Genomic DNA, 228,931 nt, shown 5'->3' on the forward strand with positions numbered 1-228,931 from the left:
TAATTCAAATTAATTTGTATGCATTTTTCTTTGATTGTGTTAAAACAGTTTTAATCATGGATGAGAGTATGTTTTTTTTAGCATCAGGCCTCCAATGTGTTGAGTATACATGTGAACACATTCAATCAGATGAGTCATAGTCTTCTGTTACACTGTCTCTTAAAAGAAATGATTTAATGATTTTCTTTCATTTGGAGTACTGGATGTCACGTCACCTTGGCTTTCCGTCACAGCACGGTGAAAGCTGCAGGAAGGGGACACTGCTTTTAGATTAACGGGAAAACATCACTGAAAAATCTAAATGTTTGCATCGATCATCTCTGCTTTTTTTTCTCCACATCATTCATGGAAAATAAATGGTCCTACGTGTTTGGCTGTGTGAAGGCAGACAGAAGAGTTTTGTAAAAATGTGATGCCCTCATTTACTGCAAGTTTGTTTCAGCAGTAAAGAAGACCACTCAAGGGTCTGGCCAAATTGCAGTACAGTGTCAAAACAAAGCTGGCTGAACCAAAAAGGTGATACAGCATCATTCAGTAAAGGGCTGCATTACACATAAATCCATGCATTGCATACCCACATTCCTACTAGACTTTGAATGCATGTATTCTGAATATCTTAATATGTCACAGTGAAGGAAATGGTTTTAAAGCACTCCAACTTTGGAAAGGCTTTAAAGTCATGGATCAGTAACTCTATCTCATCCTGCTGGATTATAGTTCATATTCTCGTAATAAACCTAAAACAATGCATCCCCACCCCCCCAGCCACCCACCCCCCATCAATGCAACCCAGTTCATATTTTTAAAGCAGCCTTTTTGGTACAAAGGGTGTGATATTTGAAGAACTTATCTTATAAATTTGCGAGTATAAACATACAGTATATCATTCATATGTTTTATATATATTCAAGTCAATTGATGAATGACAATAAGTTGTTGTAAAGAAACTCAAGTTTTGGAATAGTCACATCATTCTGCTGTAGAGTTTCAACTGTGTAATGTCCTGCAACAACTTGCCTGCCGTTTTTAATATATAGTGGGGGTTTTTTGGGGGGGGGGGGGGTTGTCTTTATTTGATAGTACAACTGAATAGAACAGGAAATGTGGGGGATGACATGAACCTAATGGCAACAGGATAAACATTTGCACCTGCTACAAGTGAAGAAATGGCTGTAGCCTCTGTACATGAGCAGCAGGCTCAACTAACTGAGTAAAAACTGGCACCACTCTCCTGCAGTTGAACAGGAAGTAAAAGAAAACCTTCGTCAAGAAAGGCAAAATGTATTGATGGTGTTTTACTGTAATTTTTGCCAACATTTTAATCAACATATCCTAAAACCATCTGCTTCGATGTCTCTTTTGCTGCATTTTTTTTGCACGAATGCACTCACTGGACTTATTTTCCAACATTGCCACTTGGTGTCCACAAAATAGAAAATACAAAAAACTACAGCATCCAAAGTACTAAATAAGCACCCATGGGGAAACCATAATGTGAGTTGACCTTATCCAAAGAATACTGCTCTTGTCGAGTAAAGACAGAGGAGTTGACTGTGTTAAAACAGTCAAGTACCTGTTCCATTTCTTTGAATGACCCAACCCTGTAAAAGTTTCCTAAAAAGTATTTTATTTCCACATCTTTTTAACCTCAGCTGTTTGACCTCATTGACTGAATGAATTCCTGGTTATATTGGCACATCATAGTTCTTAAACCAAGGCTGCTGCAAAGTTAATTTAATACATTTCATTAATTGAAGTTAAAAATGTGATGTTCCAAATAATACTTTTAAAGCAGAAACATAGAAAATTAACAACATTTGCTGGTTTTCTCTTCACCTTGCCCTCAGACAGACACAGAAGTGCTCAAAAGAAGTGCTGATAATGTGGAGCTGCAATCAAAGCTGATTGAGTTCATTTTGTTTGAGTCATCAGCTCAGACGATGATTGTTTTTTTATACTTTTGAGCTTTATAAAGGAGGTTGGAGACCAAGCCCAGGGAAAATTAGTGTCAGAACATCACTTTTATTTATATAAATATAAATCTAGTGCCAAATTTCATTAGCAAGCAGAAATTAACTCACTGACCACTTTATAATTTCTGAAAAATCAGTCATTAACCTTTTACCCAGGGGGTCTGTTCTATATGTATTTAAAGTAATCAGCTTATTTAACATGTGAAATTGATTCTGTAAAATTAAATCATTTGCTTTATTAAGTCTCATGTCATAACTGGGTTAATTTCCCTGAACACTGCTCTGTTTATTTCCCTGCACGCTCTGCAACTCCCTGGTGATTAGTTCATAACAGATTCACATTGATGTTTGTAGGAAATATGTCCAGGGAAATACATTGCCACATCAGTTTAATGTTTTATGTTTGCCAGGATTTTGTTTTCACTGGGGGTCAAAGGATTTTGGGAATATTTTGGCATCAATCTCAGGTAGTGTTTCGACTCTTCACGATTAGACTAAGTAATCTGAGCTGTGTGTAAAGGCACTTTACGATACAATCCTCCTGTTATACATTGCTCAAAAAGCACAAGGAGTTCTTGGGCTCCATGGGAAATGTGCCCCTGTGTCCTCTGGGGAAGGAGAGTGAATGGGAAGATTCAGGATCCGCTTGGCTTGAGAAGGATTGTGTCCCACTGGGTCTCGAGGGGAGGAAGACACAGATGCTGCATTGATCCTGCTGATAAACACTGAATGGCTGGAAACTCGGGTGAGTGTCAGGTTCCCCAAACGGAAACACCATGACAGCTCAGGGGGAAATTTTGAGCCGTGCATTAGAAGAGAAAAGTGGCAACATGTGATTTTAGCAGATTTGATGTGTGTGATTTGACAATAATTACCCAAGGTTTCCCTTTACAGAGTTATTAAATGGTTGTCTTCTCAAGTTAGAAGCAGGAAGTTCACTCTCATAAAGCAAAATAGGCATCTTCACTTGATAAGTGACTTCACTGGTTGATTGGATGTCAGTATTTATCAGTTGGTTGATTAACTGTCTCAGCACTAATTGTCTACAAAATATATTTCATCTTAACTACTTTTTAGGCTTGAATTATAGTCAACATCACCTAGCAGGGTGTTTTAAGCCAGCATAATCACCCCCTAAATTGTTTTTGTATCCTTGAAGCAACACTTTAAAAGACCAAAGCTGCTTGAAGTCAGAAAGCATGTTTACACAGGACACAGTGAGGGTCCTTCACAGTGGTCAAGAAGTGGAACAAGACCCCTACTGACCACATCGGAGAAGATCCTCTATGGACAAGACAGGATGCTTCACTGCAGAGCAAACACAATGATCTCACCCCTGCTGCTCTTTGATTTGCACAGCGTGAAATGGCAATCCTGTTTGTATGAACAGGAGCAGCGGCCACCCATCAGGTAGGGCCTGTGGAGAGAGGTCCGAGGGGCCCCTGCGAATTAAGGGTACATTCATAGAGTCTCTGGGGAGGTCTGCTGATTGCCTGCAGCACTGCTAATTGATTTAGTGCGAGGTCGGAGCCTGAGTGACAGAGGGTAAAAGGAGGAATTTCCTGTTTCTGCATCTATAATTCAGAGGCTTTCTGTGCGAGAGACAGAGAGAGAGAGAGAGAGAGAGAGAGAGAGAGAGAGAGAGAGTGTATGTAAGAAACAAATGTAGTATACACATTCATTAATCCATATTTGTCCCATACTAATATCTACTTTATATCTGTGCATTTTGTATATTAAGGTTATGAAATTTATACAATCAAACATCAGTCCCTTTAGGTATGAATTATTGTTTTTCCGCACCCCTCTTATCAGACCTCATCAAGTTCAACTTTACGAACATCACTCTTGCTCTGGTAAATTCTGTCAATGGTTTAGGTGGACCCTGTGACAGTAAAGTGTAAAACACATTTGAAACAAGCATTTATCTTTTTCAAAATTATCCAAGAGCCTCTTTTTTTTTTAACCTGACAGTTAAAGCAGTAACAATGAGAAGCCTTTAGCTATCTATTTCAACCGTTTATTTTCACCTATCTCACTGGTGTTATATGGGAGTCTTGTGTGTTAGGGTGTTGCAGAAACAGGGAAGGTAGGGCATGTTAACACATAGCTAGTGCTCCACAAAGACACACACACACAGAGAGAGAGAGACAGAGATAGCACACATTTTGTTCCCCTTTACCTGCTCAGACATTATTCACCTTCTTGCCTTGTAGTGCCTATTTTACTTCACGCCAACTGATGAGTGTCACTCATTACAGATAAGAGGTGTTGATTCCTCCCTGAACTGGCAAAATATAGCAACTTCAGTTATCCACTACTTTTAGCCATTCCACCATTTAGCCATAGCCAATTTTTATCTAACAATCTGAATTATTATACGACCACTTTTAACTGTTTCCACTATTTTAGCAACAGCCTACTTAAAGCTACTTCAAACAGTAATCCAATATTTTAATGTATTTTTGTTTCCCGGTGGTGTACTTTTAGCTAACCATTTCTCCATTACTTTTAGCTTAGCGTTTACTAAGTAGCCACATAACTAGAAAGGCTATTACAACACAATTATTTCCTTGTAGAAAATTTCAACAGTACATCCTTTATCTTAGTTAGGAAAAAAAAGTTTTAGCTTGCTTTGAAATACAGTACTTATACTTAATAATACACTGTTTTTAGCCTTTTCGCTAGTTCTCCTCTAAGCTAGGTAGCACAGTTATTTTCCTCTGAGGAAGTTTGTCCAATAGACTACTTTTAGCTAACTTACCATTTATCAAATATTCTGCTTCAAGTTAATTTAACTATTATCCACTCCTCGTAGCTTTTCACATTAATCCCAATAGCTCACTTTGAGCTAACTGTTCAAACCTTTTATCCACTAACCTTCTTTTAGCGTTCTCAAAATAGCCTATGGTCTACTTTTATTCATGTCAACCAGTTATTTAAACCGCTAAGTATTATCTATATTTTGTAAGCTTATCAATTCAACTATTAGGCTACTGTAAGCTAAGAATTTGAACCAAAGACTGCATTTTAAACTGATGTAGCCCCTTTAACTTTGCTATTACTTTTAGCGTTTTCTCTTTAATTTAGAAACCTTTTATTTGCTAACTTTTTAAACCTTGTATCCCTTTTGTTAGGCTTGTTCGCGGCTTACCCAGTAGCCTAATATTTCACAATGCTATTGCAACCAGTAAGTCACTCCATCTAGAAGATTTAAATCGATTATCCATGACTATTTTCTCTGTTTCATATCCTCATAGGTAACCATTCTAAGCATTTTTAGGCTGCTTTTCTTATCTCTTGCTAACTAGCTTTCACACTTTTTTCTGCATGGCAGATGCAGGATAAACCTTGGGGTATAAGTAGCCCTAATTGGGAATCCCTGCTGTAAATGTAAATATGTTGGCCTGTAAATTGCCATCCTCTAATAGTGATGGGTGTTTATGTGTGCATGCCTGTCGACTGGAGTTGTGTTGTAAGGTATTCAAGCTGTCCAAACCATGCAGTCTGCCAACACTCCCCGCTGCGCTGAGTCTTTGAAGGTTTGGTGGATTTCCCTCTGGTGTCTCAAGACTCTTCAACCAGCCACAAACAGAACGCCAGCATCATGAGAGAGGCCTTTGTTGTTTTTCCTCCTCCTACACAATACTCTAGTTGTCCCTTTACAATTTGAACAGATACAACAGTGTTTAAAATCTGTGATAAAGCCCTTGCAGTCAGCAAAAGAACATGAACCATGATCTGAAATGTGAAGCAAGGATATTTTCATTCAAGGCAGTTTAATAGCTGAAAAGTGTTTTCACAAATCCCAAAAGTAATTAAGCATAAGCAGAAATTACTCACATGAATCTAAAACCAATTTTGAATGCATATTAGAGTTCTCTTTTGTAAAGACAGAAAGTGGTCCCTCTTTCACTTTGTACAAGAAAACAATTTCATTTTGAGAGCACCCAGCTTGAAGCTACAATGACCCCTAACTCACAAGTGTTTTCTCTAACCCTATGAGACACGTTTTTATGACTAGTGCACTAGAAAAGTTGAGTCAGAGACAAATAGATGGAACAGTTTTACTTACTCTCCTAAACAGGAAAGGTGTGCACCATATCAAACACGCCTGAGAAAAAACAGAGGCTGGAAGCGTCTTGTATACCTCACCATTCCCCCCAAAACATCTTTCCATCATATAATAGAGAAACATCTGTCACTTCATCCCATGTCACACTAAACAGGTTTATATTAACAAAATCCTAAATGTCTCCTGAGGAACCACAGCAGAATCACGGTATAGGCTCTGCTACTCGTTGGGTGGATCCCCTACCGCAGAGATTCAGGCCTTAATCACATTTCCTGCCGGTGCTTGGATCCAAATTTCCGTCCCTGTTGATTTTGCACTTCTAAGTCCAATCATGAAACTGTAGGATTCAGTTTCGAACAAGGGGGCCTCGAGAGAAGTTTCCACCTGGAGAAAAGACACTGTCTGCACAAAGAAAAACACCTGAAACTTGAATTCATTTGGCCTGGACCTGCCTGTTGAGGATTTTGTGTAGTAAGTGAAAAACCAAATCATCTGTGAAACACTGAAGAGTTGTGGCACATGGGTGCTCATGTTGTGTTGTGTTGTGTTGTGTTGTGTTGCTTTCCCATTTAAATGTTTTATCTGTTAATTTCGTGAACAGACGCGAGATTTAATAGGCAGTCTGCACTTGATAACATGCTTATTGTTTGCTCCAGCCAGGGTGTTGCAGAGTAATTAGATGATGTCCTGAGGTGATATTAATGGCTGACAATATTTTTCCCGAATAAAAGAAGACCTGCCTGTAGCTCAAGGCTTACGATGTGCAGTAAACACTGATAATCATTTATTAAGCTGTATTATATGACACCATGCAGGGGTACTTATGCAAAGGTCTACCTATGCATACCAAGTGCTGATTTTTGTGTATTCTCAGGTGAAGACAGAAATGACTAGTGTGGATATTTGTAAATGTAACACCATGTTCATGATGAAAATGCTTGCTGGAGATTTTCTGCCTGAAAGCATAATGAAGGGGAGCTTGTGAAACCGAGACTCCCATGTGGTCTTTTTATGTGTAATCAATGGAAATAGTGAGGAACTCAAATAACTACACAAAGTATTAGACACGGGCTTCCTTTCCCCCATGCTGGACAGAATGTGACCTGAGGGTATATTGTGATGAGGAGGGGGAAGGGGGAGGGGGGGTACTTTCGCACGTAGGGAGAAAGCAGTGAATTTTGCAAATGAAGGATCGTTTTCTTTTGGATTCAAATAAGAAGATGATGAATCTAGGGGTCACTTCAGAGAGCCCCCCTCGCCACCTGCGGGTGTTTCATCAGAGATTGATGGTAGGACTAAACTCCCAGAGGGGCCTCAAACCAGGGGCCGTGCAGAAATCAATATGTAAAAGCTAAAAGGATTATTTACCCATTCTGCTTTTTTTCCTCATAACAGTGAACTCTAGCTGGATTAACCAATAGATTGGTAAAAAGACTGACTGCTTATTTGAATTGCTAATCTGTTTTATCTACTTTGGACATATCAATCCAAATGGTGTATACCATAAAATCAGGAATATGAAGTGCATGGGTTTATGAAACAGTCTGTTTTGCAGGGTCTGGAAGGGTCCACAATGTGCCCTTTCTGTGCAGATGTGTTGCTCTTTCTAGTACCATCTGTTTTCACCATAAACTGTATAATAAATAGACTTAGTATATATGACATCACCCATCTATTTCTGAAGTGCTGTTTTGAAGCCAATCATCATCAGGTGCTATAATAGAAATACTGAACTCAACCTAACTTCTGTTGAGCCAGTGTGAGGTAAAGAAGCAGGTCTTTAGCCTCCTTGCTAACAGCTACAGTGTTCCCGCCCGTCAATCAAGTCAGCCATGCCATTATTTGGGCAAAACTCATAAGTATGATATCTTCAAAAATAACGAGTCAAAGAAAATTTAAACCCCTGCACTGTGTGTGCCGATAGAGAAATTAGCTAATCAGACTCAAATCGCTTTTTGAAGCAGGCTGTAAACATGTTTATTATTGCTGTAAAGATTGTGGGTGGATGGGGGTGGATGCTCAATTAACTGCAGTTTTTAGCATGTCTGCATTTTTTGAGTTTGTAATCCTGTGAGCTAGTGGTAGTGAGCCAAGCCAATGGTAACATTGATAGTTGTGAGGTACGAACTCACTGCCTGAAGCTATTTCGCCAAGACTCATGCCACACAACTCTGTTGGTCCCTTGATGTCTTAAATGTTTGAGGTTTTTTTTTTACTAAACCAGCACTTCACAAGTTTATTTATTTAATAGTATACCACCGTTTCCTTGAAATGAATGATATGATCGAACAAGGGAGAAAAGCTGTTAAAAGGTGGTGCCGCTAGACACCAGCAGCATTAGTTCTTTGCTTCTTCAAGTACCTATTCAAGAACCACCTTCTGAATTAAATACCATAACTCAATCTCACTCTGCTTTTTATACTAGTTAAGTTGGTCAAAGTGGTGTATAAATTGAAGAAAAGGTATTAAAAGTGCATCTGATATACTCGACTTTTGCAGTAATTGGGTTTTGACTGTTGATCTGACAAGTGGGACAAGTGCATTTTCACTAATGTTTGACTTCTTTTTCACACATTTTAAATACAGCATTTACTAATGCCTGTTTGACTTGCACTAATCTACAAAAATGAAACCACAACAAGTTTTAAGAAATCTTAAATAATGAGATGAATCATTAATGACATGCATTTAATGACAAATGAGAATGAGACTCTTTAACTGCAGATTCTCAGGGAAATATTCAAGGTGGATTTGTAATAAAAAAAAGACAGCTATGGCGTTCTCAAACAGATAATGAAACTAGTATGAAGGGTGTCTTTTAATTGAAAAAGAGAACTAATCTAAAAAGGTGGCTTTGAAATTTGAAGGTTTGTTTTGGTTTGTGTGTGTCCACATGTGAATGCATCATCAGCTTCCAAGAATCGAAATATAAAAAAACTGTCTGAATAACAGAATCGCATCATCTCAGTTGTGTCTCTTTTGCACTAAAAGAATCCTGGTATAATTAGTTCATGAATGTGACCTTTTGCATGATGATCAGTCCATCAACCAGCTGCCCACAGGATGTGAGAGAAGCTCTTGATCGTGAAAAAGTGTCTTATGCAGCCAGGCTTTTCTGCCAGTGTGCTTATGATTCTGACTAGCAAGAATAAGCTGCACATAATTGGATACTGTAGCTTTTCTTCCCACATCGCGGTCTTTGAAATGCCACAGCCGAAAGAAAGCATTAGCCTCATCCAGCAAGGATGTGTTGAATGTCCTGCAAGAGATGTGAGAATGAGATAGGGGGAGATAAAACTGAATAGCCAAAGTGTTTCAAATGCCTCATTTGCACCACATGAGTCAGACCGTGTTTGGTCTCATAGGGAATGTCTGGCATGACCTTAGAGGAAGAATTCATCCAAGCTGTCGCCGTTGATCACAGTTGACCCCCTTCACATATAAAGCACAATGGTCTTATTTCAATTGTCCAGGCCTCAAGTTTGGAGGTTTGAGAAAATAAAATGTTAAGTATCCTGGAGGTCCCAAACCACCACTGAGGGAGGGAAAGAAAAGAGCAAAAACTCGACAACCCGAGCAGGAATGAAGAAGCCACAGATCCTCAGCTGTACTTGAAAAAGATGTTGAAACTACAATTCAGATGAAAAACACTCACGTTATCAGCTCATCATTTCTAGAGTCAGATAAGAAGTTTGCTCATCTGTCATTCAATATTTGCATGTATTTCTGTGCTAAATGAAAAGGTTTGTTTTCTTCTGTCAAGTAAGCTGTAGGTTTCCCATCCAAATGTTATTAGTACATATTCTATATCAGTAATTTAGACATTTTTTATGCCACAGTTTATTATGTAAAAAGATGCAAAAAAAACCAAAACATTCTGTAGCTGTCTTGGTTTCTTTTAGTATGACGTTGAGCAGTTATTTGTAAAACTGAGACTGGCTATGTGGCTAGCTGTTATACAGCATCCAGCAACCAATGGTGTTAAAAAGTGAAGCCAATGCAGAAGTGCAAAAAACTGCAGTTCCTTAAGTGTCCACTTGAGGCTGGCACCAAAAGCACAGAAAGCCCCATTGACCCAATGTTAAAATGCCAATTTTACAGCAAAATTAAGTACGTTTGCAGACTGCCTCATTTTTTGGTCTGAATAGCCCTTTTCTCAATTTTTACAAACTGTACAGGGAGGGAGTTTTTTTCTAAATCGTCCTTTTTGAAAATATTAAGGCTATCAGTTTTGCACAAGTAAGCATTACAAGGGACATGGCTGACTCAAAGAACAGGCAGTTGTGTTGTGGCTGATTGCCAGGAGGTCTAAGGCCCACCTCTTCAGCTCTTGGCCTGTTTCTTGGTTGACAGGAAGTTAGATTGTGTCAGCATTTCTGATCCAGTGACCCGCCACCATAGGGCTTCATAATGAAATGAATGGTTTACATCACTGAGTCTGCATCCATATTTTGTTCAGCCAATGGAATTTTGTTAAAAAAAAAAAAAAAAAAAAAAAAAAAAAAGGGGGATACATTTAATCTGATCTAATCTGATTTTAATTTTTTAATTTGATCTGATGATGAGGCGAGAGGGGAAGTCAGAGGTACATTTAAAGTTATTACAATTAGTCTGGGGAGGTACATGACTGTTTCTACCAATATTCATGGTCATACCTCAGGTGGTGTTGAGACAGGTCACTCAAATCCACAAATTTCAACTACCTACTAAAAAGTTAGTCCAGTCATTAATAGCTTTTTTCTCTTGGGACATTGAATATACATAAATGCAATTTTTTTTGTACAAGTCCATCAGGTAGATGTTGAGAGAGTTAAAACTGATCTGCCGCTAGAGACACCAGATGGTGAGTCATAGATGCACCAAGAGCTGTTTAGATTATTTGTGGGCCATGAATACTTTAAGCAAACCTTATTGCATTCTGTGTTTGTTGAGCTCTCCAAGTCTTGACCAAGATCATAGACCATTTGTCCAACAGACATAGCCAAACCAAGAGCCACAAGGGTGGCTAAAACCACAAAAATCCCCAGTTGTTCTTGGAAGGAGTTTTGGAATAAGACACACACACTGTTTCAGCTAATCAGCTCAGTACTTCCAGCTGTGTTGGTTAACCATCCATCAATCCTTACACACTTTTTTTATTCAAACTCAAAGATTTTTTCCTCTGTTCTCTGTCAAAAATGAAGTGTCTGAATGTGTCACTGTAGAATCTCTCCTTTTTTCAAATATTATACCTCTGAGTAAAGCTGTGTTTACACAAACAGGAAAATCTGTTCTCTAAACCATCACAGGAACCATAAATAGCCTTTTTCTCTGGAGTCCTCAGTCAGAGAGTCACAAACATGCTGTCAGTGTTACTGTAGACTTTATGCTGTGATGCTAAAGCCTCTGTTTGGATGATTCACAACTCAATTCTTCATGTTCTGCTCCACTGGTTCAAGCCGGGCTGCAAGGTTACAGTGACGCCACTGAGGTCTTAAACGTCTCTCCCTCAGGATGAATGTGATGGCAGTGAGCAGCCCACAGTGTTTCAAAAGTATCCCTAATGACTACATGGCAGAGGTTCTGTTGGCAATTTGTACCATTTTGATTTTAACCAAGGAAATGATTTCAGCAGAAGTGAACCTCAGAAATCTCAAGCATTGATCAAAAGCAGCGGGTCACCCAGCAGCCATGTTTGCCTTCTTAAACTGTGTTTCTCTCCTGTGTTTATTTTTATGCAGGGTGAGCTAAAGTGCAATAACTTTACTGCAGGTCGGCTGATTTCACATGAAGCAATCGTCCATCACTTTGGCTTTGGAGCAGCCCTCCAAGGCAGCAATGGTATCCGTCGTGTTAACCAATCTGAACAGCTCTAAAGTATGCTGGAGATTGTTTCCATATGGGGGGCCTGTTTTCAAGCAGTCCGTCTGCTCGGCTCGAAGAACCAGCTTCTATTTCAGAGTTTTCCCACTTAGAGCATGCAACAGTTATACAGCGTTCACACCAGCAGACATAACAACACAGACCACCTTTCACCTTGGAAGATGAATCAAACAGATTGGAAGGATGTTAACAAGTCTAACAAGTCAACAAGTGAGACGAAGACCATTGAGTGAAATTACCTCTCCTATTGTTTCCACGGCTGTGTGCTGCGTTATGTGGAATAAAAACAGCTTTACAAAAACTCATTACAGAAAGAAGCCTGAAAAAAAGGAAGAACATCAGGGAGATTAAAGGTAACACATATTTGACATAGAATAACAGTAAGTAGATAGACATGCAAACATAATGAGAAACTAACCAGCAATACCTACTTAAGTCCACTTTTTCTATATTTATTTCCTTTTAATATTTGGGGGCTTTTACACCTTTAGTTGTAGAGGAGAGGACGGTGAACAGGGTAGGAAACCGGGAGAGGGTGGGGGAATGACATGGAAGGAGGGGGCCAAAGGCTGGAATCAAACCCAGGCCACCCGTTACATGGGAGCTTAACTTAACCATCCGCCCGTCTACTTTTTATATATGATTCTATCATTTTTAGGTCAAACATTACTCCAATTTTTTGTTTAGCATTTGTTCTGTTTCATAAATACAAATCAGTCATAACAACCTGCTTCATATTTTGTAGGCCCTCCTCAAATTAGGTGTGTTGTGGTATCTGTTACCAAAGCATTAGCAGCAGATCAATACCAGATACTGTACATTTATAATACCAGACATTTGTTGTTGTTGTTTGTGTCAGATTTTTTTTCACCTTTTTTGGGGGGCATTTTATGGACTGAACAATTTAAATTTGCTTAAATCCCATTAGTTCCTGAGCTAAAACTGATAATGTGTGAAGTTGAAGATTTCATTTGCAAAAACAGATAACTCACTTTTAAAAGATTAAAAAAATGTTTCAAAAAACATATTTTTTTTATACCTAGCTTTAGGTATTGTCAATCAATTGAAGTTGGGTGGCTTTGACGAAGTATCTTAAAAATGTAACTTTATTAAAAAATCTATATTAAAAAGAAATTTGTTTTTTAAAAGTATAAAAACAAAGATATCTGTTTTTGCAAATGAACTCTTCAATTGTAGATTGCAACATCTGATAAATATGAAAGATATTTTGTAATGAGTATCCTTAATTGTCCAATTGGAAGGTCAGTGATACGTAAAGAAGAAAAATCCAAAAGCCTGCAGAGAAATACTGATTTCTTATTTTCTTTTACTTAAAACGTCCTTATTCAGTGTTTATTCACCAGCTTGATCACCATGTTTGTTTCAGAGACCAGGAGACTTCTGTGGGTAATTAGACTCCTGCCAACCTTGCCAATATAAGCACTGTAAGAATCTTAAAGCTGGGGTTGGTAATCAGATTTAGATACACTTTTTGTTATACTGGTTAAATAATCTTTATGTCCTGATCGCAATCATTACATAATGTGTTCTTAAAAAAGAGCGAAGAAAACCTGCTATCTACAGCCGGAGTAAACCTGGGAAAACACCAACAAATCACCGTTTTTTTGGGTGCCAAAATTTTAAACCAATCAAATCCCGTCCTGCCGTTCTGCCCGCCTCCTGCGCGTACATTTCCCCGGCACGTACTCCTCGTCCCCGTCCCCTGCTTCTGCTTCCCCTGACTCTATTTACTGCCCCTCTCGCTCGACCTCGGGCCTGTCCCCTCTGACCCGATGAGGTGCTTTGCTCAGGACTGTAGTCCGGATCGGAGTCTAAAAAACTCTAACCACGGGGCTCTGACAAGCAGAAGAATGAATGACATTTAGTAAGCCCTACAGAAAATATAGATGTACTGTAGAGTCCGTCCGGACGCTGTAGCGATGACGAGCCGATTCGTGAACACGTTGTGCTTTACTTACCGGCCACTGTCAGCCGTGAACACGCCAACCAACAAAGCAACAATCAATGTTGGAAAAACATGGCTGAAATGTAGGCTTTATAGGTACAACAGTATCAACAACAGATGAAGAAAAAGTCTACTTCATAAAAATCTATGCTTGTAGGAGCTCTAATATGCTCATCTTTATGATGTCAGTAGTGAGAAGGCTCACATTTTTACTTGCCTCATGTCAAATTGTAATTCAACATCCTACAGGCCCTGACTCAAAAACACAAAGCATAATTTATTCAGCTGTATAGATTTAAGAGAAAAGGTGCATGAGCATGCCAAGCTGAGATTTAGAAACCTTTGATAAAGCATGTGCAGCTCAGTTCCTCCAGTAAGTTGTAGAAGGGCAGATTTCTTCTCTGTTGACAGTAACATGAGATAATTATGCCGTCTTTTATCTCTTTAAATAGAGTCGATGGCTCTTCCTCCTTCATCTGCATATTATGGCAATGACAGCGATCGACTCTGTTAGATCGCTGTGGTCTTTGAAATGTATATGAAGTGTTTTGTACTTGGTTTGTTAGAATAAAAGGCTCTTTCTCTGCACAATAGCCCTCATAACGGCTCCCCCTTCTACTTCCCTTTCCCTTCCCTCCAACTCTCGCTTCACTTCCTGCTCTCTCAGTCCTCAAATGAGCCTCTATATGTGGCCTACACTCTCAGGGTGGACTCTTTGACCTCTCCATACTTGAAACGTCCACTCTGTGTGATGTGGAAGCATGTGCAGTATGTATGCCTGACTGAGCTTGACCCTTGAAACAGGCTGCTGCATAAAAGTCTATGTTCTGATGTTGCAGAGCTCCTGCAGAGCTTCAACTGGATGATGGGTCCAGGGGTCCAGGCTCCTGCTATGGTGGGTCCCAGGTGTGCATTCTTTCATGGATATAATGTATGCTTGTTTAACATTTCTCTGTTGTGCATGATAGATGAGTTATCGAGTGTGGCAACAACTGGAGATTGAATGAAAGTACACCCAGAGGCGGAGAAATGTCAGCCATAGATGATTGGCAGCACTTAGTTAAAATAAAGAATTATGTTAATTTTTAAACCTAAACTATCATGGCAGACTCATTGTAAGCTAGAGTAGGGTAGAATGGCATAAAAGAAATCTGAATAAAACAATTTATATGGATAAAAATCATGATTATTTTGACAGTTCACAATTTGATAAGGGTTCAAATATTAGAAGTATGCTGATAATTAAGGGAGCCTGAAAAGACCAAATCATTATAAACCTGTTCATTAGTTTCCATTTTATTAGATGGTTTGTGCAGATCTTTGTTGCAAGATTTTTAACGGGTATCTGCAGAGGGCTCCTCTCCAAAACAACTAGCCCGGCAGTTAAACCATGCACTGTATGAAACAGATAGTCTTAATAAAAAGTTGTTTTTGCAAAGCTCTCATGAGCAGGCCAAGTGATTAGTTTTAAGTTGCGCTAATATGGCTAACACAAGTTTAGCTTGGCACTGGGACCTCGGCTTGTTTTTGTGTTGGGCTTCCAATAGTGTCTCCTGTTGATGGGTTCTCAACAAGCGCCAAATTATCCCAAGATGCCTCCTTCTTGCCGATACAAATGGATCTGGTAATTTAGAACTGACCTTGCACAAAGACTGTAACCACTCCAGAGACTCCCTTTCTGTGGCCCCACCATGCTTTCAACAGTTGCTTGCTTGTGTTGTCTATTCCTTGTGTGCATCTGTTGCTCAGTCTATACGTTGCCTCATTTGAATTGCATGCAGCTAGTTTAATGATTGATAGTGACTGCCTGATGCAAATATGTACAGCACTGTTAAATGTTGTCCTGTTGTGTCTGCATGTGTCTTTTCCTCATTTCCTCATTGCTGCTTCCTGATTGTCTTGCTCCATGTATTTTATGTCCATGGACACTTTCTCAAAGACGGTCATATCATGTCCTTATGTAGCTTTTAGTCATTTTTAATCGTATGGTGCTATTTGTACTTTTCTTTTCTTCTCTTTTTGTTTGTTTGTTTGTTTGTGTTTTGGTTTCTCCTCTACCGTCTTATTCTGATCTTATTTAACACTATTTTATCTTTGTTTAATCTTGATCTTTTTAGGGAGCCTTTTTGACATCTGGCAAGGGACTACGGATGTAAACTAGCCTTTTGGCTAACTCTGGCATATTTACAGAAGTGTTAATTAATATGCATGGTCCTTTTAAATAATAAATAAAAATAAAATAAACAGTGAATTTAAACTAATATGATCTAATCTGAGACAGGGTCCCATGTTTTATTAGTCAAAAAAAAGTCAAATCTAACATTTCATATCTAGCTGAATCCTAAATCAAAGGTATGTTGAAGGCCTTGCATCTTGTCTTCTAAAATTGCGTTATTACTGTAAACTGACAGAGGACGATGCATTAATAAACTAAATAGAATAGGTTCTGGTTTTTGTCCATAAATTACAATATCACATTTGCTATAAATATGATGAATTAAATGGAACATAATTGCATGTGTTAGTGAATTTTGCGCACCCGATCATTATTATTATTATTATTGACGTGCTTTAACACACATGGATATACCCACAGGGCAGCCTCAACAAACGTTGTATGTAGTTCAGCTGCATTTTAACTATCAATCCAACATTCACGGTACTGCTGAAACACTATTGCACTGTTTGGATAAGGTAAACAGAACATTAAGGTTTATTGAAGCGCTGACTACAGACACAAGTTTGGATTTTGGATCCCCCAGGTAACCATGCTCAACCTTCCACCCGATGGTTTGCAGCCTCAGTGTTCTCCTACTCCACGCTGTGCTTCAGTTTGTTAAATACAAATTCAGATTTTTAAGTTTATTTGCAGTACAGAAGGGCACAGTGGCTAGTCGTGTGGTTTCCACTTTAGTGTGAACCGGATGTGACCTTCTGTGGAATGCCGACTGTATCCATGTTGTAGCTGATGTGATGCAAATCAAATGTCACACTTTGTCTAAGAAAACAAACAAGTCTGATCTTAAAAACTTCCTCTGACTCTCTTTGATATGGTACATCAGCTGAGGGGGCTCCGAGATGAGCTGCCTCTGATTTCCACATAACTGGTTTAATGTTATCATTTTTTGTCAATGGTTTCTTCATCCTTTAGGATGACAGACTATAACTTGTTGTCTTTGCTGTTAAAGCTGTTTGATTTATCCATATCGCATCCTGAGTTTCTTTGTCTTTGATGTGAATGCCGTCGCAGTCATCTATCAAGAACATCATAGCGCTCAGTCCCATTCATGCAGTATCTGCAAACACCAACCAGACAGATCCTAATGTCAGTGTTTAGCTGATTTCACTGTCAGGCCTCAGCAGTCAAATGCTTAATTCAATCCATTAAGAAATTAATGATGTGTAATGAGATGTGTAGTCCTGGCTGTGCAAGAGCCTAGAGCAAAAAGCTATCTGGAGAGATGGCATCGTAAAAAACAGTTATTAGTTAAGATTCGAATCCCCCTGTGGAAGACAATTTGAGCGAGGGTTTGTGGTTAATATGCAAAGACTGAACAAACATTTACCAACACAATCCTCTGTAGCAAATGGGGGAGGTGTGTAAAGCAGATAAATGACTCAACAGACATTCAATTTCAATGGTTTATGCCAGAGTAGTAAAAACCACAACTGCTGCACTCCTGACTGCTGCTCCTAGAATATTTAGATTCAACTTGTGTGACTTACAAAGCCACATTCTCCTGTGCCCCTGCGCTGAATGCCCACTGAGAAAATTGGGATTACTTATTCAATATTTCCAATCTTTGAGGTGTAACTGAAAATATTGGGATTTATGATTACAGTCATTGTTGTTATATTGATTCATGTGTGGGCAGCAGCGGCACTTTCACTCATGTGGAACCGCTGTTTGAAATACAGTTCTCAGCAAAGGGCAAACAGTTACTGACAGAGCAATTTTCCACTCAAGGTCTCCATAATACATGAAGTAAGGTTTAACATAACGCCATAGATCATGGTGTGAAAACCAAACTGTATTTACCGGCTGGATGCCTCCTGTATGACAACGCTCTAATTACAACAGAGTACAAATAAAAAGCCACTCAGCTCTGTATGCATAGTCATGTAATGGACTTCTTAAGAGGAGTGGAACACCTGAGAACCAGCTGACCTTTGCTTAAACACTTAGATTAAGAATTAAGAGGAACAAGTCTGATGTCTGTTTTTCTGAGTCACTTGGAGGACCTGGAGGTCAGACACAGTGCAAAAGGGAAGGATTAGTTTTATTTTGCTCTCTACTCCAGCACATTGGAGGTTGCGGACCAAATGGATCATTAGATCCGATGACTTAACGGTTAGGTTTAAGTACAGACTTTCAGCCCTCTATTTGAAGCTGCTCTTATCAAACCTTTCACACACATACGATGAAAAACTGTAATGTCACAGAGCTCTCTCAATTTGTTGTGCCTACAGGGAATAACCACCAGTGTCTGGATCTTTTTTTAGCCTCTTTCAGCTCATTGTTTTGGTTTTCAGTGTTTCAAATTTAATGTTTAGAATTTATTCCAATTTATTCATCAGTGATGTTTCAAGCAGAAGCACGTAGTTGAGCTCAGCCAAAAATAATTATTTATTTATTGTATCAATATTATTTATCTGACCTCCATGTAGCAAATTTCAAGCTTGGTTTGGGCACAAATGTACTTTTATCCAACCTGTACACTCGCAGTGTAATAGAGTTCCCCTGCATTTCACACAGGGAGGGGATAAATTAAACCTTAAGTGCATCAAAACTCAAATTTTAAAGGTGGGATTTAGCCTGATTTCACCAGATGATCCACTCCAGGCAGACGGCTGTTCACTACAAGTCTGGTTCTGCTCGAGGTTTCTGCTTGTTGGTTTCTATAAAAGAGTATGATCTGGACCTGCTCCTTTTGTACAGTACCTTGATATAACTTTGGTTATGATTTGGTGCTTCATGAATTACAAAGAGGTTGATTTATTGATTTATCAACTAACTGACTGAACTCTGGGACTTGTAGTTAAAACAAGATGACAGAATGGATGTGACGTAGGAACGCAGCGGACCAAAGTAAAAGTTGGTATTTTCATTACAAACTTGTATTAATTCAAACTTTAGGTTATGAACATTTTTCCAGTATGGTTGTCCACATAGAGAACCCCATATTAATTCTGAGCAATAATAAAATCACAGTTTTTATAGCATCAATGTTCATAGCATCAAACCATACTTGTGAGTTAAAATTTAAAGCATCATTGTAACTTGGCCCCTCTTAGAAGCACATGAATGAAAGTTAAGTTAATCTTAAGAAAATACTGCTGGTCAAAATAAAGTGCTGCCCCAACTGGCTGAATAATGTAATTCATATCCTGCAGATTTAAGTGTTTTTATTCATATTTAATGACCTGTGTGGAAACGTTCTCCCTTTCATACAAAGCCTCTGGGGGGTAAAAAGGCATGCCAAAGCTTTATTGTTCAACCAATGGAGATGTGATCAAAACCCTGGAAGTTCAAAGTCAAAGTCTTTGTTTTATTTTAAACCCCCAGTGTGCTGAAGTAGAGCAAAAAGAATTAAATACCATCCCTGTCCTAACACAGCCTCACTTCATACACATTCAGTACAGCTCATATAAAAGAAACCTGTATGTTGCTGATTTCTGAAAGCAGATAATGAATGAATGAAATTTGCTGTTAATGAGACGCTTCTCCACACGTTTGGACTGCTCTTTATTCTTCTGGGCTTCAATGGTCGCTTAGCGTGGCGGCAGGATTGAGAACGGCTGAGAAGGAGCAAGTCTTTCATCAGACATCTGTCATCTCATCCTCAATCTCATCCCCCTCTGTTTCACCTTCTGCCTCGCCTTCCTCTTCTTCCTCTTCCTCGTCTGATGTCACATCCAGCTCATCCATCTGCGAGACGCACTTTGGACATGAGCAGACAAACAGGTAGTTCTCCCTGGGAAGAGAATGTTCCATCAGTCATATTGTTGTTCTTCTGACGAGAGCTGAATTAATCAGAAGCATATTAAACTCTGCTGTTCTCCAAAGCTGCTCAGAAGCTGCTGTGCACCACGGCAAATGAGTTTTTAACACTAATTAATGCTTGTGATGCGATTAATACTCTCACATCAGCTGGTATGATATGAAGGCTTTTGATGGTTTACACCACCCGCCTGGAGTGCAACTGCTCCTTTACAAGGCTGACAATTATCACAGGGTGCAGTAAAAGCTTTAAACATCTCAGAGATATGAGCACAAACTCGATCTCCGGGAATGGTGGGGTGTAAATCAAAGACGGGTCTACACCATGGTGATCAATGAGGAGTGTAAACACAAGAGTAGCCATCAGAGTCCAAACATCTCTGCCTCAGGACTGCCCATTATGACAAGGAAGGCTTTTATTGATCCAGATGGAATTTGATAGAGCCGCACACCACTCTGCATTTTGTCAGTAGAAGACGATTTGGAAGTTTGGATCCTGTCCTTTAAGCTCAATGCCAAATCAAGTTCTTCTTTCACGAGATAGAAACTTAGCTTTAACTCAAAGATGCACACCAGTCTCTGATCATACATTAAAACACTTCATCATATGCACATTGTTGGCTGAACGCCTTATCTTACAAATGTTGAAGTCGGAAGCGAGTCCTTCATTTTGACAATGGCGCAAACATTTGTGGAATATTTTGCACTTTTTGTAAGATTTCCCAAAATTGGAATAGAAATTGGCTAAAACGTATTCAACAGCTGGATGGGGAAAAGGCTCTCCATGCTGCACCTAGAAAAACTAAGATACAATCGAGCAAACTGTCCTGAAAAATATAATTCCATTTGGTCACCTTTCATTGAATATGTAAAGAACCTGAGTCCATCATGAAACTTTTTTTTTGTTTTTAGTAATGTAAATACTCATTTTTCAGTGTCCTGTCTATGATTGTAAAGGATAATTTGTTATTCTATTTATTTATTTTCCGTTGACAATGTTTATTATGTAAGTATTTGCTTGTTAATATACAGATTTAGTTTATTTTTAATTAGCTCTTATTGTTACTGCCTTAACTTTTATTGTTTTATTTTTATGTTGTTTATTTTATTTTTTATTTTTCATTCTTGTCACTCTTGTAAGTAAGTAAGTAAGTAAGTTAGTAAGTACATTTTATTTAGTATAGCACCTTTCATAGAATAAAATCACAAAGTGCTTCACAGAAAAAATATTCAATCTACAATGCAATCATAAAAAAAAAATGAAATCATAAAACATTAAAAGAAACAGACAATAGCATAATTAAAACATTAGTCTGTACAAGGTAAGTCGAAGGCCTGTTTAAATAAATGTGTCTACAAGTTTTTTTAAAAGGTGACAACAGAGACAGCTGAGAGAATATTTACAGGAAGAGTGTTCCACAATGTTGGTGTCTATAAGATAAGGGTGGGTGGGTAATATGGGTGGTTGGGCGGATGAAGGGAATAAATGTTCTTGTTTGTAAAATGAAAAACTATAAATAAAACTTTTTTTTTTTTTTTTAAATTGGCTAACAGAAAATGCTACATGAAAATATGGAAGCCCCTCTTGGATAAACGGATGACCTCCTCCAATATATCTCTCTTTTAAGCCACCTCGCATTGCGCTTGAACCTTCTGGCAACAGCATCTTAGATAACACCTGTGTTTATAGCGCTGTCACCAACCCACTCTGTAACATGCTGATGCTTACATTTTTTATTTGTGTGTTTTTTCATTTCTTTTTGTATGATTCTTATATTAGTGCTGTACAATTAATCACTGCAATCATTGTCAGCATTAAAGCATCTTTCTATTAGTCTTATTAACTTATTTTCGTTACATCCTTCATGTGTGTGTTGTTATGTATGTTTTGTCTCTGCCTTAAAATCACTAAAGAGAAAGTGAAAAAAAACAAAAACCACTTCATCAAGATTTACTTTTTAGACCTTTGAGACATGCATCTTCTCTTTTTGTTCTATCTTATGCTGTGATGAAACGCTTCAGTTCCCTATTGTGCTTCAATAACAGCATGGCACGCATCGCAGCCAAGGTACCCTCTCAAAGAGAGTCAAGGAGACACTTTTCAGAACTTGAAACTAATTTTTCAGTGTTTATGCATTTTAATTTGATAGTCTGGTGTTAGTTTTTTGCACAAAGGATGGGACCTGTTATAATCTGTGTGAACAATGAGCTCTGAAGGAGACCGAACAAAAAAAAACTGCTACTGCTTCATGTCCTGTTTCCGGCAAAGAAAGTCTAAGAGCGCTGATTTAATGTGAAACAGCTTTGTTCAGTCTTCTTACTGGTTTTAATCACACAGTTTGTTTTTTTGGAGAGGTGGAAACCTGGTGTTTTATTCAGCTGCCTATTAATTACCTAGAAACATTGATGGGCCATGTGGTAAAACTGTGAGCTTGCAACTGTACGACACTTCTGCTCCTACCACCCAAAGAAAGTGCAACTGAAAAGTGTCAGCCAACATTTCAAATCATAGACTTTAAGGGTGCAGCTCTTCAATTTGCAACAGTGTGACCCTCTTCTAATATATCATTTAACGGGTCATTGTTTTTTTTTTTACCTCAGAACTTTATGTCTGCTGTGCCGGCTCCTGTCCCGCTGACAGCAGTCCAAATAACTGATGCAGATCTCCTGAAAGTGAAGAGAAAACAAACAGAACTGTCTAAAAAGAACTTCAAAAACATCTACTACATCCACAATTACAGTTTCTTGCACATGTAGGAAGCTGCCGAGTCCCTCCGTCTTTGTACTGGTGAAATGTTACACAAAGCGCCCCTGTCTTAGCCGGCATTCAAAGGAGAGCTTTGCTGTGAAAGTAATGCCGCTGCTGTGACATTACTGTGCCGTGCAGATGCAAGGCTTCTCAATCTTTCTGACAGCTTGACAAACCCACTCCAATCCTCAAAGTCTCAGCCTTCTAATACCGCCTGACAAGGGAGAACACAAAGCCAGAGAGGGATGTCGTGTCCCGTCTATCCCAGGCCAGAATTTATCACTCATAACCCAGACGAGTCAGCTCACCTCGCCTGGTTTGATGTCACTGAGTGCGCTGAGCTGGAGCAGGAAGTTGTTGTCGGGGAAAGACGCCTCAGCGTTTGGTACACAGCTGTGGTTACCTAGAGGTCAAAGAGGCAGCAAGACAAAGACAAGGAGAGTAATCAGACAGCCTCTTAACCAGATTAACAACATCTTTGAACTGCAGTGACAGCATTTATGACACAGACATCATGTGCACTTACAGGAGCTTTGAAGCAGAAACAGTCCAGAGCCTTCGCAGTTCAGGAAGTCTCCCGTTGCTACAAAGAGGAGACACAACTAATGAGCACTTCAGTCCTTCTGTGATGCACCGCAGATGAGGGCTGTACAATTTATTAGCAAATCATTGCATGTAACATGTGCAATAGTCACATCACAGGATGTGAAATTTCAATCTCATGACCTGAGACATGTGATGCTGCTACCTTTGTGCTACCTATTTCAAAAAAAAAAAAAGACATGACAGTTTGTGTGTGTCACCCGCATGTAGATCAGCACACAGATATAATGTTGCGAACGATCAAAGCAGACGCTCAGTTGCACAGGGCTGCTTTTCAGGAAAGCATTTTCTTGTTGTCAGCTGCACCTCGTCCTGGTGTCAGCTGATGCTGTTGCCACACATACAGAGCGGATGTGCTGCAGAGGTTTAACAGTAAGAGGTCACACCTGCATGATGTAGTGATGCGTGAATTGGCGAGAAGTAGGAGATGGTGAGCTTTTGTTTTGAGAATAATTATCAGAGGGCTGGAGGTTGTTGCAACTGGATTGTGCTCGGCTCTGTTCAATACTTGATTCTGATTGGTCGTTACATGGCATGGTGTTTTTCCTTCGCCATCAGTAGAAATATTCAGTTTAATGTGAGTACTAACAGCTAAGTAAGCTCGCAGTAAGAGGCATACAGAGTTCATAATTAACTTTGAGAGTCCTTTACCCCTGTTAGGGTTTCAATGCACTCTGAGAACCTCCTCGCTATACCCTATCTCTTACTTAATGTAATGTAAGTGACAGCTGAAACTCATTGGAAACTTGTTGCTCCATCTGTCTGTGTATGCAGGTCTCAAAGAGTCACTATCAGGGCTGAACAAAGTGTAGTTAAGGTGGGAGAGAGGTTTTGATACTATCTATAAATAGGGCTCTCCATGCATAGCCACCTTGGGTACTCAGGTGCCAGCCGTTGCAGGAGTTGGAATAGAGTAAATTGACCACCTCATCATTTCAGGAAGATCGGTCTTTCATATTAAATAATGTGATTTTTAATCTTTTTTTATATTTTTCGTACAGGAAAATACTGACTTTATCTGGAATAACTTCCTCTCTCCATCATAATGCATGAAGGAAAAATGTCAATATGTCATTGTGTTTCCTGTACTGTACGCCCCTACTGCATGGCCATTGTTGTTATTACTCTGTAGCTGTGTTCACATCTCAACACACAATAGTAAAAACCCTCACTCACACAATAAGATGAACACAAATCTGCTCTGTTGTGATAAATGTACCTTACTCCAAACAATACTGTAAGGCTGAGATAATACTGTGACCTTTCTCAATGTCCTTGTACATCTGGTCGATAAAAGAGTCCAACTGCTCCCTCTGCTGGGCAGGAAGCTGGAGTGCATCGCAGGCATGAACCCACTGACTCAACGAGCTGGGAGTGAAGAAGAAAATAGGGCACAGCACATACACAGAGAGAGACAGAGAGGGAGAGAGGAAGAGAGGGAACATCACTTGAGAATAACTGTGATCCAGTGTAAAGTCTGTTAAAGACGCTGTGAAGGATGAGAGTGTTCACCTGGTCCCGATGCCTTGTCCGTTTGTTCCCACCAGAGCAAACAGAGAGCGGAAACCCTCAGGGACAAACCACTGCAACACAATCACATCTTTACTTATTTATTCATCAGCACAGGAGGATCATTTATTTCAGAAAACCGCTTTCATACTAAGGTCAGCATAGTTTGAGCTGGTAGGATTATCTGCTCTACTGTGGAAGCCTTGTAAAGATGAATATCTTATCTCAGAAATTCACTACTCAAAGCTCCTGTGAGGAGTTTTTATCTGGTTGTGAAAGGCGATGTATTTTTATGACCTAAACAAATAAACAAGATTGACTATTTCCATACAGTCATTTTTGACATTTGTTGTAATCACAGCCATGGTCTGGGTGTTGAATAATACAATATACAGCACGCTGAGCAGTTTTTTCTCTAACATCTTCTTTAGTAATTACTTTTGATAAGTGATACATCTGACTGTTCACAGACAGGATGCAGGACACCACTACTTGTACAAAGACAAGCTCAGAAAGAAATTAAATGCACCACTTTGTCCACAGGGGGGCGCGAAACTCACGATGAACCGAAAGTTACTCCCAGGAGCCTTAATGTAATAATGTCATAACAATGCCAAGTTTGTAACAAACTTCCAGTGTGCATATGGTTACCACCAATACTATTGGCATGACACAAGGTACTTTTGAACTTTCTTCATGTAAATCAGGTAGTCGTCTTTAATGTCTGTCAATCTGAATGACTGCAGTATGAACAAAATATTGCATTTCTAGAAATTGTGATAATTATTGTTCATCATTTTTGACATTTAAGCACAAACCCTTAATTTTAGTAATTGTGCATTTTTGGAGATCGGCTTACTTCCCTAGCTTGTCATGTCATGCCTGTGTAGCTTCACATCACTCCCATCCTGTTTCCTTACACTGGCTACCAATCAAATTCAGAATACAGTTTAAGATCCTCATATTAACATACAAAGCAATACATCATCAAGCACCCTCTTATATCTTCGACCTGCTCCACCCTTACATCCCCAGTAGACCCCTCAGATCCTCAGATCAGGGTCTGCTTGCTGTGCCTCGCGTCAGGCTTAAAACTAAGAGTGACCGTGCCTTTGAGCATGTGGCTCCATCTCTCTGGAACAGTCTTCCGCCCCAAGTGCGCTGTGCTGATTCGACTGAGACTTTTAAAAAGCAGCTTAAGACACATTTGTTTGTTATGGCTTTCGATCTTCCGTCGTAATCTGATGTCATTCTGTCGGCTTTCTTTATTATCTTATTTATTGCTCATTGTATTGTCTTGTCGATATTGATTCTCTGTAAAGCACTTTGTGACTATGTCTGTGAAAGGTGCTATACTAAATAAAGTTTACCTACTTACTACTTACTTTATATTTAATGTACATGCTTGAGAGAGGCATCAGTGTTCTCATCATGTAACCAAAATACCAAGCTATTCATTAACATATACGATTGTACATAATAGTGAGTTGCAGCACTGCAGCTGTAAGTACTTTGTTAAAACTCATTACAAAAAGTTGCGTAACGTAAAAGGTTGTTATGTGTGAGCTCTTCTTACCCGGCTGAGATGATCATCATAAAGTGCTGCTTTGAAAAGGGTGTGTAACAAGGCCAGCTGCCCCTGTAGACACATATTAGATCAGTGTTAAAAAGATAAAAGTGCACTCAGTGTGACAGAAATCATACGTGGTAAGCATTAACCCGTCTCAGAGGAGATTAACCTTCTGTTGTCTTAGGAGTGTAAAAAAAAGTCATGGTTTGTCAATTCAGCTGTAAGAACTGTGATTAGCATGTCTTTGATCTGCAAGACACTTTACATTTTCACATACATGATATGATATCTTTAGCAGGAGTATAAAAATGGCAACTTACTCTGAACTTCTCTCCGAGGAGCTTATGGGCGATCTCCTCTTCCTCAATCGCTGCCCTGCTGCAGAATTGTGAAAACAACTTCTGCCAGTGTGCTTTATCTTTGGCCTGGAAAATACAAAACAAACAAACAATATTAATACTAAACATTTTAGTTATGAGGGCACATTTATTTGAGTATGCAATGCATCTTCGTTACACCTCATAATTCAATTCTACTATGATCAAACCCAAAACTGCTGCTGATGTACAGTTGTGCTCATAAGTTTACATACCCTGGCAGCATTTGTGACTTTTTTGGCCATTTTTCAGAGAATATGAATGATAAGAGAAAAACCTTTTTTTCCACTCATGGTTAGTGGTTGGGTGAAGCCATTTATTGTCAAACCACTGTGTTTACTCTTTTTATATCATAATGACACAGAAACTACCCAAGAAACCATAAATTCTGCCAGGGTATGTAAACCTATGAGCACAACTGTATGTACCAACAAAAACTGCAGTGGCGGCTGGCAATTCCCTGCAGGTTTGTCATGAAAGTAACCCTTTATTATGTGCAGTTGTGTATTGTGCAAATTAATTTATTGTCGATGTTTTCTGCTTTAATCTGTTTATATTTGTGTTCTTTCATACATTCATAATTTATTTTCATAGATATGTTGAATTCATTAAACTCCTCTTTCTTGTTTTCCCAGGTGTAATTAATAATATTAAATCTCACCTTTAAGTTGGATATTTGCGAAACATAACATTTTTGCTTACTGTCAGTTTCACAAAACTCAGAAGAACCAAATCTTTTTTTAAAGGTCCTCACAACAGCATGTTATTATATTATGTTATTATCTATATCAGTCTGACCAAAGCTAATTTCAAGCTAGGCTTAACACCATAAAAGATGGACGCCAACCGGCTTGATGGGATATAAAAATCTAACTATGGGCTGCACTTTGTGTCCTTCGACCGCAAATTTTTCCTCCACTCCAAAATAATTAGTACTGAATAAATGAGGCGCTAAAAGTGATCAGAGACTCACCTGTTTGACCACAGCCACCATCCTGGCGATCAGCATGATGCTGGAGGTCTCTGGGGGATAATGCATGCTCCTGAACACAAGAGAAGAGTCAATGAGATTTTTTTTTTTTTTTTTTTAAACAGGAAGTCTGTGAAAATGTCTTCAACATGCTGCCTCACCTCCATGCATCCTTTAGTTTGTTGATGGGGTGATCTGGATCGTCCTGCGACGGACCCAAACACAGAGCTCGATGGTACTGGTCTGCTGCAGCTTGTCGACACTCGCTGCTACAGTACATCACCTGAGGAGGGAGAGCAGATTGTAGAGATCAAAAACAAACATTCAGATGACTGTGAGTGACATGTATAAAACAACAGAAGTATAAAATACATATCATAAAAGTTTGCTCTCTTGTAGCAACTTTTATTTTATCAAGCACCTCAGTTTCCAGGAAACCACAGGCCTTCATCACCTAGCAACAATCAATGCAATCAGGAAATGAGTCCCATTATAACTGAGGACTATTATTCATTCAGAGACAGAATCTGATTGATACCCAAATAAACAAACCTCTCAGACAGTTCTCTAAACATGTATGACTCACAGACCATGTCTCAATACCAGGAACTGTGTGACAATGCAAAGTGCTCTTTGTGGGAAAAAATGATGGTCTCCAAAGTGTGATCACTTTTTGGCACTTTTTAAATTAGTTTTTTGTGACTCTGAAAATAAAAGTATATATTTGGTCAAATCAGTGTTTTTAAAATCAGGTCATTTAATAATTATTTTGACTTTAAAATAAAGCAAAATAGCAAAGAATAGAAATATCCATCTTGTTTGAAGTGGGATTACTAAAGCGCCATGCAGGGCAGGTTTAACTTGAGATGTGTTTTTACATCAGGATAAACTCCATTATAGACTATTGTTGAATGTTTGACAAATGTTTTTTTTAGTGTTTGTCCTCTTTTATTTAATTTAGATTACTAATTGTTATAATAACATAATAATGAAACTATTTTAAATTAAATACTTTTATATGTTTATCCTAAGTACTTTTATTTTTCATATTAAGTGTTATCACAATTTATATCTAAGGATTTTATTTATCATGTGAATTTTTTTTTTTATGGATTATGAAGTATTCTTTTTTTTTAAAAGTTATTTATCTGCAGTTTTGCTTTCACTGGATAGGACAGCTGAAGAGAAATGGGAAATGTGGGGAGTAGAGAGTGGGGGAATGATGTGCAGCAAAGGATCATGGCAAGTGATGGCTGTCTGTGGTCAGAACAATAACCTCTGTACATGGGGCACGCTTTGACCACTTAGCTTAACCGGTGCCCCAATTTTTTGCAATTTTTTTGTAAACATTGATCAGATAATCAGTAGTCTACCACAGCTGGTTTCAAATCAATATGCCTCCCATTTCATGCCTCCTGATCTGGATACTTTTTCACAGCAGATCTGCCTTCAGCTTCAAAAGCTGAGAACTTCAAAACATGGAGATGTGAAGCCTGGAGAGGACTCATATCCTGATTGGACTGACCTGGCACTGAGGGCAGGCCTGGTGAAGCTCTGGTCGAACCCGACAGAGCTCGGGGTGAGGGAGGCTGAGTCCAGGGATCCCGCTGAGTCTCCTCGCATTCTCCTCTGCTGTCTCTAGAGCTCGTAAACAGTACTCACAGGCTGTAAGAGGAGACAACAGCAGATAAGCAAAGGTAAAACATGTCTGCAGACATGGGAAAAATATCTATGTTAAAGTCTCCATCTGAAAACCTGATTTATCCAAAGTGTTTCAAACCCTTTGTTTGACAAGATATCAGTGATTTTTATGACACTGGTCTTTTCAAAGCCACCAAACCTCTTGGATAAAATCAACACCCCAAAGATGTTATATGGCGAGAGCAATCTGCATGGATTGATCACAGCTCAAACAATAGATGCATGTCACTCCTTTCTTCCCCTCCATGTTTATTGTCAGTTTAAACAAAATAAAGCTATCCAACATTTATTGTTTTAAAGAAAGTTCAACAAACAGCTCTCTGTATACCTTTAGTTTCCACAGCTGGCCATCACTTACAGCTGTGTCACTAAAATATGTCTTGTATATTTTGAAAACGGTGGATAAGTAAACATTTGGAGACACCTCACCTTTATATTTATACAAAGAATTCCACAGGAACTGAGCAGCGATCAGAGGTCGCTCCACAAAGATGCTGTCTCCCTTCAGGATGCTCTTTTTGGCAAAAAGACCTTTACCCTTAAATAAAAACAAGAAACATTACTATTATTATGCACACATGAGTTAGAGCTCACAGGTCCACTGTGAAATAAATACAGCTTACCAAAAAGAGTTAAAATGCTTTGAAGTGCTCATCTGTCTACTTATCTTTGGATAAAGCAGAGGAGCCATAGAGGAAAATAATATACGAAGAGATGCAGAGTGAGATTGAGATGTATCTTCATTTCACATATTACTGTTGTCCTTATGAGTTTTTTATTCCAGAGCATTGCCACCTGTTTATTAAAAAAAATCTTCCCAGTCATACATTCAGCCCAAAGTGCTTGACAAAAGTACAGAGACAGAAAACAACAGCAGCAGATAAAATGATACAAGGCTAAAACAAGAAAGAGGAATGTGATATGAAATACTTTAAAAATAGAAGTTAAATAAAATCAATTAAAATAAAGTCAATTAATTTAATAAAATCTAATAAATACCATAAAATAAAATAATTTAAAAAGAAGATAGAAAACACATAAAATAAATAAAAATGATGCTGAAACAAAAAATTATTTATTTTCCTCTTCCTTGTTGAAATACTTAGATTTTGTTTCTATAGAAAGTATCACCACCTACTTCATTTCAAGTCTAATAAATGCAGTTTATTACTGTTTTATGTTGACATAAATCCACTGTAAAACTACCTTTGAGTACCCCTGAGTCTCAGCCCTCCAACATGAAGCCTTATTTATTAGTTCAACCTAGTCTGCTGTTTGAAGTTGCTTTGTTTGAATTGGAAGAGGGAAATTAAGATTAAAGATGGCGAGCATTCAGACCACAAGGAAAAGCTTTTGTATTTCAATCTGTGGTGTAAAACTTTGGAACAGACTCAACATGCTACAGCAATGCCACAACATAATCCAGTTCAGGAAGAGGTTTAAATAAGTAATTCCCATGAGGTACAAGGAGGAAGACAAGTGTTGATAATCATAAGGGGTTTGCTTTTGATTGTAGGTGTCAGTATGAAGGTAGGAGGTGAAGATTTGTTTTGAGGGAGTGCACTTGTATAATGCCAGAAAATAGTGAATACAGGGGTAGGATTAGATAAGTTTTAACTTCTTCCTACTCCTTTTCGCACATGTAAAAGTAAAATGTTTCAGTGCTTGGTAATGGAGCTGATTGATTTTGGGGTTTTTTGAATAACTATTTCTTCTTTTACTTGTACGTTTTTTTTTTTCTATTTTAGTTTTACATGTTCGAAATAAAGACATCAAATCACAAAAAAATCTAATCAAAAAATTGTATGCATTTGTGGAGTCACATGTTGTTGGGTTAACTTGCTCCATGCACTTCAGAATGGATGCTGCCCCTCAGCTTTCTGCACTCCCTTTAGACAGGAGAAGAACGAAGTGACCTAAAATCGAGTAATTTGTTCCACTTGAATATGAATAAATAATAAATTCCATTCGTTCAGAAACTTGGCCGGTTCCTTCAGTACAGTCTGTGCACAGCAGTCTGTGCTCTGCAGGCTCCACAGCCTGCAGCCACAGACTGTCGCTTCTCCGCTGCAGAGCCAGTTAAAACCAGATCCGTTTAACTTCACTCAACAAACTCTGAGATATCTTACCTTAGTGCTGTCGATAAATCTCACTTCCACGCAGGCGGTAGCTTTGCCGGGATCCACGCAGAAGGAAAACATGTCATCCACGGGAGCAGCCATGTTTCTGACGACTTTTCCCCTCTCAACCCTGACACTGATGTTTTATCGGCGGGTGGAGATCACAGCGACCTCTGGTGGCGGAGAGAAGAACTGCAGAATGTCAGCCAGCTCAACAAATGGCTTATTGTGAGTCTTTTTATACAGATTTATATTTTATACAGTCTATGGGTGAGACGTAAAATACATATTTGAAAAATAGATGTGTGATATGAGATAACACTGTAGTAATGATTCAGTTAAATAGAAGTTAAAAATACAATCACCAATTCATTGTCTGCTAAATACATCGTCAAGAAGTCGACTAAATAGAGAGTTCAAAAATCAAGAATCAAGAAAGCTTTATATCCAAGTGAGCTTGCACACCAGGGATTCTGGGAAAAGATATCTCAGTAGGCCCCATCACCACGGCCAACCCTAAAAAATATAACATTGCTGCTATAATACTGCTTTATTTGCATTAAACAAAAATATTATGCTTATAACTATCCTGGTTAACTGACTCAAATGGAAGCTACATATCAATATATGTATATATATTTTTTTTACAGTTTCTCCAAATGCAACTGCACAATATTGACTTTCAGACTGTCCACCTCCGTAAACAAGACTTTTTGAAGCCAAGTTGACTTGTTGAATGACAGCAAGGAGGCATTATTTGGTAATATCTAACCTCATGAAGTAAAATAAAATTCTGAAAACCTACAGTTTACTTTCAATCAGATTCAGCCACACTTGATGCTATGAAAATATGACAATTCCCCACTTTAGGCATGAGATGCGCATCTCAAGGAGCAGATCAATCTAGTCGACAGGAAGAGACTCCCCTTTTTTTTTCCAGAGAGGAATTCTGAATGTTTCTTTATTTATTCAGACAACTTTAGTTATCTTATTGCAGTTATAACAAAACAAAACAAAAGCGGAGTAGAAAACATATCTCACCACTTGGGCCTTGGGTAGTCAGTCCTACTTTTCTCCCCACTACGACGCCCCTGTTGCACACACAAGGAATTTGACGTAGTGATTGGAACACAGGTACTTAACAACAAGACCGTACTATTTACAGACATAAATAAATAAATTTTCCTCAGCCAAAGTGCACATTTGAGCAAATTAATATAACACTAAATTAGGTTATGGATTAAATTACAATATTGCACATTGTTTTTGATGTATCGCACCGGAAATCAAAGTAGTGCACATGTATGTGATATTTCACAGGAGTCTTTAGTGGTTGAACAATATTAATTTACAAACTTTCACGCAATCAGTGTCAACTTACCATTATGCTGATACACTGCTATTGTGCTTTTATTTGAACACGTGGAAAACAGTTGCCATTGACATGACAAAAATGTCATTGATATAAACTGTGGGGGAAAGTATCACAAGCATCAAGTACATTATAAAGTTACCATAAGACATACAAGTTGATAGGTCATGGTCAGAAAGGCTGCATTGTGTTGCAGTGGCAGGTGGTAAATGATTAAGACTGTGGTTGATGATACTGAGGAACATTATTAAGTGATTCAAAATATGAAATGGTGAAGAAGTTAATAGCACAGTGGTACAGAACCACAGTGGATGATAATCTATGTAAAGGACTTTTCAACTATCAAAATAAATGTGGGTCACATAATATTTTCTGTCAGTCAACAAATTGATTAATTGACAAATCACGACAGCCTTTAGAAATATTATGTCAAAAAAAATAAAGTGCACCACAGTGGTAGTGGTAAATGTAAAGACAGGATGCAACAAAAATTAATATAAACATACATTTTTAAACTATTCTTATTACTATGTGTACTCCAAATCAGCGCCAAATAAAATGCTAATTTATAACTAATTTTATTACTGCAGTCGAAAACATCTGCTAGAAACACTGAGGGTGAATGCTGGACTGAAATTTGGAGAAATAGAGACATGACAAATGAAGTAAACAGGGAGAGAGAGCTTTATTATATATTATACAGATAAATGTTTCACACTGTTTGACTTGCAAACATCTTAATAAACTTAAGGTAGAAGAATCATACAAAGTATTAGAAATACAAGGTCATAATCAGTCATATTGATTTTATATTTTACAAAAAGGTCGTTCTTTAGGAATACAGTAGTGTTTCAAGAAACAGTCAGTAGTTGATTTAAAAGTCTGTCCTTCATTTAAGGAAAGAAAGTTAGTTTACAATATTTGGCTATAGTAGAAAATAAAATCAAGACATTAAACTCCAGTATGTTATTTCACATTAGATGGGTTACAATAGTCTGCATGGCATTTACCAGTTTAACCAGTGTGTACATTGATATACATCTACAGCGCAGTCTCCACGTTGGACATATAAAGTACAGCCATTAACAGAGTGGCTTCATGTTGGTAAGAATGTTACATAATGGTCCAGTCTTCTGTCGTTATACAGAATATATCTGAGGACAGTCTGGTCAGTTCAGAGATTTCCATGAGAGATTTTGATTTCATATCTTATTCATTGTTTCCCAACATGAAATAATAACATACACCAACTTGAGCATGATTGTGCTGATCTTAGCTTATTGCAGATACAAGTTACAAAATCATCAGGTTAAGAATTGAACCATGTCATTACAGCAACATCACAACAATGATTTAACTTTACCCAGCACTATGATAAGGTCAGTATTGTTTTCAGTTTGACACTCATGCTCAAAATAACCCCTCTGTGTGCTTGTTTCTAGAGAGGAGCACCAAGTATAGCAACACAAATATATCAAGAGGGCCAAACATCCCATTGGTACTGGGTCACATAGAACAAGTATTGCATTTGTGTGATTTTCACCCAATGAGACTATTTCAGTCGTGTTTAGCTGACAAGAAAACAGCAATAAGAGAAGCTGGAAATATTACGGGATGGAGTCTTAAGTTTGTCCAGCAGAGGGCACTAATGGGCTTTTTTTGTACTGTAAAATGTAGTCAGGACCTATCTTAGTTCAAATTTGCTTATTACTATATTCTCGAAATCCCTATCAATAATTGTTTATGATACATTTTTATAGTAAGTACAAGTAATGCTGGCTTGTGCATCATAGTAGTATAGATGAGGCTCTAAAACAAGTCTCTAAATCAAACTGTAAAGATCTGCTTAATTTAAGATATAGCTCAGTTTGAGAGAGTAATGTTGTAATGATTGATGGGATGTGTAAACCAGGACATGTGTTTCATCCAAAAAAGAATATCTATGCTTTGTTTTGTTTTAAAGAATTGTCTCTACTGTTTTTTGTGTGAGATGTTAGAGTAGTTGGCTAGCAATAATTATTCAAATCTTACAAAACAGTCAAAGTACAGATCACAAAGATGCACAACTAATTACAGAGACATAAGTTACTTATTGTATACGAACTTTGTCTCTTTAATTGTGTGTTTAAAGTTCATAAAAGTTGACTGAAACATTTTAGTCACCTGATGTTGTTAAGCTTTTCACTTTCAAACCGTTTTTTGCTAGTAAAATTAGCAACCCATTAATAAACCCACAAAGTTGGCATGAGTTTACGATAAACCCGAGTATCTCTTCCTCTCAAACTTCCTCAAACCTCCAAATTTCTTCCAGTCCTTGTAGAAAAAGGTGCCAACAGCCAAAAACATTTAAAAGAACTTTCAGTTTGTGTCATCTTTTGTGCCCCCTGGTGGACAAATAGTGCCTCTTATATCTCTGCTGATCTCGTCCTAAACTTTTAGAAGGTGTGTTTTTTGACTCATATCTCATCCAGCTTTTTTAATATAGAAAAAGACATCAAAATGCTAAATACTGCCCTTAATGCAGCACACGTTAAATCACCTGTCTGACACCTACCCCCCAGCAGCAAATTCAAATGGTAAAAAGAACTACAAAGAAATAATCAGTCTTGTTGCTGATGATTTGTTTGCTTTTGTAGCTCATATAGAGGCATCTATAATAATTTCAGTGTGTCTCATAACCAGTTAAATACTCTTTAAAGGAGCTTTGAGGTCCTGGACAAACAATCGGGTGACACCACGATGACTATGTCTACTTGTACCCTACAGTCTGTGGTGTATATTTAGTATTCAAAGTTTTTTCTTTATCAGGACCAAACATGGCAGAGTGTTAAGACTTATTGAGACAGAAATGTTCCAGAGGACCAAAATATGGAAGAAATATTGGATTCACATTTCTCAGGTGGTGAACAATACGACACTAAATTAAACTTTATTGCTAAGTGTCTGCTGGGTGTGTTAATATCAGCTGTTTGCTGATGAGGTCGCTGTATCATCACATCAAAACATGATGTTTCTATGTAGTTTTTATAGCTTCCTTTAACCCCATCCTCCTCAGAGTAGACAAAAAGTGACTTATTGCAGGTTTTAACTCTTTAAAGACTTTGATTATTGGATCAAAGAGCAGCCATGTATAACATATGTGGCAGTCAGATGGCTGACTGTACATAAGCCATTAATTAACTTTACTTGGGTGGCCTTTCTTTGTTAAACATTGATTTTTATATATTTATTATATATATATATATATATATATATATATATATATATATATATATATATATATATATATATATATATATATATATATATATATATATATTATATATAATATCAGTAGTGTCTACAACCTGATTTTACAGCTTCTAAAAAAAATCATATCTACATACAGGGAATCTTCCCTGCTTTAGATTTCTACAAGGAAAGGTACAAAATCTGCCCCTGACTCAGAAGACTTATTGTTTGCTGGGTTTTTAAGAACAGGTTTAAAGAATGTTTGTTAGTACATGTGGATTTACAGGCTGTGCTATAAAAGACAAACCCAACTGCGGATGCTCCCTGACAGCTCCTCACAATCCACCCTCATTTCCATCCCTGCTCCCTGTCCTCCGCTCTGCTCTCCTACACCAAGCCATCCATCATAAACCCTTGTTGTAGGTCACAACCTTACAATCTGTTGCCATGGCAATCTCTGGCTCCAGGCAAGACACCTCGATCTGCAAACAAGAAAGGTAAATACTGCAGGTAAAAATTTAAGCTCCACATCCATGTGAGTCTTTCTTCCAGCCTCACTTTAACTTTTAATCACACATAAGAAGAGAAATCTGGAAAAATGGGCGAGTATAAGCTTTGTGGGTCAACGCTGTGTATGTGTAGTGGTGTATATGTAATTTGAATTCCCTTCCAGCTGTTTCCCTCAGCCATCTGGCCTTGAATCAGCAGCAGAAGCAGATGAACCGGCTGATGATTTACTGTACCTGAGACATCTGGGGGAACAGGCTGATGGCCACGGGCAGGGAGAGACCGAAGGTAACCAGGCACACAACGCTGTGGATGGGCAGCAACAATCTGCGGTTGCTCTGCAGAAAACGCATCCTGCACAAGTCAAGAGAGAATGATCAAAGTCTGCTCTGTGGATCAATCCCAGGTGACGAGTGCGAGTTATTTTTGGATCTGTTTGAAAAACATCCTGAGCAGTGTTTTGGGGGAGCTGTTTTACACAGTTAGAGGGTGAGAGATTCATCTGTCTGTGTGAAAGTTACAGCTCTGGGTTTGATGAGTCAAACTGCAGTTTTCTTCTCTACCTAAAATCAGAATATAGACAGAAAGTCTGCCTGTAGTGCGGCTGTTTGAGTTTGAAAACATATTTGGCTTTATAACATTTTATTCTTTTATCATGGCCGTGACCTACTATCACTGAATAAATGTGTGCTAAGTACTTGAGGGCAGACCATATGTCGGCTCTGGTTCATTACTCATACTTATTTATTAGTATCATTAGACCAGAATCGATTATATAATACTGCCATAAAACAAAGAGAACAATAACTAAAAATAAAGTGATAAGTCAAGAAAACTGTTTTTGAAACAGGAAAGCAATCCTGTGATCTTTAAGATAAAATAAAAACATTCAAATTGAAAATAGTAACGATGCTGATGTACATTTAAAGCCTTTTCAAAAAGATCACTTTTGACTACACTCTGAACAATCCCAGGATCTCTCAGATTTGGGAATAAAGGCAAAAGCTGGTATTTAGCAGGACAGATTTCAAATTTGCAGTTCTGGCACCTGCTTCATTTATTTAGGATTTGAAAACAGAGCTAGCATGACTCTACATATTTTAACTGGACTCTTCATTTAAAGAACCAGGTGGTAATAATGTGGTCATTTTAGCCTTACCTAAGGCTAGCTGGGATGATATCACCAGCTAGCTTAAACTTACTTCAAAGCTTTTCTAGGTGTTTTTGCTTTTAGTTTTAAAAACTCTTTGTGAAGTTTTCTTAAATATGTGTGTTGTTAAAGCCAATGTCAGAATCTCAGATTCAGGTCTTTGTTCACAAAGTAAGTTACTGTGTTCAGTAATTCCATTGACTAAAACTTTATTCATAACCATAAATTGTATTTAGAGTTTTAAAAAAAATAGAGCAAGGACCACTTTCTGGACTCACAAAAGGTCTATGTTTGAGGTGCTCTTTAGATGAGATTACATGCAGCCACAGAAAAAGAAACAGATCCAATGCACTCTCTTTTGATCGTTTGAAGTGCCTTTGTTTTCATGGCATTATTAATGTCAACATGACCTTAGTTATTGTTGCCTACAGACCGGCTTATTCATATTATATGTCTAGTATATATTTGTACAAACCTCTCTAGGTAGGACATGATGATGGGGGGCAGGACAAAGATCGGCATGGGGAGGACCACACGTGTGAAAGCGGTCTCCATGATCGCCTGAGGGGAAAAAAAGAACATTGTGCACACGCTTCACTACAAATACTGCAATGGGTCGGATTTAATTTTCCCTTTCATGGGATCAGATGTCTGCTGAGTGACAGGAAGGGGGGGCAGGAAATATTGCCTTTTCCTGTTGTCAGCTGCCATCACATTAGCAATAAAATGTAATCGACAGAATAACAAGACTGTAAACATACTAAGTGCATCAAGGTGTGTTTAGTGTGTGAGAAAGCTGCTTACATGTCTTGCGGCAATTTTTGAGGATCCCACCACGTTCCTATTGTTGTCCAAGACGTCAATACCTTCAGAGAGCTCGTTGTGTCTCATCAGGCCAACGTTACAGATGTTTGCACTCGCTGAGAGTGGTGAGAGAAAAAGCAATTGTTTACTGTTTATAATATTTTCCTTCAAGACAAGAACAGAATATCAAGGCAAGAAATGCAAGAACTTACCAAAACAAAAAAGACTTTAAAGATATTAAAGACACTCTCACTAAAATCTACTCAAAAATGTATTAAAATATGATATTTTTGACACAGACATGCAGCTCCAGCACTAACAATAAAACAGCACAATATGTATTTACAGTATATAGGTAGTATATAACTGAATTTACAGGACAAAAAATTGCGATACACAATGAAAAAATGATCAAATGTATGAAAACAAAAAGAATAAACATCAGGAAGTGAAACAAATTAGGTGAAAACCAGTGCTTTAGACTACAAAATGTAAAGCAACAAAATCCTACTTAACGTAAAGCTACTTTTAAATTATGTGTCGTAAAGCTCCTGTGAAGGACTTTTGGTTAGTTTTGATTTTGGCGCCCCCTCTGGGACAAAGTGATACCTCTTAACTCTGTGTTGATCTTCCCCTGAAAATGTGTAATTATCAGTACAATAAAGGTAAAACACCTACTGACACCTACCCCTTCTCGGGAATTTCAGGCATTAAAAACTACAAAATAGAAACTGTCAGTCTTGTGTCCTGAGGTATTGTTTGCTTTAGTGGGTCATATAGAGGCATCAGGATCCATCTCAGTCTGTTCCACAACCAGGTAAAAACTCCTTACAGGGCCTTTAAGGTTTCTTTTACAGTAGACATGTCTGTAGAGACTGTCAGTTTGCATTAATTTTAGAGACCCTCATACACAAAGCAGTACAAAATCTCTTTTTGCTGAGCCTTTCCTGTACATGCATGAGTAGCATTTTCCAACCTCATCCTGCTTTCATTTAACAGTCAAACATATCACTCACTGTGAATCTTTGCAGTAGAAAATGTAAACAAAGGCTGTTTCTTCAGCTGTGAAGCGCCTCCCCTGACACCAGCTCAGTGGCAACCTGATGAATTAGGCTTTAAAGATTACCGTGTGATAGGCTCAGTCTCTTTGGAGATAGTAGTCTTGTTTGCTTTTGTAGATGATAAGAGGCACCAACATTTATTATATAACCTGCAAAAATCTCCTCACAGCTGCTTCCATAAATTACTGTCTCAGATATTACACATTAAGTATTTAGTGTAGGAGCTATAGATTTGTTGATCGTTTGTTAGTTTACATGTCATGAGTAGTATTTTATTGTATTTTTAGTAGCTTCTATGGTTATTTTGAACATGTGCGTCGATTTTTGATAATATTTTCTGATGCTTCATGTTTAGTTTTACATGGCAAGCATTTTTGTTTGGAATTTGGTAACACTATGGGAAACTGCAGGTTATATAGGCAGGTAGGCAAGTATAGGACCAGCATGTGGGCTTCTGTGTTTTTTCACCAGTGCAAGAGAGACAGCAGAAGCCATGATTTTTCTTAGTTCTTTTGTTTACTTGTTTGCTTTTGGGAAATAAATCATAAAAAACACTTTAGCCTGCGTAATCCACATCCTCACTGTGCATGACTGTCCTGTTGATAATATCTGATGTGTTAAATTTGATTTTGATTTTTTGGGGAACAAACGACTAAAACATCCAGCCAGCAGAGGGCCACATACTTTCTCACAGACCATTACTTGCACAGAACATCCTTTGAAAACCTACCTACTGCTGGGAAGGGGACTAATCTCTGAATTATCATTCTGGTGGCAGGGTTCAGCTTGTTGGCTTTCTGAATCAGAACATTCAGTCCCACCTATTAAAGACAAAGAGGTTTAGAAAATAAATGTAACACAGACTGAGAAAAGACTGTGGCTCATTCACTAACTTTCCTTGAAGATTTTAAGAAGATTCTCACATTCACCAAAGTTTTCCTATCTGGAATTTGTTCTTAGCCAAGAGCAAACACTCAAAAGCACTCTTACGCACATTTAAGTGCTGATATGTCAGTGCAAGATTACTGGACATTGTTTTCCTTCAAGTTTTATTTTAATCACGCAATGTTTTGTGTAATTTCCTAAATGTTTAGTTATGACTATAAAGTTTGCACTGAGGTAATAATTTAAAAAATATCAGAATCAGCTTTATTGGTCAGGCATGTAGACCAACAAGCGTGAAACATTATAAAACTAATGTATGTAAAATTTAGCATAAGACAATAATATAGGCTACAGTTTAAATGATAATATATGATGAAAGGAAACTCAACCACATCAATACTAACCTTCCTCTACACAGGGAAACTTAATGACTGATCTGTTAAATGTCAATCCATCTACAGAGACAGCTTTTAGAATAAAATCACTCAAATGAAATGGATTCTGAAAAAAAGACGAGATATGGTCGGTGTCTCTTTCTTCCCTTTCCCCGTAGATCAGAGATTATTCACTTCATCTGTGTCCTTTAGTGATGACAGTGCAGCGTTTCTGATGACCATCTCTGACTGAGTGATATCATTGAATTGATTTGTTTATTTTCACTACTGGAGCTACAAAATAAAATAAATAAGCTAATTTGTGATTCACTTCCAGCAGCACTACCTCAGTTTCAGAACAGCTTAAAGTGTCTATTAACTTGAACTCCAGTCAGTAGATTGATTATTACATTTGTGCTTTTCAAATGTCTCTCTACTTCTCCTCTTGACCCTGTGGATTTCTGAGTGTGCACATCACTGCAGTCTCATGCCCTTATACGGACAGTAAATGGAAGTACACCTATGCTACATGGGAACATCAAGCATGAGCTTCAAACTTAGAGGGACATGGTATTCATGAATTCAAGAACACAGGTATGAACACTTCTATGGTTAAAGAACAGGTTCATGAATCTGACTTAGACTTCTCTCAGAAATCTTCTCAAGAACGAATTTAAGAAAAAGGACGATGTTAGTGAATGAGGCTCAGTGAGATTGTTTTACAGGACTAGGATTAAAATAGTTTTGGTATCATGTTTTAGATTAATTTCTACAGGAAAACAGTTGTTTTTGTAACAGTAGTAGCATCAGGATCCTTACTTAATTACTGCAACTGAGATACAAACAACAGCTCTAATTAGTACCACCAGTATCCTTAATTAATGACACTGTTTCTACAATATCCCTGCTGCTTCTGTGCAGTTCAAATTCACAGTGGCTCAAGACAACATTTGCAGCATTATGTGAAGGTATAACAGAAAAAAAAAACATCAAACAGTGCTCTGAAAGAGGGTACTGATGCTACTAAACAAGAATCCCACTCACTGCAATAGACACAGCACTGGTCACAGCTCCTACATAGCCTTGTAGAAACTTGGAGGTGGGCGTAGGCTGAGGAAGGACAAGGCAAATACTGTGTCATACCTTTATATAAGTGAGATGAATATAACAGATATGTATAACAGATTCTATCTTAAGATGGGATTCTATTAAGAGACAAAATCTGGAAGGAGAAAAATAATGCAGGATTTTCTTTTATGGCAATACAATTAAAATAAAAAACATTAAGTAAATATCTAAAGCAATTAATGTTCTCATTTCTACAGGTTTTTGGGGAGACTGAGGATTTGAATGTTCGCAGTAAATAGTACCTACCTTTGTGGCATTTCGGTTAGCATAATTTACACAAGCATTATGACTCTGGTTCAGCCACTGTCAGAAAGAAAGAAGGTTATAAGAGAGGGATGAAGGTTAAAGGAATGAATTAAGGATAGATAGATAGATAGATAGATAGATAGATAGATAGATAGATAGATAGATAGATAGATAGATAGATAGATAGATAGATAGATAGATAGATAGATAGATAGATAGATAGATAGATAGATAGATAGATAGATAGATAGATAGATAGATAGGTTTATTGTACATGTTACTGTAAAGTGACAGCACAAAGAAAGAAGCAAACAGCAGCAGCACTTTATTCATATCAACCTTCTTCCAGTGGGAAACATCTGCATGTCAACAATAAAAGCGCGCTTACCAGACGGTCAATAATAAATGCAATGGATGTACAATACGTTACTTATTTACAGTACCTGCCATATAATGGTAGACAGCACAGTCTGATTTGGGAGAAGAAGGCCAATGACCTAGATGAGACCAGGGAATAAGAGCTTATTTCTGGGTAAAATAAGTCCAAAGTCTCATGTCATCACTTCCCAAACATGACCATGTAAATGGAAATATGCACAGTCTAGTTTCAATGTATGATTTCATATGAGACTTACAATCGGTGTTCCAAATGGCACATAACCTGCACGAGCCAAGAGGTGATTTTCAGTTTAAAGAAATGATGAAAAAAAAATGGTGTAAACTTCAACAACTTCATCAAAGATCTTCATGTGAGGTCATACCTGACATTCGAAATGGCATGAAGATCTTCTCTCCTGTGTCAGGATGAATGATGGCCTGCGTGCAGAGAGCAAGGCATCATCCTCATGCTGCCAGGAGCCCACAGGCTTCAACGTATGGAGGTGTGTTTAACCTGAGCTGACGTATGACGGGTGGAGAGTCACTTACCTGCTTGATCTTCTGGGCCTCCCACAGCTGCATAGGTAAGCAGGGCAGTGAAAGAAAAGACCCATAATTAGTCAACCTTCAGGAACATGCTATCATATTACACTATGAGACACTCTGTGTTGTATAATATTGACCTCAGTGAACCTCACCTGAAGATCAGAGATTCCAGGTGGAAGTGTGCCATGTTTATAGTCATCAAGGAGTTTGATGCTCTCTTTCAGCTGTGTCTACAAACAGAGAAACAAAAAGAAACAAGCAATATTAGACAAACTATATACTTAAGTGGTTAAACATAAATAATTGTAACTTTATGTAGCTTTATAGGACTCTCCATCTATTCTCAGGTAAATATTGCACTGTTCTTTCTAGTATATTTTTCTGAAAGCTTTAGATTATAAAGTTTTAACCCTCCCTCTCTAAATATAGTTATTTTTTCTGATAACCTGGAGGGTTAAAGCTACTGCTAGGAACATTAAGTGTGTGTCCATTTTGACACCCATTGTGGATAAAGCAGCACACCATGTCTTTTTGCTAGTCTTACTCTAAACATCCACAATATAGATATCCTGAAAAAATTCTCATCCTCCATTTTTGCCCTTCAGCCAAACTCCTCACTCACCATCACTCTTTGCCATAAAAAATGTTAATACAGTTTTTGTAGCACATGTTTATTCACCTTGCCTGACACCTCCCCATTGCCACAGAAACAGGCATCAAAAATAAATATATAGGAAAAGTAAATCCTATCACAAATGCTCTTGTTAACTTTTGTAGATTGTGTATAAAGACATAAATATTATAATGTCTGTCTGCTTTACAACTGGCAAAATATCCTCACAGGAGCTGTAAATGTTGAGAAATATCCCCCTCCTTCTTAAGTGATGCCAAAAACTCATAGAATGTGATATGTTCAACATAAAATCATAAACCGTGAGACAAACTAAGGCAGCAAACAGTTAGCAAACCCTCAGCACTAAAGCTTTTTTAACCTCAATTAAAAAATGTATTAATAACCAAGATTATTGACATCTGCCTCTCTGCCATGGCTTATCAGTAGGGCAGCTTCTCTCCAATTCATTAGAATAGAAACGTGAGCATTGTTTCATTTTTTTTACTGAAACCACACATTACATACATCCTGTCATAAGTCGTTTTGGTTTAGTTTTGTATTTTATCTGTATTGTTGTCTCTTTGATTTCCTGTTTGATTTTGAATATTACCTTGTGTTTCATATCTTCTTTCTTCACTGTGTGAATTAGTTATACGTTTTCCTTGTCTTTATTAGTGTTCTATGTCTTGTGTGTATTTTCTCGTGTGTTTCTTTGTCCAGTTTTTTGTGTGTCCTGTATTATTTTGTAGTTCCTAGTTTAGTTTTACTTCCTGCCCTTATGTGTTTCCCCCACCTTGATTATCCTCATTACTTTCACCTGTGACCTGTGTCCACACCTGTTGCTAGTTACCTAGTGTATATTAATTAGTCTCTGTGTTTCCTTCCTGTGTCTGTGTCTTTCTTGTCTATTCCCCTACATCTTCCTTGTGTCTTTCCTCCTCATGCTCCCAGTGGTGGAATCACATCTGAAGTAAGTTTTTGTTTAACTTTTTGCGTTTTTGTCCATGTTTAATATCTTCTCAACTCCCCATATGGGTCCTCCAGCTTTATTTTGTTACCCATTGTGGCAGATCTACCAGCCAAGTTTAAAGCCATTTATGGAGAAAAGCTTACCTCAGATACAAACAGAGTGCTGGGGTCAATGATTTCGATAAAGTGTCTCAGACGTCCAAAGAATGAACCCTGAAAAAGACAGCATGACAAAGTTAATCCTTAATGAAAGTCAGCATCCTCCTCTCTGTGAAGTCAAAGTCCTAGAAAGTTTGAACTGATTCATCCATTTTACGCACCAGTTATAACAGACCTAGAAATCAATTTAACCCCAACATGCCTGAGCAATGTTTTACTCCACTTCAGTACACACATTAAACACTTTTGTTAGATTCTTACACGCTCTTTGATATAGGTAATCTATTTTCTGTATCTATTTTTTTTAACAGTGCTGCTGCTGCTGCAAGGATTCTATTTTCATATATTTCTAAAATTGTCACATTTAGTGATTCTGACAATAAAACAACATCCAATCCGCTTTCGCAAACAAACTTAAACTCTTCCCTGGTCATTTCAATGCCAAAAGTCACAGAAACAACACTTCAGTCCTCAGCTATAGCAGAAAAGTTTTTGGTTTCAAGAATAATTAATTAATTTTACAGAATTTGAAGAGAAGTTTGATACCACTTTGGTGAATCAATCAAGTAGGAGTGATGAATCAAGGAGGGAATTGGCTTAGTTTGGCAAAAAAAAATAAAAAATTGGAACAGAGAAACACTAAGCTTAGACATAAGAGTGGTGTGCATGTTCTCACTTAACTATCTGCCAACAAGCTTTTTTTTAAAAAAAAGAGAATAATCCCAAAATACATTTATCTTCATATTAAAAAAATGATTACTCTATTCCCACAACAAAGACTTTGAGATGCAGTTAAAAGCTTTGGATGATTAGCAAGAGATCAATGCTTCACACTCAGGGTCTACCGATTATAATTTTTAGATACAAATACAAAAACTGATTATTAGTTTTATTACTTATTATTCATGAGACTTAATTTTGAATATGGACCTGTCATTCAAAAAAGCAGGCTACTTCTGACTAATTACTATAGATAAATATGTCCAACAGCAAAAAGTAGAGATTTTGTATCAAGGAAGTGTACACCTTTTAACAGTTTATAAATGTATTCACCAGTCGTACCACTGCTCCTATTATTCACTTAAGTAAAAGAAGCAGTGTGGTGAGTGAAAACAGAACTAGGGGGAAGGACACACTTGCAGTAGAGCCAATGGAGCGCACTTTTTAATTAATACATTAACGATCTGTAAAATGTAATCAGGATAATCAGCCAAATGCTGAATACCAGCCCATGATAATCGGTCAACCGCTGATCCACACTGTTTTTTCTGAAGGTAAAGATTGTGTATCCATGCATATATCCTTGCTATTCTAATACAAAAAACGTTGCCCAATTATTTTTACCACTATGAAGAAACGGCCCTGTAATATTCTCAATGGTAAAAAAAAAACAAAAACAATTCCTCAAATGTAGAAACAAGAATAACACAGTTGCTAACCTAACTAAACAGAAGAGCGAGATATGACTGAGAACTAAAAGTAAAAAAGTGTTGTTGGAGCTAAACTTTCTAGAATATGATCAATCTTTGGTAGGTTTACTTTCAGCAAACACATTCCTCAGAGTGAGCCTCGGAGCTGCTGGTCAAGCTCCCTCTCTTTGTTCCCCTGGCTGTCTTCATCAGAATGCCAATTTGCTAAGTATGTGTGCCAACAGCCTGAAAAGGCCCCGCAGAACTCAATGCCAAGAATCTCTTTGGCAAACCAGCTGGACAAAAACATGGTAGCTTCAATCAGTTTCCCTCTGAGACATTTATCAGTTATGAAGGGCAGAAAACAGTGTGGAACAAACTCCTTTGTATTTTAATCATCTGTTCAGCACCGAGTCCTAATTGAAATGACTGAAACAATATTCACTCCCCCTAAAGACTGCAGATATACCGTCTATCTGCACTGTATCTAAGGATTTCCCGACACTTCTTTTCCTCCATCACCCATCTCCTCTTCTGACAGGCCATATGTGCTGCAGTGCTGTTTTGTTAGAGTGGGGTAGAGTGAGGATCCATGTGAGGAGCCTGCTTTAATTATGCATGAGTTTCAGCTCCCAAGAGAGTACACAACAAGGCTGGCAGAGATGGAGCACAGAAGCAAGCACACACAAACTGAGCAAGATTTATGCTGATTCAAGGACTGGCCTAATTTTAACTGCTTTGATGCAAGGAACTGAAAGTATTACACCACCTTTATCAAGCTCTTATGAGCTTCAAAATGCAGATGGGAAAATACAAGTATTTTTTTAAGGGTCATGTTGAAAAGATCCTCATAAAAAAAACAATTACACCAGGGTTCCCCAATAGGAGTGGAAAAATCAAAGATAAAACTCTTCCTTGAATCTTAAAGAATGGTGATAAACGCTACAGAAACCATAATTCACAGGAGACAATTGGTGTAAATGAAGTGTTATCTCGGTAAACCATGTAATATCCTGCGTTAATTAGTTTCCATGAAAATCACCCTCAACCTCTTTTACAATCACAGCCAGACCTTTTTATGTCCAGTGTTCCTTTCACTTCTCCCAGGAGTCATGCTTGATCACCATTCATTGTCTCATTGTGGTTGTTCTTATTCCCCTCAGGTAACTGTACATCTTTTAGCAAGTCATTTTTAAGTGTATTTTTTAGTCATTGTTTATATTTTGGGCTTGTGCTGAATATTAATTCTTTGCAGCCATCCTGTGTCTCTCTTTGGTTGTTTTGCATCCCTCTGAGGTGATTTTGCATCTTTTGGAGTCATTTTTAATCAATTTGTTTTAAGATGTCTCTTTTGCACCTCTTAAGTCAGTCTTTGTGATCATTCCTCATGGTGACTTCCTGACCATTCTGTGAGGCTGTGATCTTTCTTTGTCGGTTCATAATTCATTTTGCCTTTCTGGACATATGCAAGTATGAACTTGTTGTCCCCACAGGGGCTCAATAAAGTTCTTTAATCTAATATCTATGTATCATGTAGTTGTTTTTAGACTTTGTTCATTTACTGTGTCTAAGTCACTGTTTGGCATCCCTCTATTTAGTCATTCTTTGGGTCTGCTTTGGATTTTGTGGTTGTTTTATATTACTTAGAAGTAGTTGAAATTCCGTCATAACTTCTTGCGTTCCTCTAAGGTCATTTTGCATCTTTGGTAGTCACTTTAATTCTTATGATTGTTTTGTATATCTTTGTGGCTGCTGACTGTCTTTTTGGTTATTCTTTTTGGTTAATTTGTTTTTAAGTCTCCTTGTTTGTTTTTAGACTAATTTGCATCCCCTTTGGTCATATTTTTCCAGAACAGGATTCTTTTTTGCATCTCTTTGTGGCCCTTTTGTGTCTTTATGTTGCTGTGTAATGTTCTCTGTAGTCCCTGTTGAGTGTCTTTGTGTTCGTTTTTTGCCATAACCATTTTGCATCCTTAGGTGGTCAACGCCATTCTAGCTGTCTCTTTATTGTCTTTTTGCAGATATATATCTCAGTAGTTTTGTTAAGTTTCTGGGTATTCTCAACATGTCCAAATAACAGATTTTGCAACCCCTATTGCGGTGATGTGAGTGAACATATAAAATTGATCATGCTGTTCAAATTATAGTTATGTGTTTTTAAAAGCTGTCATTAGCAGCATTCATTATTCAAAGCAGTGGAAATGTTGAATGGATTTTCTTGGATTTAAACTTCTGTTTATGATTCTATAGTAGATAGTAGATTTCATTTGGTTTAGGGAATGTCTGTGTCCCTGCTTTTCGTTGATGACTTCAGAAGTGTTTAGAAGCAGTAATTTCACTAATCGCCTTCTAACGTGCTCGTGCAAGTAATAGACTATAAAACATGGACGTAGTCTCTGTGATGTTACAGTGTGCCCACCTGTCAGTCAAGTAAGCCATGCCCTTAATCATGCAAAACTCACAAGTTTAATATTTTGAAAAATAACAAGTTCTAAATATTTTTATCCCCATATGGTTTGTGCCGATAGAGAAATTACCTATTCAGACCAAACCATTTTGTGTATGTGTGCTCAAAGTGGGCTGAAATGTCACAGTAAATCTTGTGGCATTCGTTTTTGTAGGGTGAAATGTGGAAATCAGTAATAGGCGCAGCAGTTCTCTTGAAAGTAACTTTCCATTGAACCGCCATCCAGTCAACCCCTGTAACATGACTTTTTCAACATTTGACATCCCTTTTGTTGTCATTTTTCAGTCTCTTGTTACACTTGGTTCCTCTTTCTGGTCATTTCATATCTGCTTTGGTCGTTTTTTTTTGTGTATCTGTAATGTTTTTATAGTTTATAATTTGGCATATTGCTGGACAGATGAAGAAACATAGGACAGAGGGGAAGGTCGTGGCCAGGTGTTACACCAGGACTGGACTACAGCGTCTGTATATAGGCGTGTGCTTAGACCCCTAGGTCAACTGGTGCTGCATGCATATTTCAGTACTTTTCCATCTTTTGGGGTGGGTTAAGCTATCTTTTTGGTTTAGCATCCATTTTTTGCTCTTGAGAAATGTTCACTTTCATATTTAACTTAGAGCCAGGGGTCCTTTTGAAGCCTTGGACCTCTTTGGCCGCAGTCCAGCAGATAAGTTCAAAAATCAATATAAGGGTGTGTTCTGCTACAGTCAGTGTGTGGGAGGAGTAGTTGGATCAAAATTGAACATTAAAAATAGCTTTCTTTTCTGCTTTTAGAGCATTTTCTGTGTTTTCAGTTTTAAACTTGTCCCACCTCCTTTGACAACTACTAAGTGGACAGTTCACACAAGTTGAAACCAAAGCAGATCAAAAACTTGAGTAACTTATTTAAGACAACCTTCGCTCTTTGAGGCACCATCAGGCAAATCATTTCCTCCAGGGCCACTGTTTGATAAGTGGCCTCCAGGGAAAGAGCCTCAGGAATTTCCATGTACCTCATGCAGCTTCCTCAGTTCATGAGCCAACAGAGTGAACGTGAAGGTCACATCATCTTTCAAGGCTGACCAATGCAAATCAGTCTGAGGACACGAAAATGAGTAATTGACTTCAGATAAGAGTGGACAGCCAATTCATCACAAGAGGGGCTACAGTCAGTCTGCTCAGGGCATCCAGTAAAAAATACATGATGGTGTCCTGTGTAGCCGGAATCAGTGTGCCAAATGTTGCGCGAATTTGGAGATGCTGAATTAGGAATCTTCAAAAGCCACTCAAATAATCGCAAACAGATGAAACTGTCAGAATAGACGGCTGATCTTAATCTGACGCGCGGGATCTCAGTATCTTAGCTGCAGACCTGAACACTGTGATATAATAACTCACGGAGCTGCACCGAGAAAAGGGTGTGCAATCAATCAGAGGAGATGTAAACAGCGATATGATTCTGCAGACAGACAATTATTTCCTTCAGTACAGCTATGTCAAACTTGAAACTCATCCAATTACAACAGAAGTTCATTATCAGAGGAAGTTGTTGCGGTTTCATTACAAACAATCGGACCGCAGATCAAAGGCAACTTTCGCTGCAAAGTGTGAGCATCCAGAGCAGCCTGAGCGGAGCAGGAGAGGGAGCAGGGCGGCGGAGGAGGAGGAGGAGGAGGAGGGGAGGATGGGGCTGTTTTTCACCCGAAAGCCTGGAAAACAAAATGTCATTAAGGCACATTTAACGGAGCGCGGGAGGACTTACCTGGTTGTATCGGGCTCCTCCGAGCTGGAAAGCAGGACATGCTGCAGATTCCGCCATGACACCGATTTTATTTATTAATGAACTGAATCATGAACGGGTTTTCAACTAGAGCGAACTACAGTCAATGTGAAACTAGTGGAGCACCGAGCCGCTTTGTCTGCCGGGAGCTGTAGTCTCCTCGTTTACACTACCACTGGCAAAGTTGAAGCACATGACTACACATCCCAAATAATCGATAAGGTGAAAGCTATTGCATAACTGTTCGGATTGATCTTGGAAGAGATAACAGTTGATGCACCCATGGGTGCCCAATTAATCATTGTGTGGAGAGGCGTGGCCAAAAGAAAGAAATATGACAGCAAGAAGTATGATCAACCGGATTGGACAGCATTGGTCCACCTGGAATAAAACATGAGGATAGAAATAACCTGGAGCATCAAAAGAGAAGCATCTGTCACTGCAGTGAACACTTCATTATGACCTTGTCATTAAATGACCATGGCCAAAGAGACCTTTTTTAATCAATAGGTCTATGTGCACCAGTCTTCCACATCACACCAAATTGCATGCATGAGCTACATATCCTACAAAGGGAAAAAATAGAATGAATTGAGTCTAGGGAATAACATTGTTCTTGTTTTGGGCAACTGAAGTACTTCAGTTTTTTTTTTATTTCTATTAATTTAATTCTCAAGAGATGATGCATATTGTTCATTTAGAGCACAGAGGGTAAGAATTGACCATCAAATACATACAACAATTGATAAAACACTGAAAAGAGGGAAATCATTATTAAAAGGAAAAAAAAACTAAAACCATTGGATCAGAAATTAAAATATTGAATCAGCTCAATAATATTGAAGCGGTTGGCTTAACATTTTCCCCAGACATTTGAGGCTTAAAAAAACAAAGCAAATCTTCCCACTTTGAGTGCTTGCATCATGTCACTTATGTCATCATACTTTTGCTAAACAGCTTAAAAACTCACCCCTTGCCTTTCACTGCACTGCAATCATGTGACAGATATAATTACCTTTTAAAATATGATGCTTATTTTATACCTAACTACCTAAAAATGTAAATAGTTGTTTGCAATGCTTCAGTTAACACACTGCAATGCTTGCATCCTGTTGCATACTTGTGCTTTTATTATATGATTTTATCTGTACTTGAAGATACCAGATTGTCAATGCAGGACTTTAAATGTAATAAGTGTTTCCACATATTTTACTGCACAAAAGTTACCAGATTAGCTCTGCTGAATATACAAAGAACAAGGTACATGCTGAAACAGCAGCTTTCAAAAACCCAGTGTAGTGAGCAGCGCTCTCTAGTGGAGAGAAAGAGGCACTGCTGCATCATCCAGTACATATCACATATCACATGTACATACAGCACGTGTGCAGAACATCATGGATTATTGGTCTCAGTCTGAACAGTGACAAACCAACATGAAAGACCTCGTACACGTAGGTTCATGTGCACTTTATTTCAAACAGTACAGTACTGCGGTCATGTAAAGCATTGTAAGTAGCTACAGTGGTACTAGAGTGATAATAGAGAATATATTATCATGACAAAGTATTCAATAGAAATAACTTAAACTTTATTTAATGCATTGTATCTATTAATTCTGCAGTGAAATGTTACTTTAACAAAAACCTACTGCAGAAAGGAAAACAAAACTTCAGAATATATTTAAACATTCTTATTTTTAGGAAATGCATCAGTGAATATATTATTTTGTAAAAATTAAAACAAATAGTCAGAGACAAAAAGCAAAATAGTAAGTCTTTGTCCTCTTTAAGTCTTATTGCACACAAACATGAACACAGTTTTTATAATACAGCAATGTTAATGCAGAAATATATTTTATTGCGGCACAGCTTTTTATGATGTGTTACTATTTTTTGTTGCATTTCTTTATTTCTACTTGCAAATATGTCATTAACTCAAGTTAACCTTTGTGCTCTGAGCATTTCATAAAATTGTTAGGGTTGAAAATGTCAAAATTTTTGTTTCAGAGCAACAGATGCAACTTTTAGGTTTACTTGAGCTAATTTCATATAGAGCCAGAGAAGCACAATAAATGCATTTTCAAAAAAAGAGTTTTTCCAAGACGACTTTTTATGCACGCGTGAAAGTAGTTTTAAAGTTTATACTGACAACAGCTGACTACCTTAGATTACTCTATGAAGCATTGATGAAATAATCATTTGAATCTGCTTTGATTGAAGCCTTTTCTCTTTTACTCTGTTCTTCTGTGTTAGTGCCAAATTCTGAGACCAACCAGCATGCATGTTGTATAATATCGTGTCTACATCAACAGGGCAGTATTAGCAGTGAGAAGACCTGGACTGTTTTGTTTCTGTCTCTAGATCCGTGATTTTCATCTTAGAATATTAATTATGTTTCATGTGGAAATGGTGCATGTGCCAAACAGCATACACACACCAGCACTGTCTTCACTTGTGCCTGGTGCGCACTTGAAGCAGCGTAGGAGTTTGCTCCATGATCCGCAGTAAAAGATTATCAATGTAGTCCTCCAGGTCTCGAACCTGTGACTTGACCTTTTTCAGCTCAGCCTCACATTTGTGCAGCTGAGCCTCCTGCCGCTCGGAGGCAACCTGCTGTTTCTGCATGTCCATCTCCTGCTGCAGCAGCAGGGAGATCAGCTCCATGTTGGTGAGGTGCTGGTACTGTGCCGAGTTGTCCACCATCACCTCCTGCAAGGGAGAGAGGGGAACAGTACAGATGAAGTGGAAACTCACACTTGCATGAATAGTTTGATATTTAAGTGGATACTGTTTGTGTATTCACTGTGTCTTTTTTAAAAGTTGGATGAGAAGATTAATATCCCTATTATATCTGTCCATTTAATACAAGTCTTCCCCAGCAGTGGATTAACCAAGTACACCATACAAATGGACGTTAGGGAAATCTGATTCAATACAAAGATAATGTCACAGTTATTGAAAATACTGAATAAAGATAACAGTTTAAACATTTGGCAACCAAATAGGCTCAATATTTGGGTTTAATAATTACAAACGAAGGACACGGCAGGCTTTGGTAAAACCAATTTTTGATCATTTGAACAGTTTGTTATGAAGGATATAGTACTTATTTCAAATCAATGAAATATACATTTTATATCTGTGGAATTAGCTGTTTTAAAACCAGTTAAGGATGTTATTTAGACTCATGTTACAGTAGCCCTAATATTATTGTGAGTCTGCAACAAAATTCTGCAATGGCATATTGGTGTCCCAGTGTACCTGCACACATAAACGCACGCACATAGCTGTGCTGCCCTTGCACCACCAGTTCATAGTGATCCCACTTTCTCTGTAGTTTTTAATCATGTCAGGTCGCACGCAGTCATGTTGGAATAATTTTCCAGGACAAAACGTGATTTTCAAGGACATTTTATTTTTTCTCCCTTTTTCCAGAACTAGAAAACTGGTCAACTGTTTTCCAGGTTTTCCAGGATGCGTGGGAACCTTGAGTGTTGCACATTCTCAAACAAAAGTTTGAGTCTTTGGATTATAAATTTTAAGTATTGGGCAGATGCTTTTGAAATGAGCCAGTCTTCCTCTTTCCCTTCATTTCCAATCTTTGTGCTTACCTAAACACACTACCTCCTCACTGTGTCTTCATATCTAACATACAGACATAAAAGCTGTATCAAGCTTCAAATCTACTTTTAGCAGGATGGGGTAAATACACATTTCCCAGTTTGTTTGAGAAGGATTAAACAGAGGGCTTACTGTCATACTAACACCTGACTATGGTGTGTCATGCAGTGTTGCAGGTATTAAAAAACAAAATGAGTCACACAAAAGAAAAGTCATCAACAGCTTCTGCAGAGATTGTATTAACACCAAGTGTTGTTGTTAATGAAAGCTCATGGAAGCATTTAATAGTCTATGCAACTAATGGTTTTCTGTTATTTAGTGTGACATGTTAATCACTTTTTCCTTCCGCTGTTAGCACATAGCCAGACTCACACAGTGTCATGGGGAAATTCAGAGTGGTTTTTAGCGCCTGTTTGAAAGGTGTTCAATGCTGACAAAATGAATAGTAACGGTGGGCTGAAAACCACTTAAATCAATCATTACTGTAGGGAAACTTTTTTCTTGGCCTGATCTTTTTCAGGTCAAAATACAATGAAAAAAGAACACTAATTTTCTCTAAAGAGCATCAGAATCAAGCCATGTCACTTCATTCCCTGACAAGCATTACAGAAACAGTACAGAGTGCGTAAGTAGAAGACTAGAAACATAATATTAGGACCTGGAGACTCTTCTATCTGGGCCAGAGTATTATGTCACACTTAAGAGGAGTTATGGATTCAGCATTTCTTGTGCAAAGTGCAGTCTAACAGAAAGCTCATACACCAGCGATTTCATGCAGTGGTAGAGAAAGTATTCAGATCCATAAAGTGCTAAAACACCATCAAAGTACTCTGTTAAAAATATATAGTGTTACAAGTGACTGTACCTGACTCCTCTCAGGTTCTGCCGCAGCCTGTTGAGCGGCGATGCGTCCAGGGTGTATGGTAGATTTCAGTTTCTCCAACACTGAACGACCCTCCTTCTTCTCTGATTGGCTGGAGGTTAATGGTTTCACTGGGTGAGGTCTGCAAAGTGATGAGGTCAGCGAAGGTATTTCAACACAGCTACACTGCATGTTTACTACAAGTGCACACATTTTTCTGAACTGTGAGACCAATTTTATGAAATCAAATAATGTCATCTTATTTAATGCGTTTTATCTTTTTTATAAAACGTTATTGACTTCACAGTAACTTCCTGAATAAAACCAATCTAACCAAATCATGGACTGTCACTCTTTGAGGGAGTGAAAATTAGTACATTTGTGTTCTTTAAGCGGTGAGAACTGAAGCCATGTCAACGAATAGTTAAATGAGAGAGTAGCTAAACTGTGAGTGCACGTCCTCTCGTGCTGCTGAAGGATATAATCATCTGGGAAGGACCAAAGGGTTGGCTGTGCAACAACATCAATAACAACAGCAGGGAAATATTCAGAAACAGAAAACTAGAACAAAAACAAGAGTTTGAGAAGTTGGTGATAACAGAAAGAAAGCTGTGTTACTAAGAGAACAACTGTCTTGTTTTTATTTTGATTTCTCTGAAAGGGACGATTCAATGCTGAAGTAGCAGTGAATGTTTATTACTATGCCAACAAACAGATTCAACCACACATCTGTGTAATTTTTCCTTTTCTCCTGTGTGCTGCAGTATAAACAAAAAATGCATATCTAACAAACTGAATAATCAATTGTCTCCTGGGACTGAACCCAGGTGTGCCACTAACTTTGGGTCCCCTATACAGCTGCTATGCTGAATATATCGCCTTTTCCCTTTTCTTACACATAAAGGCATCTTACATGTTTTAAACTACAAATCTGTTTCACATTGTACAAAGACTACATAGTCCTCAATCATCTTGTTCTTACGAAGTTTAAGAAACTGGCATTAATAAAATATATTTGTTAGAAGTTAGAACATCTAATCCCTTTTAATCAATATAGATCCCTTTTGACTGACATCGAGCAGTGTGAATACATATTTAAATTGATATGGGCTTTTATTTTTAGGCTCCTTGGACAGTCTATGCATCATTTAGCTGATGTTTCACTTTAGCTTATGTGTGCTTTTATTGCTTTTGAACCAACCATTATGATCTTGACTGCTCTTCCTCATCAAGAAAGGTGATAATAATACAATTACAGGGTATTGTACTTTATTGAACTGGCTTCCTATAATTGTTATTACAATAAGTCTTCTACCTTGTCAAAATAAAAACTCCACAGGTGGCTAGAGTAGTGACTAAAGAAGCTAAATTTAAGCAGAGGAGAGTGTGAGAAAAACAACCAAATTACAAGAGGCAACACGAAACTGAATGATGAGATGAAGAACATAAATGAGGAGCAAAGCCAAGACCAAAGCAGCAGCTATCATCCAAAAACCTTGGGTGAAAAAGACAGAACTTAAAAAGGCATTCAGCATCAAACACGTCAGGCCAACAGCAAACAAAGAAACAAGAGCAACAAAGTTAAAAGAAGTGTGCGGCGTGTGCTGAAATCCTGTCTGCTATTCCAAATTTAGTACAGCTTGTAAACACCTACACATGTGGTATCCTAGAGTGAGGATTCTCACCTGCTCTCCTGATGGGGCAGGTTGCTAGCTGGCTGAGTCTCCTCAGGCAAAAGTGAGTGCCGTGCATCGACCAGGGGCTGGTCTGTGGTGGAGGTGGTGGAGTAGGAGGAAGAGGAGGTAGTGTAGGGGGCCACGGCCACAGTAGTGCCAGCTCCAGCACTGGGCCCCGTGTTTGTAGAATGCATGGAGGGGCAACAGACAGGGGAAGGGGGGTGTGTAACTTGCGCATCAGCTGACAGGGAGAGTGCACAAGGGGTGGAGAGAGAGGAGAGTTCAGGATTTTGCAAAGATTGCCCAATCTTTGTCTTTAAAAGGGTTTTGGAGTTTGGGGCTACTTTTGCGTGAAGGTCTTCAAAACTGATGGTGAGGGATTTTCCTTCTACACAATTTTGATGCATTAAATTGTCTTTTGAAGATACAAGAGATTTTTTGTTGGGTTCAGTGTGATTTGCTTGCTCTTTGTTGGTGCTTTCTCCTTGCAAATCTGTATTTTTACTAAATGAAAGTAAGCTTGAAAGAGCTGATTTGGTGGGTTGATAAGACAACGGTCCTTCGCCGACTCGAGAAATATTTTGAACAAGGGACAACAACTGTTCAAACTCTCTGTCACTACTGATGCCTTTGGGGATTGGGCTGCCATGGCTGTTCGGTTGGAACATCCCTTTTGGTCTCAGACGTGCACTGACCACACCAGAGAATGACTCTTTCTGGATACCTTGTGGGTTTCCATTATCATCAATGTCTTTTTGTGTCTTTGTACAATCACTTCCTTGTTTTGATTCGGTTTCAAGGTCGGCTGGATTAGATGCCTGCGTTCGTGACGCCACAGAGTCGTTCTTCTCGGTGGTGACCCTGGATTTAGTGAGCGGTGCTGTGTTACTCTGTCTGCAATCTTGGCAATTGTCTTGGCAAACCGACGATACTTTGCAAAGTTTGTTGGATGATGCAGGTATTTCAAAGGAAGAGTTCATCTCAGGAATGTAGGTGTCCTTCAGAGTGAACATATCCTCTGGTGTGGTCTCTGTTTCTGAATGGTAAGAAGTTATCTGTGAATCTTCTGGCAGCTGTGTGAAAGTGTGGATGCCTTTGAGAGTATCAAGTATCTCTGACTGAGAAGAACCATCCGAATCAATGAAACCGAAATCTGAATTATTCACATTCATGTTAAGATCTCCTAAGGTAAGTGAGAAGGACACATTATTGTTGATGAATTCAGGTTCAGGTGAATCAGATTCTTTCTCCTCTACTGAAGTGGGTTTAATGCCTTCTATCTTTCCCTCTGGCTTTGATGATGAAAAGTTTGAAAGTTCTGCTGCAGGTATCTCACCATCAAGAAGCTTTGGTGACGTGATCTTGCTTCTAGCCTCTCCAGCAGTCAACGATAAAAAATGACTCTTTACTTTGGGTTGTCCGTAACTTCCTCGACATACACGTCCATACAGGTCTTGCTCAAACAACATCCCTCCCCAGCAGTCAGCGTCATCCTCCAAAGGTTCATATTTGAACTTCTTGAGCTTCTCATCCAACACCAATCCGGGTGGAGTAACATTAGTGTAAGGTTGGGAATGCACAGTAGGGGAGTCTGAGGTCTCACTGCTCGCATGAGGGTCCGGAGATATACTGTTTCTCTTTGATTCTCCTTCCCTTCCTCGTTGCAGTGAGGCCACGCCAGTCTGAGACAGAAGGTAGGCTTCTTTGTGGACAGCTAGCTCTTGCCCTCTGTGCAGCCAGCCATCCGAGTAGATCTCGTTCACTGAGTTTCGTAAAAGTCTCCTTGGTGGCAAAGGTGGAGGCTCCTCTTTGCATGCTTGCAGTTCTTGTGCAAGACTTTTGGTGTTTATTGGAGGATAACTACAAGTGCGAGAGGAAGTTGGATTGCTTCTCGACTGAGGAAGACTCCCTTTTGGTGAGTTGAGCCTGCTTGAGGCAAAGGCATCGAAGGAGTCTTCCCATTCTCCTGAACTCTGCGACATGGAGCAAGGAGCAGAGTAGTACGACGAGTTAGGATTGCCTGTTTTGGGTAAGATTGCAGGGAGGGATATCTGTCTAGCTACCGGCCGTGGGCGCTCCCGCTTTATGGAATTTGTAGCATATACACTGTGAGCAGGGCTGGATGTGCAGGGCTGGGATGGCACAGTTGTGTAATGTAAGGGGGATGAGCTAGGAGAGTAGGAAGATGCAAATGTGGGAGACTTCAACGACTCCTCAGCTATGAGCTCCTCAAAAAAGGGGTTGCGATGTGAGGGGAAAGGATTGGATGGGGAGATTGGGGTTGAGGCAGGAGAGGGGGTGAAGGGATTGGTGTGATTGTAGTCGTCAGGTGAGACATGACCAGAGGGGGAAGCAGAGGGAGGAGAGGAGTTCTGAGGGGGGACAGGGGAGCGAGGAGGAAGGGGCGGGGGTACGTCTGAGCTGCTTTCTACCTTAGGAGAAACTTCCAGCCTGTAGAGGGAAATAGGGCACAATAGTCCTCTTAGTTAATGATGTGCCAGGTTACCAAATGGGGAACATCTTTCTTTCACAAACAGAGAAGAAAATACAAGCTGGTATTCCACCACAGAACTTGACCAACATCAGTAGAAATAAAAGTGGGCAAATGAAAGGATCGTGAAAACAGCAACCCAAACTGAATCAAAAAAGCAAAGCACATTTGCAAAATAATCAAGCATAAAAACAAATGCATCAAAGCCATTCAAGATCACCTGCACTAAAAGTGATTCTGTTGAGTGAGTCCATAATATGATGTAAACATGGGATGATGTATCTAACATCCTTATATTTACCCAAACCACTTGGATGCTGCATCTTTGATGAAAATCAGACAAACACTGAAGGCGAAAATGGAATGCTGGTGTGCTCTTTGTGAAAAGTGTAGCGTGACGTAATGGAACAGCATGGTTGTAAAATGGAGAATGCCATGAATTAAATCAACTCCATTTTCAAATGAGCAAGGAGCAGAGCAAACTCAGGACACCTAGCTTAAAGCAGGACACTCCCACGGGCTCATTGTTGTGCCTGGATATGAGGAACATTCATCAAACACTGTGGAGAACAAAGCCTGTTAATGACCCGACTCACCTCGGCTTGTTCTGGGAGTCACCTGAGCCAAACCAGCCCCTGAGCCGCCCCTCAGATGTTGAAGAAGGCTGGTTCAAGTCAGACTTAGCTGGGAGGGAATCACTCCTTCCTGAAGAGAATAACGTCATTCTCAGCTTCCTTCCTTTCTCAGGTGAACTACCAGCAGATGAGATAGATGGCATTGCACCTGTCTGAGCTTGTTGACCTGACGGAGATGACGCCTGAGCTTCCTTTTCTTCCTCTTTTTCATCTTTCTTCACCTTGTCAAATGACCAGCGTCGGCCCTCCGAGAAGGAACCTTTATCTTCACTTCTTTTGGTGATGTTCTGCAGGGAGCGAGAGAGCGGGGAGCACTTCTCCAGCAGGACCAGCTTGGATGGGTGAGCTCCTGAGATCCTTGGTGTGGATGGTTCAGAGTCATAGACGTGGCTCCCATTTATACACAAGGAAGACTTGGACTGAGTCATGGTCTGACCCTTGAGAGACTCCAGTGCCGGGTTGCTTCGGGGGAAGGCTGTTGTGATCTTGCTAGCTTCATCGCTAAAGGCTCGCTTATGTGTTAGAACCCTTGTGGTGTGCTGGCTTGTTAGTACTGTTGGAAAAAGAGAGAATTCTAAGATCACTAAATCAAGGCTACAACTTTTTCTATCTGAAGACAAACACATTTGAGAAAATGTACTTGATCTGTACACTGACAGACCTCGTAAACACTCTTCTTTTAACCTTTTGGCTTTAAAGTAGTTAAAGCTGGACCAAGACCACTGTGTCCATGTGAAAAACTGTAAACACGGTACTAACAAATAATGCCATTTGAGGTATTTGTTGCTAATGTGTTGGCAAGTATTTGTCAAATTGCACTTTTAACAGGAGTCCAGTTTTCCTCTTTTTTTTTCTTTTCTTTCTTCTCTTGTCTGCATATATATTTCTGGTTTGTGTCATGTTTGTCACAAACTGTCAAATATTAATGCAATTTATTCTTGCAGCAAAAGAAAAGAAAGAAAACCTTTTTCTTCTGTGCTTGTGACTGTGTGCATGCAACCATCACCATCCCTCTTAGAACTCTGGCCTATCTTTTATTGGCAGCTAATATCATGTTCTGTAAAAGAGGGCGTGCACACCTAGGTGGGCCAAAAAAAAAAAAAAGAATAAAATAAAATAAAAATAAGAGAAAGCGAAAGAAAGATTACATAAGGATATACAAAGGGACAGGGAGAGAGAAGGAGAGAGAGACCTAAGGAGTCCAGTTTTCCAACAAATGCTGGTGAAGGGAGTTTAGTTTAACACCCAAGAAAGTGTTTGTTGAGTGTTGAGTTAAATGTTTAATCAGTTGGGTTTTTTTTACCTTCGATTTGAAATGGAACTACTCAGAAAAAATAACCGATCCAATTTTACTAGAATGTAAGTACCTTTCAGGGATTTTAATTATTTTCTTTATCCATGTATCAATAATTAGTGTTTTCCTTTTACATTATTTAATTTTCTGCACACGTGGTCACATACATATTCACCAGAATACAGTGAATTAAGTGTTAGATACTCAAAATGTCCTATGGGAGGACCCCCGGAACCCCCTCTAGTAACCTATGCCTCACTATGTTTAGATTAACCCTAAACTCTGAATCAGGATCAGGGTCAGGGGTTGGAAAGGAAGTGCTTTTTCTATTTTCTTCACCCCTGCCATATAAGCAGCCTGAGTACACCACTGGCTTTTCTTATGTTAAATTCCATTAATGTCATCCAAATAAGTGCACATGATCAAGTGTATGTACATGTGATTAGGTCTATGTCATAAATATCTCACTCCAGCCAGACACCCAAAGTTTGCAACCCTGCTTATTATGTTTATTGTGTATGTATAATTTTGTTTAAATACCAGCCTTGTTAAGATGATTAACGACATTCTAGCTATAGTCTCTAAATCATGTTTGGCCAGGGTCTAAAAAAATAATATGGCTATGTATTTGGATTACTATTTATCCGTAAATTGCTTAACAGAAGCAGCGAGTTACCAAGATCATGCTCATCCTGTTTCTAAATCAATTTAGTTCAAAGCATCTGCTGTGTGGAGAAGTCCTTCAGGTAATCCCCATTCATTTCAATCTCTTATTTCCTTTTTTTAAAGTTGCTCTGATTTCAGGAGAGCTGGCCCATTTATTTTATGAAACACTGCTCAGGCAATACCCACAGTCTCCAGCTTTGATGATATGCACTTATAAATAATCTCAGAGCCTACCTTTTTTAGCTAAATCTGTCTCTCCATAGTGGGTGTCCATTCTCACTTTGCTACTGTAGATGGGAGAGCTTGGAGGGTCTGACATCAGGTCCAGGCTTGGTGGAGGGACGGGGTTCTCGCTGGCCATAGAAGACACACTACTGTCCGAAGCTATCGACGAGCATGACCTGGTGTCAGATGACTTTCGCAGCCTTCCTTTAAAAAAATCTTTCACCTTGCTCCTCTTTTCTTCTGCTACCTCCACTTCTCGTGGTTGCACGGGCCCTCCCCCCTCCTCCCCAAACGGCTGCCCCACAGATCCTGACAGGGCTGCATAACGGCCGGGCACTATGGCCGAGGAGGACTCCATGTCCCCTCTCTTCCTCCCGGTGACACGATCCTTGAGCTTGCCAAAAGCAGAGCGCGTTTTGTCCTTCATGGTGAGGTCAAACATACTGGCTGTCATGTTGTTGCGGGTGAACTGGACCGTTACCTGAAGTTCACCACGTTCCTTCTCCTTTCTTCCAACCTTAGAGTTGAGCTTAAACCACCTGGGGCCACAGAAGAGAAGAAACAGTCAACACCCATACTACTTTATTACTTCTTCATATAAAGACATTACTTTTAGAGGCCACATTGGTCTTATGTTATATGCCTGAGGGGATTTAAAATGGCCCTGTCTTGTGGTTTGTCAAGCTGGAGGTGCTTGGACTCAGAAGTTTTCATCACTCTTCTTAGCACTGTCTGCAGCTAAGCTGAGCACCACAGCCACAAAGACTAGAGTTGCTTGACATTTTATTAAATATGTTGAAGGTTAAAGAAAGCAGAGGTCTGAGTACATTTGCATAGTCTTAGTTTTACTAGTTCAGTGCACAATCCACTAACAATCTAGCTCAATCTTTCTATTTATTGTCCACCATATTGGAAATCAGTGCTTGTTCTACTTTGATTTTGGTATCAGACTCCAAATTCCCATATCAGCAAGGCTCTATTAACATTGCAGGACATCTAAAGTGTGTGCCATATTTCTAAAACACAAGCTTGCTGGTGTTATCTGGTCAATCCCCGGAGCAGAAACGAGAATCAACAAAAAACAGTGATTTCGGGCAAAGACTTGGCATACTGGTTAAGTTCCTGTCTCGCACGTCATTCCCCACTGTCCTCTTCCTCTATCAATAAGGGGGAAAAGCCCAAAAAATATAACTTTAAAAAAGAAAAAAGAAAAAAAACGTTGATTTCTTTTTGGAACTGTTTTTCCACTTATTACATAATGTGGAAATTCCGCTCAGGGCCATTGTGCTCTGACTCTCTGTCAACAAACCTCAGTGCAGGAAATCAAAATTCCTTGAGGTCCACCCACCAGTGTGCTTACATTGAATGAGACATTTGCAAAACTGTATGAGGAGTTACAGAAAAAATTGTCCCTCCGCTCCTGCTATCTGAGTCTTCAGCGTTGACCAGAGAAAGTGTTGCAGTGCCAAAACTAACAGGAGGAATCCAGTGTGAGTTTCACTGACTGGGCGGGGAGCCTCAAATTAAAGCCAGATGTGTTGTATTGCTTTTCTATTCTGCTCTTCTCTGTTGATGGAAGAATTGTCTGAAGTGTGGCGTAACTGAGGTCTTCACATACTCAGAATCCAAAGTAGAGATTCAATGAAGCAGTTTTTTAGAATAAAAACTTGGTCCTCAGGTTCAAGTCTTCTGTGTGCTCACTAAACAAGTTATCAAATATAGATATTCATGTTAAGTTTTAATGACTCTTTTGAAATATGCTTTCAAAGCCTCCTCTTTGCCAAAGGGTCATAACATCTGAATTAGAGATGACTGCTGTGATAATTAAATCACTGATTTCAGGTTTCATGCATACTCAAAATCACCTGTGTATCTGTGTCTCACTTACAACACAGGGAGATGCTCTTGGTATTTACCCTTGTTGATATAAATTGTATGGACAAAATAACAGAAACAGCAGTAATTTTTTATTTCAAGACAATAATAAAGCAAAGCCTCTAAAAATTGACCAGAAGTCTAACCTGTTTTAAGTGTGTGGTGAGAGGCTGCAGTAGTTCACTTCAATGTAGCCTCAAATAAGATAACAATTAAGTAAAAACAGAATTTGAAATGTTTTTCGGACAAGATTGTTTGATCAAATTAGCATTCAGTGCCTCAATTTATCAAAAAAACATTAAATTGGTCAGTCAGAGTTCATACTCCGTAAAGATCATCATGATGAGATGAGGATTTTTTTCTACTTTGCACCTTTCTAAAACGTATCCACTGTATTTAAAACTCAGTTGGCTTGAATGACTTTGCAAGAAACACAGTGAGACTCTTTGTTTGAACTTCAGTGTCATGTCAAATCCAGTGCAGTTCTTCTCCTACAATCAGTCTGATGAACAGTAGACTGTGTTAGATGCTGGATTCTCATTGGTTCCCTTGACAATGTTTAATAAGTCTGAAAAGCAAAAAGGACGTAAGGGGCGACCTGATCTGACACATCAAATCTGTTATCTTTATCGTTTGTTATGAATTCTGTTTTGACCTGCCAGGGAATACAGATGAAAATTAGCCTCATGGCTAACTCTGGCATACTTACATGGACGCTATGCTGAAAAGTTCATTAATATGCACTGTCCCTTTAATTAAATGAATAAATAAATCTGCTGAAAGGAGTTCCGACACATCTATTGCCTGTTTGTGATTTCAAATCTTCCTGTTGACAATGTGGCAAAAACATTCCTTTACAATAGCATCAGTAAACTACATGGGGGATATTTTTAATATAATTTATTGTGGAGAGAATACAGCTTTAGATCGGTGGTTAATGGCTGATCAGTCACCAGCAGGAAAAGAAGACAAATAGTGCAAAGACAGAGCAGAAATTTGAATTAGAAATTAAAATGTGCCACCTTTTATGCAGTGGTGCAAAGTGTCTCAGTGCATTAAATGAAGTACTGTACTTAAAGGCTGCTTTGTCAGCAGAAAGTTTCTCATATGAGCTTTAGGTATAGATTTGAGTAGTAAAAGTATGTCTAGTGTTCCATTTTATCATACTTAAAACTTTCACTCCACTCCACTTTGGATGGAAATGTTTAACTCTGCAGGACTCTACATTCACTTTAAGTTTTTGATACTTTATGCAGATTATTATCAGAACTTTTACCAGTTACATCATAAATTAAAAAAAATTAAGTTCAATGATTAAATGATATATTATACCAAAAAAGTAAAAGTACATCTAAATATTTTTTGTAATAGCTCTCAATTCACTACTAAGTGACGTTTTTTAATCCCCAACACAGTCCTCTGTATTGTTTGTTTTGTTTCTTTGTATTCTAAAGTTAAGTATTACTTATAGATCTGGCATCAGCCACAGCTGTTGCACTGATACCTACTTTCAAAAAACTCCTTTCAGTAGGCTTTTTCCTAAACCAAATAAAGATACACTGTGAAAGCCAATTCTTATGAAACTAATGTCTTCAAAATAAATATGGGGCTCTGTTTTTTTATCTATCCTTATTGCAGCCAGTTAATTAGGAAAAAAGTTTTATGCTCAGAGCAAGAAAAAAAACTGAACTACATGTACGGTATGCCTCAAAGTGTGCCATTTGGTGTGTTGCTTTATTAATAGAAATTAATGATGTGCATTGTGCATACAGATGGAGGCTTTCTGGCAAATTTCAGCACTTATTCCCCAGTGGAAACTGCATCTCATCTTGCTGATTTGCAGTGCATTGTGGGAGCTGCTGGATATCTGTCTGGAGGGCCAGAATTTTATGAGCCTGGAAGCACTTAGATAAAAGCAGTTTTTAAATCATCCTACAAAGCACAACAGCACCAAAGCTGATATCATGCAGTCAGTATTTTTTAACTCGTATCATCTACTGTGAAAGGTACCCTCAGTGTTGTTAGAAAATCTACATCCAATTAGCTTTAATTTGAGTTTTAAAGACACATGATGATGTATAAGCTATGGGGGAGTTGTCCAAGCAGGTGAGAGAGGCAGCTATTGTTTTAATAATAATGATAATAATAATAATAATAATAATAATAATAATAATAATAATAATAATAATACTTTATTTATATAGCACTTTTCAATACAAGTAATAAAGTGCTTTACAGTGGGCAATAAAAACAAAAAGAAGTGCAAAGCAAAATGAAGCAATAAAAAATCAAATGAAATAAAAGCTTAAAAACCCTACAAACTTTAAAACAGGACCTTAAAATCAGAGCTAAAATTAAATAAAATATCACATGACATGTAATTGTCTAATTGAAGTGTGTAAATTGAGAACTACCGGAAAAAGTTGCATCATTCTCCTGTAAAGTTTCCTTATCAGCCCTGGTCTCATGACACATCACCTCTATCAGCATTAAAAGGACTAACTACATTAAATGTCATGCAGGTTGCATTAACAATGTAAACAGTACGTACTCATCTCTAGGACACATCGCCTCCTGAAAGATCTTATCCAGAGGAATGATGGTTTGCCCGAGAAACACGTCCAGACCGATGAGAACTCGATGCATGACAGTGAGGACCAGGTCTCCGCTCCCCGGGGGGTACGAGCCCCGGCCGCCATCCTCCAGGATCCCCTGGAGCAGCTCGAAGCAGCACTCCTCGTTCCACTCGGGCATCTCTGCCTTCTCCACCAGCCCGGTGGTGTACTTCTCCTTCCCCACCTGGATGATGGTGTAGAGGTAGCGGCTGCCGTGCTTGCCCTTGGTCCGCAGTCCTCTCGCGCGGAGGACGGTGACATTCACGTGAGTGGGCACCCATCGCTGCTCATCATCCAGATCTATCAGTGACATCATCTTGGACCGATGCACAAGGGCTCAGCGGCTACCTATGTATCCTTTTAGTGCATAAAATTCAGTTATTGTGCTGTCGGTTTGATGGTTGTGGAGATCATCCCCATGTGCGTTGAGTTCTCGTGCTGCGCCAAAAACCTCTGCAGGATCTCTCCAAAGTCCTCCGAGCCTCAGAGGGTTTACCCGAGGTCAGTTTCTAGACAGCACACCGTGTTAAACTTAGAGCACCGCATGCCATTCCCATATCCAATCAATGCAAACCATGTGAGGCGAGTTGCTTGCAGGATCCCCAGAACGGTCTTCGCTCCGTGTGTGTCGCATCAGTTAGTTTACGGTCCAAAATGTGCTCATTGTTGTGTCCACGGCCCGCCCTCCACAAGCAGCAGCAGCAGCAGCAGGCCCGCACTCAGAGAGGGAGCTGCCGCAGAATTAAAGAGAAACACCCAACCGAACCACTGTCACATCCACATACTCACACACACACTGTATCATCTGATGTGAGCTTAAGTGTCGAGTCAGAGCGAGGGCATGAGAGCAGAGAGGAGACTTGCAGACTGTCTGAGTATGAAACAGCACAAAATGTGCGGGCACTGAAGTTCTGGGCGGAACCATTCCAGATAAATAAAGATATCTTTTATTTTTCCAGCTAATTATTTAATTTATAGGGAGTTTCCCCTCAGCCTAACCCTGTGACAATACCACATGGTGTGAATAAAATGCAAAGACCTATAAAATAATAAACAATACCCCCCCCACACACACACACCTACTAAAGAAAGGAATATAAAAAACAGAAAGGTGCAAATTCATAATAGATCAGTTATTTTTTTGTTTTTTCCATTAATAGACCCTCAAGCCTGAGCATTTACTGAAAACATAAATTTACAGACAGACTTTTTCTTATTTCAGCCTCCTCTTCCAGGACATGCCCCCTATTAAATTAAAAGACAGTCTATTGTGGCAAGAGATCTGATTCCTGCTGACATACTACATCAGCTTTCTGTTATTCTCTCAGCTACAATGCCACCTGGTGGAGATCAGAGACAAGTCCGTATGAGAAACCAGAACAAAAGAGCAGCAACACATTAACATTTATGTACTGAGGTCTCCCAGGTGGAGGTGCTGAAGTCACAGTATTGTATTTTAGACTACAGCATGTCAGCAGCCATCCTATTCTCATCCCAAGTATGACCGAAAAGCTGAGACGGCCTTGATATGTATTTAACAAAGATTTTAATAATTTAATCAGAAATTGCACATTAAACTGTGGTGTTGTAATCAAAATGTGATCTGAAGCTACAGTGAGTAAATTACATTTGTGTTGACTTTAATGATCTCTGAGATAAAGAGGTAAGTAGTATTTCTCTTCCCATCTGTTCAGGGGTGTATCCAGAGAGGTGGCTAGGAGTGGTATGAACCCCCATCGAAATCTGGCCTGCCACCCTAGATGAAACCCCAAAACCCCTAACAATGATTGGCTGAATGTCTTGTTAAAGGCGGGAATAGAATTTAAATCAACTTTCTGGTTGTGTGGGAGGATGCATACTCCACTGCATAAACAACCAGATTAACTATTGATGTAATAATAAGAATAATAATGCATTTTATTGAAAGGCGCCTTTCTCAGCACTCAAGGTCACCGTACAGGGCAGAGTCCAAAAAAAGGAACATTTAAAAAATTATGCAGATAAAATCAACAAGGCATGATACAGTGTAGTTAATAAATACAAATAAAATTAACAGGATGAGATGTGGTGCAGTGAAGAGGTGTAATTAGAGTGAATATGACAGTTTAAAAAGGTGTGTTTTGAGATGTGATTTAAAAATGGAAAGAGAATCAATGTTACAGATGTCTGGTGGGAGGGAGTTCCAGAGGCGGGGGCAGACCAGCTGAAGGCTCTGGACCCCATGGTGGTTAAGCGAGCGGGTGGTGTAGTGAGGTGAATGGCAGAAGAAGACCTGTATATGGAATTCCAACTGAGACGTGCCTCTAATTTTCAAAATGTGCAGCTACACTGAATTAGTAAAAATGGACGCTTGATTGTGATCTATTTTTATTTGTAGTTTTACAGTACTTTATAAATTTATCTAAGAGATATACTGTATGTTGCAGAGTAGGCAGTTTTCCTTAAAAATCAGGCCACCTTAACTCAGCCTGAGTAAATGCTAACAACCTCAAGGTGCAGCTCATTCACTCACCTTGACTGACTTGTCCCTTGGCTCTGGGGAAAGTGAACTGCTTATATTTACTTTAAAGCTTGAGTTTCTGCATTTTCATGTTTTTGAGTTTTGTGGTTTGCTTTATGGATTTATTCTAACTCTTTTATGCCAGATTTGAGAAAGGCAGCAAGTGCATTTTATGTGGTTTTTTTTACCTGAGGATAACAAATCAATGTCTGTACCTCTAGCACTAGCTCTAGCTCTAGCTCTAGCTATAAGCTTTATCAAAATTAAAGTTTTAAGACTACTCTTAAAGTACGGTGTCTGGTTCTACCTCCCATAGTACTTTTAGAGACTTTAGGTATGACAAGCTGGCCTGCATGCTGGGAGCGTAGCATTCCCCATGTTTACTCCAAAAGTTTTGGTAGTTATGTAATGGTTATTTTCTTGTTTTCTTGCAGTGTTGACTGCTGGTTTGCCAAGTGTTTTCTTTATCCCATCATTTTTTTTCTAATTAAGACTGGGTGAGGTTGGGTTACATTAATAACAAGGTTTACAATTTTGATTTTAATTGCCAGAGCTAACACTGGTTTCTGTGTTTCTTTTTGGCTGGAGCTCAGTCCAAGAGAGGCCCTATTTGCCCTAAGTATTCATTGCATGGTAGATTGTAGTTGTGTTTGCACTTTATCTTTGGTTTGTGTGTGTGACCCTTCATTTGTCTTTTACATTGCCTAAAGTGGATTATCCATGGCCTCACCTGTCTTGGTTCACATGACAAAAAGTTCTCCCTTGCACTGTAGCTGTGTTGCTCACTCAACACACTTTAACTTTGATATGTTTTTAAACCTTACTAGTTACCTGACTCCTTAATAATTTACACACATATCCACTAAAGGTGTTTTTCAACCGCAGAACCTTTACCCTGGAACTAGGGACTTTACCCCTTAACTACATGCGTTTCGAGGAACCAGGGTCTAAATTTAGTTCAGGGGTAGATAATCTTCCCCCTGAAAAGCCCTTGCTTTGGGGGTAATACTTTTCAAGGTCCTGGGACTTTCAGCTGAACGTAACAGTGTTTGTGGAGTTTGCACAGTTGTTGAAACACAGAGGGAGTTGCTGGGAATGCATACTAGTTTAGTTATTCATTAAGATTTCAAAATATTATTTAATATAATATTTTTCTCCATATGTCACTGGCCTGATTTGCACAATCTGCCTGGGACTCGAAACGCAGACAACAATGAGGGCACAGGAAGCTTTTAGTTCAGGGTAAAGTAGTTCTGGGTGCTAAAAGACCCTGGTACTCTTGGTCGAAATGCACCTTAAGAAATACATTGGCTATGTTGAAATGGATTCAGTTTACCATTTAAATATTTTACAATAGATCCATTGCCATGGTATTTTGGTTAAACATCAGTAATTGTATCCCATGAAAAACAGATTATAACATTTTTTTGAGCATTTAACTCACAAAACAGAATCAACCCTCAAAACAGAAGTTCAGCTTAAGTGCTTATTTTATTTATAATAAATAAAAACAACAGAAGCTCTTAGATTTGTAGAAATCTTAACCATGTTTCACAGTGTTGATGTTGATAACAGCCACTTTGAGGGTCGAGGAGTAAATAACAAATAAATGCTCACATTCAAAACAGCAACACAACGACAGAATCCAACTGTTTAAGGTTTCTGTGGCACTTTTCTACTTGGCTTTTAAGAGAGAGGGAGAGAGAGAGAGACATGGTAGAACAGCTCACACAATACTGTACTTTATATTACACATTTACACAGCACTGTCAACTCGACGTGGCAAACTGACTGAGGAAATCTGGTACATTCAAACGTAGAAAACAGATCGATGAAGTAACAAAAACAAAGTCCAACAAATAAATGGTTAATTCAGTTTTCATTGGAGGACAGTTTGAGCCACAGTGAGACGTGGAAAAGTGCAAATAAGAGCTTTAGGAGAAATAAGTGCTCGACATCTTCTACTTGGGTCAAGATCATCATTTTAAAGTGAAATGTTCTGTCTCTATTAAAAAAGTTCAGCTGTGACAACATGACAGAAAGAACACAAAGCATCAACATGTTAACCTGTGAAAGTCTGGAGTCCAGTGTAAGGCTTTATCGTATGGCAGCTGCCTTAGCAAAGAGACATTCACCCTGACTCAAAAGTCTTGTATGAAAACATGGAATGTAAAATGTAATATATTATCTTTCTGTTGGATTCATACAAGACTTCTTGTGTTAAGATGAACAAACAATCTTCCACAGAGCAAATCAAATGAAGAACTTGGCATCTGACTTCACTTGTGTCTCCTCTTTTTCTACAAACATGCCTCTAAGTGATTAAAACCCTTTTTGGAGAAATGACAGGAGAAACCAAATGTGGTCAAAGCAGGAAGTAAATGAGTATTTAGATAAAAGGTGGATATAACACTGAAGGTGTCTTTGAGAGTTCTTTAAGTTGTTTTATCCAAAAGCTGCTGTAGGAAGTTAAAAAAACAGCTTTCACCAATCCTTCATTGAGCCAATATGAAGCTGCATTGAAGATTTTCTGTTTGAGAACACTTTTCTTAGTTAGAAGGGGTTTTATTATTACTTAAGGTATGCATGTAAACTGAGAAAAACTCACAGGGACGCCATCCCTCAAAACAGAAGTCAAAATAATCCAAAATACTCCCTTGATGATGACATGAACCCTCAAAACATGAAAGAAGAAGTAGAAAATGGAAGACTTAAATGTTGTGTTTAAATCCCTTTTCAGGGTCAAATTTTGACTGAACAAAATCAAAAGAGTAAAAATGTGGAAAAGCTACAAACAAACAAACAAACAAACAAACATGGGGACTGCTCCAGAGAACTGTAGTGATGTGTCTGAGAGACGTCTGGAATGTTTTCTTCACTGTGTAAAGTTACAGGTTAAGGTCTGTGTTTTGGGATATGTTGTTGTACGGCTACATTTCAGGCTTTTGCTATTTTCAGGCTGTTCCTCCGTAACTTTAGTCTGATTGGCCGTTCTGGCATCCTTTCAGGTACATTTCGTCCTGTGACAGATGTCCATCGAAGCCGTCCATGTAGAGGCTGCTGGTGCTGCTGCCGCTGCTGCACATGAACGTGCCGACGGCTCGGCCCTGACGAGCGTGACCCACGGCATCGCTGAACACTTTGTTAATCTGCTCCTCTGACGGCATCCACCAGTCAGGGTTTGAGGCACAGTGCATCCGGATAAACTCTGGAAAAAAGATTAGTGTACAGTTTTGATTACTGGGAAACAACTCAAAGCCTGTATGTGTATGGGATCATTTGGAGGGTAACATTAGTTAGTATTTAGAAATAACTTCTATTTTGTTTGTTACATATTTACATATTTTTTACTAAATGGGGATTCCTTAGCTTTTGCTGCCAGCCTCAAGTGAACACTCCAAGAACTGCAACTCTTTGAACTTCCAAACTAGCTTCATTTTTCAAAACCTGAGGTTGCCACTTCAGCAAGTCTAACTTGTTTATGCTGCCCTCAAATGGGCAAAAAAAAAGTTAGCAGCTGCAAGTTCAGAATACCAAGTTAGTAACACAGTGTCAGTCCATTGAGTGGTAAGTAGTTGGGGAGGTATAAAGGCTGAAAAGACAAGCTATCATCTTTCAATCGGTCTCCCCACACCAAACCGCACAGACTTAAACCACAGGGCCATCATACGCATTGCAACCTCAATAGAACAGGACATCACACATCCACTAAACACCCACCTCATCCCACTCCCCTCAAGACGCAGGTACAGAGCTCTGAGGTGCAGAAGGGCTCGCCTCGGCAAGAGCCTGATCCCTGCTGTTATAGCAAGCCTGAACAAAAGGCCTCGCTGAATTATACAACTCTGTCTGAGTGTTGATGTCTTGGTGGACAGTTTGTTGAGCCTACAGTGTATGTTCTATGTTTGTCTATGTCTGTGGAAATGCAGGAAGGTGCTGTGGAAAATAATTTCTCCAAGGGGACAATAAAGTCTAAAGTCTAAAGCCTTGTGTATTCTAAACAATTTGTTATGTGTTCTCAATGAGTACAAGTTATAAATTAAGTGTATATATAATACAATTTGATATTATCGTTTACATACTCTTCGAAGACAACACAAACTCATGTTTTGTATTGAGTCCAAATATAATGGGCAAAATCATTCTTATGTAACACTACTAAAAGTAGTATGGGAGGTAGAGCCTTCAGTTATCAGGCCCCTCTCCTTTGGAATCACCTACAGGTCTGAGAGGCAGACACCCGCTATACTTTTAAGACTAAGCTTAAAACTTTTCTTTTTCATAAAGCTTATAGTTAGGGCTGAATAAGGTTTGGACCAGCTCTTAGTTATGCTGTTATAGGCTTAGGCTGCCTGGGGAACTGACACACTGGGGTCTTTTAATGAAGTTTCTTAACTAATTCTACTTTCTTTCTTTCTTGATCTTAGATTTTAAAATATTTTATGTTTCTATGCTTATGTTTGTTTAATGTCATATTTTAAATTGGATATTTTCTGACAAGGTATGGCCTTATGGAATGAAACTGATATTGGATCTATTAGATGTTGGACATACGGGCATCCTGCGGGGGTGTCAAGAGGTCTGAGCCAGCTTCGGGCTGCGACTCGACACAGAAAAGTCTCAATGCGTGAGTCTTAATCCTTAAGAAGAAGTTCTGAGCTGAATTGATAATTAAAGGGTTCATTTCGGTTAAGACAAGATCAGTTGTGATTCTGTGTCCGGCGGGACAGTAAGACTCTGCGAGTTACAGACTTCAGAGCAGCGAAGGGGGGCTGATTATTTATATTAATCCCTCCTAATTTAAATAAATAATAAGACCCAACACTATTTAATATGTACGTTAAGTTACACAAGTAGAGAGAGAGAGAGAGAGAGAGAGAGAGAGAGAGAGAGAGAGAGAGAGAGAGAGAGAGAGAGAGAGAGAGAGAGAGAGAGAGAGAGAGAGAGAGAGAGAGAGAGAGAGAGAGAGAGAGAGAGGAGAGAGAGAGAGAGGAGGGGGGGGGGGGGGATTAATGTATATGTGATGAGTGTAGTGTGTTATAAATATATATAATGTATTGTATGAATTTATGTGCTTTGGCAATAACATCTCTTTGTTCATGCCAATAAAGCAAAATTGAATTGAATTGAGAGAGAGAGCAGATCAAACATAACTGGCCGTATCCAAATGTAAATGTTTGAAGTGTTTGCTGTATGTTTTTGTTGATTGTTACTGTTCTGGTTTTTGTTTTTAACTCCATAAAGCACTTTGAATTGCTCTTTGTATGAATAGTGCTTTATAAATAAACTTGCCTTGCCTTGCCTTGTCTTGGGGTCCTATCTTTACCTCTCTCCTCTGTCTGCCTGTGACTTTAAGTCTTCCTGTCCCATTAAAGTTACTAACCAGTGACCTTTCTGGGAGCCGCTGAGCTCCCTTGTCTCATAGGTTCCTCTGGGTTGCTGTTGTGGGCGTGCCAGACTTCAGCTGCTACGACTACTATCCGTCTCACCACTATCATCTTTCTCTTCATCTTCCTCCATCCCTCTGTCCCACCTCAACTTGGTCGAGGCAGATGTGTGTCTAACATGAGTCTGGTTCTGCTCGAGGTTTCTGCCTGTTAAAAGAAGTTTGTCCTTGCCGCTGTAACGTGCTAAATGCTACAAAGTGCTCTTCTTATGATGGATTAAGATGAGATCAGACTGAGTCCTGTCTGTAAGATGGGACTGGATCTTATCCTGTCTTGATGTTGGATCTTTGTTGATAATTTAACGTAGAGTACGGTCTAGGCCTGCTCTGTTTGTTAAGCGTCTTGGGATAATGTTTGTTGTTATTTGGCGCTATATAAATAAAAATTGATTGATTGACTTTAATATTCATCTTAGATTCATTCACTACAGGATTTCTTCCAATCTTTTCAGTTAAATTAAGCAGATTGTGATTGCTCTTCTCATCATTACACTCGTTCAGGCTGCGTACCTCTGAGGCAGCTGACTTTCACAGGGTTGAGCGGCCGTCTCTCCAGGCCTGGATCTCCTGAGTGGACCGAGCGCTTCCTTTTACCCAAACCACAGGAGAACTTGAGCTCATCTGTGGTAAAGACGTAACGAATCAAGTAGCGCAGCAGTCGTCGGCCATCTTTCTTAGAGGAGTTCACGGCTTCATCCCACTGCTTGTTTGAGATGAAGAGAGGGTAGTTCTCCAGGAGCTGCTTGCTGCCCTGCAGGTATGAGAGACAGCAGGTGTAATGATTGTTGTCAATGTGCCAAAGCCTCAGAAGCTATTTACTTTAATTCCAAATTTAAGTGCTGGGTCTTCTTTCAGCTTTTATGTGAAGCTTTTTTGATGACTGTATTTTAATGGATGCTTCTTCGAGGATACACAATAATCATCATGCAAATTTCAGTAAACATGAGGATTTTCTGTTGATTTCAAAGAAACAATACACAAAAATATTCTCTTAAATTCACATTTTCTTAAAAAAACTTTTTTTAAATAACTTGTGTGTTCTTATAAAAATACCGACCTCAAAAACCGTTTGTCGCTCTTCTTCCTGTAAAAACATATATATTTTAAACACCACATTTTCACACCAAGGGATTTTTTAATTATCACAATTAAGCTATTATTAATGCAGAATGTATAGGGTCTACTTCTTTTAACACCTTAACATGTGCTTCTTATAACACACTTCCTAAAAAAACTGTGAAAAATGTACGTTTCCTCACCTCAGTGAGCTGCTCCTCCGGCATCGGCTGAACCAGCTGGTTGTTAAACTCAAGAACAGTCTTAAAGTAATCGAGGACATTTTGACAGGGGACTGCAAGAAAACACAAAATAACATGACGGTTGTCACATTGTAAAAAAAAACAAAAACACCCTGCAAGCAAACCGACAACCCATCTGGTGAGTCATTAAACAGTAATAATCCTGCAGTATTTTCTTTCCTCTTTAAAAGATAATTTTGTCACTAATGTCTTATGATTTTAAACAGAGATACTGCTTAGTACATTTAACACACAGATGAAATGATCAGCTTTAGTGCAAATTAGGTTGAAGTGACACAAGGGAGCTCTGAGTGCTTTGGGAAAGGCAGAAAGGTTAACAAAAATAGATGCTAATGAGACCTTTACCCGAAACTGTGTGATACATTTAGATTTACAGAGTATGTGGCTCTTTGGAACTAATGACACACAAAAACTCAACTCAACTTATTGATTAAAATGACATCAATTTCTAAGTTTAGTAATGAATCATGCATAGGTATAGTTTGAATTAAATTGCAGAGCTCAGTAAGGCAGCCATCAATAAAGAAAAATACACATTTCAGAACCTTTCTGCTCCCTTTAATCGCTCCAGTATTTGTAGCTAAAAACCCAGAGACTGCTCATGTATAGTTCAGAGGATAAATTTCAACTATTAACCTGTCAAAGCTAAAATGGCTTAATAGCTCCCAGTTCACGTGGATCTGCTGAATCGTCACTTTATCCGCGGTAACATTTGTCATCTCCTCGTTGCTTAATCACACAGAAGTCAGCTCATAGTGAATTTTAACAGCTCGAACTGTTTCAAAATTATCTCAAAACTACCGTGCTAACACCCAACCAACAAAATGAACATGATAATGCTGTAGAGCAAATATTTCACTATATTGTCTTAAAGTCAATAGAACATAAACAATGAGTATTGCCATAGTTGATCATGTAGGAGAGAACAAACAATGATCTAGCCTTTAATCTATTTGTAGAGACACTTTATAACGTTGTAATAAGAGTCATTTGTCTAAATCAGGTGAGATTAATATATTGTTCTTTGGTGCCAGCAGCTGCAACTGAAAGTCATTTTTATGTTATGGAGACCTTGCACTCATCTTGGTTCAGTTATTAATAATTCATAACAGTTTAAACAAGCCCGCAAAGACAGAGCTGAGCACAATGTTGTATATTTTGATTACTCTGAGTCGCTTAATTCTCAGTTTTTGTGTTTCCAAGTCTGAACTAAACTCAAGTCCTTCAGGATTTAAGCTCCTATTTAAGTTTTGTTTTTGGGCCATTTTTGCCTTTAATGATAGGACAGCTGAAGAGAGACGGGAAAATGTGGGGAGTAGAGAGTGCATGCAGCAAATGGTCGACAGGATTGGAGTCGAACCGGTGACCTCTGTGACGAGAACTGTAGCCTCTATACGTGGGAGGCTTAGACCGCTGGGCCAGCAGTGCCCAGCTCCTATTTTTTTAACCAAAGTACAAAACATAAGTCTACAGCCCTGGATCAAACAATCCTCAGTAAAGAAACAATTTGAGTGTGCTTCATTTTGTTTTTTGGCTTCTGTAATTCCAGTAACACCTTGAATGCAGGGCTTTTATTTTTAACGCTGGCTCTATAGTGGGGTATAAATAGATTCAACTAAATCAAAGATCTGAGTGCATCCTGTGCCACTGCCAGTACCAACACTATCAGCTATGGGAAGGGTGACAGCACAGCAGAGCAGAGACTAGGGCTGCAACAAACAATTATTGCGAGTGTCAATGAACCTGCTGATTACATCTGAATCATTATTTTCATGATTAAACTATGAATCATGTTTAAGTTTTGACACGTGCATATTTGCCACAATTTCCCGGAGCCTACAGGGAGGTCTTGAAATTGCTTTTTGACCAACCATCAAAACCTCTTCATATACTGACATGTCGACTGACTGAAAAGAGGCCAGTCTTCTCTTTTGAGAAACTGGTGCCAACAGTGATGCATGAATGAAAATGTAACCTCCACCCTGTCAGAAACAAACACCTTGTGGAGGGGGGTTTTGAACCGCTGTACCTGGGAAATTTTCCAACTTATTGCGGAGCTCCTCGTTCTCCTGCTGCAGAGACAGCACCTCCTGCTCCAGCTCCAAGCAGCGTGGACAACAGTTCTCCTCCTCCTCTTCCTCCTCTGGCAGAGTGGATGATGGGTGGCCATACGAGTCTGACGGAGTTGGCGAGCCCCAGCCCCCTAGGTTGTGTCTCTGAGGGGACACCCCTGAGCCGGGCTCAGCTGACGGACACGGCTCCTCCTCCAGACTCACAGTCAGATGTTGCTGCTGATTCTGCGGAGGCCCCGTCAGCAGATAGTTCTGTAAGGAGTCTGTAAAGATGCGAAGAACAGCAGAGGTCTGTTGTTGGTTCAAATGGCTTTGTTGGGCCTCCTCCTCTGGGTCTGTGGTGGAGGAGCTCTCCTCAGGCTTGGAGCAGTGAACACCCTGGACCTCCCCTGGACCATCTTCCAGCTTTATGCTTGAGTTAATAGAGGAGGAGGATTCCAGGAGACGGCCGTTGTTGAGGAGGCTGAGGACTCGGCTGCACTGCTGGGCGAAGGCATCCAGGATAAGACGATTCTCTACGACAGAGAGAAAAGATAACAAAGACACTTTGACAGGCTGCAGCTCTTTTGTTGAAGAATCAATGGAGACAGTTTGAGGTTCACAGATACATTCACTCTTCCATTAGCTATAACACTTGACCAAGTGGAAGTGGAGGACTGGGGTCAGTCTGTTATTAGGCAGGGGTGGGGTACCCTAGACAGATCTCCAGTCAGTCACAGCTCTTGTGAATCAAAACAGACAACCATTCACATTTCAAAACACACCTATGGGAAAGTATAGTCCCTTCCTAACCCAATCCCAGAGCCCATCAGCTGTAGTCTGATGATGATGAGGCTTCTGGGAGCAACATCCAACTTTTCCAGAGATATTCATACTGATTATTTAAGGATACATTTTCATTTGAAAGCACCAATGGGATCCACGCTTGCGTTACAAACCTTTGTTTTCCTCACAGGTTGTTTTCCAACTTACAGCCGGTGCCTGCTCAAATGCTCGTGGACAATACTACGTAGAGCTGAGCGTCGAATCAATGTTATCAATTTGTTCGTATTTGTGGCTATGGATGATTTTTAAAAGTTCTTTTGCAGCGTCAGACTGGAAACAAACAACAGTGCAAAGTTTGCTCAAAGGCTGGTGTAGCTGAAGGAAGCAGCATGACTAAATGTGTTACAAAATCTTAAATAAAGGCATGCAGCCAAGTGGGAGAAATGTGTCTCACTACGAGATGCACAAGATCACTACAGCAAACTAAAGTGCCCATACTGTGGGAATGCCTGGGTTTCTTAAAACTATCAAGGTTGCTGAAGTTTCCCTGCCTCATCTGTAAAACTGTGTTTGTAAAAAGATCGATGGAGAGCTGGAGAAGATGTCTTTTTATTCCACTACAACAGACTAACGGTCCAGTACAACCACAAAGCCTTACATGAGTTTGCAGGTGCATTTTATCAATGACAACTGAGCTCTGCAAAGTGTCTGCCTCCAAACAGCTCACTCCCCTTATGACCACAAAGGTGAGCTACTCGCCTAGGAGATAAAAACTTTATCATTGGAACATTTTTTAAGAAAGAAAAGAAGAATCAATTGAAATCGTGAATCGAGTCTGGTGTGATAATCTGAGATTTATTTTAAGGCAATATCGCCCAGCCCTACTACTACCAACACTTACGGAGAAATAAACACTTCTGAAAACCAAAATTTGCTTCTGTGCCTCCATAAATAAAGATTCCAGCTTACTGAGTTTGTCTTTGGACCGGAAAAGGAACCCGGAGTGCAAACACATACACAGAAAGAACATCTAAACTCCCCACAGATTGGCCCATGCTTGAATCAGATACAGACCAGGATCCAGGTGCTGACCACCACAAGTAGATTAACTCTAACATGTTTTCCTTTAAAATGCAGTGAAGCTTAAAGTACAAGAAATCTGAAATACTTTGTTGATATATGCGCTTAAGAAGTAGAGTACTTGTGAGATGGATTTATATATCTGAAGCAGCATATAAAGGAAACAACATGAGTGGTTATAGGTTAGTTATTTTTCATCCTTTCTTATTGAGGCTAAGCTTTGCATTACAGAAGCAAACAGTGTGTTCACAGAAATGCTGCTTGTTTATGCTGATTTATTCGGATGTCAATATACTGTAAAGGGACAGTATATCTGCTGTGACCAAACCCAGGCGAGAGGAGAGAATCAGCACAGTGCTTTTGTCCAGAAACATCCTCAGTGTATAGTTTCCCTGGCAGTCTGAGCACGTCTCAATGAGATGATCTCACACATACCTCCATGTAATGATTATGAGTCCACTATCCTCTCACACACACATACACACATACACACACACACACACACAAGTATATACACAGATGAAATGAGTTCCAGGCGGCCACTGCTGCGTTGCCACTCGCTCAGACGTGTCTATCAGCCTGGCGCAGATGTGTCGCATTTATTAATATGCGTGCTGTCTCTGTGTACTCGTCGAGATGTATCTGATATCATTCGCCTTCGCCCCTCACCCCCCCTTCAACATCGCACCTCAACCCCCCCTCACCCTCCTCTCTTCTCTCACCAGTCTGAGAGCCTCATAAAATTTCATTAAAAACAACACGCTCTGCAGAGGCAAATTTATGAGCCCCATTTATTTTAATCACAACTCTTTGGGAAAGGCTTCTCAATGCAATTTGTGTTATTGTGCGCTCAACTGATTGCTGACTCCCGGGGTCTCTCTTCAGGGGAAGGACACCAAGTTTTTTGTTCGTTTCTCAGCCATGAGAGGGACATTAAGTTGCACCCATTGTGCAGATAAAAGGCACTCGCCTGTGTCATTATCAGAAATAATGCATGGCACTTTTATTTGATTGAATGATACATCTCATGTGATACAGGCACATGCCTTGCAGCAGGGAAATTTTAATTTTAGGTGATTATTTCAGAGTCAACGCACACAACGGATCATCATTGATTGTGACCGGGGGCTTTATTCATACAAGAAATCAAGAGCTTTCACAAATGTGTGTTGAAGATATAGTATTGACACTAATTCTTAGAGTGGACCTGTACTACTTCATGCACAAATTCATAAATCCTCATATCAGGGTGATCCAGAGCTATAGTACAACGACTGAATGTATTTGAAGCAACAATAACCAGTTGCAAACTAAGCATCTGTTGCCAGCAGTGATAAAGAGATCTTAATGTGATAAGAGGATGTAATGTTGAAATGTTTAATTTTATAACTACCAGGATTAGGTTCACTGCTTTCATCTTAATGTTGGTTCCCATGGACCCACCCTCCTCACAGGGAACACATTTCTGCCTGAGCATGAACAGCCCTCTAATGAACCGCAGCTGAGGAGGAAAAATGAACAATGTGTTTCGGCTAGAGACTGTGCGGGCCCTTCTTCCACACACACACACACACACACACACACACACACACACACACACACACACACACACACACACACACATACAATTGCACACATGGACAGACAATTACCCAATGTAATTTTTAGCACATGCACAGTGGAGATTCAATCATGACTGCTCTCATTACAGCAGCAAATCAATCACTGCAGACGGGGAGAAAATTAAGAAAAGGGGACAAAAACATGAAGATCAAGTGATGAAGAGCAAACAAAAGAGATGCTTGCTGCTAATGCGATTCTGTTTTGCTTCTCATCAATACTGTAGTTTATTTTAAAACTTTGTGCTCATGTATCTATGCGGTAAAATCTAAAATATGCGCCTGAACTTAAGATGTTGCAATACCATTTTCCCCTTCCTGATACTGATCCTACTACCCATACATTTGTATTGGTTGATACAGAGTTCCCCTCCAAAACCAAAATAAACATATTGGTGGAAATACACTGATGGCTGATAATACTTTCTGTACAGAGGTGTTGTTATTTGTTATGGTCACATGATTATTGGGCTACAAAGTTATGGTGTTTGATCAGTGCATTACCTGGCTTAGTCACATCAACTGGATACGACATATCAGGTAGAAGCAGAGTATGATACTGACTGATGTCTGTATCTGAACAACACTGGTCAAAACCAGGCACATCAGAGGACTCGTAAATTAAAAAGGTGTCAATATTCAAGATCCACATGAATAATAATACTTTCAAAAACTGGGTGCCGCTCTTATCACTCCCTCTATAAAACTTTGAGACCCACCTGAGCTGATTCCAAAGGTGCAGTCAGGGGAAAACCTGGGCTCTGATCTGCCGCCGTTGGAGCGCCCCTCCAGGGTACCAGGAGACACTGCGGCCGCCACGCTGCCCGCCGGCGCTGAGGTGGATGTCGGGACCCTGCTGCTGGGCCTGCTCTCACATGGGAAACGATGCTGCTGCTGCTGCTGGGGAGTCTGGTGATGCTGCTGGCTACTGCTGATGGCGACACTGCTTTGGTGAAGCTGCTGCAGACGCTGCTGCTGCTGCTGGTGTTGTTGGTGTTGGTGATGGTGATGGAGGGGCTGGAAATGGTGCGTCTGCTCGGGTTGGAAAGTGAAGTGATGCCCATCGCCAAACAGAGGCACCTCCACCACACTGGACCTGTCAAAGCGCGTCTTGCCCGCCCAGCGTCTGCTCTGGAAGGTTTTCAGGGTGCTGTACGGACCCCGCTGCTGTCTGCACATTTTGGGGGCACAGGGTCCTTCGTCTGCGGGCTGCATCTCTCCCTCCATCCCTGCCAGGTGTCACAGCACGGCAGACGGCTCTGGGTCGGTGCTGGTGTGACAGGCAGCTGATAACCGGGGGGTCAGGTCCGTCACTGTCTGGCTCGGTTTCCCCACATACAGAAGGGTGGGCTCATTTACTGACAAGCAGCCGCGCCAATCCCCAGTCGGGAGCGCAGACACTGAGACTCCTCCAAAGGGGAATACAGGCGGGACTTGCGCGCCGCTGCCTGCCTCCTTTGTAGCCACGCCATCCACACAGAGAACAACGGGGCGCTACAGCAGTTTTACAATGTGAAAAATGAGAAGAAAAAAAAAAAGGCTCAACGAAATACGACGAATGAAAAGGCAGAGGCCATTTTGCTACTGAGCTCAAAGCATCAAGGAGGAACATGAGAGCTAATGCCAGAAAGGCTCCACAGACAGACTGGAGCTGAAAAACAGCAGAAATTATAATGAAAAAAAAAAGGTTTTATAGCTGAGCAGTGTGGATTTTACAAAACAATAATTAATATGAGTTCCAAAATATTATTATGTATTATTATTTTATAGATACCCTATAGGCAAAATATAGACTACATGAATAGGCTACCTGATGAATTAACAAGGTTATATCTTTGAATACACATTTTTACTTTTAAAATAGTGTCCTCACTTGCATGCACTACTCACCTTTATAATGTAAATCTTAATTTTAAAGACAGGGGATGGTGTCTGGTAGCCTGCAGGCATAAAAGTTTGCACCGCCAGAAGGGGGCGCCACATCAGTAGTTTCCAAACGGCAGATTTTCTGGATGAAGGGATGGGCAGACCTGCTGCAGATATAATCACACTGAAATAAATCTTCCTACAGGCAGAGGATACATGACATCTTTTCATAAACCTTTGATGTGCAGTTTTAATAACATCTCATTGGTTATTGTCAGGGACCAATAAATCAACAAGCTGCAAGTTTTCTGCACGAGTTAAAGTGTGTAAAGAAAAATAGAAAATCGAAATCAATAGGTTTAGAGCTCTCTATTCTAAACAATGCGAAGCCATTACTGTTTCTGTCTTCATTTGCCATTTAACTGCAAAATTTATATTCATTTGATGTCATTTTGATGGCTAATTAGACAGGGACATAAATGTCTTACACAGTAAAAAAGAAGAAGAAGAAGAAGAAGAAGAAGAAAGAAATGGCTAAATTCAGTAAGCTTTTCTGGCTGACTATTTCTCATGTGTAGCCCCTGTAGGCCTATGTCCAGGTAGGCTATTAAAAATGGACTACATAAGAAAATGTAACAAACCCCAAGATATTACATCAAAATAAAACAGCAGTAACATTGGCAGACAAATCCTCATAAACTTCAGCTTAATGCAAATATCTTTTATCTACACAAGACCACCAGAGGCATTAAAACCCTCATTTGACTTACTTCACAAACTGTATGCTTAAGAAGTTATTTTAAATATTCTAGTTTTAATTTCTGACAAAATAAAAAAAACAATTACTTTGCCTTCTTTTTTTCTATTCTAAAGTGAAAGAAAACATTGTTGTTTTCTCTCTAAATTTGAAAGTTTGTGGTTCATCTTGTAAGGTGAAATTCAACATTTCATGTGAAAACCTTTTATTATTATTTTTATCCTTCAGAAGTCTCGCTGACATATGCAGCTTTTGGGTCTTACCTTGTGCAGTATAAGCTAATTAAGATAATGTATGCAAGTTGTTTGAGCACTTGCCGTGCTTTGGATAATCGGCATCCTTTCAACTTATTCGTGAACACGCACGCACAGTTTTAATGGGTTGCGTGCGCGCTCACAGTTTGAGCCACAAAATCAGCAGACCTGTAGTGTGGTGGGCGCACAACTTCTGCTCCGACATTCATTCACAACAAGCCACAGGAGCGACTCGATGAGGAGGGAACACGGAGAGGGACCCTGAGCGGATTGTTTGTCTGTGACATGTTGCGATCAGAGGAAAGTTCAGTGAAGATATTTGTTGAAAAGTGACTTGAAGAGGAGATTTCATTCATAATTCTCAATCACTAAAAGTTGGAAACTTTAAGACTCCACGTTTTTTGATGCTGGAAAGATGACGGTGACATAACTTCAGCTGGATCCACCTACCCTTCAAGTGAAGTAGCCCCGATGAAGACTTCCTGGCCCGGGCTCAATCGGTGGTCGCGGAGCTGAAGCGCACTGGACGCAGGGATCTGTAGCGGCTCGCCGGGATGGTGCGCCTGCTGAGCTGCCTGCTGCTGGGATATCTTACCTGGAATCTGCGGATATCGGACGCACAGGGAGAGTACTGCCACGGCTGGCTTGACGGTAATGGGAATTACCATGATGGTTTCCAGTGTCCGGAGGACTTTGACACTACGGACGCCACAGTGTGCTGTGGCTCCTGCTCGCTGCGATACTGCTGCGCTGCTGCGGACGCACGACTGGACCAGGGCAGCTGCACCAACGACCGGGAGGTGGACAACACCGAGTATGCAGCACGTAAGTAAAGCGGTTCTAGAAGTTGCGTTGAATGAAAGGGTGCCTTCCCTGAGTGCAGGATTTTGGAAATGCTGCACACTAACAGGCAACTTAACTCACAGTTAAATAAAGTTCGGTACAATTAATCTACTTTGTTTAAAACCAATTTGTATGTGATATTAAAAGTAATTAATACTAACACTATGAGATTCATGATTATGTTTAGTCTAATTTGCGGTTTATTTAGTCTGATTGATCTGAAGGGAAGCTGGTTTTACAGAGAGGTCAGAGGTCAACTGAACAACATAAATAAAGCAGGTTTCAGTCAGCTGTCTCATTCAATTATAAGACACATTTTTCTTAAGATTTGGTTCATTTAGTCAAACCAAACATAGTTGGTGGGACAATATTTACAATGTTCTTCTCAACATGTAGAGGAAAAACTAAAAGGAGGTCTAACTCGAAGAAAACAGTGTTTTGGAATACTGAAAGTTTGTCATACAAACTTTTAACATTCAGTCCCAACTTTTTAAAAGCTAAATTTCTAGCATTAATGAACCAAATTGCCCGGTGTTCATCAGCATGTGTTTTTATCCAGGCTGATTTTGACCTAAAGTCACTTGCAGATTACTATTAGTTTTCAATTTCTGTCTACTGTTAAATGATAATTTCACAAAACTTTTACCAGAGATTAGTTAAAGCATATATTCAATCACAATCTATGAATGTTACTCAAAGTAAATACAAAACTTTCTCACACAAGCCCTCTCATTGTGCTGCTAAATATTAAACACATTCACCCTGACAGCTCACTCATTTAGTAATCACAACAGCATGAGGCAGCAACTCATTTTCTTTGGCCTCTTTAAACATTTCACAGACTCACAGTGTCACATTGACCCTCTGTTAGTGGCGACACATTCGACAATAGTTCAATTTTAGAAGTTGTCTTTAAATTTCCCGTGCTGATAAACTCCACAGCTTGAAATAAATGGACTGTGTGCTCTCAATTTCCTATTTTTCGCCTTATCAAAATAAATAAACACTCCCAAAGTCTGAGAGGGTCCACAGAGTGTAACATGAGATGTGTGTGTTGTGTAGCAGGAATGTGTCTGTTAGGTTGTGGTGATAAAGGTATGAAGCATTTCAAAGAAATCAGCATTTAGTGGCCCATGTAGGAGAAAAAATTACCTTGGCCAAGTTTTTAGGTTTTAAAATGACTCTACAAAACATGAAAGTATTTCATAATGCACCTAAGCGTAGTTTGAAGCAGATAAGAATGATCTTTATTAACATCTATAAGTAAAAGGCTTGTGTATAAACAGATAATGGCTGATATAAGTAAAAACAGTAATAATTATGTAAGAAAAGTCTTCATCAGAGAAGTTGATAAATACTGTACTCTTATATTGCCCCTATATTAGCCTATAGCTATATAATAATGGGATATAAACATTATGTTTACACAGGGCATGTTTAAGCTAAATAATGTAGTTGGAGGACAGTTCTGCCCAATTATATGTGATGAAATAAGAGTTATAAAACAGTATTTATTTTGGGTTTCACCAGACACATTACTGACCTTCCACTTTCTGTCTTATTGTTCTGACCTGCCTGTGTTTCCTCCACCCTCAGAGCCCGTCTACGTGCCCTTCCTCATGGTGGGCAGCATCTTCGTCGCCTTCGTCGTGGTCGGCTCTCTGGTGGCCGTCTATTGCTGCACCTGCCTGCGGCCCAAGCAGCCTACCCAGCAGCCCATCCGCTTCTCCCTCCGAAGCTGCCAAGGAGAAACCATTCCCATGATCCTCACCACAGCTCCCCCGAGCCTCCGTGCCCCCTCCAGGCAGTCCAGCACGGCCACCACCAGCTCCAGCTCAGCCGGAGGCGGCAGCTCCATGAGGAGGTATTCTCTCGGGGGGCAGCAGCAGCAGCACGGATGTCTGGTGTCTGCGACTGTCTCCTCTTCAGCTTCCACCCCCACCCAGACCCCTCAGACTCTACCTCTACCTCTACCTCCACCCCCTTACACATCTCCACCCATGTCAGGGGGCATTCAACACCCTTCTACCCACACGCAGCTGCAGCTCCACCAGCCCTCACATCCCTCACAGAGTGCTGGGTTCCTCCTGCCGCAGCAGTACTTCTTCCCTCTGCAGCCAGACGCCTTCACAGCCACCAAGGGCTTCACTGACTTCGGACAGAGCTGACAGGGACACCAGCAGAGGGATTACAAGATTTTCTGATGGTGTAGGGAAGGATAAACTTGCTGCGACACAGCTGGTGGTGTTTAGGTGGAATGCTTGTGCTGACTGTGAGGACACAGAGTGAGTGAGTACAGCGTTGGTTGAGCAGCGTGGCCTGAGGCACTTCCCAATGTGCATCACAGGACAAAAACAAACTTGGAAGACGCAGGAACAGCTCTGAATCTTGTGCACTTTTATCCTTTTTTCTAAGCAGACCTCACTGGCCAACATTATATTTTTTATACATACTGTTTTATAAAGTGATGGACTACAACCTCCCAATTTATCGCATACCTTCCTAAAGTGTGGTACGAGCCAACAGCATGGACACTGTCACTCTGGCTGTTGTTAAATTGTTAGAAATAGATGTATGAAACCAGGGAAGTCTTGTGTTTTTTGACAATCGCATGGACCTCTGAAAAAGAAGAGGACCTGACACACCAAGGACTTTTCTATTTGGTGGGGAATGTGGACTTTTATGAGTTGATGTACAGACATTATAGCCAGAGCAGAGTTGTCATGATGATTCTCTAATTTTCAGTAAATAAAACTTGTCTTTCAGTACCTTTTTTTTTCGTTTACTGATTCATGTGGAGAAGAGTCTGACTGATGACAGAAAAGAAAAAATCTGTGCACTGAAAGAAGGCTCATCATCTCTCAGACAAAAAGGAAACCGGAGCGGTCGCGCTCCCTACCTGTCGCTCATTCTTGCGCCAGACTTCACAGCAGGAATGCAGCGCTGAGATCAGTCATTGTCAGTGCTCAATGAGCGTGGCATGGCCACAGTGTTAAAAACAACTTAGCCCAGAAACAGAGGTTTAGGTTGCACCAACAGGTATAGCAGAACCCACAAAGAAGACTCTGTTCTCCGGTTATCTGACTGTGAAATAGACCTGGCAATCAATGTCTCCTCAGAGCTGCAAACTCAAGGTTCTCAAAAGTCACTCTGAGCCCTTATCTCCAAACTGACATCAGAAAGCACAGCCTCTATGATTGGATGTGACAGACTTTCATGTCTTATGTATACCTGAGGCTGTCCGTTCATCTTATGGATAGTTATGTTCTTTTATATCTTTGCCTGCCTTAACAAACAGGAGGTACAGATGCATGTTTCAAAGTCATCAATACTGATCAAGGGTTAAGGCACATTTACCGTTACATGATCCTCTTTACTCAATAAAGCAGCACTGAAACAGGATGTGATGTCACAGCTCTGCTAAATAAATAATGTAAGAATGTAAAGTAATCAGGTTGCTCAAGCAGATCAGAACCTTGACAGGGTGAGCAGGAGTCTTTTCTCATGCTGAAGGTCAGTGAGTCTGTGATTAGAGCTGTATCAATAGCAAATGTGTGCTGTTTAGAAATAACAGACTATTGCTACAGAGTATTGACCAATCAGAATCGAGTATTTCACACAGCAGATACACATAACATTATCTTGTTTATTACACAGTTAGATACTGATATCAACAATTTTACACCAAATATTCAATCAATCAATCTTTATTTGTATAGAGCCAAATCATAACAAGCGTTATCCCAAAAAATGTTGATTTGGACATGATTTTAAATGTGATATCTTAGCGTTTTAATCTACTGTTTTGGCTGAAACTTTTAGCATTATCTGAAATATTTATGTCCCAAAATGATCTTAAATGCAAACTAAGAATAAAAACGGTATAGGAGACATGAACATGAATTATAAATCTGCCAGGCTCTCAAATCCACATGGTAACATGAACAGACTCTTGTGTGAGGGATCTCAGAGTCTGGGAAACCCTGCAGTCATAACAAATAAGTCCAGTATTGATATCATTTGTTTCTCCAAGCCCCTTCCTGTTTTGCTTCTCTCTGTGCTTTACATCCTGTTTGTCCCCACACACCGATTACAAACTCCCACACACCAACACACACACATTGCTCCTCCATGATTGTAAAGTTTATTTCAGTAGTCCTTCATGGCAGTAAAAGACAACACTTATAAGTTTGCAGTCCCAACATGCAGAACAATCATTGAACAAAATGACAGAAAAGAAACAAATATTCAACAGAAAAGTTAAAGGTGCGTTTTTTTTTCCTCTTTTGTGAAGTGATCAACACTTGAGGGAGAATCAAAGCAGTAACAGTTAACATTTCAGAGAACAGTTTGTGTTATTCATTCATGCAGCCCACGACTTTCACGGACAACAACGTGTGTTTTTTACGGTTTCTGGAAAAAGAAAGCAACAGTCCCAAAGCCTTCCACGACAACAATGACATCCACATTCAGCAGTTTGGAAACTTTTTGACAAGATGACGACCAATTAAACTGTTGACACCAAAAGACCAGCAGAGAAAATAAATATAAACCCTCACTAACAACAAAAGAGCGTTCCCGTAAAGCAGCCGAACGCTGCATGTAGAAAAGAGTTACAAACACTGAAGAGAAATCATACTGAAAGCAGAGAATACCAGAGATTCACTACTGGAAAGGTACATCGAGTGCTTTGTGCAACATCTCCTGTCGAAGCGAGCTGAGCGTTAAAACTCTCACAGTCCAGGCCGAGAGTTTGACCACGAACACACAAACACAATCATACCACACGCTGTCCCGTACAGGGCCATGCATCAGCACACAGCAGAACACCATAGCTTTACCTGGAGTCGTGCAGACGGACACACACACATACACACACTCAAAAGAAACACACGAGGAGGACCGGGAGAAAGCAAGTCCCGGTCTCACATAGAGGACACAGACATGCAATGCATACACAGACACAGTAGAGGTGACCCACACGCACACACGCATACAGCACATGCACATGCAGGCAATACACTGACACACGCAGTCACACACACCGTCAGAAATCTGATCTCCCATAGGGAGAAGAAAGCAATTCCACAGACATTAAGTAGTCAATTATAAATAAATCAAGCTGTAACAATATTAATATTAATAATAACAAGACATTTAAGAAAGCTCAGTTTTCTCATTCAATCTATGCTAACCTGCCAGTTTTATCAGAGGAAGAAAAACAAAAGAGTTACAGTGACAGTTCATTACAAAGCCAGTCAATGCAAAAGTCATACATCTCCAATATAAAAATACAAATCCACAAAATAACTATAGAGACAAAGTAGTTTGATATTGTCGTGGAGTTCCTGGCTAATATTTCACTCTCCCTTAAGCTAATGGCACTTATGTTAGAAGGATAAAATCTCCATTTTAAGGGATTCACTATCACTGCTGTGAGCTTCCGTCAGAGAGCGTCCAGTTCACCTCTGCAGGAACAAATCTTGCTTTACACATGTGCCACAAGGCACTCTGTAGTTTTCACATTGTTCGAGTGCAATACTGTGGTGGGGAGACAGTGGTTTTGTCTTCAGCAGGTGTGTTTGTGGAGCACTGGTCTAAGCTAGCAGGCTAAACTACTCTTGGCTATCTGTTTCTTCTTCTATGAGGGAAAAGTTTGACGTAGGCACCGTTGTGATTGTTGAGACTGGAGTGATGTGTGGAATGCAATTATCTGTCGAGAGCAATGCTTCTGCTGTAAAAAGCGGTGGAAACAGGACTACAGTGGGTTGCAGGAGGCAACTTCTTAAAAAAAAAGAGCTAAATAAATAAAACCAGGCACAATATCTACATATTTTAAAAGTGAAACTAAAAAAAAAGAAAGAAATGACAAGGATGAAGGCATGAGCAAATGTAAGGCTTTACACAAGAGATGCTCCTTGAGTGCAAAAAAACGAACATGTTACAAATGTCTGCTCTGAAGTGGTCCGTTCAGTGCTGGAATACACTCAGGAGTGTGATTACATTTGGTTTTCCCAATTCACTAGTACTTGGAAGATTGTATACACGACTGCTCTTTGGCAATCTTTACAAGTTTTAATTCCTCTAAACTAATCATCCTCCAGTGTTTGAACTAACAGTGTTTAAGATTCAATTCAATGATTTCATTTATTTTCAGTAGAGAGGAGACATTCGCTCCCATGAAGTGAGCGAAGAGAAGAGTGAAGAATTTCAGACCACAGACTGCGAAAGAAAGCACAGTGCTCATCATGTCTGCTGGACAAACTACTACAGCTGATAGTGAACACATTTCATTTTGCTCCTGTTTTTTTTTTCTTCCCTTTTTCCAAAGACAACAAGTTATTCTACTCTGTCTGTTTCATGTCCCAAAAATCCACTCAGTGCAGGAGGCACATGCTGGCCTTCTTTGTGCCCCGTTGAGCTTCAAACGTCGCCATTAGAAATGGCGATTGTGGCACCAGATTGGCCGGCGGCTCACCACTCGTTGGTCCTCTGTTTGGTGGTGTCGTACGCTCTGATGACCTCAGACTGAGACACAACTCCGTTCTCATCTTGAGAGAAGGCGTAGCCATCTGCAAGAGGATCCAAGAATTAAAATGTTAGATCATGCTGGTAAGTAATTACTGTAATGTAAATTAAAACATGATTTAGAAACAGACACAAAACAACTAAATAAACTGAAAACATAATCAAAAAATAGACAAAACTTAAAGCAATAGTTCTACATTTTGGAAAATACATTTATTTGCTTTCTTGCCAAAGTTTGATAAGAAGATAGATATCACTCTGAGGTCAGCGTGGTGCAATGTGGGAAATTAAATCATATGAAGAAAACAGGATTGTGTTCTGTTTCTGACATATAGTCAAACATTTTTCCCTTTTTTCACAGGATTCATACTTCTGCTTCACATATCAGCACTTTGAGTCAGGGAGAAAACTGTCCATTACTTCTCTTAACGATGGTTTAACATTTAAAACATAGAGGCCTCTATAACAGCTGCTGTGAGACATTTCCATTTTCCTAAGAGCCTGTCTTTCAATCGAATCCTGCATGCTCTTTTTCAAGAGGCAGCTGAGACTTGTTTTGATGAAGTCATCGGCTATCATCTCTGCAGAGTGACAACACGGTAAACAAGTTCTTGCATCAAACAGAATTGGACCGTCACGGAATGAAACACCTTGGGCCCGTGTTTACTGACAGTGTTTTCTTCAAGTTCATGATCTCTGTTTCAGAGCGCTTCTCACCAGCACTAAATGTTGCCAGGCTCTTAAATGAGTCTTGAAGCACTCCCACTCTTCTTTGAAATGGCCATTACATTGTGCCGTGTGTTTCATACTTGTTTTAAAAAAATAATTCAAGGAATTTCTACAGAGAACATTTTTAAAGGGATGGTAAAAATCTTGTCCTGGCATTAGCAGCAGTCTCACTTCCATTCCTGTTGACAAAATTGATATTTGAAGTCCCGCCCCTTCTTGATTTTGATTGGTTGGTAAGGGAGAAGTGAGTTTGAGCGCAGCAGTGTTCCCAAAGTTGAACTATCTTCAACCAAGAAAACATTGAACTGCCAGTTTGTTGTACTGATAGTTTATTGGGATTAACGTAAGCCTTGATTTAGATTTATATCTCTATTACAGAGAGTGGTATCTCTTCTTTTTTGCCCTTTGCAAGCAAGAAGTAAATTAAGCACATTTCCAAAATGTCACACTATTCGTTTATAATAAATCATGTGATGAAAAAAACAACTATAAGGAATTGAAAGAGCTCATTTACAGCTCCCCTACAGTTTACTCAGTACATCTGCTTTACCACCTAAACTGTCCTACAGGGTTCCTTTCTGACCTTTGACCCCTGACTCACCTTTAGGTGTCAAATGACTCGCTCAGTACCTGGAGGCCAGCGGGGAAGCTCAAAGGACCCCGCTGAGTCGAGTGCATTGTGGGGGAATAACAGCGCAACATTTCATCATTTGATCATAATCTACTGAGCTCAACTCAGGACACACGAGGCACACGAGAGGGAAGGACAGGAAGTCAATGACGGAAAAAGAGAAAGAGGCGTCTATCTGGAAGCTAGAGGGGGCTGGACTTTTTAAGAAAGGTGGGGTGAGGTTTGAATTATGGAACTTTAAAAAAAGGTATCACACAACAATGGTCTCATCCCCACCTATGAGACAGACAAAAAGCAAACTGATCAGACAAAGGACACAACCCAACAGAGAGAAACAAACAGAAAACAAACCCATGCTGAGAGGATCAGTGGGACATCTGTGTTGAAGGTTTCTGTTTAGTTTAGCTGCTGATTTTCTGATTCCCACTGTATACTTACCCTTCAAACAAGATGGATTTCTTTAGAGAAGATATGATAATTGAAACACTATCAGTGTCTTATTCTTATGTTACATTGAGGGCATGTGTCTATGGTTTCTTACTCCACAGCCCTAAAATAATCACAGCTCAGATCGTCTGCTTTTACTCCCTTATCTGCCTGTAGCCCCACTTTTAAAAAACACAACTCTTTTTAATGAGTGTGTAACAGGGTGGAAACTGAACTAGAGGAAGCTATGGTTGAGGTGACATCACAAGTTCACAGTCTTACTGACATGATGAAAAAAACAATTATCACAAACTGAATGACAGCCGCGTCTCTGTTGTGTGATGATAGATATTTCTGTATTTTTTGTTTACAGTATTTCTCAACGGCTAAAACACTAAACCCTATTGTCTGAACCAAATTCCTTAGTGTCTGAACCCATGTATTGAATGAGTCACTCTTTTGGCAAAAATAAGCACTTTTCACCTGGTAAGACACAACTTGCAAACACATTCTCACTCACTAAAACACTGCACTTGCACTGTGATGCACTTGTGTTGCATAATGGTAAGCACAGGTTGCAAAATTTAAACACATTTGAAGCACAGGTGTCACAGCTTAAATACAACCACTCAAAAATGGTAGACGAAGTCCTGTTGCCTGACCCAGATCATAGACCTGATGCTGGGCTGAATGATTGTAGCTACTGTAAGCACTTCAGTTTGATTTTGTGGACAACACTGTAACGTGCTTCTTATTTATATTTGTTTTTACTTTATTTTTACTGTATACAGGTGCTAAATTCAAAGAGGTTTTTTTTTAAAATTCATTTAGCCTACTGTGACTAATAAACATTATTTCTACAGCTTCATATCCTGAGCATTGTGTTTTATGTAGTGTGTAATGACTGCTCAGTATTGTTTTTAATTTTGATTGACTTCAGGTATGATCTGACAACACGTGTCACATGTTTGGTGAACGTAGTTTGAAAATTGGGTTTTGTGCTTACAGTGTTGAGAAAAGTGTGGTGGATGTCAAGAAATGTGTTTTAGCAATTGAGAAATACTGTAACCCTTAGAATGCTGCATCTGAAAATGTTGTAGTCAATTGCTTATTGCCCAAGCAGAGCTTCATCAGTACGGAGAAAGGAGGCAGGTCTAATGTGAAATTATTACTAATATTGTAAATGAGTGTCATGTAGTGAACAAGGTTAACCAGCGACTGAAGTGGCTTTAAAATGAGGGAGGAGGGTAAATACTGTAATTTAATCTCTGATCAACGTACAAATTCATCCTTTCTGAATGAGGCCTTAAATATATGATAAAACATATGTAAAACATATAGAACAAAATTGTGGTTCAAACTTTTAAAAAAATGTGTAAACACATAATTTAAAAAAAAATCCTTTATTCCAAATTGTAGATTTTTTTTGTAAATTTTACTGTAACAAAAGTATTGAGATTTGATCCAGTGCTCTCTGACTGACCATGACAATATCTCATGTCACAGCTCATAGAAGCAGCTTGTTGTGTAGACATACGGGCTCGTACTCAGGGAACTGCGGGGCTGCCCTGCAGACACAGTTACTGATGTGTGTTTCCTGCATCTGCTGAACGCAGAGTATTTATGAAGAGAGGTGAGATGAAAAGAGCGGGTGAGAGACCCTGGAGGATTTACCCCCTCAGTTTTTGTCAGAGGAGGAAAAATGATGCTGGAGCTGCTCCCCTGATGAGGGGGGCAGTTTGGATGCAGATAAATCTAACACGGACAACCTAAAGTCTTCTGGGTTCGAGCATATTTAGAGATTTTTTTGTGTGAAAGGATGTAAGAGGGGGTAGAAAGAAAAGTATAACTCACGGAGCAAGTTCTGCTGCATAGAGTCGGAGCGGTACAAGCTGACCGTGCTCTTCTTGAAGACGTTCTTCAGGAGCTGAGCTCTCTCCGTCAAACTGCACACAAAGAAACAACAGAAACATGCAGTATATTAGCAGCATGCTGAGCACCACAGGAAGATTTAATGACCCATATATCAAGCCTGTTTCCAAGCACCTCCAGAGTAGATGGACCTGCTCTACCTGCTGCTACAAACACCATGTAGGGAGATAAAACAGTGGAAGGACAAAGTGTTTGTTCATGTGTGGAGGTGAAAAATCTAAAGCCGAGTCTTGACATTCATGTAAAACTAACAAATGTATTTCCAAGCAAAATGATATGTCTTCAAATCCCTACATGGCCCATGCTATGTGCATATATCTGTGTATAATTGAGCTTGTGTGTGTGTGTGTGTGTGTGTGTGTGTGTGTGTGTGTGTGTGTGTGTGTGTGTGTCTGCCCCGCAGCCTGCTGGGTCTGGGACAGTGGCCAGGCAGGGCGATCACTTTCAGCCAGCAGGAGATCTCACACTGATCTGCTCCGTGTTGAATGCTGCTGCAGGCCTCAGAGAGCAGAGCAGAGCAGAGCTGGCTCCGTTTTTGTAATATATGGCTTTAATATCAGATGCCTGTCGCTCTAAAATGAGACATCTACTCTTCTGACATGATTACTGACATTACGGTCAAACTGCTGCAATTTAGCAGCAATTGTAAGATTCCTCTCTTCCATATAGGAATAGTTTTGGCAGTGGAGACGTGAGTATGTGTGTAATTTTGAGGGCTTTGGGAGGTTAAAGATGACTCTTCCTCAGAGATGAACTTACAGTTTCTGTACCCAAAGAATAACTGCCAAGCTTTTACTCCCATGACAGTGCTGGGCCATATGATACTAATGCAGTGAGACAGCTAGGTTTAGCCATTTCATTCTACCATTCATAACTCTGAGGCTTACTCAATGAGTAACTGTGGTGTGGGTGAAGTTATGAACCCATGAGGAGGGCTGTTTATTACTTCAAATGTATTTTTGCATCAATGCAAAGAAGTGCGATGATTTGACGTTTAATTGATGTGCAGGCTGAACCAAAAACAGGTTCTGCTGTCAGCTTCTTGTATCTAACAAATGTGTGTTTTCATCTGAAGGGAAGTGACTGAAAACAGATGAGTTCGCAGGAAAACAAAAGGGTTACACATAAGTGGGGCTGACAGTTTGGCTTGTTTGAGAGGTTTGGACAGTATGCGTTCACATTATATGATAAAAAAATTATACATTATAGGTGTGTTTAATTATCTTTCCCCAAAGACTGTAGCTGACTTTGGCTATCCACCATGTTTGTTTGTTTTTAGGCCTTTCTCTATTGTTTACTACCTAAGCTGGATATATGGAAACTATTAGAATATCATGTTTACATTTCCCAGTGTTTATATTAATTTGATAACAAAATCCCTTGGCTTCAACACTATTTATAAGTCAGAAACTCTTAATGCAGAGATTCAATGTGAGTTTCTGAGATTTAAGGCACAAATAACAACACTAAAGTTCTGTAGGTTGTCAGAAAAGTTGTCTTTTTTACAAAATGTTTGCTACTCAAGATATTTAATTGCTATCTTGTGGCATACCCAGTGTGGACAGTGACATACATAGAGGTGATGATATCAGTTTTTTTGTTTTGAGCAGGTCCTCACTTGAAGATATATCATCTCTGAACTTTGTATGCATTTACTTATATCAATATTAAAGAAACCAATCAACTAATATAAATATATGACTTATAATCCAAGACAAAACGTGTATCTTTTATGACATTAGTGTCATTATTTCATCTGATAGATCTTCTTAGGAAAATACTTCTTTATTGCTTGTTTAACCCTCCTGTTATGTTCGTTACATCAACTTGACCTGAGGCATATTTAATAATCCAAGAGTCTGAACCCAAAAAAATCCCAATAAACATTTTTTAATCTCATTATCAACTCCATTACTAACCATTTAAATCAATATTAAGTGCAATGGTGTTCTTTAACTCTCACAGTTTAGGGTTCAATGAGGATAACTCACTTGTTTTTTCATTAAAATGAAAGTTAAAACTTTTTTATGTACATTGAAAAGCCTTAAATATTAATGAAATGGAGCCATTTTCATTGTATATGTTGTTTACACAAATTAAGCCAAGCAGAAGAAGTTTTATAGTGAAATAATACTTTTAACTATTTTTTGTTCTTTATTAAACTTGGTCAAATTGGTCAATTTGACCCACAACATAACAGGAGGGTTAATATGAAACATAAGCTCCTTTTAGTCAACTCAGAGATAAAACTGCATGTCCTCAATGATATATGTGAATCAAACACTGTAGAAGAAAAGACAAAGATGTTGTTGTGGTGTGTAACCGTACCTCTTTCCATGCACCACTGCTCCAGGGTCTTTGGATAAAGCCTCAAGCTCCTGCACCTCATCCACCAGAGTCTTGAAACACACCTTCTTCACTCTGTAATTCAAACAATATCTTTACAAAAATCCCTTTGACAGATGCTTTCACATTATAAAACATTCATATATGATTTCTAAATACCCAGCTGAACAATTCAAACTCAGGAAATAAAACTTCTAGCTTTGCAAATTGCTCCTGACACATTGAATCTGCTGTGGGCTGATGTCAACCAGACCCAGGGGCAGGAGAAAAAACATTTCCCACGGAGTAATCAAAGATTGTAAAACATGAATTCCTTGGACATTTTTCGTAAAAAAAAAATAATGCAGTGTAGCAGGACTTTCTTTGAGAGATACGAGGGATCCAGGAGGAATTTCCTGCATGTGGATGTGTACTGGAGTGATGATGAGCGAGATGAGACTCACACTTTGTAGGCTACGTCGAAGACCAGCGAGGTGATAGGGATGAAGACCAGGCCCGTCCAGAAGACCCCTGAACTGAACATCATTTCCGCCTGTCACACACAAACACACACACATATACACACTTACTCTCTGGTCAGTGTAGACAATGCAGAGTTCAATAGCTGAGCAGATAAAAAGAAGAGCTCTTCAAAAGAAGGAACACCTGATAACACCACTATCATCTCCTGTAGTGTCACATAATGAAAACCATACACCACAAAGGGAGCCCAAAACAAACAGTCACATTGTGGAAACAGAGAGGGGAGATGGGTCCCAATAACCTGCTCAAAGTGGCCTAATCCTCCATGACTAAATGATACCATGTTTTTGTTTGGAAGTCCTCCACCTCTCCGCCCTGCAGGGTGGAGGAAGTACCTGTGAAGTGTTTAGACTGAGGTATCTCTTTCACAGGAAAACAGCTCGACTGTTTGTTGTGTTGAGACCTCCTGTCAGTGCATCACAGGAGACACAGGGCGAGGATCCGAGACAATACAGTCCCAGTGTTTGGTCAATACGATATGTGTTCAGTCAATACAATACAGCAGTCACTCACACCAAGAGGGTGCTGATGAAGCATAAACACTGCAATTAAGTAATTAAATATAAGAGTTAATACCTTTTAGGTTCTACTTTGAGAGGTTTATATTGGTCAGTTATATTCAAACTGTAAAACACCAACTGGTTGCATCCAAAAATACAACTAGGACAGTGAGCAGACGTTAGATGCTTCAGATTGGATATAGAAAGCAATGTTAACTGGTGTTACCCATGATTTAAATTTAAGTGATTTTTTAAGTATGGATCAATTTGGCTAAGTAGAAAGAAACAACTTTATATTTTGGGGCTTTTTCACCTTTATTTGATAGGACAGCTAAGGAGAGACAAGAAACGTGGGGAGCAGAGAGCAGGGGAAGACATGCAGCAAATGGACACGGTCAGGAGTCCAACCAGCAACCTCTGAGACAAGGACTATAGCCTCTGTATATGGGGCATGCTTAGACCACGAGGCCACCAACGCCCAACACGTAGCAACTATTATGTCGTTTTTTTTCTTTGGGATGACACTCAGAAGTAGTTATTTTTATCATTATCTAATCCTTTCTATCTCTAAAATGTGTAACCACTTAGCAGAACACAAGGATTGCTATTATACCAACAAGATCTCTGTGGTATCTTCTTTGACTCAAGAGTCATCATATTCTTCCTGCAGTGGTCAGACTTTATAACCAATAGCAATAACCTCACCAAAACAGACTCAAGTGCAATATTTCCCCTATCTATTTATTAAAGTGCAATACTTACCCATCACTCTTTTCTACATGTGCAATGTTTTTTTCTACTCATCTTCTCAGTTCTGTTCTGTACATTGTTTTATATGTTACTACAAGTGTGTGCACATTTTTCACCGCGTCGCTGGTTTTGTAAATATTTGTAAATTTACTTATTTAGTTGTGTATATACGTCGTAAGATATGTTTATTTCTACTTCTTTAACTTTAATTGCTAATTACTTTTTAAGAATTGCTATTTTATATGCTTTTGTTTGCTTTATACTGTTTTGCACTGTCTAGTTTGCAGCTGTAACACTTAAATTTCCCCGCTGTGGGACGAATAAAGGACTATCTCATCTTATCTTATCTTATATTATTTATTTATTTAATAATCATTAAAAACGTTTAAAGTAAAAAGTCAAACATTCTCACTTTCAGTATAAACGTACTGCTTTAACTCTGCAGTGTGTAAATTAAGTGAATGAGGCTCCAGGTTTTGATGTCCTGGTTGTAAAATAAGTAATTAAATTAAAATATTATGTTATGAGCATTTCAGCAATGCTGGTCTTTAAGTCCACCAATATGTTGTACACTGGATTATCTAAGTTGTAAATCAAAACAACGAATGACATTTTCATCAATTCAAATTAGAATACTATGCTGTGGCTAAGTAGTACAGTCACTCGTCTCAATCAGAGGGCGGGGAGTTTGATCCCAGCTCCTGCATTCACATGCGAAGTGTCCTTGGCTAAGACACTGCTCACGCTGTTGTTCAGCCGTGTGTGAATGTGTATGAATGAGATTAGCTAATACTGATGGTCCATTACTATAGCAGCCTCTACCATTTACCTACAGTCCATTTACCGTTTATTTGAGCGATGCATTGTTAAAATAATAGTGTGCATGAAGTAGAAGGAAAAAATCTGGAACGAATAGTCGGCTTCTCTACTCTGCAGTTATTATACTTGTGAAACTTTGATTGTCCAACTCACACCTCGGTTATAAGAGATTAAGAGTTACTGATAAAAGCGTCCATAGTAATCTCCTTTTTGTCCACAGTATGTTATTATTGTTAGCCAAGTTGACTCAAAGTTCAGAGAACATCTTCTGTGCCGTCACATAGCTCCTCTGAGTTATGCCTGACGTCCTCTGAATTATAAACAATGAGCCGATGTTTTATCTTTCACGCTGTATGTAACTAATGTTCACATCGAGTTCATGAGCAAAATAAATCCCAAATCGAGACAGCTGTTATCCGCTTTGAGACCCATTTGTCTTGTTAGGAGAAAAACACATTTGGGTACGGTCCAATTCAGATCCAAAACAAGTCAAGAAGCAGCTTCTCTGCGACTGTGCTATCAATCAAATGTAGGAAAAACAGGATTCATTAGAAGCAGACAGGCGGCTGTGATGATTTAAATTAAAAACCTCAAAGCAGAAGGCGGGAAAGATGGTGCATTTAGGTGCTGAAAGGAGGGGAGACGGTGGATCCCTTTCAGCGTTCTGTGTGAGGACGATGTTTGCTTTGGCGCTCTGCACTGAAACTATCTGTCATTACATGTCGAAGTGCAAAACTGGCGCTCCCTGCATTGTAACATGCCACTTGTTTAAACTGCAGGGGGCCCCTCAACAGTGTCCTTCCTGTAATGTGACACAGGCAGAGCCCTCAGGATGCGCTCTCTCACACACACACACACACACATTGACACAAACACACACACGCTCACGCACATATCAGTGTCAAAACTATCAAAGCGCTCAGGTTTGCTCAAATTAGCTAATCTGTTCACCATTACCTTCAAATTGACTTTGATGTCTGACAAAACACCGGGGAGGGAGGAAATCCCAAACGACAGGAAATCAAAAATGGCCTTTTTCTTCAGTTTGAGATGGGACACCGATGAATAGAGCTTTTCTTGGTCCCCTGAAGGCTGAAAACGTACGAGGCGAGGGAAAATTGCGCAGCGGCACAGGATATTCTCAAGTCAATTTATAAATTACACAGCCCTCGTGGAAACATTTACTGTTTGCTTTTTGTGTTGCAAGTCAGCTTAATTATTTTCATTTTCATCCAGTGTATCATGTATTTAAATGGGGACATTTTAGCTGTCTTCAGAGCCTTCTGAAAATAAACCGAGGATGTATACTTAGCATAAGAAATCAAAGTTTAGGAAGCTTGAAAAATAAACTGTTTCAGTCATTCACATGTTCAATCTATGAAAGTATTTATATCTCTCCATTCACAGCTCCAAGCCAAAAATGATGTGTATGCTGTATACATATATATACTTCGGATCTAAAGCTAATAATACAATTTATAATAACAAATGGCAAAGAGAAGGCTTCAAAACTACAGAAATGGACAACACTTTCTTTAATTTGACGTCAAAGTCTTGAAGTCAAAACAGATCCGACTGCTTACGATCAACAAATATTTGTCTTCAGACATCTGGACAGGCTGTCTGACTGCGAGCAGGCTGAGTAGTTGTAGTGGATGCTGGCGTTGTCTCATACCAGGGGACCCCTGGGAGCTGCACGGGGTGAGAGAGGTCTGTGGAGTGGGGCTGTAATTTTAGGACAAACTAATAAACTTGTCTGGCCGGACAGACGGTAGTGTCCGCTGGCGTGGAGGGTCGTGTTTTGACAGGCCGCTGACCCCCACCTTGGAAACACACACTGACTAGACAGACAGAGGCAATCATACGGGCACATAGGCAGACATGAAAAGAACACCTCACTTGTGAATTGTTGGAAGATGTCTGCTCTTAGAATTTCTTCTTCTTTCCAATAGGTGGAGGTTAGAATTTGGAGGATCAAGAGGTTAGAAAGATGGGTTTCTGGGGTGTGCTGATAAGGACTAAGGACTAATGATTAAATTATTTTACAGCTAGGTGTCCCGTTGGAGTCCAACTGTCGACCTTTCTTGCAGTATTTCCCCCATCAGCTATGAACTACACGTTAAAGCTTGAAAAATACAAACAGATATCAGCTTTGAGTCTTGTTTCTGATTGGATGATCACCTCTTTAATTCCTGAATGATTCTGGCATACCTGACTGATGAGGACAGCTCAACTGAGCAAGACTTCTCATACCCAACAGCTCCACTCAAGTTGTTTAGAGGCCAACCAGAAGAGTTGTCTCTGTGCTTTGCAGCTCCACAGTATCAGTCTGCGTCTTCATTAATATTCAGCTATTCTGGTTTGATCAAAAAGGCATCAAAGATACAAACTGTGGAAGACTATGTGGGATTATATCAAGAATACATGACCAAGTATCTGCATTCCTACATACAAACTGAATCAGGGGAATGTGACACCAGACTGATGATGGCAAAGTGAGTCTGTGGTTTAAGCAGATTGAATTATGTTAATGCTCACCATTGTCATGGTAAATGTAAATTGAGTTGATCCACCACTTCACTATTCACCCTGCAGGCCTACAGTATGCTCTGGATTCAGCAAACAGGACTATGAGAAACCACCTTTATATTCTCTGCCAGCTGTACGACATCCCAGAGATGCTAATATTCAAACATTAGCTTCCTGAATCCACAGAGCTTCTTTGTGCAACATTTTTAATAAGTAGACGGAGAGGAGAGGGAATAGACGCAACTAAATCTCCTCTGAGAGTTTAGTTTGGTTTGCATCTATCCGTGTTGATTCTCTAATTGGCTGGTTTCAGCTGGCTTCACCAGACAACACTGTACTGTACATGCAGGCTGTCAGGGAAGAGCGGCTTTGATGGAATATTTGGCAACACAGGGCTACGACCATCATCAAAGCTTCTTGTCAACACAGAGTTAAGGTTCTTTTGGATATAAAGGCAGTTAACATAGAAAAACAGGGAGGAGTTAGATAAGTCAGGATGACAAGAAAAGAGTGCTATCTGAGGAAGAAAAGCAAGGAACCAAGAAAGCAAATCGAAAAGAGCAAAATGGCAGAAAATCCACAGATTTCCTTAATGTCACGAGACAAATCGGCCAATAACCACCCTGAAAGAGGTCAATGTGTAACACAAACAATGAGTGCTCAGCTGGGTCCTTCATGCACTCCATGCTCTCTGTGTGTTGCCTAACAAAGACAGCAAGAAGCAGACTGGGAAAACAGAGGAAAAACTCTTTACATAAACACTTGTAACTCAGCAGTCTGACTCGTGATTTAGAGTGTGTGCACTGCAGATTAAAACCCTTCTTTTCACTAATACCATACACTATGGTCAGCTATTACACCAACCATGTGTTATGGAGTTTATCAATCATTAGCAGAGGGAGGATTAAAAGGTCCTGGGTACATGAGTGTAACAAAACCTCCCATACGACACGCTCATGAGTCTTTAAGAGGGAACAAATGGATTCCAAGAGCAGAACTGAGGGACTAAGTCAACAGCGGTGATGAACAGGGCTCAATATTTCTTCTGTGAGGTCTTTTAAAAGTTTAAAAAAAAATCAAGAATGCAATTGACCTAATGATGCAACAGGCGTAGGGAGCTTGTTTTGGCTCAAAACGGCAAGAATTAAAAACACATTATTCACAGATTCCAGTAAATGTACGGAAAAAAAGAAAGAAATGTGAGCTGATGGTCAACAGTCAAGAGTTTATATCAAACCATATAACCAATAAGCTTTTAATGCAGCCTTGTATCTGCTTACTGATACAAGCTTGCTTCTGTTCTGTCCTCAAAAAGAGAAGAATAATCATAATCTGGTTCATCTATCAGATTTTGGAAGGACAACATTGACAGGAGTGCATCCATCTTTAGTGTGGTTTTGCGTGATTGAGGTATTTGGGCGGGTAGCTTTCAAAATCGTTCACGCTAAGGCACAAGAATCCATCTCCACTTTTAATCTCCCTGCTCTTTCAGGTACGCTGCAAACAACAATAATCAGACTTAAAAACTAAAAAGATGCATCTGTGTTCACTTTTGATGAATTGCTTGTCTGCAGCAAGTTTCAAGTTTCTCTTGAAGTTGGTTTTAAAAACATCACCCAGCCTGAGGGTTTAAAAGAAAACTTTAAAAATTCTGAAAAAAGAGACATGGACCCAAATGTGCAGGATTACCGCACCGATCGGGTATGGAGTTGAATAGCAAAACAGAAAAGGGATATGTGATAAAAATTGTTGAACTGTGTGGAATCATGACAACAATAACAGAATCTGGGGACCTCATCATTTAGAGCAGGGGTTCCCAAACTTTTCAGCCCGCAACCCCAAAATATAGGTGCCAAAAACTCGCGACCCCCACTGTCCCTCAAAGTGATTAAACGTGGCTTCATTTAGCTGGTCTGCAGAAAATGATCTGCTGCTACTGATGCTTTTGATAATTAACTGTTCACTAACCCTAAACTTAGGAGTCATCTGGCAAAAAGAAAGGCAGAAAACTCATTACATTTTCTATTTTCAAGGTTTTATTTCAAGTTTAGCTACTATTTTTGTAGATATTTTTTTTGCTATAAATTGGTAAAATGTACTATTTTTAGATAACTTTTGTCATTCGACTTTTTTGCATTTTTTCTGTATTTCTTTGTTTACCACAAGTTGACAAAATATATATAAGTAATACAAAACCAACAAAGAGAAGAAAAAATAATAGATACAAAGAATACAAAAAACAATAAACAGTACAAACAAAAAAGAAGATTAACATAAGAAAAGGTAAATAAACAAATAATAATAATAAATATTTTTAGATAACTTGAAAGAAAAACTTTCCAGAAGACATCTCATAACCCCCTATTTGTGTCTCACGACCCTCCAAGGGGTCCCGACCCACACTTTGGGAACCCCTGATTTAGAGTATTAGAAAAATTAGGCTTCAAAACAGTAGCACAGTTCTCATTAATGTGTCAGAATCAGTTCTATTGAATACAAGAGGTAAAATAGTCTGACAGGAATTCAAATGGGACCAATAATATCATAAAACATTTGGGGTTTTTTTGGATTTAGAACTCTTTTTACAAACATGGGTGATGAGTGAGTGAAGGAAGGATGATGTATTGTGAAGAAGTGGTCTCATTGTGATGGGATGTCCTGTCTGAATTCATCACGACTAACTCAATTAGGAAAAAAAAAAATTGGTCATCATTTTTCTGAAATGCCTGTAAGTAGAAACTAATGATTGCACCAGTCTTTGAAATTCAGGCAGAGATTCCTGCTCTTCATCTCTTCCATATCTCTCAGCCTGGCAGACATCGCCTTGAGAGTATTCCTGGCACGCTACGCATCAACAAACTTCTTGGTAAAGTGAGCCCTTTCTGAGGAAACGTTTCTTATCTCTGAGCAGAGACTGCTGATGCACACTTGCCAAGTGTAAAATCCATGTGCTGATGACAAGCACTTGAGTCCAAGAGAGGGGTGAGAAATGCTCCACCGCAGTTTGAAGCAGAAATTGGAAAATACCAAAAGGTGTTTGTGAAGAGTGGAGCGTAAAAGAAGAGGATGAAAAGTACTGTAGACGTCTGTGTGGATAGCAGAGGCTAGTCAGCACACAGCAGGTCAGTGTGACGGAGCCTACACAAGACATCTCTCGAGGTGAAGCTAAGCCGCTTAGTGAGGCAGATTACACCGCCGGAACAGAATAATCTGCCACTTTCTTCTGATATCTGTGTTGGACTTTTATGAGGTGCAGACAGGATGAGCCAGTTTGGGAGTATGTGTGAGAAGCGTGCAAGCTGTTTCTGTGAGTTCTGTAGATGGATCCTGCACCTGTCTTGTCAATCGTCCAAAGAAAATTTAGCCTGACATTGATGAATGCGCTCACATGAAGCCGGGCGCTGCTTAGCGTCTCTTGTTAAAGGCAGTGAGTCGGGCAGTGAGTAAGAGCAGAAACAGGAGCAGAGGGGAGTTCTGGTGTCTGTTATGTTGTTAGTCCTCGGGCAGTTTTTCAACTGGCACAGAGAGCAAAAAGAGAACAAAGAGGAAAAAAGGCTGACGCAACGAGTAAAAGAGAAGTTAAAAAAAAAAGATGGAGGGACGTAGAGAAGAAAATATTTGAGGATTGAAGTACACAGCGAGGAGGCCGTGGTGAAGTACGTATATGTCAGAGAGTAATCCAGCTCTGCAGTGGTTACAGGGTCTTGGGGGCGGAGACTGAGTCTCTGATGCTTTCTCAGGTTTCTGAGAGATGTGTCCCTGTTTGATGATGTACTGGCATCTCTGAGTTGGGGAAGGGGCATAGGGTTACAAACTACCCACAGGACACCATTACTGTCTTCAGTCAAGTGCTGCGGGGCGTGGATGAAAGCAGCAGGCTTCACCGAACAGGCAGAGGGAAGCTAATATGCTCACCCAGTGCCTCTGTGTGTGTGTGTGCGTGCGTGCGTTTGTGTTTGATGAGTTTGTGTGATGAGTGAATGGAAGAAAAGTATTTTTTGTGCGTCTTAATTTGTCATTCTCACTCAAGTACCCAGCTGTCATGGAAGTAAAATGCTAGATGTATGTTAACTTCTAAAATGCAATCAAACATAAACACTTCATGGCTTTGAAAATAAGTCGTTTCAGACTTTAACCTTTTCCAAATCAAACCTGAAGGTGAAAGGTTACTCTTCTCAAAGCACAACAAGTCTAACTTGATGAATCGAACAGTTACAGCTGTATAGTAATTCAGACACTTGAACCAGCTCCTGGTTAGCTTGGCTTAGAGACTGGTACCCCTGCAGCTCACTTCTTAACACGTTAAATCTCATTGGTTTAATCTTTACGAAAACACAAGTGTGGAAATCACATTTTGCAGATTTACAGGGTATTATGTGCTGGATTACTTCGCTGCAGGCAACAATTACTCTCCAGAGTCTCAGCTGGTTCACTAAGGCCTGGTTTGATCACTTCCCACTTTTTATGTGGATTAGACAAATGAGATATGACGTTTTAAATACTAAACTTTAGAAGTGTTGGTGAAGAAAAAGAGCCTGTGTCAAGTCTCTCTGATTCCCTGCAGAAACCTCCTGGCAGCTATAGCCTTACATTTAACAGATAGATATGAAACTGGTATCAATCTTCTCATCAGTGTAATATCTATCAATGGTCAAATAAAACAGACTCCAACTTCAATAGTACTTATCAATCATTCCATCAAACTTCAATCACCACAAACACATAGGGGGAAGCGATTGAATCTGCCTGTTTTTGTACCTTAATTATGATCTAAACTGAACATTTGATCCAATGACATGTATAACTTTTGATTATATTCTGCTTAGCATGAAGAAGAAAGTGTTTGTAATTTTAGTTTGCACCATTAACAGTAGGATATTTAATTTCCTCTTTTGAAAAAAGATGTCACCCCAATAATCCATGCAGAGTTAAATGTCTGATGTCTAATGATCCACAGTTCAGGTATAATTAAAGGCATGAGCCCCAGTTAAATCATGTGACATTTATATTTGGAGTTTCCAATAAACCCAGCTATGGCCGAAACTGGTGTGAGGTAATGAGCCCTTAAAATGGATTGAATAGCTCTGTTACTGTGTTGTATACTTGGTGACACTCAAATACCCAGATCCAGTAGCCTTACTCTCTAACAGGACACACACACATTCAGAGTCATGGATTTGAAGAGATGTTTTCTCCAGCTGCAGGATTTTCCTCTCTTTCCTCTAAATAGCCTCCTACAGGGTTGTTGTTCTCTAATGAAATGCTGCCTCATTCTCTTTCCCCAGAATGCACAGGGACACGTCACCTGTGGTCAATAGGCTCCACTGACCACCTGTGGTGGCCCAGACACAGCAGTCACATTCACATGTTAATAAAGCCAAACTAATGTATACTGTTAAATGTGTCCTTTTTCAACATTTACTGAACTTTAGAGGACTTTTAACTGAAGTTCATTTCCTTGGTGGTTGTTGGGTAGATTTTTATGAAACAAATCCATCGTCACCCTGTTTGCTTCTGGACTGCTTTACTGTTTCAAAGTCACCTGTGGATACTCAGAGCCAAGGGAGGGCGATGGAACACAAACATTGAGCTAATTGGCCCAATTAAGTCATTATGCAACACAAGCCAGAGGTCTGACATTTTACACCCCTCCGGCTTCCATTACAAAGACCTGCGTAAAGCCCGGCTCTGAATTTTCCCACCAGCTTTAGTTTGTTGGTTTAAAGCAGAAAACCAAATGAGGCAGTGCAGGTCTGCCGCTGATAGGCTTCTATAGCAGTAATTTCTTTCGTACCGGAGGAAGTTTCAGCTTTGATGCATGCAGATGTGCAGGCATGTGTATTAGGACATGCTAGCATGTGTGTATTTACCTCTCCTGACATGTCCGGAGCTAGGGGGATGAGGGGCCACAGGGAAGAGTAGATGATGAAAAACACCACCCACAGGCCAATACTTCCCCAGATGGCAATGTGGCTGAACTGTTTATGGGGAATCAGAGGACAGAAAAGTGTTAAAGCTCAGATATCATATAGCTTTAAAACAATTAACCTCATGAAACACTATTTAGGGCTTCACTTTCAAATGTTCATGTGTCTTTTATAAAAAACATGTTGAAGATTACAACAAGTAGCTTCTAGTGGCTTGAAGGAGATACCATACTGTGCATGTAAATTCATAGGTTTACATTTACTAGCCCAGTGGGTCAAACCGGATGGATGACAAATATGTCACAAGTGTCAGTGGACATATAAAACAGAGGAATTGGAAATGGATAACAGAACCTTAGCGAGAGAGGAGAGACCCATGAACTTACCATAGTCCAGGACGAGGTCTCGAGGCCGGCTTTGAGACAAACTGTGATGACCACAAACTGTGGAGACATAAATCACGCTGACATTAAAAGACAGCCCCCCCCTTCAAAGCTAAAATCAGCCCTGGTGCATCCCACATATCTGACTTCTTATTTAGTGCATACTTTTGTTTAACATACTGTAGCTGATGTTTCTTCACAGTAACTGGATAAGACTTGGCTCTGAAGCCTGAACAGTTTAACACAGCAGAAACACTGCCTGTCAGAAAGATTGGTGCACTCACTGTGTAAACCATGTTGCCTAAGAGGAGATAGTCTGGAGTTCTTCCGTTGCCAAAAACTGTATCTGTGAAGGGAATCAAAAACAGAAGCTTTTAGGCAAAAATGCTTCTTATTAGCTGTTAAAGTTTCATACAGAGCTCTATTAGGTGAATTAAAGAGTAAACAACAAGAGGGAAAGTCAGACATTTATTTGGGTGTATCGCAGTGAGAACTTTGATGTAAAACGCTCTGTTAGAGACTCAGAATTCAGAGCTAGCAGTGAAAACAACAGTAAAATGCTCCCTTTATTAACGCCCTTCCACAGAGGCTGGAATGTTAATTCCGTCTTTCATAACCTTTAGGAAAGTTTTTCAATGTAAATCCATCAGTAAGACTGAGAGCAGAATGGTGTGCATTAATCATGTGTTTTTTTAATGGCTAATTCACTGATGAAATAGAAAGAACAGGACTGTTTAAAAGAAAAAGCTGAATTATTCTTCCATTAAACCTGATTCCAACTGTTGAGAAAACTTTTCCTAAACCAGTGGTTAGATGAGGTTCCTAAATTAATCAAATAAGAATTAAGATCCTGTAGACGTATTTCTCCGAGCAGCCCACGTGGACTTTGGCTGCAGCTGAAGCTGAAATATCAACAGTGTTTAACTGCCGGTGAACAGGGGAAGAGAAGCTCCCTCTCCCTTCACTTCCGGTTGGTCACATGTCCCGTGTGCACTGAGGCTTTGCTGACAGCCTGTCAGTCAGAGTGAAGGGGCTTGGTGCCTTTGTTTGGAGAGCAGGCCCAAGCTTGTGTGGTCTTATGCTCTGGCCAGCCAAGACTTACCGGCTCAAAGATCCCTATTCTCTCTGCACTCACGCACACACGCATGCACGTACACACACACAGAAACCTTTCATCTTAGTGTGCACAAACATGCACATTAGATAAATAATGTTTTTGCAAATTAGGAATTTACTTCTATTTAAAAAGATAGTGATAGTTGTCTGTTTGGGTTTTCAAAAGGCATTACCGTCTGCACTGAACAGTCACCAGGAAAGTTTGTAGCTAAGTCGTGAGATTCTGAGTTTGAATTACTGCATGCAAAAGCGTTTCAGAACTGCTGCAAGCATGCATTTATGCTTATAAGTGTGTGTCATGTTTGCTGTATGTGACACATGTTTGCAATTCATAACTGGACGGTCGAAGAGAGAACTAATTAAGACAAAGTATGTGCGTTCGACTGTCCTCCCTCTTCATCCACAGAGCCCGCCGAGGAGCCGTAGTAGAGTCTCTGGGAGCTACTTACCATGCTGGAAGGCCTTAAGGGGGAACCAGAAGAGGATGACGGAGTGGAAGAGGCCGTTCAGACAATGGGCCCAGAAGACCTGCAAAATAGGAGGGAGAAGGATGAAGGAGGAGGAGGAGGGAGACAGGGGTGGGGGGTTGGATGCAGCAGGAGTTTCCAAGAAGAGAGAGTGAGGGGGGGAGACAGAAGAAGAAAAAAAGCATGAGAAAAGAGTGTGGGGAGCTCCAGCCTTCCAAGTGACCCCTGACCTGGGCCCTTTGTGCCAGCCCAGCACCAGGCTAAGTGGCGGTTTTGTCGGGGCCTCCTCAGTGAATGGCCACCCCGCTGACAGACACGTTGTATATCCTCTGTGTGTGTTATAAGGGGAGAGAGCGGCTGCTGAGTGTGTGTACGAGCACAGAAAGGCGAGGGGACAATGTCAGCATGCAGGTTTTAACTTTTAGTGATGTGTAAAGTATTTAAAAGAATCACATAAAAAAGCTTTGAGAGTACGAAACTGCAAAATACATGTTATCGCCTCCTAATTAGGAGCAAAATACAGCATTTATATTTGTGCTGCCAGCATGAGGGTTTCCTCTCATTAAGTTTCATTAGAGTGTGGCCCTTTCATGTGAGAATTTTAACTGGTGTAGAAATAAATGACAGGAGGGTTTAAACAAGCTGAAATCAGTCTAGAAACACACACAGGAAGACTGACAGGCTTGACAGAGATTAAACTGTTTTCATGGTAATTATTAAGAGCCTGGAAAATCGTGGTGTGGACCGCAGTCTGTGTGTGTGTGTGTATGTGTGTGTGTGTGTGTGCAGCCTTTGGATGAGTCCTTTAAATCAATACTCCCACTTTCCAAAACCACCTTGTTTCAAATTTACATTATGCGACGCCAGAGCCAAACACAACACTAATGGGCGATGTAGCATGAAACAGCCGTGAAATCCATTCTGCCAAAAAACCTGCTCCACGTTCGTGCCCCCTTTTTTTCCTCCCCTGTGCCGACCCAGACATTGGTGTTAATTCTGAGATGTTAAAATTTGTCAAAGTTTGAGGAGTAGACAGCTGACCAAGGGAAAAATACAAACAGAAAAAACATTGCATTTTTAATCTTTGGCATCTTTTTAATCATTGCTACTTGGCAGACGATAAGTTCGAGTCTCGCTTACTTAAAAACACCCTTTTCAACAACTTCAGCAAACCTGTCAGTAAAACATAAAACATCGTTTGTTGGAGACAAACTGGACACCCTGAAAATTAAAATTTCTTGGGATTTATGAAGGTTTGAGTAACCATTAGAATAACTATTAGCTTTACATCTTATGTTCTGCCAAATATTCCACCAGGAGGAGAAAAAGAGGGAAAAGATGGAAAGAGTGGAGGGTACAGTGAAGAGGAACGTCTTGTTCTCCACTATGAGCTTTTATAATACACCTTGGCCTCTGTGGCACGACCTCCTCACCTTCTCTATCGGCTAAACAAAGTCCCATAGCTGCCACCCCTCTCCCTAGATTACCTCCCCCTCCCAATGTGTACACAAAACCTAATACACTGAGCAAGGAGGGCTGAAACCAACCCCCACTCCTCTATCTCAGTGGTCACATTTGGACTAAGTTATCGCTAACGCTACAATGACATGTTTATTCCAATTAGCCTTCCACTGACAGGCTCAGATCTCTAACAACTATTCCTTCCTAAAACACTGCAGGGGTGCACTCAAAGCCCTCACTCCCTCTTCCACAATCATAAAAGCTAATGAAATCAATAAATGTTCATAATCATTCGTCACAGTGGGATCCTCCCTTTCACCCCACCATCCACCCTGCTCTCTTTCTCCCCCTTGTATTCCAGCAAGTTGCTCTCCCTCCAATGAATGCCTGATCTGTCCGGTAAAGATTCTGCCCTTTGTGGAACTCCTAATTGCTGGGGGGAAAAAAGGCATGAATGCCAGTAATTAATACAGAGCCAAATATTTCCAGAGCTTCCCAGTCCTTCCTGTTCCTCTGTGAACTGCTGAGAAAAGAAATGGAGTATAACAAGAGAAGGGAAGGAGGTGTGTAGAAGGTAAAAACTGGTTGTTAAACTGCTGTAAATGCTGAGATCACACAAGGGGAGCATGGTTTGTTAGAGTGACTCAAGTGTCAGGAATATGTAATTAAAAGTGAACAGGCGACACAGCCGAAGCCACGCCTCGAGCAGCTAACACCCTCGGTCACTCCCTCCTCTCACCTCAACACAAACAGCTTTAATTCACAAAGACAGTATCTGTTGTGTACAAAAGAGCCAGGCGAGCAAAAAGACAGGCTTCGAGGGGCCAAATTCCTGCTGGATTTTCTCGCCTCGCCTCAGGCCAGCTGCAAGGAAAATATCTCGGGAAGAGAGTGGACGAGCCAGCAAAAACAACCTGCTGACCTGGCCGAGTCATCATTTATGGGTCTTGGAAAATGAGGCCCAAACAAGATTGAGGTTCATTTGCTTCTGACTATCAGATGCAATGCTCTTAAAGTCTTTTCTGGCACAGGAATGTTGGGACACTGGTCAAACTAAATAAATGAAGGAAAATCTACCTTGCAACAGACTGAAACTAAAATCTCAGAAGATTAATCTAACAGTTGCGAGGACAAACGCATCTCTGTTGAAATGAATGATTACTGGAGTAAAGACAATGAGTGCTGTTAACACTCCGTTTATTTATAGACCACACAAAGAACTTACTTTGTGTGCATATTGTGTTTCGCCATCAAAATACTTCAATTTCTTCTTCATCTATTTTTTGATTAGCAATTACTTTTCCAACTTGTTTTGTCTATGAAATATAAAAAGGAATGTTACATGGCAATTTTACTTTACAATAAACAAAATATATTAAATGATCTATCTCTAATTTATGACAGAATGGTGAGATTTTGCTTAAAATATTGCAAAAGTAAATTGAATTCACAGTTTTATCAACATAAAGTATTATTATCTACATGGATGAGGTGAAATTGGATGGTTTTGCATAAGGTGAATATAGGTGTTAGTGGGCTGGCTGCCAAATTATAACCCTTCTACTTTACTACGACCGTCAGAGAACTCTCACCTTGAACAGACTTAGTCCTAGCCTCACAAAAGTAGCGAGGTAATTTTACCGGTCAGTGTGGTCCTGGGTGGTTTAAACCCAATCTGACAGCCTTACTCAGAGAACAAACGTCTCCCCCACTTAAACAAATTGCATAATTTTCCGCAACAAACGCAGTCAAACAATGACAGCACACTCTTTCTGTTCCCTCTGTCCCCTGATTCTTTCTGCCGCTCACCCCCAAAACCCATCTGACCTTCGCTGCCCCTGACCGCCATGGCCAATCCGCCTTTAATCCACCTCCATGCAGCACTAACCAGGTCACCACGCCTGTGACGAGGGTCCAGGGTTCTGTCTCAGCATGGAGAAAGGAGGAGACATCTTTATTACTGGGGGGAAAGCTAACTAACAAAACACTGGAACCAGACAGAATAGGTCATGCCAGGCCAAACCGGACTGTGACTGGAGACACACAGACTGCAGATGCCACTGTGACCTGAGAGGCATCAGTTCAAAACAACAAGATGACAGCAACGTCTCATGCCTGTAGTGTGATGTTAACTGGTTGTAAGAGCTGGAACATTTTACCTCACTAATTATGTGGTGGTGACATTATTCTGAATGTTAGATCATAGAGTGAAAAGTTGTATAATGTGTCAGTGTTTGTGTAACGTTTAAACTAGTACAAAAGATGTGAACCACAGTTAAAGATTGAAGCACCCAGCTTTAGAAGGTGAACACAAATCTGTCTCTTATAGGGGATAAAGTGAAGTGCAGTTAGTAAACAGTAGATCAGTCCATGACAACAGAACAGCTCCTTCAAAATCAGACTAAAAAACAACAAAATATTATATGAGCTCTAGTTTTATGATTGAATAATGCACTAGATTTTAAGTTTTGGCCATTTATCAGGAGTGGATTTAAATATATGAACACAGAACACAATTTAAAAGGAAAGTAATCAATGCAACATGATAAAACAGGTAAAAGATTAAAATGTCCCTTTATATATTTTGGGAATAAAATATTGAATTTTGCATAAAGAACATGTATTAGAGACTGATGTTACCTTGGTGTTAAAGCCCATGGCATTCTGGGAGGTTTTGTAGAGTTCAGGGTATTTCAGCATGTTCTCTTTCCTGCAGGAGCGCTCAAATATTCCCAGAGTGAGAGGAGGAAGAGCAGTGAAGATCTGCATCAGAAAGACACAAAGGCATAAATGTAAGGATAACCTTTAATTTTAACACATAGATAATATGGACAAATATGTTAAATATGAGATTTATGTATTTATTTATCTAATATGCCAGACTAATATTTAAAAACCCCAAAAATCGACAATATACAAAACTATTTTAGTGAAACAATCAAAAAGAACTGTCTTGAACATCGTAAGAATAAATTCTTGACTTAAAAAAACATGATTAGGTATTTGCATATCAAAATAATTTTAACTCAAAAGACCATATGCCAGCTTTTCAGACATTTTTATTCACTACATGTCATCCTGTGACATCCAAGTGAAAATGTATAAAAGCTAGTAATCAGACCTTTAAGTTCATACTTGCACAGTAACCATTACTCCATTATATATGTATATCAACAGTGTTGCTCACAAACTTAGGTCACTTTTAAAATTCATCTGTTCACATCATAGTAAAACTATTAATGCAAGCAATAAAAAAATCACTCTGTAAACTTTAATTAGGTCATCCATGCACAGAAAATAACATCTCACTGTATCAGACATATGGTTGATGCCTTTCTTCGTCACAGGCTCAGACTCCATATGTTGCATTTAGTGAATTTGCTTCATTTTGTTCTCCACTTGCCCTCCTCATTACTTCCCATCATTAGAGACCACTGACCTTAAAATCATTCAGGGTTTCTTATTTTGATTCGTCATGCTTTAAGCCTCTTCATATGCAAAATCCATCTCCAATGAACATCTGCAACGCTCTTGACTTAGAGGACGGTATTTAAGCCTAGCTGTAGTGTAATTTCTTAGCAGTGTTGTAATGTTGTTCTGTATGGCAGCTGCTGAGAGAGGAGTGATGGTATTGTATAGCTGTGGGGGGGGATCAGTGGGTCAGATGGTGTGAGTTCCCCACAGACCCATCTGGACTGGGAGTCTGTTGGACTCAGTGTGTAGGACCAGTGGGCCACACGACATGCTCCGCTGGGCTGCTTTCTTATTCAAGGAAGATCTCCATTGAGGGGAGGATTCAGTCCACTGCCTCTGTCAAACTCCCACTGAGCCGGAGGAATTCCTCAAGTTTTCAGATAAAGTGAAAGACTGATCCCATTCCCACCACCAACTAGTGCTGGTTCTAAGGCAGTGGTTTATTTTCTAATGAATGTAAGAGGCAGGGCTGTGGAAATGTTCTTCTCACTTGACAGTTTGTCTCTCCTATGAATTACTTTCAGTAGAAGCCAATCAGAATGTGGGAAAATTTCACTTCACACTTCTCTCATTAAATTTGTGTTTATTTAATTGACTTCATTTTATAAACAGTTTTATGTTACATTTCAATTATTTGGGCCCGGAGGCGTATTTAGGATCTGACTTGCAGATGCATGTTTTTTACATCTACTTAATTCATGACAGATATGAAGTATGAGTTCATTAGGAGTGGTTCCATTATAGAGCCCTGTGGGACTCCCGACATCAGCGGCCTGCTCAGTTGTTGCTCCATACTTCCTCTTCTCTTTAGCATTCAAACCTAGCTGCCCTCACTAACTGCACTCTTTGGGGCAAGAGGAGCTGTTGTTCTTTCATATTCAGAACATAGTTTAGGCCACAGAGGGAGTATGGACTTGACAACAGGTCATAAATAAAGAAGAAAGTCTTCAAGATGTTGATGTCATAGTTACAGAATGAGGAGATCACTTTGGGGGCACCACTGCAAATCAGTTTTGCATCTGAAGGCAGTGGGGAAAAGAAGAAAAACTGGCTCTATAGAGTGTAAATCTTATCAACACTCACCACGTTGTACAAGCCGATGCACCAGCGTTCAAACAGGATCTGTCCTGAGAAGCCATTGACAAATGCAAACCAGATCTGAGGGAGACAAAATCACATGAAGAGAATGTGAGAACAGCAAAAACAAGGACAGAAAAAATCAGCCGTGCAGTACAGTACAATAAAATCTAGATTTATAATATGATAAAGTTTGTAATTACAATTTCCTCTTACAACCAAAGATGACAGGAATGCCTTTATGTCTTACCCCCATTACTGTCATGTTAATCAGTGGAGCACTTATTCATGCATTTGATACTGTAGGGTTTCTCAAATGAGATGATGAGGACACTAAATCTTTGTAGTCCCTCTAATTGTCCTTTCAGAATATGTTTCCCATTACAGATAGTGAGGGTGACTGGTTACCATTATCAGAAGTGAGACGGTCTGGCAGTGTCTACAGACTCACAATCCATTTTTCAATCACACCACATTCTTCAATGTCTTCACGAAGACTTTACCCAGAGACTGCAGGATCTCCGTGTGTAGAGTGAACAATATTTAAGGGTGAACAACCCTTACTTTAAACACCTTTAAAACCAATGGATGGGAGATGCCTTTAGCAATAAGGGTGCTCTGGGATTAATGCAGGAAGTGTTTGTTTGTTGATCAAAACAAACAGAGTCTTAAGCTAATGTGGGTTGTTTGAAGTGCTGTCTTGTGATCAACATGTTAGTCTAACCTAGCCAGGTTTAAGAAAGGGTAAAGGGGCCACAACAGGCCAAATTAGAACAAAGTGGCGAAGCCTAGACCTTAAGATGTCACTTCCACACTGCAAATTGTCCACCAGATTCATCACAGGATTAGCTGCAAACATATATCAAGCATCCTTTTGCGCTGCTTGATCTACCTGCAGACAAGTGGGTGATGGACGAGGTTAGTTATGGGGGCAGAGTTCGGGCTGTGGGACTGTGAATGATGGGGGCTTTGATATACGGTGTCAGGAAAGGGAGACAGAGGTAATGCAAACCATATGCTGGGTGGAGATGAGGCTTATCACTGTATCTTGATTAGTCATACTTATCTGAACAAAACAATACCTCTAAGATCAAGACTGCAACCCAGAACTGTGTAAGCATGCTAGCAGGGTAGATCAAACACAGCATATAGCAGGAAAAACAGCATGCATGATTTATTTTATCTTTTAACCGCAGGTTTGTTCGACACATCCTGGAGAAAATCTGCATGTACAATGTGAAAATCCCTTGTTTGCTGACAGTGAATCAGAGTCATTCCTCACAGTGTTCTATTTGACACATTGAGTCCAGAGTCAGCTCTTGCTCACGCCAAATCTCTCAAGGGAACATCAGGGGTGCTGTGTTTCGGCCATGGCCAACCAAGCATTTCCTCGCTTCATTTAACCTCATTATGAAAGCATGAACTGCTACAAATTCTCAGATTGGGACAAAGCCCATTTGAGGGCCCCACCCGCTGCTGCCACTATCTACACAACCAATACCAATCTGCCACTGGACGTGCCCATTTAGTCGTGTAAGCGTATGCATGAAACAAATGTCTGTCACCCCCCTCATTCACCCCTGATTCATTCCCTTGCTGGGCCGTGGGGCTCAGGGTGCCTATAGATGACGCCAATGTTCATGTGTGTGCCCCCCAGACCCCAAACCTTACACCTCCTCTTTTCTGCCACACCCACCCATCACAGATCCCAGCCTCCACTCCATCAGGTGCACTCTAGCATGATGTTTCTTTTAAAAGAGGGGGCCTGTTTTTTCAGATTCATGTGGGAGGCTCACCCAAACATGAAACCTTGTGGCTCTGTAACCATGAGAATCTGAAAGTGTACAGATCATCTGTTGGCACTGCTAGAAAAGTTTTAGGTGTTTGAGGTTTTTGGCTGGCTGAAAATACATTCAGATGTCGTTGCTATGGGTTATGTGAAGATGAAGCCCACGCCATGAGGCAGATTCAACCATTGGCGTGGCTCAAGTAATGGTAACGAGAGGCTAGTGAGTAGGTCAAACTGCTGAATTAATTACAGCTCGGCCCAATGAGAGGCTCTGGTCTTATATATTGTTGTGCTAAGTTAAAAAAGGCTCCTATTCATAGCATGTGGTAACTGCTTCTGTGTGAGTGTTTTGGCCTGGTCCTTGGGGTCCCAATAGATTCTCTCTCTTTCTCCCTCTCCCGTCTCTTGAGGGACAGATGCATTGATTTGCTCATTAGGGGAAGTACCAGGCAGGATTTTTCTTCCCCTTTTCTTCTCCTCATTGAGTGCCACTCAGCGGAGGGGTGTGGCTGGCCTCTCTCCCCGACTGCACATCATGAAAAACAGTAATGGAGGGAAGCGGGAGCTGAGAAAAGGGGGATTGGGCAGCGGCTATCTGAAAAAAATCATTGATTCTAAGGCTGATCTGCAGGCCTTGTCTAAAAGTAGCGGCGGAGCAGAGAGGAGGAGGGAGCATGACATTTGTCCCCAACAATGTGAGTCTTCTTACTCTTAAGCTTCGTATCGCAGAACTGCTAAAAGGAGTTCATAAACAAAGCAAGCAAAGAATAAAGAAGGTGTTAAAGAGGGAGCCGATAAATATGCTGGAAATATGTGGAGCCACAAAAACAAGTGGTCTTACAATGCCAGGCACGGCCTTTGTGGTTTCATTCAGCCTGCAATCGTCGGCAAGCTTTGCTCTGCGACGCTGAGCCGTCTCTAAACTACACCGAGCTCCGCTGAATGAGCTTTCATGTAATTGCCTCATAAATGCCACTTGTCCATCAGCCCCCTCTGTTGCACCCTGGCAATGTGTCAATCAAACATGAGTGGCCAGCTGGATGGGTCATTTGAATGAAGTTGCTATGGCATCCTTTGGGAAGGCCTCTTTGCTTGAAAGTGGCTCAATTCAGTCTTTTCCACCTCAGTTCTTTAGTTAATAGTGTCATTTGTGATAAAGTAGGAGGTATGAATTCTCCTTCAATTTTGCTTCAAGAAGTATAGATGCAAAATATTTTATTCATAAGAAAATGTTGTTGTTTTTTAAGTGTGATAACGGCTGAACTGTTCTCTTACTGATTAGGGAAAGAAATACCAACCATAATCAGCAGCATCGGGAAAGCCAAAAGAAACCACTCTGAAGCTGTTCCAGCTGTCATTCAATCACCCAATCAAGTGACAACCTCACTTTCTGACTCACAATTAACCCACAGTGAGTCACAGAGAATCCAGAAGGATCACACAACTGTTCCAAGTCCTTTTTGTATTCACTTTTTCCACAACAGCTGCACAATCCTTCACCCTCCTGCACTATGTCTCTTAACGAGAACCAAAGAGCCAGTGGAAAGAGAAGGACATGAAAAGACGCTTTAACTCAGACTGTCCCACCCTTGTATTCAGATTGCAACTCACACTGTATCAGACAATGCTGCTCTGCACAAAAAAAGTTCAAATTCCCGTCCAAAATCTTTGATTCTCTTCTTGCGAGGTAGCACAGGAGTCGACCAGAAAAACATGCAAGCACAAAAGTAAACCTATTAGAGCAACAAGTGCAGCTTTAAGCCATACCCTGAGGTTGCTGGTGTGTTAGATGTCACGGTCTAACAAAACATGGACATTTGAAATATTGAAGCAGCCAAACAATAAAGAAATGTCCCATTCTCTACTTGAATCCCCCGGAGGGAGCGCAGCACAGGAGGGAGGAGGTGGAGTTATGTTTTCAGAGAGCAACAAAAGGTGTGCTTGAAAGAAGCTCGCCCTGCAGACAGAGCTATAGATGTTTTGTAATAGTTGTGGCAAAAGACCTGCTTTGAAAAGGGGCCTGGTATGAATCAAAGACAGGCTGCAGCTGAACTTTGAGAAAATGGAAAGTAAAAAATGTTAAAAGGAATTTTCGATTCCAAGAAGGGCAGAAAGTAAAAGTTTTATTAAAGATTTGGTTTGCATGCACTTAAACTTATTTCCTATAAACATCATAGGTTATGCCTCCTCCTTTGAAACTCTGGAAAGTTTACACACTGTAACAAAAACATTGAGGAACATGAAAGAAACTGAACACTCAGGCACAGACAAAACCACATTTGCATGTTTCGTGCAGACAGAAAATTCAATTAGCTGCAAATTGAATTTTTTTCTGGATCTGCATTTGAAAGTTTTATTTTAACCGAACAGGAAAAGGGGCAGAATGATCAAACTCTTTCTGCACCGTTCACTGCAGTAAAAGCCTGGAGAGGGGCCGAGCGGCCTCTTTCACTTCAGGTCATAATAAGCCAGAAGCAGACATGTTGGAATGTAAAAAGGTAGCCTACTGATTCTCCACGGTACATAAAGTGGAATGAGGATGGAAAAGGGGATCAGAGGTCGAGTGTCACAGAAAGAAGATGAACAAAAGAGGATTCTGAAGAGCTCATATTTCCATGACAGGTTACGTGGTGATGATATTCTGAAACATGTGGTCACACTCAGTGGTTTAATCCTGCACCCTATGTACGATCAATCAATCCATCAATCAATCTTTATTTGTATAGCGCCAAATCCCAGCAAATGTTATCTCAAGAAGCTTTACAAACGAAGCAGGTTTAGACCGTACTCTATGCTATATTCTTTACAAAGACCCAACATCAAGACAGGATAGATTCAGTCCCATCTTACAGATTGGACTCAGTCTGATCTCATCCTAATCCACGATGTGCTGGGCATTTTGCAGCATTTAACAAGTTAAAGCTGCAAGGACAAACTTCCTTTTAACAGCCAGAAACCTCGAGCAGAACCAGACTCATGTTAGACAACCATCTGCCTCGACCGAGTGGCTATAGTCCAAGAAGCAGGCGGCCTGGTTAACACTGACCTGCAGCCCATTGCCTCAAGTCGTCCCCCCACACTCTCTCCCCAGTTTCCTACTCTATCCACTGACTTATCCTCTCATTAAAGGCCGTAAAGCCCCCAAAATAATCCCAAAAAACCCAACAACAATAAGTATCATGAGCGGAAGCACTCTCCATTTTCTTAGGAGTAGAAAGGCAGATGATGAATGTTAATCACTTGCTTTTTATGGCAGCTGCTCCTCCTCAAAGATTAAAGCTTTTAAATAAATTCTTGATCTTTTCTTTCATCATTGTGTTTTCTGTTTCTCTTGAAAGCTGTTGCTTGTCCTGGCTTTATTTTGTACAGTATCCTTTTTTGTAAAGCCTAAAAAAGTACCTAGGCATTGAAGGAATACCCTCGTAGTCAACTTACATTTCATTTTTACAGGCATATTTTAAAGGTAAGTAGATGCTGCAGGTTACAAAAGTGTGTCTCCATTATAACTCCCTGATATTTAAAACATGACAGTGTGGTTAAAACATCATCGGTCACTTCTCATTGACTTTTTCTTTTTCAGTACCCAAAGTTCCTTCTTGTGTCAGGCCAGCAGATCAAAACATCTGAGCACCCCGCCATGATAAAGCTGCTGCTGATAGGAAGCACTTAACCTGTCTGGTCCTTCTTGGTTATAGCTCTGAACCTGCAATCAGTACTGGGTCTGGTATCTGTCACATGCCATCCAACCTACCGCACGCAGCCAGCGAACTGATGTGCAAACACGCTTGAACCTTCCTTACCGTCATTGGGGGATATACTTGGAGGGTGAAGCTGGCTTTGAGAAACATTCAGAGCTTGCTTATGATTTTCATCCAAAGCAAATATTTTTCAATTTTCAGCAGACTAAAAATTAAATAATCACAGGGCTGAGCAAAAATCTACTGTTTTAATTTATTGCCTTGACTTTATCTTGGCAGAATCCCCCTGGAAGATGTCATGATACTGAGGATTTCAGGTCTTAAGAACAACAACTAAAATATTTTTCAAATTACTGACGCACTTCTGCACGTATGCTTTGACCCAGTTAAGTTCTTATTTGTGTTACCCATCCATTCAATAAAACATTATACACCTCATTCTCTTCCTATATGTTTAACTTTTCAACTGTTATTGGCTCATGAGGTGTTACGTTCCCTTCATTACTTTGTGTCTGTGACTGAGCCTGTTTGTGTGTATTTTATTCAGGCATGTCAAATCTCCTCCTCCTCCTCACAGGAGCGGCTCAAACTGGCAGGTAAGATGAAGGTCCAGCCAACAGAAAAACAAACATGGAAAATCTAATAAGGAATCTTTGCCTACTCCTAATCAAGTCATGTGGAAATGTTTCAGTGACTCCTGGTCTTGTGCAGCACGGTGAGAGACTTACCTCGATGATGTAGAGGACTATATTTTTGTAGAAGCAGTACAAGATGCACTTGGCTACACGGTTGTAATTCCAGGCTCCGTGGACGAGCAGCAGATTCTTCAAGTATTTGAACTGTGTGGGAGGGAAAGAAGAGAATGAATCAGAAGTGAAGACTGTGAACAGCAAACCGTATGATGTCAAGGATTGTAAGATCAAGCTTTGAGTCTTTATATGGGGGTATTAGTCTCAAGGGGCTCAGAATAACAGTTAAATGGCTTTATAATTATATCAGCATCAAGCGCCTGTGGTGAATTTACATTTGTGTACTATTTCTGGCTGATGGCGTTGATGAGTGTGATTGCAGTGGAGCAGATCTTAGAGGTGTGTTTCATCTAAACTGTGAGAGAATGAGAGTAACAAAGCAAACACTACATCCTCTTGCCATCGAACAAAAGCAGAGAAGTTGGTCAGAGGAGCTGAGTAAAATGTATTTTTGTTTGTTTAAAGACATTTCTTTCCGTCTTTCAGCATTTCCTCAGTATTCTTCTGTAAAATGGCAACACAGTGGCAGCCCCAAGTCTGTCCAACCCGGATCAAACACCAGTTAACAGAGACCTCAGCTGATGACAGATGGAGAGCAGAGACTCCCCGCTCCTAGGCCTCCTCACTCTCCACTTGCTTTAACAGATAACCAAGCTTTCAAGCTTTTAAATTTAAGAAGTCAGCTCCCTGCAGCAAAAAAAAGTTCATCCGACGCTCTACAACATGAATATAAATCATCTACAGGGATACATAAACAAGTTACACAACTTCCGAGGAGTGTTTTCAGTCTGCAAATTACAGTAAATGTAGCGTTACATCAATACATGGAAAAACACTCCTTGAAGTCTTAAGGTGTAATTTAATTTGATGCTGGGACGTAACCTTAATGGATTGTAAGAGGCCACCTGTCTTTGAAAGACGTACACTTTTACATGTCATGCCGATTGAAGAGGGCACTTAAGGCAAACCTGAGTCTTTTAAATGGTAATTGCATACTGAAGCACAGAGGGTGTACTGTGTTTTAATCAACTGTTGCTTTCCCATACTCTCAGGCCCTGTGGCTGTAATAGAAACATGATGGACTGAGCGGCCGGCTGTGTAGACACAGAGCCGTGACACAGGAACTCTGGGGCTTTTGTTAGTTGCGTGTATTGGATATCAATGCAGAGTTTCATATAACATGGATACTGGGACATAAGTATGTATTTATGTTGCATTACGCCTGGATCTGTTTCTGTATAGTTGTGGTGTCACTGGATCCCTGTTTTACAGGTGTAGCTACTTCCACTGTATAAGCTAATCCCCCAGAAGACATATTTTCTATTGTGACTGAGGTCATTGTGCCAGGCTGTTACTAACACAAATTATACTTGAGGAGACAATAACAGGACGGACAAATTGTAGAATGATCTGACCTTGAGAGAAAAAAGGCATGGATTACAGAGTGTTGCTACGAAACGGAAAACATGCACCTGCAGCTGGAAAGCGAACACATTTCAAGACAACAGAGTGTTCTGTAGGTGGCCTCATATGAACAACTTTTCTATAGACAGACTAACAGGTGGACCCTTTAAAGTGGAAGAGATAACAGATCTTCTATTCTAAAGATGAATGATATGTAATCAACTAACATGTTTACACTTCAGCCGTAGGAACCAATGGTATTACCTCTTTTTTTTTAAAAATTGTCTTAATGTATATATGTTTTGTACTGACAACGTTAAAATGTTAGTGTAACCTGTAGACTTCTTCCATGCATATTACTGCATTGAAATTGAGATGGGGAAAAGCTGCTCTCTTCTGTTTTTATATCAGAATAAGAAAGAAAATTAGAAGACGCTGTAAACAATACAGAAGAGGGAAGAATACAGTATGTAACTGTATTTTAATTTGTTTTTTCTTTCTTTTCTCTTGTATCTTTTCTTTTCCCTTTATTTATTTATTTATTTGTCTATCTATTTACTTATTTATTTATTTATTCAATTAATTAATTAATTACTGGATTTATTTATTCATTGTTGCCTCTTTCTTTTCTATTTGTTCATTGAAGTGGGTACACTATGTTTCTGTTTTATGCTTATAGAAAATTCTACAAATGTGTAAATGTTACAAAAAGATGAACAAAGTAATGAAACTGAATCATAGAAAAAAAAAAGTCCTCTAGTCTTCTTGTTTTGTTTATGTGCATCATTTTGCAAAGACGACAGTTTGAGAATTACTTTACTCCTCCTGATTATACAGATGCTGACTTGAAGCCCTGTTTAGCTTTAGAAAATTATCCCCCAACAATCAACATTATGAGACAAAAGATTAATGTCCCGTCTATAACTAGTTCAAAATGCTGCTTCTCTGTGAAACACCACCATATTACCCCCATCCTTGCCTCCCAGGTAATTTTGGAGTTAATTAAAAAGTTCTTCTGTTTGTTTACAAATCCCTCCATGCATGGTCTCGCCTCTACATATCTCAGGACTTCTCAGCCCTTAAAGCACCACCACACCCCACAGATCCTCCCAACAGGGCTTATTGGCTGTTCCCTGTTTGAGGAGGAGATAGGCCGGGGACAGGGCACTCTCTGTGAGACCTACTTTCATTCCTTTGCTTTTGATTGCAGCTTGAACATGTCTCTATTTTCATCTTCTTTTATTCTCCATTACATTTCCTCTATAGAGATATTGTCTGTTTTTATGCTGGCATATGTCCAGCCTTTGTCTTTTCTTGTGAATCACCTTGATGCTGAACATGCTTTGCTGTATAAATGAAATAAACTTAATGTGATAATTGTCTCTGCTCACAGAAGAGAATGCATTAGTGGGTCAAATATAAGCCAGAGTTATACTTGTGTCTTCCATCTCCAATTTCTTTCAAGGAAACAACATATGGTTGTTATATCAGTCTGTAACATTTGTCTCAGTGGGTGTATAGCTTCGTAGTGCTCACCTGGGCAATAGAGTAGTCAGAGGAGTTTGCAGCCTGCAGGCCTTCGTTGCCTGAGATTCCCACACCAACATGAGCTGTCTGGATCATTCCCACATCGTTAGCACCGTCACCGATGGCCAGCGTGATCACTTTCACCTGTTTCTTTACCATTTCTACTACCTCCGACTTCTGAAGAGGAGACACTCTGAAAGAGAGCAGAAGCACAGGGATCCAGTCACAGTTAGTATTCAACGTGAGAAGAAAGTGATACTGTCAATACAGTGCAGTGCAAAAGAAACTGAAGGACATACAGAATATTATAAGGTAGAGAAGACGTGAGACTATGCGCTTCACTCAAGAGTCCATTGTCCAGGAAATTCTCTTTCCTACTTTCCCAGAGTTGGACAGTGTGATTGGGGTGTGTATAAAATAATATTCATTTAAAGAAAGTCTTGAAATCAGCACATGGAAAAAACCAAAGCCTTTCCTTTCCTTTCTTTGTAGACGGAGGCTGAGGTGTGCAGACGGTTTTGTCAAACTGTGTGAACACCCTAAAGATAAACACAGAGAGCTTTTGTGCTGAATATTTCTCTAATTACAAAAAACAGAGGGATGGCACTTATTCAAAGGTTGAAATTATTCTCTTGTATGAGTGTGTGTGTCTGACTTTACTAGACAGAATGTTAGATGTGTTTTTTAATGTGACAAGTCAGAGAGGGATTGTGTCTCTGCTGCAGCACCCAGAACTTTAAGGCCTACATGTAAGGGAAGGTCAGAACGAAGGAATAAGCATGAATCTCTGAGATTCCATGGACGCAGTCCTGTAAGGTTTTGCAGCCTTAAGGAGGAAGCAGGCACTTACCAATAATATTCACGGCCGTGTAGAAGATCTCATGGCTCTATACATGTAATGCTGAATGAAATTAATAGACGAGGGGTTGTTTATTATTCGACAATGATCAGTATTAGTTACAGCCATCTTGGTCGTTCATGATAAATGTCAACAGCACTTAAAGCAACCTCATCCATAATATAGCAACAATTGTGACTGGCCTGACATGAATTAGGGAAGATATAAATCAATCTGAGAAGGAGAGGAAACATCTGTCAGAAAACATAAAGCATGAGCATGCAGCTATCAGGTGTATTTAAACTATGATTAAGACAATGTCGGGTAAGACAAGATCAGCTGTGATTCTGTGTTCGGGGGGAACAGTAAGACTCTGCAAGTTACAGACAGTGAAGGGGTTGATCATTTGTTGTAATCCCTCCTAATTTAAAAAAATAATAAGACCAAACACTATTTACTATGTACGTTAAGTAAAGAGAGAGAGAGAGAGACAGAGAGAGAGAGAGAGACAGACAGAGACAGAGAGAGAGAGAGAGAGAGAGAGAGAGAGAGAGAGAGAGAGAGAGAGAGAGAGAGAGAGAGAGAGAGAGAGAGCCTACGATATATATTGTATGTACATATATATATATATTCACATATAGTTTTTGGAGTTTTTATGTCTTTATTTGTGAGGACAGGTCAGTGGATAGAGCAGGACACGGGTAGATGGAGTGAAGAGTGACACACAGGAAAAGGGACACAGCTTGGAATCAAACCGGGGTTTAGGACTACAGCCTCTGTGCATGCAGCGATTTAACCACTAGGCTAAACGGGTGCCTAAAACTACGATAATTTTAACAGCTATCTGCTCACAGATAATCTGATTCAACACAAGCGTGGTAGGTATATGCACAAGCAGCAGCTTGTGTGTGTGTGTGTGTGTGTGTGTGTGTGTGTGTGTGTGTGTGTGTGTGTGTGTGTGTGTGTGTGTGTGTGTGTGTGTGTGTGTGTGTGTGTGTGTGTGTTGAGTCTGTGTGTTATTTCTTGTATACGTAAGTGTTGCTGCAGCTGTATGCTGGACAAGTGTAAACATATGTTGGTGTGGTTTAGGGATAAAATACTATGTGTAAGATCAATTTAATGTAACTGTAAATGTGAACATAAAATTAGATTTTCTTTGTTTTTTTGTTTTTTTCCTTTTTTGAAATGTTGATGGCTTTGTTAATTATGTTGTAACATTGAATGTACTGATGTTTTTAGACCCTTACACACTCCATAAATTAAATTTAAATTAAAAAAGAAACAGGCAGCAGTTATGATAAAAGTATGACCTGTAAAAAGGGTTAAAATTCAAAACATATTTTATATTCAAAATATGAAATCAATAGAGATCCTTGTCTAAAAAAAAGACAAGGATCTACAACACAACACACAAACTTGATGAGGGTGAAAATTTCTTAAAGGCATCACATAACAGGAGAGATGGTTGAGTCTACCTGGAACTACTCTTACATAACTCGTCATATTAAGGGATACTACTACATAAAGCTCTTTCTCCCTCTTTCAGCAGACCCTGTAAGACCTGAGCTCGTTAAGCAGATCCAATCATTAGGAGGTGGTTATGACACTTTTTATAACTCTTCTTTAAGAGACTTTAAACTTGACTTTATGTCCGTAACCTCCCACACAGGAACTTCATATGAGTGTGCCTGAGGTTTAGCGTAGTGTACTGTACAGAGAGTCTCCAGGGATGATATCATAAACTACACTTCTGTCCTAAGCCGTGGTACTGTTGATGTTTATGTTCTCTGTGCTTTAAGAGGCCTCATTCATCTCCTGGTGTCTCTCAGTGCCAGCAGAGTGTGTTCAAGGTAAAGGCAGGTAGAGCTGGAGGGAAAAATAAATAACATTTTGACGTAATGCACCGAGTCATCAGGTTGGCTGTTATTCTGAAAACATGGCGCTGACTTGTTGCCCCACACCCCGTCACGGTCGCTTGAGTACTTAAGTACTTCCTATTATTTATGTGGCCTGGGCAGGTCAACAGTGAACCTGCATAATGTCCAAAGTTGTCATTTAAATTTATATCTACCACGCTTTTTATACTGCTGCCATAAAAACAGTCAATGACCTTTGTGGCATAGACATAACGCTTCATAGTTTAATCATAAAGCTGTTACTTTGAGGAGTTTGAAGGCAAAAATGCCCAACATTACTCACCGGGAGCTCTCATTTGGGATGTTGCTCTTTTTTGTGTGTGCTTAACATCTCTGGGTTTTGGGACTTACAGAACTAAGGACAAAAATAGCCATTTTATGATACAAGTTTGGGCTCTGAAGTTTGTAAAGGGCAGTTTTAACTATTCATGATATTCAATGGACAAAATGATTCACCAATCAACCGTCTGTGAAGCCTCAAATGTCTCATTACCTCTCGTCCTTTTTGTTTATAGTAATGCTTTATAGTGATCAGCAGCTTCTAAGACCAGGCTGAAAACCAGGGATGGACGTCCCTTCTCGGCAGTGGCCCCAAAACTGTGGAACGAGCTGCCCCCCCCCCAATGTTAGACTGTCCCCAACATTACTGACTTTTAAATCCTGTATGAAACATATTTTTACTCCTAGGCTTTTAACCCAGCATGAGAGTTGTGTGGCCTCTGTCTGTCTGTTCTTTTATCGTATTTTCATTTGTTCTTACAGTGTTTTTTTTAATGTGTTATTTAATTATATTTGAAGTGTTTTATGTTCTATGTGATTCAACCATAGACTGTACAAAATATGGACGCAGTATCCGTGACGTCACCCATCTGTTTCTGAAGCGCTGTTTTGTGGCCAATGGTCGGTGGCAGCCATATTACTGCTGTCGAGGAATTGTGACGTAAAGAGGCGGGTTTTGAGCCTCCTAGCCAACAGCTACAGTGTTCCCCGCCTGTCAATCAAGTCAGCTGTGCCTCTCATTGGAAGACTCGTAATCTCCTTGATGAACTGCAGTTTTTTTGTTTTTTTTGTAAAGTTATATTTTTTGCCCTTTTGCCTTTATTTTATAGGACAGCTGAAGAGAGACAGGAAATGTGGTGAGTAGAGAGTGGGGAAGACATGCAGGAAATGGTCGACCGGCCGGGAATCAATCCGGCGACACCTGCAACGAGGACTGTCGCCTCTGTATGTGGGGCGCTTAGCCCGCTAGGCCACCAGCGTCCCAATGAACTGCAGTTTTAAGCACTTCCGCATTGGACTCATATTTTTAGACCAGAGGTTGCTGCTTGGTTTTAACTTATTTTACCTCACTGTGCAGCACTTTGATAAAGTTGACTGTTTTTTTAATGTGCTATATAAATAAAGTGGATTGGATTGGATGCTGATCATAAGATCCCTCGTTAGAAAGCACCGAGGATATTGTAAAGTATCATCATTTTGGTCAGTATGTTTCAGTGTTATAACATTTGTTTCTAAAATACTATTTATGAATTAACTCAGCGCTGAAAAAACTTTAAATGTATTGGAAAAAGTTTCATATTTTATTTTTTCTTAACTTCTTTGTTTGTGTTCTAAAATAACAAATATAATAACCCTTATCAATGTAGAGCTTTTCTTAAAGTTATAAAGTGCCTCACAACAAAAATGCAGAAAATAAAAAGCAAATAAAACAGAGCCGGTAAGACAGACAGGAAAACCCGTACAGCAGAAGGTAGAAAAATGTGCATGATTTAAGGGTTCAGAAAGGCCTTCTTATATAAAAAAGTCTTGAGTGATGATTTAAAAGCAGCTAAGGTACTCTTCTGGCACTGTTTTGATCGGCTGCAGTAATATGTATGCATAAAGATGAATTCATCCACTATTTCAACAAATAACTTAGTCCAAGTCCTCACTTTATTTAGGTTTTTACAAACCCAGACTCCGATTTGGTACATTAAGTCTTTGCAATAAGGACCTTTTCTTCATCCTCCCATTCTGGTGAGTGTAATTTATTGTGTCTGGTTTATAGTATTGTTTCTGCAATAAATCTCACCTGCAGCATATGACAGCTTTACAGGACAGAGCCAGGTCCAGGAAGTACTGTCGCACTCCGAACGTGAGGGCGTATTTGAGAGTCTTTCCATCAATAATGAGAGCAAAGTCGTTCTCCTTGTAGAGGGCATCTCCCAGCAGTCCACAGTGGTGGCTGAGTGTTTCTCTTGTTCTCTGTGGGATGGAAAACATGACATTGGTGTTAATTCAATCAGTGGAAGTTCAAGTTTATGGCGTTGTAACTTCTTGATGGGATGTGTACTGTTATTAGATTATGTTATTGATACTGCCTGGATGATGTAATCCACTGAAAATGATTATAAGGATGAAAATGTTTAGATGTTTTTGGATTTCTTAAATTTAATGGGCATAAGTTGAAGATTCAAGAACACAAAATTATCATAGTTTTATTCCTTTTTTCCCCTCTTTTTTTCTTGACAAGAGAATCCTTTTTGCTTATGGAAACTGAGCCTGTACTTCACTCGTAACATTGCAGCGGTTGATTGAGGGAACAACTGCAAGTGCTACTTTTCTGGTTCTTTGCTCTCTGCCACAGATGGCAACATTTACACTTTCTAACCTCGAGGCATCTTCTTCTACTGCAAAAATGCTACATCAAAAAATGTTGGTTAAAATATACTCAGAGGTTCTAGTCTCTGAATACCTCCACAGTCTCTACAATCACATACAAGATGACACACTTCTGTCCACACTTCTAACAGATCCCGTACTTCAGACGAACAGCTGCTCTTAATACTTTGGATATTTATTATAGTTCCCCTGCTTATTATGCTCAGAATTCTGCCATGAGATGATAACATAGACAAGCTCTGAGAATGGATTGTGTGCGCTTGTACAGTATATACAGTTACGTTGACGAGTGATGATGAATAACTATAAATATGACACTGACAAGAGGATTTACTGTCGTGATATATGGACATGTGGACTGCATGGATGGAGTGGTGAGATCATTTTTTGTATTCATCATTCAGTCATCTTCCTTACAGATGGTGAAGCTATTAGGAAATAAAAAAACATTTGCACCTGTGCTATTTGCTGAGGGACAGGTAAATATACTGTGTGTATTTTTTATTAATGACAGAAAAGGTTTGAGAAATAAAAAAGTATCATAGAAGCACTTCTTAGGGGAAAACATGATCTTAAAAGGTGTACATGTGCAAAAGACACGCTTAAATGGACAGGTACAAAGCGATGATGCAGAGCGATTTATCAAACCTAATGTGCCAAGCAGATGCTCAAACAGCTGTAATCATTAGGAATGGTGGCCATTAGCGGCAGTGAGGGAGGGAGGGAGGGAAAGAAGGGCTGAAGGCCCAGGCCCAGTGTGGAGGTCAGATATGTCAGCGCAGGCAGATTGTACCAAGGGGACCCAGCAATGTCCGCTTGGCATAACAAAACTCTGAAACTCCAGCTTAAAGGAAATATTTGGGGAAAGGGGCTTTACGTTTCACAAAGCGAGGGAGGAGAGTGAGAGACATGCCGAGAAAGAGATGATGGATTAACAGAAGAGAGAAACCCAGCAAGAGGATACAAGCAGAAAGCAGCTGTGAGGACTTAACCATCCCTGATGGGGTCTGTAAAACAGCATGAGATGGTGAGCATTTAGACAGGCTGGTGTATATGTGTGGATATACAGAATGTGTGCAGTAAGTGTGTGTTATTAAAAGTCAGCGCTGGGAAAGGCTGTGATATCTATATGTAACCAGGGAGCCTAAATGAAAGCCTCTACGTCTCAACTAACAGAAGAATTCTGGATGACATCTCAGTGTAAGTGCATGTGTGCACATACTGGCTTTGTATGAGATGGTACACTAAATGCATGGGAAAGAATTCACTCCGTTCGAGGCCCGCTCTATTCATCACACGGTGCGATAAGAGAAGTTTACCATTTCCTCAAGTAGGACGGTCATTTCCCCCCTAATTTCCACTGAGGAATTCAAGCGCTAATGCTACATGTCTCCTCCTAAAGCCTCTTTGTTATGGCTATAATGACCAGTTTAGCGTATGTGACTAGCTAGTGTTTGGTTTTGGAATGGGTATGCAGCATCCATTCAGAAACCCACAAGAGCTTCCCATAAAGACTGGGCTCCATTGTTGATATAGCCCTTGAGTGATACAGGGAACAGGATGTGACAGTCATGATGTGGAATCTGGACATTTGTATGGATGCAATGTCATCGTCTGTCTTAGACATGAAACCTTCCACTTTATGTTGATGGTTTGGAGGCTTACTTTTCTACTCTCTCTGGAAGCTAAACTGCAATGTTCACACCACGATTGATATCTATATTGTCAAAGAATGAATTTCATCGATTGTCAATCTGCTTTATTACCACCAAAATAAGAAAACAGTGGTTGTGCTTTACAAAGATTGATATGACTAATGCTCACAAGGTGCTGCTAGCTCTCCTGACTGGAAGACAGAGCTTTCCTAGCTTGACCTAATCCTACCTTTGAGACCAATCCCTGCTTTGGGAGTTTATAGTTCAAGTAAGATTCAGTGCACAGGATGTTCAACACTTTGTCGTCTCTTTGATAGCAATTTTGAAACAAAGCTACAAGGGAGGACATGCTCCAATTACTCTCTTTTGGAGCACAAGAGCTCGAAGAATTACCCGACCGGCTGCCGGGTCTTCTGTTCACTGTGCCTCCTCAGTCTTGGTGGAGAGGTTTGCGTTTTAACAAACTGCCTTATGTAAGCATCTGCTCAACCACAGGAGAATCAGAGTTGACATTTCAAAGCGCCGGCCGCTTCGCCTTTCGAATGCACCGACCCAAAATCTCCACCTCAGCTCCATTTATCACGCCTAACGACCGGCTGACAGAGTGAAGGCCGTCCGTCATCACCCTCAAACACCCCCACGCTGCTTTCCACTCCTTCCACCACTCCTTCTCAACATGCCTCCCGTACGTCTTTCACGACAAACTAAACCCTAGTTGAAATTCTCCTCCATCTGTGGCTCCTTCTGCTCTTGCTGGAAATGCAGGGACTTGCCCTTTTCAATCTCAGAAACAACAGACAAGAGTCTCCTGCCGGGGGTCAGCAGACCTCTCTGCTGGGTGTCTTAAAGATGTCAGAAGCAGGTTTGGGGTTTCTGGTGGGGGCTTGTGGAAGGCTTCCTGTGGCTTTATCACTTTTCGAGTCTTGGGATGTTTTTTTTTGTCTTGGTCGTGGATTGGGTGATGAGATCAGGGGATTATTATATTTCAGGATGTCCTCATGATGTAATACTTTATTTACCCTAAAGATCTGTAACACACATGTGGAAATGCTCTCAGATTTTTGTCTCTTAAACTTGGTCTGTGTGTTTAGAATGAAGTGTTCACAACTTACACATCAGTGTTCATCTCTGTGTTGAAGTCTGACCAACAAATAACCTTGATTCAGTGTAAATAATCACTGTATGTCATTTTCATGTGGGTTAAAAAACTGAAATGCGTACTGTGGAATTTTCATAGTCTTATATATACGTATGTATATGAGTTGCAGAGAGGTTATAAAGCGATGACATTTCTTCATCATATCTGATCATGTAGAGTAAACTTTGTTAGTTATAAGTGGATCATGACCTTGTATTGTTTAAGAATACAGAGACTTGCACAAGGCAGTTAAGCATTTACTTTGTTTTTATGCTGAAGGAGAAATTACACAAGGACTGCATTGAAGGTTTTACCCTGGGACAATAGTTGGCTTTAGGTTCTGTCTGCGCAAAGAATTCTGATGATGTTGAGGAAAGCAAAAAGGTTGAATACTCACATCCAGAGTGTCTTCATTGATCACGAGCATGCCCATGTTCTTGGTCAGCAGTTTGCAGGAATGTCCTGAAGTGAAAAAGAAAAACAGGAGATGAAACAACGTCTCCTCAAGAGCAAATGTGTCTGGCTTGAAAGGTAAACATAGGAGTGTGCAAAAATGTGTTCTACAAACTACAAAGTGTAGTTTACTTTAGTTTGAATAATTACATTTAATTTAACAACTTATCTGCACCTGGGACAGAACATGGTGCACACAGACTCAAACACACACTGATTCAATAAGCAAAAAAGGATGAAAGTATGTGGAAAATAATATCAAACAAATACGAGACACTACAGTAAGCAACACAAGATTCGAGGGGACACCAATTAAAGTGTTACAGCTCAGAGCCAGTGTCTCAGGACTTGACTAATGAGTTTGGTTTACAAGGGTTTGTCAGTTTCCTGTTTTAATAGGCAGTTACAACTCTGAGTTACCCAACATGGCCCTCTGGGGAGCGCTCCCTTCAGCTCTTGGCTGGGACAGATGCTCAGGGTCACCAGCGAGGTGGTGGAGGGAGCCTCCCGTTGGGGAAAAGAGAAATGTTTCGCAGACTGAAGCCGTCACTTTGAAAAGCCTGGCTGTATGAAAAGGCTGCATGCCATCTGTGGCATAACCACATGAATATTTGTGGGCTTCAACACTTTGCTTCTGTCTGGAAAGACATTTTAGTTTCTTTAAGGGGGTTACCACAAAGCCCGTGTTTTATGAATTCATGGGTGGCATTTTCTGTGAGTGAAACTGAGATAAGAATATGCACAAAACACACACGATCGCGCGGTGACTGTCAGACACAATGGTGCACACACAGGACACACACAGAGGGGGGCATGCATGAGGAAATGAAAGAGTCAAAACTAAACAGGGTCGAGGTCTGGGTCTGCCAGATTGTTTTCTTAAGTGCAAAGGTGCAAACGTCCAAAAATTTGCCAATGTGAAGAAAACGGCTCCCCTCGCTCAACACAACGTCTCTGCTCCCTTCCCCCCGCGTCGATTCCTGCCACAGCCCTTCCGCTTAATGTGTTTACCTTAAGCTCATTTGACTGCGGCCTAACTGCCCTTTTTTATTTCACCAGAGAAAGTTGAATTCATGGCCTTTCTCCATCTCAGGCGGAACTAAACACTGCTCCCACAGGACTTCAGGAATGTGTAACAGGGACACTCAAGTCACAGCGATCTCAAATATTGCACTGGGAGCAGCAATTATGGTAAAGATATGCTTCACTATAGAGGGCAGGAAGATAGGATACCACACACTGGGAGGTACAAAGAACTGGGACCTCAAATAAAAACTGGAGGAGTGCAAAGGAAGGTCGCATGGCCTTTCATGACACTTTGGCATTTTTTTAAGAGCTTCTCACCTCTGAAAACCTTTAATAACATCAGTGGTGTTTTTCCCAACAAGCCGAAGAGCAGCCACTTTCCTTTCATTGAATCCTGGCTCAGATTATGGCATTACATACCTTTAACTCCCTTCAACAAACAGCTCACAGCACTGGGAGCGTGTCCCAGAGCAAACATTGCTGTTTCCTCAGACGGCCAGACACATGGTGTCAGACTGCTTACTGTACATTATGTCATGAGGTTTACAGGCAACCTCAAAAAAAAATGACAGACTTTACAGTTTCACTTGCCTTCATCTGAAGTAGGCTCAGCTGCATCCAGGCCTAACGCTCTGTGCCAAGAGTGCGATATGGGTGGTTCAGGCCACCGAGAAACATAGAATCATCTAAATGTGACGGGCTAACTTCATCAGTCCTATGTAGCAACATGGTGCACCATTTACTCTGGCCATGGGGATCATCTTTCAGTGAGGAAAATAGTAAAAAAAAAAACAAAGTCAACACTGAGCGGAGATTATGCAGAGCGACTTCGTCAAAAGGCAGACATGTAAGAAATACTTTCAGTGAGCTTGTGTTTCTGCACGGCTCTCTCACATCTGGGCACAGCGGGCACAAAGAGCTGATTCAGTCAGGCTGCAGTGGTAGGTAGAACGGAGGTACTTTTCATATCTATTTTTCTGGACTCTAAAAAGCTGGCTGTGTTCAAAGATGATTAATATACTGTGCATATGAAAGCTGTAACAACAGGAACAATTAAAAAAACTGATGTGTTGGTCCAAACAGAGTTAAGACACTTTTCTGATAACATCTGCAAGGCTGCAACCTCCAGGGCAGTCAGATATGTGAGGGCTGCTTCCTTGTGTACATATGCATGTTATTTATTTCATGTCAGAGCAGGATACTCATACATCATCCAGCATTCTGCGACAGATGCTTTTGCTAGAAATGTGTGACAGGAAAGCATTCAGCCTGTCAGTAGTTTATCTTGCTGGGTGAAGAATGAGCACAGGACTGACTGGAGTACCTTTTAGAAGCTGAGGTGCTATTTATCACAACACGGATCAGGTTCTCAGGAGGTTTTCTGTTTGGTTAAGGGCTGAGTGCACAAACAGAGCTGTGTCATGATGCACAAATGTTAATGGGGGAATGTGGGTGTGCATTTTGTTTCATGAGGTTCAGTTTAGTGGTCTAGGGGAGAACTACTCAGTCTGGGAATTTCCCATCATGGCAGGGGAAGACATTTCACATGGCATGAGAAAAGGACTGCTGATTTAGCTTTGACATTTGCCAATAGAAAGGCTTCATAACAGCTGCTGGGTTTAGGGAGAAGTGGGCATTCAGGGGGCACTATGGGGCTAATGATGATGCAACTGACTTGTATTGTGAGAACTGTAGGATCCACTGTTTTAGGAGTATGACCAACACAAGATATATTCAGGATAATTTGGCCTTTTTGGCTCAAACTCTGAAATTATAGAAGTAAAGACCTTAATAGCAGGATTACCCTTTAAAGCTGCTGTGAGGAACTTTTGATTTATATCAATTTAGGCGCCCCATTGTGGACAAAGTGATACCTCTTATTTCTTATTCTGTACATGCAAAAGTAGTGTTTTCAACAAAAACCTCACCCTGCTGTCTTAAAGCAGCCAGATTTATCACTCAATGTGATTATTTGCCATGAAAACAGCCGAAAAAGGGTGTTTCTACAGCCAAATGTCAATCATGTGGTCTGACACCTACCCCCCCTGAGTGGTTTAAGGCATTAAAAATGACAACAGAGAAGGTATCAGTGTTGTTGTTTATGGTTTTGTTTGCTTTTGAAGGTCATAAAGAGGCATCAGTGTTGGTTTCAGTCTGTTTCTCAGCTGGTGGAAAACTCCTCATAGTGCCTTTAAATCCTGAAGATATTTCTATTCAAATCCACTGCATGATCTGATGGAGGTCCATCTGTTAGTCCTCAGAGTCCAGCTGCATCATTAGCACCAGTCTGTTATGTGACTACTGTTCCCTGCTCTTAGATTCTATCAGGCTTCCTCGCTCAGAGCATTTTCTTCCAAATGTAGGGGCAAGTGTGTGAAGCACAGAGTTACAGCAGAGAATTAAGATTGAATCATTCAGATCAGAAACACACTCCGCATCCAGGAGGATTAAAAGTTTGATTTTGATCCACTTGTTGCACCACAACATTTGAAGAATAGAGCTACATCCATCTAAAGCATGACTTTGATCCCTGAGTCTTACCAATATTAATAGCTGTTTCTTGTTTGTCGCCTGTCAGGATCCAGATCTTGATGTCAGCCTTCATCAGAGTCTCAATGGTCTCGGGCACCTTGTCCTGGAGCTTGTCCTCGATGGCTGTGGCTCCCAGCAGCTGCAGGTTCTATGTACAAAATGAGAAAAAAAAGAGGTCTATAAAAAAAGAGTCTGTGACTGCGATCACAACAGAGGAAGCCTTTAAAACCTCATGTGTCAGAGAAACATGTGCGCCGGGATTGTGTCACTCACTCAGTCGTGTTTTTACCCTCATCAGCTGCTATTGTTTATCACCAAGAAAAACCACCACAGGGTTAGGGGGTTTTGGGTATGTTACTCTGTCCCATATGTATGTGAACATGTCCGTATGTATGTGTGGGTTTGCAGACACGACCTCTCCCACACACACACCCACAAAACTCTATGTCTGTGTGTGTGTTTTCCCAGGAAGCTTGGTGGTTCCTTGGCTGGTTGGTTGTGGGCTCATATGGGGCCATAACTGGTCCACAGATTTGACGAGACCCAGGGGCAGAGGGGAGACAGGAGCCAGCAGCAGAGGGAAAGCAGGGGAAGCTCTTGAAGCCGTGACCCTGCTGCTGGAACATCTGTAGCTCTGTCCTCTAATCAGCTGGAACCACAAAGCAGAGAGAAGCTCTGCCCGGGGACGAACATGACTACTATATCTGATGAATCCTCATTCACCTGTTTGATGTGAATTGTTCCATTGTTGCTATGGAGGTTGTTTAAGGAACTCTTTGTGGATTATGAAGCAGGAACCACTCAGATCAGGGTTTCATCCCCTAAGCAAGGGAGGGTTCTGGAAACCAGCCTCTAGACACATTCTGGGAGCCTCTGCCTTATGTTATTGCTTTTACCAAAATTCAAAGGATGGTATTTGCAAGTCTTTGTTCATGTTGTATCTGCTGTGTGAGAGGGAGGCTGCCATATCTCTGAATTAACTAATCACAGAGCAGAGTCTGTTCTTTTTCCGTAATCTGTTCCTAATGTGAGAGTTCAAACAAAAGGCAAACTGAGGTTCTTGTGTAGGCGGCTACAGACCAGTGCTTTTTATTTGTTGTAACCCTCAAAGGTCTCCATAGACCAAAAAACCAAGCCTAAATCAAAAAGTTAGTTTGATGAGCAAAGTTTCCTTCAAATTGCAGTGTAATTTATATTTACACGTCCAAAAAGGTCTTACTGTGCTTGAACTTTGAGATATCCAAACCCTGAAGTTATTATTTGAGAAGTTATGTGAGTAACATATTAAACAACCAGCTATTTTGATGATAAATTTAGCATTTTAATACTTTTTCAAGCTATAACCTTAAAAGGGGGCTGCTACCAGCTTCTTAATTATACATTTGAGCTGCTTTACAGTTTGATGAACTCTTGAAATTGTAATTGTAAATATATTTGTTTACAACACATGAGTGAATCAACAAAAAGTAGTTTTAGCTTAATTAGAAAGTCACAATTACATACTTAAAAGTGAGGGTTCTGAAAATGTGTTGCCAGATATGTGAAGCATTAGGAATTTGTAGTAAATTGGTTGAAGACACCTGATTACTGAAAGCTCAAAATCAACGGTGTGAGTGTGATATTCTGATATGATATGATATCAGTAGCATCTATACGGTATAATGGTGTTTGACTTGTCCTATTAAAATGACAGACTGTTCCTTTACAGTACTTTTGTAGTCCCTACACCATTCAAAGCCCTTTACACTTAGTGACACATTCACCCCTCCACTCACACATTCAAACACTTATCCCCGAGGCAGCGATACAAAGTGCCAGTCACTAATCTCATTCACACACAGCTGGCTGTGCCACCAGGGGCAATATAGGGTTCAGTGTCTTGCCCAAGGACAGTTTGACATGTGGACTGTTGAGGCTAGGGATCAAATCACCAACCTTACTGGCAGATGACCAAATTTAGCACTGAGACACAGCTGTGCCTTTAGGAGGGAGATCATTCAATGTGTTGGGAATGTAATCAACTGGAGGAAAGGCTGTAGAAGAACAATAAATACCTATTCTGTATTATTTATGGACTGTTTATGGATCTTCATAACTTCTTTTCCTTTATCTTGTTTTCACGTATGGCAAGTTTGACTTTGGTTTCATTCACCATGTTTTTTATTAATTGATGAGTATTTTACTTTCATCTTGTTTTTATTTTACCTTAATGGCTTATTTCATCTTATTTAGCTTGTTTAACCCTTTTTGTACTCATCACTGTTGTCTCTTTGTTTATCATGTCTTGCACTGTTTCTTTGTTCATTTGTGTGTGGAAATGGAAGCTGATCTACGTACAGGCACAAAGACAGTACCTTTGAATCTTGTTTGTACCTGTTTGTACCTCAAATTTGGACTTTTCCAACTTTACATTATCCCACACAACAAGTAATCCTCAGATGACTGAATCCACATAGCGGTGGTCTGCCTTGTTCTTTTAAATTTCACTGCAACTCCATTGTGCCCCCATGTGGCATTTTTGTGTGCATTTCCAAGCACGGGTGGCCCCAAGGAGCAATGAACCCCAGGCCCTGGCAGCATCAGTGCCCCTCTCTGCCCATTAAGCAGAGCACATTACATTTTCCTCTCTGACAGCTTTTATGTTTATTTCATGATTGATTGCGTCCATTTGTTTTGGGCAGCCACCAGCAGCCGTGAAGAGCATGCCAAGTGGTTGATTTACGACTGTGGCTTCCTGTGTTTGATGAGTGCTTCCACATAGACCCACCTCACAGGAAACCAATTCTACCTGCTGCTGAAACCTTGAATCTCTCTCTCTTGCATAAACATACCATTTGGAGCTTTTTCACATTTCCAGGTGTGATTGCACTTTTACACATTAGTAATATAGGAAGACTTGAATTTGTGCCCATTTTTCTACAAAGAAGCCTATTAAAATTCTTTGTATAAAACTTTGTGTACCAAGTAGTTCTGCTATTCTAATACCTGAGCTAATTTTTCACACATGTAGAGGTTTTAAAGGCTGGTGGGTAAGACACTCGTTGGAACTGCTCCTATAGGCTGCATTGGCAGCAATGTGTTATGTGTGAACAACTGCACAGTTGTATGTGAAGCGCTTGTTTTCTGACAGGCTTACAAACTCAGGTGTTTAACATTAGGATCCTAAAATGGTAAATGGTAAATGGACTCACTCTTCTAGTCTTTCTGATCACTCAAAGCGCTTTTACACTTCTCGTCACATTCACCCATTCATACCCATTCACTCACTGATGGTAGAGGCTGCTACAATAAGGGACCATGAGTGTTAGATAATCTCATTCGTTCACATTCACACACCTCTGAACAACAGAGGGAAACATTTGGGGTTCAGTGTCTTGCTCAAGGACACTTCAGCATGTGACTGCCGGAACTGGGATCGAACCGCCAACCATACGATTGATAGACAACCGATTCTACCCACTGAGCCACAGAAGCCCCTAAAGAATGGATGACTTTTAAAAGAGAAAGATCCTTTTGTTTACCTGGAAAGGGAAGATCTTTGAAATCTTGCATTAGAGCAAGATGACGGTGGGGTTACAGTTGTTGAAGAGAGGAGGGTATTTTTTGCTGACTAAGGCGATCTACTGAACAAGCATCGACATATTAAAATATGGAACCCACTTTAATAAAATGTTATTTCCCTTAAGGTATAATAAAATGTCTGAAGGCAGGACTATCAGACACAGTTAATAAAACTTTGTCCTTCTGGCATAAGAGACTGCCACCACCTAACACATGTCTTTCTTCTCTTCACAAACCTTCTCTATCAGCTCGTAGCTCTCCTCCAGTTTCAGGGCTCTGTTCTGCAGGGAGGTGGAGGCTCTGTGGTGGATCTCCAGCCACTGCTGATAGGATGACTCACTGACATCTGCCACTGCGAAGCACAGCGTACGTAGTCCTGGAAGACAACAAAAAGCATTACATCACCTGGGTCTGCAATTATAATTCTTTCTATTTCAAAACCTTAATTAGGATAAAGATAGGGTTCTCCTGCGGAAGGTAGGACTGTCATTAAGTGTTACTGTGGGATACTGCAGAGGATCACTTTAATGTGCAGTTGAATCAAATCTGCAACATGAGAAATGAGGACTCAAATCATTTAAATGTTTTTTAATATTTCTTATAAAGTATACATCCTACCTTAAAAAACACAAGAGAAGAAGAAAGATAATAAACTAGTATGTGCTCTGCTCTGGTAGGATTTGCTTGAAGTTGTTTACTATTCCAAAGAGTGAATATATTGGATGTTTTAAGTGATGATTTCAATAGATATGGCATTTTAAGTTATTTTAAGGATACCTTATTCAAATCTGGACCTTGATGCCATGCCACATGATGTAAACCCTTTCTCTGAAATTTATTTATTTTTTTATTTTTTTCTAATTGATTGTCCTTCTCCCTGTCAGATAAACTTCTTTGCATGAAGTTAAGAGAAAAAAGCAGCAAGGCACTCTGCTTTAGATGTATGGAAGCATATATGTAACAAAATTAAAATGAAAAAGCAAATTTGAAAATTAAATCGCATTAACAGTGTTGCTTTTTCATTTTATTTTTGAGTAATACATTCATATTCAGTCTGAAAATTAAAAAACATTTCTGTGAATGCATTTAAATTTTCGAATTTTCTTTTTAAATTTGAATTAAGATGCTAATTTAGGAGGGGCATTTTTTTTAATTAAAAAGCAAATGTAATTTTCTTTTTCATTGTAATTGTGTAACATAATTAGCATTGTTGAAGATGAAAATTAAAATGCTAATATGATGATTGAATGTTAATTCTATTTATGAGTCAAATAATGTGCACATATTTAGAAAATTAAGAAGCATTTCTGTTAATGCAATCTAATTTTCAATTTTGCTTTTTCATTTAAGTTTTGTTACATATATGCTTCCATATAGATGTCTTCAATTCCAAGCAGATGGAATAAGAATTCTTGACTGATAAGCCCAGGTTTAAATAGTATGCAAATGATGCCCATGCACTGTATCAGTTAAACCAGGCTTTAGATTCTCTGTTCAGTGAAGTCACACAAAAGACAGATGAAATATGTACATATCAGAAGTTAATTCTTGACAGAAGGGAACGTGTATTTTAATCAGGCCTCTTTTAGTTGCAGAGACTTAAGATCTTTACAATCTGTCCTGAATTCTATTTTTAGCCCACATCCAATATTCCCAATGACATCATTCTGCTGCTGTCTCACAAGGGGGCAGTATGAATACAGAACAAAAGAGAGAGTGCGATGCAGTTCCCTTCTGCTCCACATTGCCTTACATTAACACTGCTTTAACACACACATACTGGGGTTTACTGTTTGTCAAATAATGTGAAGTCTGAAGGAAAGGTAGGCTTCTTATGCTGCTGCAGCTGAAGCAGTGATCATCTTGACATAGAAACCAGGAGGCACACAAATGTGAAGCATCCTTAAAGATGTTTTTACTTTTAACAGACAGGGGGCGATGTTTGACCACTCACCCTCGGTTGCAAACTGTTCCAGGTGCTTCAGTGTAATCTCTTTGTACCTCGAGCTGTCTGCCAGGCGGTCATAGATTACTGTGTCCTGAAGGGGAAAGGAACACATGTTGGTTACTGACACCCGCAGAGGAAAGAGAAAGGAACCACCTGGACCTGGTCTACAGGGTCAATGTGTATTCTCAGGTTTGAACCCACCCTTATTGTTCCTCTCTGTGTCTTTTCATAATGGTATAATCATTTGCTCGTCAATCTATCAATCAAATTTAACCCACGAGGGGCAACTGGTTGAGCTGGTACTGAGTCAGGAGGCACATGAGCTCCTTATACGCATTTACAGGGACAAAACAATCACACACATCGTATATCTAGAACATACAATAGATGATGTACTGGGTGAGTGTTTGAATGAGGTGTGAACACAACTCTTACTCATGTAAGAGTTAAGTTAAGCAATAACCTGCTTTGTGTTTTCTTTACATTTGCTCTATTTTTAGAGATATTAATCAAAAACAATACAACAGTAACAGTAATCATCCTTAATCTTTAAGAATGTATCAAAATGTTGTTGGTTTTTTGCTGTAATTTAATGTACAATATTGTATTTGTTCGCTTGAGCTCTCATGCCTATGCAACCATGTAAAGTCACCAGTAGAAGGAAGCCTACATGTTTGTAAAAGCTTTATCGTGCTTTTGTGATATATGGTGATTTTGCTAGATGCTTCTGCTCATTGAAAACATTTCCTGACAAGCTCAAGAGGCAACAAAGGTGTGTGTGTGTGTGTGTGTGTGTGTGTGCGTGTCAGAGTGAGTGTGGGGGGAAGATGGTGCTGATGGGCTGTCATGTGTTGCCATGGAGAGAGACAGACACTCACAGCTCCTTTGCAGTAGAGGCGGATCTTCCCAGATGGGGTGCGCATGATGACTGACATCCTCTTCCTTGTGCTGCGAGAGAAAAAAAAGCAAAAGAGAGAGAGAGGGGGGGGGGGGAGGGGGAGAGGGGGGAAAGAGAAAGAAGGTGGGACAAGCAGAGAAAGAAAGGGAGAGACTTCACATCAGAAGGTGTCAAAGCCACTGCAGCAAATTATCAAGCACTGTTTGAGCGAGCAGATGTCTGCTGAAATTAGAAACTCACATGATGTAAGGTAAGAAGATATCACACCGTGGTCACACAGTTAATTAGTACAAATAATGAGGGCAAGAAGACAATCATGAAGTCTGATATCACACAAGCCTTTTAATGTTCACAAAGAAAAAACATTTAAATACACACCAACACTCTGATGATGATAGTCCACATTAAATAAAGAACAGTATAAATATTGTATCTAAAGACGGTATTTACCTTGTAAACTCCAGAACATGCAGCAGCTCGTACTTCTCCTCTGTACCAAGCTAAATATAAACAGACAGACAAGTTAATACAATCTGACAGAGCACATCTCCACCCCTGTCTTCTTCTGAGACAACTTATCTTTAGTAGCACAAGCCAACCCCACCACCCTGCACAAATCAGACTTAATTGCACTTTAAATCTGTTTATCAGTTGCTTGTGCTGAGCTGATGGAGGGAGAATAACAAGGTAAAATTCAATTAACTTCCTTAATTGTAGAGACCGCAAGGTACAAGACGGAGTGATTAAACAGATGCTGAGAGCTTAAGAGGGCCTAATAAAGGTTAGGAAATTGGACAAATGTCTCGAAGACAAGATGTTCTCAGCAGAAGGCAAAAATTATAAATGGTTCTGGCCTTTCCTCCCTCAACCTATTGGAGTGCAATCATCAGGTTAGCCAATTACAGGAACATCAGGATGGCTGACCTGAGCTTTGAAAGAGGGCACACACTACGTCAGCTCAAGGATAAAATCACTGCAAGTGTGATGCTCATCATTTTTGTTATACTGTGGCTCATGAAAACAAAAGAGTCTAATTTCCAATTTTCAAAGTTTGAGACTGAAGTTTGTTTTAGAAACTGTTAGAAAATGTAAATGGTCTAGGTGGTGAAATGCAAGTATTTACAGTCTTGCTAAAAGACAAACGATCTCCGTACTATAAAGATTAACATAGAGCCAACAGTCAATTAGCTCAGTTTAGCAGGAAGCCTGCAAAAAGCAGTGTTACAAAATCTACCAGCACCTCCAAAGCATAAAAATCAACAGTATTTCTCTAGTTTGTTGAATGCACAAAGAAGTGAACATGACTTCCTTTTTTAAAAGAGTTACATTCCAGAGTATGTCCTGTTCATATCCAAAATAATGTTGATGGTTTAACTGGGTGTCTGGCAAAGCTCCACATTGAACATTTGAATTTTGTCACCTGTAGACAGAGCCAGAAAAGCCTGTATACCCCTGTTCCAGTCTTTATGTGAAGCTATACTAACGGGCTGCTGGCTGGCTTAGCTAGCATAGATCTTTTACAGTCTTGACAATGTCATTAATTTTATCATCCTGCTCTCCAAGCAAGTGTACTTCCCTTTAACAAACAACCATATAAAAGGTCAGACTTCTTCCACAGTGGGTGATGAGGAACAGCCTGTTGTTGCACATGGGATATCACCCAGCACACATTTACATCTCTAATGTGAACACTTATTTCAAGGTACTTTTACCTTGAAATAAGCAAACAAATCTGCCAATAGAACAAGTGAACATTTGCTTAGTAAGATTTCTTAAAATAAGATGTAATATTTAGAAAACTGTGATCTTAAAATTAGCAGGGAAAACTTATTTTAAACAATATATTACCAGTATTTTAATGCTTAGTGTCTCAGAATAAGCCAGGAATGCTAACAATTCATATTTTTTTACTCAAAAAAATCTGTCATGTTGTTTTTTAGGATAAGCCAACTATGCTCAAAAAAGTAGGTATTTCATTGTGTGTATGTTGTTTGAGGATGTATATTTTGATCTGATTTAGAAGAAACAGTGCCTGAAAACTGTAACCCACCCTTAAAACAACAACTTTTCTTTCTTTCTTTCTTTTATCAATGGAGCTGTTTTCTGATAGATTCTCCAATAAAATGTATTTACTTAAATCAATTTAAGGGTTTGTCTTAAATCAAGATAATCCATCCTCTACAAATAAGATCTCAGCTTGAAAAAATATATGAAATGTAAAATAAACCTTGTTTCTTGTAAATTACAACTCAAAAAAGCTAATTTCAAGATTGTATGACTTAAGATATTTAAGATGCATTGTCTTAAAACAAGTCCCTCTATCTTGCTCAAGTGTTACTTGTTAAGTACATTTATCTTAAATCAAGTGGGATAAGACATTTGACTAAAATGAGACAATTTCACTTGGTAAGACTTTGAGTTTTTGCAGTGTGCTATTTGTTATGTCATTAATGGCTGATTAATTCCCTAAATGTGTCGTAATTCTTTACGTGGATTTAGCTAATGTATCTGTATCATCTATCATCAGAGTTTGAGCACAGTCTTCAAGTCTGTCAGGCTTTTCTCTTGTTTGAGGTCACACCTACCTGTCAAGTTACTCATATTAAATATTAAGTGGATCCATCCATCACTACCAAAGCTTCATGCCTTCCATTAAACTTTTTCGACTTACCATTTCCATAATGACGCTGTCCGGGGTTCTACCAGAAAACACAAAGCCCAGGTTTCTTGCTGCTCTCACCAGAGCTCCTTCATCTAAGAAGCAAACACAAACACAATGTTACAGATGAAATACAAAGGAACAAACACAAACTTGCACGCTGTCAACATAACCTGACATATATGGAATGAGAAACATTGCTATATTTTCTTTATAAAACTAGTTCATGCTGACACACTTTCACTATAAAAGCTGGGGACCAGGTAGCGGATGCTCCAGCGTGCAAGAGGATGCTGCAGGGCGAGAAAAATCTCTGCTTGTTTTTTACAGTTCACTTCACTACCCTTCTCTCTGCAGCCAATCCCCGCTCTGCTTCAAACCCCAAAGCTCCATAAGACCATGATTGTTTGAAGCAATCAGGCAAAAAAATACTCTCTTATTAAAACCTGAATGTAAGATGCAAAGCAGCAGAAAGGCTTTACAAAGTTATCTAACAACCCTTTTATCGACTTAATCTCCTCAGTTATTTTTCACTTCACAGAGAGAGATGTATTGTTTCTGTTACGACATAGGTTTGGGCCTGCATCATTTGCTTGCTTACTAAGATTAGAGATAAAGTTTGAATCATGAGGAGTCATTACCACCTCACATTTAATTGCAGATTAGTGTTTGTCAGGCACTGCCTGTCAATCAATCCAGCAATAACAGAACCTTCACATTTTATGCTTTAATTCCTCCCAGGAGAGCTACTTCTTTGTTTACAATTGGACCCCTGATTGGCGCCTTGAGCACAGTGACATTTTCAGGGTTTATTAGTTTTGTTACAGGAATTCACAGATTGCTGCCAGGGGGAACCGCTGTGATGGAGCCAGTGCACAAATGACTGAAACTGCAGCCATTTTTGTCAAATAGAAAGCAGTATTTCCAACACACTGAGCGAGGCTCTCTTTTACTGACAGAAACACAGACTGTTGTCAGTTTTTACGACTATTTGCTGCCTAACAGAGTGACATCACTTTCTTTTTCATACACTTTAATGGGTGGGGTCAGTTTTTCTAGATGTAAGAGTAAACCAGATCTGAGAAATGATAAACCTTACTTAGTATAACACTAATAGAGAAGGTTATCCATCCTCATAGCAACTGTCAGACTGTACTTCTCTTGTTTTATAGAGCTTATATTGAGTTTTTGTGGATGCTTTTACCTAACAGAGTAAGATACCCTACCTGACAGAATGGGCTACCCTTGTTTTCCCTACATTCATGAAGGTGGTAATGAGTTTTACTAGATTTTATCTGACAAACAAAATGAGCAACCTTCTTTCCCCAACATTTACAGAGATAGAAGTTGTTATTTATAATTTCTAACTCATAAAATAAGCTACTTTTCTTTAACCACCAATTATAGTTGAAGTTGTGAGTGCTGGTGGATTTTTTGAGCTGACAGAATGAGCTACCCTGCCTGTAAATAGGCGATTTTCGACCACAGGAACTTTACCCCGAAACTAGGGACTTTACCCCTGAACTATGTGCGTTTCGACCGGAGGAACCAGGGTCTAACTTTAGTTCAGGGGTAGATAATCTCCACCCTGAAAAGCCCCTGCTTGGAGGGTAGTACTTTTCAAAGGTCCTGGGACTTTCGGCTGAACGTAACGGTGTTTGTGGAGTTTACACAGTTGTTGAAACACAGAGGGAGTTCCTGGAAATGCATCCTGGTTTAGTTTTTTATTAAGTTTCAAAATATTATTTAATATAATTTTTTTTTCCATACGTCACTGGCCTGATTCTACCCGGGACTTCAGCCCACAGTCGAAACGCAGACAACAATGGGGGCACAGGAACCTTTTAGTTCCAGGAAGAGTAGTTGTGAGGGCTAAAATACCCTGGAACTCTTGGTCAAAATGCACCTTAAAGCCTTATTTTACATGTATTTATAGAGGTAGTAGTGAATTTGATATACTATTTACCTGACAGAAGGCACTTCCTTTTACCTTTATAGAGATAGTCGTCCATTCTGATGGTTAATCATACCTTACAGAATGAAGACCTCTACCTGAATGAATGACCAGTATTATATATTCACATTTAGAAAGGTAGTTGTCCATTATGATAGTCATAGTATTTTCATGTAGCTGGTTGATGTTACTCTGCACGATTTTAGTTTTCAATGCTCCATGTCACCTCCACAGGTACTCCATCCTTCTGAGTACATACTGCAAAGACTGAATCCATGCACTTACTTCCCCCTCATGGATAAATATGATGGTCTGTTAAAGGTAATTGTATGTTAGAGGATGCTTCCATGATTGGCAGGTGTCTCGTCACTGCTGGTAAATCTGACTGAGCAAGTCTGATCAGAAAGAGGCTCAAAGAACCAGAAGTGAAATACGCCATGCACTCTGCAAACAGGATGTCTTCATTTCTAATATGATTCCTGGCTCTCCCCTGCACTACTTATTATATAAATGTCTTTTTGAAATACTGCAACCTGGAGGCTGTAGCAATGTTTTCCATTTGGTGAGACAAAGAGGTCACTAGATGGAGAATTAAGAGTCTCAACAAAAAAGGAAACAGAAAAAATTAAGGACACAGCAACGTTGATGGAGAGCACCTGGAACCAGATCCAGCCAGCACCGCCCAGAGCTGCAAACCAGCGAATTAAGGTTTTTTCTGGGTTTTGCAGTTTCACTTCACAACTTGCGTCACGCAGCATCAGAGAAGAAACAACTGCAGCAGTTTGGAAATTTGGATTTTTAAAGAGTTGAAGAATGTTGATTATAGGCAAAAAATTTAACAGAGTCTGTACTTCTCATGCTTGTGCCACCTCGAGAAAATAAGTGGGGTCATTTTATACCTGAAGTTGGTTACAAGTCTGCAGAATCAAAGTTTTCTTACTTGTTGCAGTTTTGTTTTTTTTAACAAATTACAATGGAAGATATTCTAGGTCACAGTCAACTGTCGTTCAGGTCACTAATGATCAGAGGGCAGTAGATCAACCTTGTTGCTGTCCTGAAATCTGTCCATGTTGTCTCATTGTTTCATATTTTGTACCTTATGTCACAGGTGTCTACTTCAGCTGTAATATGACCTCTATGGTTAAAATAGCAGAATCTGTCATTTCTAAATCTTCAAATCAAGACTTGTGTTGTCAGTTTCTTCTCCAAAAGTTGCAACATGTCTGCATGTTAGTAAGTGGTTGAACTAAGTGTCTGAGTACATGTAGAGAATGTGCAGAACACCATATTTCAGTGTATAAGTTTACAGTTTAAGGATGTTTCCAAACTCAAAACAAATTCCGCTTTTGATATCGTCTAGAGAAAAGGTTGACATCTATGTCTTCCTAATCTTACTTTGTGTTTCTTGTTTGAGCTCCCAGTGGACAAAGTTTGGTTAATAGAAACAATCCCAAATCATAATGTGTGCATATCCATCACACACCAGAGTAATGTGAGGCAGCACAAAGTGTGTACGACAGAGGTGTGATCTACCTGGAGAGGCTGCCTGGTAGGTGATATTTCCATCCGTGCGCTCTGGGACTGCAGTGTGACAGATGGCCATCATGGTCATGAACTCCTGGATGACAGCAGCTGTGGGCTACAGGAAGAGGAAAGGGCACTTTGACTTTGAATGTTCTTAACAAAACCTGTCACAACAAACCGAACACTAAACAACCAGAAAGACCTCTGTGGTACTGTAGATAGGGAAAGAATCGACAGGGAGGGCACCGCTGGTTGACAATCTCTTATCAACCTGCATGACTTACAGCCGCTGAGCATGTGTCAGAAAAATGAAACACTACCTGGAACAGCTGTCATGACGTGAAGTGAGTAGCCTGAGCAGCTATTCTTACAGAGGGCTTTCCCTCAGATGTTTGTTCACTTTACATTTTAATTACAGGTACGTTTTTCTCACCACCTTTATGAGACTGGAACAAGTTGTTTTCAATTTAACATTAAGAATTGTTTGATTGATCAAATCTGAGTGGCTTTCTTCAAAAACTTAACACATTTAGTAATGCAGAAATTGAACTTCGAATCAGATGGAGCAGAAAATATTTAATTGAATAGTCATTTAATAATCTCCTTCAAGTTCAAAAAACCCTAAAACAAGTGACCTCTACTCCCTCCCATCTCTGTTTTTTTTTGTTGTATTTTTTGTAATTTTTTTTGCACTTAATTTAAAGCATGTTTGATTACTAAGAAAAGCACTATATAAGTCTTATCAATTATTATTATTATTTCCCTCGTCACAATCATACAGAAAATAATTAAATCAATAGGGTCTTAAATTATTTATCATTTCGACTGTTCAATAATGACAATTTTTGGTTAATACTTTATTTTAAATTTCCTAATGTAGTAAATTTTCTCAGATCCCTTAACTGAGTGACTTCAAACCTTACCTCTGTTTGAGAGTGACCAAGGGGAGGGACAGAAAGTTGACTTTAAAAAAAAGTCCAAAAGGCCATAAACTCTCCTTTTCTTGTTAGAGGCTGCATTCTGTTTTATCAGTTCTCAAATCACATGTGATTCCAGTTTTCACACCAACGACTCTTAGTTACTGTGGGACACCACAGAAGACCCTTGCTGGTGACAGAGATTCACTCAAGCATATGCCTGCAATGGACACTTACTGTGGTTCCTTTTGTTTACTTATAAAAGGCCTGACCCATATACAGATGGCTTTTCTATTAGTCACATAAAACGTGTGGGGCTCTTGTCTGAGGCTGCAGGACCACTAGTCTCTAGTCAGCAAGGCAGAGGAACCAGAAAATGTAATGGCTCAGCCTCGCCCGAATCATACAGCAGACAGTCATCCAGCTGCAACTGTTATTCAAAAAACAGGTGAATGATGAAATTACAGCCTTTTTATATGAAACCTATCAAAATACAAGCAGTTTGTATTAGGTTTAAGAAATGTATGCCATGATATGAATCCTAAACTGCTTAATACTTAGACCCATCTGCTTTTCTCTCTCCTTCCAGAACAAAAAGCTGTGTACACAGGCACACACGGTATTGTCAAATAAGCTCTTTCTGTTGGCCATGGAAACTCTGATGAGAGATCTCCAACAGGGAACATAGGAGCAAATGAATGAAGGGGGGAGGGCAAATCAAAAGGCCTGGAGTAAATGAAAGAATACAGAGTCTATTACAGTCCAGGTGGCTGTGAGAGCCCCCTCGGCCTCCAAGCAGCATGCTAATCCGGTCTGGGTTGACAGGTATCCTCTGAAGGACATGCCACTGTGTCCTCCTGTGTGTATGTGTGAGTGCGTGGTCTTATATTGCTATCCCTGTGAGGGCCAGTTGTGTTGAAATCTGTAACAATGAGAGGGTTTTTTCGGACATATATTCAGACACTGTGAGAATCTCTGCTCCCTTCCTGATAACATAACGCTGACAACAGGAGCCAAGGGAGTCACTGTGCTAAAGCTAAAAATAGTCCTGCCATAATCCCCAAACAGGAACTTGTTGAGTTAACGGTTTGTTTCTCACAAATTAAACATCTTAACGTGTATTCATTCATTTATCGGTGAGCTCAGGACGTGCTCTTGGCAGATTGTTTTATCCTGTAGGACAAATTAAGAGCATTTCAACATAATAGAAACTAATATGAGAGTGATATCAATCACCTCGAGTCATTTTTGCACGGAAAGAATGACTTGTGACTTTAACAGTGCTGCATCTTTGCCTCTGGGAAATGATGTCACATTTCTTCTGTTCTTATTTGCAGCTCTATCAGATTTCAAATGTTCTCATTACTGGCTTTTTTTTCAGAGCATAAAATGTATTGACTACCTTGAACAAAGCTCTAAATAACATTTCTTGAGGCTATACAGGTATTGCAACAGCTATAGATGTTCTTATTTTCTTAACTTATTTCCACTGTGTATCATATGGAACACGTGTAATATGAGTCATTGGTTGTGCTGCACTTTGATTTGTTTATTGTTTGTCTCAGTGTCGTATCGTATCCTATCGTATCATATTGTATCGTATCTTGTCGTATCATAGCTTATGGTATCATGCCATATCGTATCATAGCGTATCGTATTGTATAATACAGTATCGTAACGTATCATAGCGTATCGTATTATATAATACAGTATCGTAACATATAGCGTATCTTATCTTATCGTGTCATATCATATCGTGCTAGACCTTATCATAGCGTATCGTATACTGTTGTATGATAGCGTATTGAATCGTGCAGTATTGTACCGTGCTGTATCGTATCGTGCCGTATCGTGCCGTATCGTATCGTGCCGTATCATATCGTATCATATCGTGCCGTATCATATCGTGCCGTATCGTGCCGTATCGTATCGTGCTGTATTGTATCGTATCATATCGTGCTGTATTGTATCGTGCAGTAGCGTACCTTGCCGTATCATATCGTTCCGTATCATATTGTGCCGTATTGTATCTTACCGTATCGTACCATGCAGTATCGTACCATGCCGTATCGTACCATGCCGTATCGTACCATGCCGTATCGTACCATGCCATATCGTACCATGCCATATCGTACCATGCCGTATCCTATGGTGCCGTATCCTATCGTGTCGTATCGTATCGTGTCATATCCTATAGTGCCATATCCTATCGTGTCATATCGTATCATGCCGTATCGTATTGTGCCGTATCCTATAGTGTCATATCCTATAGTGTCATATCCTATCGTGTCGTATCCTATAGTGCTGTATCCTATCGTGTCGTATCGTATCATGCCGTATCGTATTGTGCCGTATCCTATAGTGTCATATCCTATAGTGTCATATCCTATAGTGTCATATCCTATAGTGTCATATCCTATCGTGTCGTATCCTATAGTGCCATATCCTATCGTGTCATATCGTATCATGCCGTATCGTATTGTGCCGTATCCTATCGTGTCGTATCCTTTAGTGTCATATCCTATCGTGTCGTATCCTATAGTGCCGTATCCTATAGTGTCGTATCCTATCGTGTCGTATCGTATTATGCCGTATCGTATCGTGCCGTGTCCTATCGTGTCGTATCCTATCGTGCTGTATCATATTTTGCCGTATCGATCATGGCGTATTGTATCGTGCTGTATGCTATCATGCCCTATCGCATCGTGCTGTATTGTGTCACATCAAATCCTATCATACAGCATCTTATTGTATAGTATCGCATCATGTAGCATTGCTTGAAATCAGTATAATTAAGACACAAGTAAAAAAAAAAAGCCCCTGAAATAAATAGCCTTCTGTATCTTTCAGGTCAGGGCTAAGGGCTACATATTACCATTACCAAGAAGGGGCCCTCCGAGCAAAAAAGTACAAACTTGTGTGTCTATTATCAATGCTAAGCAGGAAGTACACGGCTCAATTAGATGTGACAGCTAATATCCTGCTGCTAGCCATCACCCACACTTACTCCTGGCTAGTCTGTGTTGAGTAAGAGTTACGGACACTCATCACCTCAGACGTGGCCAGTGTGGACAAAGTTTAAGGGTCAAGATAAACTTAAGCAGGGTCCCTGAACGAGCCAGTGAGTAAACAAACACCCATGAAAGGAAAACTCTGCGGGGTGGAGGATGTGTCCAGTGACTCAAGAGAACATGAAAAACACCAGAGGGATTTTTTATTTTTGTCAGCACTGTTAATTCCCCTCTCCTCCAGGCTGCCGCCCGCTTCAACACTGTGTCAACACTACTCCTACTAACTGCCGGAAGCTATCCTAACGTGAGGTTCATTATAAACTGAAGTAATGTTTAATATGAGGTTACTTGATAACTGTAAGAACTGAGGGTCTGAACTGTGAGAATATAAGGTGTTGAAGGAAATGTATAATTTCATTTAGCTTCTATGTGTCAAAACAGAGAGATAAGCTTTGATAGTTTGGTAGGTGTGTAAAATAATTCCTGGACTGTTGAATATCATAATAAGCTTTATGTATTTCTTTAAGTTATTTTACTAACAGAGCTCGCCGTGATGCTGAGAGTCAGATAAAAACATCAATATCAACCTCAGGTCTGTGTAGCATTATGAAGCTACAGCTAGATGCTGAAGTTTGTTACAGAATGGAAAAAAAATGTTGAATTGAAATACAGCAAGAGAGGCATGGCAGCTAGGGATGCATGATATTATCTACACATTATCGGTATCGGCTGATATTGGCTTTAAAATGAACTATCGGATATCGGTCAACACGCAGATAGCCACCTATAATTAACAGATAAAATAATGGGCTGCTGCACACATGTTGGGATCATGTTTTAAGTTAAATTTGAATTTAAGAAGCAGCCTGTAAGGCACATGTAGCTGACTAATTTAGGCACATTTACTGTCAGCGTAAACCATTTTATCTAATTTGGGTTTAATTGCTGTACAGTTGCATTTTTCACATGTTCCCTGTGAACAGAGGTGAGGTTTACTTACTATGTCAAATGTGAAATTGGCCAAATTTGCCCTGGTTGTGGGTATTTTTATGATTCTCTCAGGGAGAGCATCATCCAGGTTTTAAGTAGGATGTATCTTTTTGTATGATTTTTGTTTGAAAGCAATTGTCATAAATAAATATGCAGTTTTAAATATTAAGTGTTTTTCTTATTTTGCACAAGAAATGAATATTACATACAAATGTGATAAGAGTATCACCATAATACTGTACACTAATGCCAATAGAGAAGAGAATTGATGATCTCTTCAGTTAGGTGTACGGAAAAAAATATCGGTATTGGTATCGGCAAAAAATCCAATATCGTGCATCCCTAATGGCAACTGCAATTTTTTTCATTTAAGAAGATGTCTAACATTTACAAAAAGTGTTCAAAGAGGAAAAAATGAGGAGAAACTAGGCTAGAACTATTTTTTGGTGGGTTTCAGTGACACCAGAGACTCTTTTTACCTCTGTAGGATGGCCAGCAGAGATCCCACAAAGTTACTGCCTTGCATCATGAAAAAGTCAAGAAGTAATCCCTCATAAAGCCAAAAACATGTTCGTGCATATTCAGTTTTGTTCATATTTAACAAACAAGACAGTATGTATGAATATTTGAGCTCTGATTTGTATTTCTTGGACAAACTCAGGGTAGCTGTTTGCCAATGTTTCCAATCTTACGAGAAGCTTAACAAACTGGCTGCTTGTTGTAGCTTAATTTTAAAAGGACAGACATTCAAATTTTGATTTATCTTCACATCCATCTCATAAATGTATTAACCTTAATGTCTAAATATTCTTTCAAAGGCAGAACTAGAGTTAGCTGGGATTATCTTCTAGAGAAACTAGAAGGAAAACCTCTGACTCACTGAAGAGCTTGAATATTAAGACATCAACCCTCATCAAAGCATTAGTCGAACACAACAGATTAATATTATGCAGATCATTACCAGGGATTTAGAGAGACTGTGTTTTTCACACAGCTGTTGGTTGTGCACCATAATTAGCAGTGGGCGCAGGGATATCAATATGAGACTAAAGCAGATCTAAATGTGTGGAGAGGTTTCTGCTGTCATAACACCGCTAACTTTACCGTGGGAGAACTACTTTCCCTGGGTGGTGATACTGTTAATTAGATGTGACAATCTGCCTCCCTCATGCTGTTCTGCAGCTGAGTGACTCAACAGCCAATCAATCATACGTTGAACCCATTTCATTACTACATGTGGCTCTCACTGACAGACCCAAGATGTATATTTTCATGTATTTCTTTAATGTCCGATGTGGACAGTTTTTATTATCACAAGCAAGTACCTTTTTCTTATCCCTGTACAGACGTGCAGTTTCTCAGTGGATAAGCAAAACATGTCTCCATCCTGTCAAAATAAGCTAATTAAGTTGTTTGCCTCCCTGTGTTTACAAAGTCCTGAAAAGAAGCAGTAATTAACGCCTCAGTGAGTTTCAGTCAAGCTGATATTAAAGAGAATGATGTCAATTACTCTATCAAAGCATGATGTCTTGATCGAGGTACAATGCCCACAAAAACTGATGCTTGCAAGATAAATCCATCATAACACTAGAGTTAAAAGACAACACACAACCCCACATAATTAGATTCACAATCCTTCCTAATTTTGTCCCAAAGAGCAGCCGTCCATGCAGACGGGTGGCAGAGAACCCTCATGTTACTTACATGATTACTTTGGAGGTTTTCCAGTAAGCTCGGGTCATTAAATCCCGCCTCGTCGGATGACTGTGTGCTGTGCCTGGAAAGAAGAGACAGGAAAGTCAAAACTACAGAGCACACTTGAACTCTGGGTAGTACTGAGGAGGACGTGTTGTTGTGACAGGAGACCAGACTAGTCAAGTACAAAAAATTATTCATTGGATCAGAGCGTTCTTTGACAAAGACGGGATTTTGGATTCAAGAACAACTTTCTTTGACAGTTTTCTTAATAAAATAATAAGCATAACAGATTTGTTTTTCAAGTATGAATAGCAAAAAGGGAGACTTGGGGCCTGAAAAGTAAACGGTATGATAACCTGTAAAAGTCAGAACAGATGTTCTGCCACTGTACAGCCTTCAGGCTCTTTGGATTTGGTGTCAGCACAGATAAAAACAACTATCATAAACACAGACGACTAAACTAGAGGTCTATTTTTCAACAATGTATTGAAAATGTTAGTTTCTCTGACCAACAGAAGACCAAAACATAACTCACTTAGTAATATAGGAGACCTGAAAAAAGCTTCAAATCATCACATTACAGAGGTTGGGATTTTTTTAACTAAATTTTCCTGATCATTTCAGCCCCAGAAAAAAGTAATATACACTGGCACTGGTATCAAAAACAGTTCTGAAACTGGTACTGGAAACAGCCAGTGCTGGGTGCCAGCAGTATTGACATTTGTTGAGAAAAGTATCAACTGCAGTGCAGACAGAATGTAAATGCAGCTCCCCTGGGCTTCTGTAATGTGATGTACAGTGTGACTGTTTGAGATTCTGTCCATGCCGCCAGAGAACGATCGTCCTCTGAGAGAACGCAGTCCTGACAAGGGACTTTGTTAGTTCACAATGCACAAAGAATCCACCCTCATTCACATCTTAATTCATTTTCCGCTTCATATATTATATTCACTTCAGTATTTGCATGAATTATATTTTTAGAGAACACCATTTATCTAAAAGAGCTCTCTTTTGCTTGAGAAATTAAACATTGTGAGATGAACTGCTCAATGGAACACATCAGCTGGATTGAGTTTCTGACAGCTAAAAACGACCCCGTTTCTCAAACATTAATCACAGCCAGACTGTAATAAATGACTGAGAATGCAATTAGTCTCTCGTACTCAAAGCAGAAATCATTTTTGTTACTGGCAAGAGCAAAAGTAATTCAATATTGTGCAGTCCATTAGGAATAAAGCAGAAGAGAGACAAAATGATACAATCTTTCATCAATGATGGAAAGTCATGCCGACCCTGGAAAACCAGATTGTGGATCTCTTATTGGTGAAAGAAAAGGATGTTTTTTTATCCCTCTAACTGTGCCTTCAGGCAGTGATTTGGTATGTAACTACCAGCCGCTCGCTGGCTGTCTGGTGGGAATCGATTCGCGATTCGGTGATAAATGGAGTCCTATAGATCAGGTCGACAGCAGCTTTGTCCGTGGCACCGGGGCTTGATAGAAATGTTAGTGAGGCTGCCATTAGCAACCATAAAGTCTTTTAATCCCACAGGATCCTCTGTTCTGATCTCTAAGAGCCAACGGCCAGCTGGCCAGTAATACTTCCATCTCCTGCTTCACATATAGAGGTTTGGGAGGAGAGGAATGAAGGAAAAACGCAGTGATGCAATTTAACAGGAGAGCAGAAGTCGATTTTATGTTCGACCAAAGTAGATGCACTTAATCACACCTGCAGGCTGTATTAACCTGCCAGGGGGAGAGCTGGAGACAATGTCTGCTCTTTCTTTAGCTAAATAATGTAAACATAGGAAGGTGGGTGAGTGTCTACACTTACAGATATATTCTGAAATATGTGTTATCTTGCTCGTATGTATGTATATCTAAGCATCACTTCTGCATAAAAATCTTTGCATCCTGATTCAAATGTCTGTAACATTTTGTAAAGGGAAAAAAAAGCCCAGAGCTTTTTTCCCTCGGCAGCAGTCCCGCGACGTCGATTGTCTTGATGAAATTTCTGAGGCACAGGGCTGGGTGTGGAGGAACGGTCAATTATTGATTATCTGCCAGCACTCTGAGGTCCTGTCACTATGGGAACAAGAGTGCTGGCTGTTCACAGTCAATAGCCGGGGATGAGTACCAGATCAATCCTGTGACACAGCATTCGGCCCTGATAGAATTATATCTTACTCTTATTGTGTAGTAAACTGGACAGAGATCTGATCTTACTCAGATAATGTTAACAGTGTTTCAGTTTCTGATGTTTCATTCAAATCGATCATCAAGCAACAAAGCATACATTCCTTCTTTTTGTTCCTACATATCTTGGATATTTTGTGCAAAATCCAGGCCTCTTACTCGTTTCTTTGACAAATACAAGAGCAAAAAGAGTCATGCTTATATGGAGGCTTGCAATTCTCTTTTAAGCAGCAAGATTTAACATATTTTGGCTTAATAGGCATTAAAAAACAGGCCCCAATCCCCCATGCAAAATATATAAGACACGCCCATGCAGTTACTGCAAATCTCGACGCTAACGCACGGATCTCAGAAGCAGGGCTGTTTCAGAGTGTGTGTGTGTGTGTGTGTGTGTGTGTGAAAGAGAGAGAGACAGGCAGAGAAGAAGTAGGAGGCTACATATCAAGTGTTAGTTTGAAGTTAACTGGGGGAAGGAGACCGTGCTGCACAGCTTCAGCCTCCGCACAACAAAAAACAGTAAATGCTGGAAGGCTCGTGTCTATCAAACCTGCTGATATACAAGTGCTTGTTAGGAAGCCATGACACGCATCCACAAAGAACTCCATAATAACGCAAATATCAAACTCGCAACATGTTCAAAAGCATCTGTTAAATACCATTCTTCAACGACAACAGATATATACTGTACATTGATTCAAGAGCCACAGTCACATACAGACACGTCCCAAGGGTACTGAATGCACAAAGAGGAAAAAAACAACAACAGAAAAAAGTACATTGAGGTATTGTTTTCAAAGTCACGATTTCCACAAGGCAAGGCAGCACTGATACATCACAGAAGCAGAGGGCAAAAAAAACAACCATCTCACAACCAGTCATCTTACCAGTCTTCCTCCGCAAAACTACCCTCCTCAGCCTCAGGGACGTGACTGTTGGAAAAAAGATGATCTTGTTCACACCGTCGATTGTTAACATGTTCTGTGAATGTACAGACTCTCGGGTTGAGCTGAGTAAAGGTTTGTTTATGGTTTAGCAGGTGTTAGAGTATGGAAGGTTAGGAATGTAGCCAAGGTGTTGGAGTTAGGTGGGCAGCAGGGCTTATTTCAGGGTCCTCTTTTGTTTTACTTCATGCCACATGTTTAGTATGAAGATACGACTAGCAGCTAGTGAGCTTAGACTAGGAAGAAGGGGAAACGTGACTGTGTAAAGGGTTAGGGTTAGGGACAGCTACAGTTACACAAGCCTTGTGTTTGGCATCAGAGGTGATCTTACTTAAAGCATCTATCAGTTGTTCTTATTTCAGGAACTTTGAAGCTTCAATTTGTATGTGAGTATGTATTATGTGAGGGTGGCCACCGATGAATGTAATGATTAAAACAACAACATCACAAACCAAGTGTGGTCAGAGAGCACAGTGCTCCAGATAGGGGCATCAAACTATAAGACATGTCTTCTCTGGCAGACTAACCACAGAGCAGAGCTTTGTTGACTACAAGGAGAGAATCTTATGACTCTATAACAAACAATCCATCTAAACACAGGCTCATGGGTAGAGAGTAAAACTGTATCTTCTAGTCTTCGAAATGACTGATCACTTGCATAAACTCATAATTTTCAACATTTCTGTCACTTGAGTTTGTCTAAAAAAGCGTGTTCTCACTCTACTCCAAAACTAATACTCAGGAGGACTGTGGCAGCCTTTCTAACCCAACAGTCTATCTCCTTGAGATTTGGACGCCAATCCAGTGGAATTAATTAATGTCTACACCCTTGGGGTTGGCTTTATTAATTACAGCAGCACTTAATTTGTGGTGAGGAACACATGCAAGCGGCAGTGTCAGGGGGGGCTTTGTGTGTGTGCCGGCACCAAAGAACAAGTCACGCCACAAAGTAAGTGCTACATACTTCCATGTTCATTCATTTGAATTAACTCTGGATTTTACATAATTTTTGATTTGGCTGTAAATGTACAAACACTCCCTGAAGCAGAGACAGACACACTGACATCTCTCCTTGTGCAAACACTAATGAATATTAATCTTGAATTGTATTCATGCTTACATTTCAGAGGTTGAGAATTTAAATGTGTAGATTTATTGTTGCAATGTGTTGTATCAAATAGTCTTGCAATTATTTAGATCCATATTTCACATTCATGTTCAAGAGAGCTGGATTCATTCTAAGGTTCATCAGTGTCAATGACAAATAAACCAATCAGTTCATCATAGTGGTATTTCGACATCCAGGAGCATGAACGATATCATCTCAGATCTTACAGATACCACTTTATTTCTACTGGTGACCTTATTTTGGAGGCTGACACTAGAATTGCATTTTCTGTCATTTTTTCTCATTTTTTTATGAGTTGTGATTGCAGAAATGTCTTTTTACAATACATTAACATTCTGCAAATGTAATGTTATATATTTTTTTGTTTTTTATGACATGTTTAAAAACTTGGAAAGCAGTGATAAAGGCCACCATCTTGTTAATTTACACACAGACAGTAAAATAATCTGCCCCTTGGGGATAATAAAGTTCACATTGACCTTGACCTTTAAGTTATTACCCCAGTTCTTCTTCACAATGAGGCAAAAAGCTCCCCTAATATTATCCAGGTACCGTAACGTCCAGCTATCACTTTGGGTATTTTTACGTGGACCAAAAAAGTTGAAGCAAAATAAGCTGAGAGGGAATCGACCACTCACTGCTGTATCCATAAAACAATGGGTAATAATTTATTTCTCTGTATTAATATACACATGTCATATGTGCTGCTTTTATATATTAAAAGCCTATACTGAAAATCAGTTCCAACTCGTTCCAAAATAACGTCAGGTGATTTGTTGGGAATGAGTGTTCTTTTAGGATGTTGGGTCTGATGGAAGTGATGTCATCAACTCAGTGGTCCTATTTTAACAATCTGAAACACACAGTCTACAGCAGGGGTTCCCAAAGTTTTCAGGCCACGACCCCCAAAATATAGGTGCAAGAGATTTGTGACCCCCACATGTGTGTGCCCCTCGAAGTAATTAAATGTAGCTTCATATTTAATTTAGATAGTCTGCATAAAAGTAGACACCTACATACACATATTCTTTCCTGTGCTGTTATGAATTAACAGCTGCTACTGATGCTTTGTTATTAACTGTAAACTAACCCTAACTCTAACCCTAACCTTGGGAGTCATCTAAAGAAAGGCAGAAAACTAATGAAAAAAAAAAATTGGAAGGTTTTATTTCAAAGGAATTACTTCTAAAAATATATATTTACAGTTATGGCAATATACAAAATTTTAGATTACTTAAATAATACAAATAAAATCTTGCGACCCCCAATTAGTGTCTGGCAGGCCCCCAGGAGGTCCCAACCCCCACTTTGGGAACCCCTGGTCTACAGCATATGTTACTGTGTGAATTAGGGTGTGTCCGGCAATATTTTGATAGTTAAGTTGCACACAATCTAGGCACTAAAGCTTGGTTTATGCGTCTGTTTTGACTATGCCAGTGGTGAACCGTCAGGTATTTCAAAATAACATCATCATATCATCGCAGCCAACATTTTGTTAGGTCAGGGGGATTATTTAGGGAAACAAAGGATTATCATGTAAAGGACTGGTCAGTTAGTAAATTGACTAATGCAGTGATCATTATGCACTAAAAGACCTCCCTGTCAGAATGCTGTTAAATCCTTGGTTAAACACAGACCGAGTGACAGGCTGCAGAATAACTACACAGAAAAGGTGGATTTCCTGATGGTTTAGTTTGTTTTGTAAACCATATGTACACATCAGCATTGATTCTAGTCTGTTTCATAACCAGCTAAAACCTCATCAAAGTCTGTCTAACTGTGCTAATAACATACTACTGAGTTAAGACTTCAGAGCAGGTCTTTGATGGTCTAAGTCACAGCTGCTTTCCGTGCCCACGAGATACCAAGATAGCAACGCACCACTCTTGCATTGACCACACCGCATTTTAGGATCAACACACCCATGGGCGCTAACGCGAGCACAAGTTCTTTGCTATTTGCACAAGTGGAGGCTGGGCACTGAAAAGAGGACTGTGTGGGTGGGAAATAAGCATGACACTTGCACTGCACTGACGACAACCTGGGCAACTTAGTGTTCATCTACAAACACATGAGCTGTAATGGAAAGAGAGAATAATGTTTAAACTACTGTCAGATGAATGTTTGATTTTGTTCTTCTAGTTTGGTTTGATTGCACTTTTGTAGGGACAGTAATTCAGCTACATCTCCTACACAGCTCCACATTTCTTTACTGTTATTGTGAAAACAGAACTATATACCCTGAACTGTACACAGTCTTTGCATCAGTCTTGTTTGGAAACCCAAAAGAAGAAAATCAACTGACCCAAATGATGGCACCATCAAAACAGCCTTGCCTCATTAGAAACTGCCTTTTTCTCTCTGATATGAAACACTCATCCATATTTATCAGTTGCATAAGAGGGAGTCCTTGTTGCAGAGAATCAAAGGGAAACATCTCAACTTGGGATGAAGGAGAGAGAGGAACTGCTGTCTCATTTCAATCTTTGCAGGGAAAAGTGTCTCTCCCTGACGGCCAGCGGGATTGACCCAATTAAATAACCATAAGAAATGAAAAAAAGAAAAAAGAAAGACTTCTCCTAAAACATCTTACTGCCTCAGACTGGCAACCCCGACTGACACTGTATGAGCAGGAAGAGTTTAAAAAGTACAACATCCATGTTTTTGGAGATATCACATCAGCAACAAGTATGTGCTTGATCCTGATATCAACAATGAGGAGTTGTGTGTATCCACGCTGGTGAAGCAGCTGCAGTATAATGGTAGCTTTGGTACGAGCACTCCAGATAAAACACTCTTTTGTCCTTCAGCCTGCACTTCATCAATCAGGCTTTTAATTGAATCCTAATGGGATTAATCATGTACTGTCACGCCTGCACTTACTGTGCTTCTGTGAAGATGCTCTGCTCTCCCACTTGGTTTGCATTCATTGAAGCTAATTATCTGTGCACTCAAATAAATGCGACCATATTCAGATGAAAAAACATTACAGGCTGACTTAATGAAACACAAATTTAATAGCAAATGCTTTCATGTCGGTGGAGCTGTGGGGGTGGAAACAAAAATTGTGGACTGTGAAATTTGTCATAATCTGTATTGTTATCACTCTGCTTGTTTTTAACTTCTGAAGACAATTTCAAGCTCTGCACCTTTTGGGGGAGAATACTGAATGAATATGGTTTTACACAAACTCTCCAACATGACAAACGAAGGACGAAAGCCTGCGAAAGAGAGGGTAAAGTGCCTTTGCTTGCAAACGTCTGGCTGTCTTTTATTTATAGTTTATGTTGAGAGGAGCACTGATGCAGCTGCTAATGAGAAGGCGAGGGAGGCGAGGGAGGAGAGAGAAACACCAGATGTACTGCGATGCACACTCGGCATTTAATGATGGTGAGGAGGGAGGTAACGGCGGAGGATGCAAAGAGGGGAGGCAGATATAAAAGGTGAGGAAAACATAACGTACCCATAAGCCACGCCCGCGATGGTGCACTTCTTGAACTGCATCACGTTGCAGGTGAGGGTCCCGGTCTTGTCAGAGAAAATGTATTTCACCTGTGTTGGTAGAGGAGATGGAATCAGACTCAAATCATGGGTGTACTTTGATCTTATAGAATACTTAAATATGTATAATATTAAGTGTTATGTTATGTTATGTTATTACCTGGCCTAATTCTTCATTCAGGTTGGAGGTGCGAGCCATGGCAGGTGTGTTTGTGGGCTCATAGAGCATATCAGTGTCCTAAAACAAACCACAATGAACTTTAAGTGCATCTTCTCTCAAGAGACAAAAATGTTGGTCAAAAGTTTTTCTCAAATCAAACTTCAGTCAAACCTCAGTGGTGATTTATGAAAGTCCAAAATCAAATAAAACTCAAAGCTACATCATTTCAGTTGAGCCATTTGCAGTTCGTTCAGGCTTTTCCCCTCAAGAAAATACTGAACAAAGTCAAGCTGTGGGAAGCAAAGCCAACTGAGAACTGCCCTAAATGTTGCTACAAAATCCTTGTGAGGATTTTCATTTAAAATTTAATGAATAAAGGAGCTCAGAATAACTTTAGGCAAAAGAAACAGTACGATTCCTCAGCTCAGATAGCTGCTGGGGTTGACCTAGTTGTAAGAGCACAATATTTAGGAGAACAATTGGATTCTAAAAAAAAAATGTGTAGACAATACAGCTATCTAACACATGTTGCCCTTTCTTAACAGCATCCTGTGCAAGATGGCAACATGATATTTGTAAATCATTTATTTTTTAGCAATTTATATTCATATATAAATGGCATTAAGTAATTTGTGCTGTCTAGCATCTATCTTGTAATTTTGTATTGACCTAACATCTCACTGGCTGCAAAACAAGTTTACCTACGGGTACAAATAAAGTAACCTGAACCTGAACCTGATATTTGGACATTTCTGGACACTTGGGGCTAAGCTGCTAAAGTTACAATGAAAGGAAATTCTCTTTAGATCAATATTTAGAAACACTCAGAACAGCTAATCATCCAGCCCAGCCCCAACTTAAACTCATTCTAAAGGCTAAAAGGCAGCTTCTCTATGGATCCAGCAGGTATCAACACCACTTCTCTGCTTTATTATCATCTCTGCAAGCTCCCAAAGGAACTACCTGACTCTTGACTTTGCTCAGAAGTTAGCTTTTAACTTTTTCAGTCATCCATTTGATGTTCGGCAGGTAGAACACAGCAGTTTTTTTAAAGAGGTTTTCTTTCAGCTGCTTTCAAAAAACTGCTGCCTGCTGCATTTGGGATCAAGAGCTTTGAAAGTGAATCAAAACTGAAGGTTGCAGACTTTAAAACAAGAAGAAACAATACTAAAATGCTCTGTAGAACTGCGGTGGACTCAAACACTTGCAGAGTACCTGTTGACAAAAGAAGCAGTTCAAAGTCTCTAATTTACAGACAGCAGCTTTGACTCACCCAGTTGATGAAAAACGCTTGGATAAACTTGATAACCTCGAGAGTGACCAGGAGGCTGATGGGGATCAGGTTGTTGAACAGGATGATGAAGGTGAGGAAGTTGAGGCCAAAGTTTGCTGCCCCGCCATCTATTAGGGGACGAGTTTTGGAAAAAGGGAGGCGATACACAGGAGAGTCATCAGTGCTGGTTTATAAAAAGCAAGTTAGTCAAGTGAAAATGCCCAAAGCCACTTCCAGCCAATGACCAATATTAACCCAATCCGGAGAGGGTTTTGGGCCAACGTTGTGCATTAGCTGGAAAAGAACCATTTCTTCCACCCAACCTCATCCTCTTTGACTCAGCTGATTACTAGTCAAATTTAATGTCCCAAAGATTCAAAAGGAGCGGACAGGGACTGAATTATCTCAAATGTCATTAGTGTCACAGCAGCAGCCTTGGCATCCAGCATGATCCAGGCGATGAGTTCAACAAAGCACTATGCAAGATGGTGCTGGTCCCCCCAGAAGCCCCAAACATTTGGCAGTGCTCCACATTTAACCCCACTGACACCAAGAATGAAAACAGGAGGGATGTGATTTACCTTTCCTCAGCTTGCAGGAGGTGCAAATGTTACCTTCCTCAACCCCAAGCCTTGAGCTTAGCATTGTGGGTTGAGAGGGTCAGCCCTTCCCCCATGACAGAACGATTGCAAAACAAAAAAACTGGATGGCACAAAGAAAGTGGCAGAATGGAAGCTACTGCTACTGGTACAACAACACACATAGGAGGGAGAACATTTTTTTTTTTCAGAAGTGGGGAGGAAGACAAACATATCGGATGCTCTCAAGACAAAGGAGGGAGAATTCAGTCCATAGCACATTCTCAACCAACAAGGAGTGGAAAAGAGGGGGTGGATTATGCCAGCGAGAACGTTTTGGATGTTAATGATGATCACTACATCAACTCATTTCACTCATTTCTAAAAGCCAGCTTGTTATGCAATGTTACGTGAAAATTTCTGTCGTCAGATGAGAGTGTGATTTGTGTTGGATCAGTGCAGAGTCATTAAGAAAATTAAAATCAAACCAGGCCATGCACAAGTCACGCAAGTGCGAAAGGGACACCTGATGTCCTCTCCTACAATATCTCTTTAAATACAATAAGAATTTAAGCTAACTATGTCTAATTCATTCATATTTCAAACAAGAAGGTTGTTGAAAAAGTTGGACTTGTAATTGTTTTATTGTTTTTCACTTTTATTCTAAATTATATTTTGTTTGGTTTTTGAGAAGACCACACTACAGTAAAAGCTGAAGCCCCATGCTGTCAGTTAAATCATCATCATCTGTTCACTGACAGAGACAGTCAGCACAAATCCAATGAGATTACTGATTCAGTGAACTGTACCAGGTGGCATGTATGCAAAACAAATCGCCACACATTTAGCACCCAATCTGCATAAACTCAAAGTTTTCACAAGGTATATGCTAAATGCATGCGCTGAGCCGAGTCAGCAATCTGCAAGGGGTCGATGTTAAATTATTCACAGGTCATGCATAATCACAAGCTTCAGTGACATATGAGCCTGTGTGATGTGACGTTGGCTAACATTGACTCTTCTGCTCCTGTTGACTTTTAACTTCCAAATGTTGTCCGGTGAAGAATTCAGGTTAAATATAGGGATGTAAGTTAAATGGGATGTTTAGGATTTGACGGTCGCCCCACCTCTCTCTTTTGTCACAGGTTGAATAATATGCACTGGAAAGAGTCTCAACAACTCCTTATGGAAGTACAATCAGTCTCAAGATGGACACCTGCTTTATGACTTACACTCCCCTCGCCTGTGTGATATTGTTGTTTTTTTTAAGTGGGTTTGAACGACACTGATGACAATACTGAAAAACCCATACACAACCGATAGCAGCCAATGCAACATCTTATACAAAAGGAACAGTGTAAGTCATAGTGCAAGCTAGATTTGACCAGGGCACAACCTCTCCTACACAGGTCTATAAGGGTACAGAGTAATGGCCAGAGTGCCACGATAATCACTTTGCATACCAGGTTCAGAGCTTCATTACAACAGAACAACTGCCTCACAGTCTGAACAGCCCATGTTTGTAGTGTGCTGTAGCAATGTCTGGCATAGAAGCTTAAATTAGAACTATGATTACTTCAGAATACATGTAAAAGCTAAGAAGGTTTCATCTCTCCCTCTCCCTCCCCTCTCTGTCTGTCCTTTGAAAAATCCACAGAGGAAAAAGAAAGCTGCAGAGGCATTTAGAAAATGTCAGCCCTTGCCCCTTGGGTTGCACCACATGTTGTATTCGAGCCATAAACACATAGACGCCTCCTGCTATGAAAGCTTCCTGTGTACGACATCACCCCCCTGGCAGTCAAAGTAAAGGCTGCTATTCATTTTTTTCTTTAAGGAATTGTATGAGGGAAACAAAAGATGAGGGTCTGAAGCTTGGGAACTGCAAAGTGTTTAATGTGGCACAAAAAAATGGAGGAAAAGTGAGACACTGTTTGCATCAGGCACTGAAAATAACTAGACGAAGGTACAAGAGAGCTTGAGGGGAAAAACCTATTGTTGGATCCCTGGTATGTGCTTGTCCATGGCATGGGCCCATACAAAGTAGGGCAACCATTTAGGGGCGAGGGTAGGGGGCTTCATTTGCTTAGCAAAGGCAGAGCTTCAGTAAGGGGTTAGTAAGGGAGGGTCATTCACGGATGGCCAAGGCTTTTAAATGGTTGTTACCTGGAGCTGTTAAAAAAACGACAACAAAGAAAACAACAAAATCAAACAGAACATTAGAAAGGAACAAAAAAGTACAGCAGCGCAGTGATATTCAACCATTTCTTTTTCACTCATTCACAACACATCTATGCAAGTCACAGCTGTCTGTTCTCAGTTAACAGGGAATTCAGTCATTCCCGGATTGCCACATATTTCACTTGATATGCGAAACATAGTTTAACTGAGGCAACATAAACAACGACACGACACATACCAGCATTTAGGAACTTAAAATGACAAAGAAATAAGCTGATATGGACAAGTGAGACAAAATATGTGGAATAAGAGGAGCAGCGTAGGGCTGAGGGGATTCTTACAGTTGAGGTCCATGTACCAGGCATCATTGCCGTACTGGTACTTCCAGATGGTTTGGCCGATGGAGCAGACCAGAGAGATGGCCAGAAGGCAGCCAAAGAGGACAAGGATCTGAAAGTTGGTGATGCGCTCCACGTTGGACAGCTTCAGAGGAGGCCGAGTGGAATTCTGGATAACACATGGAAACGAGTGTTGATAAATGACATAAATAGGGGCTCCTTTGGCCTAGTGGTCTAAGATACCCCCCCATATACAGAGGCTATAATCCTCTAAGCAGTCGCAGGTTCAACTTCCGGCCTCCACCATTTGTTGCATGTCTTCCCCCTATCTCTACTCCCCACTACTCCCTACTTCCTGTCTCTCTCCAGCTTTCCTGTCCATTAAAGGCAAAAATACCCAAAAGTACAACTTAGAAAAAAAATAAATTAAGTTTTCTGTGCTCCTGAAAATGCAGCAAAATAAACTTTTTTATAAACAAAACCCACTAATCAATTTTAGCCACATAATATGAACTGGTAAATAAATAAATAAATAAATAAATAAATAAATAAATAAAATCTAATCATATCAAATAAAGAAAAAGATAAGCTTTAGTTTTAAAGTTTTAAAAGCAGTTTGTTACAACTTTGAAAATAATTGTTTACTTTAAATATTAATCTTGCTATCCACAAAATAAATGTTTTGAGAATCTGACTCAGTTCACCTGACAGGACTCTTTTCTCTAACTCATTCTGGTAAGTCGTGCCCTCCAGATGCTTTGCAGATATGTTTTACCTGCATGAGCTTTGTGTCATGTCCTGTGTAGACCACCACACCGTGCACCCACTGAGTGTTCCTCAGCTGAGCTCCTCTCAGTAAGATCTGGTCTGGACCCAGTGGTACTGTACTGTAGTAAGAAACATCAATGCCATGAGTTTATTTCATAAGGAATAGCATGCCAACAAGGTCAATTACAGTACAGATAATCAACTCATTTATTTTTCCATTAAAAACGTATTGGTTTGAACTGAAGTGTGACTGTTTTTCATTTATAATTATCAAATTTTATAAAATCAGTTCACTGCAAGTCTTCAATATAATGCTGCAATAACCTTTTTATTCCTCCTGACAATAAGCCAAAATTATTCATAACCTATGGTCAATTCTGAAACACTCAAATCCACAAGCTGGTGATGCTGTCATTTCTATTTGCAGATTCTACATAAGAATGTAGAATGCAGTTGTGACAGGTCTGCCTGACACTGTGTTGTAAAAGCTAATCAGCATGTATTAGTCCAGACTTCCCTGAATGCATCAGCAATGATCGATCCAGCCTTCATTCGACAAACTATTTTAAAAGTCGTTATCTTCTCCTCTTGAGGACAGACTTGACAAAGTTTGCATTTTTCCTTTGTACACAGCATTGTGATGTTATTTGGGCAAAATGAAGAAAATTGATTTTCCTTTCAGGCTTATACTGCTGAAGTTAGTCACTGTGTAAAACACTTTTTAAGGAGAACTTCTTTACAAAGATGAATGGGTGCTACTCCAGGGAATGTCGTGTACCAAAATTAGGGTTTAGGTTGCAGATGTGAGTTGAATGAAAAGGAAGCCTTGGCTACGAGTCGTTACAAAGGCTACACCTGAATTACTGAAAAGTTAGCATCTGTTCCCAGAAGGGTATATCACATTGCGCCATTAGAGGATGTCAAGCAATGAATTCCAATGAGATCCAAGATTGTTGATGTTTTGGAACACCTTTTCATGTCAGTATACCTGTTTAGAAAAATTTGAATTACAGCAAGACTTGATCTTTTCCCCTGTCTGTTATAAAAAGTGTTTTCATAAATAAATTGAGCTTTTCATTTTAAATCTGATTTCACATGTGTATATGTGATAGAAACTACCGTGTATGTCTTGAACACGTTGTAAATATGGGGTTAACCCTGACATGCATCAAAGCCTTTGTGATGTACATGATCAGCTGTATGCTGGTGAAACTGAGTCCTTGCTTCTGATAATGATAACTGGTATTTATATAGCGCCTTTCAAGAAACCCAAGGTCGCTTCACAGGGTCAGGTAGGGGGTCTGGGGGGTAGGTGGGGATAACACTATCTAACTGGGAAAGGCCTTGAGGAAAAGGTGCGTTTTGACTGCTTTCTTAAAAGTGTCCAGGGTTGGGGCACTGTGGATGTCGGGAGGGAGAGAGTGATGAATGATAGCATTCCATTACTACTAAAATACTGCTCATAAGATCACAACCCATCAAGAGAGACTAGGCTCAGCTCACCTGTGTCCATCCAGGCGAATGTTTCCAACAAACTCGTAAAGATGGCGGTTCGGGCTCTCACACTCCATCCGCCCAGAGAGACGCATCAGGCTGTCAATGTCTTTCATGTCCACACTCAACTGCAATCCCTTTTGTTGAATATAGAGAAGCATCATGACAGCGCTTGGATTTCATTATCAAATTTTCAACTTATGACCAAATGACTAAAGAGTTAAGAAAAGACAATCACCTGTCTGATTTTAAGGTTTGTTTCTCCATCCAAATTAGATGTTTCAATGTAGCACATACCCTGTGGTTCACTGTAGTAAGGAAGAGGATAAAGACACTTGGAGTTGCATGATCAAATGACGATGAACTGATATTTAAACATGTATCAACGTGTATCTACCCTCTAGTGTTCAGTATTTTATAAAAACAGTTACAAATTATCAGCATAGGGAAGGTTGTTCTATTCTGAAAATGACATATCACTATAGATTTTACTTCCCAATCAGTCTCAGCTAGTTAAAAGTGAAATTTTGATTTGGGTCACAAAACTTTGTTCCATAAGGCTCCTACAGTTCTGTAAAGGTAGCTCACTACAAACTAACATGTTGCATGTCAGCTTTACATCTACTCAGCTACATAAAGCTACTTTAAAGTCTTACTGAGTGGAAGTTTCTCACTTAATGTACACTAGATGTCCTTTAATCAGACATAGCATCTTTGTTTGTGAACCTGTCTATCAAGAAAAGCTAAAGAACACTACAGAAAGGTCAGAGAGAAAGGAGAGAGAGGAAACACCAGAGTGGTGTGATAGGAGCAAGCAGGCATGCCGAGCACAACAAACAGAGCAGACAAATGGGCCTCTGACAGACTCTGGGCAAGGGGACAGAGAGAAGGAGAGCATGCCCGGTGCTTAAGGTGAACTGGGTCTCTGGTTAGCTACTCTTTTAATGGAGTGATTTATTTATACCGGAGTCTGGTCCAAACACACACACAAGGAGGGAGGGAGGGAAAAATCAAAAAGAGATCTGGACACTGGAGCCCGACCGCAATCAATGAGAGGTTTGGAATCTGCTGCTATTTGTCATCAGATGGGAGCTTTGCTTGATGGCCAGGATGTGAACTCTGATACTGGAAGGTGCTGATAATAAAGATCAAATGTTTTAAGTCTGACTGAGAATTAATAAACTTCACTGACTGCATTTAAGTTACATGTAGTGGAAAGTTAGCAAGAAAACTAAAAGTTCCAAGATTCTTTCCAGCTTTACATCTTGGAGCGCGACTGCATGCAGTTTGTCACATCAAATCCAAGTGTTGCATTCTGGGTGCAGTACAAGTCATGCAAGGGCAAGAATATGACAAATATATTCACACCCATAATACTGTAATGCTACAAATCTCTATTTACTTTTGGCAGATGTTTCAGCCAAACATTCAAACAAAGTAAAACACAATGAAAAGACTTAAATAGACCAGATTTGAGGATGCTAAAAAACTTGGTCAAGGGAAAACAGGGAAACTTCCTTTCTCTACTGCATCAAATAAAGTATGTTATTTGTTTCAGGAGTAAGAGCTTAAAATGTCCCGCCCCAGTCGCTCTCTCCCACAGCTGTTTAGTTGGTAATGTTGCTGGTTTCCTGACCTGGACGACAGTATGACGAGGTCAGCCGGGAGGTGATCCCCATTTGAAGCTCTGACTACTTCCCCAACAGCCACCTGATATCACCAACCACACACCAGCAGGGGGCGAGAGAGAGGAGGTGTGGCAGTTGTTTTGTGGAGAAGGATGAGAGAAAAAAAAAGAGGGGGGAGAAGGGAAAGATGGAGAGGATAAAGGAAAAAAAAACAGACAAGACAGACAAACAGCAAACAAGTAAGGGGAGAGAGACAACTGTTTCAGTTTCAGGGAGATGACAAGAGAAACATGATCAGTCATCTGTTCTCCTTTTCACAAAATCATTGATGATAAAACTGCTCAGAAGGATCAGTGTTTAGTAAAAGATGAATTCTACTCAGAACAAATCAATGAAACAGGAAATCTGTGTGAGTAAAGCAGACGTTTGACATCACTGTGCCGTGTTTTTTTCCTTCTTTGGAGAGCAATCAATCCAGAGCAAGACCAAATGGTTTTTAGACAAGGTGAAGGAGGTAGGTTGGTTTATGTTGACATGATTGATCCATTTTAAACCAAAAATCAGTCAAAAGCCTTCCCACCTGGAGAAGAGATGGTTGTTACAACATGCACATCCTCATATCTCTTTACTAGGCTCTTCGCAATGCAACACAAGAACCTGTTTTAAATTCTGAGTTCAAATTTTCAAGATCTCAAGCCACTTTAAAGGTTTCTGTTCATGTCTATTCCAACCATCACTTCTCCCGGAGGAGCTGAGAGAGAGCAAAAAGAAAAAAGAAGAAGAAGGCGTTTCCCATAGTCTGGAAGCAGGGTGGACTCTGATACCTGGATGATAAAATGACAGCATCCGCAGGAACGAAATCACTGCCTTTTATTCTAAAAACATCGCCCACCTCAACCTGTGAAGATAAACTGGTTACTGCTGAGCACAGCCTATAAAACAGCATCAATGAATACATAAGTTTAACATCAGGAGTAAAAATGCACAGCTGGTGATGGAACAAGGGTAAGTACAGTTAAGTAAGTGAACATAAAACACAAATGAGGAGAAGAGACAGCAGCAGTCCTCTCGATCACTGAGGAATTTGACATAGCAGGAGAAAACACAAAGACATTTTCTATCATTTGATCACTTCAGAAGAACACAAGGTGGAACAAAAGTAGATACAGTTTCATTTTTCAAAACAGGCATTGAAACAATCAGTTAAACGACAACATTTGAGAAACAAATGGACTATTCCTGGTAATTTTGTCTCTTTTTAAAACACTGGTGATGTAAGCAAGAACTCATGTTGGCCTTGTTTGAGTGATCCAAAAAGTAACTACTCAAAGAGAAAACTAAACTTTGGAAGAGACGCTGCTTTAAGATGTAAAATGCATCAATTATTTACAGCTCGCCTTTTTAGAGAAGATTTCTGTGCGTATTAAGAGGGACATTCACATACCAGCAAGAAACACACTGATTTTTCCCTGCAGGAACCGAGATGACGCATGAATTAAATATTTTGTCTGCCAATGACGTTTTACTTCATCTGATTATGCATCCCTCACGCCCTGATCTGTGTTTTTCATCTTATCTCAGCATGTTTATATGTAGTGTTGTCTTGTGACTTCAGTAAAAGTAATGAAACTGAAAGATTCCCCTTATTCTAAAATGCTACGTGCTTAATGTGCTTCTAATGGACAATGGTCACTTCTACACAGCTGGTGTTTTAACCACATCCTCTGCTTTGGTTCCAGCCGCAATAAGAAAATTGTTTCATCATGAGGAGGCTCGTCTTTGTCCTCCAGCATCGCCTCCTAATGACCGTCCACATGGAAACGCTGGATTAATTAGAGACTGCATACTAGAGGGGTCAGGGTGTGTATGTGTGAGATTTCTCTGGCTGACAACTCCACAATGGAGGGCGAGCTGGTAGAGTGAATGATCTGTTCTCAGCTCTGGATTATTAAAAATGTGAACGTGTGGAATTGGCTGTTATTTACACGACGTGTGTACATACCTTCTCCCAGTGCACAATCTCCCAGGCACCGTTCCTCAGAACTGTGTGGAAAGAGGAAAGACAGGAAGGGAAGTTACAGTATGACACAAAGAGGAAGTAAAGGCGACCAGGATGAAAGAATGCAAGCAGGGGGGAAGCACATGACAAACATGTAGTGATTTTCTTTTTAGCCATGTTACAATGCAGAAAATAGGTTTTCCTAAAGGTTTATAATGGCCCTTTTCCATTGGTCCGTCTCTACTCGACTTGACTCGACTCTACTCTGTTTGTGTTACGTTTTCACGGGCGCGGTACCTCGTGTCAGATACCAGTGTTTCGTACCTGCTCTGCTCTGCTCTGGTTCCAAGCGAGCTGAGTCAATACTAAAAGGTGACGTTGACGGACTGCCGGCCACTGATTGGTCAGAGAATGACGTCACCGAAGAGTCATGAGCTTGACGCCCAACACAGGAATCAAACCCGCCATTTTTAAAAAACGACATCAGTACTGTACATAGACTGTATAAAATATGGACGTAGTATCCCTGACGTCACCCATCTGTTTCTGAAGCGCTGTTTTGAGGCCAATCGTCAACAGCGATTGTGAGGTAAAGAGGCGGGCTTTGAGTGTTCACCGCCTGTCAATCAAGTCAGCTGTGCCTCTCATTGGAAGACTCGTAATCTCAAAATTGCCGTTTTATGAAAGAATTCTACCCCTACAGTGTGTGCCGATCGAGAAATGGGCTATCCAGACTACACTCGTCTTTTGTACCAGGCTGTAAACATTGTTATTTCTGCTGTAAAGATCGTCTTTTTTTTAATTGGAGTGTATGTGGTTTCCGGTACTTCCGGAGTCAGCCTCAAGTGGATCCTCGATGAACTGCAGTTTTTAGCACTTCCGAATTGGACTCATATTTTGAGACCGGAGGATGCCGCTTGGTACTGTACAATGTCTGGACGCAAAGTTTCTCCACGGTCCGTTGACAAGGTCCTACTCGGCCTGCTACAAAAAGCCACAGACCGAGCAGCAAGTACACCATGTCCTCCATTGTTTGTGATTGTTGTGTTTGTGTCGTGTTCAAAATGACTTGAGCAGTTTCTGCGGTTGTGTTCTCACGACCCCGCCCACCGTGAGTCGGTACTCGGGCTGGTGGAAAAGGTACCCAAACCGAGAAGAGTCGAGTCGAGCAGAGCCGGGTCGAGTCGAGTTGAGTAGGGCTGGAAGTGTGTAGTGGAAAGGGCCATAAGGTAACTGGTGAGGTGAAGACTTTCCAACTACATGAAGTTTCACAGTTTACAGGCAGACCAACAATCCGCTGACTTAACCATTCAGAAAAAGAAAGAAGAAACGTTTTCATTACCTTGACATTCTTTTTTGTTGACAACACCGTCAGCATTGTGACGTTTCTGTAAGGAGAGAGCACACAAACACATTTTACATTAGTTAAAAGTCATTTCAATACAGTGTAAGAGAACATTTTATAAGTCCAACCCTGAGGAGGATTATTCCTGTGTGTTAATTTGATTGGATAAATACAAAAAAACAAACAAATAATTTGAATTCCTATTATTATTATTTGTTTGTTTATTTATTCATTTTTTTATTTGTTTATTATTATTTTCATGTGTAAGTAAGTACGTATGTATGTATGTATGTATGTATGTATGTATGTATGTATGTATGTATGTATGTATGTATGTATGTATGTATGTATGTATGTATGTGTACATATATATGGATATATATTTGTATTTTTATACTTATTGCTTTTTTACCTTTTCCAAATATTCATTTTTTGACATTCACTTATCAATTGTATTACAGTTGCACTATTCTCTATTTTCCTGCTTAAGTATTTATCATATTTATGAATCTTTTATTTTAAATTATTATCACATATTATTATTTTTATTTTTTTATTGTGTTTCTTGTACAAAAACATCACTTACTTGAATTGTTTGCATTGATCTTTTGTTTGAAGAGTGTAAAAATCTAAATAAAAAGATCTTTGAAAAAAAAAAAAAAAAAGCAAAGAAAATAAAGAGGGGTTGCAAAATCCTCAACATCTCAGTATAGCAAGAGGGTAAGCCCAACAGGGACATGTCCAATAAGAGTTAACACCCGACTAAGAGCTAAAGGGCTGTCCAAAAAACTCATCAATTACAAGTCGAAGAAGGATCACACCTTTCCACTCACTGCAGGGTCTATGACACCTGTTTTTATAGCTGCTGAAATAACCTGAAATATCCAGCAGCCCTATTCTGCACATTAAAACAGCATCTCATGACACACTAAACAAAGTATTGTATACGTGGTGTATGTGGCCACATCAAAAGAAGCATCAGCAGTATGACTGCCCCTCATGTCCCTCTTGTCTGCTGACCAGCCATGCAATCAAATGTGACTTTAACAGCTGATACCAAGGGACAGCTTGTCAACTAGCATCACGCTGAGTAATAATGTGTTGCTGAGTCCGTCTCATATAAATAATCACTGTGTTTCTTAAACGCAGCTCCTAAAGCGTGGAGCTGCGTGCTGCACTTGATTAGGGAGGAGAGGACAAATCCACTCACAGCCTTGCTAATAATCTGTTTGCTCTGAAGATCCACTCTAATTCACTCCAATTCTAATTCAATTTGAGGCTAATTTGGTGTAATTTGGCACACTGTAAATGTACATTTCAAGGGACAAAAACTGTTTTCAAGCTCCTGAAAAACCACAGCGACTGGGGTTACATCAATAGAGCGGCTAATGGGGGAGAGGTATTTATCACTCTCCTTAGCCGGATTTTCTTCAATAATCTGTGGACTCAAGCTCGATATCTTAAAACCACAAAAACAAATGCTCCTTGTACCCTGCATGTTGAGGCTGGAGTACCTCTGGACTACACCTGCATTGAATATTCTGAAGTCTGAATCCCCTGATGGCAGCTCCTGGATGACAATGAACTGATTATCTGTCGGCTGTTGACATTGATGACCTCGTGTGGGCTTTGTGAAACTCTGATCCACATTTCCATCATTTTCTTGGATTTTTCTATTATTTAATCTCTGAGATGTTTTACTGTTCCTCCCCTGACTTCTTTTTCAGGCTCCACTTGACACAAATTTGTTTTAATAACCATGCAACATGCTGCAGTGTCTTAAGAATAGGCTGGCTCTGTCACACAGATGCAGCCTTGTACCAGCCCCGGAAAAAAAAAAAAAAAAAAAAGTTTGCTGGTGGAGACCTTTACAAAGCTCATTCATCATCCTCTGTGCAGAGGCTGTCAGCTAGTTTCATTCATCCACGCCATTTGTCAGTGCTGTACATCCCCTCCTCTATTCAGACACGTGTATAAGCAGTGAAGCTACAGCACAACTTTTCCTGCCTTGCACCCCTCTCTACTCTTCTCTTTCTGTCTCTTCCCCTCTCGTTCCCTTTGTCCCGACGGACTTGGAGAAAAGGAGATGCTCTGTATTAGGATGATGTGTGTAATCACAGCACAGGGGATGGAGAGAAGCATACTCAGGTTATGCATAAATACTGCAGTATCAGGCCTCTGTGGACTTCAGTCATGGGCAGAAAAATGAAGGCAGCGAAAGATAAAAAGGGTAGAGCATCTGCAGTGTTACCTTGATTAACCTGCTAATATGGCTTCAACATAAACCTAATGAGACAGTGAGCAGCAACAAGGGAGGTTGAATAACCAAGTTTTCTTTCATCCAGCTGCTGGGTTGATGTAGTGGTCAGTTTTCAGGGAAATGTTCTCCCTGATATGATGAGCTGTCCTGCCTTAAAGAATGAGCTACCTGTCTTTTGCCTACATTAACAGAGGTGTTCCTCTCTTTGATTGATTTGTCCTACCTTACAGTATGAGCGACCCTACCTGACAGAATGCCCTTCCTTTCTTTAACATACATTAACAAAGGTAGTCCTTTCTTTGATTTATCTTTCCTGCCTAACCGAATGAGCTACCTTTCTCTTACCTACATTTACAAAGATAGTCCTCTATCTGATTGATGTCCTACCGTACAGAATGAGCCATCCTAACTTACAGAATACACTACCTTTCTTTAACATACATTTACAACTGAATAAGCTATGCAATCTGATAGAATGAAATACCTTTTTTACCCACTTTTCAGATTTCATAAATTCCTCCACCTAAAAAATTGGTATACCTAATGAGTAACCTTTCTGTTACCCTCACTTCTAGAGTTTTAAGTCAGAGATGTTGTTTTTTTCTGACAGAATGAACTACCCCAACAGGCAGAACGAGCTATCTCACCTGATTGACTGAGCTGTCTAATCTGACAGAATGAACTACCTTTTTTAACAACTCTTCACATTTCATAAATTCCTCTACCTAAAAAAATGGAATACTCAACATGAACAGATACGTTATCTTTCTGTTACCATCAATTCTAGAGTTTAGATTCATTGACGTTGTTGTTTGGTGATGGAGTGAACTACCCTACCAGGCAGAATCAGCTGTCTTACCTGACTGAATACACCACCTTTCTTTAATCTGCTTTAAAGTGATAGAAGTACCTTTTCATGGTGATATATTTCCAGCCTCACAAAAAAATAGCTACCCTGTCAGAATGAGCTATCCCGCCCGACTATATGAGCTGTGAAATAACACTGCAGTCAGTTTTTGTATGTTAACTTGAGGTGTTAAAGTGCATACTACTCCATTGAGAACTACACTGCAAAGGACTCTGTTTTCCTTTATAAAATCTCATCTGAACATTCCTGGGCACTATGTAGAAGCATTGCCTATATCTGCTGCAGCAGAGGCAGTCTGCGACATGGAACGATGCATTGCGCTGTACACTGTGTGTCCATTTTGCATCATTCATGAAGTTGGGGGTCGATGCAGCCCTGTCAGGTCAACTTATGAGGGACAGTGCGGTTCAGGGAACAGACGTGTGTGCAGGTGACCTTCAGCAATAAAGACGGAGTCATCACTACTCCGTTCCCATGTTTTTCACAACAGGCTGAGGGGGGAAAAGTGCTGTGCTGGTCCTTTCAGCACCAAATAGAAGCTAATAGTATCTGTCCACCGGGACCCGCAGAGAGGATCGCATTGCAGGGTCACTGCAATACAGAGCGATGCAACATTCCCTCACTTAGTTAGGACAGACTTGAGTGGATTACTCACAGAGTCAGTGTGTTTTTGAGCTTTTTTAAAAAAGGAGCAAGAACTTACATAAAAAATTGTTCCACCTAAACAAACAAATTAATTCTCAAATCTACCTTTCATGCAAAATAATTTGCACTTCACGAGCATCTGTTCAACAGTTCTGATTCCTCTCGAGGGCAGACAGTTGTTTTGTTTTGTTAGAATTAACCGCCTTTGTGCATGAGCATCTAGTATCTAGGTTAATTGACTGAATGAGTACTGTGGGTGCAGTGGGCACAGCTGTGACCTCAGAAAATTGTGTGTGTGTTGATGTGTGTGTCTGATGGTGTGTCTATATGTCTGGGAGTATCCTGCTGTGGTCACATCACCATCAACAATTCATATCCGCTTCACAGTTCAACACTTTGAAGGCATACTGTACTGTATGTGGAAAAAAGAGCCTACATGCTACGGGAGGACTGTCCCTTTAAGGAAAAGTGACTTACTTTATCAATAGAGTAGAGCAAGATTTCAAAATTACATGTACCCAGACAGATGTCTTTTGGTAGGTATTTTTATATAAAGATTTGTATGTCCAAATAGTCTACAATCATTAAGAAAGTGTAGTGTGATAGCTGGAATGCAATGGGGGCTTAAGTAGTGTAAAATGTAAAGTTTGTTGATTGCATTTTGTTGTCCTGTAATCGTGCTTTTCTTAATCAGGGTCTAGTTGATGTGTGTTTTTCTGAATTCCTGCACAAATTGTAGTTTTCTAGACCAAAGCAGGACACTGACATACTATACATCAGGGGTTCCCAAAGTGAGGGGTCGCAAGACACAAATGGGGGGTCGTGATATGTCTTCCAGAGTGTTTTTTTTTTAAGCTATCTAAAAAAAAGTATATTTTACCCATCATTGTAAAAAACATCTACAGAAATAGTAGCTAAACATGAAATAAAACCTTGAAAATAGAAAATGTAATGAGTTTTCTGCCTCTCTTTTTGCCAGATGACTCCTAAGTTTAGGGTAAGTGAACAGTGAATTATCAAAAGCCTTAGTAGCAGTAGGTTAATTCATAAATGCACAGGAATCACAGCCACATGCTCATGTAGGTAGGCTAATTTTCTGCAGAGCAGCCAAATGAAGCCACACTATATCACTTTGAGGGACAGTGGGGGTCGCGAGTCTTTGGCACCTATATTTTGGGGGTCAGGGGCTGAAAAGTTTGGGAACCCCCTGCTATACATTATAAGACATTGTGTGCAATAAACTTTATTACTTGTCTAAAAATGTTGCTGCACATGCAGTAAAAAATGCTGTAAAACCTGAAGAAGTTTTCTTGTCTTACCAGATCTTCAATGATCTCTTTTACAGCAGCAACCACCAGGATGAAGAGCAGCGGCACCAGCGTGGTCCACCGACCAGTGGGAGACACATCCGGGATTTGCTGAAAAAGAAAAAGAATGTTTAAATAATAATAGTTTCAGTATTTGTCATGGCTTCAAAAAGGGCAAAGAATGTTGAACATGTCAGACATGTCAAACCAGTCAGGCGTGGGCGTGTGTGGTCAAGAAAAACAACAGGACATTCAAGGTCCTGTTTGACATTAAGGCTGCTGTGATCATTATCTTTTGACTTATTAAGCCATATATTGCCTCAGTCATTTTTGCCAACCTCACTTGTGGCCGCATGTTTGTCAAATTAGATCCCACAAACATTAAAGCCAGCATGATGCAAATTTTTCACATCTAAGCCACAGGAACAAGATCAGTTTGCTGTAAATTCTGGTTGAACTGCTTCTGTCAAATGGTTCGCTCTCTTTGAGGAAGTCTCATTGTGGGCAACTCTTCCTCACGAAGACACACACACACACACAACACACACTTTTTTGATGTAAGACAATGAGACTGAACATCACTGTTACAAAAGCCTAATATTTAGTTTCATTAAAAGCTGACAATAACTGAGGATCTACTGTTTGTATTATTTTCATTGTGTGACCTTTTCCCTTTTATCCCATTCCAATCAGTTTAATATTCTCAAGCATTAAAAGTAGGTCTGTTGGTGTTAAAGCATCTAGAATAAACATGTTACTTTTATCTAATTGTGTGCCTTAACTCTGTAGTTAAGCTATCAGAGCGTCTTCCTACCACTGCAGTGTTGGAAACTAACAACACCACCGCTTCTTTGAATAGTACATTTCACTATAGAAAACTCCCAGATGTCCAGTTGACATGTGAAAAGTAATGTGCATTTTGTGTCAGACGGTATCATAATATCACCAATTTTGAGTTTAAACTTTGAGTTTGGGCAGCCGCCTACAAGCTAAGCACACAAGTGCAGCTACTCAGACTGAGGTCAGCGGCCAACAGTATCACAAAAACCACACAGAGCACACAGTTGCAAGTGTTTCAGCTGCCACAGACACAGTGGATGAAACTGAATCGAAGAAACAGAGAAATAAACTAACTGAAACTCCTGAAAAGTGGAAATCGTGTTGCATTAAAGCTGGGGTTGGTAGTCAGATTTAGATATACTTTCTGTTATACCTGGTTAAAATGATCTTTATGTCCTGATGGCAATCAATACATAATGTGTTCTTAAAAAAGAGCGAAAAAAGCCTCTGTCTAAAGCCAGAGTAAACCTGGGAAAACACCAACCAATCCCTGCCATCAGGAGCTTTCACTATGATAATGTTTTGGTGTTTTCTTACCGCTGAGGGAGACATGAGTTGACGTAGTGCAAAACACAAACAATGTGCTGAGGACCGGTTTTGAATCAGTCAGAATCATATGGTTGCGAATCTGCGGCACTCGTGCATGTGAGCAGGGGCGTCGTTTTGGAGGAGCTCCGAGGGGAGGGGGGGAGGGGTTAGACGGAGTCCTGAGAAAATGCTACATTCAAATTCATGCTAGTTTTCCATGACTACCAGCCCTAGCTTTAACTTGGGATCACTAGACGTCAGTATCTCAGAGAATCTGCACCATACTGACACTGACTGGACATTTTGTGCATCTTTAGTTGAGAAGTAGTGCCTAATTTACCCCCAGAAACATGCATATGCAGGTCTTGTAAATAATGTAGAGAGACTATTCTATGGAGCGTTGTTCCAGACCTTTGGATCACCACCAAAAATGGTAGATTTTTTTTTTACCAGCACTGAGCAGGCGCGACCCAAATATTAATGCAACATGAAAACTTAAAGACTGTAATTCCAGCCCAAACAGCTCCTGCTCCTCTTCCCACTGAATGTTTCATTATTGAGATATTTTAAGTCTCTCCAAATTAACTGCTAAACACCAGCGTAATTAAAGCCCCACAAGGGCCTCAAGAGACCGTCACTGTTAGGAAACTTGAACGAAATAGATCTCTCATCTCCCTCATCTGCATAGATGTTTTATTCAAGGTCGCTCCATCGACAGGGCAGGTAATGAAGATTCACACTGGCTGCTTTTCAAAGCAGCTACTTCAAGGGCATTGGATAGAGCCCTTTCCCATCCGCAAAGCTCTCATTAACCGAAGCTAGCCTGTCAGCACCAACACAGGCAGAGGCTGGGTTCTATACAGCTGCACTTCTCTCATTGTTTAATATTTCCTGAGAGGCTCTGAACACCTGAGACGTGGATTTGGTTTCCTTTGAATCATGTGCTGATGATTGCTGGTTGAGGTCTTATCTGTTCTTAAAGGGGATTAGTGTTGACCTACAAACCACAGAGCAGGAGATTCTTTCTTCTGCTTGTGTTTATCACTCAGAGAGTGACAGTGCTGATCACTTGCTGTTTTAAAGAGACAGACTAAGGGCCAATTTCCACCAGATCCATGTCTGGTCCGTCTCCAATCTGTCATGGCACCGGATCTGATAGGTTTTTATTCTAGTCAATGTGTTAACTCCCACTGGATCCGCTCCGTTGCGTTCTGGCTGCGTCTCTGATCCGGCAGGTCGGAACGCAAGACTTCTATTTTTGTCGGATGCCGGAGCACGACGCATCAATTCACCTCAGAGCAGATGGAGCGGGACAGGAAGTAAGGCACCAAAACAAAATTAAAACCCTGTTCATTTTCAGAATAAAGCACTCTGTGTTATCGGCAGATAATTTTTAACTTGACTATGACAAAAAAGAATGTCAGTTAGAGTGGAGGCAGGCCTGGAGTCAACAGGTCAGAGGTTTTCAGTGGCTGATAAAGACAACATGGATGAGGAAAGGAGGAGAAGAATCCTTGATTCAATGATTGCCGTGGGAAAACCTCGGTCACATGACTCCAGCTGTACGGCGGTCCTGCTCTGTGCTACGTTCCGAAAACGCAACCGGTGGGTGTTGACGGACGAGAGCGCACGGAGCCAGACCTCAGCGGATCGGAGACTGACTGGACACGGATCTGTTGGAAGTCCCGTGTAAGAAACTCTCATTTTTTCACATCACTGTAGCATTTTTTACTTGAGGCTCTGCATCAGTTGGAATGTTTGAACATTTCCCATATCCCATGTCACACAAAGGTGAGCACCATGCAGCTTTACTGCAGTGGAAAGGTGGGGGTACAGCAAAGGCCTGAATTACTGTCATCTGCAGCACCCCATGCATCTTCAAAGCATGTAATATGCAGTATAGTGTACTGACCCTGCAGGCAAATCAACCTTCCTGTTAAAGGAGGGGCACACACTGTAGTATTACATGTATTATTCATCATCAGGCTATATAAAGAGTACTGTGTGTGTGCGTGAGCATGTCTGTGTGTATATAAAATTACAGACATGACCTTTGGAAGTGATGTCTAGGTGAGGCCTAACAGTCAAATAGGTACACCAATGTGAGCACACATTGAAGCAGAGAAGAGCAGTGATTCTCTGTTAACACTGTAGTTTGCGTTTGAATTCTGTGTTAGCAACACCCAGAAAACTTACCTGCAAGAGTGCAATGAAGAGAAAGAAGGCATTGGCCGCCCTCCTGAACTGTGAGTAGAGGAAGCGGGGCAAGAAGGTGAGGACATTATATTTGGCTGTGCTGAAGACGGCATCGAGCAGCAAACGAGGCCACGAGGAGGGAGGGAGGGAGGGAGAGAGAGGGAGACAAGAGAAGAAGAGAGAAACAAATGATTAGTTCACATTGTTGACATCCAATCTGTTTGTTCTTATCTTGAGGAAGTTATGTAAAAGCACCACTTCCTTGTGCAAACATAAATCTGTGTATGTGTACCATTGCTAAACAGAAGAGATCATAAAGAATAATAAAGAGAGAGCAGGTAGAGTGGGTGGTACAGAGATCTTGGCAGGTTTGAGGTATGTTGCCTGTGCTGCATTGAGGTTGGGTGGAGCGGGAGGGGGGGTTGTGATGGTGGAATAAACCGAGGCTGGTGAAGCCCTCAACGGCCTGAGAGTCAGTCTGATTTACAGCTGTGTAAAAGGGCCAGTCGATTATGCAGTGAATTATGTTTCGTCATTGTCAATCCATTCTCAAATACACAGTATTGAGTTTGAACTAAAAGTTTACATGCAACTAAAACGGACAATCCCACTGATCAGACTATAAAAGGTGATGCTTTGATGTTACTGAATCTGTTACACAGATATAAGGGCGGTAGCAAAGAGCTGAGAAACTGAAAGTTAATTCAACCTTAAAATTGTTTTATTTTATAATATATTGAACCTCAACTTACTATTTATATAGCACCTTTCATTCATAAAAACATGCAGCCCAATGTGCTTCACAGAATAACAGAGAGACAGAAAACAACAGCAATGGTAAAATTATAAAAGACATGATTATAAATAAAATACTTAAAAATAAAATAAATACTGTAAAATTAATAAAATTAATAATAGTGAATAAAGAAAAGTTAAAAATAAGGTAGCGTTAACAAGATCAGATGAATGGGGCACTGGTGGCCTAGCGGTCTAAGCGCCCCACATACAGAGGCTAAAGTCCATGTTGCAGGGGTCGCTGGTTTCATTCCCAACCGGTCGACCATTTCCTGCATGTCTCCCCCCCCACTCTCTACTCCCCACATTTCTTGTCTCTCTTCAGCTGTACTATCAAATAAAGGCAAAAAGGTCAAAAAATATAACTTAAAAAAAAAACAAAAAAACAAGATCAGATGAATACAATAAATAAATAGATATATAAATAATTAAATCAGATAAATAAATGTTAAAGCAATGATTCAAATAATAATGGTTAAAATAATAATACAAATAATAAAAATAATAATGCAGTCCAGGGCTAAAAATAAACCACTCCAAATTAAAAGCTAGATTAAAAAGGTAAGTCTTAAGTTTACTTTTAAAAACACCCAGAGAGCTCGCCGTTTTAACGTCCAGAGGCAGAGAGTTCCACAGCTTAGGGGCGTAAAAACAGAAAGCTCTCTGGCCACACACGAGGAACATTTAAAAAGGAAGCATTCGAGGACTTCAGTGATCGGGTTGGAACATAGAATGACAGGAGATCAGTGATATATGGAGGAGCAAGGCTGTTAAGAGCTTTAAAAACAAGCAAAAGAACTGAAACTGAATCCAGTTCAACAAGCATTGTTGTTTGTAGAAGTTAAAGTTAAAGTAAAACGAGTCAAACTTTAAAACGAGTTAATGAAAAGTGTGCTACATCCCCTGTCATCCTGGCTGCCTGGTACAGCAAAGCTGTCCGTGCTGAGCGAAAGGGACAGAGTGAAAGCGAGTGAGTAAGAGCAGGTCATTGTTCTGACAGCAGTACGATGTAATACCAGCCTCACAGAGGAGCCTGATGAAGAGTCCTGTCAGAACAAGGGTCAAGAAAGGACCCAGCTTTGTTTCAGTAAAGTCTGGTCTTTAGCCAAGTCTACTGTAGTTACTTCAGATCCTGTGAACGGACAAGGAGAACTTGTCCACTGTGAAAGATACAGCTTATTTCAATTTTAACTGCTGTTGATAGAGCAGGGCGATATGAACATAAAGACGAGTATGCTGGATTCAAAGCTAACTATATGTGAAATCTAAAACTTCATGGTTATAAGAATCCTTTCTCTTATAGCATCCTCGAAGTAACTTCAAGTTGAGGTACATCACAAGTAGACATATCATCCAAACCACAACAACACCCCTCTGGTTGATCATGCTAATTCAAAGCTACCGCCTCAGTCAATCTGCTGGGATTCAAAGAAGTAGCTGGTGTAGCTCTGACACAGCTCTCCCCTGCAGGCCCCATCATATCTCTCTGTCAATACTTTTGTCATCTTGTCTTTGACATCATCCTCCCCTCTCTGCTCATCTTATTTCCAGTCATCCTGTTTTAGTACAGTTCTGTAAACTGTGTCCTGCTTGTCTTACTGTTCTTGAACACTGCATTATTTCCTCCACTGACACAGGGCAAGATCAAGATCTGGTTTAACAACCTGCTTAATGGATGATTATGGATCTCGTATTTTATTTCCTGGCAATGCCGAGAGGATTAAGACTACATGAGAAAACCGCATCCTCCACTTGCACACAGAGATTCACTGTAATGCAAGGTAGAGGCAAACAGAGGAGCTTTTATTACCGTATTTCATAATTACCACAAAGGGAGGAGAGGTTTACCGTCACCACAACATCTGATCATTAGAATTCTTGAGAAAATGAAACTAATGTGTGACTTTGGTTGGATTTTTTAAGGGATTTGGATGGCTCCTCTTCTAGCTACAACTTCAAAGGAGACATCACACCTCTTCTAAACTATCAAACACACAAAATCTGAACTCTACTGAGTAGATTTGAAATGTGATGTACATATTCTCACATGTTAAGGGCACTGATGTCCATGTTTACACACAAAGAAAACAGCAAAACCAGTCAAAAGCCAACAGGTACTGAGGATGCTCGGCATGATGGTAATGACAGCAACATCTTTTGTTTTTAAAGGATTTGGTCACGACTGCCACATGGGCTATAGATGAATCAAAACGAGCTGCAGGAGACTACAGATGAAAACAGATGTGAAGCAGCTGTTACCAGGAGAAGATGATCACAGTATACAAGCCACTAACCATCAAAAGTTATATGAACAACTTCTAAATAAAGATTAGTAGATGTGTTATTTATGTATTAGATAGGACAGCTTAAGAGAGACAGGACACAGAGGGGGCAGAGAGTGGGATAAGACATGCAGCAAATGGCCGAGGCATGGAGTCGAGAACTATAGCCTCTGTACATGAGGCGCATGCTCAAACCACCAGACCAGCAGCATCCCAATCCTACTATTTTTACTGGAAAGCTTTATTATGATATCATTTAATATACAGAAGTTGGTTTGCTGCTAATTAATTGCATTAAATATACATTTTTTTGAGGGCTTATTAGTAGTTCTGACTTTACCAATAATTACAGGTACAAAGATATTCCAGGGTGAACAATTAAGTGCACTAAATGCCAAGTAATGCAATATACAATGGGACTGGGAAATCTTCCTGTTCACTGAATGTCTGCCTGTGAATGCTGGATGTGTGTCATGTTTTTATTTATTTTTAATTGGTTTATGTTTGTCCACTGTTTTTATGGTTTTTATGATATATTCTTTTTCTTTTACTGCTGTTCTTTTATCCATCTTTTGCACTGAAAGGGGTTGCACCTCAGTTTCGTTGTACAATGTACATTGACAATAAAGATATATTCTATTCTACTCAATTCAATTCAAGAGAAACATAGAGTCTTATCATATGATATTTCACAATTCACCACAAATTGCATTACTTTCAATTTCTAAAAGTTAAGCATTTAGCCATAAACAGTCCATCAAAATATATGAAACAAAGCCAAGTACATGAAAAGGGGCTTTCCAGGGCGCCGGTGGCCTAGGGATCTAAGAGGCTATAGCACATTTTTCACTGCGTCACTGGTTTTGTAAATATTTATAAATGTACTTATTTAGTTGTGTATATACATCGTAAGATATGCTTATTTTGACTTCTTTAATTTAATTGCTAATAACTTTTTAATACTTGCTATAATAAATGCTCTCCCCGACCACCTGAGATCACCACAGACCACTGACCACTGAAAAAGGGACTAAAATCGCTCTTATTTCAGAGGGCATTTCCCTAATTTTAATTTCCCTGGTTTTATCCATAGTTTTTATCTGACCTCCCACAGTGTTTTTAATAAGTGTCTGAATTTTACTGTTTGTTTTTAACCCTGCTTTAATTCTTACTGCCCTGTAACACTTTGAGATTTGCTCCAAATGTAAAGTGCGTGATAAATAAAATACATTATTATTATCATTATTATTATTATTATTATTATTATCATTGTTATTATATATTCTCTTGTTTACTTTATACTGTTTTGCACTGTCCACTTTGCTGCTGTACACTTTAAATGTCCCCGTTGTGGGACAATAAAAGGATTATCTTATCTTATCCTTGTCGCAGGCTAGACTGGTATATCCAGATTTCCTGTCCAATAAAGGCAAAAATGCCCAAAAAACGGAACTTTAAAAAAGAAAAGAAAAGGGAGTTTCATCACACTTCACAGTACACTGCAGTGGCTGTAACTCTGTAACTCTGCCAGCTGAAGACAAGTAGGTGTGACCATCACACATTAAACCACAAAGAGATAACCAAATACACCAAGGCTGTCAGCTGGTCACAGAGAAGACAGTCAGTTCAGACAGGTCCCTCTGAAGTCTGAACATGCTTTGTGTGAATGAAAATCATCTCTTTGGTGTGATAAATGCATCAAAATATACACAGACTTTCTAAACAGTGACTGTGTGGTCTGAGAGGTTGTTAGAGGATGACACAAGTCACCTCACATGAACATTAAATGTTATTAAAGACGACTGCAAACAGAACCTGCATGGAGTAAACCAACCAGTTGAACAAGTATGGATGAATGAGTGGCCTAGTGTTAAATGTCCTTTTCAGCCAGCATCATCTATCTGTATTTAGAACACTTGCGTTGATGGTAAATGTCCATTATGTGGTGTGAGTCATGCCCACTGTTTAGAGTTAATAATGGGAGGTTGTTGAAATGAGAGGTTTGAGAGAGGCTTCATGAGAGAGGACGTACTCAGACAGATTTATCCCCGGTGTCATCATGCATGTGGATAATGTTTTTTTATACGTCAGTCTGTCATTGCATGTCTCAGTCATCTCTTGTCGTCCATGCAGGATAAATAATGCATCTCATGGACACACAAAAGTTAAAGGGTTTACACTGCCACTCCTGTTTGCAATGGGATAACCTGTCAACATCCCAGAGATAAATCACCTTTACATCACAGCCAGATCCCTTCCAGGAAACCAGCTCAGCTGAACAAACAATCCACAACAATCCTCCTGCATGAGAGTGACAACAGGGAGGCTCTCTGTTGTGAATAAGAGGCAGGAGCTGTGTGTACAGAGCAGGCAGTGATGCTGCAAAGGGAGAAGGAAAGCGTAGAGTAGAACCTGTGTGTGGCTTTCTATCAGCTTGTAAGATTAGATTCAGCATTTATCACAGACCGTGCTCCTGTAAGTGTCTTTACAGGTCACTTTGAGACAGCGAGCAATCCTCTTGAACAAATTAGATCTTTAGAGCGGTCTGATGTGCCTTCAGGCTGCCAGGTACAGGTTTGAGGATATTTCGTACTCAAGGAAACTACAAGGACAAAGAAGAACTCAGCGGAAATCACAGTAAATAGAGCAGCAGGGAGTGTTTACTTCTGAAATGATTGGACAAGAGGCAACATTGGAGCCAGATACAAAAGCTGTGATTTGGAAAAAAAGCAGCTTCAATAAGCATTAAAGAAAGCTCTTTTACTACAAAGCAAAAAATTACAGGAACTTCTAGGGGTGGGGGGGGAGTTGATTCCAGTCAGAATCACAATTCATAATCTGACATTTTGTGACTCAATCTGAGAAGTCAAGAAATTGATTTTTAAACCTCTTATTTTATTTATTTATTTATTTATTTATTTATTTATTTAATACACCAGCTGCCAATTTTTCCACGGCAACCCGGCTTCTGACATTGTTTGTCATCAACCAGCTTCCATAGTTAAAAAGTTGTGGCAACTGGTGTGACCGCCCCGACCGGCTGGTTGCAATGCTAACTTAGCAAACTAGCTCTCAGCGTTGCTAATGTATGTTTAATTCAGTCCCGTCTTCATCATAGGCCAGTGTTTGGGAGCACTTTGGATACTGCAATCTCCCAGGTGTAAAGGAGCTTTACGTTACATATTCACCATGAAAAGTGTGCAATGTGAAAGTTAAACACTATTTTACTTTCATTTCATTTCGTTTCATTTTTATTTCATTTCATTCATTTCACTCTACTTTACTTTACTTTAGTTTAATTTCATTTTATCTTATTTTATTTTATTCTATTTTATTTTGCTTTCATTTTATTTCATTTTTTTAATTCATATTTATATCTTATTGTATTCCTTCTTTCTATTGATATTTTGTCTTACATACTGTGTATAAGAGGATACTGTTATGACTGAATTTCCCCTCCATGGGATAATAATATTAATAATAATACATTTTATTTATAGAGCACCTTTTAAAAATATGTTTACAAAGTGCAAGACATAGCAAGTGAAAACAAAAACAATAAAGTACATGACAAATGTAAGGAGAGCTAAAATGAGTGAAGTAAAAACAGTAATAAAAACCATGCAGGAATAAATGATAAATGAAGTGTTTCTGATTCTAATTCTGATTCTGAATTAAGAACACTTCAAACACCTGAGCTCATATTGTACACCATCATCACTAGGAGTTTGAAGAGGTAGAACAACAGTCAACACCAGCTGACCAACACACACTGCAACACTTTACAAAACTCCCAGCCAATTCTGCCTCAATAAAGGGAATATCAGGATCCATCACCTGTTTCATTTCAATATATCTACATCCTGACACATCCTCCTCAGTGAAAGAGTATTCGCCCTTGCTAGGGTCAGTGTGACAGCTCACCCCCAGTGAATACAGAGTCTGCTGACCTAAGCCCTCCAGTATATGTTGAAGTTTATTTTTTCATTGTGTATAACACGAACCTTTTTGTTTGTTGTTACCATGTAATAGTTTCAGTCACTGAAAATTATGAGGAAGTAAAACAGCTTCATTTTTGCAAGTTAAGCATAACACTAATGTTACCTTTGTCTTAGTGTTTCCTCTCTTACATTACTGCAGTCATGTGAAATAATACAGTAGAATCAGCATCAGTTTTCTTACAGCCAAGTAGTTTATGGAAAGAAATCAGAAAAAGATGTTGTGCAGTTTTCTTTGCTGCGTGCATCTTTATCATACAAAACATACACATAAGCATGCTTGCATTTTTCGTTTATTATTCCTATTCAGTTTATAGCTGTCTATGTAAGCACATACACATCTAAGGTTGCTCATGCAGCAGGAACGCTAACAGTAATATTCCTTGACAGAGGACGGCCTGACCCAACAAGCTTGACCTTTAATGCTAAAAGCACTGCACTTCTCCAAGAGGGACTACTGGATAAAAGGGGCCAGGCTGGCATATCTGGACTGAGGCACCACCGGTGATACAAATCTTGCAGGTACTTATCAAACTCCATATGCCTGAGGATGCGGTCATGGTGTTTCCTCATGTCAAGGCCACCCCGTTTTTTCAATAATGGGTTTTGTGCAAAAGTAATCTCAAGAATACAAGATTCCCTACAGATCTGTCTGCATTACAGTCACAACAGAGGGGCAGCGTCTTCTTAGCAAAGCGTTCCCTCAAGGTAAAGTCCTCCTAACATACTTAAAAGCCTCCTTAATGAATTCTCGCTCTTCAATATTTAAGCTTGCACAGGTTATTTAAGTTGCAGCTACACAGTCTAGCCATAGTTACATTTGACTGTTGTTCCCAGGACACTGAGGGTAATGGTTGATTTAGGGTTAAAGTGCAAAGAGGCAAAGCCATGCAGCGGGTCATCAGGAAAACACAGGTGACCTCTGGGCCTTTACTTAGTCTTAGTCAGAAGCATTTCACACAAACTGCAAAATCTTTGAGAGAATAAAACTGTGGTGAGAATTTTTCTACACAGTGAGGATAAAAAATCATTTTAAGAAACATACTGGAAGTACTGGACAGTAATCAATAAAAGACAAGCTTGCCTGAGTAGCTAGACACCTTCATTGTCTCATACTTGTGAGCTGTACATTAAACCTCTACACAGTGTCTTTATATTCTGTTGTAAATGTCACTGATTACAAATCAAGTGCATACCACTTGACACCGTGTTCCAAATTATTATGCAAGTTGCATTTTTGTGAATATTTTTAAAACTATGTCAAGAGTCGTTTTCAAATTTGTCAAGAAGTCAGACAGTGCATATATATTTTTTCAACTGTGTGGTTAAAATTATACTTTTCAAAGTACGTTTGCTGTTTTTTTAAATAAAAGCAGAATCTGCAGAAATGAGTGTTGCCAAATTATTATGTAAGTTGGTAATAAGAGCATATAACTTGTGAAAATTAAAAACTAAGCACCATTTTAAACGTTCTATTGATGAAATTAATAATATTTACTACAACTGTATTCAAACTTCAACAAAGACAACAATTTTCTTTAGATTTAAATACAAAATAAAACTGTCTTTAAAACATTTCAAATCTAAAGTGATTCTCAAATGTCCAATATAACCTCCTTTTCTTTCAGTGAGGGTCAGAGGTCACTGGTAAACTGATTTAGTGAGGTTTCTGATGACTCATCTGCTGACTCTGTGAGCTGTACCTTGTATAGCTTTCCAAAGATGCTCTTTTGAGCTGTATTTCTTGCCTTTACTGTAAATTATCTTCTTTATCATTGACCACAAGGTCTCAGTCCAGTTGAGATCAGGTAAGCAGGCAGGCCAGTTCATGAGGCGATCCTCTTTTGTATTTTCCTCCATGGAGGAAAAAACATTCAGCTAAAGTGAAAAAGATGCTAGTGTTCATGCATGAGCACAATGCACCATCACATGCCTCACGTTATTCCCAGGACAGGATGGCATCCCAGGGCTTTAAAGAGGACCGCCTGGTGATTCTGTTGCCACTTGGTAACCACCCAAGCAGATGTACTGCTGCTTGAAGACTCAAGAAATGGGTGATGGTTATCTTATGCATGTTGCACCAACATTGTCCCATTGGTTATTTTGATAGTTGGACGTCCCATGAAATGAACTCTACTATGAATATTTTGACATCATGATACGATTCCCAAAAGGAGGGGAAGATAATTTGGGCATCAAATTTGGGGGTGAAGGCATCTCTGCAACACTGCATTTATGAGTTATAATGTGCTTTTGGTTACTCTATTTCATCTTCTGCGTATAGACTTTTAACATTGCTGAATACCAATTTAACATTCAACATTTTCGATAATTCTTGCAGCCCTATTTTTCACCGGTACATACCTACATTTTTTCCATCAACAATTTGAATCAAATCCAATACATCTCCTTACCTGACCCGGTTGTTGCAGAACTTTGTGAACTGCTGCTGATTGAGGTGTATCATCCGGGCATCTTCTTGGTCAGCTAAGGAAGTCTTCTCTGATGTGTCCTCTGTCTTTTCATATCCTGCAGAGAGTGGGAGGAAAAAGACAACGTGTAAGAAAGAAAATCCTCTGCTTCGAGCACACAAAAGAGGAAGATGAAAAGGTGTTCTGAAGTGGTTGAGTCGGTGTGCGTTGAAAAGTCCCCATAGGAGACTTTTGAGTCTTTAAGAGGAAGACTGTGATTTCACTCTGAGTGAAACTAGGAGACTGCGGCTGACCTTGAAGCTTAGACATACTGTATATATTAAGTTTTCACTTCTGTTAGTGCTATGTCAATGTTATACTTTTCAAAAGAATGTCATGCTCTGAAAAGTGTGTTCAGTACATTCAGTTGTCTTTATTTTTTTTGCGGGCTACAGTCACGAGGGCCCGCGCAGTACACCGAGAAGACACTGGCTGTAATTATCTGTGTGACACACTTGCCTGAGATCAGGAGCAACAATCTGATAGCAGTATAACGCTCAAATCATTATCCTAATGGAGTGAGAAGGTGCTTTCGAAAATATAACAGTGGGTTTGCCAGATGACATGTCACTGACAATACATCTCTTATTATCGCCTCAACAGTGAAATGCCGACTTAGAGAGAAACCTTGTTATATAATGATACAGGGAATCACCTGCAGTGTGTTAACAGGCTGACTCATACAAAGGAACCTACATCTGTGGAGGGAAGCAACGGTTCTTTCCATTCCTTTTTGATAAAGCTTATAGTTAGAGCTGGCTCCGGCTTTGACCAGCTCTTAGTTATGCTGCTATTGGCTTCGACTGCCGAGGGAACTGGCGCACTGACACACTGGGATCCTATCTCACCCCCTCCCCCAACCCCCCCCCATTACTTACTTTAACTCTCCCTGTCCCATTGAAAGTTACCAACCATAGACCTTTCTGGAGTCCCTGAGCTCCCTTGTCTCGTAGGTTCCTCTGAGTCGCTGCTGTAGACGTCCTCCTGCTGTGGACGTTCCAGACTCCAGCTACTACTACTACTACTTGTCTCATCACTATCATCACTCTCTCTCTCTCTCTTTTTCTCCTCTATCACTCTTTCCAACCCCAACTCGGTCGAGGCAGATGGCTGTCTAACATGAGTCTGGTTCTGCTTGAGGTTTCTGCCTGATGAAAGGAAGTTCTTCCTCGCCGCTGTAACTTGCTAAATACTGCGAGGTGCAATGCTCATGGTGGATTAAGAGGAGATAAGTCTGAGTCTTATCCTGTCTTGGTGTTGGGTCTCTGTTGATAATTTAACATAAGGTGCATTTCAACCAAGAGTTCCAGGGTCTTTTAGGCCCCAGAACTACTTTCCCCGGAACTAAAAAGGTTCCTGTGCCCCCATTGTTGTCTGCATTTTGACCGCAGGCTGAAGTCCCAGGTAGATTGTGCAAATCAGGCCAGTGACGTATGGAGAAAAACAATTATATTAAGTAATATTTTGAAATCTTAATAAAAACTAAACTAGTATCCAAGGAACTCCCTCTGTGTTTCAACAACTGTCTAAACTCCACAAATACCATAACGGTTATCTGAAAGTCCCAGGACCTTTGAAAAGTACGAGCCCCCAAGCAGGGTCTTTTCAGGGGGGAGATTATCTACCCCTGAACAAAATTTCAGGGGTAAAGTCCCTAGTTCTGAGGTAAAGATCCTGCGGTTGATAAACGCCTATAGAATATGGTCTAGACCTGCTATGTTTGTAAAAGCGTCTTGAGATAACGTTTGTTGTGATTTAGCGCTATACAAATAAAGATTGATTGATTGATTGATTGATTGATTGATTGATTGATTGATTGATTGATTGATTGATTGATCCATTGAGTTCTCATATTCTGCAAGTTTTCAGAAGACAAATTCCAAAGTGTGTCTTAGTGTTTTTCAACTTTAGTGTATCTGAAAACCAATGTGTGACCATTACAAAAGCAAACCTCAGCCAGTCTACATTTGTCCAAAATTGTTCTGCTACACCCAAAACATTCAGTAAACATCCCTGGTGTGATTACGTAAAAAGAGACATTTCAAAACTCACATTGCAACAACTGCCTCTGGATATTTTCCTGGAAATGTGTCGTGATTAGAGCTGGGAATTTCCTGCCAAGAATTACATCCTGCTGGCCAGAGTAGTTAGGACTTATCTGTGTGGATCAGCTGTGTGGTGACAGAGGTACTGTACGTGTAAGGCTGTGATCCAACTCTATTTTTGGGGGATTTTTTTTTTGGTTTTCTCTGCTCAGCTTAGCCTATAAACTGATACCCAGTCCCACTAGAATTCAGGTCCGAACCAAATGCATAAAAAAAAAGCTCAGAGAAGTCATTCATCTCTCACTAATATAATGCGCCTTACTCTGGACATTAGATTAAAAAAAGCTTTTACAGCAGAAGTCACCGTCAACTGCTGAAAAAAAAAAATCTAATCAAATCCCTCTTCTTGTCTGGATAACACTTTTCTCTCCATCTCTAGAAGAGACAGCACTGCTCTGCTCCTACCAAGCTCAACCCAGTGGGATGGTGCTATGTTGGCTGGATGAACACATCAAAGTGCTGTATGTAGGCTGCAGAGCTGTGTAGCATGTAACGCAATCTGCTCCTGAAAACCACACACACAATATTTGATTTGTTTGATTGGCCTCTGTGTGTCCTACTTTTCCTCGGTAAGCAAAGCTCAAAACATCCCAGACACCTGTTCCTCTACCAAACGTGCAGGGGTTTCCATGATGCAGAGAGGTGATGCATCTGGGGGGAAAGCATGTTGTGTGGTTACACAACCCTGTTGCTTGAAGCGCCTTACCAGATACAGTATGGAATAAGAAGCTCTAGCAATTGAACAGAGAGTGACTCTTTTTTTTTAAGTTATATTTTTGGGCCTTTTTCCTATATCTGATAGGACAGCTGAAGAGAGGCAGGAAATGTGGGGAGAGAGAGGGGGAAGACATGCAGGAAATGGTCGACCGGCCGGGAATCGAACCGGCGACCCCTGTAACAAGGACTGTAGCCTCTGTATGTGGGGTGCTTAGACCGCTAGGCCACCAGCGCCCCCAGAGAGTGACTCTGAAGGGTATGCAAAGATCAAGGAGATTTACAGAGATGTTGACTGAACTTAACCCACTCCTAAAAAAAACAAAGTGTCCTCCACATGGCCTGGCTTTACTCTGAAAATCAGAACTAACATACAGGACAAACCATAGACTGTTTAATTAACAGACGTGGCATCCCTGACGTCACACATCTGTTCCTGAGTGCTGTTTTAAAGCCAATCGTCAGTGGGAGCCATATTGGAAATGTGGAACGCAACCTAACTGCTCGCAAGCTAGTGTGAGGTAAAGAGGCGGGGTTTCAGCCTCCTAGCCAACAGCGACAGTGTTCCCGCCTGTCAATCAAGTCAGTAGTGTCCTTAAATGGGCAAAACTTATAATCTTAATATATTCTGAACTTTCTTGTTAGAAAAAAATTCACCCCCTGTACAGTGTGTGCAGATTGAGGAATTAGCTACTTGGCCTGGAGCCAATTTTTTAACCAGGCTGTAAACATGTTTATTATTGCTGCAAAGATCGTCTTTTTTGAATTGGTGTCTATGTGGTTTCCTGTGTTTCTGCAGCCAGCCTCAAGCGGACACTCAATGAACTGCAGTTTATAACACTTCCGCATATGTTTCTTACTTTGAGACCGGAGGTTGCCGCTTGGACGTCACCCATCTGTTCCTGAGCACTGTTTTGAACCCAATCATCAGCAGGAGCCATATTGGAAATGCTGAACGCAACCTAACTGCTATCGAGCTAGTGTGAGGTAAAGAGGCGGGTTTTGAGACTCCTAGCTAACAGCTGTAGTTTTCCCACCTGTCAGTCAAGTCAGTCACGTCCTTAAATGGGCAAAACTCGTAATCTTAATATATTCTGAACTTTCTTGTTAGAAAAAAATTCATCCCCGTACAGTGTGTCCCGATTGAGAAGTTAGCGACTTAGACCGAAGACGATTTTTGAACCAGGCTGTAAAAATGTTTATTAATGCTGCAAAGATCGTCTTTTTTGAATTGCTGTCCTTGTGGTTTCCTGTGTTTTTGCAGCCAGCCTCAAGCGGACGCTCAATAAACTGCAGTTTATACTTCCACATGGGCTTCATATTTGGAGCCCATAGGTCTCCGCTTGGGAAAAACACAACAGCGTGAATGAAAGGACGGAAATATTAAATTGATTACTTGGTGGAACATTTTTTATATCTAATTTTTAAAAGCCTATTCAAACATCATATTTAAAATGTAAATGCAAGAAGAGAAAGTTGAGCTTTTGTAATGTGTTTCAGCAAAGGGTTTGATATTTGGTCTTACTTTTAAGGAAGTTATTTTGCCAGTTTGGCATCTTTGATCTTAAAAATAGAAGTCACACTAAGTCAGTTTACTAAATATCAGATACACTCAGCTGATCTAAATAATTGGCAACTCATTTAATAAGTGCCAGTCTGTTCTTGTTGCTTGTTTGTTGTTGTTTTTTTTGGTAAAAAAATGTACGAAATGTTCCATATCCTCTGTGTCTTGCTCTTCATATTAGCAGGATTTACTGTTTGTCTCTTTCATCTATTATTAACTTTTTGTTTTGAACGACTAGTCAGAGTAATCAAGACATTTAAAGATGTCTCTGGAGATGGTTCAGAGCTATGATTGATCCATGAAGGGTCTAAAATGTCGAAAAACAGGCCACAGAATAATGACTGATGATAGATAATTCAATAGTTGCAGCCAAACTAAAAGCAAGGTTCACCGCAGTTATGGTGAGTTATGTTGGGACAAAAATGTTTTCCTCTTTTTTTTCTGCATAAGCTGAAATAACTGAAAAAACACCGCCTAACTAGAGAGAGTAGATCTGACAAGAGCCATCGTGTTTGTAAGATGAGAAATACTTTAAAAGAAAACAAAATTCCAGCAGCTCACATTTCCCTGTCCTCATGTTTTAATTGATACGTCTGAATTAGCGCTGCCAAGAAAGCACTACTGTAAAACTCTTAAGTCAACAGTATTTTCAGACTCTCAGGTTGCATGCATGTGATCTGGTGTTTGCTTTAAGGCCCCTTCCTACCAGGGACAGGCTCAGCATGGCTCCCCGCTAGAGTTAAATTCAGGTGTTTAAAAATGGAAAGAAGGGACATTCTCAGGAAAAGAGAAAGCGGGAAGGCAGAAGAAAGGGAAGGCTGGCTGCTGGAAATATCAACAACAACAAACGCAGAGTCATGAGGTACTGTAACCAGAGCTCCTCCCGGATATGCCCCAGTTGCGACCTGCCCCCCCTCATCCCCCGTCTGCATGCAGCATTTCTTCTGTGTCATGTCGAGTCAAAGGAAACAAAGACAAAGACTGACACGGTCTTCAAAGTCACACTGTCGACTTCCTCTTCTCTGTATTCCCCTTTCTTACTCTCACCTTCTCACTCGTGTTACACAAACCCTGAATCTTACATTACCCCTCCTGATATTTTCATGATCCACTTGGTTTAGCAAGGAGGGTTACTTTCCTTCTTCCTATCATCATCCCCTGATAGTTTGTCTCCCTTGCATGTGCTCCCGGGCTAAAAATAACAAGCCCCCTGCAGTCATTTGGTCACCAGGGGGAATCATGGGCTGGCTTTCCCCGCTCTGTTATGCAAGACATCACAGCAGCATAGGTGGTTTATTGGATTATCGTGGTGGCAAAAGGGTGTGTGGATCCTGGCAGCAACTGGAGATTAGACAGTGGTGCCTACTGCTTAAGAAGGGAAACTTCCTACTGCAAAGCCTGTGATTATCACATACTGTTTACATTCACAATAGGTCAACATAAACAAATGATTCCTGGAAACACTTCCTTTGACTGGGAGGTAAATATGATGGATATGATCAGCAAAATGTTATAATTTCCCAATTGCTTTAAAAACTGTTTTAACAACCACACCAACAAGTGTTTAATCTTCTCCACACAACAGAAGGGAAGGGGAATTGAATTTTAATAATGGTGATATCTTAATGGGATCTTAATTTGGCCATGGGAGAAGAATAAAAGGACTTCCAGGCCAGGTTAAGGGTTTACAGAAACATGACCTCATAAATCTATGTAAAAAACAACCACTGAAGGTGCTGTAATGGAAGCATCATAGTGCAGAATACCAGCTGAAAAACTGATCCAGTTAATCTATTCTCTCTTGGCGGGAGGTCCCACCTTGAGAGGAGGTTATTTTCCCCCTCTTTGCATGCCACAAGGCCAAACCTCTTCTATCCAACAGACTCTGCATGCTGGAGGAGAGGGGTTTACAGTTATAGTGCTGTAGGTAAAAGGAAAGTAAAGGAAAGTGACTCAAAGGCATTATACCTCACTGATGCTAGTCTGGGTGGCCATCTAGGTACAGCAGACTTTCAATGCTGTGGCATAGATATAGTATCTATCAGTAACACTAACCCGGGGCTTCCACCAGGTATATGTCCGGTCCCTCTTGGATTCGCTGCGGTCCGGCACCGTGCTCTCTCCTCCGTCAACACCCACCGTTTGAGTTTTCAGAACGCAGCATGGAGCCGGACCGCTGGACAGCTGGAGTCATGTGACTGAGGGTTTCTGTGGTTACTACTGAATCAAGGATTCTCCTCCTCCTCTCCTCATCCATGTTGTCTTTATCATCCTCTGAAAACCTCTGACATGTTGACTCCAGGCCTGGCTCCGCTCATCATGATGGTTTGTTGTTGTAGTTAAGTGAAAAACGATCTGGTGATAAAACAGTGTTTTATTCTAAAAATTAACCAGATGTTTTCATTTTGTTTTGGTGCCTGACTTCCTGTCCCGCTTGATCTTCGCTGATGAGATTGATGCATCGTGCTTCGGCATCCAGCAACAATAGAAGTCTTGTGTATCTGATCCGGAAGGTTCCAGATTGTGCCGTATCAGAGACGCAGCTGGAATGCAATGGAGCGGATCCAGTGGACGTTAACACATTGAGTAGAATAGAAACCTATCAGATCCGATGCCGTGACGGACCGGAGACAGACCAGACGATCCGGTGGAATTTGTCCGCAAGGGTTTATACAATCGACTCCAATGTCACCATATAAAATAGTATCAGTGTCACAGAAACAGACATTACTGACAGGGATGAAGTCATTTTTTCCAGGGATGCCCCAGTGGCCTTGGAGTCAAGGAATCTGCTATGAATCACAGCATCACATTTTCATGTCTGGCAGCAACTTTTGTAGCATATCAATTCATGTGTCTCTGCTTTTGTGTTCACTCTCTACTGCAAGCTGTCAAATAAAGCTGTATGATGCCCGGACAGGCTTTCTCAGTTTTCAGGGAGAAATTAATCTTATTTTGCAGCACTAAAACATCGCCTGAGTTTAAGTTAAACTTAAGCCTCCTGATTCTTCATGTACAAGTCAACAGAAATCGATCATATACCAAACAGAGATCTGATCGAGCACACAAAGGAACAAAGCCGACAAACAAAGTCAGTCAAGAAACTAGATGTTTGAGAAGCCTGGGTTATCAAGGAAGTAGAGCCCGCAATGACAAATGAAAACAGAGTGCTTGCATTGCTGGTGACTGCAGCAGCACAAGGCCTGAGTGAAATAGCAGGCCAGAGGAGCTGGTTGAGCAGCTGTGATTGATGTTGTGTCTCTGTGTTGTGAATGAGAACTCGCAGCAGGCTCCTGTATGCTAGGATAGGCCAGGTGCTGCAATGCACCAGTTGCAGCTGATACTGCTACTGCTTAACTAAGTCCTTTTGCTCTACGCACACAGCAGCACCCACACCAGGGATGTATCCAAAATTTGAGTGGAAACAAATGCTCTGCTGTTTAACATGCAAATATGTTGATTTGGGGTTAAATACCAGTGTTTGTATGCAGTATAAACAACACTTTACAATTTTTTGACACTTTACAATGCAGCAGTATGCAGCAAACACTAATTAGACTGTTTATCTTGAAGAAACATCCATATCATTATCCGTTTGGTTTCCGAGGAAATCAAAGCAACACCAACTAGAGATGTTTCAGAAACAGACTGTATCAAAATTGGTGAATGCACTTTTTTTTTTTTGCAACAGGGTTCCCACTCTTTTCCAGAGATTATTTTCCAGGACATTTTCAGTGATGATCAAGCTGGTATGACAGTCTAAATTTAGTTCCTAATTTAGTTCCTAAATAGTCTAATATGTTCCTTCAAAGACGTGCAGTCTATAGCTATCTATGAAATCATCTTTTTACATGCTTAAACATTATGGCAAATTGATAAAAGAATAATGCAACCACAGATGTACAGCACTTCAATGATGGGCAACTCTAAACTCAGTTTTCTCTTTTCTCAAAAAATATAAAATAAGCTAAGTAAAAAAACAAAAGAGCCAGCAAAGGAATCTGGAAGCTGCCTTACTGAAATAAATAAATAAATAATAATAATAATCATCAGAGGAGAACTGAATGACAAAAAATGGCCACAAATGTTTCTCAACTCAACTCACACTCAAAATATACCTGCTTTATCATGGTTTAATCATGTTGGAATAATTTTCCAGGGCAATACGTGATTTCCCTGGACATTTGACTTTTTCTCCCATTTCCCAGGTGTTGTCCAGTACTGGAAAACTGGTCAAATGTTTTCCAGGTTTTCCAGGACGCGTGGGAACCCTGTTCTAACGTGAAGCCTACGTAAAGAAGATACAGCCTTTGTAATACCCTGCAGTTGTCAGCTGTATGTGCGTGTTACCAGAAAATTATCCTATTTGATTTAACACTTCAGCAAACATCTTAAAAATGGCTTGTCTCAGTTGCGATGTCAAGTTTTTCCAAGACACTATGGTGTTCCTTTTTGTCTCGCCCAAACATGGCTCCAAAACAACCATGAAGACAAACTGGAGGCCAAGCCCACAAACCCACAAAACCAATATTTGATGTAACAGAAGCTAAGTCCACTTCTTTTGAACAGTTTATGGGTGGACACTGTGCGTCAACATTGTCAACATGAGCTACATCAAACAGGACAGCTTATTTGAGAGTGTAGGGAGACCAGAGAGTTGATCATAGCTATGGATCATTGGTGTTTTGCTTTTCTTTAGGCTCTCATACAATTGCAAAGCTTTTCCACACCTCATCTGCAATGTGTAACGCACAGAGGTCCCACTGTGTGTTCACCAGTCATGCCGCATTGCATTTCCACAACATCAAAATGCAATGTGAAATTGGATACTGGAACACCAATATCACACTGTTGCAGGGTCTATGTGAAAGGACAAAGCATAGACCGTATTAATGGACATAGTACCCGTGACGTTACCTGTATGTTCCTCAGCACTGTTTTGAAGCCAATCGTTGGCGGGAGCCATATTAGAAATACTGAACACAACCTAACTGCTGTGGAGCTAGTGCGAGGTAAAGAGGCGGGCTTTGAGCCTCCTCGCCAACAGCTACATTGTTCCCGCCTATCAATCAAGTCAGTCATGTCTTTAAAAAAACATTTTTTGATGGTGGAACTTCATTACAGGGTGTTGCGAGGCAATGTGAAAGAGGTTTATGTCTTTGCTTTCTTTAAGTTCATTGTACTACCTGTACTGTACTATCATTCTGTCAGCTGTTGTCTCTGTTGTGTCAATCTGACAGGTGCTCTTGAGTTGTGCTTCAGAAGTCTCAAGGTGCTACCTCCACCTGATGTCCAAGCTTTTGCACAGCTGCTATTCTCGCACACCTTATCCAATTAAAGGCTACATATTAAACACTTTAATAGGATTAGAAGAGTAAAAGCAAAGCTCGAGCCAGAGAGTAGTGAGCTGAGCTGCCAGAGAAACACTGGCCTAGTACTCTGGCCCATCAATCCCACAATCTCTGTTAAATCGAATGAATAAAGACAGACATCTTTTAACTTACAGCAACATCTGATGACAGCACAGTTTTATGACGAAGTGCAGAGCTGCTCCAGCTGACATACTGAAAGCAACAATGGGCCCGGCCTGACATTCATGCACTGAAACGATGGCCTTCCCTGAATGTATAAGTAGCACACAAGGCCGTCCCTGACAGCCCAACACTGTCAAAAAAGCTGGAGGTCAGAGGTTGAGCAGCTTCCGTCTTTAAAATAGCCTCTTCTCCATATATACACATTAACGGGATCTACCTCCCACCATTCCTTGATCATTTGCTTTGTTTCTTTCACACTCAGTGGATACGACACTTCCACAGATGTCGCAGTGGAAACTGCTTTTAATTTCCTGGTGGTCACTGGGCATTTCTCAGCTCTAATTAAATTAACTGCAGGCATGTCACGGCTCAACCACCCTGACATCAATAAAGACAGTAAAAATGGGAAACTGGGCGGATACTCACTGTCAATATAACTTTTAATTTGCTTTATGTTGGACCTCATAACAACATCTTTCATCTATTAATAGAGCAAGCTTATTTCCCATATGAGTTGGCTGTATAACAACAGTGCAGGGCATGGAAAGTAAGAGAGAAAAGAGTAACAAGGAGCCAAATAAAGCTCAGTAAAAGTAGAGATCAGAAGCACACAGCCCTCAGGGAAAGCCTCAGGAGGAAGGATCAATGCCATCAAGTGTCGTAATGAGTTTGGATGAAGGCCAGATGTCAGGATTATTGCTTGTGTCAGCCAACAGACAGGCGGGAGGAACAATAGTCACAAGGGGGCATGTATTTTGGAGTGAATGCCCAATGGGAAAAAGCTGGTCCCAGTATGTTCTGGCATCGGTTAAGGCATGCCGGTCTTCCCCAATCTGTCTCTCTATGCTTTACCTTGCTGACAATTGTAGGTTACACAATCACGCTGAGACCACCAGGCATGGAAAAACCACTCTGAGAGTTTCCAAAGATACTTTAAGTTTGTCACCACTGTCAAATTTGTATGATTTCACATGACAAGCTTATCCTATTAATACGTGCTGAGAATCCTGATACAGAATATGGTAACCCTGAAAAATAAAACAGAAACCACACTTTTTTCAAAAGTGGATTAATTACCCCTAAATGACATAATGGTTCTTAGAATACACAAGTTTAAGACAAAACCATCCCCTGTAGATTTATGATGCCCTGGTGGTAATGTATAATCTCGGGTCAGGCAGAAGTGGTGGGGGTGGAAAATTATTGCAGCAATGACTGTCAACTCTGGCAAGATTAAACGCATCTAATGGCAGCAATGACAGGAACAAAAATGACCTGATCCTCAAGCATGTCACCTGCATGTCATGACACTCCGGTTAAATATTAAAGCAGCTACTGATGTTTGACCTCAAGTGAAGCTTTTCTAACACCTCATTCACAACAGACATGATATCACACACTGGGATGCAACTTACAACTTCTCTTTTGGTCTGCACTTACTATGTCTGTGATTACACGGTGGTGATGATTCAGTTGGCTGCATGACTAAGGCTCAGGGCTCCTGAGAAAGGTCCATGAATCAGTCCCTAAGGATGCAACATCCATCAAAAATGTGAAAGAGCATCTTGTTCTCTCAGATGAAGGTCCAAGCAGACTCGGATCTAACTATCGAGATACCGAGCGAACACTAATGAGCCTGAGAGAGTTGTAGGCCAGTCAATGAAGTGTAGATGAGGAGGCACGTGATCTGGCGGCAACTAGGCTCCCACACAATCCATTCAACAACACAAGGGTGGGTGGGGGCAGGCAGGCAGCTTGGAGCTATTGACATTGATCTAACACCAACAAATGAATGGCAGCCAAACTACAGTTAAGAGGCTCTAGGAGGACAAACTGCATCAAATGCTCTTCTAAAAAGATGGAAAAAGCAAAGGAAGAATGAACCTATAGAAAGTTTCACCTTTATATAAGAATCCCTTAAAGGAGTTCAGATAAAAGGTGAGGTGTAATATGAAGTTTATCACTGTCGTTCCCTCTAACCTGATGCTATCTACAGTTATTGGGGTCAAATTTGTTCTGAATCTCTGGGCTTTTGGGATTTCTCAATCTCACATCTCACTGAGCCTAATGCGCCACTTATATCTGCTCATTGCTACCACAGAAAGATCTGCACATGATTCATTTATGCCAGATAAATATTTCAGTAGTCAGAGCAGCCACAGTCTATTCATAGGAATCAAAGTCCCAGAGATGAAAGTCCCTCCTCCCCTACCCCAGACCATTTATGAATGGGAGGGAAGAGATGGAAGGGGATATAGATACTGCCTCAATCTAAGCAACAGTAACATCCATAAGTCGCTTATCAGATCACAATGCTGTAACCAGAACTCACAACAACAACAGGGCAGCTGCAGAATTAATCCTCCTCCCTGTTTCGGCTCCGTCTGGCTTCACATGTGCTCAGGCGGGCTACCATGGGACAGACAGTCCAGGGACAACATGGGCAGCTGGGGCTTGCTGTGACATCAGAGGGATGTCCGGGCTTAGCTTAGCGAGGGATCTGCAGGGTCAGAAAACCTTTCCACTGTGTTAAGAGTTTATGAATGACAAAAGGAAAGGGCAGATGGTACGCAATTAAAAGGCCTGGAAAAAGGAAACAGACCTTGTGAATACCAGGAATTGTTTACAGAGTATTTCAGTGCTGTGCCTGACCTCAAAGTAGTTATCCTTGCCTTTTGAAAACCACGTCATAAATTATATGCCAGGTTTTAATGTTGAAGTCAGAACAATTCAAGGTTTCCTCGACTATGTGAATGTGGCTTGATGTTCCTTTCAGGTAGGGAAATAAACTCTATTTTGCTAAAAGGAAAATTGTGACAACGCAGCTCAGGAATCCCATCAGTTCTATCTGCATTTTGAACACCACTAAACATTGGAAGTCAGACTGGATGCTGTCAATAAATGAAAAGGTAAGGGATCACCACAGTTATCTGACGTCCTCCTGACAGAACATGCAAATCTGGACTAAATTCAACAGCCATCAATCCAACAATTGATGACATATCTTAGGGATGTCCTGATCTGCTTTTTTGGCTCCCAATCCCGATCTAATAATCAAAACATGAAAAGGGAAAGTAAAAACCTGCAGGTAATCTACAAATCAGACAGGTTCAGCATTGCAGACCCTGCAAGCAGGGGCTTTTCAGGGGGGAGATTATCTGCCCCTGAACTAAATTTAGCCCCTGGGTCCACCAACACACGTAGTTCCGGGGTAAAGTTCCTCTGCTTGAAAAACGCCTTTTGCTTAGTGACAGCCGACATAAATGATGGAGGTGGGATGATCGGCTCTAATTGCTGATCCCTCATCAATTTTAAATGCCCAGATCAGCTCTGATCTGATAGCTGAGATCAGGATTGGAACATCTCTAATGTATTTCCTTAAAAGCCCCCAAATGCCAAGCTGCTGGTGCAGCTAGATGAATTGATGCAGTGTCATCAAGCCAAAGGGGGTTCATTGCTTGAGGACCAAGTATAACTGTTTGAACTGTCATGGAGGTCGGTCTAGTTGTTGAGACATTTGAGTCAGGACCAGAGTGCCACCAACAGAATGTGAAACATTTGAAGTCCAACCTCTCAAATGTGAGACAATCCAATTTTCCACTGTTTAAATGACTCTTGGAAACATTCCTTCCTAAGTATGCAGTGGTACATGTTCTTCATTTTATTAAATGCTCTATTTATTTTTGTATCTTTAATCCTTGCTTCTCTCCTCCTTTCAATGCTTAATATACACATGATATTGTACACAGGTATACACTTTGTCTATTTTCAAATATGTATCGACTCGCTGAATTAACTATATGAATCAAGCCCCCTTGGATGTCACTCACACTAATAATGGTAATACATTTCCATATTTTACAAGTGTAAGAAGTCAATGAAAATTCAATGTAATTCTGATTTCAATGTAATTTGCAATCTTATTGAAAATTAATTATTATTATTTCACTTTTATTCAATATTATTATTGTTATTATCCTTTTCATTGGTTGTTGTATATTACTTTATCCATCTGTCTTGTTTTTGGTTTTTTTCTTTGTTTGACTAACTGTATGTAATAATCTTGAAAAATGCAAATAAAAAAAATAAAAAAATAAAACATTCCTTGACCTTGAATTGACAACTAAACTAAACATTACAACTTTGTCCCTTCCTGTATTTGCAGGCTACCTATTTAATGCACTACTGTACTCCAGGTTAGCAACCCAAAGGATTTATTACCAAGTACTAGATAGTGACATAATTGAGGGGCACCATGTCGGCCTGACAGCATGGGACAGGGCAAGGCAACTCCACTGCCTTGTCTGCCCAAACGCAAGTGATTTTTTTTCTCCAGTGATGACTGTCAGTGAAGTGGACTAAACCACTTTTGATCCAGACTATAGTGACATTACAACCTGCTCTGCTGTTGTCCACTGTGATTGACTCTTTGGCTGACAGTGCTGTCAGCAGGCTGGCTGGAGAGACGCTCAGCGGTGCGTTGGGATTTCATAACTTAATATGAGCAGCAGGCACATTTTTACATCCTGTGGCTGTGAGGAAACAGTTTGTCAGTTTGAAGACGATGAAGAAACCATGAAAATGTGAGACCAAGGCTGTTTCCGAAATCGCCTACTATACTAGCAGTACGTACTGATATGTCCAAAATTCAGTATGTAGTAAGTAGTATGTGAACAAGAGCAAAATCTGCAGTATGCCAAAACTCCACGGATGTCTACTGATTCGGGAAAATATCTCAGTATGCATCAGACCAGTCTGCCTCGCGTACTGTTTCCCATAATGCACAGCGCTCGTTCTGCTTTTTCTTTTTCCTCATTTTTTGACGGGAGGAAATCCGTTTTTGGGTGCTGTGAAAGTTATCAAATTACATATAAAACACTTCCTAACTTTTTAAATCATAAATGGATGCTAAATAAGCATTTTATTTATTGGCTTCGCCGTTGTTTACTTCCGCTTTCCGAAACCGGAAATCCAGCGAAGTCTGGCTCAGCATGCTGCATGACAGATCGGACAGAACAGTCATACTACATACTAAATTCAAACGCAGTATGTAGTAGGCAATACCTACTGCCTACTACATTAGTAAGTAGTATGTAGCAGGCTGTTTCGGAAACAGACCCAGTGTTGGCTTAAATGTAGGAGTTTGGTGTGTAGCTGAAGGGGGGGGGGTTATATTACGGTGTTAGAATGGTTAAGGGCTCAGTGTTTCACTACATTGACCCAATCAGAGGTGATACTCAATAAAAGGCAAATAAACATCAACGTTCAGGACACAATAAAACGTAATCAGCACAATCGCACAAAATTCAGTCATATGTTGTCTAAAAACAGCTTTTACATCCGAATGGCTGAGCAATGATAACTAATCCATCCCAGTGTTTCAGAGATGTTCACTGACCTGATGTGACATGTGAGGTTACGCGTTAGCTTAGCAGGAAAAACTGGCAGCCTTATTGTTTACATATAACAGAGTACATAACATGCATATGCATACACTCTTATCACAAATACAACACTTATAATGGATGCAGTCCTTTTCTATTACCGAATCAGGCCTCTATCTTCAACAGCGTGAATTTATGCAGACCATCTATTTACAGCAACATTGACTACAGCAGAAATATATATGAAAGCATTACTGGGACTTAATTCATCTACAAGTTTGATAAAGGAATCTCAATAATGGTGAAAGTTCCCAAATATGACACTAGAAGTGAACATCTCTCCACGACAGCAGCACCTAGCTTGACAGTAAGCTGAGAAAGGAGCAGGGTCAAAAAATGCCCGATACCTTTGAGGTCAAGGGCAGCAAGACTCTCATCTTGCCCACAGTTGAACGGTGTTGCTTCGCTCTGGAGCGCCTGCCGACACCTCTCCATCTGACCTTGTCATCCCCACTGTGACACCATCACACTGACCGTCTCCTGGCACATGTGGACCCGCTGCATCCTGCTGTTCATATAGATGAACACAACTAAGCTTCTGCTCACCAGTGGAAAAAAAAGATTGCCAAAGCAGTTTAGGTCATCGTTTCTCAGTGTCCAGAACGCTGCTTTCATGAATTATTTGACGTTTGCAGACAGGAGGTGGAAACACAACTACTGTACATCTTAAGAGCTGGTGGCTGGGTTGACAAGCACAGAAGATTTATCTCCCCACAAGAACATACTTACAATGCGGCTTTCCAGTGGCTCATAAATAAGGTTCTGAGGAACATTAGTGAGGGTCTCAGCTGACCAGTAGATCCAAGATCCAATCAATTCCATAAAATGGATTGTTCACGGACTCTTGAACTGCTCAAGACATTATTCAGTTTAGGATTTTTGAGATGAACAATTAGTCTAAAGTTTCTTTCAAATATTTAGTTTAATACTTCCAAATATTTAAGATTTTACAGCACATTATAAAGCACCCAATATATGCATCTACATACCATAAACCAGAGGTTCCCAAACTTTTCAGTCCGCGACCCCCAAACTATAGGCGCCAAAGACTCGTGACTCCCCCTGTCCCTCAATGTGATTTAATGTGGCTTCATGTAGCTGGTCTGTAAAAAATGACCCTACCTATGTGTGTTTCCTGTGCTGTTATGAATGAACCTACTGCTACTGATGCTTTTGATAATTAACTGTTCATTAACCCTAAACTTAGGAGTCATCTGGCAAAAATAAAGGCAGAAAAATCATTAGATTTTCTATTTTCAAGGTATTATTTCAAGGTTAGCTACGTTTTTGTTGATATTCTTTACTTAATGGATAAAATGTACTATTTCTAGAGAACTTTTTTTTTTAAAACATTCTGGAAGACATCTCTCGACCCCCCATTTGTGTCTCACGACCCCCCAGGGGGTCCCGACCCACATTTTGGGAACCCCTGCCTTACACTATGTATGGTTTCCCAGATGTCTGAGCAGCAATATGCGATGAGATCAATGGCTGTACTACATATACCCAAGATATTGATTTTACTCACTGCAAAGGAGCCATTCAGCCCCAATCGATCACTACATTTTTATGATGTGAAATCTGTTGCAGCTGCAGTTTTAGCAATCTTAATGTATTCAGTGAAATAATCAGCAGATTCATTGAAAGGTTAGATGATTCTTGGTGTTAGACACAGAGAAGCCGATGCACTTTCTTGTCATTGAGCAATTCATCTTGCCCATGCCTGCAAAGTTTCCCCTCATCAGCTCATCTGCTTCATCACAGCTCGATATCTCCTCACGCATGAGCTAACATTGGAATAGGTTTTTCTGTCTCTGTATCCGACTCTGCGTGGTCATGTGCTCATGAGCATTTTCACATCCCCACCTCCTCACAATGACCTGCCACATCCACTTTAGCTCGCAGACAGAGGAGAATCATTGAGGTGAGTGAAATTGAGTATCTGGAGAAACACATATTACACTGGCTGCAGGTCAGTGATGGAGCCGGCGCACTAAGTGGAAAATAGAGGCGAGGAGATGCCCCCATGCCGGCACACAGGCAGAGTAGAGAGGCCCGAGGGGACTTGATATGACACACCAGCGGCCCCAGACAGGGGATTTAGTGGCGTGTTGGGCTTTTGTGCCACATTATTATCAGCCAGTGATCCGCCAGGCACATGGGCAGCTTTCGATCCCTTCAGAAGGGAGCAGCCTATTTCCCTCCAGTTTCCCTCCCCATGCTGTTTTCACTATTCAGACAGATTGAGGCTTAGCTGGTGTTATTGAAATGCTACAGGGGGAACATCCTGCTTCACTTACACATGAAAAAATAATCTTGAGAATGACAGAAAGGTAGGGACATGGTGCTTAAAGGGGAAGCAGGCTACTGCGAGTCTTACAGCACTGGTACATGGGCAACAAGAGCGCCTACAATCATGTGAACCGACGGACAAAAAAAGACAAGCATTCGGTCTTGCGATAAACTTATCACAGAACAGGCTTACCTGACTATCTGCACCTTAAGTGTCAACTGTAAGCAGGGATTTGGTCCATCTACAGATAAGCAAGCGAGCTGAGATGTCAAACAGGGTACTTCTGGCCATCTGTCTAGCTTTAACTTGCGTGGTCTCTGCCAATCAGCTTTAGCATCTAGACAGTGCAAGCAGGTATTAAACGCCTTTCTGCCTATCATGGAAATTAGTATTGGACAGATCAGCATCTATAAGGTGCCTGTTGGTCTGTCATTGCAGGATCCTGCACTAAACATGCTGATAGCTACTGACGTCACCTGTACCCCAAGTGCCCAAGATAAGGTGGTTTTGGCAACACATGCAGGCACACGCTGGCAATGATGTGGATGTTTCCACAGCTCAGCTCGAGGAGAGTGACAAGGAGTGGAGCGGCACGTGGTGGGCAAGACTGGGGAGTGTGCAGCACAGAGAGCTGACAGACAGGCCGCTGATGGATTAGGTGGTAAGCCTGGCAGAGGGCTGCCCTTTCTAGATGGAAGCCAGCCTGATGCAATGTGGTGATTAAAAAATAAAACTGAAGAGTGGGGAGTGTACTTTGGATCCAATCAAAAAAGGTTGTGTGATATAGTTGAGTGGATATGGAGCCATACGGCTGTACATGTGGAAGGAGGAGGCGGGTTGAATCCAACATGGAGAATGATGCTAGCAAAGAAAACATGATACGGTTTTCAGTGAAGTGGAGGGGATGGTATTGTTTGCTGTGTGTTATGGAGCAAAGCAAAACAGCAAAATGGTTTGCTCTTTGTAACCTAAAAGGTAGTGTGTGGTGGTTGAGGGAGGGAAGGGGGGGATGACAGCGATAGGGGCTGAATAATTCATGTGTTTGCTCTTGTGACTGCAGCAGCCGCACTGGTCAACAGTTTTCAATGGAATCTACAGTATATCAGCGGTAAATAATTTAGATACCTTTGAGGAGGATGCACGGGTGTTTTCTTAAAAAGCGTAACACTTCAGAATGAGAAAGCACTCTATAATTCACAGCTCGGAGGTGGCATTTAAATATAAAATCAGAAAACACAAACTTTCAAAGGACGAGGATGTAAATTGAAATGAGACGCACCAAACATTCATAATTCAAATTTTGGGGAAGCTCAATTAAGAAGCATATCATTTGGGTTTATTACAGGCTTATTTCAATCTATTTTTAGAATCAAAATTTGGCTAAAACTACCTAATTGAGTTTTTTTTTTTTCCTACTTTTATAATAATAATAATAATTCATAGAATTTATATAGCGCTTTTCTTAGTACTCAAAGTTGCTTTACTAATGATTCATAAATATGTGCCCTCACAGGTTAACCTAACTCACATGCTCAGTAAACATGTCTACTGTGCTTTCAAAGATTCATATTAGAAATGTCACACAAAGGCCACCTGTTGGAAATACAAACATGTGCAGGCATGACCTGACAGTAGCAATGTGTGTATAGCCAATGGAGTGTATAAATAATGGACGTAGTATCCATGACGTCACCCATCTGTTTCTGAAGCCCTGTTTTGAAGCCAATTGTCTGGGGATGCCATATTGGAAATGCTGAGGTCAACCTAACTTCTGTCAAGGTAAAGAGGCGGGCTTTGAGCCTCCTTGCCAACAGCTACAGTGTTCCTGCATGTAAATCAAGTCAGCTGTGCCTCTCATAATGGAAAACTTTTAATCTTAATATCTTTGAAATTGCAGTGTTATGAAAAAATATACCCCCCATACAGTGTGTGCCGATCGAGAAATGAGCTATCCAGACTACACTTGTTTTTTGCACCAGGCTGTAAACATGTGCTGTAAGTACTGTGGTTTACAGTACTTCTGGAGCCAGCCTCAAGTGGACACTCAAGAAACTGCAGTTTTCAACACTTCCGCATTGGCTTCAATTCTCTCGGCTGGAGGTTGCCGCTTTGTATAGATTTTGGTTTAGAAAAACTCTTCTATAACTCAGAATCATTCTTTGACTCAACAAAACAGATTTGTAGTGACTGTCTAAAGAGTAAATCAATGTCTGGATGGCTAAGACCCTCAATATTGACATCTTTAGAAATCCAATGAGCTATGATAGTGATCTGGGCTATTAGTACTGCATTACCAGTATCATTAATTCTACTCCAATACTATGTCAGGAAATGGGGCGCTAGTAGTGGTCTAAGCACCCCACATACAGAGGCTACAGTCCTCTCAGCAGGGGTCGCCAGTTCGATTCCTGGACGATCGACCATTTCCTGCATGTCTTCCCCCGCTCTCTACTCCATGCATTTCCTGTCTCTCTTCAGCTGTCCTAACAAATAAAGGCAAATAGACAAAAAATATAGAACTTTAAACCTTGTCAGAAACAAAGTCACAGAAAAATGACACGTTTTTGCAACCTTAAAAAAAATAAAATATGTATATTTTACAGAAATTAAAACTTTTATATTACTACTTCAGTTGAACTACTGCTTACATTTGTGAATGACTGAATATTGGAAATTAATAAATCAATGGTGCATTCAGACCATGGATAAAAGAAGTCAAAGTCTTGGTTATATTTGGCCTTAAAGCACTCTTTGATTTGAAGAATACAGCAAAGAAATCCATACTTTATCATTGCACCCTTTGCATTTAACTACAATAATGTTCTCCATAACTCAGGCATTATCATAAAATACAGATTAATGTACAATATTTCCTTACAGCCCTATTGAATATGGATAAAACGACCAATAACTTGTACCCGACAGTATCACTGCTTGTTCTCAGTGCCCCTCTGCAGCAGCTCTCAGATTGTCCTTCATGCTCACAAATACTGAATTTTTAAATTGAGTCGCATGGCTCTTTAAAAATGCATTTCCCACAGTCCTAGCTACTTGGATGAAGGACCCAGTTCAGGGAATACTGAACACATACTCAACAATTAAACTGTCTCATAGTGAAGTTGCATTACTAGAAGTAAATCAAACTACTGAAGATATTTTATCAGTAACCTTAATAAGAAGCATGTATTAAGTTTCCATATTGATGTGCCCTGCCCATAATTTGAGTTATGAAGCTACTAATCTTAAAGTATATATTTTATAAATCAGATGAAGTTCTATCTAATTCACTTTAAGAGGCCAGGGTGCTCGCCTTTAGCTGCCAGGAGATATATATTAAAACGCAATAACTTAGCCAGAGTGTACATTTATTAATCAAGCCAAAGCTTTCCCAAATCACAATCCAGCCATTTCATTCAGAGAGGGAACCACGGCAACTTCAGCACAAACAATAAATAACAACAGTATGTTATTGATCCCTGCAAATAAATCATGCATCAATTCAGAGAGGTCACAGGTCATGGACGGCCACAAAAAAAGCGACAGGAGGAATTTAAAGGGTTTATAAGGAAACCACCGCGAGTGAGAAGCCTGTATGTGTCCGGCCATGGGTCCTCTTCGGGATAAACAAACATACATTAACACCCAAAGCTACTAAGAAGCCGTATAAGGCCTAAAGTAAACAGATCCCATTATGAGCATTCAAATCACTTTACTAATGTGTGTGTGTCTGCACCCTCTCTCCCTGGCAAACACAACTGAGATGCAGTGGAAAGTTACTGGTGCAGTGGAGGAGTGAGGGGGTCCCAGCAGAATTACAATGGCTGTATTATTACACCCATGCTGCTGTGGTTGCCATTTGCTGGGAAATGTAATTGTACTTTTGTAACACTCCCGGTCACTTTTGATGCTTTCTGATTTGAAGATACCTCTGTGGTGGAGCTTGAGGAGGGTGTCCCAGACAGGATGGGTGCTAGGATTACTGGCTAAATCATGAGCATTGTAGAAGAGGGATAAGCGAGACTGACTGCCCAGGGCCCGAGGAATGAGCCATGATGAGTAAGGATTTTTTTTAAGGCAGTGCTTAAAAAATGCAATGTTTTGACGTTAGGTGAGATTATACATTGTTTCAAGTGTTAAGAGAACAAAACATGGCCTTGAGAACATCTCTCATAGTGGATATCATCTTGCTTGCAATCTAGCCTTGATTTATAGCTGAATTTTTGGGACAAGTTAAAGACATAGACTGTATCAAGTTAGAAAGTAAACTGGATTCCTGCCCTGGATGGTTTTATAATCTGTGTTAAGGTTGAAGACATCCTAAATTCACGAGGACCAATTAAATCCTGAGATTTTCAACTGTAAGAATGCTTCAAATGCCAGAGAGGTGCATACATCGCAAAGTATAATTCTTCATTCTTTATCTTAAAATTTTAGATATTTTTTTCTACTTTTTAAAAGCATAACGGTTGTAATAACTTGCTCACATTTCAAGACTGAAAAGTATTTTAACAATATTTGGGAGTTAGATAGAGATCAATTAAGAAGGGGTTTGGCTACAGCCTGTTTGATTGCAGCTGAAATTGTGTGTATTTCTCTTAACCTTCTAATACCATTATTGTTCTGTTCCTACTAATAAGTGAAATCTTGGGTGTTTGTAAAAACCAAATATGACTGCAGATATTGCCGGGGAAATATCATTCTCTCTTGTGATTATTGATCCTCACTATTCCAAGTGTAACACAAAGTTAGAGCTATTAAGAAACATGACTGGGTCATAGGAGCAATGATGATGGTATGGTTATAGAAACTGTGGGGGGCTGGCTTGGGCTGTGGTGGTGGTGTCAACATTGTTATTTTTCCATATAGTCCAGAACTCCCAGCAACACCCCCTCCCTGGGTTCAGGTGCACTATAGCACTGGTTCCCAAAGTGGGGGTTGGGACCCCTTGGGGGGGTCGCCAGGTACTGATGGGGGGTTTGCGAGATCCCATCCAAAAAAAGTGGTTCTTTCAAAAGCTTTTCTTTTCTTCTGAATATCTGTTTATTTGACACACTATTATAAAAACAGGGATATCAGTTTAAATGAATGTAAATCAGAATCTATACATCCCATCACTGATGCAGACTACACATGGAAATTACTTGCATTCTACTTTCAACTTTTTTTAAATAACTATGAAATAAAATTATGGTATTTTGGCTTCCAGCTTCTAATGTCTGTTTCTGGATTTGCTTATTAGTGCTTGCCCATGGCTGTAAGCAATGTTTATCCAAACTAAGCAACAGCGTGGGTCCCGAGTCTCTGGCACTGTAATTTTGGGGGGTCCTAGGCTGAAAAGTTTGAGAGCCCCCTGCACTATATCCTGGTTCATTCTTTTAGAGAACCCTAATGCAGGGAAATTGTTGGGTCCTGGTGTAGGACGTCTAGGGAAGTTCAGACTTGGTTAATAACATATAAGGTCATTCATAGAGGGTACTGGACTTCCTGTAAGATGGCAAGACTGAAGCTACGGGGTTCTGACATTTGCTGGAGATGTGATAGGAGAAGAGGCACATTTATACACATGCTTTATGAATGCAGAATGACTTGGAGTTTGTGGAAAAATGTAGTAGCATTTCTCAATCAAATACTGAAAACCAAGTTACTGTTGAGCCCTACGCTTTTGCATTTGAGGTATAACAACAGAAGGGGTTAGTTAGTCTATCACATTGCCAGACTCTGTGGTGTAGATTGGCCCTTGTCACAGGATGTAGGATTTTGCTCAGACACTGGACAACTAAAAGTAGCATCTATTTTAATGAATGGCTGGGTGAAATGACCAACATGGCTACCTATGAACAACTCATTTTTAAGCGTCATAACAGACAGGAGATGTTTTTGGACATCCCCCTTTATGAATACAATATGATATAGAATAACTACCTTTGTTGATGTGTGACAGGAGCGTGTGAGTGCTTTCCCTGTGAGAAATTAGTCTTTTATTCTATTACTGTTTATTTGGTATAACTATATTTTTCTTTTGTCATTTGCCTTATTACTACTTTTTATGTCAAATGTATCTGGTATCTGTATTGTTTTATTTCTTCCTGAATTTTGCACTTTCTTGAAAACATTTTTTTAAGTGAATTACAGAGAACCCTGATGCAGACTCATTTGGGAGAGCATCAGTCTGGGAAACCCCCCATGTTTTCCTGATATTAAGATGGTTGCAGAATACTTGAGCTGAATTAAATTGAAACACAAATGTCATCACTGCAGAGTTATTTTACTGGAGACTCCCACAGAAAACTCTCCGGGCCCTCGGGGCTTCCTTGACCCCAGTTGAGGCAACATTAATCACAGCTTTAGCTAGTACTGTACTTCAAGACAGCTACCGGCCGGCCTCCATGTAGAAGCAATGAAACTGCAAAGGAGATGGTTTCCCCAAACATTCAAATAAGTATATTTGTTTTGCATACCCTCTGACCGGCTACGTAGATCGGACATCGTTCTCCGGACGGGCGGCATCTCTCCACGCAGAGCCGGGCGACTGCACCTGTCAAGCGGCCGCGGCTCGTGAGTTCTGCTCCCTGCTGCTCTGCTGCTGAACCGTCAAAGAATGTCAAATTCACGGGTACAGATTCACCATAGAGTCTATCTCATGCGGGTACTGCTGCGTGTTCAGTGAGAGGTGAAGGCGGGGTGTTGTAAAAAGAAAAAAAAACATTCATTTCCTGGTGGTGACAGAACCATACCCGGGAGCTCACGGTGTCATGGATCCGCCAGCATCCCGGTTCACACGGCGGATTAAGAAGCCTTATAGACGCCTGCTTCGGTACAGCAGAAGTGGACTTACCATAAACTGACGTGAGGGGGACGGTGCCGCTTCACATTATGGACTGTACCACTTTCATTCGCAGCGGGAGGGGGGGGTCGAAAATCATGACTGTCTTTTCACCGCAAAGAGACATAATAATGTATTTATTTTTCAAGGACTTCAAAAATTAATATACAGGATTGTTCTATCTGCTGTCAGATAATGTTTGAAATATAGATAGTGGTCAATGTTTTCGTTGTTGTGATCAGCTGACCCCTCTGCAGTAGATGTTATTCACAGATTTGAAGACACAACAATAGTACAGTGGGTGGGAGTTGGCTTATCAGAATCCAGTCTTGTTATTGTGGAAAACATAGTTATAATTTAAATAATATAACAGATTTTTTTTCAGAGAATGTTTTTCATAGTCTTTGCAATTTAAGAAAATATTATACATTGTCATTAGGTCAACCTAAAAAATATATATGTTATCCATGCACTGTCACCAACACACTGACTTCCTTGTTCCTCAGTTTTTCTTCCTGAGTATACAGCTTAGATGTACTTTAAACAAACACACACACACACACACTCACAAAAAAAAACATTTATATACTGTATCCATACAAGATTTAAATATTTTGAAAAAACACTCCTCAATAAAAAAATTCTTGGATAAGATGATTGTACTCCTATTTGATCTTTATGTGAGACCAGAGGAGCGTGTCCAGAGGGGTGGAAAACATAGTTATAATTTTAGTATTAGAACTGATTTTTCAAAGAATCATAGTCTTGGTAATATAAGAAACTGTTATACATTGTCATTAGGTTAACATAAAAAAATATATATATGTCATATGAAGGTCCCATACACTGTCACCAACACACTGACTTCCTTGTTCCTCTGTTTTTCCTCCTGAGTATGCAGCTTAGATGTACTGTAAACACACACACACACACACACACACAACATATATATACTGTATACATACAAGATTTAAATATTTTGGAAAAAACACTTGATTAACTCCTCAATAAAAAAAATACTTGGATAAGATGATTGTAGTCCTATTTGATCTTTATGTGAGACCAGGGGAGCATGTCCAGAGGGGTTGCCTAATGTATTTATTTTTCAAGGACTTCAAAAGAAAATGTACAGGATTGTTCTATCTGCTGTCAGATAATGTTTGAAATACAGATAGTAGTCAATGTTTTCGTTGTCGTGATCAGCTGACCCCTCTGCGGTAGATATTATTCACAGATTTGAAGACACAACAATAGTGCAGTGGGTGGGAGTTATCAGAATCCAGTCTTGTTTTTGTGGAAAACATAGTTATAATTTTATTCATAGTCTTTGCAATTTAAGAAAATATTATACATTGTCATTAGGTCAACCTAAAAAATATATATGTTATATGAAGGTCTCCATACACTGTCACCAACACACTGACTTCCTTGTTCCTCAGTTTTTCCTCCTGAGTATGCAGCTTAGATGTACTTTAAACACACACACACACAAACATATATATACTGTGTACATACAAGGTTTAAATATTTTTGAAAAACACTTGATTAACTCCTCAATAAAAAAATACTTGGATAAGATCATTGTAGTCCTATTTTATCTTTATGTGAGACCATGGGAGAGTGTCTAGAGGGGTTGCCCTTTAAATCTGAATGGCCACTGCAATCTTAAACTGTGACTAGCTGTTTGCTTTGTCCAAAGGTGGGATTGTTAAAAATCAACTAGCTGTGTTGTGTTGCAACAGCTTTGAGAATTTTCTGTGTATCTTGTTGGACTTTATGTTGTAGAAAGAACGAACACAGGTGGACTCTACTAAAATAATATTTTAGTAGAGTCCACCTGTGTTCATTCTTATATATAATAATATATACATATTATGCAAACCAACTTAAGCACTGTGAGCGAGCCTGCCTACACTACATCTTATTATCATTTGGCATATATTCATGATGTGCTTGCACCAAAATAAAAGCTCAATTTCATCCACAGGGATTCTTTGGTAGTCAAAGTGGGTGTGGACTACAGTTTCTTTACCTTTCCAGAGAGCATCCAAGAATGTTTTTAAACACCTGATATTGTAATGTCATCATATCTTTAGGACCCCTTTGTTAAACAGTGCATAAAGCCTAATGATCTAAATGATAATCCTGTTCTTAATTAGCAGTTCAAGCCATGAGAACACTTGACACATACAAGTTAAGAATAAAATAGTTTTAGGTGACAAACAGGTCTAGACTACTTGTGACCATAACAATGAATCAATGAGTTGTAAGAGTGGTCACTAGTATTAGTCACTGTGTTATGATGTGGTTAGAGAAGAGCTCAGCACATCATCTAATCCAGGGTGTCTTACTCTAGCTAACATTGTCTTTTATGTTCTCTAGTGGTGTGTCCCTCTTCTGTCATAGATCTGCTTTAATGTGGACCCTTACATACATTCACAAATATTGAGAAAAAGCATGAAGAGCTCTGTCTCTGCAGTCACAGTCAGGCTTTTGTACATTCAGCATATCAAAGTGTGTTTTCATTCTCACTGCAGTTGAAATGCAAATCACACCACAGACTGCATTTGTGCAGCAGCAGCACCACTGTGGTTGTCTGGAAGAACTGCAGCATTACAGGCATGCATGGCACTATTTCATAATGCTGAGAGTCCTGCTTATGTGCATGTGTGATACAGAGAGGCCGTGCCACCAGATTTATTTCATATTTTCATGTAATGTGACACCCTTCATCAGCAGTGATTTGAGATACTATGCTCCTGGTTTCATTTACATTCCCTTTACATTTAAAATGTATTCACTGCTGTGTGGATTACCATAAAATTGAAATTATGCCTCTGCTTCTGAAAACATAAAACAATCTGGAGGCCGTGTGAAAGAGCAATGCAGAGGATGTTGGCTAATGTAAAAGAAGGCTGATCTGTTTCCCCCTCCTTCTGAAACATAAGGATCCACATACTCTTACATTGCTATGTTATAAAAAGATGATGTATCCTGCTTTTGATGTATGTATTTCAACTGTATCTCCTATTCTCAACGTGAAATCAATGAAAGATTTTTTTCAAAAAAGGTGTGATTGCATTTCATATAAATTCAAGAATCTCCATATTCAGAAATAAGAATGTAACACCTGAAGTCTTCTCCTCCTCCTGTGCCAGCGAGAGACACATTTCTCTTCCCAAAGATTTCCTTTCTTTCCCCCACTCCACCTAATTCAACATCAGCTCGCCACCACAGGGATTTGGCTCTGTAGCTCCCACGGTTGCTAAGCAACAGTGACAAGAAGCCTGCCTTTTCGATAATACGTGTGTATGTGTGTGTGTGTGTGTGCAAGCTGTTTTTTTGTTTTACTGCATATCCAGTCCAAACAATGACTCATTGAAGCAGTCGTCCACATTTCTACTACTGTCTTAATCTGTGTCAGTAACAAACAGCATGAATCACTTTATTTATATCTTTATCACAGTGACCTGGGAAGATTCCCCAGATTCTCCTGACACCTTTGTTCTTTGTCAAGCCACTAATACAGTTTGAATATTCACATTGACAGGCAGATTTAAAGCAAATAAAGGTTGATTCCAAAAGTAAAATAATAATGATGTCTTTAATTTATTTGTTTGTCCACATCTCAAATTAGCTCTTGAAACCACCATTAGTTTACCTCAATTTTACTCGAAATTTGGTGGTCAAGCATCCTATTAACCTTGATACTATTCTTTAATATCATTTTTTTTATATTTCCACAGTTTAAAAAAAAGCCAAATATGAAAAATAGTCCAAACACTATTTCCTATTCATTGATGGATGCAAAAAAAACAACAAATGCCAGGACAGCTGTACTCTGTAACTCAGTTTTTGATCTGCATTGCTGCAGATTTTCTCAAAGAATAAAAGATAGTTTTCCTGTGCAATATGATCGAGGAGATCAGCTACAACAGAGTGACAATATTAAGTGTTAGTTGTTCCACAAACAAGCTCTGACATCTGGATAGATTGCCTTGAAATCTGGTACAGACATTCACGGTTTGATGAAAACAAAAGCCTATTTCCTTTCATGCAACAATGAGGTAAATCAATCTTACAATCTCAGAAATGTGATTCCCACCAGTGTTAGCTGTACGTGCAAATTGCCAAATGTTAGCAAAATTACACACTAAACTATGATTGTGAACTTGGTAAACCAATCATATGCAAACTGTGGTCCCGGCATGCTGGCAGTATCTCAAAGCACTACTGTGTGGCCTCACACACAGCTGCTAGAGTAACTGAAAACTCTTTGTTTGTTATTGTTTTTGTACAAAGCTGAATCTCCTACTTATGCATAAGATTTCACACAAAATACATGTGATGCAGTACTTAAAACCATTTGATAACACACAATGAATTCAGGAGTATCAGATATCTTAAATTGTTCTGAAATTCCATTATCAAAGGTGCCTAAAAACCTCACGTCTATCCTCAGTCAGATGTGATAAAAGATAATGAGCATGATTCTTGGACCTCTTCAAAGTACCTCTAAAAACCAGCCTCATCAACCAATTCTACATCAGACGCTGCAGAGTTTTCGGTGTCTTTCAGAGACAGCAAACAAACCTCTTCTCCAATAACCAGCCTGTGAATTATGATGTTTGTAAGCTCCTGTCTGCCAGCCTTTTGCCTCTGCAGGCAAAGCTCCGAGCTGTCTGGGAGCCACTTTGCTGCTGTTGAGAGAGGAAATATGAAGGAAAGAAGTAATGCAGCTTAAACCCTGCAACAGCTTTACTGGATCCAATCCCAGATGCTTTTAAAAGAGTATCCAGCTGGCTGTATAGAGGAGAAAGTAATGCCTATATCCTTTACTGGTATAGCTCTTACATACTGAAAAGTGGTATCAGGAACCCTCACTTATTCATGGAGCCTTAAATGCTTTATAAGCTGAACAATTTCATTATAATTAGGCCGCATTTAAATAGCAATGCTTGTTTAAACAGCTGGAGCTCTGCATTTATTATATTTAAAATATTTTAAAGTTTTATTGTTCACCATAAACCTGAAATATAATTTTCCAATCCAATCCAATCCACTTTATTCATAAAGCACATTTAAAAAAACAAACAGCTTATCAAAGTGCTGCACAGTGAGTTCAAATAAGTTAACATACACAGAAAATAAACCACTGTAAAAATTAATATAAAATACAATAAAATAATCATGATAAAACACATAAGACACTTAAAACATTCTTTAAGCCACATAAATATACAATAAGAATTTTACTTTACAAATAAATAAATAAATAAATTTATTAATTAATTAATTAATAACAGAGACAAAGGCCATTCAACTCTCATGCTGGGTTAAAAACCAAGAAATATAAGTTTTAAAACATGATGTAAAAGAAAAGTATTTTTATTTAAATGTTTCTGGACCTGAGGAATGGCTAAAATATATATTAAAAAAAAAAAAAAATGGGTTGACCAAACCTGTGGCTTCAATTTGATTTTACTCAAACTGTTTTATCAATTTCTCAAGAGGCAATTAGTAATGTGTCACTCGTACATAAAATAAGACATAAATAACTCAGCTTCATTCAATTAATAAGCATTCGGATATAATTAACTAGATCTCTCCAACGCTCTGTTTGTAAACTTGAGTCTCAAAATAGAATCTCAATCTCTCCAGGATACATTAATCCTGCTCCCTTCCTCCAACTTGGCTTAAATTATCTTGTCATTGATTTTCTCATGAATTATTGCTCCTCCTCCTCGAGACTTATCAAACCAGGCTGGTGGATGCAGCCGACATGCCTGCGGCTGCATCCTCCAGCTCTTCAGGGACTGATTGGTCAGCGTGACATGGCTGTAATTGAAATGTGTTGTGCCCCCTTGTGGATGCCGAACCGCAGACAGGGAATCTGAAGTTGTCTGATAGCCAAGTTATCACAAATGATGAGTCACTGCCTGCAGAGTCAGTTTCTTAAATCTTGTTTACAGTGTTTGATGTATGTGCAAACTCACACAAAGATACATTTCATGGTCTATGAGGCTGTAAGAATTGGTTAAAAACACTTTAACAAACATTTTCTGTCAGAGTCCTACACGTGGAGGTGAGTCTGGTTCTGTTTTGAAATAGCAGCATAAAAACTGTCCTGTAACTCAGTCGAGGGCAACATCAAACTCAAGCTGGCTATCCCTGAGTACATCTGCTTACTCAGCCTGCATAAAAATGAAAGCCATTTATCACTTTTTCCACTCTGTCACACAAACAGCGGTAAAATTAAATACCATTAAAGTATTAATCTTTTCAAATTACTTTTTTAATAGCGGCTGAGGTGGCTGTCGAGGCTACATTAGCAGCACTGATGAGAGGGGCAGAGAGACAGGCTCTTCAGGTGGAATAGACCATCACCATCTCCATGCTTGTCTAAATGTGCTGAAGTGAGATAAAATGGCTGCCTAACCCAACATGGCATGGAAACGTTAAACTGAACAACAGATAAGCAAGTCCTGTTTTTCTTTTTCTTTTTTACAGCGACTTAAAAACATGGTGGGCTCCTTTTTATCTTCTACTGCAGTGCAGCTTTGGTCGCACCCATGTGAGGTCTTTTTCTTGAATGAAACAGCTGGAGAGGTTTCTTCTCAAATAGTCATAGTGTATATGAAATAAGCATGATTGAGAAAATCCTCCTCCATGATTAAAAACAAGCTAATTAAAATGAAAATGAAATGTAAAGACCATGACTGATTTATTCTAGTGATTAGGACAAGCAGAGTAACATAAGGGGCTTAATTCACACTCTGAGTGCCAAATTCAAAATGTAGAATCTCTAATCCAAGATTTTTAATATAATATAATATAATATAATATAATATAATATAATATAATATAATATAATATAATATAATATAATATAATTAATATAATATTCCAAAAATATAATTAGTGTAATAAAATGTGATATGTTTGAAGGTAGTATCAAGTCTCTTTAACTTTGTATTTTTTTATTTAATTGCATTCAGATTTCCAAGCTGCTGGGGTGTCACTGTTGCTTAGCAACCGTGGGGCCCATTTTTGGGAGTGCTGAAGGACCCCTAAGTTGAATCCCAGCACCCCTAAAATGTTTCTTCTTTTTATTGTATGTCCTTTTTAACAAGCTAGAAAAGTTTCTAAACCATACAGAACTTGGTTGAACTGTAATATTGTAACAAAAATACAGCAGCTCCAACCCCCTGTAGACAGGGTGGGGTTAAGGTGAGCCGTCTTTTACCTATTTTGCATGTATTGCTTGGTTGGTCTCACACCATTCAACTTACCTACAGGTGGCAGTAATGCACAAAATAATACAATAAAAAAAATGCAAAGGCAGTGGAACAGAGGAGTGATGTCACTCACCTGGATTTACAGCTTGACATGTCACAACTGGGTAAGTAAATTCCCTCATCCAGTTTATTAGCCTTCACTGCCACTGGTGGTGCATTTTATTAAGTAACACTGAATGTAGGCCGAGTGCAGATAAAACAGGTCTCACTTTTAAAATGTTTCTATCTTTGGGGTTTTCTTCCTTTTATTTGGAGAGGATAGGACGTGGGTAGAATAAGAAACTGGGGTTGAGATCAGGGGATAACATGGGGCAAAGGGCTGCAGGTTGGAATCAAACCTGGGCCGCTTGCTTTGAGGACTGGCCTCTGTACATGAAGTGCGTGAGTTTAACCGCTGTAGGCCAAACCGGTCTAGCTTTTGTTGAAGTGTTATCCTCATAAAAGACAACCATGTTTTACAGAATGAGCTGATCGAGAGATATGTTGCCAGGAAAGTTGGTACAGGGGGTTGAGGACAAATTGAAATCATCAGGGATAGTTAAGAAGAAAACAACAGCTGTAAGACAATATTAAAAAATGAAACTGACAGTAATATTAAAGACTTCACGCCAATATGGCATATAGCCTAGTCTATTAGCAGCAGTAATATACAACTAGCCTGTACAGGCCAAGTTGTAATAGCTGTTGTGATGTCCCTATGATGAAACACAGTTTAGGGTGGTGTTAGGGTCATGCTGGATCAATAAGACTTGGAACCAGAGCCAGACTCATAACACTACTACAGCCTCAGGATGTCACTAAATCTGGGTTTGACACATTAAATAGATTTTCCTTTAATGATCAGCAAGCTGTGGCACAGAAAAGTGACGACATGCTCTGTGTGTGTGTGTGTGTGTGTGTGTGTGTGTGTGTGTGTGTGTGTGTGTGTGTGTGTGTGTGTGTGTGTGGCTCTTACCTCAGGGGCCACTCAAACAGAGTGGTGCTGTCACTGCTGTAAGCTGACGTGTCACATCTCCAGGGAGCTGCTTCATCACCTGTGACACAAAAAAAGTGGCTGAGGCATCTCTGTGGGCTGCTTTATTGTGTCACTGTGACACATTATATGGTCACCTTTGCTCTGTGGGGACACCCAGTGAACACCAGCACTCCCACTCACTGTAACACAGAGAGAAGTCAAGGAACATCCACCCATGATTTCATCTTGATTTAATTTACACTTGAAATATGTGCATTCATTTGTATAAAATACAAAGCCAATCACTAGTCTCCTTATACTCAATATATTACACTGGTACTTTGTGCAATATTAAAGAAGTTTGATTTAAATTCTTTTGACAGACATTTTTTTCTGAAACTAATATGAAGTTTCAGTTTGGGATTACTGGCATTTCAACTTAAATCAATGAAACTGACAAAAAAATCTGACAAAACTTGAAACAAAAGGAAATAAAAGGTAGTACTGTAGTCAAGACCACATTAACTGAGGCCAAGACATGTCCAAGACATTTAGGGACCGAGACCGAGTCAAGACCAAGACCAAGGCAGGGCAAGACCGAGACAAGACAAAGACCATATATCAATGAAAAATCATTATGAGAGTTATCAAAATAAAATACTTCTGTTTATTTATTTAAGTTTGCTTTGAATACTATTGACGGCAACAAACAAGGTTTGGTTTGGTCTTTGTTGCCTTTCTTTTGACTCCTTAAGTTTCATTTTTTCTCTTATCACAGTAATGACAGGGACACAGAGTGCATCAGTGGTGGTCTCGACCGGTCTTGATATAAAATATGGAGTCCGCCCAGTCTGAAACTGAGAACTGAAATAACCGGCCTCGAGACCGAGACCAAGACCGGCTTCAGGACCAAGACCGGTCTCCAGTACTACAACACTAATAAAAGGTAAAAACATACAAGTTATACTTTCTCAGCATATATGCCACAAATAAAAAAGAGAAAAACCCTGAAATAAAAAGTCAACATATAGACCAGAGGCTTGATGAGATCAAGGAAACTGGACTAAGCTAAAAGCTAATTGCATTATGCAGACATGCCAACAAAAAAATGCAAATGTTCTAAAAAAAATATGGTACAAGCTAAATTAAATCCAACATTCTTGTTGCTTTCTGGGGTAATTAACATGCTTTAACTTTCTAATAAGCTCTGAATACCAAGCACTGCTAAGGCTAATGGGTGATTTATCAGTTATGAAGGTTTTTGTAAAATATGAGTAAATAATAGTTTCCAATCTTATTAGAAGTTTGCA

At 39.9% G+C, this 228,931-nt stretch overlaps 6 protein-coding genes and 3 long non-coding RNA genes across 13 annotated transcripts; 4 read left to right on the forward strand and 5 right to left on the reverse strand.

Annotated features, from left to right (window-relative positions):
* Positions 1-19,265: 19,265 nt before the first annotated feature.
* Positions 19,266-31,622, reverse strand: smyd5 (SMYD family member 5). The gene is made up of 13 exons (XM_034689867.1): positions 31,486-31,622; positions 29,786-29,894; positions 29,181-29,320; positions 27,817-27,938; positions 27,659-27,728; positions 26,629-26,733; positions 26,315-26,377; positions 24,742-24,812; positions 24,491-24,597; positions 23,153-23,209; positions 22,935-23,029; positions 22,474-22,544; positions 19,266-19,851 (listed from the first exon to the last, which is right to left on the reverse strand). Exons 1-13 carry the CDS (start codon positions 31,576-31,578, stop codon positions 19,698-19,700), a joined length of 1,257 nt encoding a protein of 418 aa, XP_034545758.1. The 5' UTR covers positions 31,579-31,622; the 3' UTR covers positions 19,266-19,697.
* Positions 31,623-36,186: 4,564 nt separating this feature from the next.
* On the reverse strand, positions 36,187-50,813 carry sfxn5b (sideroflexin 5b). Its single transcript, XM_034690210.1, has 14 exons — positions 50,515-50,813; positions 44,885-44,953; positions 43,311-43,388; positions 43,162-43,188; positions 42,996-43,050; positions 42,870-42,895; positions 42,678-42,731; positions 42,235-42,291; positions 41,905-41,970; positions 40,332-40,422; positions 38,541-38,656; positions 38,212-38,297; positions 36,823-36,940; positions 36,187-36,561 (listed from the first exon to the last, which is right to left on the reverse strand). The coding sequence occupies exons 1-14, from the start codon at positions 50,569-50,571 to the stop codon at positions 36,484-36,486; spliced, it is 978 nt and encodes a 325-aa protein (XP_034546101.1). The 5' UTR covers positions 50,572-50,813; the 3' UTR covers positions 36,187-36,483.
* LOC117817486 lies at positions 36,531-37,209 on the forward strand. Its single transcript, XR_004632156.1, has 2 exons — positions 36,531-36,576; positions 36,753-37,209. It is a non-coding gene; the product is annotated as an uncharacterized LOC117817486 (long non-coding RNA).
* Positions 44,655-72,701, forward strand: LOC117817485. Its single transcript, XR_004632155.1, has 3 exons — positions 44,655-44,741; positions 66,438-66,843; positions 72,374-72,701. It is a non-coding gene; the product is annotated as an uncharacterized LOC117817485 (long non-coding RNA).
* On the reverse strand, positions 52,244-67,384 carry LOC117817480 (rab11 family-interacting protein 1). Its single transcript, XM_034690207.1, has 6 exons — positions 66,428-67,384; positions 62,011-62,540; positions 59,778-60,369; positions 56,700-59,141; positions 55,018-55,156; positions 52,244-53,240 (listed from the first exon to the last, which is right to left on the reverse strand). The coding sequence occupies exons 1-6, from the start codon at positions 66,805-66,807 to the stop codon at positions 52,980-52,982; spliced, it is 4,344 nt and encodes a 1,447-aa protein (XP_034546098.1). The 5' UTR covers positions 66,808-67,384; the 3' UTR covers positions 52,244-52,979.
* Positions 70,464-85,074, reverse strand: LOC117817482 (BEN domain-containing protein 4). Of its 2 annotated transcripts, none has more exons than XM_034690208.1 (8): positions 84,620-85,074; positions 83,183-83,322; positions 82,012-82,786; positions 77,786-78,343; positions 75,697-75,788; positions 75,495-75,521; positions 74,948-75,188; positions 70,464-72,199 (listed from the first exon to the last, which is right to left on the reverse strand). In XM_034690208.1, the coding sequence occupies exons 3-8, from the start codon at positions 82,517-82,519 to the stop codon at positions 71,967-71,969; spliced, it is 1,659 nt and encodes a 552-aa protein (XP_034546099.1). In that variant the 5' UTR covers positions 82,520-82,786; positions 83,183-83,322; positions 84,620-85,074; the 3' UTR covers positions 70,464-71,966. The 2 variants fall into 2 exon arrangements, with proteins under 2 accessions (XP_034546099.1, XP_034546100.1); XM_034690209.1 differs by having other exon boundaries at positions 82,012-82,943; positions 83,183-83,325; positions 84,620-84,918.
* Positions 84,254-87,781, forward strand: shisa3 (shisa family member 3). The gene is made up of 2 exons (XM_034690212.1): positions 84,254-84,994; positions 86,609-87,781. The coding sequence occupies exons 1-2, from the start codon at positions 84,724-84,726 to the stop codon at positions 87,178-87,180; spliced, it is 843 nt and encodes a 280-aa protein (XP_034546103.1). The 5' UTR covers positions 84,254-84,723; the 3' UTR covers positions 87,181-87,781.
* Positions 87,782-89,133: 1,352 nt separating this feature from the next.
* atp8a1 (ATPase phospholipid transporting 8A1) lies at positions 89,134-219,418 on the reverse strand. 4 transcript variants are annotated; one of them, XM_034689797.1, is made up of 38 exons: positions 219,004-219,418; positions 194,835-194,949; positions 185,346-185,445; positions 181,794-181,892; positions 176,699-176,744; positions 175,360-175,400; positions 173,366-173,439; positions 171,968-172,037; positions 171,739-171,866; positions 170,243-170,354; positions 169,471-169,636; positions 169,115-169,120; positions 166,374-166,501; positions 165,101-165,178; positions 164,903-164,991; positions 160,254-160,298; positions 157,182-157,254; positions 150,569-150,674; positions 147,094-147,176; positions 144,873-144,922; positions 144,403-144,472; positions 143,531-143,615; positions 141,813-141,952; positions 138,025-138,163; positions 134,402-134,466; positions 130,622-130,794; positions 125,806-125,989; positions 122,845-122,955; positions 116,636-116,710; positions 114,719-114,841; positions 110,600-110,678; positions 109,319-109,380; positions 109,038-109,094; positions 108,595-108,702; positions 98,048-98,136; positions 97,587-97,679; positions 95,181-95,272; positions 89,134-91,584 (listed from the first exon to the last, which is right to left on the reverse strand). In XM_034689797.1, exons 1-38 carry the CDS (start codon positions 219,050-219,052, stop codon positions 91,487-91,489), a joined length of 3,501 nt encoding a protein of 1,166 aa, XP_034545688.1. In that variant the 5' UTR covers positions 219,053-219,418; the 3' UTR covers positions 89,134-91,486. The 4 variants fall into 4 exon arrangements, with proteins under 4 accessions (XP_034545688.1, XP_034545689.1, XP_034545690.1 ...); XM_034689798.1 differs by lacking the exon at positions 169,115-169,120; XM_034689799.1 differs by lacking the exon at positions 160,254-160,298.
* A 5,875-nt stretch (positions 219,419-225,293) lies between these two features.
* Positions 225,294-227,957, forward strand: LOC117817230. The gene is made up of 4 exons (XR_004632104.1): positions 225,294-225,453; positions 225,671-225,893; positions 226,667-226,770; positions 227,627-227,957. It is a non-coding gene; the product is annotated as an uncharacterized LOC117817230 (long non-coding RNA).
* Positions 227,958-228,931: the final 974 nt, after the last annotated feature.

The sequence above is a fragment of the Notolabrus celidotus genome, chromosome 8 (genome assembly GCF_009762535.1).
Source record: "Notolabrus celidotus isolate fNotCel1 chromosome 8, fNotCel1.pri, whole genome shotgun sequence".
Taxonomy (NCBI): domain Eukaryota; kingdom Metazoa; phylum Chordata; class Actinopteri; order Labriformes; family Labridae; genus Notolabrus; species Notolabrus celidotus.

Coding starts and splice junctions, on each gene's coding strand:
- smyd5 (XM_034689867.1), bottom strand. CDS start 31,578: ATGGCTGCTCCCGTGGATGACATGTTTTCCTTCTGCGTGGATCCCGGC. Junction 27,729..27,816: donor AAACTAAAGGATGCATGGAG/GTGAGGCAGCAT, acceptor TCTTGTGTTCAG/GAGCATGCATTATCCCCCAG. Junction 19,852..22,473: donor AGCAGACATAAAGTTCTGAG/GTAAAAAAAAAA, acceptor TTCTCTTCCCAG/GGAGAACTACCTGTTTGTCT.
- sfxn5b (XM_034690210.1), bottom strand. CDS start 50,571: ATGGCGGAATCTGCAGCATGTCCTGCTTTCCAGCTCGGAGGAGCCCGA. Junction 42,896..42,995: donor CATGCCATTTCGAATGTCAG/GTATGACCTCAC, acceptor TGGCTCGTGCAG/GTTATGTGCCATTTGGAACA. Junction 42,732..42,869: donor TGCCATTTGGAACACCGATT/GTAAGTCTCATA, acceptor GGTCTCATCTAG/GTCATTGGCCTTCTTCTCCC.
- LOC117817480 (XM_034690207.1), bottom strand. CDS start 66,807: ATGATGTCACTGATAGATCTGGATGATGAGCAGCGATGGGTGCCCACT. Junction 55,157..56,699: donor CTGCCCCATCAGGAGAGCAG/GTGAGAATCCTC, acceptor ATCACTTTGCAG/ACCTCACCCAGTGAAACCAT. Junction 53,241..55,017: donor CAGAACCTGAGAGGAGTCAG/GTACAGTCACTT, acceptor TCTCCCTTGCAG/GAGGTGATGGTGGACAACTC.
- LOC117817482 (XM_034690208.1), bottom strand. CDS start 82,519: ATGGAGGGAGAGATGCAGCCCGCAGACGAAGGACCCTGTGCCCCCAAA. Junction 75,789..77,785: donor TAAGTTGGAAAATTTCCCAG/GTACAGCGGTTC, acceptor GTTTTCTTGCAG/TCCCCTGTCAAAATGTCCTC. Junction 75,522..75,696: donor CGGAGGAGCAGCTCACTGAG/GTGAGGAAACGT, acceptor ATGTTTTTACAG/GAAGAAGAGCGACAAACGGT.
- shisa3 (XM_034690212.1), top strand. CDS start 84,724: ATGGTGCGCCTGCTGAGCTGCCTGCTGCTGGGATATCTTACCTGGAAT. Junction 84,995..86,608: donor CAACACCGAGTATGCAGCAC/GTAAGTAAAGCG, acceptor CTCCACCCTCAG/AGCCCGTCTACGTGCCCTTC.
- atp8a1 (XM_034689797.1), bottom strand. CDS start 219,052: ATGCCGCCCGTCCGGAGAACGATGTCCGATCTACGTAGCCGGTCAGAG. Junction 194,950..219,003: donor TCTACGTAGCCGGTCAGAGG/GTATGCAAAACA, acceptor CACTCTCTGCAG/GATATGAAAAGACAGAGGAC. Junction 147,177..150,568: donor CTACCAGGCAGCCTCTCCAG/GTAGATCACACC, acceptor TTTGCTTCTTAG/ATGAAGGAGCTCTGGTGAGA.